This window comes from Rhineura floridana, chromosome 7 (assembly GCF_030035675.1).
Source record: "Rhineura floridana isolate rRhiFlo1 chromosome 7, rRhiFlo1.hap2, whole genome shotgun sequence".
Classification (NCBI taxonomy): domain Eukaryota; kingdom Metazoa; phylum Chordata; class Lepidosauria; order Squamata; family Rhineuridae; genus Rhineura; species Rhineura floridana.
Genome location: NC_084486.1, coordinates 111,772,178 through 112,049,559, shown reverse-complemented (window position 1 = coordinate 112,049,559; position 277,382 = coordinate 111,772,178). Strand labels below are relative to the sequence as shown.

The 277,382-nt window shown below is 41.7% G+C and overlaps 4 protein-coding genes across 9 annotated transcripts; 2 read left to right on the top strand and 2 right to left on the bottom strand.

Moving 5' to 3' along the window:
* Positions 1-21,266: 21,266 nt before the first annotated feature.
* On the bottom strand, positions 21,267-38,081 carry LOC133388502 (uncharacterized). 3 transcript variants are annotated; one of them, XM_061634462.1, is made up of 3 exons: positions 37,901-38,081; positions 25,562-25,656; positions 21,267-24,116 (listed from the first exon to the last, which is right to left on the bottom strand). In XM_061634462.1, the coding sequence occupies exons 1-3, from the start codon at positions 37,912-37,914 to the stop codon at positions 23,134-23,136; spliced, it is 1,092 nt and encodes a 363-aa protein (XP_061490446.1). In that variant the 5' UTR covers positions 37,915-38,081; the 3' UTR covers positions 21,267-23,133. The 3 variants fall into 3 exon arrangements, with proteins under 3 accessions (XP_061490446.1, XP_061490449.1, XP_061490448.1); XM_061634465.1 differs by having other exon boundaries at positions 25,562-25,627; XM_061634464.1 differs by lacking the exon at positions 37,901-38,081 and adding an exon at positions 27,933-28,167.
* Positions 38,082-60,003: 21,922 nt separating this feature from the next.
* On the top strand, positions 60,004-91,957 carry SLC16A14 (solute carrier family 16 member 14). 2 transcript variants are annotated; one of them, XM_061636874.1, is made up of 5 exons: positions 60,004-60,261; positions 69,791-70,067; positions 73,336-73,479; positions 83,896-84,897; positions 88,237-91,957. In XM_061636874.1, exons 2-5 carry the CDS (start codon positions 69,806-69,808, stop codon positions 88,386-88,388), a joined length of 1,560 nt encoding a protein of 519 aa, XP_061492858.1. In that variant the 5' UTR covers positions 60,004-60,261; positions 69,791-69,805; the 3' UTR covers positions 88,389-91,957. The 2 variants fall into 2 exon arrangements, with proteins under 2 accessions (XP_061492858.1, XP_061492859.1); XM_061636875.1 differs by lacking the exon at positions 60,004-60,261 and adding an exon at positions 60,386-60,454.
* Positions 91,958-93,189: 1,232 nt separating this feature from the next.
* FBXO36 (F-box protein 36) lies at positions 93,190-164,266 on the bottom strand. Its single transcript, XM_061636873.1, has 4 exons — positions 163,820-164,266; positions 119,119-119,227; positions 103,713-103,885; positions 93,190-95,180 (listed from the first exon to the last, which is right to left on the bottom strand). Exons 1-4 carry the CDS (start codon positions 163,913-163,915, stop codon positions 94,989-94,991), a joined length of 570 nt encoding a protein of 189 aa, XP_061492857.1. The 5' UTR covers positions 163,916-164,266; the 3' UTR covers positions 93,190-94,988.
* Positions 164,008-275,446, top strand: TRIP12 (thyroid hormone receptor interactor 12). 3 transcript variants are annotated; one of them, XM_061636872.1, is made up of 42 exons: positions 164,008-164,553; positions 196,758-196,904; positions 207,410-207,529; positions 208,974-209,782; positions 217,968-218,073; positions 219,941-220,077; positions 221,587-221,670; positions 222,850-222,945; positions 229,751-229,899; positions 231,868-231,903; positions 232,240-232,335; positions 234,302-234,394; positions 234,555-234,716; positions 235,077-235,145; positions 235,230-235,395; positions 237,122-237,239; positions 237,344-237,500; positions 238,081-238,234; positions 239,106-239,334; positions 240,049-240,167; positions 243,594-243,801; positions 245,125-245,225; positions 246,567-246,741; positions 247,541-247,682; positions 249,461-249,652; positions 250,096-250,247; positions 253,137-253,294; positions 257,279-257,352; positions 257,432-257,631; positions 258,978-259,105; positions 259,282-259,433; positions 261,227-261,369; positions 262,939-263,095; positions 263,893-263,991; positions 268,099-268,213; positions 268,607-268,761; positions 269,230-269,394; positions 270,796-270,960; positions 271,653-271,766; positions 272,374-272,468; positions 272,739-272,842; positions 273,957-275,446. In XM_061636872.1, exons 2-42 carry the CDS (start codon positions 196,807-196,809, stop codon positions 274,151-274,153), a joined length of 6,189 nt encoding a protein of 2,062 aa, XP_061492856.1. In that variant the 5' UTR covers positions 164,008-164,553; positions 196,758-196,806; the 3' UTR covers positions 274,154-275,446. The 3 variants fall into 3 exon arrangements, with proteins under 3 accessions (XP_061492856.1, XP_061492853.1, XP_061492854.1); XM_061636869.1 differs by having other exon boundaries at positions 253,122-253,294; XM_061636870.1 differs by having other exon boundaries at positions 164,008-164,571; positions 253,122-253,294.
* The last annotated feature ends 1,936 nt before the right edge of the window (positions 275,447-277,382 follow it).

Sequence of the window (277,382 nt, the reverse complement as noted above, 5' to 3'; positions counted from 1 at the left end):
ATGTCAGATGGAGGGTAAAAAGAATAAAGAGATGGATTTGTTAACTATTTATTTTAATGACCAGAATGTGATAGTGTCTTGCTTCGTGTTCAGTGCCAGCACCTCCCCAAGAGGGGAAATTAGGAAGGAATAGAACAGCTTGCTATGGCCAATGCCGCAGTCCCTTAAGGCTGAAGTGTTAGTTAAAAGGAAAAACAAACATCTGAAACATACCTGGCTGGCTACGCTATGCCACTTTTGTTTTAGCAGGTCTTTACATCCTCTCCCGTTCTGCTTCTCCACGCAACACACAAAACTGACACCCACTGAAATCTTGCAAAAGAGCTTAGCATGTTTCTAACCTCATTGGGAAGTTCTCTGGGAATGTTGCAGATCCATTTAATGTCACATTATACACTAATGTATCTATTGACCTAAAAAGCCAGCTTTTTGAAAATGTGAAGCATCTCTTCTCAAAGGCATGACATCAGTCAAACAGCACTGGAAGCAATCTAGAGATAATAGAGGCTGTACTCATAAACACATGTGACACAAATACATTATTGCAAAACATATTCTTTCTCCAGGGCTACCTTGACAGACTTATTGCAGTACACTCAGCATTTCAAAACTAGTGAACATATTCCTAGGGCACTCTAACTGATTGGAATGTGTTAAGATTTTGTAGATCAGAAAAATATGGTTGACAGTTGGTTATGCTACTGTATGGTTTTACGCTATTGTCTGCTTGCAGCAGCAGAACCCACATATTCATGAACTATATGTAATTAGCAATACAGCTTTTCATTTGGAAGGGCTTAAAAGAAATCTCATCTTGTCCTTGGCATTAGACACAATAGTGCAATTCAGTCCATTTGCAGGTGTATCAAGGTCATTTTGAAACATAAGAAGTTGCCCTTACTAGGCCAGTGTTGTAGTGGTATATTATGAAGTGTAAGACAACTTCCATTGCCATATCCCCACAGTAAGACTATATAAAAAAGCAGTTATTCTTGGAGATGAATTTGAGAGAGAAACAGTTAGACTGAGTGTGGGACTATGACTGAGTGGTCCTGGATTCAGATCTCCACTCAGCCATGATGCTCAGGCCATGTACACTCCATACATTTAAAGCATATGTCTTCCCCCAAAGAATCCTGGGAACTGAAGTTTGTAAAATTACTGTACCTAGTAATTGTAGCTCTGTGAAGGGTAAACTACAGTTCCTAGGATATTTGAGGGGAAGCCATGTGCTTAAAATGTATAGGTTTGGTGACTTTGGGTCCATCACTATGACTCTGTCTAATCTACTTCACATGGTTGTTGTGAGGATGAGAGGGAGTGGACAGAACTATTCACACAGCCCTTAGCTTGAGGAAAGGTGGGATAGAAATGCAATTATTATTAATTATAATAACACTGACAACTGTGAATGATTAATCGTGCATTTTAAAGATTTTTAGTAAGAAGAGCTGGAATCAAGGTAATTTATGCCCGAGGCACATCTGATGTTGCACCAGCATAGAAGAGCTTCCACAAATCCTAAGTGCCTAAACCAGTGTAATGCCAGGATATGATTATACCCTTAGTATTTTTATTATTTATTTGATGTAAAGTAGTTTTGGCCACTTTTCTACAGGATACAATATTGAAAGCTTACAAGAATGTGAAACAAAATAAAATATTTAATGAGATGCGAGCAAGACAAAAAATATAATCTCCAAAATATTAAATCAATTTAACAGCAATGGAAGTTAAAAAAAGAAGCCTACAGGAATTGCTAAAAACTACCATAACCCATTAAAAGCTTGGAGAGCAAGGACATAACTTATTTTCTGAATGATAAAAGTATTGGCACTTCCTTTACCTATCAGAAAGGGTCATTCTACAGACAGGGCACCATCACTGAAAAGGCTCCACTCCCAGCTTGATACCAACACCAACCTAATGTCACCAACCAGGGATACTCAGAGGAGGGCCTCTGATACATTAGCAGCTTTTTCAATGCCTTCATTACTCCTCCTGAAATTTAAATGAAGTAAGAGTAATATTTATTACTGAGTCGGTATGTCTTAAAATCTTTACAAGTATTGCAGTAAAAACAATTTCCAAATAAAGTTCTCAGTTGGTTTGAATGTAACATTTAAACCGCATTGTGTGTTGTCAGCAGGCAAGGATTGGTGTCCCATTCCCAACACTGGTGCTGGTACCACCCTGGGTTGGCTGTGGGGGTCTGGTGGACACAGGCAGAGTCAGTGGTGGCAAATGCTCGATGTCCACAGGCTATCCCAGAAGTCAGTGATGCTGACATACTGGCATGAGGAGACAGCTGTCAGTTGGCGGGTATTTAAACCTGGGCTGTCAGATGAAAAGGTTGGAAGGCGTGAGGTAAACGAGCAAAGGGGAGGAGTTCAAGGAGTTGAAAAGCAAGTGCATGGAAGACATGAGCAAGGAATACAGAGGGAACCATTGAAAAGGGGAGGAAATGAAACAAGAATGGAGGGAACGGTCAGGCAATAGTGAAGATGACCAAGCCAGGCAAGGAAAGGGCAAGGAAGCACTGGAGATTGGGAAGTGTGGGAAGAGATGGTCTTAAAGAGAGAATGACTGGTGGAGACTGGAGAAGAGTGGGAAGCAGTGTTTAAGAAGCAGAGGAGGCCCCTCTGTGTAAGGAAAAGGGAGAGTCTGGGGAGCTGAGAGATATACCATGCACCATCCATACTTACCTAGGGGATACTGGACCCAACAGCTCTAGTTCTCAAGGTGCCCAGTGAAGCAGTGGCTCCCCTCCAACCAGCTCAGGCAGGCAAGGGTGAGGAAAGAACCCTGGGAAAGACACATCCATAGGCATGACTTGATGAGACACGTAGCGAAGGACTATCATTGATCTCTTCTGGGGTTCAAGAAGAGGACCACATCCCTAGTTTATATTTCTATTGATTTATTACATATTAATTACTATTTCTGGTAGTGCTGTAAACTGAAGAGAAATAAAACATGACTTGTTGACCAGCCCACTTCATGTGTTCTCATGGTCATTGTTAGGAATATGGATGATAGGGGATTTGAGGCACCCCTCCTCCCAGAGCCCATGACAGGATGCTTTACTGAATGTGCTTCCTAACCAAATATTTCAGTTCAACTATTTGTGGCTACTGGAAAAAATGTGAGATATTTATACAACACAAAATTAAGATGGTATGTTTAAAAGTTTGTTTACTCAAAATATATAAAGTGTGCTAAATCAGATCACAATCAATTTAGGGGATAAAAAAAACCCTAGTTTGAAACTTTCCAGAAAACTCATGTTACTGTGAGAAGCTCGTCTGAATTCACAGACCTCTGTTTTAACACACAAGCACACACACTGCCCTATATGTGTCCTTGTTCCAATATTACATTTCTCCTACCATCTCCAACTAAGGCTTTTAGCAAAATGTCCCAATTGATGGGCTGCTGAGGGACAGAGAAATGATTCTTCCCTACAATCTTTCCTTGTCAAGTCTTGTCCATACAGACATGCCATAATGGTGGGAAACAAGGTATCCAAGCAAAGAATATGCCTATCCTGTCCTGTCCTGTCTGAAGGCTCACAGGGGAAGCTGACAGCAGCAGAAGCATTTCCTGGTAATGCAAGGTCACATCTAGTTAGGCAGGGTCACATTCTGCTAGGCAAAGGCTGTCAGGACCCTGGACAGAACATTATGAAAGGTGCCAGCTAGAAGGAGAGCTGTTGCCTCAGCAAAATGCAGGTGCCTTTTGAAGCCTGGCTGGTTTGGGCCTGCTTTTGGCCCCATTGCCTCTGAGAAGGTGATAGAGGGTCATTGCCTCATTCTGCAGGAATTGGCTCCCGTGATGTGGGGGTGATGTGGAATGCAATGGAAGTGTGTCTTTGGAGTCTGACAAGTCCGGCAAGACAACATCTTCTGGCCTGGAAGGTCCTGGAGTGTGGAATGCCAGCTCCCCGAGGGGCCCCTACTCCTCATCAGTATCTTCCTCCAAGTTTGAAGGATGACTGAGGTAAGAATATGACACCACCAATATCAGCTCCTGCTCTAGCAGTGAGTGCCATTGGCTGTACTACCAATACACCAGGCTCCACTTCCATCACTCTACATAGGCCACAAATAGACCATCTCCCAATGGCAGGATCTACCTTTCTTACTTTTGACTCATTTGTCTTAAGAAAGGATCAACCTTTAAGCCTTTGCTTCACATCTTGTGCAACCTTACTGAAAGGTAACAAGCACTATCAAAGAGATGTTTGCCATCCACAGGCTCATTGATTTCCTCAAAAACAATAGATTTGCAATATTAAATAAAGGAAAACACCAGTAGCTACTTATATCTCAATACTGTCTATGAAATTAATGAGACTGTAGGAATAAAAAAGACTGATGAAACGCCTTCAGAATCCATGGGTGCTTCCAGATTACCTGTTTAGCGAGCATTCATCCTAATGTGTTTGCAGGGAGATTAGACATTGTTGGATATTTAATGCATTCACTCTTATTTGCTTTTGGGAAGGCTAGATAAGTTTGCATCAAAGCAAGTGTTATCCCACACTTTCCAATTTCCCATCACTTTCCTTATCACAAAAAGTCCAATCTTTTGGGGGAACGGGCTTTTTGTGCAAGAGCTCCCAATAAACTATAACTGCACAACCTGGTTTTTTTGGTATATCAATTAAATCCCACCCCAAAATAGAGACAGTCTGGAAGCACCCCATGTCAACTTGTTCCTGATGTTATTATATATATATAATTACATATATATATTCATATATATGAAGCCCCCCTGATTTTAGGGGCTAAAAGGCTGTAGGAAGAAGAGGAGAGTGGCAAATCACCTACCTCCTTCCACTGGTGGAAGCATTCTGTGAGCAGAACTCCACTCAAGTAAAACTCCAACTATCGGAAGCTTAGTTTATTTAGCCCAGGCCATCTCCTTGTTCCACACATGAATAATATACAATTATACAAAAGTAATCAGACCCTGACCAATGCTCTCATATTACCGAATTACAAATAGTACATTGTAATTTTGTTCTGTATGATATTTTATTTTGAAACACTGAAACTCAAAATCAATTATTGTAAGGTGACATTGGTTTTATGATGGAAAATGTTTGTAAGAAACATAAAAAACTGAAACATATTGCTTGTGTAAGTATTCAACCCGTGTCATGGACGCTCGCAGTTTATACAAATGAAAGAAATTGCCCTATCGAGGACACAGTTTTCTTACCATTGGCCTCCACCTGTGAACCATTAAAGTTGCTGTCACATTGTCAGGATAAAACCCCCACTGTTGAAGGATTATTGGTCAGGCTGTGGATATGAAGGAAAATGAAGACCAAACAGCATTCTACAGAAGTGAGAGATAATATAATACAAATGCATAGATTAGAAAAAGGTACAAAATGATATCCAAGTGTTTGGATTTCCGAGTGAGCACAGTTGGATCAATAATCAGGAAGTGGAAGCTACATTACACCCACCAGGCACTGCCAAGAAAAGGCCGTCCCTCAAAACTCAGCGCTTGAACAAGAAGGAGACTTGTGAGAGAAGCCACAGAGGTCAACAATCACTTTGAAGGAGCTACAGAGTTCAGTGGCTGGAATGGAATAATGGTGCACCAGTCAACCATATGAAGAGCTCTGCATAACACTGGCCTGTACAGGAGGGTGGCAAGAAAGAAGCCGTTACTCAAAAAGGACCATCTGAAAGCATGGCTGGAGTTTGCCAGAAAGCATGAGAGTGCTCCAGCTGTGATGCAGGGAAAGATTTTGTGGTCAGATAAGACCAAGGCAGAGCTTTTTGGCTAAAACTCAAAACGCTATGTGTGGTGCAAACCTAACACTGCCCATGCCTCAAGACACACCATCCTTACAGTGAAGCACGGTAAAGCATGGTGGTGGCAGCAGCATGCTCTCATCAGCAGGGACCAGGAATCTTGTTAAAATTGAAGGAAGAATAGATGCAGCAAAATTCAGGGAAATACTGCAAGAGAACCTGCTGCAGTCCACTAAAAGACTGGAGCTTGGGAGGAAATTCACTCTTCAGCAGGACAATGATCTGAAGCACAAGGCCAAAGCAATATTGGAGTGGCTCAAGAACAAAAAGGTGAATGTCCTACAGTGGCCCAGTCAAAGTTCTGATCTTAATCCCATGGAGAATCTGTGGCACTTTTTGAAAATTGTGGTCCACAAGCGACGTCCAACCAACCTGAATGACCTGGAGTGAATCTGCCAAGAAGAATGGGCCAAAATCTCTCTGACACTGTGTGCAAAGCTGGTAGACTTAAGGTTGTTATTGCAGTGAAAGGTGGCTCTACCAAATATTATTTATTTATTTATTTATTAGTCGCCCATATGGCTGGTTACCAAGCCACCCTGAGTGACATACAAAGCAAAGACATATAAAACATCAGAACATCAAACTATTAAAGTGTGGGGTTTGAATACTTATGCAAGCAACATGTTTCAGTTTTTTGCTTCTTACAAACATTTCCAAACATAAAACCAATGTCACCTTACAATAATTGATTTTGAGTTTCAGTGTTTCAAAATAAATATCATACAGAACGAAATTACAATGTACCATTTGTAATTCAGTAATATGAGAGCATTGGTCAGGGGTCTCATTACTTTTGCAACACACTGTGTTTTAGGAATATGCATCCCTATGTAAAATGAACACAGTGCATTCTTCTCATGCTGCCATTTTCCTCAAGGGTGGAACAAATGTTCAACCTGGGCCTGACCTTCATGCCTCTAGTTGCTTGCACACTAAACTTTTTTGCTCTGTTGCTGGTCTTTTCAAAGCAATCGAATAAAATATAATCCAGCCTGATTATTCCTGGGTATTAACGTATTCATTTAAATAAACCTCACGCTTCTTGGTAAGGTCTGTCACATGGAATATGCTGCTGTTAGTAGAACAGATGTACTGAAGCTCATCATGTGGCAGGCCTGGAGGTTGACAGCTACAAAAAATGCATTCAGTGCACCTGTCAAGATGTGTGGGTTTTCAGAACACAAGTCATGGGGATCTTGTTCAAAATGATACTTTGTAGCTTAAATTACCTTTAAAAAGTTAGAACTGAAATTCACACTGAAAGATTTCCAGTTTTTGACAAATATATACTACAGTTCTTTCAGTGTTTGCCTCCCTGTGACATTAAATACCTAATACTACCAAGAACAAATCTTATTTCTTGGACTACCAGGAATAGTTTACACTTTGAAATCTGTATTTATCTATTGATAAATATAATGACCATCCCCTTCAGATGTTCTTTGTATGCTCAATTAATGTGTAGTGTGGTGTGCGGGTGTGACATCAGACCTTCCTCAAGCCTAGGTACACTGTGCAGATAAAAGCTCCATGTTGTGGAGGCTTCTACAGGTGTTCCAATAATCATCTGTGGGTGGGGGCAGAGTCTGATGCTGCACCCCCCCCCCATGTTCACTGAATGCATAAAAAATGTCTACAAGTGCTGAATGGTCAGGAAACCATTGTACCATGAGTAGGGATGGGGGAGAAATTTAATTTGATTCACATTTAAAGGCAAATCTTTCAAATTCACACTTTCCAAAACAATATGGGAACCAAGACACAGCCAGCCTTTGAAAATCACACTTATATGAATTTTGCAGTGCAGTTCCCCAACCAAGGAATGTTTACAAAAAATACATATATTGGGGAAAATGTGCATAAAAATGAATATATTAGTGAAAATAACATACAAATTGCATTATATTAGGAGAAATTGCTTGCAACAATGTGTACATTAGTCAAAACTACATTTAGAAATGTATGTTAGGAGAAATTCACACTAGAATGCTGAAGAATTTTATGAGCGTTTTTTTTAAGAATTGCAGATTGCTGCAGAAATGTAGAGAACTGGATTTAAGATTGGAAAACCGAGAAACTGAGAGAACTGAAACTGACATATCCTTCTATCCCTAATCATGAGAGACCAAACAAAGCTGGAGGGCAGATTTCAGCACAGCACTAGTCCAGATAGTGGTAAAACACAGTACACCTTATCAAAAATGAAAGTTTAACCCCAGCAACAAATCCCAATATCAGTTAAGGCCCCACCCTCACAGGCCAGGTGAAAATGAGCTTTCCCCCAAAGAATCCTATGAACTGTAGTTTACCCCTCACAGAGCTAAAATTCCCAGCATTCTTAACAAACTACAACTCCCAGGATTCTTTGGGGAGTCCATGTGCTTTAAATGTATGGTGTGGAGCAGGCGTTGCAGGGCTCACAGTTAGATGGTCTCCACATAACTTACATAATTTATTTTACATTGCATACATGTACACATATTTTGCATGTGTATTTGTACAATAGGGCACCCCCATACCATCAACCTTTAAAAAAAAATCTTCTACTTAATATGAGTTTCAGCAAACCACTTCTCCACATTTCTTCATATGCTAGCTTGTCCTGCAAAAGCAAGCAAATTGGATGCTATTGCTTTGAAGCGCAGTTGTTCTGCATTGGATGCATAAACTCCTTTAGCAGCCTTGGTCTCCTCCAATAGCTGCTGTGCAATGTTTTTGAGCTTCCTGCTGACCAATATGGGGCTTACAGTTTATACAGCAAGGATGTCAAAGTCCATACGAGCTACGGGGACAGATTCTCTGGGAATGCTCTGGAACCTTATCCATAATTTTCCTAATTCCACATTAATTTCATGAATATAATTTATAAACTCTGCATTTCCTAATGCCTGCCACCCACTGCAAGTGTTTCACTTCCTCAAGTATATCTCACATAGGAAAACAGACTCTGGGAGCAGAGGGGAAACATGAGGAGTTGGTGCAAGTTTGCTTTAATCACATGAAGCAATGTAAATGACAAGCTGGGGCCATTTTAGCTGTAAATCTACATATGATTAGGTATGCCAGCTTACCACTTATTCCTTTTCAAAATGACACAACTGTGTGGAGGGCTGGGGGGCTATACTGGGGCCTGCAGAGGCCTCAGGGTCTTATGCCTGAGACCTTGGATCTACAGGATGAAACCGCCAGATGGTACCAGCTAATATGACACCCACCCACACATCCTGATCACTACATTACCCAGAGTATACCAGGCCACCGTGGCATGGATGCTACTTCTCAAGCCGGAGTTCAAGGACATACAAATACAAGCATGTAAATTATTCCAGTAAGGATCTGACCTGTTTGCAAAACACTAAGGCTTCGATCTAGAAAAATAATGGGGAATCTGTGTAGCCCTCCAGATGTTGTCAGATTCTAACTCCCATCAGCCCCAGCCAGTATGGCCAACAGTCAGGGGTGATAGGAGTCATAATCCAACAGCATCTGGAGGGCCATAGTTCCTCACTCCTGATCTAGAAAGCTCAGCTTGCAGCTTAACTAGCAATGACATTAGCGGGTTCAGGTGATTCCCCTCACATGTTGAAAGCATGCGTGAGTGGGTTGTGGGGCCACACCAGCCTGCTTTCTAGTATACCTGCCTGCCAGCTCTGCACACAGCCATGTGCAACCAATCAGGATTCCCCCTTGCATGGAGATGCTTGAATCACACATGTATGCATGGTATACATGTATGGCCTTGTGGTTGCTGAATGTGCAATTGGCAGGAGCCATGGCAAAGTGAACCCATGTGGCCCTGCAGCCTCCTCATGAGCATATTTGCTCATATTAAAACCAGTTGCCGGAAGCCTCAGGAGGGGAGACTGTTCTTGTACTCGGGTCCTGCTTGCGGGCTTCCCCCAGGCACCTGGTTGGCCACTGTGAGAACAGGATGCTGGACTAGATGGGCTACTGGCCTGATCCAGCAGGCTCTTCTTATGTTCTTATATTTATTTATTTATAAAAGCATTTATACACTGCCAGTTCCTATAACATGGCAGTGTACAGCAGTGTATACAGTAATATATAAAACACCATAAAACAGTACAAAACGATTAAAATAACTGGCTAATCAAAAAAATTAAACAACTGCATAGGCCTGTTTGCATAAAAAGCCTCCAAGAGACACCTGAGTATCAAAAGCAAGGATGTCCAGTGAATCTCTGCTGGAAGAGCATTCCACAACATGAACTGGTGGCCCTAAATGTCCAACTTGTAGTGGAGGCTAGTCTGGCCTATGTAAGATAGTGGACAACTAACAGCACTCCTCCCGATGATCTCACTTTTAATGCGAGGGTAGGGAATCTCAAGCCTAGGGGTCAAATGCAGTCCTCCAGGCCTCTCTGGCCCAATCTGCACTGTCCATTTAAAGCAGTATCATACCACTTGAAATAGTCATAGTTTCCCCCAAAGAATCCTGGAAAATGTAGTTTCTGAAGGGTGCAGAGAGTTGTTAGAAGACCCCCATTCTTCTCACAGAGCTACAATTGACAGAGTTCCCAGGGAAAAGGGGTTATTAAACCAATCTGGTTTAGCACTTTTAAGGCAAAAACGGGAGGGAGGGAGAGATAAAAAGAGAGAAAAGAAGAAAATTATTAAGAGCAAGAGAGAATAAATAGGAGAGAGGAAGGCTGGTTGGTTGGTTGGTGAGGCCACTTGTGGCATTTGAGTTTCTACATTGATGCCAAATCAGCTTGTGAGTGTTTCACTGTGCCACACCTATTCAATAAGTCAATTTTAGTACTCATTAATTAAAATACCCCTGTACTTCCCCTCCTTTATTTAAATTCCATACTGAGAGGATTTTCATAATGACATTAATACTAACCTGTTCTGAATTGCTCACAGCCTAGTAAGTGGGATGGTTAAGAAATTCCTTCAGGAAAACCTACTTTGTTTTCTCAGATCTAATACCTACAGTCTCTCTTGAAGTTTCTATGGGTGCAGCTCTCTGGACATGTGCAAGCAGCCAACTATCTTATTCCTCCTCCACTACCTCAGGTTCTTAAAGAGATACTGTTATATTATGCTTAGCAATAAGGGCCATGGACAGTTAATACCATTGGTAGTGTTAATTTGGTGGTCTAATCTGGGTTTGAATTTGCATTTTCAAAACTTCCCAGCTGGGTTCCCAGCTGGGTTTCACTAATGAAATATGCTGGTTGTGCGTCAGCAGCCTATTGCAGAAAGTAACCTGCACAGCAAATACTCTTTAGTCTCAAGGGCATGGCCAGTTTTCCACATAAGAAGTCACACCCAACACCATCAGTGTCAGCACCCAACATGGCGGAGCAAATGCCTGAGTCCATGGGTCCCAAAGAGTGCCCCAGGGCTGGGCCTGTCATCCCTTTCTGTTTTACATTTTTTAAAATTGTTAACAGAGAGGTGCCCAGTGACACTTCATATCCTTGGGGGAGCCCACCCTACCACAGAGATGCTGGGGGCCCTGGAGGGCAGCTTTCCCAGCATCCCCACTCCCTTCAAAACTGGTGCTGGCCCTGCAACTGGTTCAGTGCTTTGACCACAGATACTCATTAGGTTCCATGAAGTTAACAATTCAGAAGTAGGAAATTGGCAGAAATTCAATATTTTGCTGGGGTTGCTTAGCAGGGGGCAAACCTCAATCGCCTAGTCAGTTAAGTAGAGCATTCTTCCTGCTTACTGTAGTTGTTTTTTTAAAAATCCCAATTAAACAGCACTATTGGTATAGCACAGTGGGGAGGAGAGCCTGGCTGGGAGTTCAAATCCATGCTCGTGTCTTCTGGGTGTAAAGGGCCAACTAGGGTTACCAACTGTACTCTTTTAAGTGTATGTGTACTCTTTTTGAGATGGTAAAACAGTGTACTCTTACTTTTCACTTATCGAAGCCAAATGAACTCTTTTAGAAATGATCCAGGGATGGTAACCCTAGCCCGGCCAGCTAAAGATCACCCCCACAGTGAGTAGCTCAGGGTTACAGTCCCAAGGAGCCCATTTGCCCCCCAGCTGCCAGTTGCGGACAAGGAAGGGGCTGGCTTGTGCAGCTGTGGCAAGCTGAGCAGGCCCTAGCCAGCTGGGGAGGATTAGCCTCAGAGGGAGGCAATGGTAAACCCCCTCTGAATACCACTTACCATGAAATCCCTATTCATAGGGTAGCCATAAGTTGGGATCAACTTGAAGGCAGTCCATTTCCACTTTTCATTTGGGGATTAAATAATGGAACAGGTCAGACCTGCAACAAAATATTGTCATATGGAGTGCTCTTATTCAGCACCTTGCGCTTTTCCAGGATACTCCATTCCATTTCTCTTCTCCTCTCCCTTGGTTTACTTTTTCTTACTCTTAATAGTTAGCCAGCATTCCATGGTCACTGGGCATACTCAGTCTGTTATGGGGATGCCTACCCCCCAATCCTCCTTTTCTTTTGTACTTCAGCAAATTTTGGGGTTCCATCAAGGCTGCTGATACTCCTTGTGCATGGGTGTTACTGTTTTGGCTTCACAAGGATCCACTCTCAGAGAATGAGTTTGCTGTTAGTATACAGGATAAGAAATATAGGGACTAGGGTTGCCAGGTCAGAAGCATCTCAAACTCTGAGATTGCAGGGGCGGGTCCTAGTGATGTCACAGGGGCAGGCCTGAATGATGTCATTAAGCATGATACATTAAGCATCAACCACAGTTGCTTGGAGCATACAATTAAAAATTTTTTTTCTCTCTGATTGGAAATTAACACAGAAATCTTACCTGAAAGATAGAGCCTGGGTAGGGAACATTTAATCTACCCTACTTGATTCTGGCAAGAAGGATTTAAGTGCCAGTCACCAGAAGGCCATTGTAGGAAGAAAGGAGCCTAGTGTTGTGGAGATGGTTAGATGGGAGCACTCAGGAGTAAAGATGGATACTCCTGAAGGCTGCAATGCTAAACACACTAACGGACTAAGCCCCATAAAACTCAACAGGACTTACTTCTGAGTAGATATAGTTTGGATTGTGCTGCTGGTAAAGCTTGACACTGGATCCTCTGCAAAGATATCCATATCCAAGCAGGGTTGGCAACTCCCTGCCTGGAATGCCCTGGCCCTATCTTTTAACATCACTGCTCCAAACTTCTTTACAGATTTGACCCTTCACTTCAGAAAGAGGTCTGTGAAATGGGTAAGAGTATGAAGATTCTCTACCCTTTTCCATCTACCCTGTGGGCTGCTATAAACTTACTTTGACAGCCAATCCAATTCCAATGAGTAATAATTGTCAGAGAGAACACACACATGGTTTGGTCTACCTTCACAGGCAGCAGGTTGGGAACAACAACAGTTGAAGCCAGACTTCCAAATATGTGAATTCTTTTTTACCACTATTGGGCAAGAAACAAACCATCATGCAACCAACAAGGTGCATCATCAGTGGGTTTAAGATGGTTGAGCTGAGCGGATGGAACCACTGTTGTTGCTTTTATGGATGTAAGGGAGTGAGGTTAAAGGTAAATGAAATGCAAATAGAAAAGAAAAACAAAAGGGAGTGGTGATTTCCTAAATGCAATACCATACCAACCACAACAAGACTCCTATGAGTAAGGCAGAAAACTCAGCATCCCACAACCACTCAGGGTTCCTAACCAAAGCTAAAATATTCTGGCAGCCAGTCAGCCAAGATCACAGAAATCCCCATGCAGCACAACCAGGGGCTGCAGTTAGTGCAGAATGCTGCAGCACGATTGCTGACCTGAGTGAGACCCTATTAGCACATAATACCTCTGCTCTGAAATCTGCACTGGTTGCTGATTTGCTACCAGGCCAAGTTCAAGTTGTGCTTTCCATGTTACAGGTGCCACACTATACGTACTTGTTCTGCTCTTGTAAGAAGTCAGTCCTTCAGTGTGGCAACACTTACACTTTAGACCTCCCTGCCTGTTGACATTAGGCATATGCCTTCATTGTACTCTTTTCAGCACCTGCTAAAATCATTTTTGTTTAGGCAAGCCTCCCAGGCATGTAGAAGCTATTGTATTTTTGATCTGTTTTTAACTCATTGTTGGTTTTATTATTTTGAATGTTTTTAATTACCTGTCTTTAACTGTTTTTGCCACTAATGTTATTGTTTTAATTCTTCTGCAAATTGGTTTGACATTTTTTACAATAAAGCAGTATATAAATGCTGTAAATAAAATACATAAATAAATTTTGGAGTCACTGTGGCCCTTGAGTCTTTTCCCACTTTTAGGAACAATGTTATCTGCCTTACACTGACTCAGGCCATTTGGTATCATCTAGCTCAGTGCTGATGACATGAACTAGCATGGGCTCTCCAGGATTCCAGGCAATAATATTTTCCAGAAATTGAATTTTGGACCTTTGCATGCAAAGCATATGCCCTATCACTGAGTGATAACCCTTCCCCTGTTTAAACGTTTATCTTTAAAAATTGTTCTTTTCATTTCACTAATGAATGCACATTGTACCTAGGACAGTTCCACAGCATTCATTTAAAGCACATTCAACACACATTTGAAGCACATGAATCCCACGACAGAATCTTGGGAACTGTAGTTTGTTAAGGGTGGTGAAAACTATAACTGTGAGGGGGAAACTACACTTCCCAGGATTCTTTAGGGGAAGTCATGTGCTTTAAACGTGAGTTGGATGTGTTTTAAATGTATTGTGTGGATCTACTTAATAAACTTTGCCTGCATGTAAATCATTTTAATTAATTTTTCAAAATGGAAATGAGCTATAAAATGTACTGGGTGACCATGGAGTACTCACCATCTTGCAGCCAATCTGCCCCTCAGGATGAAAACAACAGAGGGGAACCATGACTACCCCAAGGAAGAAGGGCACACTTAAAATGTAGAGGAAATAATAATCTACAACCATAGTGTGAAATCAAATACTTATTGGGACATAGTATGAAGAAATATTTATATAAGCATGACTATCAGAGATGTTTATTATTTACTCAACCTGTAAAGATATTTATAGTGCAATCCTATGTTTGTTTACTCAGAAGCAAGTCCCAATGTATTCAGTGGGGCTTACTCAAACAGGGAAGCATGCACAGACCTGCAACCTCAAGTGATAAGGAACTTCACTCGCCCAACCCAAAATTCAGAATCATGCCACTTCAACCTGTTTTGCAACTGTTTATACTTGTTTTATGGTTATTGGATTTTAAATGGATTTATTTCTTGTTGTGAGCTGCCCTGGTTTCCAATCACCAGCCCTACCTCACAGGGTTGTTGGAAAGACACACACACACACACTGCAGATGTAAAAATACATACACCCCACATAATAGTTTATTGTCAAACGAGTTGGTCATTGCAGAACATTTTTTTAAAAAAATCAGTATTAGTTTCCTACATAGTAAAAACTGTGACACCGAAGTAAGCCCTGCCTAACTGATTTAAAAATAGGATTGAGGAGAGAGAAAGATTTGCAACACAAACACAATTCTTTGTTATGTTCACTAAAAAGTCCCATTAATTTACAGCACAATTCTAACCATGCCTACTCAAGAGTAAGTCCTATTGAATTCAATGGGGTTTACTGTGGCTGGGTATGTGGGATTAGCATTGCAGCTTTACTCCCAGAAAAGCAAGTACTGGATTAAAACTTCATATTGGGAAGGTTTTCAAAACACTGCCTTCTTCCAGCCCTGGAAAATTTAAACTTGTTTGACTCCTGCACACAAGAAAGAGAAAAATGGAAAGCTATATACTTACTTAATGTATGAGATTTTAAGATAAACATAGGGGGAAAACCATTTTCTTGCATTGCAATGGGGTCTAGGTACTGCCTGGAGGTCAACAAATCACAACCTTGACTTCACCTTTGGCTACAAACCTGAAAGGGTGGGGTTATAGCAGCCTGCTATGAGCTGATTTAACAGAAGTTGCAGGGGGCAGCTGCTGACTTTTTGGTGTATATCTGGTGAACCAGACCACCTAGAAACTTAATTTTTTAAAAAATTGAAGCTGAGAGTCTGGAGATTAAGGTGACTCACCTAGAGACCTGGAGAGGACCCCCAAATTCAGAGTCTCCGAGCAAAATCGGACACCTAGCAACCCTAGTAGGGGTGCATAAGAGTCCTAACAAGCAAGGAAGGCCTCATTTTAATTTTGGTTTATAGAATACTCATGTGATGCCATAGTAATGCTGTTTGCTGTTCTTTGTATAATCAGAAATTCAATGCATTTCTGAAAATTACTGCATTAATGTACAGATTGCTGCTATTAGCACTATCTGCAAAGGTCACCGTTCTTAGTAGTCATTAAAAAAACTGCAAGAGAAATTACTGAGATGTGAACTTCTTGTGCACAATATATGTGATTTTCAAACTGAGCCCCAAGAAAACCTGGGAACTGTTCCTTGAAAAATATTCAGGCATTTTTAATGAGAATGTCTGTAACTAATTGTGGACCAATTTCTTTGAAACCATCAGGACTGAACCATAGGCAGATATCTGACATATGCCAGCCAGAAGTCAGGAGTTGAACCAAGGATTAAGGGCAGGATTAGAGCTAAGAAAGAGGAGCTGGGGTCAGGGCCAAGGAACAAGGGTAAGAGCTGGAGCTCATTGGTAGGAAGGTCTCAGGTTCAATTCCTGGCATCGCCAAGTAGGGCTGGGAGAGACCACTGCCTGAAACCACTGCCAGTCAGCATGTAGACAATACAAAACTAGATGGATCAATGGTCTGACTCCATATAAGGCAGTTTCCTATGTTCCTACTTAACAGAACCGAAGGAACATGTAGAATCACACCAGAACCAGGTCTCCTTGTTGCTCAGGAAAGATGCCAGTCCAAACAGGAAACCTTTTATATTCTATCCTGTCCAGGAGGGCCAAATGACCAGCTTGGGTCATCAGGGCCAGGCTACAATTTGAGAGTACTATTATGCCAAAGCAAATGTTCCAGCTTGCAGATGGGGCCACGTAGGGCTGCCACACAAAGACCAGAAGATTTTAGCCCCAGCAGATCCTGAAAGAAATATAGCCTTTCCCCTGGAAGTGCAGCACCAGAAGTGTTGGAGACAAGGCCAACCCAAGACATTTTGTTGCTTGAGGCAAAGGAAAAGGTAGCACCCCCGTCTTATTCTACCTACAGAAACCGCTTAGCAGTTGAATTTTAATTTGATGTTGGCAGTTAGTTGGACAGTGTCCACCACCACTGCGTGCTCTGACTATCTTAGGAGGTTGCACACATAGGTCTGTTCTCAAAACCACTGTAGTTTCCTGCTCCCCAGCATCTGCAACCTGAGGAGACTGCTTCGCTCTGCCTTAAAAAAGGGCTGGCTCTGCTTGGGAGCCTTTGGGTGTACTCTCACAGTTCACACAGGGTTATAGTGAAGTCCAGCACTGAGTGTTCACCTCAAGATACCCCCAGAATACTTCTCCAGTGCCAAGAGCAGTGGCAACTGGTGGGTCCATGTCAGTGGCTCGTTGGAATCCACTCCAGATTTTAGGCCGAACTAAAAAACCCAGAGCGAATCCCACTGCCCCACTGACATGGAGCCACCAGCTGCCACTGGCCAAAAGACTGTATGACAGATGCAAGGGGTTGTGTTTCTGCACACGAATTGATGTAGAAACGGTTCCCTGAATGGCAAGAAGTTATTACTTCTTGGATCTGTTCAATTAATTCTAGGATCAAGTATCAAGTTTCAATATTCTTATCCTTACTATAATCAAGGTGTTGTTTTCCTTTGCTATCTTTTTGAAGAGGGCAGCAATAAATTCTCCCTGACACTGGTTCCATCTCTTCTGTTGATACATACATCCTGCTTTTATTTCTAAACTGCTGTCAGATCATTGGCTAAACATTGTACATTGATTCTAGCTACTGTTGCTCCCTGATAAGCATGTCTAATGTAAAGCATAATTTCACTTTTATCTGCTCCAGTGTTCATTACTTTCCCTTGTCATTCTAATTTCCTCCTTTTTCCATACTAGCCGATAGTTCTGCCTTGATATCTCCGTATTTCTTCTCCATTCTGATTATAATCACAACTAACATCATTCTCTGAGACAGGGTCTCATAGACACCAAGGCTCTGAACAGCACTTTTGACCTTTTCTCTGTTGAGTCATGCTAATGTCAGAGACTCAGGAAATGAACACATAAGCATTTTCCCCCTTAGTGACATATTAAACAAAATGCCTGCTGTCGCTCAGGGCAGAATGTTGCTTTTTTCCATTTGTTGGCCATATTTACAGAAAGAAAGGTGGCTCAATGCAGAGTACTTTTAGTACCACTTTCAGTGGTAGAGCACATGCTTTACATACAGAAGGTCCAAAGGTTCAATTCCAAGTAGGGAAAAAGTCCCCTATCTGAAACCAAGGAGTGGCCAGCGGGGTAGGGCAGTGCCATGGAGCTGCTGTCCTGCCCTTGGTGCTCCTGCAGCTTACATGGATGGTGTGGGGGTGGGGTCATGACCAGAGCTTGGAAAAGTTACTTTTTTGAACTACAACTCCCATCAGCCCCAGCCACCATGGCCACTGGATTGGGCTGATGGGAGTTGTAGTTCAAAAAAGTAACTTTTCCAAGCTCTGGTCATGACAAAGGCAGGGCTGTGGGGGTGCACAAGCAGGAGTGGTAGATTGGCTCCACCGGTGTCCTTGTGCAGTCCTGCCCTCACCACCACTACCCTGCCCTACCCCATCCAGTTAAGCTGCAGCAATGCTGGTGTTGGGAAGGCAGCTCCATATCACCTCCCCACTGCCCTACCATCCACTCCTGCTGAAACCATGGAGAACTGCTGCCAGTCCAAGTAGACAATACTGAATCAGATGGATAGACAGTCTGACCCAGAATGAGGCAGCTTTATGTGCTCATATTTACGTAAGAACCATGGCATGTTCATAGTCAAACTCTGCCTTTAGATACACTATTGAATGCACATGAAAATAGCCTGCCACTCCAAGTGAGCCGTTATCATTGCAGAGAGGAATGCGCAGGTTTTTGGATTGCTCTCAACTTATTGATTTGGATTGTTTCAACCAACTAAGAATGCCGCTATATATATATATATATTAGGTGATTAACGGAATCCTTATAGGGATCCAGAGCAAGCTTGAGTGAAGTTCTGTTTTGAAAGCAACAAACAGAACTTCACTCAAGCTTGCTCTGGATCCCTATAAGGATTCCGTTAATCACTTAATATATATATATAAATGTAATATATATATATAAACGTAATTGTGATTAACCAAACAGAGGTTTTTATTATATTAACAAAACATTTCAGCTTCTGCCTTCATCAGCTGCCAACATATAAATGCTGTTACCAAGGTGGCAGTTATAGAGCTTTGAGGATGGAATGCTCAGAGGGGCTTCATTTGCAGAAGCTAAGTAGTGGTGGTACTGTCCTCCAGGTTCAGGCCATGTGGTGCCAATGTGTCCAGAGAGTAAATCCAAAAGTTCTCCCTTTTGGTCAATGCTGCTGGATCTGCTGGCATCTCTATCGCTGTAATGGAAAAGTCCAACAGGCTTTGACCCTCGATGTTAAAATGATTTGCAACTGGTTGCTCTACTTTTTTTGTCAAAATTTGTCAAAATTGCCGACTTGTGGTTCCTGAAGCGCGTGCATAGGTCAGTTGTGGTCTTTCCTACGTATTGGATATGACATCCTGGTCTTTTGCACTCGATGATGTAAACTATATTGCAGGACCTGCAGGTGATGTTCTGTTTGATGTAATATGTCCTGCCTGTCCTAGTGCTTGTAAAAGTGGCTGTCTCCCTGAGGTACACACAGGTGATACAGCATTTGGAGTGACAAGGATGAGACCCTGGATTGGTGATAGGTGGCTTAAGCACAGCTCTCACCAACAGTCTGCACAAATTAGGAGGTTGGTGAAATGCTATAACAGGAGGCCTGCTGATGGCTCTGGTAAGATGTGTATATATACACATATACATATACACACACACACACACACACACACACATATATATATACATATACACATACATACATACATATATATATATATACATACATATATATATATATACACATACATACATACATACATACATATATATATATATATATATATATATATATATATATATATACACATACATACATATATATGTATATATAAGATAGATAGATATAAGATATATATGGGTTGCGACCCAGGGGTGAAATAAGACGCAGACACAATATGATGGGTTAAACAACGGGCCACTTTATTAAACCAAATTCATATTATGATAATGAACCTGCAAAGGGGAACATAAGTGCGGGATTCAACTGGTGAGTCAGGCAAAGCCTGCTTGCAGCTATTCGGGCGACCCAAACCACTGTCGGACAAAGGGGTGCAATCTGTCAACCCCTTGCCCTGACCACACTCCAATTGTGCGTAGGGAGGCCAACCTGCGTCACTGCCCCCCGGTGCCCTGAAACTCCGGGTGGATGAGACCTGTTGGCCCCAAAGGCGACCCGTATCCTGCCCTCGGGCCGTAAAACCCGGAGCTGCAGGCCTCCGGAACCGCCTATCACCTCCAAAGGTGCCTAAAGGTGTCACCTAGCTGCCCTTCAACCTTTCCCGCACTTCCTCAATAAAGCGACCATTAAATATTAAATTCAAACAGCCAAATCAACCTAATAACCACAAAAAAACACCTGTACTAACCCTGAATGCCCTTCCTGCTAACCACAGTATGGAGTAGGCAAAAGAAACCCGCCGGCTAAAACGCAGGCAAGCCAAAAATTCCCACTCGGCCCCAGAGGCGACCAAATGAATCACACTGCAGCAGAGGGAGGGTAGGGCGGGTGCCAAAATTATGAAGAGGGAGAGGGGGCGGACAGCGTGAGCTTAAATAAGCTCGTATGCCCCGCCCCCTCTAGGAGCACGCCGTGACTGCGTCATGCCAGTCTGGCGCGCTTGCCCTCTTTAAACATGGAGGCTCCGGATTCACCCAGGCCGCAAACATGCCCTGCAACCCGGTAAGTCCCGGGTGCGAAGCGGGGTTCCTTTGATATTAGATCAAGAAGCAGAACAAGAACTGAGGTCTGTTAGCCCAATAACAGAGTTGTTTTTGTATGTGGAAAATGGGATAATCAGAGGCAATAATATCTGGCTATCTGTGATGGAATCAGTTGTCCCAAACTGGAAAACTAATTGCTAGGCTAGATTTTTTAAAATTATCAACAACATTTATAGTCATTCCTTTTCCAAGGAGCTCAGAGGGACAGTTTAACTTCACAAGAACACCATGTGTTTGATAGGTTGGAGAATGAACTAGATAAGACACAGGAGATATTATAATAATAATAATAATAATAATAATAATAATAATAATAATAATAATACTTTTATTAATTTGTGAACAGCCTTTCATATATGTCTCAAGGCAATTTACAAATATACTATAAAACAGCTAAAAGTAGTTTAAAAATAGTACAAATAGCAACTAAAAATAAATTTAAAAAGAATACATAAGACAAGCCTACTGGTTCAGACCAGTGGCCCATCTAGTCCAGCATTCTGTTCTCACAGTGGCCAACAAGATGCCTATGGGAAGCCTGCAAGCAGGATCTAAGCACATTAACACTTCACTCCTGCATTTTCCAGCAACTGGTACAAAATGAACACCTAAGGCAGAGACCTATTCATCCAGCTTTTTGAAACAAAACTGTTTTCAATTGTACAGATAGTGGGCACCATTCATATCTTAACAAGAATGGTGTTCCACAAAACAGGGGAAGCCACACTGAAAGCCCTGCTCTGAGTTACTGTAGTGGGCTTCTGATATTTTAGGGACTTGAAGGAGTAACTCTCCTACAGAATGCAGTGAGTAAGGGATAAGGTCGTATCTTAAGTAACCTGGTTTAGCATCTTATATAAATATCATTTATTATATTATATATTATTTATAACTATCATTCATTCATTCATTCATTCATAGGCTTCTAAGAAATTTACAAAATATAAAAACCAGTTACACAAACATTAAAATATCAACCCAGAATTAAAAATACACAATAAAACAGCCACATTAAAACATTAAAATATCAACATCCAGAATTAAAATGCACAATAAAACAATCCCTTTAAAACAATCCAACAATTAAAACATAAGACTGAGGTCAAGAAACTAAGGGAATGCTTGTGTAAGCAGGTGTGTCTTTAAAAGCAGAATGTCAATACAAATGTGGTCTCTTATATTTCAGCAGGGAGTGCATTTCATAACACTGGTGGTGCCAGTGAAAAAGCCCACCTCAGCGTTAACACAAGTGGATAATCCTCAGGCCATGGCAAGACTAACCAAATTTCATTTGTAGCTAGGACCTAAAACATTTATAAGAATGCCACACACATCTGAATTGTAATAGCACCATCAAACAAGCCCCTGAATAACTCTTAAGACAATTTATCATGGTTGTTGAATATGTATGACACATCATATTAATGCACATACATACATAAATTGTTGTGGAAAATATGTAACTTTGCTGACTTGTCAAACACCAAAGCGGGAGTGGGGTCTGTAGCATAAGCAGGCTGTAATCTCTCAAAACTCCTTAGGACCCTAGCTATGGCCTACAAGAAACCTGGCTTTACTTTTTGAAATTAGCCCCTGTGCCATTGGCTGACCTGCTAAAATGTTCATAAACATGCTGACTGTCAACTCTGTCGGTGCACTGCTCATGGCCTAAGAAGGATGGATTGCATGCTGCCAGGAGCAAAGCAATACAAAGAAGCATGAATACTGCCCTGGTATCCATCAGTTAGAATTGTGATGAAGAGGTGTCCCTTTGTGCTTCTTTTCCTCCTTCCACCAACTTCACGGGTTCTCTTTTAAATTGTTGACTTCCACACAGTAGAAAACCTTGATCTATACTAGGTGTGGAGAACCTTTGGCCCTCCAGGTGTTGCTGAACTACAACTCCTTAGCCATGCTTGCTGGAGTTGTAGTCAGTAACAGCTGGAGAGCAAAAGGTTTCCCACATCTCATCTATTCTATAATATATAATTTCTAGTACCCTGTCTGGCAGTGCCTAAACCTCCCTTTTCCCCATGATTTCCTTTGCTTTCTGTGTTGCTTCTTTTTCATTCGTTATCCCTTTAAACTTTAAAGCAAAGATAGAGCAGTGCTCAAGGCTTCCAGCGCTGGAGTTGGAAATCTGTTTTTTATTTTATTTTAAAGTTGGTATATTCAGTTGTGTGAGTTGAATTATTGCTTAATGTCTGATATAGTTTGTGGGTATCCACGTCTTCTAATTCAGTCAGATCCATTTAAAAACCTAAGAAATATTTACTTGAAAGTGCTTATATACTACACTGAGAAGAGATCCATCCTTTTGCAGAATCTTCTGCCATCTGAAGTTGCTGTGGGATGTTAATGTAGTTTACCAAGTAGTTACAGTATTCATTTCCTTCTTGTCTGAAACGTATCTTTTCCCGAAGTTCTTTGTTCCGCAGTCCATAAACCACAGGACTAAAACTTTGTGCAAATAAGAAAACAACAAAAGCTCCAAATTTTATCTCAGTGTGTTCTAATCCTTTTCCGATAGCTATGATGATCAAGGGTGGAAGGATATGGAAGCTCATTTGTAAACCATGAATAATTATTGTTTTTCTGGCTTTCTTATTTGAACAATTAAAATGACCACTGAGCTTTCCTTCTCTGCATAGGAAAAAATAAGCAGTTACTATGACGGCTGCAAGAAGTGAAATGAAAACAGTTCCAGATATTTTGGCAAAATTACCTCCCAGTATAGTTGGACAAGAGGGCTCTGCTTCATATATTGTCCATGGATCCTCATCCGTGCCTTCTACAATTATCAAGCACACAGATTTGAGCATTGTTCCAAGCCAAATACAAATGATAACTTTGTGTTTCACCAAGTGAACAAATGCCAAGTATCTCAAAGGCCAGCAAATGGCTAAGCAAATGTTAAGCGCCATCAAGGCCAAGGTTACTAGCACTGTTTCTCCAATTGATGTTTGTATGCCAAAGATTATCCATATCCAGACTTTTTGTACTTTAAATGTTTGCATTGCATTGGACACTATGCCAAAGCAAAAGAATAAAGAGGAACAGAGGAGATGATGGCATAAGAGGATGTATCTCATTTCTTTCATGATTTTAGAGTTCTGTCTCAGTGTCCAAATTATTGATACAGTCACTGCCGTTACAAAGATGAAATTAGCCAAATAGAGGCCTCCTTTTACAATTACTAGTGTTTGTATTAAATCAGATTTGTTTCTTCTAGTGCTGTCATTCATAATGGACAAATCTAGGTCTTGCCCTGGAAAGAAACAAGCAATACATTTATAATAGTATCAAATATATATGTAAATTGACATATAATCTACATGAGCCGTATTATAATCTACATGCACTGCTGCTTTGAGCCAGTGTGGTATAATGGCTAGAATGTCAGATTGGGACCTGGGAGACCAGAGTTTAAATCCTCGATTGGCCATGAAGCTGCCCCTCACCATATGGTCCCAGGTGGATTATAACAATATAGTATACAGTTATAAAAACAGATAAATCTGTTACAATTTTAAAAACAAGTAAAACCATTCCAAATAGAACAGAACAGTACAAATTCAGGAAAAGAGGCGTGTTCCACAAAGCACAATACCTTAATTGTCAAAGGCCAGGGTAAAGAGGTGCGTTTTCAGTATCCGGCAAAAGCTGTACAATTAAGATGTATCATAAAGATGCATGTCTATTATGTTATGTCCTGCTGCTCTTTGATGTGGGTGTAAATTCAAAACAGAGCAGCTGAAGAAGGCAGAGACTTAAATATTTTGCTGGGAAAAAAATAATCTCTCTTTTGCTAGTTACTGTAATAAATACATGGTTTTAGTGATTAATTGCATCCCTGCCAGGATCCAGAGCAAACTTGTCTGAAGTGCTATATGAAGCTTTACAAGTCCACTATCTCCACATATAAAATGAATGGATCAATCCAGCTACCTGCACTTTTGGACACCCCCCCCAAATCATGGCTGTGGGGGCTGTCATAATGTGTTCTTCTGCTTCAAAATTTACCTATATACCAGTGCCTCTGATAAAGGAACAGCTACTATGTTATGGTTTTAGGATTTGCTGTGGTACTGGATAGGGAGTTACAAAGCAATCCAACTGCAAAAAGGAAGGTGGGTATTATTTTCCAAATGGGAAACCACATAAATGATACCTAAATTAAAACAAGGCCTTCAGTTTGGTTTTCTCTGTAGAGAACTTGGGTTAATGATTGAGCTACTGTGCTGTTGTCACAGGATATTCACAGACATTCTAACTGCTGAGGGGAAAGTTTCAATAACAGACACTTCAGGCCTTCAGTATAGCCAGCCCAGAAAGTTTTCAGAGGTAAATGAAAATCAATCATATATAGCTGGAAAGGCCAGGGGTACCTCATCAGTTTCAGTAAGAATGTGCATGCCTCTATTATGACATACTCTTTTTAAAAAGACCCCAAATCCTCAGTATCTTTGTAGATCAGAAGCAAGGGGAAGAATGCAGCAGCTGACTGATATTAAGTGAAACCACTAGCTTCATCAACACCTTCAAAGGAAATGTTCAGTTCTGTGGCATGAAGATAAAGTAGAAGAAACCTCTAGTGAGATATTGCTTCCTTTCTCGAAGCTGTAAATCTTGCAGCAAGAGAGATGAGCACTGAGAGTATGAATTAATGGATAAGCTGTTATGTTGAAACTGAAATCCAAGTTTAACTCTTACCTTGTCCATGGACTTGCTCTTGTAGATCCTTCCCTGAAGGCAAGTGGAACACGATCCTAATTAATCCTACAAAGATATTTAATGCCAGGATAACCCTAGAAGATTAAATAATTACAAAAGTGCAAAGAACATGGAACAATTTAAAAGCTAAGTGCCTGTATAAACTGTTGTATTGCACAATAAGTGCACATTCTTTAATGAATTGTTATAGGGGAATCAAACGTCTTTTCTCATGGAAGCACAGCTAGTGTGAGAAAATTGCCTTTATGCAACACACAAAGATCTTATGAGCAACGGAAGATGTTTGGATCCTTCACAGCACTCAAACCACACTATCTACATGAAACTGTTGGGAAATGTCACCTGGAGATTAAGCATTCATGTCATCAATGCAGGTACCATTCAACTTGGCTATTCTTTTCCATTGCAACTCAGGTGGCATCTGTGCCTAGTCTTGACTGTTGCACCAGCTAAGTCCATCCTGAAGACAGCAGATCTAGCCATGGTGACATATACCTTGTTTGTTTTGTTGTTGTTATGTGCCTTTAAGTTGACTATGACCTATGGCGACCCTATGAATCAGCGAACTCCAGTATGATCCACATGAGACCGCCTCTAAAAAGTGCCCCCAAAGTAGGGCAGTTTGTTAATCAGAATTGCCTGTCAGGAGCATGTAACACATAAGAGCATAAGAAGAGCCCTGTTGGATCAGACGGAAGACTCATCTAGTCCAGCATCCTGTTCCCACAGTGGCCAACCCTGATGCCTATGGGAAGCTCACAAGCAGGACACTCCCCACCCATATACCCCAGCAACTGGCATTCAGAGGCATACCACCTCTGATATTGGAGATGTGACTAGATAACTCCCTTGTTTAAACAACTGCATTGGCTTTCAATCTATTTCCAAGCCCAATTCAAAGAAATAGTGATGGCCTGTAAAGCCCTTTGCAATTTGGGACCACCGTGTCCCATACAAGCCTGGATGCTTATTAATATCTTCAGCAGAGGCCCTGTTCTGCATCCCAATGATCCCTGAAATATATCTGTCCCTAGAGAGGCCTTTTCAGGAATTGCACCTAAACTTTAGAACTCCCTCCCAAGAGGGAGTTCTAATGGCCTTTTGCCACATTGTAAAGTACTTCTTTTTAAAGACATTTGAGTATTTAAAATAAAAATTGTTGGAAGCTGTTGAATTTGTTTGCTGGATGCAATTTTACATTGTTTTTGTCCCTATTGTTATCAGTACAGGACAGTCGTGCTTCCTCTTCCTATTTTTCTTCTTTTTCAAGCTAGTTGTACCTTTGGGATGTATACTCAGTAATAAGACCATTTAATTGTTGGGCACACTTCAGGTTTGTGGGAGTTGTAGTTTTGTTTTACTAGAACCTCGAGATCAATCAACTGGAACCAGGTATAAAAGACACACTCTTAGAATTAGCTACTGGGCCAATTTCAAGGTTCTGGTTTTGGTGTACAAATCCCTATGCAGCTTGGGACCAGGATACCTGAAAGATTGTCTTACCCCTTATATAGCTAGTCAATCACTGCACTCTGCAGGTGAGGGCCTGCTGCAGATACCATCTTATCAGGAGGTCTGTTCCGCACAACATAGGAAGCAGACCTTTGGTGTTCTGGCACCTATCCTTTGGAATCCCCTTCCCTTAAATATATTCGACAGGCACCATCTCTGTTATCTTTTCTGCACCTACTGAAGACCTTCCTCTTTCAACAAGCCTTTTAAGTAGAGACCTTATCCCAGTCTGTTTCTGTGAGGGAATTGGCTTTTTACATGTTTTAAAGCTTTTAAAAATATGTTTTTAAGATGTTTTAGAGTGTTTTTAGTGTTTTTGTTTGCTGCCCTGGGCTCCTTCTAGGAGGAAGGGTGGGAGATAAAAGTAAATTTAAAAAAATAAAATAAATACTGAGTCAAATAATTTGTTACATGTATCAAAACTGAACAGACCTCACAGTCCTTCAACACACAAACAACACTCCTAGTTACTGAAACTTTATTCATTTCAGCAGTATAATTTAGAACAAGGGAGTCATTTTGTTGCTGCTATTGTTAAACAAATGGGGGCTCCTCTAGATGACCTGTTTGCTTGCACAAAGCTTACACAGATGTCAGATTATATCCAGTTTTTATTTAGCATTCATTCTGATTTGTTTGCAAGGAGGTTATAAGAGGATTTGTTGCACTAGAATGACAGAGTGCATTAATCCACTTTAATTTCACAAACTTACATTTCCCAGTATGCCCTTGAATCCTTCTTGCAAAACAGTGGCAGTCTGGAAGCAGCCTGGGAGTCAGAAATCCTTGCCTATATTCTGCAAATCACCCAGAGATCTACCAGTAAATCCAGACCTACCTTTTGCCCATCCTTGGTTTACAAAAACCAGTGAGATGTCTGGAAATACTCTGATACTCCTGATGAAAAACAACACGTTAGTGTTTAACATGTTGAGTTAAAGTGATGTCATACAGTGCTCTTTTATACCATAGCAAATTAATAAATCTCAAGAGTTGGAATTCATCATTTACACATTAATTTGTCTATATGCGTATCACACACCTTTTCACGCTATCCCTGTCTCAAGAGTTGATTCATGGTCCTCAGTTTAAAGATTATGACCTGTCAAGCTATAGTACCAAATTCAACTAAGCATGATGACATGTTGAATCTACATTCAAAATGTAGAATATTCAAAGAATTTGGGGGTTAATCCTAGTTTAGATTTTAGGAGGTCTTTCATACTCTAATAATAAGATAATTGCACTACTGTAAACAGTGCTCATTAAAAAATATAAGTCTGATCTGGCAGTGCATTCAAAATTTAGACTTTGCTCCATGCTAGTTCACATATTTCTTTTTCTTTTACTGCATTGTATGGAAATGCCCTAACTAGCAGAAAAAAGAAGAGGAAAACTATTCAATGTGAAACTGGGGGGAGGGGCAGAATAAAACAAAACAAAAAACTTCCCACAACTTCTACCAGCTAATTTGCATGTTCCCAGCAAGACTTTTTTTTAGAATTTCTGTTTATTGCCTGGATCAATGCCTACATCGTTCATCTCAACCCAAAATGCCAAAATTTCACTGAGTATTGATTGAATGCAACTTAATGATGTGTTCATAAAATGTAACCTATAACTGGGGTGTGACGATCCCCCAGCTGGCTCTACCTGTGATACTCCCACCAGGGCCACCACCTGTCAGGATCTTGGTTTTTATTTGTTCTCTCACACGCTCTAGCACAGATCTCACAAGATCCCACTGCTAGGCAGCACCACCAGCCACTCCCTGTAAACAATACTGCTAGAGACTTTGCCTTAGTCTCCCCCTATGGCTTATTGTTACTTTGTGTCTGGGTGCCCTTGCCGTCCACAACCCCCTTGTATCTTTGTCTATAAAGCATACAATCCTGGGTTGCTCTGGATACTTGACAATGTTACAATATCTCCCTTCACCGCTGCCCCCATTTATTTGATACTGTTTCCCTTCAGCCTTGGTAATTACCCTGCCCTCCCTTCTGGTCTGTGTATCCCTAGCCAAGGATCAGGATTTAGGTAAACCAATAAAAGTATTTATTTGATAACACCAGGAAATAAGAAGATTACTTTAGGAATGTTCACCAAGCGTATGGTTTCATTTAGTGTCACTCTTTATGTTTCCAGTCTTATATATTCTGCCTAAATACCAGCCAAATATAATCCAACCCACAACCAACTCCAATCCATACTCCACAACCAATCACCAACAACTCCCCCACAACTCTCCTCGACTCAGCTGTCATCCTCCCATTTATACCTTCAGCCATTCAAACACTCAGCCAATCATCATCCAACATTCTCCAGCATTCTAGCCCATGTACTCCCCCCTCTTACTCAGTCACTTACCATATATCACTTAATAAACCCACACTTACCATATTTACAGATATTAAAATACAGGAACATCACATGGGGTTCCCCAATTCCCCCCCCCATGGACCACTTGAAAATTGCTGAGGCTTTAGGCAGACCACTTAATAATTTTTCTGCCTTTTATAGCATTTGTAATGCGCTGTGCTAGGTGTTGCATCATATTTAATTATATTTTTACAGAGAAACTGAGGAGCACCTGAATGAAGCTTGTGGACCACTGGTGGCCCGCATACCATAGTTTGGGAACTTCTGCCCTAGAACATGAGTTAGATTCTGAGCTATATGAACATAATAATATGTTTTTAACCCTTTTTTAAAAAAAGATGTTTTTAAAGCTTTTTTTGGAATGTTTTTGTTTCGTTTTAATGTATTTTAAGGTCTTTTTATGATGTTTTAAAGTGTTTTTAGTGTTTCTGTTTGCCGTCCTGGGCTCCTGCTGGGAGGAAGGGCGGGATATAAATCAAATAATAAATAAATAAATAAAATAATAAATAGGAAGTTGGATTATGAAACCCAGAATTGTCCATGCTGACTTGTCAGCAGCTCTCCAGGGCTTAAGAGAGGGATCTTTCCTAGCCCTACCTAGATGCAAGGACTGAACCTGGGACTTTCTGCATATGCTCTGCCACTGACTCATGGTCTTTTCCACCTGTGAATGTAGGTGGGTTTTATGTTACTGATCCTCTGTGTCAGAAATGAAGACACTACCACGGGCATGTGCATTTCACGTGTCATGATAATAAAGCAAATTCATATGTGATGGCCAGGGCCAGCACCAGATGGCAGTCAGGTTGGGCCCTGGCTGAGGGCCCCTGCACCCCAGAGGGGCCCCTGAAGGGCCCCTGCACCCCAGAGGGGCCCCTGAAGGGCCCCTGCACCCCAGAGGGGCCCCTGAAGGGCCCCTCCTTTGGGTGGGAAGGTGGAGCTCCCATTCTATGATCCATGGCAGTGTCGGTTCCTGCAACCCAACCCTGCCACGGGTCTCAGAGTGGGAGCTCCCAGGCACCCCCTCAGTACAGATAGTGTGGGCTTAAATAAGCCCCCACACATGCCCCTCCTACCGCTCCTATCAGTGTGAATGCTGTATGCACACACCTCCATCACCCAAGATGGTGGCAGGGGCTTCCCTAAGGGTTTGACATCCTCATTGCCACCTTGGTTGATGGCAGGCATGTGCGCTACATGTGCACATCATTCATACAACAAAAAAGGTAGGTGGGGCGCATGGGTGGGCTTATTAGCCCCATACTGCCTCACTAAATGGGGGTGTATTGGACTACAGCACCGCAGGCCTGGTCAGGCTGGTGCCCAAGGGCCCAGTCATGTCTAGCACCAGCCCTGGTGATGGCAGCTACATGTATCTGATTCTGACTCTTCCATCATGTGTGAGTTTCCTGTATGGTAGCATTTTCAATGTGTGTAGAAAGCAGCTGTCAGAGGGGAAAATATTTGCTAGTAATGAACATGAACAGGGAGTGGGTTGATCATCTGAATTTACTTCTCATGTGGGTTTTATTTTGCTATCACATAACTCTTTGCAGTTACAGGCAGTGATGGCTGGTGGCTTCATGTCAACGGGACAGTGGAATCTGCTCCGGAGCTTTCAAGGAGCTGTTCAAGGTGCTTTGGTGATTTTACCAGGTGAATTATAAAAAAAGCAAGGCAGATATTCAACATGCCTGCATCTCCATGTTGTGGAGTGGGGAGAGAGAATCTTTATCCTATTGGCTGTCTGCCAATCACAAACGCTTTTAAAGCCACAGATGCCCTAACTCAAGAACAGAAACATGAGGCAACCCCCATTTGCATCCCAGTTTTGGCCAATATACTTCCACCTTCTTTACATTTAATATATATTCTTGGTCTGAAGGAGTTAAATAAATTAATCCTTCATGGTTCAATGCAATTTTCTAGAATTCAGCAGTGACCTGCTCTTCCTATTGATAAGGAGTAACATTTGCAGTTAGCAGCTTTCCACCTATGAATGTCAAAGGCTGAAGGGCAGAGAAGAGCATTGTCTCAGCACTGTGCAATTAGTTTCTCCAACATCTGTCAAGCTCTGGCCTGGTCAAAACAAAATCAAGCTATTGTTGTAAGAACCACCACTAGTATGACTGGTAATGATGAAGAATGGTTATTATTTTTCTCCAAACTTGTTACAGCAGAAATATATACTATCTTAAGCTAAGGATTCCCCATTCCCAATAATTCTGATTTTATTGTATTTTAGTTCATAAATGGAATGAACATCCTGGCTATACTCTCCTGCTTCAAGAAAAACCCACAGACACAGAACATGTTTTAACAGTATGTGTGATTTAGGTCATCCACTAGGGGGCGTCAGAGGGTAATTTGTTGCTAGGCAGATTACAGCACAAATTGGGCTGTAGCATTTAAAGGGATGCTCTTCCTTCCATTTCCTGTTCTTATATATATATATATATATCCAATATAGTTAACTTTTTATTACTTTTTTTTTAAAAAAAACACCATTTTGTTTGTTACTGTTCACACATTATTCTGGTTGCCATGAACACAGATAACCGCTTGGAATCAAGACAAAAGATAACTGGGGCAATCAGATCTAATCTACACATGCCACACACTGCAGGGTGCTTGCCTGTGTTAAAAACTCCCTGCAAGTAGAAAACCAGCACAACAGGCAAAGGGTTGGGTTAGAACCTTTCTCCCTGGGTTAGAACTTTTCTGTTTGCAGGGAGTTTTTGCTTTTTGTAAGTATAGTCAGCTCTTCACGTGAAAGTGCCTTTCTAAGCCTCCAGTCCCAAAAAATGTAAACCCTTAATGAAATAATTTTGTGCTTCTAAGAGGGGATGGACCGTCTCAAGTATCACCTGCCGTTTATCACCATCTATATTTCTTGCATTTTGTTTCCCTCTGACCTCACAGCTACAATTTCTTTAACCTATACCCACTTGTGTATATTTACCTTGCAACTCAGGATAACATTCCATGCAACTGATGAAGTGGACTCTGCTCAGGAACACTTACACCATAAAAAACTTGTTAGCCTTCAAGGGGCTTCAAGACTTTTTGTTGTTTTTGCTACTGTCACAGTTAATCTTAATTTGTGTAAAGATCTGCAGGGTTTCTGGTAATATGTTGCCTTGGGCTGCAAGCCATTGATGCACGTGCAAAGTCCATTGTATGACATGGTGCTGAACATAAGGAATTTCTGATGCCTTGAGCCTGCCTATCCCAGCTCCTGGCTCTTTGCATTACTAGAGGGATAAAGCATCAGCTTAAAGTCCTATGGGCTAAGCTGGCTCTTCCTGCTAGCATTACTGTCTGGTGAGAATCAGGCTATTGCTGCAATCCTCTGCATGCTTAATTTGAATGCAGTCTCATTGAATTCAGTGGGATATATTTCCAAATAATATGTGGGATCATCTGCTTGTGCATGTTTAGAACTGAGATCTGTGTTTGTTTTGGGATCTAACCCATCCTTCTATTTCCAGTTATGATTGCTGTGATGTTCACAACTTGAACAAACAAACCTCTTTGTTTAGAGGTCAATTTATTCCCAAGTAAGTATGCACAGGATCAGTATTTTAGATCAGTCCATATAACTTTTTTTTAGATGATATTGAGGTAAACTCAAGTTGAGTTGCTCTTTTTCTGTGGTTTTTTAAAGAAAATATCAACTCACATCAACTTCAGTACATGAAAATATGACACAATATATGGATCTGAGCATTTTCTGAAGAACACCATGCATTAGGTAAAGAGGACAACCCAATTTATCTGTTTCTGGTGCCTTTTAATATTAATGGAACTGGTTTGTGTGCAATACAATAATATGCATGGAAAAAACACCATCTGTGCCAGGGATTTGAAAAACAAAAGCTGGAACAAGTTTATTTCCATGACAGAACACAAATCTGAATAGCACAAATTCAGACAATTATAAGATATGTACTAAAATCTGGAAAACTATTACAAACTGGAATCTAGGTGTGTGCTTTGCTTAAGGCTGGAGACAGGGTGTAGTAACTGCTGGATTTTATGTAAACTGAGGGATCAGTTATTATTTGTTTCTTTGTCACAGCAGCCCGAGGCATCATCTTGGATCTGCCAGCTAACTCAGTTGAGCCCACACTCCATCTTACTATTGTTGTTTTTATGTGCCTTCAAGTCGATTACGACTTATGGCGACCCTATGAATCAGCAACCTCCAATAGCATCTGTCATGAACCACCTTGTTCAGATCTTCTAAGTTCAGGTCTGTGGCTTCCTTTATGGAATCTATCCATCTCTTGTTTGGCCTTCCTCTTTTTCTACTCCCTGCTGTTTTTCCCAGCATTATTGTCTTTTCTAGTGAATCATGTCTTCTCATGATGTGTCCAAAGTATGATAACCTCAGTTTCATCATTTTAGCTTCTAGTGACAGTTGTGGTTTAATTTGTTCTAACACCCAATTATTTGTCTTTTTCACAGTCCATGGTATGCTCAAAGCTCTCTTCCAGTACCACATTTCAAATGAGTTGATTTTTCTCTTATCCGCCTTTATCACTGTCCAACTTTCACATCCATACATAGAGATCGGGAATACCATGGTCTGAATGATCCTGATTTTAGTATTCAGTGATAGATCTTTGCATTTGAGGACCTTTTCTAGTTCTCTCACAGCTGCCCTCCCCAGTCCTAGCCTTCTTCTGATTTCTTGACTATTGTCTCCATTTTAGTTAGTCAGAGGCACATGTTACCAAATTCTTCCAAGCTACACAGCAAGTGGATTGGACTGTGAAAGACCAACCCAAATTGTGTTTGCATTTTGACAACTTTGTAGGGCGGTACAATATCTCAGAGAGGAGGTCAGGTCTCCTGCTCCCCTGGTGCATTCACTATAGCTGCCCAATTTCCCTGCTTTTTAAAGTTTGGTAGAAATATCTGTGGGCTATAGGTACATTCTTAAACCGCAAAGTTTTTTGCGTTTAGTGAATTAAGGCAATAGTCCGGTAATTACTGCATTCTCTGGGATCTCCTTTCTTTGGAAGTGGGATATATATTGAACGCTTCCAGTCTGTGGGCCATTGTTTAGTTTTCCATATTTCTTGACAGATTTTTGTCAAAATTTGGACAGATTCAGTCTCAGTAGCTTGTAGCAACTCTTTTGGTATGCCATCTATTATTTGTTTCTTCCAAGAATTTTAAGAGCAGCTTTCACCTCACATTCTAAAATTTCTGGTTCTTCATCATATGGTTCTTCCGTGAATGAATCTGTCATCCTGTCATCTCTTTTATAGAGTTCTTCAGTGTATTGCTTCCATTTTCCTTTTATTTCATCTCGGTCAGTCAGTGTGTTCCCCTGTTGATTATTCAACATCCCTACTCATGGTTTAAATTTCCCTTTCATTTCTCTAATCTTTTGGAATAGGGCTCTTGTTCTTCCCATTTTGTTGTCCTTTTCTATTTCTATACAATAACTATTGTAATAGTTTTCTTTGTCCCTACGTACTAGTTGTTGTATAGTTGCATTTAGGGTTCTGAACGTGTTTCTATCTCCTTTTGCTTTTGCTTTCCTTCTCTCTTTAACCATTTTAAGAGTTTCTTCAGTCATCCATTGAGGTCTTTCTCTCTTTTTAACAAGAGGTATTGTCTTTTTGCATTCTTCCCTGATAATGTCTCTGACTTCAGTCCATAGTTCTTCTGGTCCTCTGTCAGCTAAGTTTAAAGCCTCAAACCTGTTCCTTATTTGATCTTTATATTCTCCTGGGATGTTATTTAAATTGTATTTTGGCATTATGAGTGCTTTGTTGTTCTTCTTTAGCTTTACTCTGATTTTCGATATGATCAGTTCATGATCTGTACCGCAGTCTGCTCCTGGTCTTGTTTTTGCAGAAAGTATGGAACTTCTCCATCTTCTGCTTCCAATTATATAATCAATTTGATTCCTATATTGACCATCTGGTGATGTCCACGTGTACAGTTGTCTTTTTGGTTGTTCAAAAAATGTGTTGGCAAGAAACAAATCATTGGCTTCACAGAATTCAATAAGTCTTTCTCCTGCTTCATTTGTCTCCTAAGCCCCATTTCCCCACAATTCCTAGTTCTTCTCTGTTCCCTACTTTTGCATTCCAGTCCCCCATGATTATCATCATATCTTGTTTTGGTGTGTGATCAATTTCCTCCTGTACTCCTGAATAAAATCTCTCAAATTCTTCTTTTTCTGCATTTGACATTGGAGCGTAGACTTGGATGATGGTTATGTTAATAGCTTTCCCGTTTAATCTCATTGATATCACTCACTCAGACCTTGCGTTGTAGCTCCTAATTACTTTTGCTACATCACTTCTCACTATTAAAGCAACCCCGTTTCTTCTTAATTTCTCATTTCCTGCATAAAATATTTTGTATTTGCCTGATCGAAAATGTCCCATTCCAGTCCATTTTAATACACTCATGCCAAGTATTGTAATGTTGATACTCCATCTTAAGACTCTGACTAAATACATACAGTAGGGCCCCGCTTATATGGCAGGTTTCATTCCGGACCCCTGCTGTAAAGCGGAAAACGCCGTAAAGCGGAACCTCATCGACTCTAATGGGGTGCGTCGCACGAAAATGACATGAAAATGCTGCAAAAGCGGCTTTAAAATTGAAAACGAAAGCTGCCGCATTAGCGGAACGCCGGTAAGTGGAGCGTCGGTAAGCGGGACCCTACTGTACTTGGCTTCAACCTCAAGCCAGATTTTTTTCTCCTCCTCTATTTGCTTATCATCCAGCCCAACAAAGATTTCTGTGAACTCAAAAGCTTGCTAACTATTTTGTGAAACATTGGTTAGTATTCCTGATCACAGGTTTTGATTTTTTCCCCCTATGGACCATCACAGCTTCCTCTGGTTTTGGAATCCAAACAAGCTGCAATTAGTATCTGTGAGTTTATTTCAGAGAGATAAGGATTTGGCTTCAGAGGTATCCACTGTCAGCTTCATGTATTTTTTTTAAATCAAAGTCCAAATTATTTTGTGATAAATTCTTATGAGCCTTGAATCTAAAAGGTTATTGACATACCTAAAGCACATGCATCATAATTAACAGATAGGAAATAGACCCTTTTTTATTCCAGCTGTTGGCAGATGCAACAGCCTGATGAAAGCATACCCAAACAGTAGGGTTCAAGAATAAATATATACCAATGTCCATAGTGGCTGGTGGCTCAATGTTAATGGGGCAGAGGAATCCGCTCTGGGATTTAGTCTGAACTTTCAAGGAAATGTCCAAGGTGCCTCAAATGTTATTATTGCAAGGAACAGAAGCACCTGCTCTCATTGTAAATTCTGAAGAGCAGGAAGAGCACTTTATCTCCCAAATAGATTGGGTGGTGGATCAATTCCTGCAGGTTAGTAGGCTGGGTGAGCTCTAAACCAGCATAAGTGATGAGTGGCAATTTTCTGACTGGTCACATAGATAGAACTACAGAAAGAAATGAACAATAAAAACAGACATGCTCTTCTTATAAAACAAAATGAAAGAAAGAATGCACCAGAGTATGCTTCAATTGCTCGAAGGAATAGCTATGGCTTAAGATCTGTTTGTCTTACAAATTCACTGCTAAATGGTGTAATTGCCTATGAATAAAGGTTTAACACAAGTAAGATTTGAACGGAAAGGAAAATATAGCATACTATAATCATGCTGAGAAAAGCATGAAAACATAAACATTGGAGAATCTTGTGGCACCTTAAATATGAACAAATGAATCATGGCATAAGCTTTCAAAGAATAGACTCTACTTTATCAGATGCATGACATTTGTTGTTTTTGCTGCAAACAGCACAATCCTACACATGTCTACTCAGACGTAGGCTGGAGCCCCATTGAGACTTATTCCCAGCATCCCAGGAAAGTAAGTATATGATTGTTAGCCCTTTGGAAAATGAAAACATTTCACTGTGTGTGCCTTAATACTCCAGGCACCAGAAAATAAATTTAAATTGTTTTTATATTGTTTTAAATTTTAAAATTGTGTTTTAAATTGTTTTTAAAATATGTATTTTAAATTGTATATTTGTTTTAATGTTTTTGATTGCTGTAAACCGCCCAGAGAGCTTCGGCTATGGGGTGGTATACAAGTGCAATAAATCAATAAATAAATCAATAAAAGCAACAAAAAAATTTCTGGTTACATTTTTATCACTCCTGGACTGATTTCACATAGACTGTTATAATGTTCACACTTCCTAGGTAAAGCCCCTTTTAAAAATAGTTCACCACAAGATTTAAAATGTTGTTTAAAAGTTTTAAGGAAACTGTTTACACCTTGCCTGAACATGCAGACGTGGCTGTTTCCAGCACACCCTGTTAACTGACTCTTTACTTTCTTCAATAGACCTAGAAATATTTAGGCAGAAGTTCGTAACTGCTGGAGCAATAGGTTGATTTCCCACTTACCCTCTGCACTTCATCTGACAACCTGCCGTGGTAGATGGACACTCGCATAAGGAAAGGGCAGCCCTATCTGCTTTCCACCTGCGTTAGCAGATCTTAAATTCATTCTTGGAAAAACAGAGTCTCATTACTGCCCCTATTCTGAATGGCTTGTTTGCTCTGCCCCTCTCAAGAAGTGCTGATGCTCCAGACAACCAGGAAATTAAGACAAAGCAACAGCCGTGCTGCTCCCTCTGGGTATCGTATTAGTACTAATCAAGAAGAAAGGGAAGCGCACCCTTTCCTGTTGACTTCCTTTCCATCTCCTAAACAGAAAATGCTGCAAAAGATCACACCGGCACGGATATGTACATTTAATATGTTGCACATTTATCTGATGTCTCCCTGAAGAGCAATGCCATTAAGTGTGAACACCATCTGTTGCTGCTACCCATGCTTCCCTGAGCTGCTTCTCCAAATTCTTCTTTCTCCTCCATCCCCTTCTGCCTTGACTATTGCCTGCTTGGTTTTCAGGTGTGCTCATGCAATTTAAACCAGGGGTTGCCAATATGGCACCTGCAGGTGTCATTGTGTATACTCATACCTCCTTTGGTGCCTGCAAAAGGTCTCAGTAAATATCCTCTAAAAAAATCCACAAAGCACAAGAGACTGTGTGTTTTCCCCTCTTAGTTCCTGTTTGTACTGGCTCAGCCTCTCCTGCATAGAATATGCCCCCTTAAACATGCACACGTTTCATTGGATGCCTGGATTAGACACCCATTCTCCCATGCATGCTGAACAGAGGAGAGGTGCAAAGAGCTTCTCTCTGTGAGCAAATGTGGCAGTGACTAATGTAGGCAGGTGTGTGGTCATCCAGGGTCTCAGGGGGTTCTTAGACCCCTTAATTTTGGGGACCTAGGTCCTAGCAGGGTTCCTATGTCTCTAGCACCTTATGAGCCAATCAGCATGAAAGGGGAGTGTATTAACCACTGAGAAGAGTCTTCTAACTTGCTTCCTTATTCTTTCTTGCTGATTGGAGCCAATCAAAGTGAAGGGAGGTGAGTTAGTCTTTTTCTGACATTCTAGGTATATGTGGAAGGAGGAGGGGTGACACAGGGACAGGGAGATAAGGAAAGGGGGTGGAGAAATCTCTTCCTACTGTCTAGAAGATGGTAACATTCAAAAGGTTACAAATTCCTATGCAAAATGAGTGCCTGGCCTGTTTAGGGAGTGTGAATTCCTTCATTTAGAAAAAACTGGTTTTGTCTTAACTCAGCAGCAAAAAAAGCCCCCAGAGAAAGTGAGGGTGGGGAGCCTTTGCACACAGCAGTTTTTAAAAGGGTTGTGTTTTTCTTTATTGCTGTAGGGCTTTCTGAGTCAGTTATGCAGGCCCCAGTGAGTGTCAACTGCAATCAAACCTTTGTTAGTTCCTACTTCAAAAAGCCAAGATAAGTTGTGGAGAATGAGAATGCTGTAACTGCAGAAGAGACAGTGAATCCTGATGATAGCATCCCAGCTACATCATCAGGCTGTTTGGTAGATGCAGGAGATAAAACATGCAGACATTGAATCCAGTAATTCAAGCAATATCTCTGACAGTGAGAAAGGGCAGTCAAATGGTGACAGTGACAGAGAAGCAGTATTCCAACCTGGCCAGATTATTGTATATTAGGTTGTATAATTTTAGAAAGGGATGTGGCTGTGAGGGTCCATGGCTGTGACTATTCTAAAGGGACCCCGCACTTCTGCATTTGCCACTGCACTACTGGATGTAGGTGCCTTAACCCTATTGGTGGAAGGAGCATGCCCACATCATTTTGTAGTCCTATCTCTTTTTCTGCTTTTTTAGATGTGACAGGAAATTTGTGTTATACCATGCCTCACAGCAACCATTTTGAGTTTTCCCATGCTCCCATGGAGTGGTGGCTGGCGCCTGCTAGACCTGCTAGGGCTGCTATGAGGGTGTGGCCAATGAGGTCATGAGGGGTGGCCAAGTTTTGAGTTTCTCCCCATTCTCCTCCCATGCAAACTTACTGTGGATACTCAAGCATTCCAGTTTTGCATATAGCATCTAACTAAACTGTAACGTGTCTTACTTTGGTTTTGTTTGAGAGTAGGAACAAATGAACAGCCCTCCCAGTGATGGGCTATAGAAAGTGGAGTCCCCCAAGGATCAGCTGCAGCACTAGGGGGACTGAAGAAGACCTGCCCTGGGAGTGAGAGACACTCATCTCTCACTCCCAGGGCATCTGGGTGCCTGCTGCTTGCTCTAGGTTGCTGTCTTTTCAGACAGCTGAAGTCCCTGGTAAGTGCTGCAAGGACTGGGACCCCCCTGCCTGGCCCTTGCTCCAGAGAGAGGCTGCAGTTAATCGCGCAGACTCTTGCATCAGCTCCTGGCTGGGACAGGAGGCATAAAAGCCCAGCTGCCCTTGGGGAGGCGCTTAGGGAGTCCTGAGAGCGAGGGCACTACCCTCTTCTATTTCTTTCTTTTTTCTAACCAATCTGGGGGACATTGGTGGTAGGGAGGGCGTATGGCTCATGTGTAGTTCCTGCACAGGATGAGAGCCTGTGCAGTGAACTGAATGATAAGAGGAAGTCACCAGATGCCTTCAGAGTGAGAGTCTGTAACTGGCAGAAGGCTAGTCCTCCCTGGGTGTGAGATGGGGGGGGAGAGTAGATGTGCCCTGTTTGATAAATATTGAATGGGTCTGACTGTTCCCAATTCTTGCAGAGGCCTATGGGGATAATTGGCTCAGGTAGGCTTTGTTGGTGGGCTCTTGTTGGGTCCTTATCAGGTGTTTAGGAGGAGTCTTAGTAAGGAGGGACATGGGTGATGCCACCCCAATTTAGGTGATCAGGGGTAGAGGGAACTATAGCTATGGGGAGGTGAATTACCATAGAAGATGAGGGCAATGCTTATCTACTCCTTGTTCCTCCCTCCCACACCTCTCATGGATGGGTTCCTCATTGCTCATCTGCTGTGCCCACTGGTCTGTGTTGTTGTTTAACTCCAGATCAGTACACAATAAGACCACACTCATCTATGATTTGGTCATGGATGAAGGTGCTGATTTGGTGTGCATTACCAAGACCTGGGAGGAGTTGATCTGACCCAACTTTGCCTACCTGGATAGTCGGTGCAACACCAGCACAGGCTGCAGGGACAGGTGGGAGTTGCTGTGGTCTGCAGAACTTCCATCTCTCTCACCAGGAAACCACTCTGCCTTGGAGCTGGCTGTGAGGGCCTGCATCTGGTGTTGGACCAAGGAGACAGTAAACTAGGGTTGCTGCTGTTGTACCATCCACCCTGCTGCCCGGCAGCTTCTCTGATTGAGCTGGAGGAGGCTGTCTCAGCTGTGGTGTTGGAGGAGCCCAGAACGATAGTGCTGGGTGATTTCAATGTCCATGCTGAGGCTGCCTCTAGTGTTCCGGCTCGGGACTTCATGGCCTCCATGACGACCATGGGGCTGTCTCAACTGGTTACTGGCCCAACACATAGGGCAGGGCACACCCTCGACTTGGTTTTTGCTCCAGGTGGAGGAAGGGGTGGTCTGGAGATGGGGGGTGCATGTCACCCCATTGTCATGGTCAGACCACTTCCTGGTGAAGTTTAGACTTATGGCTCCGATCCTTCCCTGCAGGGGTGGTGGACAGAGTAAGATGGTCCGCCCCGGGAGCCTAATGGAATCCACTGGATTCCTGAATGCCCTGGGGGAATTCCCAGTAGATAGAGCCGGTGACCCTGTTGAATCCTGTGTCATGCTGTGGAACAGCGAGGTGCATTGGTCTCTTGACACGGTTGCCCCCGAGCACCCTCTCCGGCATTGTGGAGCCCGGTTTGCACCTTGCTACACCAGTGAGCTAAGGGCAATGAAACAGACTGGACGATTGCTAGAGCGCAAGTGATGAAAGACGTGCTGTGAGACAAGTAAAACATCATAACCATGCCTACTGTGTGGCAGTGAGGGTGGCGAAGAAGGCCCACTTCTGTGCCTCAATTGCATCCTTAGGTAGCCATCTAGTGGAGCTTTTCCATATTGTCAGGGTCTCTTGACATCAACTCCAGGAAATGGAGTCTTAGACCCTTCAGAGGCTCACTGTGAATTGTTTGTAAGGCACTTTGAGGGTAAAGTTACTCACCTCCCTAGCAGTCTTGATGCCCCATCTACGTCTACTGTAGTCCCCAAGGAGGTGTCCAGTGCAATGTCTGCTGCATCTTCTTGGGAATGGTTTCGTTGATGCGTCCTGATGACATAGACAAGGTGCTTGCAATGATGTGGCCAACAACATATCCTCTCAACCCTCGCCCTTCTTGGCTTATTAAAGCTTGCTGAGGGGGGTTGACCGAATGGATCCAGGGTGTGGTCAACGCACCATTGAGGGAGGGAGTGGCTCCAGCCACCTTGAAAGAGGCAGTGATCCGACCACTCCTGAAAAAGCCCACCCTGGATCCATTGGTCAGCGACAATTACCGATTGGTCGCAAATATCCCCTTTTTAGGGAAGGTGACTGAGAGAGTTCTGGCACAGCAATTGCAAGTACTCTTGGATGAAACAGATTATCTTGACCCATTCCAGTTCAGGTTCAGGCCTGGTTATGGGACTGAATTGGCCTTGGTCGCCCTGATGGATGACTTTTATTGGGAGGACAGGGGAAGTGCGACCCTGTTACTCTTATTTGATATCACAGATGCTTTTGATACCATTGACCATGGTATCCTTCTGGGTCGACTTAGTGAGATGGGTATTGGAGCTACTGTCTTAGAGTGGTTCTGATCCTATCTCCAGGGTCATTTTCAGAGAATAACATTGGGTGATTGTCTTTTGACCCCCTGGCAGTTGTGCTGTGGGGTGCCCCAGGGTACCATCTTGTCCCCCATGCTGTTTAATATCTATATGAAACCCTTGGGAGCGGTCATCAGAAGATTTGGGGCAAGGTGTCAGCAGTACACTGATGATACCCAGCTCTATTTCTCTGTAACATCTGGATCGGGAGAGGCCGTGCAAGCCCTGGACCGCTGCCTGGACTCAGTGGTGGGCTGGATGAGGGTCAATAAACTGAGTCTGAATCCTAGCAAGATGGAGGCACTGTGGGTTGGTGGTTCCTGAGTTCAGATCATAGAATAGTAGAGTTGGAAGGGGTCTATAAGGCCATCAAGTGCAACCCTCTGCTCAATGCAGAAATCCAAATCAAAGCATTCCCAAAAGATGGCTGTCCAGCTGCCTCTTGAATACCTCCAGTGTCGGAGAGCCCACTACCTCTCTAGGTAATTGGTTCCATTGTCATATGGCTCTAACAGTTCGGAAGTTTTTCCTGATGTTCAGTTGAAATCTGGCTTCCTGCAACTTGAGCCCATTACTTGAAGAATGATATCATATCTCCCCTCAGTCTTCTCTTCCCAAGACGAAACATGCCCAGTTCTTTCAGTTTCTCCTCATAGGGCTTTGTTTCCAGTCCCCTGAACATCCTTGTTGCCCTCCTCTGAATGTTCCAGTTTGTCTGCATCCTTCTTGAAGTGCGGAGACCAGAACTGGACGCAGTACTCAATATGAGGTCTAACCAGTGCTGAATAGAAGGGAACTAATACGTAATGTGATTTGGAAACTATATTTCTGTTAATGCAGCCTAAAATAGCATTTGCCTTTTTTGCAGCTACATTGCACTGTTGGCTCATATTCAGCTTGCGATCAACGATAATTCCAAGATCCTTCTCATATGTCGTATTGCTGAGCCAAGTACCCCCCCATCTTATAACTGTGCATTTGGCTTCTTTTTCCTAGGTGTAGAACTTTGCATTTATCTCTGTTGAATTTCATTCTGTTGTTTTCAGCCCAATGCTCCAGCCTATCAAGGTCCCTTTGAATTTTGTTTCTGTCTTCCATGGTATTAGCTGTGCCCCCGCATTTTTGTATCATCTGCAAGCTTGATAAGCATGCTCTGTACCTCCTCATCCAATAATAATAGCTGTTAATAAAAATGTTGAAGAGCACTGGGCCTAGGACCGAGCCCTGTGGTACACCTCTCGTTACTTCTGCCCAGTTTGAGAAGGAACCATTGACCACTCTTTGAGTACGATTCTGGAGCCAACTGTGGATCCACCTGATAGTTGTTCCATCCAGCCCACGTTTAGCTAGCTTGCTAATCAGAATATCATGGGGCTCTTTGTCAAAAAGCTTTGCTGATAATTGGTCAGTTGCCTGCTTTGGATGGGGTCGTACTCTCTCTGAAAGAGCAGATCTAATGACACGAACCCACCTGTATACTACAATCAACATCAAAGGCCCTCCTCCAGGTGCCTACTCCGAGGGAAGGTGGGAGGATGGCAACAAGGGAGAGGGCCTTCTCAGTGGTGGCCCCCAAATTATAGAATGATCTCCTTGATGCAGTGCACCTGGCGCCAATGCTGTTCTCTTTTTGGCGCCAGGTCAAGACTTTCCTCTTCCCCCAGGCATTTTAGCATGTGTTTTTAAATTGCTTTTTAAAAATGTGTTTTTAAATTTGTATATTTTTAAAAAATTGTTTTAATTGTTGTAAACCGCCCAGAGAGCTTCGGCTATGGGGTGGTATACAAATGCAATAAATAAATAAATGTCTCACCCTGCTGCTGAAAGAATTGCACTTGCTGCTCATTTGCTACCAGGCCAAGTTCAAGGTTCTAGTTTTGGTGTACCAAGCCCTATACAGCTTGGGACCAGGATACCCAAAAGACTGTCTTACCCCTTATATACCCCATTGATCACTGTGCTCTGCAGGTGAGGGCCTCCTGCAGATACCATCTTATCAGGAAGTCTGTTCTGCACAACATAGGAAACAGACCTTTAGAGTGGCGATACCTACTCTGTGGAACCCCCTCCCCTTAAATATTAGATAGGCACCATCTCTGTTATCTTTTCGGCACCTATTGAAGACCTTCCTCTTTCAACAAGCCTTTTAAGTTGTGACCTTATCCCAGTCTGCTTCTGTGTTGGAATTGCTTTTTAATATGTTTTTAAAACTTTTTCTAAAAAAAAACAGTGGTTTTTTTTACTTCTTTTTAAAGAAAACCTTTTTTAAAAACAATGTTTTTAACCCTTTTTTAAAGATGTCTTGTAAGCTTTTTAAAAAAATGTTTTTAAAGTTGTTTTGTTTTAATGTATTTTAAAGTCTATTTTTATCATGTTTTAAAGTGTTTTTAGTGCTTTTGTTTGCTGCCCTGGGCTCCTGCTGGGAGGAAGGGCAGGATATAAATCAAATAGTGATAAATAAATAATAAAATAAATCAAGATCAGTGGTGTGACCAGTGCTTTTTAGCTTGTTTATAAATGACCTAGAGTTAGGAGTGAGCAGTGAAGTGGCCATGTTTGCTGATGATATTAAATTGTTCAGGGTTGTTAAAACAAAAAGGGATTGTGAAGAGGTCCAAAAGGACCTCTCCAAACTGAGTGAATGGGTGGCAAAATGGGAAATGCAATTCAAGGTAAGCAAGTGTAAAGTTATGCATATTGGAGCAAAAAATCTTAATTTCACATGGGGTCTGAACTAATGGTGACTGACCAGGAACGAGACCTTGGAGTCATAGTGGATAGCTTGATGAAGATGTTAAACTATGGATTTCACTGCCACAAGTGGCAGTGAGGGCCACCAACTTGGATGGATTTAAAAGATTAGGCAAATTTATGGAGGATAGGTTGTCAATGGCTAGCCATGAAGGTTGTGCTCTGCCTGTCAGAGGCAGTATACTTCTGAAAACCAGTTGCCAGAAGCTGCAGGAGGGGAAAGTGCTCTTACACTCAGGTCCTGCTTATGGGCTTCCCATGCGGACCTGGATGGTTACTGTGAGAAGAGGATGATGGACTAGATGGCCTGATCAAGCAGGCTCTTCTTATGGTCTTATGTTTGGTTCAGAAGGGATTCCTGCTGTCACAGTTGCTTTTCTGATGGGAGAAAGGTTGTGTGGCCTCCACCTGTTCTGGTTCTTATCCTCCTCCTTTGCAAAGAAATAGTGGGCACTTAAACATTGCAGTTTCAGTAACACTTAGCACCTAACAGAGCTATAGCCCTATGCATGCTCTCATGAACGTACATACAGTTGTTGCTGGAAACTCACATTTATTATTATTATTATTATTATTATTATTTATTTATTATTTTATTTCATTAAACTTATAGACCGCCCCATAGCCGAAGCTCTCTGGGCGGTGCACAAGACAAGAAATATCAAAAATACAATAAACATGTAACAATATAAACACATTAAAAGTTTAAAATGTTAAAAAAAATTAAAACAATATCAGCACATACAAACATGTAAAAAAGCCTGGGTGAAGAGAAAAGTTTTAACCTGGCGCCGGAAAGATAGTAACGTTGGCGCCAGGCGTATCTCCTCTGGGATATCGTTCCACAGTTCGGGGGCCACCACAGAAAAAGCCTTTTTCCGTGTTGCCACCCTCCGAGCTTCCCTATAAGTAGGAACTCGGAGGAGGGTCTTTGATGATGAGCGTAGTGTACGGGCAGGTTCGTAACGGGGGAGGCGTTCCAACAGGTATTGTGGTTCTGTGCCATGTAAGGCTTTGTAGGTCAGAACCAGCACTTTGAACCGGGCCCGGAAACAAATAGGCAGCCAGTGCAAGTGGGCCAGAATCGGTGTTATGTGGTCGAACCGTCTGGTCCCCGTGAGCAGTCTGGCTGCTGCATTCTGCACAAGCTGCAGTTTCCGAACCGTCTTCATAGGCAGCCCCACGTAGAGCACATTGCAGTAATCTAATTTTGAGGTTACCAGCGCATGAACTACTGAAGCGAGGTTCTCTCTGTCCAGATAGGGGCGTAGCTGGGCCACCAGCCGAAGTTGGTAAAAAGCACCCCGTGCCACCGAGCTATCTGAGCCTCAAGTGACAGGGATGGATCTAAAAGAACTCCCAAGCTACGAACCTGTTCCTTCAGGGGGAGTGCAACCCCCTCCAGAACAGGTCGAACATCCCCCATCCTGTCAGGAGAACCACCCACCAGCAGCATCTCAGTCTTGTCTGGGTTAAGCCTCAGTTTGTTACCTCTCATCCAGTCCATTGTCGCAGCTAGACATCGGTTCAGCACGCCGACAGACTCACTTGGAGAAGATGAAAAGGAGAAAAAGAGCTGCGTGTCATCAGCGTACTGATGGCAACGCACTCCAAATCTCCTAATGACCACACCCAGCGGCTTCATATAGATATTAAAAAGCATGGAGGACAGAACTGACCCCTGCGGGACCCCATACTGGAGATCCCAGGGTGCCGAGCAATGCTCCCCAAGCACTACCCTCTGGAGACAACCCACCAGGTAGAAGTGGAACCATTGCCATACAGTACCACCCACTCCCAAATCAGTGAGTCATCCCAGAAGGATACCATGGTCGATGGTATCGAAAGCCGCTGAGAGATCAAGGAGAATCAACAGGGTCACACTCCCCCTGTCTGTCTCCCGACAGAGGTCATCATACAGGGCGACCAAGGCTGTCTCCGTGCCAAAACCGGGTCTAAAACCTGACTGAAATGGGTCCAGATAATCGGTGTCATCCAAGAGTGTCTGGAGCTGGTTGGCAACCACTCATTCCAGGACCTTGCCAAGGAATGGAACGTTAGCTACCGGCCTATAGTTGTTAAGGTTTTCCGGGTCCAGGGACGTTTTCTTCAGGAGTGGTCTTACAATTGCCTCTTTCAGGAGGCCAGGGACCACTCCTTCCCACAGTGAAGCATTAATCACTGCCCTGGCCCAGCCGGCTGTTCCATTCCTGCTAGCTTTTATTAGCCAAGAAGGGCAAGGATCCAACTTAGAAGTGGTCGCACGCACCAGTCCAAGCACCTTGTCAACGTCCTCAAGCTGTACCAACTGAAACTCATCCAAAAAATTAGGACGAGACTGTGCGCTGGACACCTCATTCGATTCTACTGCTACAACCTTGGAGTCTAAGTCCTGGCGGATGCAAGAGATTTTATCCTGGAAGTGCCTAGCAAATTCATTACAGCGCGCCTGCGATGACTCCACCATGTCCCTAGGGCCAGAATGTAATAGCCCTCGGACTATTTTAAAAAGCTCTGCTGGACGGCAGATCGATGATTTAATGGTGGCAGCAAAATGTTGCTTCTTTGCTGCCCTCACTGCCTCTAAATACAGCTTAGTGTAGGCACTTACCAGTGCATAATTGCATCCATCAGGAGTCCGCCTCCATCTGCACTCAAGCCGTCTCCTATACTGTTTCATTGCTCTCAGCTCCAAAGTATACCATGGAGCTGCATGAGCTCTACACCAAAGAGGGCGCACAGGGGCGATCGTGTCAACCGCCCGGGTCATTTCTGCATTCCACAGTTCCACCAGGGCTTCGACAGGAGCACCAGCCTTATCAGCCGAAAAACTCCCCAGAGCCTTTTGAAAATCCTCAGGAATCATTAGTCTCTGGGGGCGGACCATCTTAATGGGTCCCCCACCCTTGTAGAGGGAAGAGGTCACTGTGAGTCTAAACCTCAACAAGCGGTGATCTGTCCATGACAAAGGGACCGATGTAAAATCCCCTACATACAGATCACCATCCCGCAGTCCACTGGCAAAAATTAGATCTAGAGTGTGTCCCGCTATATGTGTTGGGCCAGCAGCGTATTGAGACAGCCCCATGGTTGTCATGGAAGCCATGAAGTCCTGAGCCGCCCCAGACAAGGTGGTCTCGGCATGAATGTTGACATCCCCCAGCACCAAAAGTCTAGGGGATCTCAACAGTACATCCGAGACCACCTCCGTCAGCTCTGTTAGGGAGACCGTTGGGCAGCTGGGTGGGCGGTACACCAGCAGAATCCCCAATCTGTCACGTTGACCCAACACAAGATGCAAGCACTCCAAACCAGTAGCCACTTGGACAGGGTGCCTGGAGAGGGAGATGGAACTCCGATAGACCACAGCTACCCCCCTCCCCGACCCTCAGATCTACCTTGATGCTGAACCAGATACCCCGGTGGGCATAGCTGGGAGAGACTAACTCCTCCCTGCTCACCCACCCAGGTCTCTGTAATGCACATCAGGTCGGCTCCCTCATCCACAATTAAATCGTGGATGAGGGCGGTCTTATTTTGAACCAATCTGGTATTTAAGAGCAGCATCTGAAGACCTGAGGACTGGCCGATAGGACAACCACAAAACCCGTGGGTGCAAGGAAGACCAGAACAAGGCACAGTCGTTAGCTGCCTGGGCCGAGTTCCCCTTACCTGGCCAGACTTCCTCACAACGCCATATCTCCCTCTGCCTGTTACCACAGCAATTGGGGCCCCCTCAGATCTCCCCACACAGCCCTGAAACCTCTCACCCAGGCACATAATGTAAAACCTTAAACGTACAAGCAGTTCTCATACACATACACTCTCATCACACACTCATACCATCACACTCGCACAGAAACAAAGCTGTAAACACGTGCTGACAAAACCCTATTAAGTACTCTTCTCCTAAAGAGATGAGTTGGGCGATGTTAACAGCCAGAGAACAAACAGCAGCGACAACCAGCAACAATCATGGCTCTTCCTCCTCAGATGAGAATAATATCCCTTCCCGACAAGCAGGTGTAGAGAATTAGTCACGGCTGGCGGGCGGCCAGGGCTCAGTCCTGTAAAGCACCACACCAGCCAGACTACAACAGCCCGACCAGGGAAATATTGATGATAAACGATTCCGAGAAAGCAGCAACAACAATCACAGATAGATCGCACAGCTTTATCCCCCAGCAACAGCAGTAGCAGCGGCAGTGTCTCCGTCGTCCTAGGGTCTCCCCGCAGCGCGTTTTGAGTGGAACAGGCAAGCGTAGCAGGCAAGCGTGCGAGCGCGCGAGCAACAGCCGCAAAAGATGTAAGGGCAGCGATGCACACACAGCCACCCTTTCTTTGTCTTTTATATGGATGTACCTGAGAGGAATAAGTGTGGCCATCTGATCCACAAACAGGATTGATATAAACTACTGGGCACTGCTTGCATTTTGATGACAAAGGACCAACTCTCCATTGTTTATGACCTAAACCAGCCTCCTTCATACTGTGCGTAAGTCTCCGGTGGCTAATGCAAACAGCAGTTTGTTGATCTTGAGCAACGCATACCTTATGATGACTACATTTCATCTTTAAGCATGGATCTTTAGCTGGGTCTAAAGCTTGATCAAAAGGTCTAGATGGACTCCATGTGCGAAAATAATCATCATTTTTCTTAATTTAAATGCAGTCTCATGGATTATGTATTCAAAAGGATAGACCTAGAAGATTAAAGTGATGGGCAACGCTTTCAAACTAGTAGTCCTCTATAATTTATTCAGAAGCATTTTGTGCACAGACTGAACCTGTCTGAGTATTATTATTATTATTATTATTATTATTTATACCCCGCCCTTTTTCCAAACTGGAACTCAAGGCAGCTTCCAGATAAAAAGTAGACATAATTAAGAACATACAAAAATCTGCATTAAAATATAATTAAACTATTGATAAATTACAAAAGGTCACTACAAAAGGTTTTAGTCCTGTGCTTGCTCTTATGAGTAAGCCCCACAGAATACATTGGGGTTTACTTACTTCTCAATAAGATAGAGGACTGTGTTAGTAACCAGAGTGCTTGGAAAATTCATATTAAAAAGGAACAGTTCAGTTCAAGTTCATCCAAATGCACTTTTAGTTCATAATAATTTCTGCCTGCCACACACAAGGCACAAGAGTCCTGCTCTCCCTCAGTGCCAACCCTAAGCCATACAAAAAAACTCAAGTGAAGAGTAAAAGAAAACACACATTTGGGCAACTTGATAATATATTTTTAAATTAAAACACATTTAAAATGAGCATCTTTAAGTGTATAAATGTAATGGTTAGAGTGCTGGACTAGGACCTGTAAGACCAGGGTTCCATTCTGCACCCACTTAAAAAACCACAGTGGGGCTTACTTCTAAGTAAAAATAATAGGATTATTGAATTACTCTACAGCTAAATCATACCTCCTCCTTGGTATAGTTAACCATTACATGCGTGAGACTATGTGTTAATTCTATGGAGAAAACAGTAAATATTATGTTCAGAATTGTTATGTTTTATTTCAGTGATGCCTGGCTTATGTACAATTTAAAAAATGTTAAAACACCCTAGTAAGGACTAAGCATGCTCAGTGTCCACCAAATGTGCAGTGTCTGTTGGGAAAAAACAGAACTGGGTGGTATGGAGTACCCTGAAAAAGGTCACAGCTAGCTGGCTGAAACATTGAACACAAGCACTTCACATGGCAACTTGTTATCTCCAAGGTTCCACTTGTTATCTCCAATACTACTTGTTATCTCCAATACTGAACTAAGATTGTGGAGGAGCAGAACACTCCATTAATCCTCTGAAACCAGTGATGAATTAAGGCAGTAAATGGCATTGGTGAAAATTCTAAATACTTGCCTTTGGATTTTCTTCATCTTCTCTGCTACAGGTTGTTCTCTCCTATTTGCATAGAATCACATAAGGCAGCAAATATGACTGGTTGTATGGTTATTTTGCAGCAAGACTAAGTGGCCTAAGCTGACATGAGATGATGGGCAGAGATGATCCAATTTATGTCAATGTCCATTATTTACTTTGAAGGTATATCCATTATTAAAATATATGTTGCCCTTAAATATCCTACCGATGTCCCGTGTTAGGCTGGTAAGAACACTGGGAAAAAGGGGGGCACCACCAATTTTGAGATTTTGCCATTTTCCTTGCTTCTTGATGAGAACATGGAACAGAGCCTTCTCTGTTATGTTGTATTTGCATGCCACTCATGTATGTGTTTTCCATGCTTATCAATGACACATGAACTAATTCCAAGTAGTAGGTACCATGTGGAGATGTGTAACTATTACCTGATACAACAGAAACAAATTCTGCTCTTACATTAGCTTTCTGGTTCCCTCATGCATTCTGGAAGGGCTGTGTGAAAGGAGTCCAGGATGTGGCCCCTTCCCACATGAGTGTTGCCTAGCCGTGGCACTGGCAAGACTGGTGTCAGATGAAGGCACATCATGGCTTTTTTTGCATGATCTGGTATTACCATTGCAGCACAAAAAGCAGCTATATTGGAGAGGCTCCTGTGTACAAACCTAACATCAGAGTGCACCCTTAGTGGCAGCCTGACCATTAATTAAGGCAGGGTGAGGAACCTGCTGTCCTCCAGATGTTGCTAAACTACAGCTCCTATCATCCATGATCATTGGTCAAGCTGTCTGGTGCTGACAGGAGTTGGAGGCAGCAACATCTGGAGGACCACAGTTTCCTCATCCCTAAATTAAGGCATACAATTAGGCTAATTCTAGTGCCAAAAAGCAAGGAAATTACCCCAATGGCCAGCAAGATAGCATTAACTCTCCGCTGCAATACAGCGTAGCAGATGGACCTCAACAAAAGGAAAGGAGGGCATCTGCTGAAGGTGTGAGAAACATGACTAAAACCCAAGCAATCTATCTTTGTGTGCACGTGGGTGTGATATTTATACCATGTCTTTATTTTATAATGTGTGAATCGTAAACGTGTCCAATGAGCATGTAGCTGATTTTTTTATCCAGGTTTTAAATTTGTATAAATGTAACTGTTTTTATATATACAATTGGCTTGTGAAATCACTTTGAGATGCTTCTTAGGAAGTGATGGCTACAGAGATTTCTGTTCTTTCACTATCTCATGTTACAGTGCAAAGCTAAGGATACCAAACAGACCACGGAAAGTAATTTTGTATTACCTTTGCTTTTGGTGTTCTAATAATCCTAACTTTATGCCTTCACTCTACAGTTACCAGGGATTTAAAGAATTCTGTTGCCGCTGAACCCTTTTTTTGGGGCAGGGATTTGATTCTCCCTAATGATATAGTTTTAAAATGCTTTATTTTTTATATATGGAATTGCTTGTGATTGTTTTTACACTTTTTTATTTCATGGTTCTGTTTTATTTGTGTTACAATTGTATACTTTATTGTTAGTTTGCCCTCGGACCTTATGGCAAAAGGTGCGTAACAAATTAAAGAAATAAAGTAAAACTTATTACTTATTAATTTCAATGGGAGGAGTCCCCGTGCACAGGCGCACTTGAGAGTGTATGTGCAGTGTCAAGAGCCAATGAGAAGGTGTACTGCAAGGGCAAACCAGTTTGCTTTTATAGGAGGGACTGCAGAACACATGCTTTGCATGCAAATAGTTGCTTGTTCAGTTCCCAGTATCTCCAGCAGGTGCTTGGGAAGACCTCTTTCTGGAGGACCAAATCACAAGTTATATTAAATGCATAATTTGGTCTTACATGATTAATTTTTTTACTTTGAGAAGCAGCCACAGAAGTGGGGAGGGGCTAATCAGGATCTGAACAGTGGTGAGGAGAGATGTGTTTTCCTGTCACCACTTACTGAAGTATCCCAAAAAACACTCCCCTCCCTCAAATGGCTGCTACAGAAGTAGAAACAATTAAGTGCACAAACCAAGCTACACATTTAATGCAAAGTGTCATTTAGCCCCAAACTCTGGGGAGCTACTGCCACCAAGAGTAATCAGTACTACATTAGATGGTCCAGTGGTCTGACTCAGGCTAAGGCAACTTTATGTGTTTAACTTTATATGTATTTCAGAGGGGTAACTATGAATGTGTTGCAGAAATACAGGAAAGAATCATGTGGCACACTAAGGATGGACAGATTTATTCTTACATGCAGGCGGAGACACCATTTATGCATGCAAACCCTCAGTGTCTTCCAAGGCACAAGTGCTAAGTCAACTCTTCCTAAACGCTGCAGAGACTGCTTAGTTAGGATAGTTAGGGAAAGTAGTGAGTCAGAGCAGACAGGTATATGAAGCACACAGCTTTGGATGTTAACGTAACTTTAATAAAAAGAGAAAAAGACATCCCCTCACCTCAGTCTGAATCCTTCGCCTCTGGACAGGACAGCTTGATTCAGCCACTACCTCCTTCACTGACGCTCCCAGACAGAACCCATGGAGGCCAGCAGCAGTGCAGAAGGGGGTCTTTAGAGAATAGTCAAAGCCTTGTATGCAGAAGTCCAGAACCTCTGTGCAGAAACCCAGAGTCTCTGACTCAAGAATCAAAAGCTCCGAGCCATGTTTAACCAAACTGCTCAAGGGGGCGCGGCTAAAGCGGCCGCGCCGCCCACCTGTGTCAAATCAACAGTGGGATTGCCTCCTTGTTATGGTGGCCAGAGTGAAGTTTGCCACGTTCCTTGCCCAGTGTGAACTGTACATGTGAGTGTGTCAAGCCAAGTTCCCGAATGATGGTGTAGGTGGCTTTTGTTATCAGTCTGTTGGAAAGGGAAACTGCCAAATGGGTTAATCCATTTTTGGTGTGGAATGGTCCTGTCTTACCCAGTATACTGCATTTGTCAATGCCATGACTGAGACGTTTTGTGATCCTCAGCAGAAAGAGACTGTGTCATGGCAGTCGGGGACCCTGAAGCAGGGGAAAAGCTCTGTGGGGGTGTACACCAACACCTTTCATGTCCTAGCTCAAGAGGTGGATTACAATGACTCTGCCTTGATGTATTTCTACCAGAATGGACTTAGTGCAGAGGTGCTGGACAAACTGGCATGTGCTTCCCCTCCAGGCAGCCTCACACAGTTGATCCAGTTATGTCTGCAGATAGACAGCCGGCTTGAAGATAATCACTTGGAGTGCAAGGCAGAAGCCCCACATTCCCAGGCTGCCATACCACTCCCCTGTGCCTGTTGCACCCCTAGTGTGGGAACTTCAACTCCATTGGGGGTGGCACCCATGCAAATTGGAGGGGTGAGGCCATGCCTGTTGGAGAAGTGCAGGAGGGAGGGGCTGTGTTTGTACTGCGGGAAGGTGGGGCATCTAGCTTGGGGGTGCCCCCCAAAGGAGAAAGGGCTCCAGTGCAGGAAAACTCTAAATCCCAGCTCTCATAGAGGCCAAAGAACTGGGAGCAGAGCAAGCACAGCGGCCTCGCCACCAGCCCCTTCCATTGCAGCCAGCACTTCACTTGCCAGTCCAGTTGGTTCTGCCTTTGGGACAAAGCCTCCAGGTCTACACCATGATTGATTCTGGGACTTTGAGTTTTATGGACTGGGATTTTGCCAAGGAGCATGAAGTGCCCACTCAGACACTACAGAGACCATTGATGGGGGGTCCTTAAAGTCAGGAACTGTTACTAAAGCTACAGAGACGCTGAGAATGGAAATTCCGGGACATGTGGAAAGCCTGTCATTCTACGTGGCCGCCCTGCCACCGCTTTCCAGTGGTGTTGGGAATGGCCTGGCTGGTTCAGCACAACCCCACCATTTTCTGGGATGAAGTGGTGGTAGTGTTTACCTTGGGTTATTGTCATCAGTGCTGCCAACCACGGAAGGAATCTTCCCCCACAGTCTTGGCCGGAACTGCACTGCAGGACAGACCATTTTGCCTGAAAAGTATGTGGAGTACTGGGGCGTCTTTGACAAAAAGGAAGCCGACCAGTTGCCCTCCACACACCGTCCCCATGACTGTGTCATAAACCTGATGCTGGGGGTGCATATCCCTTCAGGGTGGATCTATTCCTTGTCTCAACCAGAGTTGGCAGAGTTAAGGAAATTTCTGAAGACCAATCCAAAAGGGGTTTCATTTGGCTGTCTCATTCACCTGCTGGGGCACCTTTGCTGTTTGTTAAGAAAAAGAGTGGGGAGCTTCATCTGTGTAATGACTACTGAGAGTTGAACAAGATCACAATCACCAACAGCTACCCCTTGCTGCTCATCAGCGAGATGCTGGAACGACTGCGGTCGGCCAAGATCTTTACCAAGTTGGATCTGAGGGGAGATTACAATTTTGTGCAAATCAAGGAGGAAGATGAGTGGAAGACTGCGTTCAAGACTAGATATGGACAGTTTGAGTACTTGGTCATGCCGTTTGGACTATCTAATAGTTCTGGGGTCTTTCAGGGTTTTATGAATGACATTTTTAGGGACTACTTAGATGGCTTCATGATCATGTATTTGGACGATATCCTCATTTACTCGGACTCCCCAGATCATCATGAGGAGCATGTGCAGGCGGTGCTGCAATGCCTCAGGGAACATCACCTCTATGCCAAGCTAGAGAAGTGCAACTTTGCTCTAACCACATTGGACTTTTTGGGATACCGCATCTCTCCCACAGGAGTCGAGATGGACCTGGGCAAGGTCCACAGTGTTCTCATGTGGCAGCCTCCCAAAATGAAGAAGGAACTCCAGCAGTTCCTGGAGTTCGCTAACTACTACTATTGGTTCATTGAGAATTACTCCGACAAAACCATGCTGCTCATGGACTGTCTGAAAGGGTCAGCTCCCTTTCACTGGACAGAAGCCATGTAAAGAGCCTTTGAGGAGTTGGAAGTCCTGTTCGCCTCTGAGCCCATACTGCAGCACATGCATCCTACACACCCTTTCATGGTGGAGATGGATGCATCGGTCGTGGCCATCAGAGTGGTGCTTTTGCAACCAGCCCAGAGAGGGGGGGACCTGAGGCTGTGTGCATACTTTTCACAGAAGTTGACAAGTTCCGAGCAAAACTATACCATGTGGGATGAAACTTGGCGCCATCACTTGGAAGGTCATTTGGAATTTGGAGAGTCTCCATACCATAAATAAACTGAACCAGAGATAAGTGCATTGGGCTCAATTCTTCACTCGCTTCCACTTCAAAATTCATTACATTCTCCAGGTGCAGAATAAGCAGGCAGATGCACTGTTCCTCAAGCCAGAGTATCTGAAGAATCCGACCCTGAGACTGCCACAACTCATTATACCCCTTGAGAAGATGGTGGCAGCTGCATGCCAGGACACCTGCTTTGAGGAATTGTGTTTGGTGCAGGAACTAGATCCTTTTGCTAGGGACAAGCGGTTGGAACTAGAGGGACAGCCTTCTAGAAGCACAGCTGACTTTGCACTCTGAGGGGGGTTTGTATAATTATGCAGTTATGTATGTAGCCCCGGGAGACTTGAGAGCCAAGGTCCTATGTCAGTGTCATGATTCTCTGACCGCTGGACATTTTGGAGTTTTTAAAACCTTGCAAGCAATTAAAAGGGAGTTTCCCCACCTGTGCCAGAGCCAAACGCGATGGGGTGGCCAGCAGGACTTTTGGAGCTGCTCCCTATGCCCGAGAGACCCTGGAAAATGGTGACCATGGATTTCATCACTGACCTCCCCTCCTCCCAGGGGAAAACTACGGCTTTGGTTGTCGTGGATGCTTTTACTAAAATGGCTCATTTCATTCCGTGCTCAGGACTCCCAAATGCACGGGAGACGGCTCAACTATATGTTCAGAACATTTACTGTCTGCACAGGCTTCCGGACAGTTTGGTTTTGGATCAGTGCCTGCAATTTACAGCTTGGTTTTGGCGTGCTATGTGGCAACTCCAGCAGAGTGAACTGAGGCTGTTGTCGTCTCATCACCCGCAAACGGACGGACAGACTAAGAGAGTTAATGCCACCTTGGAACAGTATCTCCACTGTTATGTCAATTACCAGCAAGACAACTGGATGTCCTTCCTGCCTTTAGCAGAATTTGTTTACAACAATGTGATGCATGCATACCACTTTCTTTGCTAACCTGGGATATCACCCTCAAGCCTTTGCCACCCCTAACATCAGTCCAGCCATCCCGGCGGCTGAAGACTTTGTACAGGAGCTTCCGGCTATGCAGCAGTTGTTGAAGGAACAACTGGAGAGAGAAAAGACTGACTACAAGAGAGTAGCTGATCAACACTGACAGGAGGGACCCGAATTTTGTGTGAGAGATAAGGTGTGGCTATCCACGCGTTATCTGCCGACTCGGGCGTGATCTCATAAATTGGAAGCCAGAAGATTGCAACCCTTCGAAGTTGAAGCCCAGATCAACCCAGTGGCCTTTTGTCTGAGGTTGCCTCCCTCCCTCAAGATTCACCCAGTGTTTCATCACAATTTTGCTTACTCTACAGCAGCCCCGCCCCAAATGGGCAAGAGGAGTATAAGGTGGGAAAGATTTTGGACTCGTGAAAGCAGAGAGGGCGACTGTAATACTTGATCCATTGGAAGGGGTATGATCAGGCTGAGCATTCTTGGGAGTCAGCTACTGATGTCCACACATCAGATCTTGTGAGAGAGTTCCAAGAAGCCTGCCTCGATAAGCCCAAACCCATGGGGTGGGGGGAAATGAAGCATGGAGGGGGGATGATGTTGTGCCCCAGTTGGAGAGTTAGATCAGGGAGGGGAGTCAGATGAGGACGAGGCTCCTTGGGGAGCTAGAGGAAGGGAGATGAGCAGGGAGGGTTCTGGCAGCCCTCAAACTCCCATGCCCAGCACTTCCACCGAGGCTGCTCCTGCCCCGCCTGCGAGTCAAACACCTGAGCAGTTGGGAAGCGACTCTCCAATTGCACCATCTACTCCCGTGCAGGAATCCCCACCAGACACTTCAAACGCTTCCCAGCCAATCAGCATCCCACTTCCAGAGGCCGCACTGTCACCTAGCGAAGCCCTGCTGTCGGATAGGCCATCTGAGACTCCCCCCCTCGCCCAGCATGAGGAGGCACGAGAAGAGAGACTTTCAAAGGGTGAAACTCAGGCGGAGCCGCTGCTTATGTACAAAGACCTTCACTACTTAAGCAGGTGTCTTCCAAGGCACAAGTGCTGAGTCAGCTCTCCCTAAACGCTGCAGAGACTGCTTAGTTAAGGGAAGTAGTGAGTCAGAGTAGACAGGTATATGAAGCACACAGCTTTGGATGTTACCATAACTTTAATAAAAAGAGAAAAAGACATCCCCTCACATCAGTCTGAATCCTTCAGCTCTGGGCAGGACAAGTGGGGTCAGACACAAAAAAGAATAAAGAAAAAATCTTTTTGAGAAAATCAAACATAGGGTTGTTCTATTCACAGAGTGTGCAGGAACACTGAGTCCATATTTATTGCCTGCGAGTCTTATCTATTTTTTTGAGTTGCTGTTGTCCAGCTGTTTCATTATGTCTTCAACTATGAGAGAATATGAATGAATGGCAGCTAAAAAAAACCTCTTACTTTCTCAATTTTCTTGTAGGCTTTTCTTTCAGGGCAGTATATTGAATCAGACCATTGATCCATCAAGTTCAGTACTGTCTACTCTGACTGGCAGTGGCTCTCCAGGGTTTCTGATGGGGGTCTCTCCCAGCCCTACCTGGAGATGTCAGGGGTTGAATCTGGGACCTTCTGCATGGAAGGCAGCTCTACCACTGAGCTATATCCTCTCTCTGTTGATATACGTCCCCTTCCTACAAATTTATTTGAACCCTCCATGTATGCCATGTTGGATCCATGTGGATCAGCTGAGGTGAAGGACTACCAACCAGCACATTATGATGCTTTTCAACCCGTCTGTGCAGAAGAGCTGAGGAGTGGGGAAGTAGCATAGCTGGAGGTGTGTGTGTGATTTGGGGACAGTGTCAGGAACTGGATCATCAAGCCCAGTGGGCCACATCCGGCCCAGGGCCTGAGGTTTCCCTTGCCTGCTCTAGTCCATAAAAATGTAATCCACAAGAGATCTGTTACAGTGCGGTCCTATGCATGCATACTCAGCAGTAAGCTCTATTGAGTTCAAAGGGACTTACTCCCAGGTGAGTATGTATACTATTACAGCCTTAAGTCTTTATGATGCCAGAATACCTTTTCCCCAGTGTGGCAAAACTTGACAACATCCCACAATTTCAAGGCAGTTCTCTATGCCATATTGAAAATCAAGCCACTGCTGGGAGTCCCTGGTGTCCTACTTGGAAAAGAGGCCAGGGGTAAATGGTGAAAACATTTCTGGCTCTGGAAAACAGGAGTGTAAATCTGGCAAACTTCCCTTGGGCTGTTTTTCGCGGCTGGCACTCACCCAAACTTCCCCTCCTCTGCGTTGCTAGCTCCTTCTTCTGCGTTCTTCTGCCTTGGCTGGAGAGGTGCCTTGCTAGCTTTAACCGGGGTGTAGCAGTTGCCGGTTGGTTCCACCCTCCTCCTTCATCCAGCAAGCACGGAGAGCCATGAGAACCCGCGAAGGTCTTCCGAATCTCTCTTCCGCAATACCAGAATCAGCTGGTATCTCACGCACATGGAAGGGCGCGCAGGCTTCCAAATGGCAAGAGATAGGCTGGCCGTGGTGGGAGGAGGAGGAGGTGGAAGAGGAGGAGAAGGATCACGCCAGAGGCCAGTTGCCGGGGAACAAAAAGGCAATGATCGCGGGTGGTGATCAGATAAGAAATTAAGCCCCGATCCAATCCCAATGCCCCTTTCCCTCCCTCCCCCCCGGCATGACCGAGAAGAGCGCCGGGCTGCTCGGCTGAAGATGTCACTCCAGATTGCTGCAGTCCCAGGGACTCCGCGGGAAGCAGCAGCGAAACCATCTCATTTAAGAGGCGCCCGGGCGTAAGAGCGGTTCCCTCCGGGGTGAGTGGGTGTACCAACCACGTCCGTCTCGGAGGACGGTCACTAAGGTTGGGCATGAGGGCTGGGTGGTCTCGGGAAGCGGGGATGCAACCGCACACCAGGTAGAAAGTCGATGCAGGCAGCGGCGGCGCAGCTTTGTCTGTTCCCAGCGGGAAGATTTGCTGCCGCCGCGTGCTGCAACTGCAACAGTGAGGTAACTCGCGGTCACTCGCCTTTTGGCCTCGCCATACAGGGGTTTTGCCTGCCGAGTCGCGGCCGCTCTTCTCACCTGCCGCTGCCTGGGAGGTTGGGGCCCCCCTTCAGTCTCCGTCTGCGCGCTGGTCTCTGCAAAAGAAGCAGCGCCTTTTAAGGAACTCCCGTCTGTACTTCCCCGGACCCCTCCCCAGCGCTCTTTTCTGCTTTCTGTCGGGGTGGCGTGGGGCAAATCACTTAAGAAGACACCATGACGAAGAGCCACAGTCTGAATGAGCCAATGCGCTCTAAAGGACCCTATTTACTGGGCACCCTCCCTCTCCTTTTAAAATTCCTTGGTAAAACACTGTCCCAAAACGTTTTCCCCATTTTGCCCAGGGCGGCTGGAGGGGGAGTTTTCATATCCTTTTGATGGTTTTTTTCTTTCGTTAAGAGTTGCCCTTCTACAGTGAGGAACTGGAGAACTTTTTTTTTCTGTCGCGGAGGGTCACAATGGCCAATATAATCCGTGTACGCGCGTGTGGCGCAGCTGGTAGAGGGCAGTTCCGAAACTCGTGCTGGGTGGAGTCAGCCAGAAAGTGGGAGGGGCCACCTCTTTTCTTGCCCTCTTCCTGTCACCCCATTTTTCCTTCTCTAAATTGTGATAGCCTTTTCTCTCTCCCTCTTCTGCTTGCTAGTTCTTACCAAAACTGACTGATCAATTCTTATTTGAACTGATCACTTTCAGAGAGCTTTTGATATTAGGGCTCAGGGCCACATGAAATTAGGCCAAGGGGCTGCATGCAGCCGTAGGGCTGCAGGTTGCCCACCCCTGTTGTGCAGCAGTCACTTTCTTCTGACTCTCCTTAGGCTGTGTACATACCATACATTTAAAGCACATGTTTTCTCCCAAAGAATGCTAAGGACTGGAGTTTATCCCTCACAGAACCACAATTCTCAACACCCTTAACAAACAAGTTCCGAGGACTCTTTGGGGGAAGTCATATGCTTTAAATGTGCTTTAAATCTTTGAATGGGGATTGGAGGTATTTAGTGTGCATGTCTGTAAGTGCATGCACATGATCATTATTAACATTGCAAGACATGTCTCCTCAGGCATAAGTCCGATTGAGTTCCATGGAACTTTCTGCCATATAAGTGCATATGGGATTATAGCGTAAGGCATCATGCTGGGCACAGGCCTGCCATTTCACATGCTGCAGTTTGTGGTTTATTTTGAGATATTAAACATGATAATCTGTTACAAGAGTGGCTGTTGCCAAATAAATTAATGCAGAGTACCTCAGGGAGACAAGTCTTCAGTAATGAGTATCTTTGGAATGAAAGGAGGCACTTGCCAAGTATATATTGAAATGTTATATAATCTTTTCAGGATTAAACTCTGAAGGAGGCTTACATAGAAGTCACAACATCAACAAAAGTGCAACATTAAAAGAACTCAGAATAAGTGTCCCTATTTCTGTCTCTGAATATTGGAGGACATGCAGTCCTTGGGATTCAAGGCAACTAACATAGGTGGCAGTATATGTACTGTGTTATTCTCTGCACGTTTATTCAAACGTCCCATTCGATTCAATGGAGCTTATTCCCTAGTAAATGTGATTAGTGTATACACACTAGGGTGGCCAGATGTCTGTCTAGTTTTTGCCCAGAGACTCTGGATTTTTGGGGTTCTCTCTGGGTGAGTCAGCTTAATCTTTGGACTCTCAGCAAAGAAGAAAGGCACACTTAAAATGTAGAGGAAGTAATAATGTACAAGCATAGTGTGAAATCAAATACTTATCAGGACCTGGTATAAAGAAATATTTATATAAGCATGACTGTCAAAGATGTTTATTATTTACACAACCTGTAAATATATTTGTAGTGCAATCCTATGTTTGTTTACTGAGAAGTCCCAATGTATTCAATGGGGCTTACTCAAACAGGGAAGTGTGCACAGAACTGCAGCCTCAAGTGATAAGGAACACTCACCCAACCCAAAATTCAGAATCATGCCACTTTAAGCAGTTTTGCAACTGTTTATACTTTTTTTGGTTATTGATTTTAAAGGGATTTATTTCTTGTTGTGATCTGCCTTGGTGTCCAATCGGCAATCCTACCTCACAGGGTTGTTGGGAAGACTCCATACACACACTGGAGATGTAAAAATACATAGACCCCATATGATAGTTTATTGTCAAAATGAGTTGGTCATTGCAGAACATTTTTTTAAAGAATAAAATCAGTATTAGTTTCCTACATGATAAAAACAGTGATATCTATGTAAACCCTGCCTAATTGCTTTAAAAATAGGATTGGAGGGGAAGAGAAAGATTTACAACACAAACACAATTCTTTGCTATGTTCACTCAAAAGTCCCATTAATTTACAGCACAATCCTAACCATGTCTACTTAAAAGTAAATCCTACTGAATTCAATGGGAATTACTCTGGGTATGTGGGATTAGCATTGCAGCTTTACTCCCAGAAAAGCAAATATTTGATTAAAACTTCATATTGGGAAGGTTTTCAAAACACTGCCATCTTCAACAGTCCAGGAAAAATTAAGCTTGTTTGACTCAAGAGGAAGAAAAGACTTTTGGTACTGCTGAAAGCTATATACTTACTCAATTTATGAGATTTTCAGATAAACAGGAAGAAACAAACATTTTCCAGCTTTACAATGGTACTGCCTGGAGGCCCAGAAATCCCTTGTCAATCACAACCCTGACTTCACTTATTGGCTACAAACCTGAAAGGGAGGGGTTAGAGCAAGTTGTGGGGGGATGGCTGACGTTTTGGTGTATATCTTGAGAACCAGACCACATAGAAACTTTTTTTTTTAAATGAAAGCTGAGAGTCCAGAGATTAAGTTGACTCACCCAGAGACCTGGGGAGGACCCCAAAAATCCAGAGTCTCCTGGGAAAGACTGGACATCTGGCAACCCTAGAAGGGTTTCAGCATTCTCCTGAAACTACAGCAGATTCTTCTATTAACTGTTTAAAACTGTTTATTACTTTAGGGAAGGCATTTCATAGGAATTAGTATAAAACCCATGGGGATGAGGATACAATGTGGGGCTTCCTCTGTGTCTACCCATGCATATACAGATCTAGATCTCCCGAGACAAACACAAGGTCAATAGTATGACTGGCTACATGGGTGGGGCCTATATTACTTAGGTGCAGTTCCCAAGAAGTCATGGTTTCAATGAAATCCCGAGGGGCTCCAGTTAGAGTGGTCTCAGCGTGCACGTTGAAGTCCCCCAAAACCAATAAGTTGGGGGAGAGCAGCCGTACACCCGAGACCACCTCGAGCACCTCGGTCAGGGAGTCTGCCGTGCAGCGGGGTGGGCGGTACACAAGCAGAATCCCTAAACTGCCCTTTGGTCCCAACCTCCAGTACATACAATCAACAAACTTGGTCTCGTGAAGAGGAGGTCTGGCGAAAACCAAGGACTCCCGATAGATAACTGCCACTCCCCCTCCCCGCCTACCAATCCTCGGCTGCTGTGCGTATTGGAAACCTGCTGGGCACATGGCCTCAAGTATGGGAGCTGAGGCCTCATCCAGCCAGGTCTCCGTAATACACACCAGGTCTTCATTCTCATCCAGGATAAGATCATGGATGAGCGATGTTTTCTGAACTACAGACCTGGTGTTACACAACAGCAGTCAAAGGTTGGATGGAGTCTGACATGCCCCAGTTATCTTCTGGTTGTGGACAGGCCCGGAACAGGGGATGGGTATAATGCATCTATCCCTTGTTCCCCTAAACTGGCGTGGCCTGCCACCTACACCTCTCCAGGATCTGCCGCCTAGCCTTATAATGTCATGGCTCCCCACCCCTCTCACTGCGCTCCCCTCTGGGGAGAAAGAAAGAAAGAAAGAAAGAAAGAAAGAAAGAAAGAAAGAAAGAAAGAAAGAAAGAAAGAAAGAAAGAAAGAAAGAAAGGTGATGGGGAGAGGACAGGACCATCTCAACTCTTTCTCCTCATACTTTTTTTTAAAATGGCAAGCCTCCAAACTGCTGCTATTATTATTGTTATTGTTGTTATATTTATATTTATTGCCCACTCTTCACCAATAGGACACAGGGTAGGTTACAAAATCTAAAATACAATATTAAAAAGAATTAAAACACAATTCAGTCACAACAATAGGGTGCATTCTGAAAACATACATCTCAGGAGCTGAAGGCCAGGGTAAAGAGGTGTGTCTTCAGCACTCACAGAAAACTGTATAGCAAAAGGTGCTAGATGAACCTCTGCAGGGAGGAAATTCCATGACTTAGGGACTGGTACAGAGAAAGGTCTCTCCCAGGCCACCATCCCCCAAACTTCTGAGGGTGGTGGAACTACTAAGAAGAGCCCCACTGCTGATCTTAGCACCCAAGAAGGAAGGAGACAGACTATGAAATATTTGGGGCCTAAGTCATTTAGGGCTTTAAACACTTTCCCCCCCGCTAGGAAAAAAATAGTATGGACATAATTTGTGGGAGGAAGGAGCAACTTGAGGACAATCAAGCCTGCATAAGACTCGCAGAATCAGAAGGGCAAAGTTCTTGCATGAAGCACATTGATGTGAAGTTCCACTACCTTAAGGACATAAGGGAGAAAGGACTTCTAGAGATGACCTACTGTCCAACAGAAGAGATGACGGCTGATGCTTTGACCAAACCATTGGGCAAAGTCCGACACCAGAAGCTATGAGGCAAGATGCACCTTGTAGAATGAACCAGGTTCTTATATAGCAGATTAAAGAACAACAAATGGATTTATATTTTGATTTACGTAGATGACTTACTACTGGCTTATGAGAATCCACAAGACAAGCAAGAGTTAGTAAATAATCTAAGCAAGGAAGTTGAAGTGAAATGTCTAGGTGACATCACATACTACCTTGGAATACAAATTGAAAGAGAGGACAATGGATCCTTTCTTCTGAATCAAAAACAAAAGATTCAAGACCTACTTGAGAGTCTAGGACTGAAGGATGCACATCCAGCACCTACACCAATGGAAGTAGGATACTTGAAAACAGACCAGAACAATCAACCCTGGGAAGACAGCAAAGGTACAGACAAGCTATAGGGAAACTCCTGTACATCAGCACAATAACCAGACCAGATGTGGCTTTAGAAGTGGGATACCTTTGCAGAAAAATCAGCTTGCCAAACAAGAAAGACTGGGAGAGAGACTGTCAAGAGAGTGGCAAGATATCTGAAAGGCACTGCAAACCTAAAACTAAAGCTATCAGCTACTCGAGATCCTAAACTTCTAGGATATGCTGATGCTGACTGGGCTGGAGACACCAAAGATTGTAAGTCAACCAGTGGAAACTTGTTCTACTATGGGCATTCACTTATCTGCTGGACAAGTCGAAAGCAAGAGACTGTAGCACACTCACCTACTGAGGCTGAGTACGTATCAGCTGATGAGGCATGCAATGAAATGCTGTGGCTACGCAAGCTTCTACGAGACTTGGGCATATCTGAACCAGAGCCCATCAGAATACTTGAGGACAATCAAGCTTGCATAAGACTCGCGGAATCAGAAGGGCAAAGTTCTCGCATGAAGCACATTGATGTGAAGTTCCACTACCTAAAGGACATAAGGGAGAAAGGACTTCTAGAGATGACCTACTGTCCAACAGAAGAGATGACAGCTGATGCCTTGACCAAACCATTGGGCAAAGTCCGACACCAGAAGCTACGAGGCAAGATGTACCTTGTAGAATGAACCAAGTTCTCGTTGAGAAGGGGTGTTGGAATATATGTGTTCAACTCCAACTTGTAGGTTGAGGCTGCATGGGGCTAAAGGCGTAGCTAGAGAGGAGACCTCTTGGTTGCCAGGCTACACCTGTTCTTTGATCTCCTGCTGTCTCTTCCTTCCTGCTTTACTGATATGCAAGGAATGTTGATCTCAGTTCCTTCCTACCTTCCCAGCTTTTTCTTCTTTCTCGAGAGGGGAGCAGACATCTTTCCTTTGTCTCTCCTCTCAACCAGCATGAGGGCTAGCACTGGGACCAGTGCAGGCTGCTCCAGCATAGCTAGTTAGCTAGATGTAAGGACTCTTTCCTATCAAGCATGTACTTCCAGAATAAAGTAGTTATTTCTTATTTTAAAGCTTAAAGTCTCTGTCTGACTAATTTGCAGGGAAGGTAGAATCTTAGCAAAGATTCAGACACACACACACAGCTCACTCAATACTCTCCGTTCCGCAGCGCAGCATTTCAACACTCCGCGACAAGAGCAAGGGTCCCAGAACAAAAATGACTTAACGGGATTATTATGAAGATAATAACAAGTACAGATCATAAAGCAATTTGTATGCTAAAAGAGCTTTAGAAGTGCAAGTGCTAATATTCCAGGATCCCAGCTGTTACATTTCACTGTAACATTTGGAACTTGCTGGTCTTGTTTGATTAAGAGCAAATAGCAGTCACTGATATTTGGCTTTGCTGCTCCAAAGATTGTCTGCTACTTTTCTGGTAACCGGCTTGCTACATGACAGTTGTGGAGCAGCAGTCTGATCAGTGACTGAATGCAAGATACAACACTGGGTCAAGGCTGCTCTGAGTCAGCGCTGAGGTGAGTGCCTGTGTCCTATCATAGTTCTATCTAGCTGATGGGTGTGTGTACACTTTTATGAGTGCCTTTCCCGTTTCTGGGTGTATTTACAGTGCAGATATCCAAAGATACAAATACAGGGAGGATTACAGTGTGAAACACATTTGTAGCCAAAGATTCAGTTCCTACAAGGGCTCAGTAAACATTTCAGTTCCTACCCTAGTTGCTAGGCATTGAGAATCTGCCTCCAGTTTGTGTCACTTTGTCTGCAGCTGACTTGGAGAAGAACTGGAATTTCTCGGAAGACATTTTTCTGAGAAGTTTTCTAAGATTTTTCTTTTTCACATCCTCCCTCTAGAAAAAGACTGCCACTCTGAAGAATTTTCAATATTCTCTACCATTTTTGTTGTTGCTATGGTGGCATTAGCAGCAGCAGCAAAAGCAAAATCTAAGGGAAAAACAAACAAACCTGTGCTTTGTTCACCGTTAGTGGTGAGCCCCACCTCCAAGAAACTCTTGGAGAATTTCTCCTCTCCCTAGAGAATTCAGTGAAATAGCCCCCTCAATTTTTCTGCCTTCAAATAGGGTGAATTTTGATAGACCATTTCTAGCAGCTGTACTGAATGTCAGAAGATAAGCAGCGTCTAACTATCTATTTATGCAATTTATACAATTGCATGCCATTCTTTTATATTTTTTCTTGGTGATGGTAGAGGAAATGCTCTTCCATTCACAAGGAAAAGTATTATTCCTTTTAAAAGGGGTCTCATAAATCATAAGCTATTTTGGCACGCAATGGTTCATTATTAGTGTAGGGCTATAATTTGATCACAGAGTGGGAAATACTGGTGCAGTAACACGTCAGTTAACAAATCCTCCAGGAAAGAAGCTCCTTTTAACAAAGTCTTTCTTGGGTGCAGGGGGCATGTGCATATTCTCAGAATGTGGCTCCTTGTCTACTGGATTGCGGCTGATGCAGGCAGCTCTCATGTGTGGCTGTAATGGTGCTCCTTGCCAGGTGACACAGGAGCCTCCACAGTGAACAGTGCTTCAGGTACCCTGGAAGCACAGTTTACTGCAGACATGTCTGATCGAGTGTAGACGAGGATGGCAGAGAGAGAGAGAGACCAAGCACAGGGCTGTGGTGGTGCCCTTTGTCTGCCTGCTTGAGTGTACAGAGAGGAGAACTGTGCTCAAAGCTTTAGATTGCTACAGCAAGATGCTACATGATAAAAGAAGAAAGGCAAGGCAGGCATCCTTGGATGCTTTTTGGAAGAAGCCTTCAAGTGGTCTGTATGCAAGGCTTATCTGATCTGGTTATATTATTTCAGACATGCATATTGTTAGTTTTGAATAAAAAGTTTGTTGAAATATGCTGAACTGCTCTTCTTTTTTGTGGTGTAGGAACCTGTCCCTGTTCTTTCCATGTTATTCCTATCTCTGCTACCAATGTTTATGTGAAAGAAGTAATGTCCAGGAATGCATGTACTTTGTTAACGGATGTATTACTGTATATTTTGTGGGTAAAATTTATAATAATATAAAATATAATTTCTGGTACTGCTTTTTTGTGGGTTTATCCCATGACCCTGCTCTTACATTTAAAGGCTTCCCATGTTGCCATCATGTGACAAACACATGGGTCCTTACCACCTGATTATTGCCTTTGCCATGGCTGGTAAGGTTCTGCATTGATGGCCCCGTTTACATGGTGGTAGTGCAATGGAATGAACCCATAGAAAGCGACTCCCATGCCACCAGAAAATCGCATCTAAAAGGCACCTCTGTCAGCCACCAAAGTGAAGATGGGTGTTTGTCAGACAGATAGCTGTGATTTCAGTTTTTATCCAGTAAAATATAACTGGAAGAAGAGAACCATGGGTGGCTGGGGCATGCACTGATGGATATGGTATTTGTCTCTGGAGCCATGTTGCTTGGTGCATCTGCTAGTGTACTGTTCTCTTCCATGTACACATATACAAAAACTGTAGCATAAATATATGGGAGCTTGCATATTTAAGAATGCAAATTCCATGCATCTTTTAGAGGTTTCTGTTTGGCAAGGTGCAGAGCACAGAGAGTGGCTTTTAAGGTGTAGACAAGCAACAGATGGGTTAATTACACTAAACAAGCAGTGCAGATGGCTGACCCATTAAAATCAGCAGGCAGGTTACTTCTGGGTTGGATTGTGGCCGTTATTGTTTTTCCTTTGGTCAACTGCAGAAAATAAAGTACAAAATATAATTTTGGCACACCCAAACTTACCATATCTATCTATCCATCCATTTATACATCATTGTAAGGTTAGATTCACTTTTGAAATTGGAATAGTACCTATGTCTATAGATCCACGTGCCTGTCTCTTCCCCTGTTGTGCTTTAGTCAACTTCAATTACAGAGTTGTGTACGTTGTGTGCAACTTTACGCTGGAGTTTTTGTATATTAAATTTATTAAACATATAATATACAATATATATTTAAAAAGTTAAGAAAATCTAGCTCTTGATTAAATCCAAATCAGCCATTAGAAACATCTTAAGCCTAACTTTCTTGGCTTCTTTGTTTAACCCTAGGTGGCAATTCCTAGAAAAGGTTTACCTCTACATATATTGACAGGTGGCCTTTAACATTGTTCCTTTCTGTGACAGTTCAAACAAACTCCTGGAAATTGCAAGCTTGGTTGAGGGCGAGTCAGACCCATTTTGTTTCAGTTGATTAATAAAGCACCAATAACTAAGATAAAAGACAACTCTGAGTCTGTGTGAACATTTTCTGTTTGTTTCAGGATATTTGGTGGAAAATGTACGCCAGTCGTGAAGATATTGGCTATGATTGTGAAGATGATTCCAAAGACAAAGAGAAGAAGATTATGCCAAATCCAGATATTGATGGTGGATGGGCTTGGATGATTGTCCTTTCTTCATTCCTGGTGCACATACTCGTCATGGGATCACAAATGGCCCTTGGTGTTCTCAACATGGAATGGCTTGAAGAATTCAGCCAAAGTCGAGGCCTGACGGCATGGGTCAGCTCTCTCAGTATGGGTATTACTCTGATTGTTGGTAGGTTCTGACATCATTGCTATTATAAAGCTGTTAGCATCCTGATCCAAAGCTTCACATGAACTCTTAACACAGCCATATTGTCCTGCCTGAAGTTGAAAGACTCAGTCACAGTTGCGTCTGTGATTTTTTCTCTTTTTATTAAAGTAGATAGATGCATCAAAAGCTTTACAGCTCATTAACCTCTCTATGCTTTCTAGGAACTTTTACCCTGAACTAGCACTGACTAAGCATGTCTTTGCAGCTCACAGATGTTGATTCAGCAACTAACTCCTCCCCTGAGTCCACTTAAGTAGGCTTGGCTTTCGCAACTAAACCACAACTCCTACTCAACTGCATCCATTGAACTTTGCACCTCTGAAGCATCTGAGCGCGGGGTGATGGGGGCTTGATCTCAGCTTCCCTCTTCGACTGGTGGGGGCTATCTGGCTGCTCGAGCATGGGAAGCTGTGGGGCACTTGGCTGGGGAATGTCAGGTTGACAAGGCAGCACCTCTGGTGCGGGCAAGAGTTGTGTGTCTAATGGAGCAGTCTCTGACAAGGCAGTCTCTGACAGTTCAGGTTGTGCTCTAGCAGGGGAGCCAGGATCCAGGGGAGTTGAATTGACAGTGGCAGGGGTCTGGGTGTGCTGTGAGCTCTCCTCGCTGCTCAACCCCTCCCTCAGCTCGTACAGAACATATCTGCTAGGCTACTCAGTGGGACAACTAGCTTTACACATATTACACCAGTATTGAAAGATCTGCACTGGCTGCCAATTAGCTACTGAGTCATGTTCAAGATTTTGTTGTTGACATTTAAAGCCCTAATAACTTTGGACCAGGACACCTTCCAGACTGCCTCTCCCAGTACAAAACAAACCAATTTTTATAAGATCTTCTGAGGAGACCCTGCTGGTCACTTGGTGACAACACGGAAGCAGGCCTTCTCTGGAACGCCCTCCCTCAGGTAATTTGTGAGATGCAGACAATAATGAACTTTAAATGCCTCTTTAAAAACTTACATGTTTATCCAAGCTTTCCTGACTCTTAAATTTTTCATTTTTGTTTTGAACACTGCTCCATTTTGTTTCTGATACACAGATTTTTATCTAGCTTTTAAAGCAACTTTATGTGAATGTCGTTTGTATTTTTATTCTTATTACTGCATTTTTATTGTAAATCACTTAAAGGCTTTTATTATATTATGCTGTATTTTAAAAATAAATAAAATATCATTAAATGAAAAATAAACAAATTAATGGCTACACATTCATTACAATGAAGGAAACAGATCCACACATGGAAAGGAATGTGTATGTGGTTATGGTTCCTCCATCAAAATGAATGTGGCAGGCCTCGGAAGCAAGAAGCCCTGTACATGTGCTGTCCCTTTAAGACACCCCAGAACATCTGCCTAATGGTAGGGCCAGCACATTGAATACTGTACTTTTTCCATAGTCTGAGAAAAAAAATAGTGCAAATACTCTGCAGATTGTATGGTGTTCTCAGCATTTTTGCTTCATTAATGATTGCCAAAGAAAGTAAGCCAAGAGGAAAGAAAGTTCTCAGGTCAATACGGCAAGAACTATATGCCTTTCTCTTTCTCTAAAGCTCTTTGGGGGCCTCGCCAGACACCAGAGGGGAAAAATTATTTTTAGAAGTATACCAGTGTTAATCCCAAGCAACACTAATGATATGATAGCCCATCAGCATATAACACGTAGCAGGAAATAGCCTTGCTATGAGGAGATAGATTTTATATTTATTTTTTCCAAAGGGAGAGGTGTGCATTCCTTCATGGGAAAAGTAACTGAGCTGGAAAAATGGAGAACAAAAGGTTCCCAGAACATCACTGCTGGAATGGACTTTCTAGGATTTGCTACTTTGCTACCCTTGTTGTGTTATCGTACCTTATGGGCTTCATGAGTGCCCCCTATTTTTGTGCTACACTGTTCATCTCCACTTTGTCAAATATTCCACTGCAAGCCATGATGTTATAAGTACTAGCCAATTGGTGTCCATGGCATTCATATGACTGCTGTCTAAACTATTGCAATAGACACAGTAACCGTAGCCAATGTGGTTGCAGTTGGGCAACTTGGGGCTGCTCTTTTGGTTACAGGTAGTAAATTTGGAGACTTGTACAGTTTTCAGAACATCTGTGCCCATTTCCTTGCTTGGGGGACTGAATACAACTCACCTTTTCTTCCCTCTAAGTGTGTCTCCATGTGCACACACAAGACTCCACCAGCACCCAGAATTGGGACAGATTACTGGCCTCAGACTTCTGTTAGGATGAAAGAGAAATCAAAGACATCCAGCCTCAGCCACTTCTTCCCTAAATCTTAGTTAGGTCAGCCTTGTATCAGTCATGGAAGCCTGAAGTTCCAGTAGGCCAGCCAGAGAAGGCAGGTATTCCAAGTTTCCTTACAATGTGTAGTTGATAGTTTCCCTTCTGAAGAGTCCTGTTGGGACTCCTAGTGTATGTCCAACTTATGTAGATCAAAAAAATGAGGGCCACCTGGAAAAATCCTACCCCTCACCCTGTTTACCAAAAGAGGATTCTACCTATTGCATGTTACTTAAGTTCAGTTGCCAGTGCAGAATGCAAGCCCCTATAAATACCAATGCAAATATAGATTGTGAGAATGTTTAAGAGGGGACCATGCCCTTGAGAGGCTGGAGTTGAGTCCATAATGAAGTCTGTAAAAGCCAAGAACCACGTTTATGGGCAGTATTGTCAAGCATTGCACAGGACACATGACAAAAGGCTCATATTCTGCACTAGCAGCTGGACTTAAGTAACATGGCATAGGTAGAATATTTAATATGAATCTGAACAGTGTGTCGCAAAAAATGGAGAATGCTGTTGTAACTCAAGCAGTCCAGTTGGAAACAATGTACCACATGATTCAAGGTTAAAATGTTCATATCACCACAAACCATTCCAGAACAAGTGGAGATCTCCAAAATCAGATCCTGCAGAGTTTTATATTGGGGATCAAAACATTTAGTAACAGCCTCTTTTACCATTTGAAACTGTTTGCCTGTTTCCTTTTTTCTGTAATTCCTGCCTGCTATCTGAATTTCATATATTGACTAGAAATAATTGGCTGGATCTTTGGGCACAGATCTCTAGCATTTAATGATTTAATGATTTTGAACAGGTGGCCTAATATTTGCTGAACTTCTTGCAAAAGATAATCAAGTGGTTTCAGATATTATTATATTTTTAAGAAGAGAATAAACAAAACTTTAGGAAAACAATTTATTCTTCATGTTTTGTCATAGGTCCTTTTATTGGTTTGTTCATTAACACCTGTGGTTGCCGGAAGACAGCAATAACTGGAGGAATCTTGAATGGCCTAGGATGGATATTGAGTTCCTATGCCTCAAATGTGCATTACCTATTTATTACATTTGGGGTTACAGCGGGTAAGCATGTTTTAGTTTTTGAATATACATTTGGATATTATTGTAACTTATTCTTAAGAACACAAAATGCTAAAATGGGCAAGCCTGAGACTAGGAAGAGAGAATCATTGTGCTGTACAATTCCTTGTGATCACAGAGACTCCACCACAAATCCAAAATTACCCAGCCTATAATGGTTTCTTCATTCATTTCAATGGAGGGGACAATTTTGTGTATACAAAACAGTATACATGAGGAGATGCATCCCCTACTGAAGTCAGCAGTGATGGTCATGCATGCAGGATGTATGTAAGCATTTCAGATCACCTGCACAATTGTCTGATTCAGGTGATGTGTGGTGTTCTCAGATTAGGTGGAAAGCCACAGCTATCTAAACATTTTAATGTGTATATCTTTTAGCAATGAAGCAAATGCCTAAGTTATACTTGCAGAATAGTAAACTTAATCTTCTTGTGAATTTACAAATTCATTTACTTATTTTTGTACCTCCTCCCAGGGTAGTTTACAGAATAGTTGAAAGCAAAAGATGCAGTGACACACAACAATAAAACACACAGTTTACCCATAGCTCTTTGACTTGCTTTAGTATTCCAGAATTACCCTTTGTCCTTCCAAACTGATTGTCCACTGGTAATCTGAAGGTTGTGATGCAAGCATGCTTTCCTCCCCCAAGATCCTTTTTCAAAAATGCAACCAAAAGAGCATTAAAATTAATAGTTAAATAGTACCAGCAAGACTGAATTACAGTATTTGTATATCACAGTAAGCTATAGACCATCTGTTATCATTAACGTGTGAGTCCCACCCACTTTGTTCCTCCTCACTCCATTCTGCTAGTGCACAGGGGAAGCAGACTACGATCCCTGGCTTTACCTTGTGTCTGAACCAGGGAACCTGGTTTGTTTAACTCCAAATGATAAACTGAGGTTTGTTCTTCGCTCATCAATTGTGGTTCGATTGAGTGAAACAAGCCACAATCCCTGGTTTGGACAGAATGCTAAGACAAGGATCATGGTTTGTTTCCTCTGCACACTAGGAGCAAAGTGAGTATGATTTACTCGTACACAGTAAGTACCATGGTGTGTGAATGTGGCCAATGTTTAACAAAATCCCTTTACTGCAGTAGAAATATATACCAGTTATTTAGTGTGTATCAGTCACTTATATGGTTTCAAGAAAACAGGGCTGTGAAACAAAATGTTTGGTATTCCTTTAAGGAGGCATTTTAATGAATGTACAAAGTTTAGTGCATAGGTGTAAAGAATCTAAATAGACATTTGGGTCACCTAGGGTAGTCTGCCATTTCAGGATAACTTCTTCCAGTTTCACACTGCTGATCCTTGTGAGCGGTATTCACTGGGGTTGATTCAGGACACTATATGTTAATCATATTTGATTTGCTCTTTCTTAAAATTAATTTATGTTCAGTATTGATAATCTTTTTTTAAATAACAAGCAACCTTTGCCCTGAAGGAGGCATGACAGCTGATTAAACAGAGTGTCTAGGCCCAATTCAAGAGTTTCAAGTAGTGATAAACCCAGTTGTATAAAACTTGGCAGTTATTCAGGCAACGTTGCATGCAACAATGTATTTGAGTGTGTGCCATAGCTAAATAAACTTAAGTGTTGTGCAGTCCTAAGCAACTTTACTCACAAGTAAGTCCATTTAAATCTATGGGGCTTAAGCCCTAGTCAGCTACCAGAGATGGAATACTGTGTACAATTCTGGTCACTGCATCTCAAAAAAGATCTTTTAGAACTGAAGAAGGTGCAGAAAAAGGCAATCCAATTAATCAGTGCCCTAGAACAATCCCGTTCCGTGCCCGGTACTTGTCGGGCAAAGGGGCGAGTTTGCGGCCACAGCCGAAGCTCAGGCCACCATCAAGGGGGTGTGTGTGTGCACACAGCACCGGCGTGACACGCAGAAAGGAGGCGGGGTGGCTGAAGGCCATTTAAGGCCACTCCACCAGCCTCCCGCCCTCCTTTGAATTTTGGCGGCGGCGAGGCTTTTTGGTGCGGCAAGGCTGCAGCACTGTGAGGCCTTCCAGCACCGGCAACTGCTGCGAGGCTCTCGGCTTGGCAGCCTTGAGGCCTCACAACGGCGGTGGTGAGGCCTTCTGACCGCGGGAGGTCTAATGGCGGCGGCGGCAGCAGCAGCGGCAGCGGCGATGCCTTCGGAGAGCATGCGTGGCGCCTTCAGTACACATGGAGCTTTCCCTGGCCTTTCCTTAGGCCAGGCCTTTGCGTGCAGCAGCGAGGCGCGCCGGCGAGGCACGGCAGCGACCCTGGGAGTGGCACAGCAGGCATTCAGGCCAGGACATTTAAATTTGTTTTTGTGAGCTCTTGCTGGGGGGGGAGGCTAGTGCTAAGGGACGGTCAAGCTGGCCTCAGGCCCCCACCGCCGACTTTAGCAGAATAGTAGCATAGGTAAAGCTGGGGTGGTGGTAACATAGGTAAAGCCTGGGCGGTAGCAGCGCAGGTAAAGCCTGGGCGGTAGCAGCGCAGGTAAAGCCTGGGCGGTAGTAGCGCAGGTAAAGCCTGGGCGGTAGCTGCACAGGTAAAGCCTGGGCGGTAGCAGCGCAGGTAAAGCCTGGGCGGTAGCAGCACAGGTAAAGCCTGGGCAGTAGCTGCATGGGTAAAGCCTGCATGGTAGCAACGCAGGTAAAGCCTGGGCCGTAGGAGCGCAGGTACAGCCGGGTGGTGTGTGTGTGTTTGGTGCACTGAGTGGGGCAGCTACACGAAGGGGAATTTTATCCTACCTAAATGTCCCATGTGTATGTCTCAAGGATGTACCTGTACAAGGATGTACCTTGTACCTGCTTGCAGATGCCTCAACAGTGGAACAGAGCCAATGCACTTCATGTGCTGTTATTGCTAGGATTATTTTACCATTTACAGGGATCTCGGACCCTGGAGATGGAGGATTGAAGCTCAGTAACAGATCACTTGCTTTGCATGCAGAGGGTTCCCAGGTTCAGCCCTCAGTGCCTCCAGTTAGGGCCAGGAGATACTTCTATTGGGGTCCCCTTTCCCATTACAGAAAGTGAAATAGGAATAGACTCCTTTTCTTGATACTGAAGTGTATTTTTAGTTTAAATTATATGTTACTTTTCATTTACCAATCACCCAGAGAGGTAATGGGCTATCGGACAGCCATCTGTGGGGATGCTTTTATTAAGGGATGTATTGAGAAGGCCATTCCTCTTCCACACTGTTTTTGCAAACCAGGAAAGTTCAGAGAGGGGCAAAATTTGCCTGCACTCCTGCACCCTCCTGCTGCCCGTGGCCGCTACTTGTTTGTACAGAATACCCTAAAGATGCTCTGTCATAACGTAGCGGCCATTTGGATGGGAGCAATGCTATGTAATTACAAAGAGCAGAGGCTTTTTGAGGAGGGCGGGTGGCAGCCGGAGATAGAAAGGAGGCTGCAGGAGCCAGTAAGGATCCCAGTTAGTGCTGCAACCTCACCTCCAAAACTACCTCAACTCCAAAAATGCAAAGGGAACTCATCCCCTCTTTTTCACTGTTAAGCTTCTCCTCCCCAAATACGTTCTTCAAAACCCAAGTAAAAATATACAAACCTTTCCATCAGTTAAGTCCCATACACCTCAGTCCTAAAACCCATTTAATCTGCAATATTCTGAGTAACCATACATAGGATTCTGCTGTATGTGTGCACATGGAAGAGGTAACGATATACTCAGGGGGATTTTCTCATAAGTAAGTATGCATAGAATTGGTCCAATTCATATTTTTCTGAGTAAATTATTTAAACATAATGGAATTCTTTTCAGCAATCATGTGCAGGCTGCACATTTGCTTGCATCTTCTCTTTAGCTAGTTTACAAACTGGTCTGTGGATAAGGTGGCCACCTTTTTTACAGGCCACTAGTCCTGTGCTTTTAAGAGTAATTTGATCTGCAGACATTAGAAGATGACATTGCTCAACTCCATGCCATCTAATAACTGCTGAATACGAACCTGCAATTAAAGGCACAACAACAGGCTAGAAGGATATGTGGGGCCAGGGCCCCTCAAAGGAGTGGGAAGCAGCCCCCAGCAGAGGCTGCTCAAGAAAAGTGTCCCTTCCCAGCTAAGCTCGAGGTGCTATGGACCTTGCTTGCAGACTGCCCAGTTATGGGGAGACTCGTTTTATTAGGCAGGTTTTTCTTTATTATGTGGTTTTTCCGGATCCTATACGGTGGCCCCCGGCTTGCCCTTATGGCCAGCAAACTTAAATCAGTCTTAGGTATGGACGCACTGGTCCAGAGGAGAATTGATAAAGACATACAGTTGGGCAGGGTTATTGGCCCCTTCCCATCATCCCCTACCTCTGCTCTCACAATGCCCCCCCATATAGTGCCCAAAGTGGCAGTGGGCGAAGTCTACCTGATTCACCATCCGTCATACAAGTGGGGTCAGTCAGTGATGGCTTCATACCAGATAGGCTATGCACAGTGCACTACACTTCATTCAATATAGTGCGCACCTGTGGCAGAGAGGCCTTATGGGCAAGTGTGGCAGCTAATCTGCCGGCATTGCCAGCTGTTACACACGGTGGATTTTGAGCTGCTGAGTTTTGCCTTTTAAGTCAACTATGCAGCAGAGCATTACCTATGGGCTGCTGTATTCTGGCATGGAGCACTTCAGCCCCTTCTTGGAAGGGACAGCCAGGAGATGAGAGGCCTCAGAAGTGGTGGGGCACTATTTTCATGATTTACAGTTGTCGGGTAGGGCAGACTTTGGGTGCATGTTAGCGCTTGATGGCACAGTTTATAGCGTAGCTATGAACTGGGGGGTTCTTTTGGCAGCTGGGAAAATGGAGGATCCTCCCCCAGTGTTCACCTTCCAGGGTATTAAAATTGAGTTTTGGACCCAGGGCTGCAGGCTGCCTGGGAAAAGCTTGAACAGTTGCAGATCAAGATCCTGGAGTTTTCAGGGGCTGGGAAAGTGTTTGCTTTCTGCCCTTCAGGTATTGGGGGCCTTCTGCGGTGGGGTTTATGGTACCATAACAGGGATTTCACAGCCTTACCACAGGTTCAGGGTTTTGGCTGCCTTATGCGCCAACCTGCGGTGTGGCCCCCTCCTTTCCTGCAGTGCGTCAATGGTGTTTCAGTTAGAGGAAGGACCGACTCTGCTAGTCCCATACCACATACTGGGAGATGGGGGAGGGGAGTCAGAGATGGCCATATGCCTATCTGCTGCCCCAGCATGCTCACCAGCTATCAGAGGGCAGGAGGGGATTCCTGGGAGTTAGGGGCTGGCAGGGGCTATGCAAAGTGTGGCCTATTCCTATGAATCACGTCCTGGAATTCATCACGGATGGTAGGAGTAAAGCTTGTCTGTCAGTGTGTCACTAGGGAGGCTGGCAGGGGGCCTTTGGGACCATTCAGACGGCTTGGGATATGTCATGTGCTGGCCGGCTGGCCCATGCACACCCCCATAGCCCTTATCCTCATCATCCGTGTTCACCTGACCCGCCAGGGATTGTAGATCAGGGAGGTGCCCTGTGACCATCATGCTTCAAAGCTCAGCAGTTGCATGCAGCGGCCCTCGCACTTAATTTTGGAGCCTTCCGGATGGGGGGCGGGGGTGTTTGGGTCCAGGTCAGACATCCCTGCGAGCCATCTTGTGGTCCGAAGTTTGTTTCCAGGCAGACCAGGGGTACAAGAGTCACTCCATTATTTTATCCTGCCCCAGGACTGGACACTTCCCCATGAGGGCGTCATAGTGTTTTTGGCCTGAAGCTACAGGCCTAGTGCCTGATATTCAGGGGGAGGGATCTTCCCTCATAAAGTTTCGGTCTAGTGTCGCAGTGCCTGGGAGCAGACCCATGTGGGTTTTGGGGGACATGCTTCTCCGGAATTGGGGTTCCCTACCCGGCAGTGGGATTGCCTACCTGGGACGGTCTATTTGGTTTTGTATATGCAGGTGCAGGCCGTCGGGAGGTGGAAGTAGGGGGCGCATGAATACATTCACCCCTGGGGCAAGTCTGAAGGTCCGGGACCCAACTGTTCACGATTGTTTCCGTTTTTGGCAGGTTGCTGGATGGGGATGGAGCAGATGCGCAACCTACTCTGCAGCCATGGCATGATCTTATAGGCTGGCCTTGGGGCCGCAAACGCACATTGGTTCACAGCTGGGCCTCTGATGGTGGGCCACGGTTTGGTGGCTGGGTCGACAGAGTATGCGCTGGGATGGTCTCCTACCCATGTTGTTCCAGCAGGGTTCAGGGTGGAAGGTTCTGCAGGTGGTGGTCATTCCCCTGGGTGGGAATGACCTTGGTTACTGAAGGGCAAGGCCCTCAGTGGTAGGCATGTGAGGACATGCAGTTGAGGCCACGATAGCTTCTGGTCGTCTGCTGTGGTTGGACATGGAGGGCAAGGCCCTCAGTGGCAGGCATGTGAGGACATGCAGTTGCGGCCACGATAGCCTCTGGTTGTCTGCTGTGGTCAGACAGGGAGGGCAAGGCCCTCAGTGGCAGGCATGTGAGGACATGCAGTTGAGGCCACGGTAGCCTCAGGTCATCTGCTGTGGTCAGACATGGAGGGCAAGGCCCTCAGTGGCAGGCATGTGCGGACATGCAGTTGGTGAGGCAATGTTGGCATCTTCCTGATGGACCTGCAGAGGGGTCTGCACGAAATTCTTATTGGGTGTGGGGTAAAGGGAGACTAAGCAGAGGCTTGTCCCCCTTTTGTGGCAAAGAAGTGCGGGAAAAGGTTAATAGGGAAAGGGCAGCTAGGTGACACCTTTAGGCACCTTTGGGGGTGATAGGCGGTCCGGAGGCCTGCAGCTCAGGGCTATACGGCCCGGGGGCAGAATACGGACCGCCTTTGGGGCAAACGTGCCTCATCCGCTCGGAGTTTCAGGGCTCCGGGGGGCGGTGATGCGGGTTGGACCCCCTACACATCTTCAGGGTGTGGCCTGAACCGGGGTCTGGCACAGGGCAGCCCCGGGCTCAGGCAAGGTTTGGTCGCCCTATGGCTGCAAGCAGGCTTTGCCTGGATCATCAGAATGCTCCCGCACTTGATTTCCCCTCTGCAGGTTCATTATTCTAATTGATTCAGTTTAATAAAGTGGCCCATGATTTAACCCAATGGATGGTGTTTGTGTTTTATTTCAGCAATAGGCCGCAACCCGCGTACAAAGAAAGGTTCCAACTTTGGGGGCTTTTGAGTTTTGAAGAAAACTGAGTAATAGGTGACATGGTAGAAGTTTATACAGTTATGTATGGTATGCAGAAAGTAGACAAAGAGGTTTTTCTTCCTCTTTGATAATACTAGAGGCTGGTATTCATCCAATGAAGTTGGATGGAGGAAGGTTCATGTCAAACTAAACATTTTTTTACATGGTTAAACAATGCAATTTGCTTCCACAACATGTGGTAAAGACCTCCAAATTAGATGGCTTAGATAAGATAATGGAGGATAATGGTATGATGGAGGATAAGGCTATGAATGGCTACTAGTCATGAAGACTTTATACTACTATGATCAGAATGCCAGTTTCTGGAGGGAAACTGTGGGAGAGGGCTATAGCCCTCATGTCCTGCTTGTGAGCTTCCCAGAGCCATCTGGTTGGCCACTGTGGGAAACAGGGTGCTGGAGTAGACAAGAGTTTGGTCTGATCTAGATAGGCCTTTGCCTGATCCAACAGGGCTCTTTTTAGGCAAGTGTCCTCAGGATTGAAGCTTTAATGCAAAATTAAGTGAAGCATTTGACAAAGTTTTGTATTAAATTAAATAATTCAAGTTTTGGATAGGGCTTGGAACTAGCCTACATTAAAAGAGATAAAATTTTAGATGTCTGCAACATGCCACAGCATGTAGATTATGGGACATTGCTACCTAGAAGTTGTTGTCATCAGCAGCAGCTATCACCTGCTATCCTTTTACAGACGTGTGCAGGCAGACTTTTGCTCTTAGCTGCCCTTCCAGGAGTGTGAGTATAAACAGAAGGGCAAAAAGGGAACAGTAAAGTTTGCTGTTTCTAGAAGAGAAAACTGATTTGTGGCATAAAGAGGGTTAATTATCACAAGATATTTTAGTATCTGAAGTGGAAAATCCAACTGCCACTCTCTGCAGTAAAAATATATATATATTAGTGAAATCAAATGTTATGACTCTGCTTAATGACAACAAATGCTGAGGTAGTCTTCCATCTCCTGGTAGGGTTACCCTGTATAGCAGAATAAATTCTAGTCTCCTCTCTTTTCTAAGGCTATAGCAGCCATAGCCCCCATTAGAATAAGATGAGAAATCTTTGTTTTCTACAATAATTTTCATTTTGACATGAGAAGCTGGCGGAGGGGTGGGAACCTTAGGGGAAAGCTTTCTGAAAACAGCTAAAATAAGCACATTAGGTGCTTAAAGATAGTAAAAGCATTATCAGGCAGAAAATATGCAGTCCATTAGTCTGCAAATATTTTCTTCTTCTCACAGACGATGCTACAGTGTTGACATAAGACCAGATTGTATTTTCTGTGACACCCACTTAAATCAACTAACTTACAAAGAACTGTTTGAGCATAAATGAAAACAGAACTGAGATAAGTTCCAGCTCTTATCTCAGAAAAAGAACAATTTTAAATACTTACTGTAAATAATTCCTTAATGAATATGGATGGGGCAAAAGCCCCAAACTCCATTCCTATTTACTGATCCTACATGTGAAGTAGCTTCCATCTTTAGGGCAGACTACACGTCTAATGAATCTGTGGCTTTTACCTACAGCATCGATGCTAGATATGCTCCAACATACATACGTACTGCCATTTCTGTAATTAGTCTTTGGTCTTGGGTTCAGTCATTCTGGCTTTGGAGATTGATATGATTTGAACTTGAGAATAATACTATGCATAATCTTTCTGGTGATGGAGATGAGTCAGCCGCCAATTCATTTATGAAACCCAGATGGCATGGGAAGTCACAGAGAATGGCCCATAGACCATATGCTGGCTATATATAGGGCTTGATCCTACAAGTCTTAGTGCTTACACTACTACTGTATCCACTCTGGAATATGCATTATGACAGCTTGTCACAAAGCTGATCCTCAGTGGGCTGATTTAAACTTTGATGTATCTTCCTTTGTGACCAACAGGCCAATATCAATTCATGTTCATTCTTTGTCCATTAGCTGCTGGTCTTACTGATCCATTTTCCTCTCACAAAAAAATATTGATATTCATATAGATATTTTAAAGGAAATATCAATTTTAAAGGGAAAGCACTACATAAAAATCTGATGTGCGATGATAGAGAATAAGCAAATTAATGGAAAATTTGGTACCAAATCCAAATTGGGCAGAATTCTAGCACATCCCTAGTGTGCATAATATATGCATGTGTGTATAGCATGCTAAAGTCAGAAAGGATTTTTTTTACTTGCATTCCAGGATAATAGTTGTGTTTGTAAGTTGTACTACAATAAAGTATAAATCCTCTGTGTATTTATTTGTTGATAAAAATATATACCACTGATTTGTATAAAATATCAAGTTGGTGCACAACCATTACTCATCAATCCCAGTGGGGTAAACTTCTAATAGTCTAATCTGAGATACCTATGATGAAAATTAAAGCAGGGCGGTCTTTATTTTGGGTTAGTTAATCCAGAACAGTTTTGTCTCTGGTTTTGCCCAGCATTAGTTTTGGCTCCACCTAGTATGCAGCCTCCAACAGATACCCCTAATGAAATGCAGCTGTTGTCTACCCCTTCCCCTAAAGATGGGTCTGTTGTGAGTTGAATTTGGGGCATCTGAAAGGGTCCCCAACCAGCCCTGACAAACTGATAACCACTGAATAAATAGTTCAACGAAAAGCAGGATATCCAGATATGGCAAAGTGAGCCCAGAGTGTCTTGTGCAGTATATTCACATCTGTTTGTGATTTCTGAAAGCTCTTCTCCACTGCCGATTGTAAAAAGAGGCATAGGTGCCATGGTGTCCAGAATGGGGCATACTGATGTAGCTATACCCTACTACAAGAACATCTTGTGTAGGGTAAGTGAGGCAGGTCTGCCTGCAAGAATGCATGTTAGCCGCAGTCCCACAGTTAATAACTTAATATATTGCTGCCTAGAAGTTGGTGACATATAGATTTACTCCAGAATGCTTGACTTTGTGGTGTGCAAAATGAGTTCAGGGTGACATGCTGTTCCTGGTCTTTACCCATTTCTACAACACTTAAAAAGTTTTACAAAATGCTGCCACAACGTATATCCATTTCTGATTCCTAAAGAAGCATGCAATCACAAATTGGTACAATTTCCCAGCATGCTAGTGGAAGCCTCTCTTTAACCCTTAGGTGACACCATGCTCAATTATAACATTTGGGCCTGATGTCAGTTCGCCTGCATGTGAATGTAAGACTACAGTGAAGATTTCCCAGCTAATTTAAGGATCTTTCTTTTTCAGGTATTGGGAGTGGCATGGTGTACCTGCCTGCTGTGGTCATGGTAGGAGAATACTTTCAGAAGAGAAGAGCACTTGCCCAGGGACTCAGCACAACTGGGACCGGGTTTGGTGCTTTCCTGATGACGGTTTTACTGAAATATCTTTGTTTGGAGTTTGGCTGGAGGAATGCAATGTTCATCCAGGGTGCAGTCTGTCTGAACCTGTGCATTTGCGGAGCACTCATGAGACCAATTTATTACAAGAAGGAGGCTGCTGAAAAAAGTGGAGAGAGAAACAACAGCCAAAGCAAGAGTCAGGCAGAAACTCTCTCCTGCTCTGCAGAAACACTGACATCTAATGGCATCCTATGGGAAGAAGAAAAAGAAGCAAAAGAAGAGCAAGATAAGGATGAAAAGTGTAACACTTTTCCAGCCTTGGAAAACAAAGATGTAGCCAGATATGACAAAAATATCTATGCTCTTTGCATGCTAAAGACAGTGAGCCAACTGACTGTTACAATCCGGAAAGGCTTTGGAGCCTGGTATTCTAGTTACTTCGGCACTGCATCCCTCTTCACCAACAGAAAGTTTGCAGCCTTTGTGTTTTGGGCCTTGTTTGCATACAGCACCTTTGTCATCCCTTTTATTCATCTTCCAGAAATAGTGAAACAATATAACCTATCTATACAGAATGATATCTTCCCTTTGACCTCTATTATTGCCATTGTCCACATTTTTGGTAAGGTTATCCTTGGCATTATTTCTGATTCACCCTGCATCAGTGCTTGGAATGTCTTCATGGCAGCCAACTTTACTCTTGTCTCCTGCATTCTTATTTTGCCACTAATGCACACATATGCTGGGCTAGCAGTGGCCTGTGCCCTAATAGGATTTTCCAGTGGATATTTTTCACTTATGCCTGTAGTAACTGAAGATTTAGTTGGGATTAAGCACCTTGCAAATGCCTATGGAATCATCATTTGTGCGAATGGGATTTCAGCGCTCCTGGGACCACCATTTGCAGGTAAATGTAGTGTTTTGTTGATCTGACTTTATAGCCAACACATGCCATGTAGCCTCTAGAGTTCATAGTGAATAATTGCATATACATTTCTCATCCTCATCCTCTCCACCAATTTCATTATATGGGTCACATTCCTAGTCAACAGATATGCCTATGCTTATTCTCTTCTTTCCTTAGCACAATCTTGAATTTAAAGGAAAGGAGCTCCTAGTGTGGTAGAAGTTGTTTGAAAAGATACCACAGCACTCACAGGAGAAAATTGCAGAGAGAACTTCAGCAGTATCAGCTTCCTCACAGAGCTAATTAAGCCTGTCTAATCTCATTGGCTACCAGTTACTACTACTGAGCCTATATTAGCTGATTCTGACAGTCCTTTTGCTTTATTGCAGGAATTTTCTCTTGGGGGCAATCTCTGCTGATATGACCTATATTTATTTATTTATTTATTTAAAACATTTCTAACCCGCTTTATCTTTCCAGAAACTCAAAGTGGCGAACAATTTCAATATAAAAACATAAATACAATATACATAATAAACTATAATCACTTACAAAAAAATAAATATACTAAAACTACATAGTAACATATACATGTTATCATAATCTATTAAAATTAGAACATTACCATTCCTCATTTAAGTTAAACACCATTTCTCCTTAAAAATTTTCCTATTCTTATTCCTATTCCTTATTTAAGTTGAACACCACCCGGAATAGGAATGTCTTAACCTGGCGACGGAATGCCAAAAGCGAAGAAGTCAATCGCACCTCAACTGGTAATGAGTTCCAAAGTGTAGGGGCGATGACAGAGAACGCTCTATCTCTAGTTCCCGAAAGATGGACTTGTGAAACTGAGGGAATCACAAGAAGGGACTCATCAGAAGATCTCAGGGGGTGGGAGGGTTCATAAAATGACATCTGATCGGACAAATAAACAGGGCCCAAACCATATAGGGCTTTAAAGGTTAAGACCAGCACCTTGAATTGAGATTGGAAGCTAACTGGCAGCCAGTGGAGCTGTTGTAACAAGGGGGTTGTATGGGTTCGAGGGCCAGCCCCCGTCAGCATTCTCGCTGCTGCACGTTGAACCAATTTAAGCTTCCGAACTGTCTTCAAGGGCAGCCCCACGTAGTGCGTTGCAGTAGTCCAACCGGGATGTAACTAAGGCATGTGTTACCTTCGTCAGATCAGACGTCTCTAGAAACGGGCGCAGTTGGCGAACCAGTCTTAATTGGGCAAAGGCGCTCCTGGACACGGCCGAAACCTGAGCATCCAGATTCAAAGCCGAGTCCAGAAGCACACCCAAACTGCGAACCTGAGTCTTCAGGGGGAGTGTAACCCCGTCCAACACAGGTAGATTCCCTATTTCCAGGTTTGTCCCACGACTGACGAAAAGCACTTCTGTCTTGTCTGGATTTAATTTCAACCTATTGACCTTCATCCAATCCATCACTGAGGACAGGCACTGGTTCAGGGGTCGGACGGCATCTTTGGCGTCAGGAGGGAAGGAGAAATAAAGCTGGGTGTCATCTGCATATTGATGATATCGGACTCCAAACCTCCGAATGATCTCACCCAGAGGCTGCATATAGATATTAAATAACAAAGGAGACAGGACCGAACCCTGAGGAACCCCACAGGTTAAAGGCCAAGGGGCTGAGCGGGAGTCTCCGAGTATTACCTTCTGCATCTGGCCCTCCAAGAAGGAACGAAGCCAGCTCAACACAGTCCCCCCTAGCCCCATCCTGGAAAGCCGGTCCAGAAGGATACCATGATCAATAGTGTCAAAAGCTGCTGAGAGATCCGGAAGAACCAACAGGGACACACTCCCCCTGTCAAGTTCCCTGCGGAGGTCATCTACCAAGGCAACCAAAGCCGTTTCGGTCCCATGGCCAGGTCTGAAGCCGGATTGGAGAGGATCAAGATAATCCGTTTCATCTAGGAAACGTTGAAGTTGAGTAGTCACCACGCGCTCCATGATTTTACTTAGAAAAGGCAGGTTGGAGACTGGTCGATAATTACCTAAACACAATGGTCTAAGGTAGGTTTTTTCAGCAATGGTCTTACAATCACCTCTTTCAGGCATGCCGGAAGAAGCCCTTGTTGGAGAGAAGCATTAACCAACCCACAAACCCACATGACCAGGCCCCCCCTGGCCTGTTTTATAAGCCAAGAGGGACAAGGATCAAGAGGGCAGGTGGTAGGTCTCATCCCTCCAAGAAGTTTATCTATATCTCCAGGTTGAACAGGTTGAAAGGAATCCATCATAATATGACAAGCAAAGGCCGAAGGTACATCCTTAGAGACTGCATCAATATAGAGTAAATAGGATTCCAATTACTGCAAGCTATCAATTGAAATCTATATGATGGGTTACATATTTTTTTTCTATGAAAATAAGATGGATGAAAGACAAAAGAAGATTTCACAACTTATCTGAGACACAAAAGTAATCAAAACTAGACACAACAATAGCCTAGAGTTGCTATAGACCAAACCCTGCTCCGTTGGTCTCAACTGAGCTAATCAAGAAAAACAGAACCTTAATGATGATGTGGTTGTTTTTTTGTAGTTGTTGGAACAATCTCAAGTAGCACAACTACCTTCTTAGAGCAATTCTTCAGTCACTCATTAAGCACTCAAAAGCAAATCAACATACACCTTAAACAAAAATGGTTACAGATAACTTTCGTAATACTGAAAGGCTAGAGTCACCACTTATGCTTTTTGGACACAAAACTTGGAAAATACATACAGGGGACATACTGTTTTCATATTTTTCCTATTTGACAGTCTATATTATTATCTTCTTATTTTTTACGAAGTATAAGCAGATGGGTCCCTGCCCTGAGGAGCTTACAGTCTTCAATTTGATGACAGACAGACAACAGAGAGAGGGGAAAGAAACAGACACAAATAAATGGGAATATGCATATATTTCTGTTACTTGTACTTAGGCTTAGTTACAATAGGGTATTTTATGTAGGAAGATGGTCCAAAGGCTTAACAAAACTGGTGAGATTTAAGAGAGATTTGAAGCAGGAAGAGAAGTGGTATCACAGAAGTCTTCTGGGAGGCAGTTCCAGGCAACTACAAAAAGGCAACTACAAAGAAATGGCAGAGTTGCTTGAAGGAACAGGAGACTAATATAATGTGAGCAGTTGGTCTTGTTACAGGTTCCTTATTTAGATTTTTTTTAAAGTTACTGTACTCTGAAGATAATATTCCATGTATTTTAGGTTTCATACAGAAAGAGAATGAACAATATTCTATGTTTAGAACAAATAATGTTCTGTGTTCCTCACTGATTTATTGATCATGCCCTATCTTGTTTTCCAGGCTGGATTTATGACCTGACACAAAAATATGACTTTTCTTTCTACATATGCGGCTTGCTTTACATGGTGGGAATACTCACTTTACTCATACAGCCTTGTATGGGAAAAATAAAGCCATCACCAGCAAAAAACACAGAAGATGGGAAAGTATAGGAGAACGTACTTAGTGTTTATAAACAGAATGTTTTCTGAAAATAGTACCAAACAGTACATCTAATGGGACCAACTGGACTGAAAGTCACAAACTTTGGACGCGAAAGAAAGTTCACACTGCCACTGTTAATGGACTGATGGAAAAAACCTTCAGCTGGTAGTTTTATTGCTACACGTAAGGTAACCTCTTTAATACCCACATAATGGTGCAAGTTGATCAGTAGTTGAAAATTAGTTCTTTTTTTGTTATTCAGGGAGGTTTGACACAAGCATAATTCAACAGACTGGAATGTAATTACTCTATTATTTACACTAACAGGAAAAAGAGGGGGAAAAGAATGAGCCCCGTTAGGAATCACATATGTGAATAATTCCTATTGATTATTCCAACTGTTAATAAATTAGTTGTTGAACATCAGCCAAACATCCACTTGTGACAATTAATATGACAGTTTCTTCCTTTAAGGACTCCTGATAATGAAAAAGTTAGGGTTTTTTTGTTATGGGATACACGATTTTGTCTGCAGACCACAAATCAATTTATTCTATTGAAGCTAGCTAAAATAATTTTGAAATGCCAACATGGAAAAGAAGTACAACAAAAAGTTAAAAGCTTTAAGTGGTTACTTGTGGGGGAGATACATCATGGTTCTTAGGATTAAAGGATTAGTAGCAAAGGTTAAAATCTACTGCTGCTAATTTCTTCAGTTTACGTATTTAGCTAGAAGGTAGCTGTCAGCTGGAGTTGACAACAGTGTCAGCAGATCCTAGTTCAACTGCAACTTTAGCCCTCGTTGCACAGGTACAATGGGGCTTCCTCTGTAGAGTTCAATTCCAGTTTTGCTGGCTGTGGTACGGTAGGTCCCCACTTTACAGCGCTTCGCTTCACAGCGATTCGCTAATGCAGTGGTCTCAATTAGACGCAATTAGACTAAAGCCCCACTCATACAGCGCTTGTTCCACTTTTACGGCGGTTTTCTGGCATTGCACACCATTCTATTGAATGAGTTCTGCTTTTCAGTGGTTTTCACTTTACAGCGCGGGTCCAGAACATAACCCGCCATATGAGTGGGGCCCTACTGTATTAGAAGTTAAGCTAATAGAATAGTTAGAAAGTAGCGAACTGTGTTCATTTCAGTTCACAGGAGTTACTAAAAACTCAGTTCAGAATCAGCTTCCTTGGCTTCAGTAAAAATAGCACAAATGTTGACCAGCATGATATAGGGACCAGAGCTCAACACCCTCTCTCAAGATATGTCAAATCTCCTCCCCTTATGTACAGCATCCTATGCAAAACAAGCAAGGCTGAATTGTCCAGCAAGCAGATGTTAAGGAGTATCAATCATGGCTCTTACAAATACATCACTAAAGATTGTGACAATCTTCCACCATCTCCATCTTCCTCTCTAGAATGAAATAGCTTCTTCTCTAGTGTTCCTGCACCATATACCAAGCTGACACTACTTCTGCATGGGAGACAGCTCCTGAGACTCTGTAACCAAGGGACAAAGCCCATTCCCAACCTCAGTGCAAAGGAATTAAGGTCTACACTTTCCCTAGTTCTTGGGATTCCATTGTGTGATTCTGTTACCTGCTGCATTATGCAGCAAAAGCAGGACTGGATTCTAATGGTTGAATAATTTAGATGTAGAAATTTTTGTGTCCAATTGTAAAATACAGTGCAATAAGGACCAGACTGCATGTTAAAACACAAACATGTAAAAAAATATTCTAGGCAAAGTAGCTTTAGTACATGTCACTTTCTAGCAGAGAAGTGGATGACTAGCCCTTGCCAAGGCCACTGCTTTATAGCTGGAACTTCCTTCCCCAAGACAATTTTCCTGCCTGTAGGATTCTAAGTATGTATTTACCTTCCAGTACATGACTTTAAATCCATGTGTATGGGGGGAACTAGGTGAGGGGACCAGTTGCAGCAAAAAAAGGGGAAAGGAAAGGGTTAAGCATCCCTAATCCCTGCTGTTTCTCCACTGCAGATTGCCCCCTCCTGAAGCTTTATGCTTTACCGAGAAAAAATTAGCCCTTCGTGTACTGTTTTTTTACTGTTGTGGAGAAACATTTTATCCATGTATAAAACTAATCTCCCCATGATTCTTGCCAAAGACCGAAAGACAATCTCGCAGTTCTATATCAGCTAAAAAGAATTTTTAATATTCATTTTACTGCCTCCTGCAACCTGGCAGTGTAACAACCTCTCAATCGGTTTTCCAGTCTGGAAAAAATGCTTCCAGAGACATTCTGAAATCTGCCTTATAGTTTGTGTCATTTAAAATTGCACTGTTTTTAATTTTATGGTGTAACCTCAAGGAACCAGTTTCTCAGGGACAGGACTTGACAATATTGGAAGAAATTTTGTCAAAAGCAATTTCTTAGAACAAAATATAGACTGCTGGATTGAATATATACAGAGGACAGAATATATTCACTTCAACTGAATATGACTTTTCCATACTGTGTTATGTGGTTGTTTTTTGTGTGCAGAGAATACAACAAACTGTTTAAGTGCATGACCTTAATATTTTAAAAAATTCTGAGAACATGATGGTGGCTGGTTCACACATTTACCCAGTTAGTGATCCTCTTAATCTGGTAGCAGAGCAGTGCAACCCCCTACATCAAAAGTACTGCTTCTCAAACTTTTTGAACCAAGTCACCCCTCCAAAATTTACTGGAGTTCTGGAGTTCACACCCCAGCGTCAATAACTCAGTCTGTTCCATACGTAAGCATACATAGATCCTTGCACAAATGGTATTAGAAGAGGGACAGAACACATGTCTTCCTATAGTAGCTTATTGAACCCCCTTCTTTCCAGATCACATTGGGATGATGCAGCAGTGAGTGCCTTCTGCCAAGGGGGCATTTAATCTACCCAGGTCCTGGTTGGTGAGAGCAGAAGCCACCACTAGCTTCAGAATTCTATCCCTCCTTGGAGCATTGTGCTCCCCCTTCAGTAGGCCTACCACACTGCCAAAGAAAGTCTGTACTACACTTTGAGAACCACTAAACTAAAGTAAGGTATAAGCATGGGCACTCCACATGGAGATTAATTTGTACAATTCTTACCTGTCAAAAAGAGAGGAAAGGGACTATGAACCACAGAGCAATTCTAATGAGGGGTGGTGAGAAATGGAGCACCTGATTCACCACAACATCCAAAGCTCTGTCAGCTCCTGGATTAGGCCCTTTGGGAGATCTGACACCCTGTCCCACAATGCCCTACTTTGGGCTTTCCACTGGCTACTGCCAGCAGTAGATTGGGCCTCACTGGCACAGAGCACCCCTATTATCATCACATTCCACTGGTAGAGAGGTGACAGTTCTGTATCCTAAGCCCTCCTCCCCAAGCCATCAACACTGAGGGGTTAGAATTGCAGCGCCAGCTGACATGTGCAAGAGTCTCTACATGAAACTAGCATTACATGTTACTTTAGGTGTGTGGTGGAGAGGGGCCACACAAAGATGACGGCCAACCATGTAAGTATGCGAAGCAGCCCAGTGTTTAGTACAGCCTTTCCCAACCAGTGTGTCTCCAGATGTTGTTGGACCACAACTCCCATCAGCCTCAGCCATTGGCAATGCTGGCTGAGGCTGATAGGAGTTGTGGTCGAACAACATCTGGAGGCACACTGGTTGGGAAAGGCTGGTTTAGTACTTTCTAATCACCTAATATATTTTGAGTGCTCCTATCTTTTTGCAATTTGTTTCATGAGGGTACTAACTTTTTGTTATAAACCAAATTCTTGTTTTATTAAAGAAGTGCAGTACTGGGATATTAAGAAAATGCAGTAAAGGGAATATAATGTCAACACTTCAATGACGTATTATGAGTGAGATTTTGTTGTTACAATGCTACTTACTGATAATGTTTGGTTTTACTGATATTTCTCACAAATCTTGATTATATGAAATACTGATGTTTACTTCTTCAAAATTGTAATGTATATATTTATTCATTTTTCTGTTTGTTCATATTATTGTTCATAGCATTAATCATAGTGACTAAACTGTTTTCTGTTCTGTGTCATATATCTCTTTTATTAATGGAACTTTAATGATTTGCAGGCTAAGCACAATCCTTAACCCTACAGCACTGTACTGACACGATCACCCTTCTAGGGACTACTATAGGGATAACCCAATCTGCATTAGAAGCAAGAATAGACAACTAGTTCAACTTTAGATCAGAAGTGTGAATGACTGAATGAGGATTTCAATGGTGTACAACTCTAGTCTTTTTCTATCTCTATGACACCAACAGTTGAGCATTAGTAAATCTCAGGCATACCTAGAAATGGAAATCACTTCATCTATTAGTCATGCAAGAAGCAACAGCAACTAATCGTAGCAGTCACAGCAGTTGATAGCAAGGCTTGCCCCTCGTCTTTGGAGGAAAAGGGTGCTGTAGCTTCTGCCTCAGAAGTGTTGTGACTGGTCAAACCAGTTGCAGTAGTAGTGGTGGTCATTGCACAACTACTAGACAATGTGGTAGCCTGGCTCCTAGGTACGTGGGGCGTTTGCCAGGGTTTGGCTGCTTGTGCTGGCACTAGAGGAGAGTTATACCCTTTAGGTTCCAATCCCAAAAGTTTAAGCATACATATAAGTACTTTAATTACATAAGAACCGTTCAGTTTACGTAAAAATAAATAAATTAATTAACCAGAGTTCTAATATTAGCAGAATCTAGATTAAAACACAGTTTATAAAAAGGATTAATAGTTTCAGAACAGCACTAAACACAACAAAATATTTTCATGTTTAAAAATAATTTATAAAAACCTTTATTGCTCATTTAAGACATGATTTAGACTTTGTAAGTATTTTTAATAATACTGAATATTCAACTGTTGCTAAAAAATAAGGAAACCAAGTCATATAGTGTACCCATAGTAAATATTGTAGAAGGACATAAGTAAACCTGAACATTATTACAAAAAGAGTTAATTATTCATCTGCCAAATATGAGGTGAAATACTTGTAGAGCCTAAATTTCAAGTGGCACATTTTTTAAAAGTTGACATTTCAACAGCACACCTACTATATATCATTTTGACCTGTATCATTAACTGTGGAGCGGGTGGCAGGTATCAGATGAAAAATAGTCACTGAACCAATTTGTTTTCAGTTGAAAATCATCCTAATCTTGAAAGTTTTACAACACCAAGTTACAACATTATGTGTCCTGTGTAACAATAGGAAAATTTATCTATATGCCCCCTTGGTAATTGAAACATTAGGGATAACTTGAAAGCTACAGCCATAGTTAAGGCAAATTGTTTTTGGTCTTGTCATTGTATGTTTTTTCCTGTTTTAGGGTAAAAATAAGAACAGTGGCATTGTTCCAGATCATCCAGCTACACTTTTGTTTAAAAAACAGACATTTTATTATTAAAAATATAGTGGCCTTATTTTTAGAAATATTTTCACAGAATTCAACTTTTTAAAAAAAAATCATTATAGTGCAGTTAGTCAGGCCTCTCAAACTACACAGGATGTGCTTGCCAATATTCTTCAACTTGAGGTCTGAGGGAGGCTTCTTATGGGAAAGAGGTTAATTTGTTGACACTTTGATAATTACAATTCCCCATGGTGGCCAAGTGTGGTATTTTCTTGTTCATTTTTAGTTTAATATACACACGTTTTGTTCTTGCATATCTGTAGATGTTTCATATTTGAAATAATGGACAAAAGAAAGTTGTTTGTCTGTGAATTAAGTTGCGGCTACAGGAATTTGATTAGTACGCTATAAAGAACAGAGGTGTGCAAATTGTTTCATAATAAATGAAAAACTGAACTGAAGGATTATTTTTAGTTATCCCATTCATCACTCCTTTTTGGTGGTGGGCAGGAACCTTTCCCTGGAGTCATCAGCTGATTTCAGTGGCTGCATTCTGGCAGCGATCTTATTATTTTCCCAGAATACCCTGGATATTGTGTAATTCCTGGCATTCCTGGGGGAAAACAGCAGGCACTACTGGGGTCATCATTGTTGTTATGTTCCTTCAAGTAGACTACAACTTATGGCGACCCTATGAATCAGCGATCTCCAACAGCATCTGTCGTGAACCACCCTGTTCAGATCTTGTAAGTTCAGGTCTGTGGCTTCCTTTATGGAATCGACCCATCTCTTGTTTGGCCTTCTTCTTTTTCTACTCCTGTTTTTCCCAGCATTATTGTCTTTTCTAGTGAATCACCAATATTACACCCTCCCCTCAATTCCCTAGGTTGACACACGTCTAGGCTATTCTGGAAAAATAAAATCTAGGCTACAAAGAATAATCAGTTCTTAAGAAAAAGCAAAATAAAGACAATGAAAACATAGGGGAGTAATTAAAACAAATTACTGTAAATGAATAATAAAAAAGTAATTTAATTGAATCATATGAAGTTTTTACTCAATGAAAATAAATGGAATAATGAAACAAAAAATTGTTCTTGCAGACCATAATAATGTGTGTTCATCAAGGCAGGCTCCACACTTATTTTAATCTTGCAACTAGATTTCTTTTTTCCAGAAAGCAAAGCAAGACATCTATGGAACTAATACATCACCATTGTTACCGCCAACTAGGAAAAACACTCCTTTAATCTGACAAGCTTTCTGATGATTCAGATTTCATCTGTCTTCTTCTTCTGAGCTGGAGCTGCAGTTGAAGCTTGTTAGTGAAGAAGAATTGTTTCCAGCCCACATCTTGTGCCAGTGATCTCATTTCTGGGGTAATTTTACCTGATAAATTTTGCACAATCATTTCCCATAGTTTGTCAGAGTTGCATAACTATTTGTAAAAGAAACAAAAGATATTAGCAAATCTTAAAATATTAGCCAAATTTATATGTAAATTCTCAGAAAAGCAAAACAGACATTTGAATATGATTACTCTTGGCTATTTGATTTCCAGTAATGACATACACTTTTCCAAAGAAATAGATGACTAAATATTGTAGTGTCTTACATTCTTATCTTTTATTATTATTATTACAGTACATAGTATTACCTATTCTGGTTTAAACTATCTGCAGTTTCTTTCAGGCTACAATACCTCTGCATTTTAAAACATGTAATTATTGCATGTGACTATTTCTCCACTTCACAATACATCTCACCATAATTCAAGTTATGCTTTCCCCACTTTAGACCTCACTACTTCTCCACTTAGTGTGGGAGAAGAGGTTCCCCCACCTCCCTCCCCTGGATTCTGGTCTATACGACCTTATGATGAGATTTTTTATATAATTCCACAGGTATCCTTTTATTGCACCCTACTACCATTTCCTTCACTGCCTGCTTGCCTCCTCTGCTCTCTAGTGAACATGACACTTTCAGGAGAAATCTGCAATGGAGGTAGGGAAAAACAGGTGGAGGGGTAAAGTTTTCCCTAGTGCTGAAGAAACTGACAAGAATTCACTACAAAGCTGAGTTGACACAATGAAGGAAAACTCCAGTGGTGAAACTGTCAAGTATTTACCATGATGTTGTGGGTTTCACTAGAGTGCAGAAAAGGGAAGAAAATCTGCATCTATTGAAGTTGAAAGGTACTCCCCTTATTTCCATACAGGAAGTGGGGGAAAGGGCCTTTCCAAATGTGCACAAAAAATGGTAAGAGAAATATTAAAAATGTTTCAGATTGCATTGATTCATAGGTGTCAAAACAACCACAAGAAGATTGAAATGCAATTATAAATCCACCTTAATGCACTGTCAATGATAATGCAAACATATTTAAAACAGCATTTCTATCTTGCACCAGTGTACACCAACAGCAAAAGGGAGTCTGAAAAGCTGTAAATGGTGTGGTTAAGATACGTCTGATTTCACAAAAATAGTTCCCTCTTTATTGGGATATATTCAGTGTCATGCCCTTGTGCTACCCTACAGGTGCCAGGTACATGCTTTGGACCCAATTCCCCACCCTGAGCAATTGATCTGGAACCCAATGTCCCCCTTGCCAAGGCTGTGCAAACCAACACCAACCCTGCAAGGTAGAAGATAGGCTGCTACCACCCCTTCAACTGGTTCCACTCTGAGTTAGGGGAAACCCAGAGCCCAGATATAGGTAAACTAAGGATTCCTAAAGACAAGAGCCAAACAGGCACTCCTTGTCCAGAAGCCTCTGGTAAAGCCAAAACACACTCTTGGTAGTTTGTGGTCAGTGGTCAAGGTGCTGGATTCAGAACCAAATTGTTCTCACTCAATGAACACACCAGGTAATAAGAAGTAGCTTTATTAATAAAATATAAGTGCACAACTAACAGCAGCAAAACAATTCCTCAAAACCACACCCAACCAAGGGTTTAGGTAAAACATAAGAGAGTTCAGACACAATAGAAAAATAACAAACTAACTGGCCTATTCTACTTACTGAAGAGGTAGTTGTAAATCTCATCTCTCCTCAGAGAGACATCATCAGGATAGTAAAAGGCAGTGGAACCCCACATGGATAACCACCCTTCCAGATGGAATCCAGGGAAACATCCAGGGGAACAAAGGCTATGGGTCTCATCCCCTATACTTAAGGAAAAAACCCCAGCAACAGTTCATAATGATTCAGCCAATCAGGGGGCTTTCTGATGAAGTAATATTCCCGAAGCTTCTTCACTTTTCGCACCTTGGCAGGCCCCCCTCCCTTCCTGATCTCAAACCTTCTCAGGCCCGCATGGCCTTGAGTACCAGGCTCTCACCAGATAACAGAGATAACCAGGCGCTGCTCTTCAGGCCTCCTAATTAGTTGCAGCTGAGAAACAAAACTCAAAGTTTTCCACTCACACAGAGGCCCATCTCCTCCCAAGATGAAATCCCCACAATTCTCTGCATCAGAGCCATTTTACACAATCCATTTTAAACCAGGTGAACCAATGTTGCGATTTCATGACACGCTCCCCTTTCAAAAAGATGACATCAGAACTTCAAAGTTCTGCTTCATCGCAGGCTCCAAAAAAGGAAAAGAACAAGTTAACAATATAACTATACAACATCTGAAAACTTTAATAAAAAGAAACATTTGAATATATGCACCAAGTGTAACAGCTACCTCTTGACTTATGCCTTACTAAAAAATTGAACTTCCAAAAAGCTAGAAAATCTTAACAAGATCTACTTAAAAGAAAAAAGTCTTAAAAAGAAAAAAGGACCCCTAAAGTACCCCCCCAAAAAATAACACTACCAAATAACTTTATTTCAAAGAATAAAAGGAGAAGAATAAGAATGGGCAATCCAAAATCAGGTCCAATAGCAAAACAAAGGTCATAAGCCATAAAATCAAATTCAAAATCCAAAAAACCACGTTAAACATCTTAAAACCATAAAATCAGAGTCCAAACAAGCAAAAGGTCATCAGAACCAAAAAATCAATCTTCTGGGGCATGATAGGGAATCGGCTACCACGTTATCTTGCCCACAAATGTGTGAAATTGTGAAATCAAAATCTTGGAGGGCTAGACTCCATCTCAAGAGTTTAAATTTTTCATCTTTGCCAACCAACACAAAGGTGAGTGGTCGGTCTGCAAGTGGAAATGACGTCCCCACAAGTAAGGGCGTAATTTCTCAAGGGCCCAAATCAAAGCAAGACATTCTTTTTCAATCGTAGCCAGATTACATTCTCTCTGAATCAATTTTTTTTACTGAGACATGCAATAGGGTGCAAATCTCCATTAGCATCTCTCTGAACCAAAGCAGCTCCAAGACCAAAATTTGAAGAATCAGTCTGTACAACAAAAGGAATGGAAAAATCAGGAGCTTTCAAAATTGGGTGTTATACTAACGAAGTTTTTAAGGCATCAAAAACATGCTGACACTTGTCAGTCCAATTCACACGCATAGGCTGGAACTTTTTACACAGGTCAGTCAAAGGTGTAGCAATACTGCTAAAATGAGGTGCAAATTTTCTGTAATAACCTGCTAACCCCAAAAAAGATTGAACCTGTTTCTTAGTGCGAGGAACAGGACAATTCTGTTATAAAATCCTTATATTTATTTTTTCCTAACCTATCTAAAATACCTATACAAAATTTCAATATGAGACAGAAAAATAAACAGAAAATACTGTTGTTAAACCAATCCCGGGCTTGCCTTCAATTCAACCAAATGCCTACAAAACATCTACTACTGTTTACCGGCTGGCAGACTTCCAGGGGAGGGAATTCTACAGTTGTGGATAGGTCTCAACTTAAAAAGCTTGTTGAAAGAGGAAAGTCTTCAAAAGGCACTGAAAAGATAACAGAGATGGTGCCTGCCTAATATTTAAGGGGAGGGAATCCCACAGGGTAGGTGCCACCACACTAAAGGTCAGTTTCCTATGTTGTGCAGAACGGACCTCCTGATAAGATGGTATCTGCAGGAGGCCCTCACCTGCAGAGCCCAGTGATTGACTGGGTATATAAGGGATAACACAGTCTTTCAGGTATCCTGGTCCCAAGCTGTAAAGGGCTTTGTACACCAAAACTAGAACCTTGAACTTGGCCCAATAGCAAATGGGCAGCCAGTGCAATTCTTTCAGCAGTGGAGTGACATGTTGGCAATACTCTGCCCCAGTGAGTAGTCTCGCAGCCGCATTTTGCACCAGCTGCAACTACTGGACCAACCTCAAGGGCAGTCCCCACATAGAGCGCATTACAACAATCCATCCTGGAGGTTACTGCTGCGTGGACAACAGTGGTCAGGCTATCCTGGTCCAGAAATGGCCGCAGCTGTCTTACCAGCCAAAGCTGGTAAAAGGCACTCCTAGCCATGGAGGTCACCTGGGCCTCTAGCGACAAAGTTGGATCCAGGAGCACCCACAGACTACAAACCTGCTCTTTCAGAGGAAGTACGACCCCATCTAAAGCAGGCAACTGACCAATTATCCAAACTCGGAAACCACCAACCCACAGCACCTCCATCTTGCTAGGATTCAGACTCAGTTTATTGGCCCTCCCTCAGCCCACCACCAAGTCCAGGCAGCGGTCCAGGGCTTGCACAGCCTCTCCCGATTCAGATGTTATGGAGTAATAGAGCTGGGTATTATCAGTGTACTGCTGACACCTCACCCCATATCTCCTGATGACCGCTCCCAAGGGCTTCATATAGATGTTAAACAGAATGGGGGACAAGATGGTACCCTGCGGCACCCCACAGCACAACTGCCAGGGGGCCAAAAGACAGTCACCCAGTGCTATTCTCTGACAGCGACCTTGGAGATAGGATTGGAACCAATATAAAACAGTGCCTCCAATACCCATCTCACCAAGTCGGCCCAGAAGGATACCATAGTCAATGGTATCAAAAACCGCTGAGAGATCAAGTAAGAATAACAGGATTGCACTCCCCCTGTCCTTCTCCTGACAAAGGTCATCCATCAGGGTGACCAAGGCCAATTCAGTCCCATAACCAGGCCTGAACCTAGACTGGGATGGGTCAAGATAATTTGTTTCATCCAAGAGTACTTACAATTGCTGCACCACAACCCTCTTAATCTCCTTCCCTAAAAAGGGGGTATTTGCAACCGGTTGGTACTTGTCACAAACCAATGGGTCCAGGGTGGGCTTTTTCAGGTGCGGTTGGATCACCGTCTCTTTCAAGGTGGCTGAAACCATTCCCTCCCGCAATGATGCGTTGACCACACCTTGGATCCACTCAGTCAAACCCCCTCGACAAGCTTTAATAAGCCAAGAAGGGCAAGGGTCGAGAGGACACGTTGCTGGATGCACCTTGTCTACTTCATCAGGCCACATCAACTGAAAACGTTTCCAAGACGTTGCAGCAGACGTTGCACTGGACACCTCACTGGGGACTATAGTTGATGTGGATGGGACATCAAGAATGCTATGGAGGCGAGCAACTTTACCCTCAAAGTGCCTTGCAAACAATTCACAGTGGGCCCCTGAAGAGTCTAAAACTTCATTTCCTGGAGTTTATTTATTTATTTATTGTATTTGTATACCGCCCCATAGCCGAAGCTATCTGGGCGGTTTACAACAACTAAAAACATCAAAAACAAACATACAAATTTAAAACACATCTTTTAAAAAACAATTTAAAAAAAGTTTAAATTTTTTAAAACAATTAAAAAAAAATTGATGTCAACAGACCCCTGACAATACGGAAAACCTCCACTGGATGGCTACTTGAGAATGCGATGGAGGCAGAGAAGCGGGCCTTCTTCGCTGCCCTCACTGCCACACAGTAGGCACGGTTATGATGTTTTACTTGTGCCCGATCAGCCTCACAGCACGTTTTTCACCACTTGCGCTCTAGCCGTTGTCCAGCCTGTTTCATTGCCCTTAGCTCACTGGTGTAGCAAGGTGCAAAGCGGGCTCCACAATGCCAGAGAGGGCGCTCAGGGGCAACCATGTCAAGAGCCCAATGCACCTCGCTGTTCCACAGCATGACAAGGGCTTCAACAAGGTCACCGGCTCTATCTACTGGGAATTCCCCCAGGGCATTCATGAATCCTGTAGATTCCATTAGTCTCCAGGGGCGGATCATCTTAATCTGTCCACCACCCCTGCAAGGAAGGATCAGAGCCATAAGTCTAAACTTCACCATGAAGTGATCTGACCATGACAATGGGGTGACATCCACCCCCCCATCTCCAGACCACCCTTTCCTCCATCTGGAGCAAAAACCAAGTCGAGGGTGTGCCCTGCCCTATGTGTCGGGCCAGTGATAACTTGAGACAGCCCCATGGTTGTTATGGAGGCCATGAAGTCCCAAGCCAGAACACAAGAGGCAGCCTCCGTATGGACATTGAAATCACCCAGCACTATCGTTGTGGGCTCCTCCAACACCAGCACAGTCAGAGAAGCTGCTGGGCTTGGTGGATGGTACACCAGCAACAACCCTAGTTTACTGTCTCCTTGGCCCAACACCAGATGCAGGCCCTCACAGCCAGCTCCAAGACAGAGTGGTTTCCTGGTGACAAGAGTTCTGTAGATCACAGCAACTCCCCCCCCCATCCCTGCAGCCTGTGCTGGTGTTGCACCAAGTATCCAGGTGGACAAAGCTGGGTCAGATCAACTCCTCCAAGCTTACCCACCCAGGTCTCGGTAATGCACACCAAATCAGCACCTTCATCCGCAATCAAATCATGGATGAGATTGGTCTTATTGTGTAACAATCTGGCATTAAACAACACACACAGGCCAGTGGGTACAGCAGATGAGCAACGAGGAACCCATCCATGAGAGGAGTGGCAGCAAGGAACAAGGCGCAGATAGCCTTGTCCTCGTCTTCTATGGTAATTCACCACATCCCCATGGCTATATTTCCCATACCCGTGATCACTGAAATTGGGGTGGCATCACCCATGGCCCTCCTTACTAAGACTCCTCCTAAACACCTGATACGAACCCAACACGAGCCCACCAACAAAACCTGCCGGAACCAATTAGTAAGCCTCTGTGAGAATTGGGAACAGTCATACCCATTCAAACTTTTTCACACAGGGCCCATCTATTCCCTCTCCTGTCTCACACCCAGGGAGGGCCAGCCTTCTGCCAGTTACAGACTCTCACTCTGAAGGCATCTGGTGACTTTCTCCTATCATTTAGTTCATTGCACAGGCTCCCACCCTGTGCAGGAACTACACATGCACCACATGCCCTCCCCACCACCAATCTCCTCTAGATTGGTTTAACAGAAAACAATTTTTTAAAAAAGGTAATAGTAGGGGGGGGGGTAGTGCCCTCACCCTCAGGACTCCCTAAGGGGCTTCCCAAGGGCAGCAGGGCTTTTATGCCTCCTGACCCAGCCAGCAGCTGATGCAAGAGGCTGCAAGATTGACTGCAGCCTCTCTCTGGAGCAAGGGCCAGGCAGGGGGTCCCAGTCCTTGCAGCACTTACCAGGGACTTCAGCTGTCTCGAGGGAAAGCAACCCAAAGGAGTGAGCAGCAAGCACCCAGATGCTCCCAGATTTTGACGAAAACCATTAAAATAAATTTGAAGGAAGTAGATGTAAAAAGTACAATGTTTATGGGTGAAAACAGGCCAAAACAGAAACATACATTTTGAAATAAAAATGCAATGAACATGTTGCTTTGCTGGTGCAACTGACTTCTAGTTACCATACCAGTGCAGCTTGATGTAAGTGGAGAGTGAGGTTTTGATTGAATTTGAGAAGCATCATGTGTAATTTACTAAAATAGTGTGTATTTTTTTTACTATATTATATAAAAGGAATATCTTCTAATGTAGTATAAATAAGATGTAAATCATATTTTAATTGTACTATCAAGCAACAAGCATGTGTTTTTGTTTAGGAAACAGATGGCATCCTGTTTTTTTTGGCCATTTAAATCATGGATTTAAAATTGCTGGTTTGAATTGTAGCTGAAATTACCATGGAACATTTTTTTCTTTGCTTTACTGGACTGCAACCCTCGTCTGTGCTGCAGTGCCAGAATTTGTTGTTTCCTTACTTCAGAGTAGGCATATAAAAATGCACAGTAAATTAAACTTTTTCACTTACCCAAATTATGGATTGGAACAGCACTTTGTAAATGGAATATGATATACTAAAATAGTCTACAGAAAGAAGTACTATGCCACTATGTCCCCCACCGCAAATCTGTTCTAGTGATTTCAAATTGTAGGATGAAAAGTAGAATTCCAGATATTTTGGGCCCTGGGTTTTTCTTCTCCTTATTTAAACATGCATGAATCTGTTATATGGCTGCTAAAGTGACAGAACAAGTTCCTTTAAGAATCCAATGCCCTTACTTGAATGTCTCTTTTGCATTAGGTATTGGCTCCCTCTGGTGGACTTTTGTTTAAGTCAGTCATATGCAAGCATTTTAAACCAGAGCACAATGCAATTCACTTCTAACTAATGAAAAATAGGAAGGGAAGCAGTAAATCCTTTATTATTAATTATATCCCATCTAGCAAGGTAACAAAATTATGATAGGCAGATACAAAGAACTTGGTATATAACAGAAGGAGGCATAAACCACAGAGGTAAAATGCAGCGCAGGATAGGAAACATATCTAGAACAAGGTCAAGTGAAAATATTATGATAACCAGTGCTACATCAAAGCACTTTATTGGATGAACTCAGTTTAATAAAGCTGTCTGCATAATGAGTTGCCTTTTGCGCCCTAGGACTCAAATCTTCTATTGCTGAATACTGTAACATTTCCAGATCTTCAAAATGTTTATTTCTTTCTATGCTCTTGCATAAAACTATAACTAGTCACTAGTTGGGACTTCCTGGTCATTCAACATGTTTAGAGGCACACAATTAGTCAATCATTACACAGACATGGCCTGAAGACACACATCTCAGTTTATGTTGAAACTAAATTGCAAGTGAAGCCATTTTAAACAATTTTCTTACCGTTTCAAATCTGTGAGATACTTGAGAAAGTCTGGCAATATCCTCAAGATCCAAATAGGACATAATGTACAGAAGCAATGGGTCAGGAAGTCGCACTAGGAAATCAAAATTACCTCGGCACATATTGAAGATATGATCCAAAGTATCTCCTCCAAACACGATGGCTATTTGAACTGTGTTTAAAACAAAAACAACAAAGACCAGAAAGATTTATACTGTGTTTCATAGGACCAGCCATTTGTGAGGCAGGTGCACTGTGCATCCTCCCCCTATCAGCAATGGGAAAAAAACAATGTTTACAGATGAAAACAGGGCACAACTTTATTGATTAAAGCAAGCAAGTGGGGTTGGCATGGTGCTAGGGGAAGGATCTGTTTTCATTCTGGCAGCCCTCACTGAGGGAATGTTGAGATGGCCCAACAGGCAGCTGGGAATAATTTTTGGGAGCTGGCCAGCATAAGACCCAGGTGAGGCGGCAACTGCCTGAGATCCCCACTGGCCAAAACGTGGAGTGTAGTTGTGAGCTGGATGAGATGAGGCCCCTCCTGAGCTAGGGGTGTGGTCAGCGAGTACTCTACTAGAACTCTTATGAGGGTCCCTCTTATGTTTGATCCTGTCCAATGCCATTTCCACCTAAGTTGTGACAAAAGCAAATGAGCATCTAACAACTGCACAGCAATCACTGAGGGATAGGTGAAGAAACCTACTCAACTGAGAGCCAATTTGACTGAGGAAAAATTCCTATCTGGTCCTGTCAACCAGCTGAGTGATGCACTAAAATCACAGGATGGTAGGTGGGCAAGCTGGCACAGGAAGAAAGAGGCCAGTAGTAGCCAGGCCAAGGCTTCTTATAGGCCTGGGCATGTCCCCACCCCTCTTGCACTCTCACGAGACCACCTGAAATTATGGGCTGTCGTGCGAGATCCAGAGTGTTGGGGGAAGAAGAATCCCTCTGCCCATTACTGTATGGGGCCGCCCTCCACCCCACAATGGCAACCTGCACTGATGGCATGAGGGTAACTTTTCTAAATATGTTAATTACATTTTACAAAGTTATTTATTTATTTATTACATTTACACCCTGCCTCTCTTTCATCATAGAACCCAAGGCAGTCATGTGGTTCCCAGGCAGTCTCCCATCCAGGCACTGACCAGACCCAGACCTTCTTAGCTTCAACAAGGTAGTGGCCTCATGTGCCATTCAGACCATAGCCTGGGTGATGTATGTGATTCCCATTTATCCTCAGAATAACCCTGTGAGGTAGGTCAGCCTCAGAGACAGCGACTGGCCCAAGTACCCTAGTATCTCAGGTCACAGTCCAACACGCTAACCATTACACCACACTGGTTTTGTAAAAAGGACTGTACAATTCAACTAACAGCTATTAGTCATGAAATGTCATTCTCAGAAGTAGCATAACTGATTATTAGATGATGGGGATAAAAAGATACAAACAGTAAGCATCACCATCTAGTAACCTTTGCAGGGTTGTCCTCTGTCAAGAGACAATGATGAACTAGATCAACAGTGAGGGATCTTTTTACAACTGAGGGTATTCCTTTGGATAATCTGTTGGGGGCAGCATGCTGGCAAGAGGTGGGGGCAGAGCCAGTGGTGGACAGAATGAAAGCCTACAGTGGGTAGAACTAAGACCAAAAGTGAGTGGGGCAGCCCCTTTACTCTCTCTGCCATCATCCTTTTCCAACTGCACTAAATTAGGTCAAGGGCCTTTGGTTATCCACACTAGATTAGACAGTTTTAGTACAACTGTGCATGCCCATTCTTGTAACAATTAGAGTTAAATTGTTGCAGTGTAACAATTGGGGTTAAAACAGTTGCAGTGTAGATTGTTTCTATTCAAGTTTCCAGCCAGCCATGCCCTTTTCTAGGATACTCCATTCCATTACCTCTCCTCCTGGTTTCCCATTTTCCCACTCACAACATACACTCAATGTTTTATGGTCGCTGAGCATTCTCAGTCATCATTGGTCTGTTTTTCTGTTTCTCCTCCTCTTGTTTTTCCTAAACTTTTTTTTGTACTACTCCAAACCTTAGTGCTCCCTCAGGTACCTCATCCTTGTGTGCTGATGATGCCATTTTGGTTACAGAAGGGTCAGTATTCAGATAACATTATTTATTTATTACTAAATTAAACTAAATTAGAAAATAAGTTTGCTATTATTATACAATGGGGATGGTGAATTTTTTTTAGGCTGTGGGCCAACTCCCTCATGGCCAATATTCTGGGGGCTGCATGCCAGTGGTGGGTGAGGCCAAAACAGAAGTGGAAGTGGCCAAAGCGGGTGGGGCTACCTCTAGTAGAGGGAAGAGGTACCTGATAGTCTCTCTCATTCTTGTACCATATATGGAAATTCACATGTATACAAATATACTCCTAATTCACAGACATACATCCTGAAATATTGTACACGTATAGTCATACCATTAAGCTCCCTCCATGCAGCAATTAGGCTTGAAAAAAAGCCTCCTATTGGAGCCAAAAGCCTCCTATTGGATGGGAAAGGCCCGTGGGTCTCATCCAGCCAGTGGCCAAAGGTTCCCCACCTATGCTATATAAGATATCAATTCAGAGATCTGTCTCACAGTTTGGGATTCAAGGATACACTGTAACTCACAGAGTTTAATCCAAAAGTAGCATAACTTCCTAAAAGTCACAAAAAAGTGACCTGAATACATCAAAACTACGGTTACCAGGTCTCCGATTTTTGCCCAGAGTTTCCAGTTTTTGGGGGTCCTCTCCGGGTCTCCGGTTGAGTCACCTTAATCTCCGGACTCTTAGCTTTCATTTTTAAAAAAATTAAGTTTCTAGGTTCAAAAGATATAAACCAAAATGTCACCCCCCGCGACTTCTGTTAGTACCAGCTGCTCTAATCCCTGCCCTTTCAGATTTTAAGCCAATAGGTGAAGTCAGGGTTGTGATTGACAAGATTTATTGACCCCAGGCAATAGCTAAACCCAGCTTCCTTTTCCTGCATATCGGGAATTCAGTAAATATATAGCTTTCAGCAGCATAAAGACTACTTTCTCTGTACAGAATTGGGACTTGCTTCTGAGTAATCATGCATAAGATTGCACTACAATAGAAGATCACAGCAGGATCTTGATGGACATACACAGTAAACAATTTTAGTTATAATTATAATAAAAGTATACATGCAGGTTTTTTTAATTACTTTCAAAAGTGGCATATTATACATTTTATCTTTCAAATAATTTTTGAACAGAAGTTTTAAAAAGTGTATATGCTGCAGTGTTATACTTTTCTAATTAAGGAGTCAAACAAGTTTAAATTTTACTGGACTGTTGAAGAGGGCAGTTTTGAAAACCTTCCCAATATGAAGCTTTTCTGGGAGTATGCTAATTCCACAAACCTGGGAGTTAACTCCATTGAATTCAGTGGGAATTACTTTTGACTAGACATGGTTAGGATTGTGCTAAAAATCAGTTTGGAGTTTGGAGTGAACATAGAAAAGGATTGTGTTGTAAATCTCTCTCCCCCTTCGATCCTTTTTTTTTTTTAAACAGTTAGGCAGGACTTACTTAGGTGTCATTGCTTTTATTTGGCAGGAAACTAATACTTATTTTTTTAAAAATGTTCTACAATGGCCAACTGGTTTTGAAAATAAAGTATTATATGGGGTGTATGTATTTTTACATCTCCACTGTATATGTGTAAATGGAATGTTTCCAACAACCCTGTGAGGTAGGGCTGGAAACCAAGGCAGCTCACCTCAAGAAATAAAGCCATTTAAAATCCAGTAACCATGAAACAAGTATAAAACAGTTGCAAAACAGATTAATGTGGCATGATTCTGAATTTTGGATTGGGTAAGTGAAGTTCCTTATCAATGAACTGCAGCCCTGTTCATGCTTTCCTGTCTGAGTAAACCTCATTGAATACATTGGGACTTGCTTCTGAGTAAACATGCATAGGATTGCACTATAAATATCTTTACAGATTGTGTAAATAATAATAATCTTTGACATTCATGCTTATATAAATATTTCTTCATACTTATGGTTGTAAATTATTATTGTTGGGAATAATTGAACCCAGGGCCTGAATAAACTAAAACCTCATAGACTCTAATAGGCAAACCTAGAAAGCTTAAGCTCCCTGGGTTTCGTTTTCCCTTGCGTGGGAACCCAGCCTCAGAGGTGCCTGCGAGGCTGCAGCATTGTTTTGAGAAGATAGCTACATTCTGTTCTACTCTCCTTGCCCTTTACCTCATTTCACGCCCACATATCTTTTTGTTGCAAAATCAGCAAAACAATTCCATAGTTCCCATTAAAATTGTAGCAGTTAGAGTGACCCTTTATATGTATGTGTTTTCATGTTTATGATCCCTAAGCGTCAATCCAAGCCCCTCCTAACATTGTCTCACTTTAGAATACTGTTCATACTCCTGATTTCCAAAGAAACAACATCCTGGCTTTGAAATACAACAAGTGATATGTAGTTTGGGCTTGTTATTTCTCCTTTTATGTTATGATGTATTCCGTCTGTTAATATTTTTGCTTGAGAAACCTATAAAATGGTGAAACAGATAATAAACAGGGCTCTCTTCCTTGCCAGACTCTCGTGTCTGTGTGAGCTTGAGACCCACTTTTGATCAAGAAGTGTACGTGTGTCTTTACTTGATATCTGGCTGAACATCCAAGCAGGTAACTGGAATCCTCACTGCTCGCACTCCTTCTCGGGGTAGTAAGGTGAGCAAGCCCAGCCTTGGTGGGAACTAAAAGTCACCCTAACATTATTTACAAAGTATTATTTCCTCTACATTTTAAATGTGCCCTTCTTACTTGGGGTGGTCATGGTCGCCCTGTTGTTTTCATTCTGAGGGGCAGATTAGGCTGAGAGATGGTGCGTAGCCCATGGTCACGCAGTAAACTTTGTAGTTTGTTTCCATTTGAAAATTTAATTAAAATGATTTATATGCAGGCAAAGTTTATAAAGTAATGCAGATCCACATAATACATTTAAGGCACATCCAACTCACATTTAAAGTGCATGACTTCTCCCAAAGAATCCTGGGGAGTGTAATTTTCCCTTCACAGTTTTAGTTCCCATCACCCTTAACAAACTACAGTTCCTAGGATTCTGTGATGGGATTCATTTGCTTCAAATGTATGTTGAATGCTTTAAATGCATGGTGCGGATCGGCCCTAGTATGTTGTGCATTCATTAATGCATTGAAAAGAACAATTTTAAAAGAGATAGATGGTACCAAATGTCCTGACTTGGTATAAAAAAGGAAAGAGACCCAAGGGCCACAGTGACTCCAAAATTTATTTATGTATTTTATTTACAATATTTGTATACCGCTTTATTATTACTATTATAAAAAACCTCAAAGCAGTTTATAAAAGGAATTAAAACAATAAAATTATTAGAAAAAGTTAAAGACAGGTATGTTAAAACATTCAAAGTAATAAAAAACCAACAATGAGTTAAAAACAGATAAAAAAACATAATAGCTTCTACATGCCTGGGTAGGCATGCCGAAACAAAAATGTGTTTAGCAGGGGCCAAAATGAGTATAATAAAAGCGCCTGTCTAATGTAAATAGACAGGGAGTTCCAAAGCATAGGTACTGCCATACTAAAGGATTGGTTTCTTACAAGAACAGAACACATACTATGTGGAACCTGTAACATGGAAAGCACACCTTGAACTTGGCCTGATAGCAAATTGGCAACCAGTGCAGATTTCAGAGCAGAGGTATTATGTGCTAATAGGGTCTCACTCAGGTCAGCAATCGTGCTGCAGCATTCTGCACTAACTGCAGCCCCTGGCTGTGCTGCATGAGGATTTCTGTGATCTTGGCTGACTGGCTGCCAGGATATTTTAGCTTTGGTTAGGAACCCTGAGTGGTTGTGGGATGCTGAGTTTTCTGTCCTACTCATAGGAATCTTTTTGTGGTTGGTATGGTGCTGCATTTAGGAAATCATCACTGTCTTTTTATTTTTTATTTTGCATTCATCTACCTCTGACATTTCCTTACAGCCATAGAAGCAACAACAGTGGTTCCATGTGGTCAGCACAACCCCCTTCAACCCACTGATGTTGCACCTTGTTATTTGCATGATGGTTTGTTTCTTGCCCAATAGTGGTAAAAGAGAATTCACATATTTGGAAGTGTGTTGTTCCCAAGCTGCTGCCTGTGAAGGTAGACCAAACCATGTGTGCTTTCTCTCTGTCAGTTATTACTCATTGGAATTGGGTTGGCTGTCAAAGTGAGTTTATAGCAGCCCACAGAGTAGGTAGGGAAAGAGTAGAGAATCTTCTTAACTCTTACTCATTTCTCAAACCGCTCTCTGGAGTGAAGGGTCAACTCACGACTGTAAAGAAGTTTGGAGCAGCCATGTTAAAAGGCAGGCAGGGCATTCCAGGCAGGGGGTTGCCAACTCTGTTTTGATATGGATATCATTGCAGAGGATCCCTAGTCAAGCCTTATCAACAGCACAATCCTAACAATATGACATGTGAGAAGGATCTTGGAATTGTCATTGATCACAAGCTGAATATGAGCCAACAGTGTGAAGTGGTTGCAAAAAAGGCAAATGCTATATTAGGCTGCATTAACAGAAGTATAGTTTCCAAATTGCATGAAGTATTAGTTCCCCTCTATTCAGCACTGGTTAGGCCTCATCTTGAATACTACATCCAGTTCTGGTCTCCGCACTTCAAGAAGGATGCAGACAAACTGGAACAGGTTCAGAGGAGGTCAACAAGGAATATCGGGGACTGGAAACAAAGCCCTATGAGGAGAGACTGAAAGAACTGGGCATGTTTAGCCTGGAGAAGAGAAGATTGAGGGAGATATGATAGCACTCTTCAAGTGCATGAAAGGTTGTCACACAGAAGAGGGCCGGGATCTTTTCTCGAGCATCCCAGAGTGCAGGACACGGAATAATGGGCTCAAGTTGCAGGAAGCCAGATTTCGACTGGACATCAGGAAAAACTTCCTAACTGTTAGAGCCATACGACAATGGAATCAATTACCTAGAGAGGTAGTGGGCTCTCCGACACTGGAGGCATTCAAGAAGTAGCTGGACAGCCATCTGTCGGGAATGCTTTGATTTCGATTCCTGCACTGCGCAGGTTGTTGGACTTGATGGCCTTATAGGGCCCTTCCAACTCTACTATTCTATGATTCTATGAATATCTACTCAGAAGTCCCATTGAGTTCTACAGGACTTAGTCCCTTAGTAAGTGTGTTTAGAATTGCAGCCTTCAGCAGTATCCATCTTTACTCCTGAGTGCTCCCATCTAACATCTCCACAACACTAGGCTCCTTTCTTCCTACAACGGCCTTCTAGTGACTGGCCTGGCCTGAGGGCACTTAAACCCTTCTTGCCAGAAGCAAGTAGGCTAGATTATAAATTCCTTACCCAGGCTCTCTAAGCAAGCGAGAAGGAATGATCCCTTCACTTCAGCTGGACCTGGAAACTTCCAAATCAGAGAACTGTTTTTGTTTGTGTGATGTGGTTGATGCTTAATGTATCATGTTTAATTACATCACTAGGGCCTGCCCCTATGACATCACTAGGGCCTGCCCCCTATGACATCACTAGGGCCTGCCCCTGAAATCTCAGGTTTTGGGATGCTTCTGACCTGGCAACCCTAATCAAAACTAATTATAAGGCCAGGTGCTAAGCAAAAACCAAAAGTCAGGAAGAGAGAGATAGAGAGGGAAAGAAAAAGAAATTGTTAGGACTAATGAAAAATTTCTCATCCTGCCCACTTTTTGACTTAACGTGAAGTTTGATGTATTCAAAAAGCTTACTCACTTTCTAATTTTTTTAGTTGGTCCTAATACAGATATTTTGCTAGTCATCCATTGAACACAACAGGTATTACTTCTGAGTAGGCATGCCTAGGACTGTGTTCTAGAGTACAAAATTTGTTCTCCTTAACCGTCTTTCCAAGATGATATTTATGATGAACAAAACATACCTATTTTGTTTAATCATCTGATTGTTAACTTAAAGCTGCCATCCTAAACACCTGGTCGAATAGCATTTTGTCAGGCTACTGACAAATACATAATAAAAATACATATTTTTTTTTAAAAAAACAGAGGTGAATTTAAAAGTTCCCTTCCTCTGACAGAAGGACTTACGGAAGGACTCCCTTCGTTTTTATTATTTTTTGTTAGGATAGAGTATACTCATTAAGTGCTAAGCATTTACACAAAATACATCAGTGGACTCAAATTTAAATCATGAAACAAGGTATACACACCGCTGCCTGAATGTTACTGAAATGCTGATGTGTAGAGAATAATAAATTTCACAAGGCTTGTAGACAGATGATCAAATGCAAAATCAAATTAAATAGCATGACAATGCCCTGAAACCAGGCATAAATTAGCAAGTGCATAACTGCCACTAAATGTGGTTGCTTCTCTCTGTGATGTTTCAATGCTATTATGGACATTTAAAAACCATTATCAGTTCCGGATTATTTAAAATGGTTTGTTTCAGAAGCTTTATACTACAGGCTGGAAACACCTATGTAAGATAATGGCTGACAATGTTCTACTGACAAATTAATTTATTTTATTTTATCTTTGATTGAGGAACAAATAAACATATATTTTACAATGACTTATTTTTGAATCTCCTGCTGCATTACAAGACACATAAAATCTATAACATTAAGACCAACTACTGAGAGGCAAGTCAAATGTTAACTGATAACTTTAAAAACTAGAGATAAAATTAGCTAAATGGTTATGGAATACTTGGTTTTCAGTACTTTGTACCACAGAGTTAGAATAAAATCTTCCTCTATCAACAACTCATGCAAAACACTATCATTGGCTTCATTTGTTAACCCTGTCATAACCTTGTTCACAAATCCATAAATTTCCCTCTCAGTTTCAGCAAATGTTTAGACATAATTAAGGTTTCTTAAACTTGGAGATTTTTTTTAAAAAAGCAAAAATGCATATAAATTGTGCACAGTGATAGTAAAATTTTCTTTCAGAACTGTGATTTCATGGCCCTGGCTGCCTGTCAACTGCACTACATGGACCAGTGTACGGCCTGCAAGAACCTGTATTTTCTGCCTCCCACCAGACTGGCTCTCAGATAACCTTGGGACATTGGTGCCTAAAAGATAACTTTTAAGTTGGTGCCAGGCAAACCTCCCTGGGGAAGGCAGTCCGTAATTGGGGCATCACTACCAGAAAAAAGCCCTCTCCTTTGCAGATGCAAGCCTCACCTCTAACAGAGGTGGTATTCAGAGAACGCTATTGTCTGATTTTCATTTCATTTCATTTATTTCATTTTTAAACCGCCCATAGCTAGTAGCTCTCTGGGCGGTGTACAAAACAAGTTAAAATACAATGTTACAGTAAAATCCATTTCAAATAACAAGAGAATTTAAAACATTCACATAAACATTAAACATTAACCATTAACATTAACATTAAAATGATCTTAGTGTGCGAACAGGCTAGTGTGGAGTTCCAGATGCAGACTCACTTCACATATGGTGGAACTGTCCCAAAATTATTCCTTACAGGAAAAAGGTAAATATGATACCATCTTGAACATAATGCTGGGTTGCAATACATAACTAACTAACTTAGTAGCACTTACTGATTTTATTAGAAATTTTAACTGTTTTTAGTAAAAGATGCAAAATTAAAAACAAACGAAAACACTAAGCTCAGTTTCCTAAACCACAAGTATAGTGCTACTGCAAACACACATTTCATGCTGTTTAACAAGGTTCAAATGCAGCACATAAACTGGCCTCATTCGCAAGTAATAGTAGGACTGCATATACACGAACATGGATAAATGTAATTTTTCTTAATCTGGAATTGTTCATGCTCATCCTCAACATGCTGCTTTCAATCTAGATTGATTCCATATCCTGCTGTTCATGAAGGTGGGTGTGGTTATTTGATACACTTTTGGAAACCCTTCCCTTGATTAGGTTACCCATACCTTTTCCTCCCTGCACATGCCCCAGGTGAATGAAGGAGAAGGTGATGATTGCAACCTTGGTATGTGCCTACATCATCATTGGGCAGCTATAGACACACACACCCATTGCCAGGACTGCCTTGCTTTTATGTTCTCCAATGTTCATGTTCTCCAATGGACACACTGAAATAATGCAGAATCAATCTGCAATGAGCTTTTTTTTTTAGAATGAAATCAGTTTCTTGCGAAGCCCTTTTTAGAGTAAAAAAATATGCAATAGATCTACAGTACAAAGTGTGTGGACTATGTAGAAAAAACAAGTATTTAGTCTCTGTTAATTCTAGAAGAAAACATCATGTGTACACTGCTTAAGTCAAAGTTTGCTGAACAAACCAGGTTCTGACTCACTTATGTTCAAACCATTCACAGCTTGTTTTGCTTAGCTTTAGTTTGCTGTCCCACCCACATCTGTGCATATGAAACTGCAGGTATGGAGTCTGGGAATACTCCTGGGTCCATCTCTGTCACTAAAGAGTCAGATGACTTCAGTGGCTAGGATTACCATTTACCAGGTTTAGCTGGTAAGACATCTATGGCTGTTTCTGGATTGGAAATGGGCCTTTATAGGGGCATTACCTACCCTTGGGAACTCCCTCCTCTTACATATAAGACAGGTGCCATCTCTATTGTCTTTTCAGTGCCTGTTGAAGACTTTCCTCTTTCAACATGCCTTCTAAGTGGATATTTTTATCTCAGTTGGTATCTGTGTTGGATGTGAAATTATTTTTATATACATAATTGCTTTAATTGTTTTTATATAGGCAATTTTTAAACTTTTTATATAGGTAATTTCCTATCCTACTATATAATATTTTTGTAAGGCATCACTCTAGTCAGGTGAAACCTTTTTTCTAACATGGGGACATGGTGGTGGCAGTGGTAGCAGCAGAGGCTGGGGATCGAGTGAAGAGGATGGGCAGTCAGGGAGGTGAGACCGGGCAGGGAGCAGGAGAGCAAGCAGGTGAGAGTGGGCAGTGACGAGGGAAGGAAGGAGGGTGGGTGGGGAGGCAAAACTGGGCAGAGAGGGAGAGACTAATGGTGTTTTGCTGCAACCACCAAGGCCAGCAACCAAGCAAGGAGGGAGGGAGGGAAATGAACCGGGTGAGCAGGGAGGCAAGACCAGGCAGAAATCAGGGGAATGAGCAGAAGAGGGTGGTCTGGGTAAGCTGTGAAGCGACTGGCCAGGGTAGCCTTCCTGTGAGGCTCGCCTGAGGTGGGGGGAGGTGCCTTGTTTGGGGGAAATGGCTTGATGATCTGGGGAAGGGAGCTGCATGCAAAGTGCGCATGGAGCAAAGCCCCTAGTTTAAAAATATTTTTATTGTACTTTGAAACTGCTTTGAGGTATTTCATAGGAAGTGATTCATAAATGACATAAATAATAAGGCATTTTTGCAGGACCCAAGGACTGGCAAGACAGCACCAGTTCTCCTACAGCTGGCTGGCTGCAGACAGGGCAGCTAACATTTAGGGCTCATCCAGACGACTGTATAATGTGTGACATGATCGCTTTGTGTATTCATTATTTTTCGGTCGTCCATATGACACCGCACGCTTTTGTGCATTTTCACACAGTTAAATCTGCTTTGGCATTTCCGCGACAAATGCGATTTGCTTTTTTAAACCGGTAAGCATCCGCTGCAACATTAGGGGCTCGGATGCAATACCATGGTTTATAGAGATGTAGGCAGTCCATGGGTGGACCTTGGGCGTGTCCCAGTACCCCTTCCGTCATTACCATCCAATAATGGATTTTCACTTGTGCGCATGTGCACGAATGTGCTTGGAAAAGCCTGGGAAACTGAATCAATCAGAGCCATGTACTTCCCAGATGTGGAAATGTGCATTTCCGCATTTGCACACAAGCAGGTACTGATGTGCACTGGGGAAGGTTTGGGATAGGACGTGCTGCGATGTAGCAAGCTCAGCACAGCGGGAGGTGGTGGTGGCTACATTTTCCCCCTTCTGGCAACATTGTTAACAAGCCAGGGCTTGGGGGAGGGGGATCTCCACCTCCCCCCTCGCACCCCCTCCCACCCAGCCCCCAGCAGCCTTTCCTAGCTATGGAACCCCGCGAGGCTGCTGGATCCCTTGATTCTTGGGGGCTGCTGCTGGTGGTGCGAGTCCAGGGCCTCCCCCCCTTTTGCTCTCTCTCTCACACACATTTCCCTCTCCTCCTGCCACTGCCGTTTCTGCTGGGCCTGGGGCCGATCCTTCCCTCTGGAACCTATTGCTCGCGCTTGGACCTTGCGCTTGGACGCAAGAGTGTGAAATTTGAATTTACGAGCCAGTGAGCAGGCGCAAGGCAGAGGCGGGAGCGGCTGCAGCGATCGCCTCTTTCCCCTCCTCCTCCTCCTCTGTGTCCCCTCCCTTTCCAGAGTTTTGGAGGGTCCCCATTAAAAATTGGTGCTGTTAGAAGGGGGGTGCTCTCCATTAACATGACACGTCCTTACTTGCTTGCAGTTCCATGAGAAATAAGTGGAATTGCCGGGCGTGTTTACCCCCAGTAAAATACACACATTCAGTTTAGCACAATATCGTAAATGAAAGCAATAATACAGCAATTATTGTCAGATAAGTGGTTTGCAGGTCTCTTTTATCAGAGGGAACACTTCAAAGTGGAGAAAGGGTCCAACGCGTGTGTGTGTGTGCAAAAGGTTTTGGGGGCTGAGTGGGAGGGGGTCCGAGGGGGGGAGGCGGAGATCCCCCTCCTCCAAGCCCTGGCTTGTTAACAGTGTTGCCAGAAGGGGGGGAAATGTAGCCACCGCCACCTCCTGCCGCGCTGAGCTTGCTACATTGCGGCACTTCCTATCCCAAACCTTCCCCAGTGCAGCTGCTGTGAAGTAGCCTCCTCCACCACCACCCCGCAGGAGCCGAGGAAGCTCAGCATGGCTCGGGTGCTGCTCAGGCTCCTGCTGTTCCTGGGCTCCAGGGTGGCACAGGACCCTGTCCAGGTGCCCGTTGGGCTCCGGCTGCCCTCAACTGCACAAGGCAGAAATGTAATAGCTGTAAGTGGAGCTGTAAAAGAGCCAAAAACTCGGTGAAGTCCATTACAGCCACTATTACCAAATCAACAGGAACTCCAAACTTCTGCGCTCTTACGTTCCAACGTTTTTTGCTACAGCGTCTCGGGCACCAACAACTATAGAGATTGGTGGTCTACCTTCATGACACGCAGTTTTGGAGAAATAGGTAGAATTGCCAGCCGTGTGTATCTCCAGAATGTTTACTATGCATAAAGGCAAAAACACATACATTCGTTTTTGCGTAATATCGCAAATACAAGCAAAAATATATATATACAGGAATTATTGGCATATAAGCACCTGGAGACACCCCCCCCCCCGCCGGTCCTGCTCCAGAGTGGTGAGTGGCAAGAAACTCCATCACAGCCACAGGAAATTCAAACTTTCGCACTCTTATTGTGCTTCGTTGCAAAGGGGGAGAGGAGCATACGTCATATTTTGTGGACCAATTGGCTGATAGGGGGGAGTGTTATGGGCGGAGCTGGGAAAAAGCGATAAGAAGTATGGGTCCTCCCACTGCATGTGCGGGCGCAAAAAAAGCTTTTTTTTTTAATCGAAAAAGAGCGAACAAACAGGCAAAGTGAGGACTGTCAGATGACAAACCGGATATAGAAAACATGGATTATCCCGCTCCGTTTGGATGAGCCCTAACACTCTAGTCTTTGGAGATGTCTGGCTGCTTTCAGCATTCGCTGAGCAAAATAGTGACCTAAAGCTTCCAGCATTCTACTCCTAGGCACTCCCCATGAAGGCTTGCTGGCCATCTTTGTTAACCATTTCAGATAAACAAAACTCCTTCCTAATGTAGGTACTCTTTCAATAAAGACAAAAGCTTCTCCCACCCCAGTACTAAAGTAATCCTTTATTGGTGAGCAAGAAGAACAAGTGTTAGCAATATTCTGGGTCCTTAAGATATAAAATGGTGTGGGAGGATTGTAGGAGAAACGGAGTTTAGTGGAAGGTGAGCTGCTGGTGGTTGTTGAGGGTGGTATCGTTTGCTAAGGACAAAGGTTTTAACATCTCTCTCTCATTAGATACTGATAAATGCACCCATGACTCATTTAAAACTCTTCTCTTTGCAACGCTACTTCAGAGCTAGGCAGCTGGGCTTGAGAGGGAGAGCTTGCCAGTGAGAAGCTGGCCAGAGAAAGAAGCCTATTGCCAGGCTGATTGAGGAGGGAAGGAGAGGTCTGCAGAAGTTCCAGCAAGAATATCTTAGCTGTGCAAGCATTTCTGTTTTCAAGTTGTTGTTTCTTCATACCTCTATAACTAGGCAGGCAGGCAGGCAGGCCTGCAGATAGAAGGCCTGACTCCAGAATTTGGGGGGCTTAGGGCAAACTGCCCTCAATGGACGTCTCCTGCTGGTGCCTGCCTCCCACCAATTACTAGTTGGTGGGCTCATTGCCTGCCCACCCATGGTGATGGCACCAACTGGAATGCTGGGCCTGTGCAGTGCCATCTTAAAAAACATCTTGCCTGTTGGTTTAGACAAGTATTAACCATACTTGTAATTTTATTATGTACATTTGTTTTTAAAATCTGATGATCTTATCTATACTTGATAATTTATTATTATGTTTAATGGATGTAAATATTGTTAAATAAAATAAAAATAGAAATGATCATGCTGGCCTCACTCCTGATGTGAGTCAGCCATGGAATAAAACCTGAGTAAAAGTTCACCTAAGGATACTAAAGTGGAAAATACAACTCCACAAGTTGGAGGGAGACAAATCCCTACTTTCATTTCAGAATATCGTTGTTCTTTAGCAAATTTAACATAAGAATTATTTTGCCTTCAGAAAATAAGTCAGTAAGAACACTTTGAACTTTTAAAAAACTAGGGATAGGCATCTGCACATGCTGAAGGAGATTATCATCATCATCTCCATCATCATCATTGTCTATTACCTGCCTTTCATCTAAAGGTCCCAGGGTGGGTTAAAACAATTTTAAAATACAGCATTAAAAACAAAAACAACCTAATAACACAAAATAGGGTGGGTCCTAAAAATATATGTCTCAGGTGTCAAAGGCCATGATAAAGAGGTTGCCACCAAAACCAGAAGGTGTGTGTTTCAAAACCACTGAATATGAATCTTACAAGATGATATAAATTTCATCCCCTGAAATGAGTATTTCTTCTCAAAGTCTAAAAAATAACAAAACAAAACAATTTTGAAGGAAGAAAGCCAAATTACTAGCATTGTTACTTACTGTCATCTTTGATAAGGAAACTAGGGTTGTGTTTCATGGTCTGAAATGTCACATTTACAGATTAGGTCTCATGCAAAAATGCATACAGATGATTGATGGGCACACCCATCAGACTAAGACCGTATTTCTGGTATCTTACTTTGGAGGGAGGGATCATCCAAGAAGTCTTCATGAGATTCTTTAAGTTCCCCAGGTCTTGCTTCACGAAATTCACTCCTAAGAGAAATTTTCCACCACCTGAAAATTACCTATGAATGAAAAATATTGACAAGTATTAAAGAACATTTGGTTCAAATAGTTCATGATGAATATTTTTATATATTCCTGGGTTTTATCATATTTTTCTTTTATTAACCAATATTTGAGAGCCAAAGGTTATAATCCTATGCACACTTAAAGTTCCATTGAACAGACCAAGATTTACTTTTGAGTAAACATGCACAGGATTGCACTCTACATTAACCAGATCCAATAACAATAAGAGATCCCTCATCAGCAGTACTATATATTTATATGCTTAAAAGGAGAAAACCCTTCCGTTTAGGATCTCAGGCAGAACATGGAATGTCTCAGCTATGTAACCATTTGCATCAAAAAGAGAAAAATGGTGTTTGGTTACTGCTGAAGGCCTTAAGCATTCATTAGAACCAAGTGGTTGGGAAAATAACACCATTCTCTTTACTTATGGAAAATACAGCCATACTGATATATCTAAGAAGCTGTCACTGGCCTTAAATATCCCTATTTTGCCATCCCCAGAAACAAATGAAGCTCTTGCAGAAAGACATTTACTATATAGGACCTAGGAGGCAAACAGTAAGACTTGGGCCTACACCTTTAGGTTCAAATTATACAGCCACAAGAGTGGCTGTATACTATAGCTAGTGTGGATTTTTTGCATTCCACAATAATAAATTGAAAATACCCCATGCCATTCTGATGCTTCCCATAAGCTCATTTCAAAACAAAACCTTACAAAACTTATAGTCCTGAACTTAGAAACGCTTACTTAACAACCCTCTCAATTTTCATGGCGATACACAAAACCGTCAGAGAGGATCGAGAGTTCAAAGTCTAAAAAGAGAGAAAAAAACCCCAGAGTTGTTTTTGACTTTTTTCTGTCAGTTCTCATAATCTGTTGAAATTCATAAAAAATCTGCCATGTTCACAGAGTAACTGTAATTCTATTAGTGACCTTGCCCCATACTCTGACCTTAATCTTCTGCAGTTTAAAAGTTTAAAAAATGCCTGCTTTTTAATTAAGAAATTTAGCATTGAAGTCAATGATAAGCCCTGGCATGCTCTGTAAGAACCAACTGTCAGGATTCTAAATGCCAGACTCACAGCAGCTGGACTTGCCTAATCAGGGGGCTGCACACACCAACCAGACGTTTATTTCACTTTAGACAGTCATGGCTTCCCCCAGAGAATCCTGGAAAGTGTAGTTTGTGAAGGGTGCTGAGAGGAGACTCCTACTCCCCTGACAGAGCTCCAGTGGCCAGAGCAATTGAACAGTTAGCCACTCTCATTGAAGCTCTGTGAGAGGAACAGGACATCTCCTAGCTGCTCTCAGCACCCTTCACTAACTACACTTCCCAGGATTCTTTGGGAGAAGCCATGACTGTCTAAAGTGAAATAAAGGTCTGGTGAGGATGTGGCCAGGCCAGGGATAGCTTTGGTTTAAATTTGGGTGGGAGGATACATGTGCCTGCAGTAAAAAATAAAAGTGGGGGAAACACTGAAATACAATGATACTGTTCACAATGTTTTCCTTTTGGAATGGAAAGAGGCTTCCCCTCTGCCCAGTGTCCACCCACCCAGTCCCCTCATCCTCCCCTCCCTCCTCCCCTCCACTTCCTGCCCTCCTCCTCCTCTTCTCCCTGCCCCTCCCCATGTCAGTTTCACCTGTCCTAAGTATGATTGGACAGGAGTAAATCCCACTGAACTCAAAAAGCATGCAAATGATCAAACCTGTCCTCCCCTCCTCCTCCTGCCCATCCCCTCCCTCTTGTCCCTTTCCTCCCCCTCCCTTCATCCCTCCCTTCCCCTCCCCCATCCTCTTCCAATCTCCTTCTTCCCCCTCCTCCTCCCCTATGGTCAGTTTTACCTATCCTAAGCATGATTGCATGGGAGTAAATCCCATTGAACTCAATAAGTACGTAAATGATCAAATCTGCCTTCCCCTCCTCCCATCGCCTCCCTTTTGCCCCTTCCTTCCCCCACCCCCTACTTCTGCTCGCCTCTCCCCCTTCCTCCTTCCTTCTACTCTCCCCTCCCCCTTCCTCCCCCATGGTGAGTTTTATCTATCCTAAGCATGATTGCAGGGGAGTAAATCCCACTGAACTCAATAAGCATGCAAATGATCAATCCATTCTCAGCAAACTTGCACAGGATCCCATTTCTTACCTCCCGGATTAAAAAGCAGAGAAATTCCCTAATAGGTAAAAACCTTGCAGTTTAAGAACGTACCTATAGCCCACAGATATTTCTATCAAACTTTAAAAAGCAGGGAAATTGGGCAGGTGAATGCACCAGGGGAGCAGACCTGACCTCCTCTCTGAGATATTGGACTGCCCTACAAATTTGTCAAAATGCAAACACAATTTGGGTTGGTCTTTCACAGTCCAATCCACTTCCTGTGTAGCTTGGAAGAATTTGGTAACATGTGCCTCTGAGCATATGGTGAGCGCTGGGAACTTTTCACTGCAGAAACAGACCTATAATCATCAAACTCTTACCTTCTACAACACATAGGGTTGTATTCAATTAAGTTTTACTCAGAATACTCCTGTTTAAATTAATGGATGTAACTTAGTCTTGTTCATAAATTTCAGTGGGTCTATTCTGAGTAGAACTAGCATTGAATACTCTGGCATGTTTACTTTTTTCAGCTAAATAGTATTTAGTAGGGGAAAATGGCTCACTTATTAATACAATAAAAATAGTTCCTGGGATACTAGCACCAATTGCTTCTTTTGGATCAATTAATCTGCCAAGAGAATACCTAGGAATAAATCCATAAGGCATTATTTCCTTCTCAGCATTCATAGTGTGAAATCCGGAAGGGTAGGCATGTTAATCTGCTGCAGAAGTGTCTGGTGGTACCTTAAGAGCCAACAAGTTTATTGTGGCATATGCACACCAGAGTCCACTTGATCAGATACATATATTATTATTCCTAGGTGGAAGACAGGTGACTAATTAGAAGCTTATTCTCAGAACGATTGAAAATGAATAGTTATCCTGATTTCTATATTGGCTTGTGATGCTTTGGGCATTCATACATTCTTGCAATACCACTTGGGAACTGTAGTGCAGGAACTAGTGGTCAAGCAGCAGTATGTTGTCATGTGTCCTGACACTCTGGCCCTTGACTGGCTGCTGGAAAGTGGTGAACAAGGAAGCATCAGCACCTCTACTCACATCTGTGGTGGCAGACTTGCCTGTCATATGGTAGGCATGTGCCATTCTAAAAGTTTCTGTTCCAACATCACTTGTGCCCAGGTTCCCTTTCTATGTGGAAGTGGATCTTGGTGTTGGAAACTGACAACACAGGCTCCTGGTAGAAACAGGAGTGGCAGGAGCACATCTTTATGATCCAAATATTGGGGGGGGGGGAAACCGGATTACTAAAACTGAACACAGCTGTCAAGAAGGATGGACAGTTTCTCACTGAGACTGAATAAGGAGCTAAAGTCATCATGTTCCTTGCAGGAGCCAACAGCAGCTGCTGGCCTGGTTTGATGAATACTGACCATGCAGAGAAAAAAGCAGAATATCAAGCTTGAAACACATCTTATTTATGAAGAACATAATAGCCTGCTGAATCAGGCCAATGGCCCATCTGGTCCAGCTTCCTGTTCTCATAGTGGCCAAACAGTTGCCCATGGGAATCCTGCAAGCAGGACTTGAGTGCAAAGAGCACTCTCTCCTTCTGCAGTTTCCAGCTACTGGCATTTGGAAGCATACTGCCTCCGCCTATGGAGGCAGAGCATACCCACCATGGCTAGTAGCCATTGATAGCCTTCCCCTCCCATGAATTTGTCCAATTCTCTTTTAAACCCATCCAAACTGGATGTCCATGAGTTCTAGCATTAGGAGAGAGGGAGAAAAACTTTTCCCTATCCACTTTCTCCATGCCATGCATAATTTTATACACTTCTATCATGTCACCTTTTACACGTCTTTTCTCTAAACTAAAAAGCTTTAAATGCTGCAACCTTTCCTCATAGGGGAGTTGCTCCACACCCTTGATCATTTTGGTTGCCCTTTTCTGAACCTTTTCCAGCTCTACAATATCCTGCAACCGCACCATAGATTTATATAATGGAATTACGATATTCGTTTTATTTCCAATACCTTTCCTAATGATTGCATAGAATTTGCCTTTTTTCCACAGCCGCCGCACACTGGGTCGACATCTTCATCAAGCTATCCATTACAACCCCAAGCTCTCAGTCCTGGTTAGTTATTGCCAGTTCATATCCCATGAGTGTATATGTGAAATTAAGATGTTCTGCTCTAATATGCCACTTTACTGCTCATTCACTAATTTGGAGAGGTCCTTTTGGAGCTCTTTACAATCACTTTTTGTTTTAACAACCCTGAACAATTTAGTATCATCAACAAACTTGGCCACCACACTGCTCACCCTTAACTCTAAATTGTTTATAAACATGTTAAAAAGTACAGGTCTCAATAAAAATTATTGGGGGATTCCACTTTCTACAGCACTCCATTGTCCATTTATTCCTACTCTCTGCTTCCTGATACTTAACCAATTCCTGAGTCACAAGAGGATCTCTCCCCTTATTCCACGACTGCTAACCTTACTCAGGAATCTTTGGTGAGGTACCTTATCAAAAGCATTTTGAAAGTCCAAGTACACTATGTGAACTGGATCCCTTCTATCTATATGCTTGTTGACACTCTCAAAGAACTCTAACAGGTTAGCGAGACAGGACTTACCTTTCAGAAGCCATGTTGGTTCTGCTTCAGCAAGGCTTGTTCTTCTATACGCTTGTTTATTTATCTTTAACAATTCGTTCTACCAGTTTTCCCAGGACAGACATTAAGCTAAGCAGCCTGTAATTTCTGGGATCCCCCCTGGATCCATTTTTAAAGACTAGTGTTACATTGGCCACTTTCCAGTCCTCAGGTATGGAGGCGGAACTTAGGGACAAGTTACAGATTTTTGTTAGAAGATCAGCAATCTCACATTTTAATTCCTTGAGAAATCCTGGGTGGATGACATCCGGATCCAGCAATTTGTCAGTTTTTATTTTTCCTATTAAGCCTAGTACTTCATCTCTCATCACCACTATTTGCCTTAGTTCTTCAGACTCCCTTTCTGCAAAAGTTAGTTCAGGCACAGGGATCTGCCCTGTATCTTCTACTGTGAAGAGAAATGCAAAGAATTCAGTTAGCTTCTCTGCAATCTCCTTAACCTACTTTATCTCACCTTTGTCTCCTTTGTCATCCAAAGGTCCAACCACCTCCCTACACCATCTCCTGCTTTGACTGTTTTTTGCTGGTTTTTGTTTTTAGCAATGTGCTCCTCAGTTGTTGTTTTTAGCATTCCTTATTGTCTGCTTGCATTTCTGTAGCCCCAGTTTGTGTTCCTTTTAATTTTTGCTTCCATTTTTTGAAGGAAGCCTTCTTGCTCCTAATAGCTTCTTTGACTCTGCTTGTTAACTATGCCAGCATCCTCTTGGCTCTGGTGGTACCTTTCCTGATCTGCAGTATACACTCCAGCTGAGCTTGTAACATTGTGTTTTTTGAACAACTCCCAAGCATTTGACCCTCTGGATTTTGCCTTTCAACTTTCTTTTTACCAATTACCTCATTTTGGGGAAGTTTTCTCTTTTAAAGTCAAATGTGACAGTATTGGATTTTCTTGGCAATTCGCCATTTACGTGTCTATTTAATTTACTAGCACTACAGACACTGCTCCCAATCGGTTCAACACTTAACATCTTGCACCAGGTCCTGGGTGCCACTTAAGGTTAAGTTCAGAGTCGCCATATCTCTGGTCAGTTCCATGACCAGCTGTTCTAGGGCACAGTCATTTAAGGTATCTAGAAACCTTACCTCTTTGTCAGAACTGGAACACATATATAGCCATTCTATGTCAGGGTAGTTGAAATTACCCATTACAACATTTCCTAGTTTGGGTGCTTCCTTGATTTTGTTTTTTATATCAGGAGCCCCCTCACCATTTTGGTCAGGAGGACTATAGAAACGTCCCCAGTACTAAAGTACTCGTAAGGTATGGTATCACCACCCACAACAATTCTGTGGTGGAGTTTGTCTCTTTGGGGGGGTTTCTAGCTTGCTGGATTCAATGCCCTGTTTTAACGTATAGAGCACCACTTCCAATATGTCCTTCCCTGTCCTTCTGATATCGTTTTTTATCCAGGGATAACTGTGTCCCACTGGGTTTCCCCATTCCACCAGGTTTCAGTTATGCTCACTATATTAATATTGTCATTGAAGACCAAGCACCCCAGTTCTCCCATCTTGGCTCAGATGCTTCTAGCATTAGCATATAAACACTTATATACAGTGTCTCTCTTTAAGTGTCTTTGGAACTTTTGGTTGGTACTTTGGCCTCTCTGAATTGCTATCCTGTACCCCTGCCCTCACAATGCCTAGTTCTGAGCCTACCCGATTTAAACTTAAAATTTTTTTTTGTCTTTATCCCGCTGGGGAGATTTGTTCTGAATTGGGACCTCCTTAGCTCCTGTCAGCTTGTCCCCTCAATCAGGTTAAAAGCTGCTTTGCCACCCCTTTGATGTTCAGCACCAGCAGTCTGGTTCCATCCCAGTTCAAGTGGAGCCTCTCCCTTTGTACAGGCCTGGCTTGTCCCAAAATGTTCCCCAGTACCTAACAAATCCTCCTCACAACATTTCATCCACACATTGAAATGACAAAGCTGCACCTGTCTAGCTGGCTCTGCATGTGGAACTGGCAGCATTTCAGAGAAGTCCTCAAGACAGCTATCAAGCAAACTTGTTCCTGGAGAGCCATAAGCTCATTACACTGAGGGCATACCCACAACTTCTGTCCAACAGGCAGAAAGTCATACATGTTACAGTCAGTGCAAAACACTGGAAAGCTCCTACACCCCTGCTGGCTTTCTACCTGCATAATTGTTTTTGTAGTATATTGAGTTAATTTATCAAAAGCTTAGGTTTTGTTTAGGTCAGGAAACAGATGGGCAGAATGGGATTTAAAAATTACAAATAGTAATTGCAAACAGAGTAAAAGTTTCAGCATAAGGTTCCCAATAAACAATAAATATACTGTAAATAGTATGAGCAGTGAAAATTCATATTATGAGCCCATTATTTGCAAACTTCATTAGAATCAGTAATCTGATGTATAATATTTTTCTAAGCCTGTCATCATGTTGTAGTTTGTAGTGCCACATGCTGACAGATGGTGCTGTGAACTACACTCCTAAATGCTTCCGGGCCATCTCAGCAATGTCAAGCTGCCATGCCAGACTGGGGCAGCTCCTGAGCAACCGTCTTGCTCCTCCATTGTCACCCACCTCATTAACTATGCCATTTCAGCCTTGGTAGTGGAGGTGAGGAGGATGGAAGCAGCAGGAGAGCAGGATGGTTGCTGAGGAGCTGCCCTGCCCTGAGTATTCCTATGCAGCTCACCTTGGCCAGCCACCTTCCTCCTCTGCTTTCTTCCTCCTCATGGGAGAAGGTCCAAGGGGGCGGGGGAGGCTTGGCAACCTGTAGAGGTGGGAAAGGAGGCTTGGCCAGGTCTAAGAGGAGGTGGAGTTTGGAAAGGCATGGAAGAAGTGGGGCTTTTGGTAAGAGGATGGGGGTAGGTGTGGTTGGTGTTCCTTTGCACCTCTGGCATCGGGGAGGAGGAGAAGCAGGGGAGGATATTAAATATTTTGGGAAGCTTGAAGGGGAGAGGTGGTGATTTAAGTGAGCAATAAGGGAAAGTAGGATTTGGTGTTAGATTGGGTGAGTGAGCAAAGCAAGCAGGGGCAGTAGCCCTTAGTAAAAACAAAATATAATCTCTCATGTTATCTTTCTTCACTCAGCCCACAAAGAGGAAGTGCAGTGGCCTGACTTATCCAGGGTCTACGTATGTGTGGATATGTGCATTAGCCTGTGGTGTATGCTACATCAAAATAATTTACACAATGCTTACCGCTGTTCTGGTGACCCAGTGGTTTTCACCCTATGTTTTGGGAAATGCTGGAGTTCCCCAATGAGGGGAAGAAATCACCATGGTAGATGGTGCATGTGTGCACAAGAACATGTTTCCCTAGAAAGCTTCCTCATGGCTATCAGTCTTTCTTTGCACTGCACAACCACTGGGCAGTGTTGGGGATAGTTTAAGGTACGCTCTCAGTTTATGCAGGGCAATAGAAAATCTCAGTTTATCTTGCTACTGTTCCATATGAACTGAGTGCCCTAGAATTCTTCACAATGTAGAGATTCTATAAGATGTGCAAAAATATCAATATAGAAATGACTCCCTCATAGAAAGAAGTTACAAAATGAGTGTGTTATCCAATGACAAAAATTTAAAATGGTGCAAGAGGGAAGGCGGAGATATGAGCTATATAGTTGTGTGTCTTAGCTTAATTATTTTTAGATGTGTCTGTTAAAACTATTTTTTGAGGAGGCCTCTTCTTTCCATCCGTTGAGATTTTAAAGAGGTCATTCAACTGTTTGAAGGCACAGGAAACAGGCAGAAATTCTGCAGGTAAGTCTTTTTGAAGCATAGACATGCAGTGATGGGGAAAGCTTCACCTGCTGGATTTCTTCTAATTATAGAGCTTTTAAAGGTACTGGAGTTCTGCTAGAAAAAAAGGTGGCTACTCCATATTTACAGGACTTAACTTTTCAGAGTGGTATGCCATACCAGAAAATCCATCTGGTACCCTGGGGTGGGCCCTAGTGGTCTGCAGAGAGAAGGGCCTGAAACCAGAGAAGACATCAGTAGTCTGGTCAGTGACAACCCCACCCTGAGCCGCCGCTAGCTATTGAAGAGACAGGCCAGGCCAATGAACCCTTTCTACCACACCTCTAGAATCTATCAGCCCTCCTGAGCAGTCCCCAGCACCACCTCCAGGAAGGGATGAACAGATGGTGAGACTGGAGGAGAAGACTGGGGAAGAACTGGCCAATGTGTCTCCTCTCTTGTTGTCAAGGATGCTCCAGCAGTTATGCAGGTGCAAGCAGACTGAAGTTGCTCCCCTGGCTATGTGACGGAGCAGCCGCTTGCTTGCCCAATCCTGATCTGAGAGGCAGTTCCTGCGCAAGCAGTGAGCCCGCCCCACTCCTATTTAATTGGTCCCAGGGGGCATGCCAGGTTGTTGCAACGGCATCGTCACTTGAGAAGTCATGCCTAATAATCTGTTGTAATGTCACAGAGACCTGTGTTGCCTGTAAGTTGACCTATGACGTATGAACTGCTCTAGTGTTAGGTTTTGCATGAAACATAACAGAGAAAAGCATGTCGGTGATTCTGAGATAGTCCAGGACATCTTTTTGTGTGTGTGTTTTATTAACATTATTATTAATATCAAAAGTTAGACATATCATCAAAAGAAAACAAATTCATAACACAAATCTCTTTTACAAATACAACATTCAAAATAACTATATTTAAAAGATCACTCATTCTAACAGCTCTTCCATAATTATTTATAGGATTTAGGATCTAATTCATAACCCCTAAAGAGGATTTTTTAACCATAATATTTTTTTCAAATCTCAAAATTCATTTTAGCCTGCTTCCCTCCCTCCTCTCTATTTTTTTTAATCCAATAAATTAGTTTTGCAGATTTATTCAATATCCAACACTTTATTTCCAAATCCATTTATTCAGGTACTTTATTTCTCTTCGAATACTGGGCTACTCAAAATTTTCCTGCTTGAAATAAATAATAATTCCCTTTGTTCTTCTGAGCATAATTCCTTCCATATAACCTACTAAGACTCTAACAGGGTCTAATGGTACCTCCACATCTATTACACCTTTAGTCCTTCTTAACGTCCACACCCAAAATTTCTATATGCTCAGACATATATGTAACATATCTGCTTTATAATATTTGCATATCCAGCACTTTCTTCTGACTTAATCTTTCAAAATTTATCCAGTTTTATGTCTTCTCAATGCCTTTCTGAAGAAGTACGCTCTTGAGAAATATGATCCAATTACAGTTTAATATGAATAATCAAAGAGGTGGCTCATATTTCAGGTCTTTTCTGAAAAACAATTGCTGTTCAGAAGATGAAATCACAATTAAAGTGTGGATGAGCTCCAGTCTGTATTAAAAGCAGCAATCTGTCTTCCCTCGGGGAGCCACAATGGGCATTTGGAGCTCACCCAGGGACATATCATTTGTAGTGTTTTTTTGCTTTGTTTTTCCTTACCCTGGGAAAAATCTACAGGAGAATGGAAAAACTAAAAAGAAAATGGAAAATGCATTAATTATCTATAGCTGTCCAGTCCTGTGGAAGCCACACACTTTTAGGACAAATACATTTTATTCTTTTGAGTGTGCCCCTTATTTCTTGTTCTAATGCCCTTTTTTTTTTTAGCTTCAGACGTTGCTCTGGTACACAGTGGAAACAACATGATGCTCCCAATCGCATGATTGCATGGACTTGGGACTGTGAGAATTATATACTGGTACTGATTTTATTAAAGCAATTGAGACTGTATTCTTAATTGTCTTGTTTCTCAGTATACATGCACTGAATTGCACTGTATGACATTCAGAACTTTTCATGCAATCTGAAAAGTTTATCAAATAGTGTTATTTCAATATACATATATTTGACAGAATACAAGAAGGCTTGATTGACATGTTAAAATAATTTATTTGTATATTTAACTATAGTAGCATGCAAACAGTTAACTCAAGAAGTGGCATGTCATTTGGCCAAATATTTGCATTTAATTAAGAGACAAGGAACCATCTAAGGATTACATAATAAATGAAGCAATTATACAGAAAATGGATTATGTGAACATGCAATAATCTTTTTATACAATTATTAACTAATTAACAGTAAAACAACAAGCTGTCTGGCAATCTAGGTACTGAAATGAGTCACATCATTTTGATTGCAGGAACATTAATATTTAGACCAGATTAACAGAAGAAGAGGGAAAAGGTATGCATAAGTAAAATACATTTTTGGATCCCATGCTCAAATTGTTGCAAGAAGCAATGCCATTTAAAAATGCATTTCTTTTCAGAGTATTGAAAACATTTACATTTATCTTATTTGAAGGAGTTTCTGCATTATCTGCTTGTAACAGGTCAAGTTAGAACAAAATTTACTTATATACTGCTTTGCGCCTTAATAGCCCTCAAAGCTACTTATAAGCAGAGAATAAACAACTATAATAAAATAAAACATCACATGCTTAATCAAAAAAGCAATAGCACAGAAGCAAAAGCAAAACTATTCCAACTTGCTATCTAAACTGAAGGAGACTGTGCCACAACAATTTCTTTCAAGAGTATTTCAGAAATACGACATCATCACAGAAACAGCCATATCTCCAGTTGTTGCCCACCCATTCTCTGAAGGCAGAACTATTAGGAGCAGAGCCTCTAGTGAAGAACTTAATGATCTTGGACTAAAGATAGACAGCTTTTCCATCAGAACAATGGGGGGAATAACTTCATACTGCCATTGTTATTTGCAATACAGATGTACAATCTTTCCCACTCTATGCTTTGGTCAAACTGGTTTTACAGATTTTCACCTTACTTCAAGGTGAAGCTGGAAAGCCCCAGTTCCTCCTCTTATAAGGTAATATGAAGGCTGATTTAGTAGATGTATATACAGCCATTTTGGCTACTGTTGGCTGATGCTAACGCCTTCGATCTCACTTCATGCATTTCTAGAGCAGTTTGCAAACATTTCCTACCAAGATTTTGTTCTCACCCCAACCCAACGTAAAATATGAACACATTGCTCATTACCACATGTAACACAAAAATGGCTGTCCTTGATAGCTATATAATCTTTTGACAAGTACATATTAATATTAGTTATTATTATCACAAACCTGCACTCTAATTAAAATGCACACCAGATAGTACGGAAATGCAGCACAAAAAATGATCCTCAGAGTTCAGTGACAATATGGAAAATATTTTGCCTCTTGCAAAAACCCGAAAGTGTGTCTTGCAATAAACAAACTTTTGCTGTATTGTGTAAGTGTACTGGGATCACTGCACTGCTTAACATGCTGATTCATATGTAGCACAGGTAATTTTGCCTCCTCTGCTGTGTTCATTCTGTAAATTACCTTGCTGGTATCTTAGGCCACATAAGGCCATCCCCTGCCCCTCAAGATGACAGAATAAGTATTAGAACTTCCTTATCCTCAGGAACAACTATATGCTCAACAAGAAAAAAAAAGAAGGAAGGAACTTGAATGCTATGCCCCGGAAAATTGAGAAAAGAGTAAAACTATGGCATAGGGAACATTATGTGTATCAACTTGAAAGAAGAATATAGGCTTAAAATAGTATAGCAAACTTCCCACAGAATTATGCTGTTCTCCCAGAATTATCCTTGGTGGTAGGGAGGGAAAATTAGATACATCTGTAGAGAAGGAAGCTTTCTCTATGTCTGTTCTTCAAGAATGGTTATTCATGCTCATTTGGATCTGTTGGCATCATCCCACACTAGTTTAGCAACTTGTAGTGTTTGTTAACAGTGTCCTTTAGGTTCAAGGGGCAAGTAGACCATGTGCCCTTATTAGCCCATCACGCTAGTTCTCTGCAATAGTGTAAATATGAATAAACTGTATCTTACTATATTAATAGAATTGTGAAAATTTCCATGCTTGTGCAGCCCTATCCTATCCAAAGTTAGGACCAAACTAAATGAGACATTAGACTTGTTCAGGTATTATGCTTTATGATGGAGGTGTTGTGGATGGGCTGTTGTTTGCCACCCTTGACTTCTTTGGGAAGAAGGGTGGAAGAAAAATTTAATCATCATCATCATCAATGCCTTAATGTGAAATTTCAGGAGCAGCAGGCACGAGGTTATGCATGCCACATACCTTGGCCACTTGGTCCCTGACCATCCCTGTGCTGAGTGGGGAAGGTTTGCATGGGGCTTAATATACATTCACTTGAACACAAAGAGAATCTTCTGCACAATTGCGAAAAAGCACCCCTGCAGACCTTACCCACTCAGCATAGGAAAGGTTGGAAACTGAGCTGGCAGAGTGATGCACACAGGGGCACTGGAGGTGGGGTTTGTTTGTGTGTGCCCCTGGCTGCATCCCCAGTTTTACATCTCCCATGTTCAGGTGAATATGACTGGATATGTCTAATGTTCCTTTTTTTAAAATTTAAAGTAGCCCTGAATGTAAATTGTGGCTGTGGCGCTAGGAGAAAGATGTTAATCCTTTGTCCCTAGATCTGAACCAAACACTGAACATCAGCAGGAGTTTACATATTTTCAGAAGGTGAATCTAAATGGAGAGAAGGAGCTGGGACCTTGAATGCTAGATTCACTTTTTTACCTGTAAAGCCAAAAACTGCTGCATGGCCACCATTTTGATTTTCCCCATGAGACCTGAATTCTCAGAGCTCTACAAGGAAGGGGGAAGAAGAGGAAGTATGAACACACAAGCCCTTTAGCTTTCTCCATCCAGTCTCTGCTGTGATTCCTTTGCAGCCACATCTAAGATAAGGCTAAGTTCAAGGTTTTAGTTTTTGTGTACAAAGCTCTATACAACTTGGGACCAGGATACCTGAAAGACCATCTTATCCCTTATATACCCAGTTGATCACTGCACTCTGCAGGTGAGGGCTTCCTGCAGATACCATCCTATCAGGAGGTCCTTTCTGCACAACAAAGGAAGTGGACCTTTAGTGCAGTGGCACCTACCCTTTGGAATTCCCTCCCCTTAAATATTAGACAGGTGCCATCTCTGTTATCTTTTCAGCGCCTAACTGAAGACCTTCCTCTTTCAACAAGCCTTTTAAGTAGAGACCTTATCCCAGTCTGTGTCTGTGTGGAATTTCTTTTTAATATGTTTTTAAACCTTTTTTTAAAAAATAGATGTTTTTAAAGCTTTTAAAAATTTTTAAAGATATTTTGTTTTAATATGTTTTTAATGGGTTTTTTGTTTTAATATATTTTAAAGTCTGTTTTTATGATGTGTTAAAGTGTTTTTAGTGCTTTTGTTTGCTGCCCTGGGCTCCTACTGGGAGAAAGGGCGGGATATAAATAAATAAATAAATAAATAAATAAATAAATGTTAAAAGAGGACAGTTCCATCAGGACTATGAAAAGTATTTAGATTAGTTTTCTAAAAAGAGGAGTTGTGCGGGTGAGAGAGATATAAAAGGCAAAAATACCATACATGCATATTTATCACATGACAAATGCAACATGTGAAGCAGCCATGATGAATTAAACACTGCAGACAGTGCTTTCATCACACATCACTGTGTACAACAATGGAGGACGTTCTTATGTTCAGCTGACAATCATGGAGTAACTGAACTCAAACATGTTACTCCACACAGAGATGTTATCTTGATGAGGTAAGTGTGTATAGTTAGAAGATAAATTAAAAGAAATGGGACAAAGAATAGGAACTCAGAGAAAACAGATGCAAACTGTTTATTTTTAAAAAATATCTAGAGAATTGGAGTCTGCTAGAATTAAACATTTTAAAATGAATGCTTATAATAGGAAATATATCAGTTTTGTTACAATTCACTGTTAAAGCGGACATACATCAATTATATTAAAAGCAAACCATTCACTGTAATCATCATATTGAGTACATTATTACTCTATAACAGCTTATATAGAGGAAATGATATAAACATTTGGTTAAATCTGACATATGATGCCACATATATGTGAAATCTGTCTAATATACGTTTGTTTAAATTAGTTGTTCATTTATTAGGAGACACACTAGTAACCACAAAGAAAATGAGCACACAGGAGCTAACTACAGAACAGATTTTATCCATGAACCTTGGCTCATTTGCCTGACAAATTTTTTAATTAGCATACACACATAAAATATTAAGTTAGTGGATACGTTGGAAACTTGGGAAAAACCAGCCTTTATATTAATTATGCTAGGGAGTAGATTTACTGCTCACCGGTGGAACTGCAACAATATCCAAAAGGCACTCAGCCCGGGGTGGGGGTGGGGGGGCAGAGGAACAGGGTAAAAACCGTGCACAATCTTAAAATTTAAAAACAGTGGGGAAATGACAGACATCCCCATAGCATCCCTGGAAATCAGTCAGGAACTGTGCTGCCGCCACCCACATACCTCACTCCATAACCTCATAACTGTTATGACTATGACCCAGGGACCTTGCTGTGTGTGGCTGAGGCCAGGGTTCAGTGCACTTACCTGAAAGGAAGAACCACAAATACCTTGTTCAGGGCCATCCTGGCTGGAGGATACAGCCTTGCTAGTATTCTCCAACTCAAGAGGACGAGTTAGTCCCCTTTGGCATTTTGGCATATATGCTGTATATAATATTAGTAAAAATAATACTAAACTTTGCAGAAAATAAGATGATGGTTCTTTAACCAGCTAGACAGCTCCTCTGGGGAGGAACCACACTTCAGGCCTGGTCAGCCTATATAAGGATTCAGTTGGGTTTAGCTCCCTGCAGAGTCAATTTCTCCTGTAGCTGTCTTAGAAGGGCCTCTTAGAGGTATTTAAGATCCTGTATGCTTCACTCATATTCAAGACTGGACACTGCCTGCTTCTCCTGCAAACCTAAAGCATCCACAGAACTGGACAATAATGACATAGCCCCACAGCACACATCACTTCACCATCACATACACACTCCACATGCAAAACAATGCCACAGCAACTTCAATCCACTGTCCCAGAGGCAAAGTGAGCAACTATCCTGCTACTACCACTCAGTGATATGGGTCTGCTGGAAAATGTTCCGAAGCAAATTAAGGTAATTTTCATAGGAAAATATTAATTTGCATAGGAAAGTTTTCTGATGACTGAGTGACCTAAATCAGCATATTTTGTTTATTATATAAAAGTAAAAAAGCCACAAATGTTGAAAGTGCCAAGCTTTCCTAATATTGTATTTGCAGTTTTCATCCATTCATTGTTATTTATGAACTGGAAAATTTTGTATGAAAAACATAAAGAACTGGAAATTTTCCCACCCATTGCTGCTACCAGACCTCAAGTATACCCTACAGTGGTATTCAAATGCCTTTACCCTCACACACTCTTTTGGAGCACCATACGCACACACAAACATACACATACATAAACACAGGGAAGGGAGGAGAGCCCACACAACATCAATACAGTTCTCTGGACAGGAGGCCTGCAAAGACTACATATAGCCTTCTGGGGGCCAGAGTTCAAGACCAAGCCAGGTAGGCAAACATTTGTTTCCCAAGCAGTCAAAGTTATCTATTTTGTAATTCCTCTCCCCAAAGAAGTCAAATGAAAAGTTGGAGGGAAATTTTTCCCATCAGGTCTTAGCTTGTGTAAAGTTGTGCTGTTAATGGTGTGTGTCTATGTGTGCCTAGGATACAGCATTAAGTGTGATCCTCTGTGCTGTTTACAACTCTGTCTCATTTCAGCTGTTCCAGTAGAGTACCTTTGCTGGTAGAGTGTGTTCTGCCAGTGTACTTGAGATGTTCTGCAAGTGTATTTGGAATCCTCCTGGTGCAATGGGGCTTCTACCTGTCCTGCCCGAAGTCAAAAGACGCAGTCACAGTTGCGTCTGCAATTTTCTCTCTTTTTATTAAAGTTATAGATATATCAAAAGCTTTGTGGCTCATTAACCTCTCTATGCTTTCTAGGAACTTTTGCCCTGAACTAACTCTAAGCATGTCTTTGTGGCTCCCAGATGTTGACTCCGCAACTAACCCCTTCCCTGAGTCCACTTAAATAGGCTTGGCTTTCGTGCATAAACGACAGCTCCTCCTCAACTCCATCTGTTGAACTTCCCATCTCTGAAGCTTCCACACGTGGGGCAATGGGGGCTGGATTTTAGCTTCCCCCTCTGACTAGTGGGAACTATCTGCTGCTTGAGCATGGGAAACTGTGGGGCACTCAGCTGGGGAATGTCAGGTTGACAAGGCAGCACCTCTGGCGCGGGCGAGGCGGGCATCTCTAATGGAGCAGTCTCTGACAGGGCAGTCTCTGACAGTTCAGGTGGTGCTCCAGCAGGGGGTCCAGGATCAGGAGGAGTTGAATTGATAGTGCCAGGGCTCTGGGCGTGCTGTGAGCTCTCCTTGCTGCTTGACCTCTCCCTCAGTTTGTCACCCCAGTCCTCAAAGTCAGTGTTGCCCTCATCAATGCCTCTCCTCCCAACCTGGGTCACAACATCATTCCCCCTCCCATGCCGATTTCCCCCCCACCCTGGAGATTTGGGCTTGTCCAGGTAAGTTTCATGGTACTCTCTCACCAAATCTGGCATGTGCACATCGGTCACCACCTCCCACAATCTCTCCTCTGGACACAACCCCATCCAATTAATCAGGTACTGTAACTTTCCCTGGCACCAGTGGTAGTCAAGGATCTGATCCACATCGAACACCTCCTGTCCATCGATTAGTATAGGTCGAGGAGGAGCTTTGGGTGCTCGATAGGGGTCTGGCAGCTTCTGTGGGTAAACAGGGAGCGATGGAAGACAGGATGGATCTTTAAAGAAGTGGGGAGACATAGATGAAATGCCACTGGGTTGATTTGAGCCTCCACTTCAAAGGGTTCCAGTCTCTGAGCCTCTAGGTTTTGGCTGGGAAATAGTGTGGACAAATATTGTATGGAAAGCCACACTTTGTTACCAACCTGTATCTCTGGGCCAGACTGGCAGTGTTGGTCCGCCACCCATCTGTAGTCAGCTTTTGCCTGCAAGACTTGCTCTTGCACCAACTGCTACATTGCCTGCAATTCTTGCACAAACTCTGCCATCGCTGGGATGGCTGGATTAGAGCCGGGGGTGGCAAAAGTACGTGGGTGGTAAGCAAAGTTGGCAAAGAATGGCGCCTGCTGAGTAGAGGCGTGCACAGAATTATTATAGGCAAATTCAGTCAGGGGTAGTAAGGACACCCAGTTGTCCTGCTGGTAGCTTACATAACAGTGGAGATATTGCTCCAAGGTGGCATTCACTTTTTCTGTCTGCCCATCCATCTGGGGGTGATGCAAAGACAATAGCTTTAATTTGCTCTGTAGCAGCTGCCATAATGCATGCCAGAATCGAGCTGTCAGCTGGGTTTCAAGATCCAAGACCAAATTGGTGGGGGTCCGTGGATCTGAAAAACATTTTCCACAAACAGTTGGGCAGTCTCTCAGGCAGTAGGCAGTCCTGTACAGGGAATGAAGTGAGACATCTTACTGAAAGCATCCATGACCACCAAAACAGTTGTTTTACCCTGGGAAGTCTGTGATGAAGTCCAGTGTCACCAGTCGCCAGGGACCCTCGGGCGTGGGAAGAGGCTCCAGCAAACCCGCTGGTCACCCCAGGGTGTGTTTTGCCCTCATGCACATAGGGCAGGATTGAACATATCTTTCTACATCATGCTTAATCCTTGGCCACTAAAAGTCCTGCATGACCACTTGCAAAGTTTTAAACACCCCAAAATGTCCTGCAGTGGGGGTATCATGATATTAGTGAAGGGCCTTGGCTCGCAACTCTCCTGGAGGTATGTACAGGGTCTCATAGTGATAGAGCATCCTTCCTCTTCAAGAGAACCCAGGCGCACAGACATGCGATGGTTGCGCCAATTCTCACGCCAGCTCCTGAACAAACGGGTCTTGCTCTTGGGCTCTGCATAAATCCTGGAACCAAGGATCGGGGCAGCTGACAGCAGCCATTTTTTCTAAAGGGATGATGTGATGTAGTTGTGTTGTTGCCTGGGTGTCCTTGTACTCCAGCTTGCGAGACAAGGCATCAGCCCGGTGGTTCTGTGCCTGGGGAATGTAATTAATGCAGAAGTGGAATCTAGTGAAGAACTGTGCCCATTGCACTTGTCGCTGATTCAGTTTTTGAGCCGTCTTTAGGCTCTCTAGGTTTTGGTGGTCAGTATAAACTTCCACTTCATGCGGCACCCATTCCAACAGATGTTGCCAGGTCTCAAATGCATCACATACAGTCAGTAGTTCTTTCTCCCAAACCATGTAGTTCCTCTCAGCACTTGACAGCTTTCTAGAGAAGTAAGCACAGGGTTGTAACCCCCCTTTTTTGGCTGGCTGTAATAACACCCCTCCAATGGCTACGTCTGATGCATCACTTTCCACAACAAAAGGTTGCTGGGGGTCTGTGTGCTGGAGTATGGGCTCTGAGGAAAACAGCTGCTTCAGCTCCTCAAATGCTTGTTGAGCCGCTTCAGACCAAAGAAAAGGTCCAGAACCTTTAAGACAGTCAGTAAGGGGGGTGGTCAGGTTCGAAGGCTGCGATGAAGCTCTGGTAATAGTTGGCAAATCCCAGAAAATGCTGTAGGTCCTTCTTGGGTTTTTTTTGGGGGGGGGGGGTGCCAAGAGAGCACACAGTGCACCTTCTCCGGGTCCATCTCAACTCCTGTGGGAGAGATGCGGTAACCCAGGAAATCCAGAGTGGTCAAATAAAACCAGCATTTTTCCACCTTGGTGTACACAGTTGGTGCTCTCTCAGTCTCTGCAACACTGCCTTCACATGCACCTCATGCTGTTCGGAAGAGTCAGAGTAAATAAGGATATCATCCAAATAGACTATCATAAAGCTGTCTAGGTAGTCCCGGAAAATATCATTCATGAAATTTTGGAAGATAGCTGGAGTGTTTGACAACCCGGATGGCATTACCATATATTTGAGGTGTCCATAGCAGGTCTTAAAAGCAGTTTCCCACTCATCCCCCTCCCTGATTCCAACTAGATTGTAAGCTCCACATAAATCAAGATTGGTATAGATTTTAGCTGAACGTAGGCGCTTTTACATCTCACTGATGGGAGGCAGGGGGTAACTGTTGGGGATGGTAATCTGGTTTAACTGCTTATAATCATGGCAAGGACATAATTCCCCATTTTTCTTCTTAACACACAGCAACGGGGCTCCAGCAGGGAATTTGGATGGCCATATGAACCCTCTCTGTAAATGAACCCTCTATAAACTCCCTCAGTGCCACCAGCTTCAGCTCTGAAAGGGAACAGATGTGCCCCGAAGGGATGCTAGCTCCCGGCATTAAGTCTATGGCACAGTCGTATGGGTGATGGGGGGGGCAGCTGGTCAGCTTCCTTTTTGTCAAACACGTCTTTAAAGTCCTTGTACTTTACAGGGAGATGCGGCTTCCCGGGCAGAGAGGTAGCTGGCAGTGCCGCCTGCAGTAGTCTGATTGAAATGTCATGGTAGCCTTTTTCCAAGAGATGACAGGATCGTGCTGTGCCAGCCAGGTCATGCCCAGCACCACAGGGAGGAAGGGCAAGGCAGCTAGATAGAAGGATATCCATTCCACTTGGCCTGGTATCTCCACCCTCAGTGGGATTGTGGCCCTGGCAACAACTCCTGACTTTAGTGGCTGTCTGTCTATGGTCTCCATGGACATTAGTGACTCGAGCTCAATGACTGGCATGTTATGTCTTTTGGTAAATTCCAGGTCCATAAAGTTGCTAGACACGGCAGAAACCACCATTGCAAACACCTGGACTTCTTGCTCTGTAGGCAAGTCTAGATGGACTGGCAAGTGTAAAGTGGACTTCAGTAGGAGAGGCTTATCTTGAGGTTGCTGGCTTACAGTCGATCACAGCTGATGGACCTCTACAAGGGCTGGGATTTGAAGTTTTCCTGTACAGGAGCCTTTTCCAACTTAGAGGGACATGCCTTGGCCACATGTCTAGCCTTCCTGCAGTATAGACACAGTCCTTTTTGCCGCTTCTCCTTTTCCACCTCCGTCAGATGCGGGTGCACGCCCCCTAACTGCATGGGCTCCACCCCTGACAATGCTGAGGTTCCCACACCAGCGGGATTGCGGATGTGGGGGTGGTAAAGGAGGTAAAGAGTGTGCCGTCTCCACTTTGTGCTCCTGCTGTTGCCCCTCTAGCCAACTGTCTCTCTGTGAGCACTATCTGGAACAGTTCTGGGAAAGTACTTGGCTGCTGGGCACGCACCAACTCATCTAGCACTTCAGAATCGAGCCCATTGTGATATAAAAACATTAACCCAAAGTCGTTAAAGTCTGTTTCCTGGGCCAGGAAACAAAAGGTATTATTGTATGTCCCCACAGAGTTCTTTCCCTGTCATAGGTTTCCCAGTTGGTGGGACAGTCTATCATCTCTGGGGGTCCTGAAAGATCTTGGCCATGGCGTCTACAAAAGCGATATACCAGGTCAAAACTGGTCTGTTGCAAAGCAACAGAGGGGTGGCCCACTGTGCAGCCTCCCCTTCCAAGAGGCTAATGATGAATGCCACCTTCACATCGTCATTAGGGAATTCCGACTGCCACACTCGTATGGAAAGCTCACACTGGGATAGGAACGTGGCAAATTGCTCCACTTTTGCACTGTAGTGGGTGGGCATTCCCACCAGAGACTTGATTTGGGGTGCTGGTGCGGGCAGGATGGCCCCCTGTGCTTGCTGTGTGGGTATCCACTGGGTCACTAGCTGGGTCATCTGGAGGTGCAAGGCTTGATTCTCGGCTTGAAGAGACTGGGTTTCAGTTCAGAGGCTCTGAACTTTGGTTATCAAGATTTTGACGGCTCTGTGAATGTCCTTCCCTGCTCCACCACTCGCTTCCACTCTTTCAGTCATGGGGGCTTCGGTTGGAGGAAGTGGTGGCTGAGTTAAACTGAAGTTGAAAGACCCAGTTGCAGTTGCATCAGTAATTTTCTCTCTTTTTATTAAAGTTATAGATATATCAAAAGCTTTGCGGCTCATTAACCGCTCTATGCTTTCTAGGAACTTTTGCCCTGAACTAACTCTGACTAAGTATGTCTTCATGGCTCCCAGATGTTGACTCCGCAACTAACGCCTCCCCTGAGTCCACTTAAGTAGGCTTGGCTTTCACGTGTAAATGATGGCTCCTCCTCAACTCCATCTGTTGAACTTCCCATCTCTGAAGCCTCCGAGCATGGGGTGATGGGGGCTGGACCTCAGCTTCCCCCTCTGACTCGAGGGGGCTATCTGTCTGCTTGAGCGTGGGAAGCTATGAGGCACTCAGCTGGGGAATGTCAGGTTGACAAGGCAGTGTGGGGGCGTGCCTAATGGAGCAGTCTCTGACAGTTCAGGCTGTGCTCCATCAGGGGGTCCAGGATTGGGGAGGGGTGGAATTGATAGTGCCAGGGGTCTGGGTGTGCTGTGAGCTCTCCTCACTGCTCAACCCCTCCCTCAGCTTGTTGCCCCAGTCCTCAAAGTCGGTGTTGCCCTCATCAATGCCTCCCCTCCCAACCTGTGTCACAACACTACCAAATCCTACAGCCCATCAGATAACAGATCTCAAGTATAAGATTGCACCCTTTAGGCTGTCTTTTTTGTTGGGTGTTTAAACAGATGGCCAAAGATATTATTTACTATTATTCTTAATAAAGCACCAAATATATTAATATTCCATTTCTGCTTCTCCCAAGTGAGCAAGTTACAGTGTATTGTTTGAAGCTGTGAGACAAAATAAAATAAATTAACTAAGTAGACCAAAGTCCTAAGTTGCCTCCTAATTATATACCAGCAGAAAGAATTAATGTCTGCTAATTAAAGTATGTCTCCAACTGTCATAACAAGAAAAAAGACAGCCAATATTGCTTCAGTGCAGTGCAGCCCCCTCTAATATTTCTCAATAAATACCTAGAAACAATAATTTCACCTGTCTCAGATGTGCTAACTTTGGGAGGAAGGGTGGAATATAATAATAATAATAATAATAATAATAATTTATTCTCAAGCATAAGTGTTACAGATGAATTAGGAAAGCCTGATTTGTTCTAGGAACCATCCCCTAATTCTCTCTTCTAGAGAAATTTGAAAATAACAGTTTATAAGAGTACATTTCAGATCTTATACTTTCAAAACATGTTTCTGCAAATCCCATTTAAAGTCCCCAAAGAGCAATAGGCTAGAAACAATTATTCAGTACATATAAGCACTCCAACCTGCTCCAAACGCTAGATATTATTTATAACTTGTATTTGTGATCTGTATATATATTCACTAATAGGCAAAAAACCTTGTGGTTTAAGAACGTAGCTATAGCCCACAGATATTTCTATCAAACTTTAAAAAGCAGGGAAATTGGGCAGCTATAGTGAATGCACCAGGGGAGCAGAAGACCTGACCTCCTCTCTGAGATATTGGACTGCCCTACAAATTTGTCAAAATGCAAACACAATTTGGGTTGGTCTTTCACAGTCTAATTCACTTGCTGTGTAGCTTGGAAGAATTTGGTAACATGTGCCTCTGAGCATATGGTGAGTGGTGGCAACACCTGCCATCTCCAAAGATGGAGAATTATATTTTTGTATGTTTGTTGGTGTTCTTCTTACTTTGCTTCTTTCCTGTGTTACTAATGTTTCTGTAGAGGATCTAAACTAGAAAATTTTATTTCTCTCATTGTTCATCCCAGAAATCTGTGTCAAATTTATTTTTATTAATTTCAAAGCCTTTTTATTGGTCAATGTCATATGATGATGAAGACAGCCTTTTGTGTTTCAAATTGGAGGTTATGTTCTATTTATGTTTTGGGTGCATTAACAGTTGAATCTGAAACTGCAGTTTGATGTAAAACCAGACTGATTACATTATGTTGCTACTTCAGCAATGACTCTAGCTGTTGGAAAAATGATGATGCATGTTTTCAGCCTGCTATGTTTAAACCACTTTATTTAAGGCAAGGTGGACACAGGCAATTAAAAATATAGAGCACACCTAGACTTTTGCTAGAATATATTTCACCTCCCACTGTTTTATCTTGTGCAAATTGAGACACTCCTGAGATCCACTGGAGACTATTCTGCAGAAGTCGGTGTCATTATTCCACAATTATGTTTGGAGATATTTTAGTGTAAATTTGGCAAAGTGTTGCTGTATTTCACATATTCACAGAAATAGAAACAAAAGAAAATGATTTCCTATAGGAAAATTTACTAAAAACAGACATATTTAAAGTGACCATCTGAACTATATCAACTGTCTTAATAATGTTGCTTCCTCCCTGCTAAAACAAGATCAGCACAACACATGTCTTCTTTCTATTATTTGGGCTGATTGAAGGTGTTGCCACCACTCACCATATTCTCAGAGGCACATGTTACCAAATTCTTCCAAGCTACGCAGGAAGTGAATTGGACTGTGAAAGACCAACCCAAATTGTGTTGGCACTTTGACAAATTTGTAGGGCAGTCCAATATCTCAGAGAGGAGTTCAGGTCTCCTGCTCCCCTGGTGCATTCACTATAGCTGCCCAATTTCCCTGCTTTTTAAAGTTTGATAGAAATATCTGTGGGCTATAGCTACATTCTTAAACTGCAAGGTTTTTTTTGCCTATTAGTGAATTTCTCTGCTTTTTTAATCTGGGAGGTAAGAAATGGGATCAGGTCCAAGTTAGCTGAAAATGGATTGATCATTTGGGTGCTTATTGAGTTCAGTGGGATTTACTCCCCTGCAATCATGCTTAAGATAGGTGAAACTGACCACAGGGGATGGGGAGGGGAGGAGGAGGAGGAGGGAGGGGAGGAAAGGCAGAGGGGAGGACTGGGATGGGAGCAGGCAGGAGGGGGAGGGGAGAAGAAGGACAGGTTTGATCATTTGCATGTTTATTGAGTTCAGTGTGATTTACTCCCATACTATCATGTTAAGGATAGGTAAAACTGACCAGGGGGGGAGGGAGGGAGGGAGGGCTGGAGTGGGCAGGGGAAGAGGAAGAAGGAAGAGGGGAGGGGAGGAGGAAGGGAGAGGAGAGGGGAAGGAGGGAAAAAGCAGGTCTGATCATTTGCATGCTTATTGAGTTCAATGGGATTTACTCCTATGCAATCATGGTTAGGATAGGAAAAACTGACTATGGGGGAGAGGAGGAGGAGGGGAAGAAGCATATTGGAGGGGGCAAAGGAAGGGGGAGGGCAGGGCAGGTTTGATCATTTGCATGCTTATAGAGTTCAATGGTATTTACTTCCATGCAATCATGCTTAAGATAGGTAAAACTGATCATGAGGAGGAGGAAGGGGAAGGGGAGGAGGGGAAGGGGATTGGAAGGGGGAGGGAAGGGGCAAGAGGGAAGGGATAGGAGGGAGAAGGGAGGGTGGGTTTGATCATTTGCATATTTTTTGAGTTCAATGGGATTTATTTCTGTGCAATCATGTTTGAAAATGGAAATGGACTGCCTTCAAGTCAATTCTGACTTATGGCGACCCTTTGAATAGGTTTTTCATGGTAAATGGTATTCAGAAGTGGTTTTACCATGCCTTCCTCTAAGGCTAAGAGGCAGTTACTGGCCCAAAGTCACCCAGTGAGCTTCATGGTTGCATGGGGATTCGAACCCTGGTCTCCCAGGTCGTAGTCCAACACTGACCTGGGAGAGGGGCAGGGAGGGGAGGGGGAGGAGATTGGGTGGGTGGGCACTGGGCAGAAGGGAAGCCCCTTTCTTTTTCAAAAGGAAAACATTGTGAACAGTATCATTGCTTTTCAGAGTTTTCCTCACCTTTTTATTCTACAGCAGGCACATGTAGCCTCCCACCCAAATTTATTTTTTATATTATTTTTATTTATTATTTGATTTATATCCCGCCCTTCCTCCCAGCAAGAGCCCAGGGCGGCAAACAGAAATGCTAAAAACACTTTAAAACATCATAAAAAGGCCTTAAAATACATTAAAACAAAACAACATTAAAAACATTTTTAAAAAGCTTTAAAAACATATTTTTTTTAAAAAAAGGGTTAAAAACATATTATTAAAGAAAACATATTATTTAAAACAAAGCTGTCCCTGGCCACATCCACACCAGGTCTTTATTTCACTTTGGACAGTCATAGCTTCTCTCAAGGAATCCTGGGAAGTGTAGTTAGTGAAGGGTGCTGAGAGTTGCTAGGAGATGCCCTGTTCCCCTCACACACCTTCAATCAGAGTGGCTGACTGTTAAATCATTCTCTAAGGGAACAGGAGTCTCCTCTCAGCACCTTTCACAAACTACACTTCCTAGGATTCTTTGAGGGAAGCCATGACTGTCTCAACTGAAATCAGTCTGGTGTGGGTGTGGCCCCCTGATTAGGCAAGCCAAGCAGCTGTGAGTCTGGCTTTTAGAACACTGACAGTTGGTACTTACTGAGCATGCCCAGCGTTATCATTGGATTCAAACCAAAATTTCTTAAATTAATTAAAAATCAGCCAGGCATTTTTTTAACCTTTAAACTGCAGAAGATGAAGGTTGGAGTATGGGGCAAGGTCAGTATTAGGATTACAGGTACTCTGTGAACATGGCTGATTTTAAATGAATTTCAACAGATTATGAGAACTCTCAGAGAAAAAAGTTCAAAAGGGGTCTGGGTTTATTTCTCTCTCTTTTTAGACTTTGAACTCTCACTTCTCTCTGACTTTTGTGTATCACCATGAAAATTGAGAGGGTTGTTAAGCAAGCATTCTTAGTTCAGGACTATAAGTTTTGTAAGGTTTTGTTTTGAAATGAGCTTATGGGCAGCATCAGAATGGCATGGGGGAGTATTTTCAATTTAACATTGCAGAATGTGAAAAATCCACACTAGCTTAATTTTTTAAAAAACTAAAGTGACATACGGTAATGGTGGTGCTTGTCCATGAGTCCCCACATGCTCTCAACATGCTTGTGTATGTCCCATCATAAGTGTGAACCAGCCCCAAGTGGCAGTAATTCATAGAGGCTAAAAGTATAAAGTACACACAGTTCCCAGGAGCTTCATCTTATGGTAATAGAATACATAGCAGTTAATAAATCTATACTATGAAGTGCAAAAAGAATTTATAGATGCTTAAAGTGCACATATTTCATAGCAATTTGATTATATAAAGCACTAAAAAAATCACTCTTATCAATCCTTGCAGGAACCCACTCTTCTATCAACAACAGATGGCTTTGATCACCTCCTTCACTGTGACCTCTCACTTGATTCCCATTAAAGCCATTAAATAACCACAAAAACTGACAGGGCATATATGAAACCAGCCTGCCTCTTACATGGGGAAACCACACCAACCTTCCTTACCCACTTGTCAGCACCAATACACACATAACTGTCCAGGGCTGAAAACCCCACTAAACTGTGTCCCTGCAAGAGGTATTCTGCACTAGTGCTAAATGCCAGTTCTCAATGTCTGCTCCAGTCAACCATTTTGATGCAGTTCTAAAGCCAAGAAGATGCTGAGAGTTGTTCAGCCTTATTAAGCTTCTGAGCTCTTACCTCACTTCTGAGCTCTTACCTTCCCTAGTGAGGGGAATGGGATGAGCAGGAGACAGTCAGCCAAGATCCCAGAATTTGAAAAATTGTGTATGTGTGTATGTGCGAACAAATCACAAATCATTGCTTATTTGTGATTGGCCAGAAAAATCATATGCCGTTCCTACTTTCCCTAATGAACTGTTGGACAAATTTGTCTGTTAATGAGGGTGGATATGCAATCTAGAACAGTACATCTTAGTCATGGGCGGCCTGTACCTAAGTGAACTAGGCAGTCACCTAAGGTACCAAGTTAAGGGGGGGGTACCAGCTTCGAGGAAAAAAATTAAATTAAATTAAAAAATACAGATAAAACGAAGATGTCATTATTTCAGTTCTATGTAGTATTAATGAGATTGCTGTGTCAGGACAAACATTTCTGCTTGCTTAAGCATTCCCTGCGCCTCCTCATCCAAGTCATTAATAAAAATGTTGAAGAGCCCTCAGCCCAGGACTGAGCCCTGTGGTACCCTGCTTGTTGCCTTCCCCTAGTTCAACAAGGAACCATTGATTAGCACACTCAGCATGATTCTGTAGCCAACTATGGATTGACCTGATAGTTGTTCCATCCAGCCCACAAAGTAGTGGCTTTATGTTTGGGGGTTCATATGCCCCACCTCAATCTTTTATTAAGGTTCTTGGGCAAGTTACTTGTCTTTAAGCTTCCTGTGAAATGAATGCTTTGTTTGCAGTAGTAAATATTGGGATTATTCTCACCCCTATAGCAGCCCTTTTGTGACTCGCCCAGCTCTGCCTATGGTAACCCTTTTGTGGCAGTGTCCACAAAGTCAAGATAACTTAAGAAAAATTCCACTCCTGAAGATTTATTTATTTATTTATTTATACCTCGCCCTTCCTTCCAGCAGGAGCCCAGGGCGGCAAACAGAAACACTAAAAACACTTTAAAACATCATAAAAAGACCTTAAAATACATTAAAACAATGTTAAAAACATCTTTTTAAAAAAGGGTTAAAGATATTAAAAGACATATTAAATTAGGTTTGTTCATGAAAATAAACTCACAGTTTTCCAAATATTTTTGTAGCTCTATGGATTCCATTAACTTTGCCAGTTTCTACAGCTAGTGGGAATGTAGTTTCTCAAACTTAAAACTGATAAAAACACATCTGCGTTTAACAATGGTGCAAGAGAGACTTGTTGAGAGTGCCACAATGTCATTAGAACATGGAACAGCTGGAAAATGGATCAAAAAGAACTGGTGACTGAATTTTCAAAACTTAAAGCAAGAAAAGCCATATTTGAAGAGCACAGAGTTTTTGATTCGCAGTATTTTGCAATGACAGGTTAAAGTTCATTGAAGAGTTTTCTTAATTATTTCTATATTGGATATGGCGGTAATGACAATTAAAGCAGGATAGTGTAATGGATGATTTTGGATTTGTAATAATAAAAATTATAATTAACATTTTTAATGCACTTTTATTTGAAATTGGAGTGAAATATTATCTAGCTGTTGTGTACAAATCTATTTTGAAAATTACATGTCTCTGTATCATCTGATCTCAAAAACATTGGTTGGATAGATGGATAGACAGAGGGACAGACTAAATAATTATGCCTCTGTTTAAATAAATATGCTTAAAAACATTAAACAGAATTTAGGGGCAAAGTGTTTCCCAGTTTATCAAAAACAGCCTAGGTCTGCCCTTGGGGTTTGGAGATGGGGGCACCGATTGCATGGTTTGCCTAGGGCACCAGTTGCTAACAGCTAGTCTAGGGCTGCCCCCTAGTGCACACATATTAGCAGAGAATTCAGAACAGCTTTACAAAAAAAAAAAACAGCAACAGGTGTGGCAAAACCACAGGATGGGATAGGCTGATCTGGCACACAATCTGAAGAAGTCAGAAGAATTTATATTCAGCATCCAGAATCCTCAAATTCCCTGCGGTGGAGTTGGTTAAAGCAAATATTAAAAATCTGGAGCTCTCAGCAATCTTTTACTAAAATCTCTAATGAAGTTGAGAGCTGGCAACAAGACATAAATGAAGGGCTAGAATATGCTTCAATTATCATGAGTCATAACAATTGAGAACAGCAGCATATTAACCTTATATAATTTAACATCTCTTCTCCTGCCTGGTTATACATTTTGAAGGGCCTGAGTAGCAGATGGCTGCATGTGTCATCAGAAACAGCAGCTGCATAGATGCAGGGTAGAACTATTAGGGGGGGATACAATTTTGCGTTCTAGTCTGAGGGCCACATTCACTCCTGACCAACCTTCCAGGGGCCATGTGCTGATGGTGGATGAGGCCAGAGGCAAAAAAGTGGGTGGAGCAATGAATGCAACTCTTACCTTTGTACAGCAGGCTATTCTAGCCATGTTAAAGTCAGGAGGTTTTCACCCCACCTCCATCCAGGTAAGCAGGAGGCATTCCTACAATTCAAGAGCACATTCCAGCCAGGCCAAAAGACTGGAAGAGGGCATGGAACAGTGCCAGCGAGGGCTGTGGCCTGAGAAGAGGGGATGTGGCCTGAGGAGACTCCGGACAGCCACACTTGACCTCTGAGCCTGAGGTTCCCCACCCAGTTAAGAATATGATAAATAGGGGCGGGGGGAATCCAAACCTTATCAGCTCTCCCACTATGCATCTAATGAAGAGAAGACATTTGTTTGTGGGGAAAGCTGCAGAATACCTTTTATAAAATATTTACAGCCCAATTTTTAAAATTTGTATTGAGAAACAGAAAATTACAGTTACCTTCTGGTCGACAGGGAGTGACAAGAAAGAAAAGATACAAGAAAGGGTTACCCTCTCTTGTACAAAGCAGGTTAAAAAGTAGGGTGGGGGAAAAAGCTGGTGGCTATCTGGGAATCACCTACCTATTTCTACACTCATCCATAGCAAACTGCATACCATCTCCTAGGAAGAGACTTCTTAACACCAAACATGCAAATCATATAACCAGAACAGAAGAAGGAGTGCAGAATTATCTGAGACACAGAACAAAAGGGATGCCAACAGTGTCCTTGTCCCTATTGGGGGGGGGCTGTGCAAGTGCAATGATGCATGATCATCCTCTACCCCATGGAAACTGAGATGGAGTTGTATACACTGCACTTTGCTGACTAGAAATATACTTTTAAGTTCAACTTTTTGTTCCTGCTCAGTAGAAGAATAAAGGGATGTTCAGAAGCAGTACTGCCACATACAGGCAGGAAGAGAACCTTCAGTTATAGCACCTGTTTGAGAATCCTTCTATTAAAGGTGCCTTGACAAGAAACAAATTTGCCCACTTATAATGTTTCATGAATGTGGATGAGTGAGTCCAGATAGCTGCTCTGCAGATATCTTTGGGGGGGTTGGTTGGTAAAGAGGGCCATTGAAGTGACTGCCCCATGCACAGAGTGAGACATGATGCTCTGGGGCAGGTCATGGGGCTTTGAGCAATAGCCATAGGTTTTGTACTCTCTGACCCACCTGATAGTGGATCTGGAAAGCTTGTTTCCCTGCACCCTCACCTTGTAAAAAACAAACAAGGAATCTATGGGCCTTAGATCCTTTGTGTGGGACAGAGAGGTCTGGACCACTTTCTGGACATCCAGATTCTGGACATCCAGATTATGCCACTTTTCTTTCATGTGAACCAGATTGGGACAGAGGTCTGGTAGCACTATCTCTTACATCCAACGTATAGTTGAACTGACCTTTGTCAGAAAACTGTGGACACGCTGGACAACAACTTGATCCTCAAGGCATCAAAAATCCATGATCCTCTTGGCAGGAGATGGTGATGCCTACATCTCAGGTCCCCTTGGTTCTGGATGGAGCTCAGATCAGATGATTCTTGAGACACAGGCACAGGTATTACCCCCCACAAAAGGGTCTGAAGACATTCATCTATTGTTAAATTTATATCCCACCTTCCCGAAAGGGAGATGGGCTACTCAGGGCTGGCGCCAGGTATGATTAGGCCCTTGTGCCCTGGACCCACTGCGCCATAGTCCAACACCCACCCATACAGGTGGCACAGGGCTAATAAGCCCACGCATGCACCCCACCTACCCCTCATGTCATGTGAATGATGTGCACATGTAGCGCACTTGTCTGCCATCAACCAAGATGGCAGCAGGGGTGTCAGCCCCTTAGGGAACCCCCCACCACCAGCTTGGGTGATGGTAGGCACGCGCGCACAGTGCACACAACACTCACAGTGACAGGAGAGGTAGGTGAGGCATGTGTGCTGGCTTATTGAAGCCTGCACTGTCTGTGCTTGGGGGGGCCAAGGAGCTCCCTCTCTGTGATTTGCAGCAGAGTCGGATTGCAGGAACCAATGCTGCCACAGATCATGGAATGGGAGCACCACCTTCCCACCATAAGGAGGGCCCCTTCAAGGGCCCCTCTGGGCAGCAGGGGCCCTCAGACAGGGCCCAGCCTGGCCACCCTCTGGTGCCAGCCCTGGGCCACCATAGTTAAACATGATCTTTAAGAAAAGTCTTGTGGCTGAGAAGAGCCGAAATGGCAAAGCCCTGTATTGGAATTGCCTTTTCCTATATGCAAACCTCAGGAAGTGATGGTGAGGACAGACTGGTACATGCAGATTGGCTTCTATCAAGCCAAATGAAGTCATAATGTCCCTACTGAATTACCTCTGTGACTGCTTGATTAACAGGAATTTTAGAGTTTACATCATCCAGAGGTTTCTGTTCTTTTTTGGTCTCCCCTTTCACAGTGACCATGCTACATGCTGTGAGCAGAGTTGTTCCCCTCCCTCCCGGGAGGGTTCAAGATGGCACCCATCAGTGATACAGGGATTTCTAGAGCACTTCCTGAACATGGGCTTCCATTATCTCCCTCACTGAGTAACATAGTGGACCGCTTTCCCCCTGCCAAGGCTGTCTGTGGCAGGCTTATTTCTATTGTGGAGGGGATGGCATGAGGGGTGGAGGGGGGAGAATGAGCAGGAAGATATGCATTGGTGGCTTTCTTTTTGGGCCCTAGGGAAGAAAAAAAACCTATTGTATCCCTGCTTGCTCCTGCCTGATTACGGCATATTCTCTTCACAGTTGTCCTTCCTCCATTCTGAAGGCACCTGGCGAGGAAGTGAATGTTCTTGTTCAGGCACTAGGCATGCTTGGCTGGCCACCCTTACGTTCAGAGTGATGGGATGTGAGCAGCTTGGAAGATACCCCAGCTTTGGTTCCTGTCGTGACTCCTGTCCCTGGCTAATGATTCTGCCAGGAAAAATAATTCAAAAATCAACAAAAATAATAAACAAACCAAAAATTGAGAAAGGCTGCTCCTGCACGCCAAAGGAACAAAAATGCTGCAGTACTCAAGAATTTACTCTGCTCTCCTGCTGAAGGTAGAGTCTAACTTGTGGAAGGTTCCATTTTTCCTAGATGGCCACTAGCCTTTTTTTCTTCTACGTTGGACCCTGCCTTCTAGAAGAGGAGTTAACTTTTTCTTTTATGCTCCACTTCTCCATTGACCTAGAGTAAGTCCTATTAAGTTCACCAAGCATTACTTTAGAATAAGTATGTTGAGGACTGCAGACTCTGAAGAAGTAATGTAGACAGATAATTAATTACTAAAATAACTATTATATTGCCTATAAACGAGATGCCCACTGTGAATTTTTAATGGAAATTAAGTCTTGTCTGCTGATGTTAAAACACAGAGCATGTAGAAGGAAACATCTTGTACAGAATTTTAATTAAAATGTTTGGGTATGCTAGGGTAGTAGAATAAATATTCTGACGCTAGCTCATAACCTTCTGTAGGAAAGACTTTGAGGCTTTGAGAAAGGGAATCATTTGCAAAATCTTGATTCAGTTTTTAAGATTTAGGGAGTCAGGGCTGGGTTTATCCAGCACTTAACACCAGCTTATTTTGCAGAATTTTTAAAATTTTACTAAGGGCTCATCCAGATGACTGTAAAATGTGTGACATGATCGCTTTGCGTTTTCATTATTTTTCAGTCATCCATATGACGCCGCGTGCTTTTGCGCATTTTCGTGTGGTTAAATCTGCTCCTGCAATAGCGCAAATCATGCGATTTGCTTTTTTAAACCGGGAATCATCCGCTGTACCTTCAGGCGCTCAGATGCAGCTGTGGCCGTTTGATGGGCGGTTCTTGGGCGGTTCCCCATATCCCTTCCCTTATTCTCAGCCAATCACGTATTTCCACTGTTGCGCATGTGCGTGAATGTCCGGGGAAAGCCCGGGAAAAAGGAACCTATCAGAGCAATGGTGTAGTGTTGGGGGAGGCCCCCTGCAACTTCTACTGCGCAGATGCAAAAAAGTGCATTTGCGCAGAAGCAGCAACAGCAGTTAATTTTTAGCTAGCCTGCAAACTGGGCAGCCGTTCAGGGTGAGATCCGCAGTTGTGGTTGTTTGTAAACTTTTTCAAGGGAGAAAATATTTATCTTTGCCTAACCTCCATCTCCCACCCCTCACCCCCGCATCAAATGTCCTTCTTGAACATATCGGTCTTTGCTTCCAAGCATCCAGAGTAGAGGGAGAGGGGGGGAGAAGAGAAATAGAGGCTTTTCTCTTGGATTACAGACACTCACACATCCTTAGTCAATTTCGCTTTCCTGCCTGCAAGGCAACTCTCTTTGAGTCCTGTCAATTTCAACCACAGCCTGCAGGTTCTCTGCTGCCCAGCTGAGCTGAAAAGCATACAGTCGCTTTGGTGAAATATCGCAAATAGAAGCAAAAAACCCACAGGAATTATTGGCATTTAAGTGGTTTGGTCCAGCGTCTCAGCCACCCACAACCATAGAGACTGGTGGTCTACCTTCCTAGACATGACACATCGTTACTTGCTGTTCTGGAGAAATAAGTGGAATTGCAATCATGTGTATCTCCAGAAACGTTAAAGGTAGAAAAGCATACAGTGGGTTTTGCTAAATATCGCAAATACAAACAAACAAAAATACAGGAATTATAGGCATATAAGTGGTTTGCATGTTTCTTTTATCAGAGGGAACACCGCAAAGCCTGTGCTGGCTGCTTCAGCGCAGATTGACACAGCAGCCGGCATTCCCTGCCCGGGCCAAGAGTGGCCACCCATGGGGGGGGCTGTTTGCTTCCCTCAGGGGCAGCATTCCTGCTGCTGAGCCGCATAATGGTCCGGGGCTGAACCCTGCAGTGAATGAGCCCAAGGGTTATGGGGGGATTCACCTGGCGATTACAAGCACTGATCCCTCACACTGCCCACAATCTCCCTGGATGGCCAGGGGCACCTGTAGACACACACCCCCGGCCGGCGCTGCTCCAGAGTGATGAGCGACAAGGAACTCCATTACAGCCACTACTACCAAACCATCAGGAAATTCAAACTTTCGCGCTCGTACGTTCAAGGTCATGTGCCTTGTTGTGCTTTGTTGCAAAGGGGGAGAGGAGCATACGTCATATTTTTGCGGACCATCTGGCTGATAGGGGGGAGTGTTATGGGCAGAGCTGGGAAAAAGTGAGAAGAAGTACGGGTCCTCTCGCTGTGTGTGTGGGCGCAAAAAAAGCGGGTTTTTTAATTGGGAAAGAGTGAACAAACAGGCAAAGTAAGGACTGTCAGATGACGAACCGGATATGGAAAATGTGGATTATCCCGCTCCGTTTGGATGAGCCCTAAGTGAGGAATTAAGGAATAACCTCTCAAACATTTTAGAACCTGTTTTTTAGAACCTCATATTATGTTAACTTCACCTTCAAATGATGAACAGTGTATGCTCTTTGGCACATCACAAGTTCTATGAAGGTTGTTATCCATGAAGTTTCCTGTTGGACCAGTCAGTAAAAATTAGCAGACACATATAAAATATCTTTGAGCTATCATCACTTTATTATTTGTAAACCTATCATGTCTAAGTTATACTAGGAGTAATCCATCCTAAGTTAAACACTTTTGTAACATTGACTACAGTGCTCAGTTAACCATATACATGGATCTACTCCACTGAAATAATTAGGACTTAAAAGTGCACAACTTTGAAGGGCTCATGCACATTCTTTTTAAGCAGCAGGGATAGTACTCTACAAATTATTGCGGATATCTATAGCATAGTGGGTGCTTCTGGGCCTCCAGATGTCAATGGACCTCAGCTCCCACAACCCCTGGCCATTGGTCATGCTGGCTGGGACTGATGAGAGTTGTAGTCCAACAACATTTGGAGAGTAAGAGGTTAGCCACCGCTAAGCTATGGGAAGTAGGCCTTCATATACTGCTTACATCTTTCCCACAATACAATGACCTATTACTAGGATATGATTAGTAGACACATGATGAAGTCACCTTGCTGAAGCTAAGCAGGTCAGTACTGGGATGGCATACTATCTAGGTAGATGTTTTACATAACTTCTAGGATGCAAGAAAGACAGGATATAAATGTACTAAATAATAATAGTAAATGTAAGAATGAGTGGAATGTGTTCAAGAGGGCTATATTGGAGTTCCATCAAAGCAAGAAAAGTTAAGAATATATCCAGCCAGTGAAAGCATCACTCCTGAGCAAGGAGTGGGTTGGCCCCAGTAAAATCTAATGCAGTCTGTGGAAAACAAGGCCAAGCAAAATACTGTTAAAAGGAGTAATTTAATGATGAAGGCTAAATATCAATGCAAACTGAGAAAACTAGGGGTTCAGATGATGAACTTACGGATTCCAGTGTTGTTAACCTACTTAAACCAGGTGTAATTCCTGTAATGGCTAGAGAGAGAAAAAACCCTGGGAAAAAGGGAACACATAAATGTCTACATTCCTGTCATATCATCAATCTTCTCCAAAATGGGATCATGTCCATACCTTTCACGTTGACACCAGTGCCTTTTCCTGCAATCTGATCTTACTCATTTTTGGTTTAATTTAACCTTTCCAAGTTGCCTATATTCTTACAATACTTACTCTTCCTACACTCCTTAATGCAACACTAAACACTTATTCTCAAAGTCATTTTTTTCATTTTGAGTGTTTCTAAAGAAAGTTTTGGGAAGTGTCTGCCAGCAGTTTTCAAGGACATTTTGGAGAGACTAAACGTGGAATCTTCAACTGGATTATTATTTGACAAATGGAGGATAAAGTTCAGAAAAAAATTAATTTTATAGTTAAACAGGTTTTTGAGCACTTCTTAAAAATAATTTTGCTTTAAACTCTTACGTTTAACTATCCTTCAGATGATAAATTTCCTTCAGAAGTAGATCATACAAAGATCTTTAATCTATTAGCTTGATACTCTTTCATGTAACTACTCTAAAACTGGATATTCATTTTAAAAAAAGGCAGATGGATGCAGAGGAGCAAGGCCATATTGTGACAAACTCTGGCTTATATTTGGAGATAAAAAAGGGTATCATAGTATCTGATGACTAAAAAGAAAGTGGACAGAATTATAGTAGCACCATCAAGAAAGATGAAGAAAGGTTGCAAAGTATACTCTTAAGCAACAGAGAGTGTGTTTCAGAAGTTATTAGTGATTACATTCAAATACAAAATATACCATTAAGGATCCGTTTGTACACCATACTACCTTGACACTAATACTTTTATTGATGTTCTGGAAAATGAAAGAAAGGGAGTTCTAAAGTCATGGAAGTTGCTATGGGCAAGATCAGTGAATTCTTGGATTGTATGATAAAGGTACTCATTTGTGCCCACACTTTGGTGTGGTAAGGAGATGAGGGAAAACAACGTATTATGGTTCAGCCCTGCCACGACTTCAAATCTGAGGTTTCCTCAGATGAGGAGGAAGGAGAGCAGGAGCCTTCAGCAAATCTCCACACTGCTAGTGACCTTGAAGAGCCATTGGCTCTGAATATTCCTGCCCCGGGCTTGGAGTTCCTTACCCCAGCTACCTGGGTTGCTGGCTAGTTTTCAGACCCTTGTGATCTCTCCCAGGGAGCAGAGGAGATAGTGAGCAAAGCAGGAACTTGAGCAATGCTGCTGAAGTGCCTGGCTGGCTGCATGTGAGGCTACTTCCATTTCCTTCCCAGTAGCAGAGGAGTTAGTGTTATTATGAACTCTAAACTGTGGTTAATGTCAACTATAATTTATTGAAACAAGTTATTTTCATAAACCTTGATGTGAAGTTGGCTTGTTTCAGCAAACCATAGTTAAGACGACAACAGTTTGTCAGGGTTCAGACATAACACTAAATTTTGGTTAGTTAAAAATAGTGTGAAAGTTTCTAATCTACTCCTCACAGCTGTGCCAAAAGGAAAAGAGAGAGGCTCTCCCAGGCTCATTCATGTAATGCTAAACCCACAGCTTAGCATTATATCTGTATGAAGCCACTATATTACACAGCAGTAAATTATGTCCTGGAATTAGAAATCAGTTTCACATAACACAGGAGTTGCCAGCCTTTTTGGACCAGAGGGCACATTTCAAATTTTGAGAGTCATAAAAGGGCTGTCCTGGGGGTGTGGCATATCACAAAATTAGAGCGTGGTCATGGTGAAGCTTTTCCTATAATTGTACTTTCATACTAGAAAAAGCTTGATCTGCTGAAGTTCTGCCTGCCATACAGCTGTTAAAAGACACAAGAACCCAGTTCCCCCCCCCAATGCCAACCCTGAAACCAAAGCCTAAGTTGCCAGTCCTGTACCCACTTACTTGGAAACAAGCCCCATTAAACACAAAGAGACTTATATATGAGTAGACATGTATATCATTGTACTGTTAAGTTAACTATACAGTGAATTCTTAATGAGTCACTGGTCTTTAGCTCCTGCAAAGCAAGAGACATGTCTATGCCTCTTTGTAAAGAGTTCACATTTGCATTTTGGGGTGATTCTTTAACATTTACCCACACTTATTGTTTAGTAGTATTTGCAGAAAATAATTTCTAGGTACTACCTCATCTCAGGTGAACCCAGCACAAGTGAGATGCATCCTGGTTGCTAGGGGAAAAGGTAGGGCAAACTATGGAAATTCCAAGAACTAGAAAAAAAGAAGCAAGGAAAGTGCACTAAAAGGGAGAGCAAAATAGCACCTGTTTAGGACCCCAGGGAGAATAATACATCATTTTACCACTCATATAAATATGATACATGTTACAGCATAACCCTATGCATGATTATTCAGAAACAAGTCTCATTGTATTCAATGGGGCTTGCTCCCTATATTAGAATGCTTAAGCCTTAAAATTGCAGTTATAAGTTCTTCAAAAACTTAAAGAGGGAGATATAAACACATTATCTAACTCTACAGTGCCTCTTCCCACTCCTCCCCAGTCTCTGTTACTATACCATAAGAGGAGTCCAATGTCAAAAAGGACCCATAAAACTTAAAGACATATATCTGAATTAGTTCTAAACACATTCCCAAGTGTATGTAAAAAAGAAAGAACATTAGGATAATATGTTCCACCAATAATGTGGTGTGGAAAGTATTTCAGTATTTTTATTTTTCACAAGTTCATTAGTAACAATGAATGGATGGCATCTACAAATATAATATTAGGCAAGCTTGACAGTTACATTTATAGCTTTGTTTACAAAATACAAGTGAAATAAACACGCTATATTAGATCTCTCTAGGACATCTTAAACCTTTTCAATACAAATTATCCAAAGCAAATTACCTCTTCTTACATAGGAAAAAAATCTGGAAAATTTCCCAATTCAAAACCCATATCACTGTCTTCCACCATATTTTCAGATGAAGATATTGAATACTGTATTGGTTCTGCTTTGCTTGTGCTCATCTTAGATGAAATCCAGCAAGACCTCTTGCAAAAGCTACCTTGTTTATCTTTATTAATTATAGTAGATCCAAATTCTTGCAGAGAATAGTGGTTTGATATCTGACCTTTATCTTGTTAGCAACATTATTTAGAAAACCTCAATGATAAAAGGGGAAGTAATTCAAACAAAATGTGACAAATTTAGTCATTTTGTTTCATCAACATAGAATGCAGTGCCAAAATAGCTAATACACCCAAGTAAGATGTGCCGCCAATGCAGTCTTTGGTGTGTGTGTGTGGGGTGGTGGTGGCAACTTTACCTCTAGAGAAATCAATAATATCCAGGGTGCAATCCAACTTGTATTTGCGTTGGGCTGGGGGGAGTTGGATTTGGCAGACAGGGCCGGCAGGCTCCCAGTACTACTGGGCTCCACCGGCAGAAGCCTTTCATCCTGGCTCAGCTATGGTGCTGCCAGGACCCTGCTGGCTCAGCCAGAGGTCTGCTGTGGACAGCCAGCCCAGCGGACGGAGAGCTGGTGGAAGGCCTGAAAACGGGGCTTTCCAAGGGTGTGACAGAGGAGGAGCCAAGGGGGAGACTTATGCATCCTCCTCCTCGCATTTGGGGCACTCCCATGGGTCCCAATCCAGGTAAAATTTCCACCGGCCAATAGGCCAGCAGAGCAAACTAATTTCCATGGTGGTCAATGGGGTGCACTTACTCCCCGGTATGAGTATTCGCAGGAGCTGGCTTTTGCTCTTCTGGACCCAGCATGTGGCTCCTGTCCCAACTGAGCTGGTGTTCAGCTGGTCTGGCGGCTCCCAAACAGGAACTGGATGCCCCAGAGCTTTCTACCAGCTCCTCCTCTGCCAGAACACCCTCCTGTGGGCTTCCCATGATTTGGACTGTAAGAGGAGTTAACTCTTTTTAAAATGTACAATTTATAACCAATGCTGAACATTCAACAATTCAACTTTGAATACAGAACTATTTGAATAGCACGGAATGAAATATAACATAGTTGAAGTACTATGGCTTGGGTGAACTTCAGCAAGTTGTGATCTCTCAAGTCTAGTTTACCTCACAGGGCTGATACAGTATAAGATTTTAATGTCCCTCTGAGCTCTTGGGGGAATGTCAGGATACAAATGTAACAATAACAAAAAAGTAATAAAGGACACTTCTGCCTTCAGTTTCAGTGTGCAAGTTTTACACATTAAGAGCAAACAGCAGATAAACCAATCTATATAAACTCATCAAAACCTTGTATTTTAATTTGTAAATTCTGATGATCCAGGACTGCAGCACTGAATCTCAATATGGGGCAGTTCCTTATCTCTAGCTTGTCCATGTATAACCACAGTGCAATCTACTATTAAGGAAAGACAAAGGAACAATAAAGCGGCACGTAATTACAACAGAACTGTTAAACATGTTAGCAGTTTTTATAAGTAGATGCTAATGAAGTACTTTGTTTTGCTACAAGAACAGTGACTTAATGAAACCTTATTTACATGTAGATATGTTACATATAGAGGAAAATACAACTGGATCTTTATGGAAAGTAATAAGATGTTCCATAGATGTTTGTCTTTGGTAAATGTTCCAAACATTACAGTAATTAACCATATGCCTGGTCAAATCAAGTAGATGACAGATGTAATATTAATTACACATTCAGAATATTCTCTAGTTACATTTCTGTCGTTCTGTCGTTGAGTCCATTGCTTAAGAAGCTTAAGTGCCAGATTTTTTTTGTCTCTTTCTTGTCTAACCCCTAATTCTACTCTCTAACTTTACCATCTAGAACAACTTCCTTGCATTAACAGACTTCTAACCTATTTTTTTCAGACTTTAATTTCTACTACTCGTTTTATTTTTTTTATAAGTATTAGAAGTTCAACAGTTACCCTGTTTCTATTAATGTTCCTGCATTGTAATTATATCCTTCAATGTACTCCAGTACAATCTGATGTTAATCCCCCATCTCCAATAAATTTTTAAAAGTAATGCCAACATGCATCCAGGGCTTGGGAATTATTTTACTACAGAGATAAAATTCAGACAATATTCCTTCATATGAAGATTAATTCTTGTTTGATAGACTCTCCTTCCTCTGTTGTCTCCCTTACATTGATTTATAGATCATAATTCCCTTGGGACAGGGATCTGCTCTGTTATACTTTGTAAAATGTAATGCACATTGATGGAACTATATTTATTATTATCATCAGCATGATCATCATCATTCATTTTTTAATGTTGTTGTTACAGCAGCTCCTGAAAGTTCCTTCCCTCACAAGTAACACTTTTTTTTATTTTGTAGCTGGACAGTAATTTAGGTTGCATATTTATGACTAGAATATAAGCCTTACTAATTTCCACTTCTTTGCAGAATCTAAGGAGAGAAGCACTTCTTAGCAGTTATAGTTTACATTTAGAATCTTTTTATCATATTATAATAACAAGGAGTTGGAAGTTAAAATCCCACCCCATATATACGGTCTGCCTAGTAAACGATGCAAGACGTCACCCTAAGAGTCAGAAACAACTCGCACTACAAGTGCGGGGACACCTTTACCTTTTATACTGTACAGAAAGGTGGCAAATAATTTGCCAGCACCAGATTTTGGCACAAATGAAACAGAATACTAACCCCGGCATATTATGAAATTCTGATTTCAGTGTATACACATTAATTTGGAACATAGTTTGTCTCTTGTACACAGATATTTTTCTTTCCTGAAACTGTAGGAAGATTACAGTAAGGAAAATTGAAATTTCATTTTTTGCTTCCCCTTCTATTCTTCCAGAAACGGGTCATTTTTGAGGAAGTGGTTCCAGGGATTCACATGGCATCTTAACACTAAGAATTTTACTTCATGCTTCCCTAGAAGCAGTTGTTCTAATACAGCCATAACTGTCACTGTATCAGAGAGATCAGTGTGGCAGAAAAGTAGTTTATGGGGCAAAGGAAAAAAGCAAGAACGGTCAATTTTCACTTGTGAACTGCCAGAACAGATCGCCAACTAGAGGCAGAACTTTCAGGATTCTGGATGCCATGGAATCCCAGCAGTTAGGGCATGTGTTGGTTTGTCCAGGTATGTGAAGGTATACTATAAGTTAGCATACTATAAGGTATACTATAGCAAAAATAACTGCATCAGTAGGCAAGCCAATATATTAAAAGCAGAATTCTTAATTCTTTAAATCCCAGAGTGATGTCCCAGCAGTATAAGGTCAAAGAAGGGCAATGAGAAACATTATCCATGATCTATGTATGGGATGCTGTCTCCTTGAACAGGCAGCCACTGATTTACATATATACCCACTAAAAATAATTTTGCAGTACAGAGTATAGGATATCAGTATAGGAGTTTCTAATAAATGCTGAGAGCCTGAAAACCAAAACCAGCATTCTTTCTGGAAAGGAGATATGAAGATATTACTTTTACCAGAGATTAAACTTGATTTCTCAGACTATGAGTCAGACCCACCTTGGAATGAGCAAGAGATGTATGGAGAGCATGTGTGCAAAGTTCGAGAAAGGATCCTGCAGTAGGCAGAGCTACAGATTTTAAAAACAAACCTAGAAGCAAAGGTTTAAAAAGGTTAGGGGAAGGACTGTGCCTTAGTGGTAGAGCATCTGATTTGCATGCAGAACCCCTGGCTCAGTTCCTGGCATCTCCAGGTAGGGATGGGAATGTTACTTGTCTGAAACCATAGACTACCACCATAACCACCAGTTGTGTTGACAATACTGAGCTAGATGAACCAGTTGTCTGATTCAGTGTAAGGACAGCTTCCTAAAAGTTCAGCAAAGAAGCTACCCAAACTGTTATACCTAACAATGGAAGCTGTGGAGAGGTAAGGAACAAGGAGCTTTGGACTTCCCCTTCCTGCATTCTCCTCTGGCTAGCTGGTTTTGAGGAAGAAGCCTCGGATGCCCTGTTCTGATACTACTCAGTGGTACAGTTCTTACATCCTTATGCACAAAGCAGCATGCTGGACATATGTAACTTTATGAGAGAATTCTGTGTGATCACCTGCCAAAGAAATAGATGCTGATCAGAGATGAGAAGGTATGGGAGAGGGGAAAAAAGAGATCCCCCCCCTTCAAGACATGAAATGGAAAAACTGGTTATTGAGAAGAAGTCTGATGAAATATTTTCTCCTTTAAAGTCATGCTTTCAGTAATATTGTTATTACACAGCCAGTTCTCACTTATACAAATCTTTCAGTCCCGGTTTCAAATGTAATAACGTTAGCTATATTGATACAGCATTTGGCTGAAATACTACATAAGTAACACTGATAGGCCTCAACATTGGAAAAATAATTCCAAGTGTTGTAAAATACAGAGCACCTTTGTGTATTTGGTGCAGAAGTGCAATCTGGGAGCTTGCCAAGTATACTCCTCCTACAACATGGTGGCAACTTTAATAAAATCTAGCCTCAGAATCCAATTTGCTTCTCATCTGCCTGAGATTTCTCAGATGAAAGAACAGATGAATGTTTCAGAAGCACACCCATATAGGCAAAATCAAGGAACTAGCATGTGGAAAGAATTTGGTTGCTCATTTCAGTTTGTGCAAAACTTCAGTTTTCTGAAGCGCATGAAATTGCAGGTGAAAAGGTTGTATTAAACTGAGTCCTACTCAGAGTAGACCCATTTAAATTAATGAATTCCAATGGGTCCACCAAGTTAATCATATCTATCAACTTCAATTGGTTTGCTCTGAGTAGGACTAGAATTGAATACCATCCAGAGTTTAGAATAAGCAGCCATGGATCTTTCAGAAACTAATTCTTATTAGAGAAATACATGTAAATGTATGCTATTATTTTGAAGAATGTTGTATTTACTTAGATCAGGCTGAGGCCACATTCCCTTTTGGGGGAGGAGTGCATGTTGTCGTAGGTGAGGCCAACGGCAAAAGTAAGCAGAACAACAAATGTGCATTTTTTTTATTGTATAGCAGGCTAGTTTTTTCACACTCACACATCCCTCTCCACCCTCTATCCAGGCAAGGAGAGTGCATAGCTGGATGGTGAGAAGTGTGGCTCAGAAAGGTGTATAGCCTGGGAAGAATCCTGGGCTCTTACTGGGACGAAGGGCAGGATATAAGTCTAATAACAAACAAACAAACAAATAAATAATAAGAATCCCAAAGGCTAAACAAAGAGGCCTGGAGAATAACATTTAGCCCTTGGGCCTGAAGTTCCTTATTCCTGAATTTGTTAGAGTAGGATATATTAAATAAAAATTTCTGTCTACCCTGAGTTCTCCTAATATAAATACTGTTGGAAGCTCATCTCTACGGCTGATGCTTGTACGTCCTTTGTAGGTAGGCAGCCTTAGAATGTACCAAAAATAGAAATGTATATTTTGAGCATGTAGGATGTGCCTTAAGTGCATCTATGATTAGGGGGTCAGGTCTACCAAGTCAGAGGAAGACTTCCAGTAGGATTGGGGATGGATCCCAGAAACTTTCTAATAGAGACATTTGGCGCTACAATTCAATCTTAATGAAGTATTTGCTTAAGCTCCAGTGAATGATATCCCGCTCCCGTCCTGAATCAGGAAGTATCATTGAGCAAGGTGAGCACACAGTGAATCTCTTCACCCTTCTTACATACTCCTATTCTATCCCACAAAGAAATAATTAACACTCCTTTCATTGAGGCAACTCCCATTCCTCTTTAGGCCGCCGTTGCCAGCCCCGTAACAAGAGAGAAAAATCTATGGAAGGCCATGAGGGGGAGATCATTTACTCACTTCCGTCCTGGTGACAAGAAGCTGATAGAAGTCTTTGCTGGGCGCCGGGGCCTGACCTCGCACCTCGAACAAAATATCTGTGAGGAGGGACGCCATTTTAGGACGCCAGCAGCCAGTCGCTATGGCAACCAGGAAGGGGCGGGCCTACGAAGAGGTCATTGGAAGCCCAGCCTTCCCTCTTAAAGGAGACGGACAGGTCTTTAGTGCTGGCTGAAGTCGATGGGGCTTCACTATCGCAACGACGGGAAGAGGCCTCTGAATCTTTTTTGGTTGAGAAGGCGAAACGGCCAACCGGGCAGCCACCGCTCGTGGTTTCGCTGACCTTTGGGGGGGATAACGCTTGCGCGCACCCAGGGGGTGACGACCCCAGCGGAGGGATACCTATTTTTCAGCCGAGGAACGTCTGAGACAAGCGGAGGGGGACGGGAAGGATAGAACTGCCGCCAATCCTTGGGGGGGGGGCTGCCAGCTCTGCGGCAGGAAGCGCCAGAGCGGGCAGGAGAACACCTGCTGCTGGCGAGGGGGGCGAGCGGGGGCCCCCGGGCCCCTTTGGGGGTAAAGTAGTCCCCGGCCTCCCCCTACGTCGCTGGAGGGGGTACGGAAGCGGAGGCAGACGGCGCACTGATCGGTGCTGCGGCTTCAGCTGATAATTGAAGGGAAGCGGCGCCGGGCAGGACAGAAAAGGAGCCCGAGCCACGGAGCGCTGTTGGGGAGGCTGCGTCGGGATAAACTAGGTACAATATGAGGCTTAGGTAATAGTGGGGGTGGCAGAGGCCTGCGTTTTTAGATAAGGGCTTCTGTGGGTGGTAAAAGCTTCTCTTCTACTCCTTTCTTCCGTTCTTCGCTGGGTGGAAAATGGGGGGATGTGGAGTGGCAGGAAGGTGGTGTTGTATAGAACATGATAGGGGAGGTTTGTGGCGAGGTAGTACCGGGCCGGGCCGGGGGGAAATAAGAGGAGAAAAACGGTGGGAAGGTTTACGTGCGTGGTGGCCTGAGGCCTTTAATTGGTTTCAGGAAGTACTCGCCGCGAAGGGAACTTTTAATGTGTATATATTTGTGTTTGTGTGCGCGCGTGTCTATAGGGTGGGGGAGTGCTAAAGATAAAGGGCTCTCTTTCCTCCCACCTCCGCTCCTAAGAAAAGGCATAGTGAAAGGGAAGCCAGGGTAGCAGAAATGGAGCTGACAAAATGGCCAAACGGCTGCCTGAAGCTTTATCGTGATTCAGCCCTTCCCTTCTTTTCTTTCCCCTCTCACTCTTCTATGTAAGCTGCTCTCTGTTAATGGGATGAATCTCAACCCCACCTTTATGCCTGGGTTCTCAGGAGTGCAGGATGCCCACATCACCACCATCCTCTCCCTTTGTGGTTTGGGCCTACCCGAAACGCTTTTCCTCCCCCCCCCCCTGCTCCCTCCGCTAAAATTGGCGTTCTGGCTTGTGTGGTTGCTAGATACAGAAGGACAGTTGTCAGTATTGACACTGCAGCCGATCTGTGGTCGGTCCTGCACCGTAACTCCCCAGGCCTCTCACTAGCCACTGTTTCCCCCAGGGAGCTTTTTCTTTTTCCTTGCTACTGTGCCCTGCTGAGTGCACGTAGGGAGGGGGAACAGTCCCTTGTAGTCCAACCACAACAACGACGACGACAACAATAAAAAAGAAATGCTAGATGATCTACTGCCTCCATATTGGCCTGGCTTTTAGAAAAGGGGGAAATCGTACTCTACTAAGGGGGAAAATGTGGTTCTTTAAAAGAGTCTGTTTAGGTACTGAGTCCCGGTACCGGAGCAAATTGTTTTCACCCCTTTAATTTTAGAGTTGGATTGTGTTCCTGGCGTCTTCGAGAAGAAAGTAGCGTGTGGCTTGTTTGTATAACGCGTCGTATTTTGGATAGTTACATTTTTTTTGTTCCATCCGCCTTCTTTCCGCCTCTCTTTCCCCCGCCCCGCTTTTGCGTATCTGCCGACTGCTACCGGGCTAGCATTCCAACTGATCTCGGGGCTTTTGCCAGCCCTACAGGCCGAGCTGCCTGCTGTACAACTTTTATTGTTCCTTCTAATGGCTAGTCTTGTCGCGGTGGGGTGTTTTTAGCAGTGGGGTTTTAAAAGACATCAGGAATTCGAAAAAGTTTAGATTAGGAACGAGGAAACATTAGGGTGGGGTGAGTGGAAAGTTTTTATCAAGGGCTGTGGGGGAAAACATCAATGTATGGAACAAAGGTCCTGTCTGTATTACAGAGGCCTACATACTAGGCCTGACTATGTCGCATTTACACAGAGGAAAGAAATGAGATCTTGGCATTGGTCTAAATGTAATCAGTGTCTGGCATGCATTTGAAAAACGTTTCTAGAATTTGCTCAATTGGATTTCAGGATCGTTTTGATAATGCAAACAAGTTATAATAATTCTACTGTGGATTTTCTTAATGTCTTCATATTCCTAACCCTCTTCATCAGCAGGATTATTGATTTGTTATAGATTTAAGGGCATGTCCCATTCTCTTTTGATAAAGTGATTTTCCTAACTATGACTCCATGTACCGTAAATACTGTCTTTCTTGATAGTCTCAGGCCTGTCAATGTTTTTAAAGGGGGAGTCAAGGAAAATGGAGCAAGGTTCATTGCATTGAAAAGGAAGAACCTTCCATAGCAACCCATAATGAAGTTTTATTCAAAACAAGACTTGCCAAAGCTGCTTCGTCCTACTGCCACATATGTCTGTATATGTAGAGATGTTAACAGAAATGTTGCCTTTTCTTGTGTGAGGGACTTTTGTTGGTTTACAAAATTGCATCCAAATATTGATCTTATTGTATATTTCTTGTTGTATGAGTTGCCTTCAGTACAGAGTTTTTCTGAAGAAAGGCAGCCAATAACTTTGAGAACATTTCAATCTAAAAAGAGCTTTAAGTCAGTATTCTTTAGAATTGTACACAGTATACATTCAGTCCACTAGTTTGCATAAGAATCTTCAACTAACTTTATCTTTAAAAATGAAACTTACCAGTATACTCAACATTTGTATACAAAGGATGCTATCCTGTGCATTTGAGAATATGCTTTATTGAAACCAATGGGATCTACTTCTGGTTAGGTTCAGGCTGTTGCCTTCTGTTATTTCTTAAGTGCAGCTTTTTAAATCTTATTTGCACTTGTTTTTCTAAAATGTAAACAACTTGATGTGTTGGAAGCTGTCCATTAAGGTAAAGGTAGATGCATGAACACATCTCTAGCACAGTCACTTAGTACAAGACTACTGTGTACCAACAGGTGTTGTGCCACTTCTGTTCCTGCTTTCGGAAAGTTTTCTTTGCCTTTCTTTCAGATGTCTTCTGACTCTGCTCTCTTTTATCTGTGATACGCACACACAAAATCAGTTAAAGGCTGTACAAAATAAGAATGACCACTAGCCAGAAGGCTATGTAGAATGCCACTTTAGGCTGATTGGTAGGGATCACATCATCTAATATATATGAAAGTCGGTGAAGGAAGCTATAGATGGGCAAGGCACTAGGGTTGCATTACAAGGGGCTGGTGAGTAAGTAAGATAATGTCAGATAATAAGTTTGGTAGATAAGGGGTAACTTGAAATACATGGGAAGTATACCAAAGTTATGTTGCTCATTTTCAGTAATTTTTAATACTCAGGTATTTAATAAAGGGATGATTATTATTATCATATTCCCTCCCCCTTTCGCAGGTTTGATACACTTCTGGGCCTTGGTGTGTAAATGATACTGGCATCCAGGAGCAAGAAAATTGTTAAACTCAAAATGAGTGTTTTTCTACCTTCTGCTTTGGGGTGGTGGGGAGCTCCATTTGACACAATCTGATTGTGACATGGTGCAGGGAGGAGGTTGTAAAAAGGTTAAAAAACGCATGCACCTGTAATTTCTCTTTTGTGTTTGTGTGCTTAAAATAAAAGGACACTCTGAAATTCATAGCTTCCACTGCATGAACAAAAAATTATTTATTATTTATTTATTGCATTTATATACCGCCTCGTAGTCAGAGCTCTCTGGGCAGTTTACAACAATTAAAACATTAAAAACAAATATACAAATTTAAAAAAACAAATTGTTAAAAAGCAATTTAAAAACACATGCTAAAATGCCTGGGAGAAGAGGAAAATCTTGACCTGGTGCTGAAAAGATGACAGTGTTGGTGCCAGACGCACCTCATCAGGGAGATCATTCCATAATTTGGAGGCCACCACTGAGAAGGTGCTCTCCCTTGTTGCCAGACTCCCAGCTTCCCTTGGAGTAGGCACCCGGAGGAGGGCCTTGGATGTTGAGCGTAGAGTATGAGTGGGTTCGTGTCAGGAGAGGCGTTCCATCAGGTATTGTGGTCTGAAGCCATGTAAGGCTTTATAGGTTAAAACCAGCACCTTGAATTGAGCTCGGAAACATACAGGCAGCTGTTGCAAGCGGGCCAGAATCGGTTTTATATGTTCGAACTGTCTGGTCCCTGTTACCAATCTGGCTGCTGCAATTTGCACAAGCTGCAGTTTCCGAACCATCTTCAAAGGCAGCCCCACGTAGAGTGCATTGCAGTAATCTAACTTGGAGGTTACCAGAGCATGGACAACTGAAGCCAGGATATCCCTGTCCAGATAGGGGCGAAGTTGGTAGAAGGCACTCCGTGCCACCGAGGCTACCTGAGCCTCAAGTGACAGAGATGGTTCTAGGCCATTTTCATAAAATCTTGCTGTTTCTTCAACTAGAAGAAGCCATTTTAAATTAGAATTGGCAAATTTCAAGATGCGTTACTTTAAAGAACTGTTTAGTGTGTAGCTGGACATTGTGATATAGCTGGTATTCTGAAACTATTTAGGATGTTGTAAGGTAGGCAATAATTGAGCCCCGAGAATAAGAGCATCTATATGCCATGCACTTGAACAAGTTTCGTCATTGTTCCCTCTTCCTAGGGAGCCCTGGCATTGTAATACTGTGTGTAGGATGTGCTAGGGATGTCTGGCAGAGAATTCTTGGTTCCCTTGCCAAACTACAAGAATTCCTTGGAGAAAGACATAGCACATAAACTGCTGTAAAACTAAAGTTTATAGTGAACATGATTTGGACTTGCTCTTGGTATTGTTCACTATTGAAATTTAAGTGAGTGGTTGAGTTGCTGGCAAGTGTTGTGAACTGGATGCAAGAAGCTTCAACAAATGTGAGTGAATGAAATGTCACATTTTCAGAAGCAGACTGGCATAGTAGTTAATTTGAGTAATTTGATCTGGATTCAAAGAACTATTATTTGGCTTATAGTTAGCCCTACCAACTTCTAATCAAGACACAGTAAGAATTTTTTCTCAGCTTTCCACTTTATAAGTGTTAAGATTGCCTTTCCAGAGTGAGCAAGAAATAGCAAAGAACTGCTGCTGATAATCTGCTAGTATTTAATTCCTTAGTCCCCCAATCAATGATTTCATGCCGATTGAATATATGCACCATTCTTTTAAAGCCCTTAATATTAGGTGATGCCAATTAAAGTTGGACATCTGTCCAGTCAAAAACAATATATCAATATTTTAATGTATTAATATTATAAGAATGAAGAACAGAAACAAGTTTGATATAACATTACTGTTGTGACACAATGGCTAGCTTTAAAAAAGTGTTTTTATTACATGTTTATTACCCTCTTTCCAAAGGATTTCAGGGTTGTGGATGCCATCCCCACCTCTATTATCCTTGCCACAACCCTGTGAAGTAGGTTAGGCAGAGTATGACTAGCCTAATGTTGATGAGATCGTGGCTGAGCAAGAATTTGAATCAGAGTCTCCCTTATGTAGTCTATCAATTTATTTAACAAAATTTATATACATATACGAATGTAAACATCTCTAAGTGGTTTACAAAAACATTAAAATTATCAATAAAAGAGTTAAAACATTTAAAAAACTATTCAGACAGCTACTAGCTAAAAAAATTAAAACAGATCAGTATCTATGTGTCTGGAAAGGCTTACGTAAACAAAAAATTTTAAGCAGGCACCAAAAGGAATACTGGACAAGTGCCTGCCTGATGTCAGTAAGCAGAGAATTCGAAGAGTATATGCTGCCACACTAAAATAAAGATTTCATACAAATGTGGAATGAGCATTAGGTGGCACCTGTAACAGTGTTCCTCAGAGCAAAGTGCTCAAGTGGGCACACATGGCATAAGGCGACCTTGTAAGTAAACTGGTTCCAAGTTGTTAAGGGCTTTATATACTAGTAGTTACACCTTGAAGTTTGCCTGGTAACAAATTGGCAACCAGTGCACATCTCTGAGCAGAGGTGTTATATGCTGACATGGTCTCACCCCCATCAGCAATCTGGCTGCAGCATTCTGCACTAACTGCAGTTTCCAGGTCAAGTGCAAGGGAAGCCCCATATAGAGTGCATTGCAGTAATCTAGTCTTGAAGTCACCAATGCCTGAACTACTGTGGCGAAGCTCTTCTGGTCCAGGAATGGTCGTAGTTATCTCACCAAGTGCAGCTGATAAAAGGCACTTCTAGCCACTGAGATTACCTGGGCATCCAGTGACAGAGCTAGATCCAGAAGCACCCCCGGACTGCATACTTGCTCCTTCAGGTGCAGTGCAATGCCATCCTAGGCAAGCAGTTGACCAGTTTTCTGGACTTGGGAACGATTCACTCACGATGGCTCCATCTTGCCAGGGTTTGAGCTCAGTGTATTTTCTTTCATCCATAAGCCACTGCTTCCAGACACTGGTCCGAGGCCAACACAGCCTCTCCTGATCTGGATGTTATGGAGAAGTAGAGCTGAGTGTCGTCAGCATACTGATGGCACCTTACCCCCAAACTCCTGATGACTGCTCCCAGCAGCTTCATATTAAATAGCATTTGGGATAATATGGTGCTCTGTGGCACCCCATATCACAACTGCCAGGGTGCCAAAAAACAATCAACCAATGCTACCCTCTGGACTGGTCCTGTAGGTAGGACTGGAACCTCCATAACACGGTGTCCCCATTCCACGGAGCTGGGATAGGGTCTTTGCCATTGACTGTTTGTATTTCTGTTTGGAGATGACTGCAGTTATCAACAGGTAACCAGTGTGGGAAGCTTTCTTGTGCTGCTAGATTTGTCCCCTGGCTGCTGCAAGGGGAGGGGCAACCTGCTTTCCATTGCTAAGAAATGACACCATTATTAAATAAAAATGGTAGGCTGGCAACTACCCAGTTACATTCTTGGAATATTTGACCATGAGCAAACTACAGACAGTCAGTTGACTTGTCAGTTTCAGAGCTGGCATGCCAGTCCTAATGCCACTTATTCTGACCATCTGTTAGGTGGTAGCCCCTAGGTAAAGATCTGTTGAGCAGAAGAGCTCCTGAAAATACATACCACTTTGTTTATGAGTTGGCTTATATTTTAATCAGGGCTTAGTGAACACTTCACTTGAAGAGTTTATGTTGCTGAAAGTTGTACTAAAAATACCTCTGATGAAGTAGACTTCAGTCATTAAGGCCTAGGCCATATTAAATGTTAATAAATTTTGTTGGGAGTTTTAAGGTGCCATGAGACTTTGGCCTTTGCGGCAAAAAGCAAACAGCTTCTCATCAAAGAAAACACTTGTAACCCTGCAATAGCACTAAACCAGAACCTTTTATGGAGGAGTTCTTGTCAGAGGTGTTTGGACCTAGTCTTGAGTTTGGCTGAAAGTGACAGTTTTCCCAGGCTTCCTTAAGTCATCTTGTTGTCTGCTTCTGCTCTAACAGTGCTATTATATTTATATGATTTGATCTGTCCAGGAATTCTTTATTTACTCATTTAGGTTTGATAGTACCACTACATTAGGTCCCTAGGCCATTTGCTGGGTCTGTTGTGTAGATAATTAGTAAAAATAACCTCCATGCACATATTTAACCAAGATTAAGATCTGAACAGGGTGGTTCACGACAGATGCTGTTGGAGGTCGCTGATTCATAGGGTTGCCATAAGTTGTAGTCGACTTGAAGGCACATTACAACAGCAACAAGCCCCTCATCTACTATGCTGATTGCTAGTTTTCATTTAACCAAGCATGATCTCTTCATGAATGAAACATGTTAAGTATAAATCTGGTTTAACTGGTATTTGATTTTCTGGTGTGGGACATTGCTTGAACTTTTAAGCACTCACAGCTACAAAGTAAGACATATTCTGGGATAAGTGATACTCCCACATTAAACAGATAAGAGAGTGGCTAGGATGAGAAGTTTCTTGTTACCCATATTGCTGTTGATTTTTGCCTCTCTTCTTGCATGCCTGCTTAGTCACCTGGTAGTTATTGGTCCTAAGGGACACATTATTTTATTTGTTATTTATTTATTATTTGATTTATATCCCGCCCTTCCTCCTGGCAGGAGCCCAGGGCGGCAAACAAAAGCACAAAAACTTTAAAACATCATAAAAACAAACTTTAAAATGCATTAAAACAAAACATCTCTAAAAACGTTTCACATTTGAGGTTAGGGGGGAGTGGAACCTGGGTAAGGAGAGGTGGGGAGCTTGCTGTTCTGGTGGTTAGGAGAAAATATAGAGGGCAAGCCAATACAGCTATGGACACAGATTAAGATACCCGTGGCTCCTGCACCCCAGCAACCTTAGACAGGACAGAACAATTAGTGTTAATATAATCTTCATTATATATAATTCTGATTTAGATCTAAGAACATGACTGTATTTGGACCTATTAACTATGTTAGAATTTTCTGAGCTACTGGCATGACTCCAGTTGAAGATCAGGGGGCTGATTATTATGTGCAGATACCTTGGTTTCTTGAAAGGTATACCTTGTTGTCCAGTTAGAACACATGTTTAGGCATTAGGCCAAGACTTGAGACAAGCTAAGTGTTCTAAGAGTGTTTGCCCATTCAGTTGCTAGCTTCCTGGATGATCTGATATTTGGATATTATGACCCAGGTGTATTCTTGGTTATTTCTATTTGTGTGGCAAGGCTAGCTGCTTTGGTCTGGTGTGAAGCCTTGGTCCTCCATTAAGTTACTTGTTGTATTAAAAAATATCTATCCTTGCACATACTGTTCAGTGTATAAGTCTGGGAGTTCTCAAGTCTGGCCAGTGGGGAGACAGCCTGTTCTGGATGGGGTTGCACTCCCCTGGAAGGAGCAGATCCATAGCTTGGAGTGCTCCTGAATCAGACATTGTTGCTGGAGATTCAGATGGCCTCAGTGGCCAGGAGTGCTATTTCTTGCTACAGCCCCTCTTGGACAGGTATGACTTGACCACTGTACTCCATTTTCTGGTAATCCCCAGATTGGGCTGTTACGATGTTAACTACATGGGGCTGCCCTTGAAGACTATTTGCAAACTTCAGCTGGTCCAGAATTCAGCCGCCAGGTTACTGGCTGGGGGTCCTTTTAGAACTCTTAAAATCGCTGTTCTAAAACAGCTGCACTCCAGGTGAAAACCGGACACCTGGCATCCTACTTTGGACACATAATGAAGACATGATTCAGTAGAAAAGACAATGATGCTGGGAAAAAACAGAATGGAGTTGAAAAAGAGGCAAGCCAAACAAGAGATGGATTGATTCCATAAAGGAAGCCACAGACCTGAATTTACAAGATCGGAACAGAGTGGTTTATAACAGATGCTATTGGAGGTCGCTGATTCATAGGGTTGCCATAAGTTGATATCGACTTGAAGGCACATAACAAAAGTTTGTTCTGAGGTGATGAAAAAGACCAAAATAACAATAACAGAAGAACTTTTATTGTAATGAATAATCTGGTGAAGGTATGCTGCTTTGAAATGGAGACATTTTGTGCCTGATATGACATGGTTACCAGAGACATTTTGTACCTGATGTGGCATGGTTATGATATACTCTGTAGTTTACTCTTCTGGCTCAACTGGAGTACAGCCATGGTTTGAGGTGTGGAAAGCTCAGGGCCTACTTCGATCAATTTCAACTGATTGTTTATTTTAAAGGGCATTCTTGGGTTTATATGAGCTGAACCAGGCTGTCCCTTTGTAAGTTGGATTGCTGCCTCTTGTGGCTGGTGATGACATCTAGCTCAATGTTGGGTTGCCAAATGGTTTTCATAGCTGTTTAAACACTAAAAAAACCCCCCAACACACTAAGACTTTGATTACTGAGCCATCCTGTTTCTATCCTTGCCTTTTAATGAAGCTTCAGTGAAGGGATTCCCTGCATCTTAAAATGCACCTGGATCCCATCAGCTTTCGGTATTCCAAGTAATCTGGTTCTTGGCTGAGGTATGGTACTGAGGCTGTAGTTATGGTTCATTTGGATCCATTGGCTACTCATCTGCTTTCATTGATTTACTGATGTGATTATTGAACCTGGCAGATATTTGAGGAACTGTTCATGAGTGGTTCTTACTTATTCTTGGCTCAGCTTCCAGTTTAAGTTCTGTAGGATTGCATCTTGTTTACCTCCCGCTTAACATGTAGAATGTTAGTGGGAGGGATCTGATGGAGTTTGGTGCCCTAAGAATGCTTACAAAATCCATAATTTTGCTCCCTTTTTTTATCCATTCTGCAGACATGATTTATGTGGCAATGGATGGGGATCAGAATTCATACTAGGTAATTGTTGCTAAATCTAGATTAAAGAACCTTGGTGACTGAGGAGGTGGGGACTCGATTGAAAGGGTGTGAAGTTAATACTGTGGTCAGGGAACATTATAAAATAATGGTCAGATTGTTTAACTTTGGAAGTTTGGTTCCACACAAGCACATTTGCTTCAGTAGGTGCAGAGTAGCAGAATTGTGGTGCCATGCCAATAGGGAGCTGTAGTGTTAAGTATTAAAAGATGCAAATGAGATAAGATAGAGAAGGGGGGGCATAAGAATATAGGAAATGGTGCACAGAGTTAGACTTATTTTTCTAGGGGTCATGGGGACTTGAAGACACTGGCTAAGTTTGCATGTTTGACCCAACCTTTGCTACAGCTTGGGGTTTGTCTGGAGAGAGTGAAACTTTTGGGTTCAGATAACATGCTACGCCAAACAGTGTCTTGGCTCCCAGTGATGCAGCAGGATTGGATGAGGAGCAAAACAATCGCCTCTTTAGGAACCTGCACACCAGTGTATTTGTGCTAAGCCATAGGATGGCTTAGGGTTACGTACAAACTGGGCCATTGTATGGATTACAGAATAATTTATCTTATTTGCTAACAAGATAATTTTGGCTAGGGGAATGCCTTGTTTGTGCATTAAACATGTGAGGTTTGTTGCCTGTTTATTTATGAACCATCTCTTACATGTGTGTCAAGAAGATTTATAAAATCATAAAACAGTTAAAAATAGTTTTAAATGTAATACAAAAATAACAAGGTACGTTTAAAAATTGTTCCAAAAGAACATATAAGGCAGAGAACTTTTTGACCAGCTGGAAAAGCTTGTCAAAACAAATTTCTTTAACTGATTCTGGAAAGTATAGATTGTGGGAGATTGTTGTAGCTCCACAGGAATGCTGTTCCATGGAACAGGGGCAGCCACATTGAAAGCCCAGCTCTGAGTTAATGTGGAGTGGAATTCTGATAATTTTGCGGACTTGAAGGAAAAATACATGTACAGAATGCAGTGGCTTCCTGGGTATATAAGGGATAAATAACCTGGTCTTAAACTTGATAGGGCCTTATATGTCAATACCAAAAGATTGAACTTGGTCTAACAGCAGATTGGCAGCCAGTAAAAATACTTCAAACAAGGTGTTAAATGTTGGCAGTAGTTTGTCTCCACAAACAACCTAGCAACCGTGTTCTGCGCTAGCTGCAGTTTCCAGATCAACCTCAAGAGTACCCTCTCACATAGAGTGCATTTCAGTAATCCAACCTTAAGGATACATGGACAACTGCGGTCAAGCCAGACTGACCCAGGAAGGAACACAGCTGTCATTACCAGCTGAAGCTGATAAAAGGCACTTCTAGCCACCTGCGCAGTCAGTAACAGAGCTGGATCTAGGAGCACCCCTACATTACACATCTCCTTCACTGAGAGTGCACGCCATCCAGGGCAGGCAATTTATCGACTTCCCAGATCTAGGCTCACAAAGCCTTCATCTGGCCAGGATTGAGACTCAGTTTATTAGTCCTCATCCAGCCCACCACTGTATCCAGACACTGGTTCAGAGCCTTCTCAGCCATTTCTGATTCAGATGTTAGAGACATTTGTTAGAGTTGGATATCACTGGTGTACTCATTACATCTCATTCCAGATCCCCTAATAACAGCACCCAAAGGCTTATACAGATGTTAAATAGCATTGGAGACAACACAGTGCTCTGTGGCACCCTTGTGCTCAAGAGCCAGGAGGCCCAAAAACATCCATCCAATAGTACTTTCTAGACCCACCCCTGGAGGTAAGACTGGAACTGTTGCAGAATAGCTTCCCCACTACTCACCTCCTGTAGACTATCTAGGAAGATACCATGGTCAGTGATATTAAAAATCAGTAACAGGGTGCACTCCCCTGTCTTTCTCATGATAAAAGCTGTCCCATCAGGGCGACCAAGGTTGATTTAGTCCTGAATCGGGTCTGAACCTATGTTGGAATGTGCCTAGATAATCTCTTTTCTCCAAGAATGCCTGAAACTGCACTGCCATGACCCGCTTATGTACCTTGCCCAAAAAGGGGTATTTTTGACTGGGTATTAATTATTAATCCACTCTGGATCTGATTTTTTCCAGGATTGGCCAAACTGCTGCTTTCTTTAAAGCATCAGGCACTACCCGCACACAAAGCTTTCTTAGCCACATGCTACACTAGGGAGGCTTCAATCAGCTGTGAAGGGCAAAGTTGAGAGGGCACTTAGAAGTACCTTGTCAACATCATCAGGCTGCAAAAACTGAACCTAATCTTAATAGTCATTGGTCCTGAAACATCATTTATTTATCTATTCTATAGTTAAAAACAATGCACTACTGTGGCATGTTTTGTTAAAGTGTCAAATCATCATCATAAAGCCAGATATTCAACTTAGATTTTTTTGTAAAGGTAGAAAAAGCTAATATTTGATTGAATATGCACCATCTTTGGCTACTGCATATTTTTATTATTATTTTTTGCATCTGGGAGCCGGTTACTAAGATAAGTTCATGTGACTTCAGTCTTGTTTGAAGTTGTTGTATGTTTATATATCAACATTGGTATATATACTTAGAAGGTGGCCAGTAAATATAGCCAACATATATTTGTCATGTCATGTTGGCTGCATTCTTAAGCAGAAGGTTAATATAGTTGTTACTGTTGTTAAAATCCCACCCTTCCTCCCAGAAGGAGCCCAGGGCAGCATGTTAAAATGGGATACTTAAGGAATTCTATCTTTGTGAATTCCTGTACAAAGTGACCTGATCTATACCTCTCAGACTAATAATGTGGATCACAACTGAGCTATCCACCAGATTTCACCCTTCTCCAAGTATTGTGATGCATCATCTTTCAGGGGCAGAGCAGTATGAATATGCACAGAGTTTGTGCTTTTACTTTCTTAGTCTGAAGTCTTCGCAGTGCATACGTGCATTCTACAAATGCAATGACCACCCTAATGTAAAATTCTAATTAGCTGGCAATTCTAGATCTGTGTCATTGTGAAAAGTGCATGTGGATCATGCTTCCATGTGAACACTTGTGGACAGAGACAGTAGGAGAAGCTAGGCCATGTGACAGAATGGTGAAGAGAGGGCAGCAGTTCTCTGGAGAGAGTTATAGAGTAGAAGGAGCATGTGCCTAAACTAGTTAGGAGGAAGTCTGGGTGCCTGACAGCAGGATTGGAGAGCAATAGGCCTTCACTCCTGTTATTGATACTGGAAGATACTGTGATGTAATAAAATAGACTACCATTTAGAAAAGTGCCTTTTGAAAAGTGTCGCAATCTAGATTTTACTGGAAGTAGAACGATTTAGATAGCTGATGTGGAGGAAGGAAGAGGTGGTTAGATCAGAGAAGCTATAATGTGGGGCATCCAGGCATCCTGTTAAAAATGACAGGGTTTGCATGTCAATTGAAACCATAAAAACAAACCATGACTTAATGTGAACATACAGAATGCTAGTGTACACTGCTGAAAAGTTCTTGTTCTGCTCTTCCTGCAGCTTTATTGCTGGGGAGCAAGCCAGAGTCTGACTTGTTGGGATGTCCAAACCCAGGTTCATTGTTTGTTTCTCACCAAACAAACCACAAATGGTAACCAGATTTTGTCCTTGGCTTATTTCTCATCAGTGTAGTTTTGTCAAGATAAGAGATGGCTTCCATGATGAGACAATATGAGCAGATGGTAGATATGACCATGTGTATTATTGCACATGGTAACATCCTGACAGATGAATTCTGAAAGATACATTTTGTCCACTTTTGAAAGATTCCTTTCAATGATCCTCAAAATGACCCTGTATTTAAATTGGTAGGTGGCTCATATCCCCTTGTTAGTGCTTCATAGGACTCTGAAGAGAAATCTTGTCTTGCTAAACTTCATATGCCTCAGAAAATGGTGCAATATTTGGAGGATTGACTTTCAATGAAGTGTGTGATATTTCTTCTACATTCAGTGAACATTTAGGCACAATCTGTTGATCTGGGCAAAGCTTGTAGCAAAGTATAAATGGCTCCATTTGGGCTTTGCCACTGATAAGTATTTAGCATGGAAGTTTGGAATAGAGCTTTAGAACAGTTGGTGGTTCCTAGGTTTCTAAAACATTCTGAAAGAAGCAAATAATTACAATCCATTAGAACCTTTTTTTCTGTAGGTGAGAACAACAAAATACTGTAGAAATCCTCTTTATGTACTGTGGGAGGCTGAATCTTTGAAAACTATTTGCAAGAATATAACTTTTTGTGTAGTACATAGGTTTCATAACATTATGGAGTTCAGTGAGCAGAATTAAGTGAATGTGAAGAATATAAGGATATTCATGTCCAGCTACCAAAGACTGAATACTATCTATATGGAAGTCCTCAGTGGGTGTTGTTCATAATTGCTCAGATGTTGCCTTCTCATGATGCTCTACCAAAACTCCACGAAAGAGCCAATTATCATATTCCTATAGAGAAGCACTATCTGATTAACAGGATGAAAGTTGCTTAAACAGTGCCAGGCATGGCCACCATACTAGTATAGCATTGATGACTAGCTATCTGGCACCTCATAAAAGCAGTGTGCTATAGCAGCAAGCAATTAAACTGTCAAATGTTGAGGTGTTGCTGTATTGTTCTTGGGCTATTTTGCATAGACTCATTTAAATATAGGAAGTGTGACAAAAGCAGTTAATTCCAAAACTTGTACTGAGACGCTACTTCTGAAGTTTAGTTTTTTGGCAAGTCTCAGTGAATGATGTGGGAGCATCTGAAGCTGGAGTATTGCTGAAGGTAAATAAGTATAGTAGAGCCAAGTAGCCACTTGGAAGGGAGACCACTGGAAGCCCATGCAAAAACAGGATAAAAATATTTCTCTAAACCTGATGATATTGCTGTGTGTATTTGAATGTAATGAATTCAGTAGTACCATTCCCACTGATGCTGCACAGTGTGGTGAGGATGACTTTCCATCTGTATTACATTGCAAATACACATGAACAACATGTGCAGTGTGTATGTGACTACATAAGGATCACAGACCAGTATGTCAAACTGGTGTGTCTGCTTTGCCAGCAGAACTTCAGTAGGGCCCCACTTTTCAGTGGCCCATTTTTTGGTGTTCCGCTAATACAGCAGTTTTCAATTAGAGTAAGGCCTCACTCATATGGTGCTGCTTGTTCTGCTTTTACAGTGTTTTTCGGGCGTCGGGCACCATTTTATTGACAGAGTTCTGCTTTGCGGTGGGTTTTGCCTTTAGGCGGGGGTCTGGAACGTAACCTGCCATATGAGTGGGGCCCTACTGTATAAGGTTGGCTCTAACTTGTTCGCAACAATTTAGTCTTTATAGTTGTAAAGTAGAATGGTATTAATCCAAAAAACCTGTACTGGTACACTGGAGTTTCAGTCATGGCAGAGCAATGGCGGATGCTGAAAAGCATCATTCTGAACACCATTTGGTGTTAAAATGCAAAAATTCACGTATTGATTTTACTAAGAATTTGAGGCCTGGGTGTTTGATTTCAGGAATAAAATCAAGGTCTTGTTCTGTCTGAGTCAGCAGCATGAATGAAGGGATTGAGAGTGAGGGAGAAATAAGTGAAAGTTTGGGCAAAAATGTTCCCTCCACTCATCAAATGTGATGGACTTCTCCTAGTCTCTGCGTAGTATTCACTGTCCAGCATTCTTTGTCATTCTTTCTGCAAGGGGCTGCTATGTAGATTGAAAACTACTGCTAGTGCAGAATGCAGCCATCATGATTTTGACTGGCATAGCCTGCTGCGATCCTATTACCATGGTCCTGAAGAATCTTCACTGGCTGCCTTTGTTTTCTAAGTCAATTAAAGCTGTTTATGTGAGTATATAAAGCCCTAGACAACTTGGGGCCTAAGTACCTGAAGGAACATCTCTCCCTGTATGTATTTGCCTATATATTGAGATCAGCAGAGGAGGCCCTTCTTCTTCTGACACCAGGCAACATATGTGGTGAGCTGGTGCAGGGTAGGGCCTGCTGAATCTCTAGAATGACCTTCCCTCTGAGGTGCATCTGGTGTCAACATTGTTAATTTTAACTGTGCTATTTACTGGGCCTTTTTGCACAGGCATATTACTATATGAATTTTACTGCTTCTTGCTCACTGTAAGTGGTTTAAAAAAATTTTTTTTAGAGGGTATATATCAGGGGTGGGGAACCTTTTCAGCTCCATGGGCCAGATCCTTATCAGGATCTGCCTCGTGGGTCAAATTTGACAGGTAGTTGGGGCTGCCAACTTGTCAATCATATGATATCATTATGATGTTGCATAACTGGCAGGCAGATGGGGATGCCTACCTGCTTCCCTTAAGTCTCCATGATCAGAGACTTAAAGGGAGGGGAGAGTTTTCCAAGTCTCCCCTTCCCCCTTTAAGTACCCAGTCATGGAGACTTAAAAGACTTTAAGACAGCCCCCACACTCCTGTTTGAAGAAATGGGAGTGCTAGATGAAAGCCTTTGTAAAAGCATATTTGAAGTAGCTTGTGCATGCGTGTGCTAGTTCAAAGAGCACTTTTACACAGGGCTTTAATCCCTGCTCAGCAGATGAGTGGGGATTAAACCCTGCTCCCTCGGTTGCACAGTCTTATTCCTTGCTGGGAATGGGATTGTGTAGCCAAACCGGGATTAAACCCTGCCCATCTGATGACATCACTAGTGATGTTGACAGGTGGGTGTGATTTGGGAGAAATGGCCTTGGGCCAAATGGGATCCCCTGAAGGACTATGATTGGTCCAGAGGCCAGAGGTTCCTCACCTCTGGTATGTATTATATGTAATAGCTTTTTATGGTTATTTTAGTTGTTACCTACCCTGGGATTGTCAATTGAAGGACAGGTGTATAAATGGTAAGTCAAGTAAATAAGAAAAGAAATAAATAAGCTTTTCATTACGCTACCTTCTTTCTAAGCAGCGGAGCCCAGGATGAGCATGCCAATAGAGTGGCTTGGTTCTTAATAGCCGCTACATAATTATGTAGATTAGATAAACTGATGTACAACAGAGGAATTGGAGTAAAACCTTGTCCACAGACCTGTCAATAGGTTGTCCGCCTTCCACGGAATGCAGGGAGCCAGTGTTGTAAATAGAAGCTTTGTAACTTCCTTTCCCATGGTGTTTCTGCAATATATACAGGCTGTTCTTCAACACACCCTTCCTGTTATAATGACTAGCAGTTAGTTATATGTTGAACAAAGCTAATTAGCAACACTCCTGTAAAAAACACGAACTCAGGGAGACTATGGAGGCGGTATTGTTTCCTATTGAGTTCTGAGTAATGAAGCAAATGAGTTGTGATCTGAAATACAGGTGAGAGGGGCAAAAGAAGCTTCTCTACCAGGCTCTGGAGTCACCGGGGGATGGGGGACGGGACAGGTTTCTGCTTTACTCCTCTCCCATGTTTCTTCCTCTCCTCCAGGGATTGTGGAAGAGTAGGCATTTTTTGATTGTGTCGCTTCTTCTCATCCCATTTAGTCAGGAGCTGTGATTAGGAGGTGTGAAGTGAAGGTAGGGAGAGGAGGTTCAGTACATAACAAGTGGGAAAATTTCCATTACTACTTCTTCCTGTAGAAACTGCTTTTCAAAATGTATGTTTTATAAAATGAACTGTTAACATAATAAATGGATGCTGTTGAAGTCAAATCAGGCAACTTCAACCAGTAATTTTTTAGGTGTCTATATTCAGAAAACATGTGTTTAGAAATGTATTCACCCATAAATGTGTGAATATACATCCATACTTTGCTTGTTTGTAATTTGGGGGGCAGGGACTAAAACCAAAAGAATCATAATGCAAATGAAGCATTTCCACAAGTGATTGTGAAACTAAAAATTCCTCCAGTTGATTTAAACTTTGAAGTAGGTAGGACAACAGTGGTGTCTCATGCATAGCTCACTGGATATCTGAAAATTTGTATTTTAACAGTTCAAATTGCCTTCATTTTTAACTAAAAATGAAACAATTTGCAGTTAAAGTTTTGCATTTGTTTGAATAGAACAACATCAACTGCTTTATTGAACATCTTTCTTACTAAAAGATTTCAGTTTAACTACTTTTACTGGGGTGAGAGGGAACTTTTGAGTGATTTACAGTACAATCCTAAGTAGTGTGTGTTAGTGAAAGAAGACCTTTGGCTCATGCTGGCTAGGGCAGGAGGTAGACACAGTTTTCCTGCATTTTTCCCTCATGTGGATCTCTGTATTTTCCATTTTCCCCTTTATTTCAATATTGGGGAAATAGTTACCAGGAAATAGTAATCAGTTTGAAATCAGCATTGAGGGAGAGCCCAAACCTGGAGCCTCTCCAATGAACTTTGATCCAGTGGATCTAAGGTCACCCCTGCCCCAGCCCTAGGGCACCTTATTTTGGGGGCTTAATATTGGCTGCTGTTGGCAAAACAACTCCCAATGGTAGCTGTGCAACTGCAGTGGTCCTCTGCAGCAGACATTTTCCTCTGTTGGGCAATCTCTTCTCTACTGATGGAGGTATGTCTCCACTGAGTCCTAATCCCCTCCAGCCAGCAGATCTGGGGACTAGGATTGCTTTCCTTTATCCCATTGGTCTTCAACTGGTGGGTTATGATCCACTACCATATCACGACCTATTTCAAGGTGGATTGCAGTAACAGCACTGAAATGGAAATGGACTGCCTTCAAGTCGATCCTGACTTATGGTGACCCTAGGTCTGAAAACACTGAGGTCTACTGCCGTATATCATGTGAAAATTAACATACTTTTTTGTTAAACATAATTCAGACATGCTAAATCAGATTTCAGTTGACTTAGTAGCTAATTAAGGGGTAGCTAATAGGATTCCTCCAGATGATTTGGACTAAAAACCCACATTATCCTCTACCATTGGCCATGCTGGATGGGGCTGTTGGAAGCTGTAGTTCAAAACATCTGGAGGGTACCATGTTGACTACCCCTGACTTGAAGTGTCTGAAGACGTTGTGCAAAAATTGCAAACCTCCTTTGGCTTGGAGGAAAAAACCCGCTTCTCCAGCAAACTCACCGGATGCCTTAGGCATGCCATTGTCCACCTCCAATCTGACCTGTTGGCCTGGTTTGTATGTAACACTAAGCCAAACTATGAAGAAGAAAGCCTGGTGGCACACATTTACAAGATAACAGTTGCTTTGCCGCATAGCTCTCAAGCTAAACACGACTTTGCTCCCAGTAGTGCAGCAGGACTGGGGGGAAGAGCAAAGTGACTGCAGTTTTCCAAATGTGCCCTAGCACACTTGCAGTCTTATGCCCTTAAAGTTTTAAATTGCCTTGTAAGTATTATGTTGTTTAAAAGTAATAGTATAACTGCTGTTCTGTTTTATAAAGGATTAAGAATAGATGGAAGAACCAGAAAAAGGGGTGGGGGTTACTATATTTCAATCTTGAAGCAACTTCAAAGAAAGAAATTGCTTTCATTCCTCCAGAGACCAGAAAATATCTCTCGGCCAAATGGAGTTCTGCAACCTGACCTTAGATGTATTTACCTGGAAGCATACATTTCATTAAAGAATGCAACATCGTATGTGCTCATCTTGACGGTTAAATTGGTCATGTTAAACCTGCCTTAATCTTGACTAGCCATTCTTGTCCTAAAATATTTGTCATTTCTCCCTTCTGCCTCTAACCTTATTTGAGATATCAGACATGTGCATATGTTCTTAAATATCACATGTACTGTGCTAATCTAATTGCAGTAGCATACTTAGGCATGAGCCAAAGAAGGCACAAGAATGTTTCCTGCTCTGAAGAAGTGACTTTTATATCCACCTTTAGGAGCTGAAGTAGAAATTGATGTGAGAAATGGAGTTTGTGGATTCCTAGGTTGTGGAATAATTGTTAGTCTGGATGGGACATGAATCAGTAAGAAAAATTTGGTAGCTAGAGCCATGAACAGGAAAACCGGTTCTTAGAAAGTTGGTCACAATTTGACCTTTACGGTGGAGTATAAGGATATAGTACCCACAATTACTGAAATTCCCCCTTCTTTCCATATACCATCCAATGCTTATAGTTTCTTTTTATGTTGTACCTGAAAAATTGATCAATAATTTAGTTGTTTTTTTTAAAAATCAGAATGGTGGAAGTACATAGGATGGAGTGTGACTGGAAAATTGTTGCAAAGCTAAAAGAGCCAGCAAGAAAAGGGGCATTTTAGAATTACTAAGGACATTTTCACACATTGTAGCAAAAGGCAGGTCATTGTTTCCTCTGTGGACTAATGACTTGTGTTCTGTAATGTTAGAAGGACAATGTATTTCTGATAGCCAGATGCTAGAGAAGCAACAGGTCCTGCTTGTGGCTTCCTGTGGGCATCTGGTTGGCCACTGTGAGAACAGGATGCTTGCCTAGATGGTTCATTGGCCTGATCCAGCAGGTTCTTCTTATGTTCTTATGAAGTCTCATCTCTTCCTTATGAGCTTTCTGGGAGTATCTAGTAAGCCATTGTTAGAGATGAAATGATGAACTAGTCAGAATTTGATCTGATCTAACAAGTTGGTTACATTCAAGTTAGAAAACAATCTTTTTCTAACTGAAGGGCTGATTTCTCACATAACATTTGTATTTAGGGGACCGTACTCAAGTACCAGATACACCAATACCCTGTAAGTATGATAGGGTACATGTGGTGCTTAAATTTGGAAGTGCTGGTCATGAAAGGAGTGGGAAATTGACTACATTCATGAATCACAGAACCAATCTTCAAACCATTCGTGATCAGGGAATGTGCACTCGTGCTCTTTTTTCCTTCCTTATCCCCTGAGACTTGAGTGTTCCTCTTGCTTCCTTCCATGGAAGGACGGTCTGCAGTTTAAGAACTGTAGTTGGCCTATGATATCTGGACCAGCTTCAGTTTACAATTTGTTTTACCTGATGTGTTGGGAGAGATAGGTATCTGCTTCCTTAGAAGCAGCTCAAGTTACTCTCCACAAGCATAGAGGAAAATGCTGACTAGTTTTGATCCAACAAATAAGATTACTATAAAATAAATAATATATACCAGAGCAAGGCCAGTGTCAGGCATGATGGCCCTTGGGCAACAGCCTGTCCCCGGCCCGCAGCTGAACACACCTGCCCGATACAGGCAATGTGGGGGCTTAAGTAAGCCAGCCTGCCCCACCTCCTGTCGCATAAGCATGTGCACACTGCATGTGCATGTCTGCCATCATCCAAATGGCAGTGGTAGCATCAGCCCCAAACGATGCAATAGGTAGGTGGGATGGATGGGCTTATTTAAGCCTTGCACCACCTGTTTGGGGGGGAGGTGCCTTGGGGAGTGCCCTCAAGCACCTGTTTTGCAATCTGTGGCAGTATCAGGTCGTTGAATCCCTCAATCTGATGCCGCTGTGGATCACTGAGCCAGAGCTTCACCCTCCCATCCTTAGGGGTCCCTCTGGCCCACAACAGCTCTTGGCCAAGTCTCAACCTGGCCACCTTGTGGCACAGGACCTGTACCAGAGCTTGGACCTCTTTGGTGAACAAGCCTGAAAATAGGTTTGAAAAGAGCTAATAATTTACCATGTAGCTTTTCATTTGACTGTTCATTGTTTTTTCAAAATAGTTCAATCAAATTTCTTCTCTGTAATACATCAAGACTTAGGCACTCATCTGTGTTTTTTGTTTCTGCATGCATGGAATATGATATCAATTGTAGTATCTGGTAACTAGCGTTTCAGTTTCTTTTTTTAAAATAAAGTTTCTAGCTGCTGCTGTTCCATAGAGGCATTTTTTCTTTAAAAAAAAGTAATAATGTTTGCAAAACACTTCTATATTGCAGGGGCTAGCAGGTTACTGTATTTCTTGGTATCAACAAAAGCATTGTGTAATGAATGAGTTGCACATGGAAGTGGACTGCTTTCAAGTCAATTCCGACTTATGGCAACCCTATGAATAGGGTTTTCATGGTAAGCGGTATTGAGAGGTGGTTTACCATTGCCTTCCTCTGAGGCTGAGGCAGTGACTGGCCCAAGGTCACCCAGTGAGCTTCATGGCTGTGTGGGGATTTGAACCCTGGTCTCCCAGGTCGTAGTCCAATACCTTAACCATCAGGGCTGTGGAGTCGGAGTCGGAAGCAATTTTGGGTGGATTCGGAGTCAGTAGAAATGTACTGACTCCAACTTCAAAATAAAATTAATATTTTAATATTAATTTATTAATAATACATTAATATACATTTGCCATTTATGAAGGAGTCGGAGTCGAAGGTTTGACATACTGACTCCACAGCCCTGTTAACCACTACACCACACTGGCTCTTGAGTTGCATACACAGAAAGACAAATCCCACTGGCAGTAGACAGATAGTTAATTTGCATGATTAATTTGCGAGTCAGGGTGGGAAACGTCTGGCTCATTGGAGGGTCCAGTTTGAGAATTCTTGCCTGTTGGGGGTCCAGTGAGGCCATTTTCCCCAGAACATCAGCTGATGTTACTTCTGGGAGGAAAAAGGATGGCGGAGGAGCAAAGTGGCTGGGAGCTCCTCTTTGGGAGCTCACATGTTTGCACGGCCACACTAAGATATAGTTTGGCTTACCGTGTTATGCAAAGCAGGCCATTGTATCTGCTTCTGTGTGAGTTGTTGCTTCTATAAATACAAATATTTTTGCAACCAGTATATTAAGCTTGGCTAGCCGTGTGAACCGTTTTCTGTGTTTAGAACTGTTTTTCTCTTTGATGGTAGCTACTTTACCTAACATCCGTAATAGCTGCATCTAGTGTATGTGCTGCTTTAGTTAGAATTTGTTGCATTAGTAATCATACCAATTTCTCTAACTACAGAATGTGATTAACATAATTATCTTGAGAATTTGAAAGTCACAAAGGAATGTGTAAATTATCTGGTTTATCTCACCTTAATGGTTGTAACCTTTAGTTTTTCACTGTACAGATGTTCTTTGTTGCCAGAAGCAATTCACCTATCTTATCACTCAGACCATGTGACATCACTCTTCAAATCCCATACGGACCAAGGCTGTGGAGTTGGTACACCAAACGTTGGACTTCGACTCCCGACCCCTCTATTTTTCTACTGTCCGACTCCGGCTCTGACTCCACCCAAAATTGCTTCCAACTCCACAGCCCTGCAAAGGGCTGTAAATGTCTTTTTAAATTGGAAGCTCTCATAGGAGCATTTTTATCGCTGTCTGAATATGCGCTGGTGTTGGCATCACAGCATTTGTCTTCATATGGGGCCTGTGTCATACACTGACACACAAAATGTTTTCCATCTTGAGTTATGGTGAAATGCTCAACTACAGCTGACTTCATGGGAAGCTTCTTTGACATTTTGAATTTATATTTTTAAAAATTTGTCAATCAAAATTTATTTTGAAGTTGGAGTCGGTACATTTCTTCCGACTCCACAATCATCTTTTCATTCATCTGCCCTGTCTCCCACGTGGTTCAAATGCAGATTGCAAGTTCTTTTTGGCATTGTGCTGTCTCCTTGATTTTTGTTTGTTGTAAAGCACCATGATCTTGTATGTCAAAGATGGGGAAACTGTGCAGGGCCAGCACCAGACATGACTGGGCCCTTGGGGACCAATATGTCCTGTGCCTACAGCGGCATACGCCCCAACACTCCCTCCTGATGCAGATGGTGCAGGGCTTAAATAGGCCCACCCACCCCACCTACTTCCTACATCACTGTGTGCGCACTGCACTTGCATGCCTGCCATCACCCAATATGTCAGCAGGGTGTCAGTGCCTTAGGGCAGCCTTTCCCAACCAGTGTCCCTCCAGATGTTGTTGGACTACAACTCCCATCTTCCTGGCAATGCTAGCTGAGGCTGATGGGAGTTGTGGTCCAACAACATCTGGAGGCATGCTGGTTGGGAAACGCTGCCTTAGGGAGATGCACTCTGCGATCTGTGGCAATGTTGGGTTGCTGGGTCCTGCAACCCAATGCTGGCATGGATCACGGAGCAGGAATTCCACCCTCCCACCTTAAGGAGAAGCCCCTCAGGGACCCACTGGCACCAGGTCTGAATCTGTGGCCCTCCAGATGTTGCTGGAGTACAACTCTCATCATTCTTGGCAATTGTCCATATTTGTTGGGGGCTGATGGGAGTTGTTGTACAGCCACAAGAGTGGCTGTATACTATACCCAACATGGATTTTTTGCATTTTCCAATGTTAGATTGAAAATACGCCCATACCATTCGGATGCTTCCCATAAGCTCATTTCAAAACAAAACATTACAAAATGTTGCTTAACAACCCTCTGAGTTTTCATGGCGATACACAAAACAGGAAGAATAGAGAGTTCAAAGTGTAAAAAGAGAGGGAGAAAAAAACAGACCACTGCTGGTCTTTTTTCTGTTAGTGTTCTAATAATTTGCTAAAATTAAATAAAAATCAGCCATGTTCACAGAGTACCTGTAATCCTATTATTTACCTTGCCCCATTCTCTGACCTTCATCTTCTGCAGTTGAAAAGTTTAAAAAATGCCTAGCTGATTTTTAATTAATTTCAGAAATTTAACATTAAAGTCAATGATAAGCCTGGGCATGTTTGATAGGAACCAACTCTCAGTGTTCTAAAAGCCAGACCCACATCTACTTGGCTTGGCTAATTAGCTGGCCACACCCATGCCAGACCTTTATTTCACTTTAGACATTCTTGGCTTCCCCCAAAGAATCCTGGGCAGTGTAGTTTGTGAAGGATGCTGAGAGGAGACTCCTATTCTCCTGACAGAGCTCCAGTGGCCAGAGTGGTTTAACAGTCAGCCACTCTGATTGAAGCTAAATGAATTCTTTGCGTCTGTCTTCACAGTGGAAGATATAGGGCAGATCCCTGAACCTGAACTAACATTTGCAGGAAGGGATTCTGAGGAACTGAGACAAATAGTGGTAACGAGAGAGGAAGTTCTAGGCTTAATGGACAATATAAAAACTGGCAAATCACCAGGCCCGGATGGCATCCACCCGAGAGTTCTCAAAGAACTCATGTGAAATTGCTGATCTGCTAACTAAAATATGTAACTTGTCCCTCGGGTCCTCCTCCGTGGCTGAGGACTGGAAAGTGGCAAATGTAACGCCAATATTCAAAAAGGGATGCAGAGGGGGTCGTGGAAATTACAGGCCAGTTAGCTTAACTTCTGTCCCTGGAAAACTGGTAGAAAGTATTATTAAAGCTAGATTAACTAAGCACATGGAAGAACAAGCCTTGCTGAAGCAGAGCCAGCATGGCTTCTGCAAGGGAAAGTCCTGTCTCAGTAACCTATTAGAATTCTTTGAGAACAAGCATAGGGATAGAGGTGATCCAGTAGACATAGTGTACTTAGGCTTTCAAAAAGCGTTTGACAAGGTACCTCACCAAAGACTTCTGAGGAAGCTTAGCAGTCATGGAATAAGAGGAGAGGTCCTCTTGTGGGTAAGGAATTGGTTAAGAAGCAGAAAGCAGAGAGTAGGAATAAACGGACAGTTCTCCCAGTGGAGGGTTGTAGAAAGTGGAGTCCCTCAAGGATCGGTATTGGGACCTGTACTTTTCAACTTGTTCATTAATGACCTAGAATTAGGAGTGAGCAGTGAAGTGGCCAAGTTTGCTGACGACACTAAATTGTTCAGGGTTGTTAAAACAAAAAGGGATTGCGAAGAGCTCCAAAAAGACCTCTCCAAACTGAGTGAATGGGCGGAAAAATGGCAAATGCAATTCAATATAAACAAGTGTAAAATTATGCATATTGGAGCAAAAAATCTTAATTTCACATATACGCTCATGGGGTCTGAACTGGCGGTGACTGACCAGGAGAGAGACCTCGGGGTTGTAGTGGACAGCACGATGAAAATGTCAACCCAGTGTGCGGCAGCTGTGAAAAAGGCAAATTCCATGTTAGGGATCATTAGGAAAGGTATTGAAAATAAAACAGCCGATATCATAATGCCGTTGTATAAATCTATGGTGCGGCTGCATTTGGAGTACTATGTACAGTTCTGGTCACCTCATCTCAAAAAGGATATTATAGAGTTGGAAAAGGTTCAGAAGAGGGCAACCAGAATGATCAGGGGGATGGAGCGACTCCCTTACGAGGAAAGGTTGCAGCATTTGGGGCTTTTTAGTTTAGAGAAAAGGCGGGTCAGAGGAGACATGATAGAAGTGTATAAAATTATGCATGGCATTGAGAAAGTGGATAGAGAAAAGTTCTTCTCCCTCTCTCATAATACTAGAACTCGTGGACATTGAAAGAAGCTGAATGTTGGAAGATTCAGGACAGACAAAAGGAAGTACTTCTTTACTCAGCGCATAGTCAAACTATGGAATTTGCTCCCACAAGATGCAGTAATGGCCACCAGCTTGGATGGCTTTAAAAGAAAATTAGACAAATTCATGGAGGACAGGGCTATCAATGGCTACTAGCCATGATGGCTGTGCTCTGCCACCCTAGTCAGAGGCAGCATGCTTCTGAAAACCAGTTGCCGGAAGCCTCAGGAGGGGAGAGTGTTCTTGCACTCGGGTCCTGCTTGCGGGCTTCCCCCAGGCACCTGGTTGGCCACTGTGAGAACAGGATGCTGGACTAGATGGGCCACTGGCCTGATCCAGCAAGCTCTTCTTATGTTCTTATGTTCTTAAGCTGTGTGAGGGGAACAGGGCATCTCCTAGCAACTCTCAGCACCCTTCACTAACTATACTTCTCAGGATTCTTTGGGGGAAGCCATAACTGTCTAAAGTGAAATACAGGTCTGGTGTGGATGTGGCCAGGGACAGCTTTGGTTTAAATTTGGGTAGGAGACTTCATGTGTCTGCTGTAGATTGAAAAAGGAGGGGAACACTGAAAAATGATGATATAGTTCACAGTGTTTTCTTTTTGGAAAGGAAATGGCTTTCTCCTCTGCTCCCCCTCCCATTCTTCTTCCTGCCTTCCTCCTCCCCTTCCTCCCTCTTCCCCCTCCCTGCCCCTCCCCCAGGTCAGTTTCACTTATGCTAAGCATGATTGCATAGGAGTAAATCCCATTGAACTGAAAAAGCATGCAAATGATCAGACCTCTCCTCCTCCCTCCTATCCCCCTCTTGCCCGCTTCCTCCCCCTTTCTTTGCCCACTTCCTCCCCCTCCCTTATCGCCTTCCAATCCCCTCCTTCCCATCCTCTCCTTCCCATTCCCTCTCCTCTCCCCTCCCCTCCTCCGCCCCCATGGTCAGTTTTACCTGTTGCATGATTGCATGGGAGTAAATTCCAGTGAACTCAATAAGCATGCAAATGTTCAAAGATGGCCTCCCCTCCTCCTCCCTCCCATCATCTCCCTTTTGCACCTTCCCTCCCCATTCATTTGGCCCTCCCCCCTTCCAATCCCTTCCTTCCCCCCCTATGGTCAGTTTTGCCTATTTTAACCATGATTGCATGGGAGTAAATTACACTGAACTCACTAAGCATGCAAATGATGAAACCTGCCCTCCTCCTCCATTCCACCTCCCGCCTGTTCCCATCCCCTTCCTCCCCTCACTTCTCCTCCCCTCCTCCTGCTGTTCCTCCTCCTCTCCTTCCCATCCCCTGTGGTCAGTTTCACCTATCCTAAGCATAATTGCAGGGGAGTAAATCCAATTGATCTCAATAAGCATGCAAATGATCAATCCATTCTCAGTAAACTTGCACAGGATTCCATTTTTTATCTCCAGGATTAAAAAGCAGAGAAATTCACTAATCGGGGAAAAAACCTTTGTGGTTTAAGAAGGTGCCTATAGCCAGCAGGGAAATTGGCAAGCCATATGAATGCACCAGGTGAGCAGGAGACCTGCCTCTGAGATACTGTATTGCCCTACAAATTTGTCAAAATGCAAACACAATTTGGGTTGGTCTTTCACAGTCCAATCCACTTCCTGTGTAGCTTGGAAGAATTTGGTAACGTGCCTCTGAGCATATGGTGAGTGGTGGCAACACCTGCAATCAGCCGAAATAACAGAAACAAGACATGTGCTGTGCTGATCTTGTTTTAGCAGGGAGAAAGCAACAATATTAAAACAGTTGATATAGTTCAGATAGTCACTTTAAATATGTTTGATTTACTTTGCAATTTTAGTGAAGTTTCCTATAGTAAATCATTTTCTTTTGCTTCTGTTTCTGTGAATATGTGAAGTACAGCAACACTTTGCAACATTAAAAAAAACTCCAGCAACAATTGTGGAATAAAGGTACTGGCTCTTCTGCAGAATAGTTTCCAATGGACATGAGGAGTGTCTCAGTTTGCACAAGATAAAACAGTGGGAGGTAAAATACATTCTAGCAAAATTCTAAGTGTGCTCTATGTTTTTAATTGACCGTGCCTATCTTTTCTTAAGTGGAGTGGTTTAAGCATAGCAGGCTGAAAACATGCAACTTGGGCAGACCAAGTTTGTTTTTTCCAACAGCTAGAGTCATTACTGAAGTAGCAACATATTGCAATCAGTCTGATTTTGCATCAAACTGCAGTTTCAAATTCAACTGTTCATGCACCCGAAATAGAACATAACCTCCAGTTTGGAATGCAAAAGGCTGTCTTCACCATCATATGACACTGACCAATAAAAAGGCTTTGAAATTAAATACATTTGACACAAATTTCTAGGATGAATAATGAAATATAATTTTCTAGATTAGATTCTCTGTAGAAACAGTAGTAAGAAAAGAAGAAAAGTAAGGAGAACACCAACGAACATACAAAAATGTAATTCTCTATCTTTGGCAGTGGCAGGTGTTGGCACATGCTACCAAATTCTTCCAAGCTACACAGGAAGTGGATTGGACTGTGAAAGACCAACCCAAATTGTGTTTGCATTTTGACAAATTTGTAGGGCAGCTCAGAGAGGTATCCTGCTCCCCTAGTGCATTCCCTAGCTGCACAATTTCCCTGCTTTTTAAAGTTTGATAAAATATCTGTTGGCTATAGGTACGTTCTTAAATTGCAAGGGTTTTTTGCCTGTTAGTGAATACTCTTAACTGTGTTTTACAATATTTTTTAACAGGGTTTTAGAATGTTCTTAATTGTAATTGTGTTTTGGAATGTTTTTAGTTCTTTTTGTTAAATTGTTTTGTTTGTTTGCTGCCTTGGGCTCCTTCAGGAGGAAAGGTGAGATAAAAATTCAGTAAAAAATAAAATATTTATTTATTTAGTATTTGATTTAAATCCCACCCTTCCTCCCAGCAGGATCCCAGGGCAGCAAACAAAAGTACTAAAAATACTTTACACATGGACATGGACTGCCTTCAAATTGATTCCAGCTTATGGCTGAGGCTGAAAGGCAGTGACTGGACCAAGGTTACCCAGTGAGCTTCATAGCTGTGTGGGGATTCAAACCCTGGTCTCCCAGGTTGTAGTCCAACACCTTAACCACTACACCACACTGGCTCTTTAAAACATCATAAAAACAGACTTTAAAATACATTAAAACAAAGCATCTTAAAAACATTTTTTTAAAAAAGCTTTCAAAACATCTTTTTTTAAAAAAGGTTAAAAACTTCTTTTAAAAAAAGGTTTAAAAACGCATTAAAAAGCAATTCCAATTCAGACGCAGACTGGGACAAGGTCTTAATTTAAAAGGCTTATTGAAAAAAGTTTCAATAGGCGCCAAAAAGGTAACAGAGATGGCACCTGTCTACTATTTAAGGGGAGGGGATTCCACAGGGTAGGCACCGCCACACTAAAGGTCTGCTTCCTATGTTGTGCAGAATGGACCTCCTGATAAGATAGTATCTGCAGGAGGCCCACACCTGCAGAGTGGAGTGATCGACTGGGTATATATAATTAGCAACATCTAGAGGGCCAGACCTGGCTGGTATAGCACAGTGGGGAGGAGAGCCTGGCTGGGAATCTAGAGTCTGTGAGTTCAAATCCCCACTTGTGTCTCCTGGGTGTAAAGGGCCAGCTAAAGATCACCCCCACGGCAAGTGGCTCAGGGGTTACTTGCCCTGCCGCCTGTGCAACCGTGGGCAAGCTGAATAATCCTAAGGAGCCCAGTTGCCCCCCAGTTGGCAGTTGCGGAGAAGGAAGGGTCTGGCATGTGCAGCTGTGGCAAGCTGAGCAGGCCCTAGCCAGCTGGGGAGGACTAGTCTCAGAGGGAGGCAATGGTCTAAATACCGCTTACCATGAAATCCCTATTCATAGGGTCGCCATAAGTCGGGATCAACTTGAAGGCAGTCCATTTCCATTTTCAGAGGGCCAGAGGCTAGCAACTCCTTTTATACTTGCTTTCCTGGAAGTAAGTCCCAATTAATTCAATTGTGGTTATTTCTGAGTAGACATGAGTAGGGTTGCAGTGTAAGCAAAAGGTAGCATTTTTCTGCTATTACCTGTGTACTACCGAACTCAGTTTAAAATATGGGTGGAGACTGAAATGCTGTGAATGCCTTAAATATAAAATAACATAGTACTAGGGATAGATTTTGTACTTGGAAATGGTGCCAGCGTTGGACTTCAAAAACATTTCTTTCCAAGGACATTGACAAGATAGAGATAGTGTGAGGTTTACTCTGTGGTCACTGGAAAAGTATTGTTGTGAGTTCAGCCTTCCAGCCATCTTATGCCTTTTACTCTTGGTAAATCCATAAAATGCTGAGTCATGATGCAGTTGCTTTAAAATTTATGAAGACATTGCTTTTCTCTTAACTTTGGACAACTTCAAAAACTATTCCTAGAGAAGCTTAAAGCTTGGAATTATTAGCTTAAGGTATGAAGAAATAATACCTTGCCGCCCTGGGCTCCTACTGGGAGGAACGGCGGGATATAATAAATAAATACATACATACCTTAATAAGCCATCTTTGAGTTTCTGCTTGCCTAGGGAGTTGTATATTTCAGTCTGAGTTCTTTTTTAAAAAGGAGGAGGCAATCCATGCTGGTTTCTACAAGCATTTGTTGGTGAAATCTTCTTGGAAGGTACTGTCACAAATTTAAAGTAGTGAAGTTTGTGCATCAGATATCATCACTTGAATGACTGGTTGAGACATAATATTCCCGTTCCTTTAACTCTGAGTGAGAGATCACTCAACATCTCTCCTTTTTTGGCATGAATTCATCAGTCTCCCAGTGGTTAAGACTTAATAGTGGAACTGACTTTAACCATTGCTGGCAGGAAACTAGGCTTTGCTATTAGCCAGGATTTGAGGCTAGTTCCAACTGTCTGGTAATGACTCTAGTTAGTGTTAACAGTGGTTAAGGCTGGATTTTTTTCTGAGAAAGGAAACGTGGGTATGTAACCTGATGATGGCTAAGGGACCAGGAATATTGTCTACAAAAGCCCTTAGAGGTAATGATTTGTTTAAACATCTGTTTTTTAAACACCAAACTCTCTCTCTCTCTCTCTCTCCCCCCCCCCCCTCTCTCTCACCTGCTAATGGGTATTCCTTATTAATGGGTATTTAGCTCTCACTTTGTATTAAACTTTCTCCCTTTCCTTCAAAAAATATTCAGTTGGACCAATATTTACATTATAGTTTTATGTCAGGACTGTCATTCCTATCCTTGACAATAACTGCTTCAGCAAGTAATATTGTAAAAATATTGTTATGCATATCATTGTTGCCTTCATTATTGGAGCCCATGTAAGGGGACACTGAACTAATTTGTTCAATTTAAAATTATCTGACTTTCTGTCCCAGTTTTTTACCTTAAGCCTTTTAAATGGAGATTTTTATCCCAGTATTTATTGACGTTGGATTGAAATTGTATTTATGTTTTTATTGTTAAATCACTTCTGGATGTTTTATGGGAAACAACTCATGTAATAAATTAAAATATAAAGCTGATCTATACTTCTCCCTTTTCTACTTCCAGCTATTACACTTTTTGTCCCCTTTGGAATCTATGTGCTTTATCAAATTAACAAGATCTCAGTGTGATCTGTTGGGTGTTTTTTCTATCCCCACGAACTGTTTTTGTGGTCTAAAAGACTGAAGACTTGACAACTTGTGAAAGTTGTGAAACATTTTGCAGGTTACTACAGTGGATAACTTGTGTTTCTGTTGGTTTTTTTTTTTTTACTAACTTTAACTTCAGACTAGACTGTTTTACTGTAATCTATTGAACATGAGGTATCAGCTCAAAACATTGTTGAGAAACTGAATAAAATGCTAACATTTCCTAGGATGTCTCTTCAATTTTTTTTGAGGGGGGAGACTCTAGTAAGTGTACTGTTAAGTATTTGGTCATTCTTTGAAACAGTCATAAGTTCAGTTCTCTGTAAAATATTGTAAGTTTTAAGTAACCTTTAGCATGAGTTGGAAACATTGCAACAGAGCTCAGATCGCAAGTTTGTTAACTAAGTATAAAGCAGATAGTTTACTGTTCAATCCACTTATAATGTGCAATGGAATCTGCCTTGTGTATAAACATCTATGTTGCAAGGATTCTTGCAGTTTTATTTTCATTGGTGTGTGTTTTGTTTTTCAGTGAATGGTAGTGTCTAGAAAGGGTATGTCCCTTCAGGAGAGAGGTGCCAATGTCCAACCGGCCTAATAACAGTCCAGGGGGGTCACTGCGACGTTCACAAAGGAACACTGTCGGGGCCCAACCACAAGACGACGCAGTAGGAGGAAGGTATGGTTAATTACATATAAGCATCTTACCAATAAGTAATCAGAAGTCAACAGTTTGGGGGTGGGGGAGACAGGGAGTCTTATCATTATTGTTATTTAGGCCAGATAACCGTCATTTATAACTATATCTGAAATCTCCCATTTGCTGTTAAGAGCTAAAGTTATGGAGAAAAGTATAAAATGCACAACTGCCTTCTAAGCATTGAACTAGAATTTCTAGTTGTAGATCAGGAGATTTAAGGAGCTGCAGTGTGGGCTTCAAGCCTTGTTGCATATACTGAAGCTCACCTGCAGTCTTTTGGATTATATCGTTTGTACAGACTCACTTGGATTAGAGACTAATATGGGCCATTACGCATTTGTCTTTTTTCCTCAACAGCAAGAGTGTAAAAACAATTTTATACCTGAATGTTAATTTATGCACTAGTCTCTTGGGATGTCTTTACTTTGACACAGCAGACATGATAACATGTACACATATAATAAACATGTTATAATGATGGAAGAGATGGTATGTGTCTGGTTTTTTCTGGATCTCTTCCCACTACAGAAAAAGGGAAACAATGTACATCCCAGTAAATAAATACAATGGTACCATACAAACAAATTAAAAACACATTTAACAATACAATATCATATAATTGGTACTGTCCAGGAAAACAAATAGGTCTTTGCCTGGTGCTAAAACAATGACAGAGTTGGTTCCAGGTGGACCTCCCTGGGCAGAGCATTTTTTAAATGGGAAACCACTACAGAAAATGCCTGTTCTCTCATTGCCACTCTCCGGACCTCTTTGATAATGATCTTGGCATCTGGACAACTTTCTGAGATGCCTGATCCATATACGGCTTTCATATTCAAAACCAGCATTTTGAATGGGCCTAGAAACAAACTGGAAGTCTCTGCAGCCAGGCCAGAACCATTGTTATATGTTTATTTTATTTATTTATTTATTGCACTTGTATACCGCCCCATAGCCGAAGCTCTCAGCAATCAAAAACATTAAAACAAATATACAATTTAAAACACATATTTTAGAACAATTTAAAACACAATTTTAAAATTTAAAACAATATAAAAACAATTTAAAACTCATGCTAAAATGCCTGGGAAAAAGAGGAAAGTCTTGACCTGGTGCTGAAAAGATAAGTGTTGGCGCCAGGCGCACCTTGTCACACAGATAATTCCATAATTTGGGGGCCACCACTGAAAAGACTCTCTCCTTTGTTGCCATCCTCCGAGCGTTCCTTAGAGTAGGCACCCGGAGGAGGGCCTTCGATCTTGACTGTAGTGTATGGGTGGGTTCGTATCGGGAGAGGCTTTCCATCAGGTATTGTGGTCCCAAGCCGTGTAAGGCTTTATAGGTCAAAACCAGCACCTTGAATTGAGCTCGGAAACATACAGGCAGCCAATGCAAGCGGGCCAGAATCGGTTTTATATATTCGGACCGTCTGGTCCCTGTTACCCATCTGGCTGCTGCATTTTGCACAAGCTGCAGTTTCCGAACCGTCTTCAAAGGCAGCCCCACGTAGAGTGCATTGCAGTAATCTGATTTGGAGGTTACCAGAGCATGGACAACTGAAGCCAGGTTATCCCTGTCCAGATAGGGACATAGTTGGGCCACCAACCAAAGTTGGTAGAAGGCACTCCGTGCCACCGAGGCTACCTGAGCCTCAAGTGACAGAGATGGTTCTAGAAGAACCCCCAAGCTACGAGCCTGCTCCTTCAGGCGGAGTGCAACCCCATCCAGAACCACCCACTAACAGCATCTCAGTCTTGTCTAGATTGAGCCTCAGTTTATTAGCCCTCATCCAGTCCATTGTCGCAGCCAGGCACCAGTTTCGCACATTGACAGCCTCACCTGAAGAAGATGAAAAGGAGAAATAGAGCTGCGTGTCATCAGCATACTGATGGCAACGCTCTCCAAAGCTCCAGATGACCGCCCCCAACGGTTTCATGTAGATGTTGAACAGCATGGAGGACAGAACTGACCCCTGCGGAATCCCATACTGGAGAGTCCAGGGTGTTGAGCAGTGTCCCCCAAGCACCACCTTCTGGAGGCGACCTGCCAAGTAGGAGTGGAACCACCGCAATGCGGTACCTCCCACTCCCAACTCAGCTAGTCTCCCCAGAATGGTTGATGGTATCGAAAGCCGCTGAGAGATCAAGGAGAATCAACAGAGTCACACTCCCCCTGTCTCTCTCCCGACAAAGGCCATTATACAGGGCGACCAAGGCTGTTTCTGTGCCAAAACCAGGCCTGAAACCCGACTGAAATGGATCCAGATAATTGGTCTCATCCAAGAGTGGCTGGAGCTGGCCTGCAACCACTCGTTCCAGGACCTTGCCCAGGAATGGAACATATGCTACCAGCCTATAGTTATCAAGATTTTCTGGGTCCAGGGAGGGTCTCTTCAGGAATGGTCTCACTACTGCCTCTTTCAGGCAGCCAGGGACCACCCCCTCTCACAGAGAGACATTAATCACTTCCCTGGCCCAGCCGGCTGTTCCATCCCTGCTAGCTTTTATTAGCCAAGAAGGGCAAGGATCCAGCACAGAAGTGGTTGCACAAACCTGTCCAAGCACCTTGTCAACGTCCTCAAGCTGCACCAACTGAAATTCATCCAAGAAATCGGGACAAGGCTGTGCTGTGGATACCTCGCTTGATTCACCTGCTATAACACTGGAGTCTAAGGCCTGGCGGATGCTAAAGATTTTATCCTGGAAGTGCCTAGCAAATTCATTACAGCGGGCCTCAGATGGTTCTACCATGTCCCTGGGGCCAAAGTGTAATAGCTCCCGGACAATTCTGAAGAGCTCCATTGGTGGCAGATTGATGATTTGATAGTGGCAGCAAAATATTGTTTTTTGCTGCCCTCACTGCCCCTAAATACAGCTCACCATAGGCACTTACCAGTGTATAATTGCATCCACTAGGAGTTCGCCTCCATCTGCACTCAAGCTGTCTCCTATATTGTTTCATCGCTCTCAGCTCTGGGGTATACCATGGAGCCGTATGAGCTTTACACAGGAGAGGGTGCTCAGGAGCAATCATGTCAACCGCCCGGGTCATTTCTGTATTCCACAGTTCAACCAGGGTTTCGACAGGAGCGCCAGCCCTATCAGCTGGAAAACTCCCCGGAGCCCTTTGGAAACCATTCGGATCCATTAGTCTCTGGGGGCGGACCAACTTAATAGGTCCCCTACCCTTGCAGAGGGGAAAAGCCGCTGTAAGTCTAAACTTCAGCAAGGAGTGATCTGTCCATGACAGAGGGACTGATGTAAGGCCCCCCACATTCAGTTCACCAATTCCATGTCCAGATGCAAAAACCAAATCTAGAGTATGCCCTGCTACATGTGTTGGGCCAATGGGATATTGGGACAGGCCCATGGTTGTCATGGAGACCATGAAATCCTGAGCTGCCCTGGATAAGGTGGCCTCGGCATGGATGTTGACATCCCCCAGAACCAACAGTCTGGGGGATCTCAACAGTACACCCGAGACCACCTCCGTCAGCTCAGCTAGGGAGTCTGTTGGGCAGCAGGGTGGGCGGTACACCAACAATCCCCAGTCTGTCCTGCTGACCCAACATAAGGTGCAAACACTCCAGACTAGTAGTCACATGGACAGGGTGCCTGCAGAGGAAGATGGAGCTCCTATAGACCACAGCAAACCCCCCTCCCCGACCCTCAGGTCTACCTTGATGCTGGACCAGGTACCCTGGTGGACATAGCTGGGAGGGACTGACTCCCCCATGCTCACACCTTCTTGTTCCAGTCAACGTCTTGTGGCAGAGTTCTTCACTCACTGTAGTTTCTGAACACTCTTCAAAACCAGCTCCATTATAGTCATAAGTAATATAACCTGGAGGTTATCAGAACATGGACAAAGCCAAGTTATTCCCATCCAGATAAGGTTGCAGTTGGACTACCAGCTGAAGGTGCCTCCAATGACAGTATTGGATCCAAGTGTTTCTCCAAGCTGCAAACCTGTACTTTCAAGGGTAATCCCATTCAGAAGAATTCATTCCACTCATCTGCATAGAGGAACCAACCACTAACAGTGTCTCGATGTTTGTCTTAGGGCTCTCATTCACTCTGTTGCTGTGGCCAAACACCTGTCCAGCATATCCACCACCATGCTTGCTTGAGCTGTAAAGGAGAAGTAGAATTGTGCTGGCATCAATATGCTGATGACATACACTTCAAAACTACAGAAACCAAGCTGTTTATTCCTGGCTGAATGTGTTTTTATTTTGGGAATGCAGCTTGTTTTGATAAAATATAGGTACATCAGCGTATAAAACAGCCTGGCAAGAATTTCAAAAGAAGTCTGGAAACTCTCTTGTGATCTTCATTTGAACTATGCAAGCTTTTTCAGAGAGCATATTTTTGACTCTTATTCCAATTGAAAGTATTAGGGTTTCTTAATTGCTGCCTCACAAGTATGTATTTCTTAATACAACGTTGTCCAACTCTACATGCTGGGAGGTCAAGTGATGTATATTGTTCTTGCCCTCCTCATTTTATCCTCGCAACAACCCTGGGAGGTTAGTTAGGCTAAGAGACAGTGATTAGCCCAAGTCTGCTCAGTGAGCTTCATTGCTGAGCTTGAGAGTTAAACCTTAGTGTCCCAGGACATAGTCGAACAGCTACACCATGTTAGCTAGCATAGGCTGTGTTAGCATGTCATGCTAAACCATAGTTTAGTGCAATGAGCATACCTCTGGTTCTCAAGTGCTTCTTCCTTCTCTCCTCCTCTTAGGCATCTAGGAGCAGGATATTGGAAGTGTTTACTTTCAGTTTCAGTTGATCAGGGCTGCCTGTTTTGTCTGAATCATAGTTTAATATTAAATACGTTCAATTTCAAAACAAGTAAATTTCAAACCATGGATTCTGAAGTAGAATTGTTTTAAATTAACCAAATCAGAGTCCTTAACGTCCTTTAGGCACACACATTCTAGGCAGGAATTGGTAACGTACATTTTTAGCCAGATTAAGTTAAGTATTTTTGTGGCTCTAAATACAGCTGTAAGCAATGTTCATCAGTCTAGTTTGAAACTTGCCTAAAAATACTGGTTTTCTCAGACTTCCTGAGAGGTCACATGTGGCCAGAATATGGCATTGGTAATTTACCAAGAGTCTGAGCAAATTTTTGTTTGGTTACTCATTCTCTGGAGAGATCCTTGGTAAATTTCATCCTTAGGTTTTTAAACTAGTCCAAGAAAACAAATCTGAATACTTAGTTGTGGTGTCTGTAACAGCTTAACTAACTGCCCCTTGCTCTACTCTCTACAAGGTTTTTTTTTATGTTGAGGGTTTTGTCACCTTGGGGGAAATGGGGATAGGTGGGGCCTAAGCTGCTTGTGGGGCACCCATTTGCTTTCTGCTGTTCTTTTCTGTCTGTCTCTATCTGCCACCCCTCAACCACAGTGTGACAATAAGGCTTTTTGGGGGGTGGAACCTCATTTGGACAAATTAACTTACCGCACCAGGGTGATTATGGGTTAGCAAAAGGGGAGAGGGAGCCTTTCCCTCCTCAGGTGCCCCCCCCAACCCCCATGTAGCATTTAGGCTGAGAAAGAAAGCCTAATTGCTCTGTGCTTGTGTGGGGCAGAGTTTAAGGAGAAGAGACCATAGGAGGAATCCAAAGGTGAATCTGTTTGGTGCCTGATGTATACTGCTTTATTCTTACAGCCAGGCTTTGCATCTCTGTTACACTATATACCGTTTGCATGGTTGCCTTTTATTCTTTTAAAATAATTAAAAAATATATATTCCCATATAGGGTCTATTATAGCAGTCCAGCACCCATAATGGTTTGTGCACAGTCTTATGCACACCTGCTCAGGAATGAGTCCCATTGAGTTGAATAGGGCTTACTCCAAGGCAAGTGGGTATAGGATTGCCCACTAAGTATGGGAATATAGGAACCTGGGCGCTAAACAATTTTGTCGTCTTTATAGTGCTGTCCCTTTCTGCTTTACTCTGCCTCTGCTTTACTCTGCCTTGGTCCAGCCCCACCCTCACAAAAATAAAAGCAGCAAACAAATGGAATGCTCGTGACTGTTAGCTGAATACTTACTGAGCAGACTAGAGCAGTTTATTTTAATCAGGTGAAAATGAAATACCTTTTTTTGTAGGTAAAGTGTAAATGATCAAATTGATTCTTCATTTACACAGAAAAGCCTCTTTTAACTCATTGTCTCTGGGGTAAGCATTGATCAGTTAAGAGGTTGTTTATATCCTGATTTAAATAAAAGAAATTTATAGTTTTTATTTTTTTAAATAAACTTTTATATTTTAATCTATTTTTATCCATCCTTGCACTCTTAGTGATGCTGTTGGCATGCTAACATGTGGGGGATGTGACTACAACCTGGCAACTTGATTGTGGGGTGCTGCAAGACACTATTTTATCCTCAGTGTCTTCTAATACCCATATGAAACAGTTGGGAGCATTAGTATGCTGATGCCACCAGCTTTTCTTTTATGTAAATGAGAGTCAGGAGAGGCTATGCACAAACTGAAGTAGTGCCTCAATGCAGTGGAGGTCTGGATGAGGGCCAATAAACTGAAGCTGAATCCTGCTAAGACAGAGATGCTGTGAGTGAGTAGTTCCCAGGTCCAAGAATTGAGAACTTTGCCTGTTCTTGTTGGGGTTGTGCTCCCTCTGAAGGAACTGTTAGGCAGTTTAGGGATGCTCTTGGAACCATTTTGCCCATGGAAGCCCAGGTGGTCCCTATGGCAAAGAGATGGTACCCTTTCCTGGATGGGAATAGTTTGGCCACTCCGACTCATGCACTGGTAAACTCACATTTAGTCTACTGCAATGTACTCTGAGGGGCTTCAGTTATAGCTGGTTTGAAAACTGCAGCTGGTACAGACCCAGGTGGTGGGTGGTCATATGGTGACTTCAAGACTGGAGTACTGCTATGCACTCTGTGTGGGACTTCCCTTGCACTTGACCCGGAAACTGCAATTGGTGCAGAATGCTGCAGCTAGATTGCTGATGGGAGTGAGACCATGTCAGCATATAACACCTCAGCTCAGAGATCTGCACTGGCTGCCAATTTACTAGGCCAAGTTTAAAGTGTTCCTACTAGTATATAAAGCCCTTAACAGCTTGCGAGACCACCTTACTCCATATGTGCCCACTTGAGTAATTTGCTCTGATGAACAGGCACTATTACAGGTGTCACACACTACTTGTTTTGCATTTGTAAGAAATCGTTCTTTTAGTGTGACAGCACCTACTCTTTGGAACTCCCTGCATATTGACATCAGGCAAGCGCCTTTGCTGGAATTCTTTCGGTGCCTGCTTAAAACATTTTTGTCTAGGCAAGCCTATCCAGACACACAGATGTTGATCTGTTTTGATCCTTTTAGCTAGTAGCTGGTTTTATTGTTTTTAAAATGTTTTAATTAGTTGTTTTTAACTGTTTTATTGATAATTTTAATGTTTTTGAAAACTGCTTCAAGGTCGTTATATTCAAGCAGTATATACATTTTGTTAAATAAAATAAAAATATCACACCTGTGCTAATGGACCCACACTGGCTACTGAGACAGGTCTTATTACTTACATATAAAACCTTAAACAGCTCTGGACCAGGTCACTTGAAACACTGACTACACCTCCAGTGTCCAGTAACAGCATTAAGATAACAAATGGAACCTGGTTAGACTTCCTATGACCTGATGATATTTGCTTGTGGTTACATGGAGGTGGGCGTTTTCACTGTGAGCACTGGTGTCATAGAATGTACATATGGGAGGCCCCATCTGTATTGGCATTCTGCTGGCCTTTGAAGGCACACATGTTTACACAGGCTTTCCCTTGATTTCTCAAGCAGGATATTTATATGTTAATGGTTTGTGAAGCCTAGTTTTTATGCTTTATAAACTACTTAGAAGCCTGTTTTGGCATTAAGAGCTATATAAACAAGGCTTGAATCAGTTATTTTGAATCCAGATATACAGCAGCAACTTTTTCATACTTAGGAAGCAATCCAAACCCAAGATCTGCTGAGACGAGCAGAGTTTGGAATAGGTGGATCTCTGGCTGAGCCTGGGCTTAGCTGGGGTTATGCAAGCTGAAGACTTATTTGGGCTCAGCTGAGGTCAGGACAATTGCCAAGAAAGGTGTGTTCTGTACCTGTTGCAGTGGTGAGACGTACCCCTGTTCCAAACACCATCACATGACCTAGCAACCCAGTAGAAGTTACACTGGTAAAAAGGATGGTGTAAGTCAAACTATTGTAAAGACTTGGTTGCCCATGCCAGGGTTAGGTAGGCTGAGCTGGCAGTAGCTATGTTCCTGCGTGGAGTTTGGAATAGGGGTAAGTTACACCGGCATAATTTATGATGGCATAATTACATTGGGTTCCTATAGTTTGGATTGCTCTGCCCCTGTGTGTTCAATAGTCTGTGAATCTGACTTGAAAGCATGCAGTATAATTGATTAGATTTATGTTTAAACAACTGCAGCCTAATTTTCAGGTATTTAATTCAAATACTATTCACTTCAGAAATAATGAGTAAGTGAACTATGATGGCCAGGTTATACCAAGCAGTTGGTCTACATAATTAATAGGGAGATGGACTCTGGTGGCTGATCATATTACTTAACTGTGCCCGGTACAGCTCTCCAGCATTACGTCAGTAGAGATGTGGCAGCTTGTGCTTCACCTTCTCTGCAATTCTCTCTAATTTTTGTATGAGAGAGGAACAGTGATTATTCTTTCTCTTCTCACTCCCCCCGCTGCAATCCCCTTCCCCAGGTTACAAAGGGGTAATGGTAAGGTGTTGCCAATCAGGGTGCATATAAAACAATTATTTATTCAAATATTGAATTTCCAATTCTGAATCTTACCTCTGGTCGACTATTTCCTGACAATTGCAAGATACTTCCCAAAATTAATCCATATCTATATCTCTATATTAAAAAATTTCTTCCTGAAGTAAATGTCCAGTACTGTCTTTTACTAATGTATGATGAATGAGATTTTAGTGTTAGCAACTTGGAAGCAGATTTCTGTAGCCCTCTTATTCCAAGCATAACACTATATTGATTGAATGGTTACCTTGGTGCTTCTACAGATACTATATCTTTTCACTAGCAATATCAGACTGGTTCCCACAGAATTAGTGCTTGGCCACTATGTTAGGAAAAACTATATTGACGAGTAGCTAATACTCGTCAATGGTGCATGGTAGCTATTAATTACATAGCTCAAATGTCAGTGGGACTGATTTCATTTGAGTGCTAGATGGCTAAGAGCAATTAACAATGGTCAAGAGGCAGAGGGATAAATAGCTAACAGCTCAGCTTGTTCTCAAGTAGTTCAATGAGTTTCTAAAGGTGAAAGAACAAGAAAGTACAGTAAAGAGCAAAAAGAATGTGAGAGATTTAAGAGATATGAAAGAATAAGTAAGAGAATCAAAGGTAGTAGTGTGATATGGACGTGAAAGTGTAACTTGGAACAGTGTAAAGTGGACCTTTTGGTAGAAGGCTCTTCTGCCTTCATTATCTGTCTGACTGGGTTTCTTCTTGGGCACCAACATAAAATATTTTGGAAGAAAGCAAAGGAATAAACTGGTGGTTGTTATTTGTGGTACCTCATATCCGGGATCTTCAAGGCTGCTCCTTGTAGGGTCAGTGGCCTTATATATTTGCTAAAGAACCTGGATTGGGATGATGCAACTATAGTAATGATGCAAACCTTTGGTGTTCTCTCTTCTCTTTGACGTGTCTATGAATATCTTCATTTGCCTTTTTTTTTTTGGTTGAATTGAGACATCCATTTCCATCTAGTAGGCTTCATGGCTGAACAAGGGCTTAAACTTGTGAGTTCGTATTGAAATAGAGCCACTATTCACTGTAACATCCCATTAAAGTAACCATAGATGGTATTGTTGCATCTGTTAGAGAGCCTGCTGCTGTGCAAGCATGGATCTTAATTCAATGCCTTTGAATGAATGCAAGTATAAATTTAACTGTTGAGTGATATGTTTACCACCACAGTGCACATTTGGGAAACTTCTGGAAATTGGCTAAATGTATATTTTTGGTAAATAATTGCTCAAGTCACGAAAAACTTGTTGGAACTGTGCAATTTATTGAATACAGAATCCTTGTGCATACTTCTATCTGTTGAGTAGAGGGCAAGCTAAGAGGTTTGGGAGCATTTCTTAGTTACCTTAGCACTTACGAGTAGTGAGAGAGGCTAGGCAAATGAATACAGCTTCATGATTCAAAATGTGTTTAATGTAAATGATTGGAAGACTGGAAAGACCAGGAAATGCAAAGAATGCCAATTTCAGGTGAGATAATTGGTGTCTTGACATACCTAAGGCATAGCTAAATCTTCTCTGTAAAATATCTTTGTGTAGGCTTAATGGGAAACTATGTTACAAATCCAATGTGTAAATATTCTATGTATATGTTTCTGTTGATATGCCAGTTTTCCTGATAACTTTCTGTTTTTAACTTCTTGCTGACAGGTCACATTTAGGGCAGGCAAAACATAAGGCACATAGCCCTACTGAAAGTAGAAAATCTATATCAAAGGCACCCAAAGTGCAGTCCAGTACTGAACAGTCCAAGGGACACTTTTCTAAAAGGTAACTTTTATATTTTTGAATTCACAAATGTAACTTTGCCAGTATGTATTTTAATCTTCATTGTTCATTACTTGAAAACGTTCAGGTATCACCCCAGTTTGGCTAAGCCAGTGTCATTATGGAAAAGCTATGGTGTTCTGTTGCAGACACTCAAACTAGAAACATCAATGTGCAATGGTGAAAGACCTTGGCCTAACCTGGTTTTCAGTAGAATGAAAGTTGTTAATTTGAATATTTCACTTGTATGATAGGTAGCAATGTAATTGTCATTCTATTGTAAACTATAATATAGGAACAGATAGATCCCCTGTGACTCAGCATGGAACTCTATGTTGAGAGGTAGAATATCTCTGACCAGTAGGTGTTGAATGCAGGTTAGATATATGAATTGAATCCTGCTTTTGTATACTTTGAGGCATCTGGTTCGCCATTTGACATACCTTGTGTCTGATCCCACAGGGCTATTATGTCCTGTTAAGAATATTAATCTACACCACTAAAACAATATTTCATTACTGAAGTGAAACTGGATTTGTCATTATGTATTACCTCTCAATTTTGGAGAGGGCAGCTCTTTTCTGCATAGTCCCATTGGCAAAATTCAAACTGAAGTACTATGAGTATGATGCTGGACTGTGGTCCCATTCAGGGTCTGCATATTCATCATCCAGCAAGGCTCTACCTCGTCCAGCATTCTATTCCCACAGTGGCCAACTAGGTGCCTATGGAAAGTCCACAGGCAGGACATGAGTGGGTGGGTGCTATTACACTTTTGTTCCTTGGCAACTTGTATTTGGAGACATACTGATTCTGATCCTGGAGGTTATATATATAGTAATCATGACTATATATGACTAGTAGATGTTGATAGCTTTTTTCTTTATGAATATGCCTAATCCCCTGTTAAAGCTATCAAAGTTGATTGCCATCACCACATCTTGTGGTAGTGAATTCTGTAGTTTAACTATGTGCTACGTAAACAAGTACTTCCTTTTGTCTGTCCTGAATCTTCTGCCACCATTCAACCTTTTTGGATAACCCCTGATACAGCTGCTATTTCTTCAAGTCTGGGGAAAACTTTCTCCCAGCTATACTGCATTTTTGAATATCCTTACTTTTTTGATGAAATTTATAACATAAAAATGAATGAAATACTGATGTGGTCATTTTCAGTATCAGTTGTTTAGTACATCAGAGATACTTGTGTTGACTGTGCAAGTTTTGGTAAAACTTTGCATCACTACTGCTTCCCTCAAGTTGATTACTAAAATCTGAATTAAAAATTTACTGTAATTTTTTGCTTTGACAATAGCAAATAAGCAATTATATCTGCATTTCCTCAGAATATTACAAAATAAATAGCTGGATGACTTTGTAGATCTTGTATTTTTAATATTGCTTTTGTTGCTGAGTGGTAATACTGCATTTCTTTTTACCTCCTCAGAGGCTGTAGCTCATCTGCAATTATAATTCCACAACAAGAGGCTCTGGACACAGACAGTACTTTGGAGCGGCAAAAACCAGGGCAGGTGCCTAAAAAAGACAGTCCTCGAGGGGTGAAACGCAGTGCTAGCCCAGATTACAACCAGACAAATTCTCCTAGCCCTGCCAAAAAAACCAAAGCACTTCAACACACTGATTCTTCCTCAGATTTGGAAACAAACAAGCCACAGACTAAGTCTAAAAAAAGACACTTGCATCAAGAGCAGGAGTCAAAGTCTTCACAACTGCCATCAACAAGCAAAGCTCATACCAGAAAGAGTGGAGCTACCGGTAGCTCCCGAAGCCAGAAACGGAAAAGGACAGAGACCTCACCCATTGTAAAAAGTCGTCCAGCAGCTGAATTGACTGGCACTGAAGAGAGACCAGCAAAACCCACCAAGCTGGCTTCAAAATCAGCGAGCTCAGCCAAAGCTGGGTGTAGCACCATCACAGATTCCTCCTCTTCAGCCTCTACATCCTCCTCTTCTTCTGTTGTTGCTTCTGCCTCTTCTGCTGTTCCTCAGGGTGCCAGAGTGAAACAGGGAAAAGATCAGAGTAAAGCCAGACGTTCCAGATCTGCATCCAGCCCCAGCCCACGGAGAAGTAGCCGTGATAAAGAACAGAATAAAATAGGTGGCTCTTCGAAGTTTGATTGGGCTGCCCGTTTTAGCCCCAAGGTTAGCCTGCCTAAAACAAAACTGACTCTACCAGGCTCTTCTAAGCCAGAGGCATCAAAACCTGGGCCTTCAGGATTACAGGCTAAACTAGCAAGTGAGTTGAAAATATTTCTACTTCTGCAAGGGCATGTAACATGCTTATTGTGACAGTTGGGCAGAGTCTGCATTAACCAGCATGAAAAGTAATGTACCAGAGAGAATCATGAGGGGGGGGTATCAGTTTGTACAACTCTTACAACCAAGGGAAAGCTGTATTAGTACTTCAGCTATAGTTGCAAAGGTGTGTATTTGAATGCTTCCCTGTAGGGGCCAACTCCCATCATAAAGAGGAGAGGGTTCAGCCTCTTCCTCTCTTTGTCACACTGATTCTCTGGGTGCATAGTTTTTCAAAATATGAACTGGTCTTTGTTTCTTAGTCTCTATTCCAGCTGACTGGTCTTGTTGTACAATATCTAAATATTTCTTTATAATATGGGCCATTACATATTTTAATCCCCTGACAACAGCCTTTTTCTTCATCAGTTTCCAAGACGTTGTAGACTTTCTCTGCTACTTGTTTACTGAAATATTTATGCTGAATCAGTCTGGTTTTCTACCATCCCCAAACCAGAATGTCAGTGATTTATTCGTCAGTCTGTATAGCATGGGAGACCACCAACTTGATCCATGTTGGACAGTGTTAACAGAATGTAATGTCAGAACGTTGGTTGTTACTCAGATGTATAAAACTAATTCATGCATTTTGCAGCATTAGCTTGTTGCAACACCTGTATTATTCCTTTAACATTTTTGGATTGGAAGTTGAAACATTATGTCTGAAACTCTTTCCAAAATTTGAGTCATATCCAAGAAAAAACAATGGCTTAATCTAATTCAATTTGGTAACTTTCTATTTCATTTTTTCTGAATAAGCATGTCTATTAATTGTATTTTAGAACAATGAAAAATTTGTTTGCAGTAATGCCATCTAGGAGCATAATCCATAACCTCTGATTATTTAGCCCATAGATCTTCTGAAGTACCAAATTTATACCTGCTTAAAATGGCAGTTGTGAAATCAAGGATCTCTATTTTGGCATGCTATACACATGTAAGAACACAAAGCAAGATCACTTCTCAGAGGTTTCCCAAAGCAAAGGACTGGAAATTGCTGGGCAGAATGCTTTTTTTCCAGGACATGGAAATGTTTTTGCTAGTTGGTTCCCTGTCTAATATTCATGATTTGCACAATAATTAAAATTCATTGCCTATCATGTCTAACCCCATTTTTAGCTCAGTATGTCTGACAGAAGGTCATGGGCAACTTTTTAAGAGACTTGATGGAAAACTTTAATATTTTGATTACATTCAATAATTTGAAACTAGGCCATATTTTACTGGATTTTTTAAAAAAAAAATACATAAGACTTAATTAAACTGGACATAGGTCAGTGATACAGCACATGCTTTGCATGCAAAAGGTCCCAGGTTCAATCCAGGTAAGGCTGGAAAAGGCTCCTGTTTGAAATCTGGGAGAGCTGCTGCCAGAGTAGCCCATACTGAGCTAGGTGCACCAGTGGTCTAACTTGATATTGGGTAACTTCTGTTATCCATCCTGCTATGGTGTTTTTCAGTGTCTGGAATGCTTCTGCTAAAAACTTTAAATAAATCCATATGGATCTGGTGTATTTGATTATTTATTTCAGTAATCAATCCTATCTTATTCCAGAGTTGAACATGGGTGTTGAATTGAGCACCCATATAAAAAAGTATTAAAATGCTGCTTATTTGCATTATTTGTATATAAAAAATACAAGCTGCCCTTCTAATACATATGAATTAATCAAGGTGGCTGACAATAGCTAAAATCATAACATTAAAATTGAACAGTTATACCTGCCAACCCATGCGTTAAGATTTGCAAGAGAGGCCCTTCAGTTAGTTCCATTGACAGATGAAGTCTGTGATCTGGCAGCGTGGAACAGGGCCTTCTCCGTTTTGATATCCTGCATGTGGAACTTCCTCCCTATATAGAGTGCCCTACTTAAATGTTTTAGGTGGTGGATTTAGATGCATTTGTTTTCTCAGACCTATGGTGTAAGACCTAGACGGCTGCTAGATTGTTTAGATCTTGTGATTTTTTTGTTTTTGTTTAAATGCTTTGCTGTTTTATATGTTGGTTTAGTGGATTTTTAATTGATCTGTGTATTTAAATAGATTGTTATGTACTGTCCTGGAAACCTTCAGTTTGAAGAGTGGAATACAAATGTTAATAAATAAAATAAAATATAACCAAGGCTGCCAAGCAGATAAAACATTTTCCAGTAAAAAAAGTGATTCAGTCTGCCAAGGGAAAGAGTTTTCACAAGCTAGAGGAAGATAGTATGGAGTGGAGGGCATCCAGTTTTAATAGGGCAAGCAGTTTCATAATGGTGGTACGACCATTCAGGGAAACCTAGCTTGACACCACCAGATGTATTTCCACCATAGCTGAAACACAGAAGAACCTCCCCACTTGATCTTAATGAGCAGGCAGGCTAGTATGGAGAAGGCAGTCCCTCAGGTCCAAGTTCTGGTTATAACATATCAGTCTGATCAAAAGGCCAAATATTTACAGTGGAGAAGAGAAACATTTCTTTACATTGGTCCATGTAGTTTACATTTCGTAGGTCAAAACACTTGGAGTTGTGCTTGGAAAACAATAGGGAAGAAAAGAAAGTGCTGAAGCACTGCTGTGACTAATTTTCACTAGTTAATCCTGAAGGTTAGCTCCAAACTGTTACCAAGTGAAAATGGCTAGCTGGACAAATGATCTGACTTGGCATAAGGCACCTTTCTGTGTTTATATTATAGATGTATAGGTAGTAATCTTATCTTGGAGTTACAAGGCACAAATGATCTTGTAAGCCTGATCTTGGTAAAATAAAGTTGCGTTTTGTTACCTGATGATGGGAATTAGTTTTTGTATTCTATAGCCTGAATTCAGGCATATGCAAGGGTCTAGGATTATTCTGAGCCTTGAGACATTCAGTGAGAGGAAGAAATTTGTTTCTCAAGTGGTGAATGACCCAGCTACTTTTGGTCACTAAGCAGCTAGTGCGGTTTCAAGCTGACCTTGCAACAGGTTGCTTGGTTGCTCTCAAGCATATATTCAGCCTTTCCCAACCAGTGTGCCTCCAGATGTTGTTGGATCACAACTCCCATCAGCCTCAGCTAGCATTGCGAATGGTCAGGAAGATGGGAGTTGTAGTCCAACAATATCTGGGGGCACACTGGTTGGGAAAGGCTGTTCTAGACTGATGGTATATCTAACCACATAAATGGTGCCAGACAGAAGCTGATAGTCAAAATGCTGTCCAGTTAAGTTACTCCAGCTCCCACATCAAGAGCAACTTCCAATTTTTATTTAAAATTGGTGTCACATCTCTAAGATCAGGATGTATTTCACTTACTACATAGAGAGCCTTAATCGTTGGAAGAAGAGCAGGTCCAAATGTGAATGTACATTGCAGACATAACCTTTCACTACCTCTACCCCTTTTGGTTTTATCATGTAAGCTAGTTACCATTCTCAATATCAGCAACTTCAATTGTTTCCCATGCAATCTATCAGAAGACGTTTGTCCCAAACATCTGAAAAGCAATATCATTTATTTAAACAGCATTGTCATTGTATCTGAGAACTTTTACGATCATACTGTTAGAACATGGATTTCAAATTGTCTTACATGTTTAAAGATTAAACATCTTTGCCACTTAATCTTATTTCATAGCTCTCCTGTAGGTTGAACTTTCTTCTGTTTGAATGTAGAAATTCATTTCAGAGCATTGCCTGAAATTTGTGATCAAGGTTTTAGCACCAACTAGTACAACTTTGAAACATGTGACTGCTAATGCCCTTCAAAAGAAGTTTAAGAAAAATCCTTAGCACTAGAAATTACCAAAGTGGTGATGCGTATATTTCTAGCTTCAGTTCAAATTGTGCTTTATGAGGCCTTGATGGCCTCGAGATGCAGACGTGTGACACCACTGTGGTTTTTCTTTCAAGGAAAAAACCAGAATCTTTGGACCAGTTCAAGCTTCACAATTTTGAGCCAATCACTATGGGTTAGCAATTAGCCTGAGAATGAATTGTGTCCTTGAAGTGCTCAGCACTTCTACCCTGGCTCATCACAGTTTCTTATGATGTCCAGCTGGATGCAATACATTTAATACACCAGGATGTGGAATTGGGGTTTACACCAGGTTAGAAGTGCCAAAGTCAGGAGCACATAGGCACATGGCTCATTCATGGGCTGATAAACTAATTGGCCTGAGATTATTTTGATGTCTGAATGAGGCATTTTGAGTGATGTTACCAAGATCCCCAAATGCTTATAAAAACCTGAATCTGTTCCGTTAATCATATTCTGAGTGGCAAGGTTAGGTATTGTAGGCATGAACATAGTACTAGATTTCCACCCAGAATATGATTAATGGAATTGATCTGAGTTTTATAAGCATTCTCAGTTCACCTGGAAAACAGAAACATCCTATGGAAAAACCAAGTGAACATCTTTCATCCCATGAGCTGGGAAAGTGTTACATTTCCTGCAAAACTGTATGTGACCTACTTGGGTATTCAGGGAAAATAATTCAATGTACTCAATTTTGCCCATAGTACTTAACTACTTAAATGAAGAAGTGCTGTGGTGCATATTTAAATTTTAAACATTTATTTAAAGTATTTGTAACTTGCTCTTCATTGCTAGTGATCCCAGGATAGGATACAATAGAACAACTTAAAAACAAACGATAACATCAATGGACACAAGAATACCATGAAATGAGAGCAGACAAAAATCAATTAACAGCGGCCAATACAAAGATACATATGTGTTAGTCTAAACTTTGGAATCCCTCCATAATCACAGCTGTGTGGTTTCTGGTTATGATTACTCACCGGGGGGAGGGAGTTTTTGTACAGTTACCCTCATTGCATAAGACTGAGCTTAGATGCAGAATTGAGATAAAAGCCCTCCTGAATGCCAGCTCAGTTGAACTTCCCCAAGAATTAATATTACGTGTGCGCTTCACAGTGCTTACAGGAGCTTAGTTGAAATGTGAACGATCGCACAAGTGGAAGAAAAAAAGTCCACTAGATGTGGAATGCTTTGTGCTCATCAGCCCTGTTCAGTTTCATATCCTGTAGCAAGAACAGTGATTGCTATTTCTATGCAACAGATTTATCATTTAAGTTGGTTAAGAAGTATCTCTTATAGCAGAGTGTCTGTCAGTCTCAAGGCATTGCAGCCAACTGGTAAGGAACTCTTGAGAACTGTAGTGAGGTGGCTAGGTATAAGGTAGGGGTTCCCAAACTGTTGTCCATGAGTTTCATTCTGGTGGTCCACAGCATAACTAAAAATACAATTAAGTAATATAGCATCTAGCACAGTGCAGTACAGTTGCTACAACAGAAAAAAATCATTTAGTGGTCTGGTAAGACCATCAACAATTTTCAAATGGTCCATGGGGAAAAAGTCTGGGAATCACTGGTATAGGGGAAATATATCTCATGGACTTCCTACCACCTCCACTAAATTATAATTTCTGTATTCTTGGAGAGCTATGGTAATTAACCTAGTATGGAAGCAGTATAAACTTAAGAGCGCAGACATTGTTTTACTCTACCCCTCTCTGGTCTTCTTTCTTTTAAACAAAAACTAAATATGTTGGTACTAGTACAAGACTCCTTAAAGTGAATTAACAATCCTCAGCATCACAAAAAAATTGGGTTCTGAGCCCACCAGTGTATCCCAACCCACTAACCGAAGGAAAAATACTTTCTATTATTCATTCTCGTATCTCCCTGTGTCAAATTAATACAAGGTTTACAGTCATTAAAATCTTGGTAAACCTGTAAAAGTACAATAACAAAGTAGATCCATAAACCAGATTGTCTGTTCTTTCAAATGTGAAACCTAAACAAAAGCCAGCTTGTCCCTAATGTCCAAATATTCAATAAACAGGGGAAGAAAGTGAAGCAGAGTGCCAAGCTTAGACATGAAGAGTTAACCACACATTTTATTTACATGACTGCCCTGATCCTATAAAGCCTGTGAGGAGGAGAGGGGACTTTATTTTACACATGAAATGGGCCATAAAGGTGAGGGGAACTAAACCATGCCCCATCTTAGCTCACTCCTTTCCATTTGGTTCAAGCAACTTTCTCCCAGCCCTGTGCATTTTGAAAGTGAGCTGGGCTGTAAGGAAGTTGCTTGAACCAAATGAGGAGTAAGGTGGGGCAGGCTTTGGCTCCCTCCATTTTCTGTGTGTGTAAAAAACCATTCGACTACCCACCCTCTTACTTTATATGTGTGCTCAGAGTAGGGATATGAATAAATATATGTGGCTGTGAAACTTGGGACCTTTGCCTCCTACAAGTGGGTTTTTCCAGTGTTGCTTCACTTCCTTCACAGGACTAGCAAGTGTGTTGTGGTACTTTACAGTTACCATTATTTTAAAAATAGCAATGATGGCCTTGCCTAGTCTACTTTAGCCTTAAGGAGAAACAGCTTACTTAGCTGCACTTGCTGAACTTTATTGTATAGAAATCCACATTGGAGAGATTCTTGTACCCAGGCTAGGTTTCTCTCTCTTTCTCTCCATCCCACTACCCTAGAGGTTCTCCACTATCAGTTTGTGTGTAAATTACGGCATAGTAGCGTGCATTGTTGAACCACTCCTACTTAATTGTTGCCTTCCTGGAGCCAGGAGCTACAAACAGTGAGCCTTGGCTTAGCATTATGTACAAACTAGCATTCATGGTTAGCTTCTCTCCAGACAAACTACAAGTGGTAAGACAAGAACAAACTTTGTCTTGCTGGTTGCAATTTGTTTGGAGAGAAATGAACAGCAAGTGCTCATTCACACATAGCATTAAGCCAAGGCAGTGTGAAGCACGAGAAATTTAGCGGTATGCACCAGCAAGCGGCGCTCATTCATGGTAAGCCATTAACCATGGTTTACTGTGAAGTTTTACTCCAATACCTTTTGAAAGAAAAAAGAAAAGTTGTTTGAAATTCATGAAGGATGCACAATAGAGAGAAACAAATGTTGAGATTTGCCACATCTTTCATGGCCCCAGTTTAGATGTTTATTTGACTGCAAGACCATTCCTGTCCACTCCCCCCCCCAAGATCATCCTGTGTAGATCTCCCCCCTCTTTTTATTAAGAGGGAGTTGAGATGTAAAATTTCCAGAAGTTTTGAAGCTATGGAAAAAGATGTTTTTTTCCCATTTCTTTCAGAAAAAAAGGAAATGTTCAGAAAAATTGAAAAAATGCAATATTAGCACATTTTACAGAATGAAGGTCACTTTGTTACTTCAGGAACATCAAATGTAATTATGTACAAGTTGGTTTGGCATAAAACCATCACATTTGGTATATTAAAAGTACATTTTATTCAATCAATTATTTACAAATTGAATTTACTTTTTAATTTTTTTACTGTTTTTGTAACAAATGGATCTACAAGCTCCTGAACTGTAAGGAACACCTGAACTGTAAGGAACCTTTTTCATTTTGCCAGTTTATGAGGAGCAAGCAAAAAACAATTATAAAAAAAACAGAAGAAACCATCCACATCAATAACAAAGAAAATTATGTCTCTGCTAGTCCTCCACAGTGTCAAGCAGACATAAAGCATCCATTCCCATAAAAAGAACTGAGAAAAAGGGGGTGACCAAGATTCAATGAAACATTTTATTCATCATACTTAAATAAAACATTCCATAATACATTTTTCTTCATTTTTTTCATTTTCCCCAAGTTTTTTGTGGGGAAAAGGCTTAGGGGGAAAAAAGGGAAGAAACTGTTTCCCCCCCCCTAATTTTTCCGGTTTTTTCCCGGGTCTTCACATCTCTAAGAGGGAGAGAAATTGTATGAGCAGGCATCAACATGGAACACCCAACTCATGTTATCATTTTGCATGCTTCTCCACCATGTAATAACATGTAAACATCTGAACTAGAGTTTAGAATAACCAGGCAAGGTTATTATATAATATACTATAGTGGTTAACCATGTGAATACATGTAATATAGGTGGTATTGTATTTGATTGACAATAAACGCAGTTTGTAAGTTGTTTTCCTTAAACCCATCATTCAATCAAGTGGCACTTACATAGTGGTGAAGGGAGAGGAAAAAGACAGTAGCAAACTCATTTCACTTATTGTGCATACATATCTCTCTCACTGACGTATACAGTGTGTAAAGAAACTAGAATTGTCTGGTTTTAATTGTCTTCTCCTGTCTAGGCTTAAGAAAATCAACAAAAAAGCGCAGTGAATCGCCACCTGCTGAGCTCCCCAGTTTGAGGCGGAGCACACGGCAAAAGACCACGGGCTCCTGTGCTAGTACCAGGTATTTTTGAAACTTGAGGTTATGGGTGTGTTAAGATTACTGCGAAGATCTTGCATTTGAGAGCATCATCCTAAAGAGTTTAGAATACACCTTATTAACAACATGTATTTGCGTGCTGATGACTTCAGGGTAATATGTAATTAATCATCCCAGAGAGTTGGTAATTTGATATACAGGCCCAATTTCTCATTACGGAAATAGCAGACACTACAAAATGCTTAACGATTGTCATTACAAGATAACTATGGTCCAATTCAGACAATAGTGTCTTGGCTTAATAAGCTGAAATATGAATGAGCCTTTTGCCCATAGGGTCCATCCTTGTATCATCCCCTTCTCCCTCCCTTCTTGTTGTCTCAATTAAGCCTGTTTCCTGTTAACATCTGAATCTGGAAATTCTGGTTACCAGAATTGGAACAAACTGGGCCCTGAGACCATGGTTTGAAGCTGGTTTAAGAAGCAATGATTAATTGAATATGTCTAAGGAAGGGCTGGAGGCACAAGGCTCATATCTCTGTTTATTAGACTGAGATATTCAACCTGATGATTGAATAAGGATATAAATTTCCAGATCAAAACCTTTTTACACAGGAACAGTTATTCCATACTAGACTTGCTTTTTCCCCTAGGAAAGTAATTAACCGTAGCAAGTTTGTGCAACTTTTTTTCTAGAAGCAAAGCTTAGACTGAGAGGCAAAACTGATGAAGGCGCTGCTTAAATGTGCAGAAGAAAAAAATTTGTGAGAAGCAATGTGATGCCTGAAGAAGCAATGTGATGCTATTATATCTAGATACTTTATAATGTGTGGCAAATAGCATTCAAGATCTTCATTAGTACCATGGAAAAGTATGACTTCTTCAGAAAACTTTTGCAAGTGGTTATAGGAAATCAAGACTTTAAAGATCAGGACACAAACATAGCCTGTGTAAAACCATGACAAATGTACATTAATAATCTTGTAGATACAAAATAGTGGATACAAAATTAATTGTAGGCCAGGATACTATGTTGCTGATGGAATGACTGCTCAAGTGGGGGCTTGATTTCAACATAACCTTTGAATAATATATCTAAACCAGCATGGAAACGGAAATAGTCTCCTGGGGAGAAGGGGGGTAAGTGTGAGATAATGGGTAACAATTTACATCATGTGAGATGAAAATAATCAAAGGTAGGGGACAAAGGTAGATAAAAAGTTGTGTTATGGGTTGTTTTGAACAGAAGTGGACTAGTAGTGCCATCTATAAGTCACAGGTGACTAAACATCTATCTTCTTAAAAGTCATGGTTCTTGGATAGGCAGTATTGATTGTGAGGTAAATAAGGTGTCTTCTGTTTAGTGATACAAGGATATCTTTTCTTTGTAAAGAAAATTCAATTTGGACTAAATGGTAGTATTCAGTTCAGAAGTACCTTAAACCTTGGTAGTTAAAAAATTATCGTAAACTGCTATAAGCTAGCCTAGTGTGAGGTTTTCAAGATGTGTTGGGATTCATCACCTGTTTTGAGCAATATGGAAATTCTGCTTTGCCATAGAAAATGAAAATAGAAGGAAATTATTTTGTCAGCATTCCCTTCATACCTAAACTTCAGTAGTTAGTGAGATCAGCAAAGCATGAATGTGATAATACTGAAAATGCATGGTTTATCAGAAGATGTGCCTGCTTAAGCTTTCTTTGTAAAGCTTTTTGCAGATAGCATGAATGTCCAAAGAAATAAACGTTACAGTTGTCTAAAGGAATAAATGTTGCAATTGTTCCCTTATGACTCTATGACTGCATGGTTTAATTTTGAGTGCTGATAATAACTAGCTCTGTATACCACATAGCATATTCTGGATGGCATCTGACGATCACTATCTTTTTAGTCGGCGGGGCTCTGGCCTGGGCAAAAGAGGAGCAGCTGAAGCTCGCCGACAGGAGAAAATGGCTGATCCTGATAACAACCAGGATGGAGTTAATTCTTCAGCTGTACGAGCTGATGAGGCTCCTCAAGGAGCTGCAGGTAAGGTAAACTAATGACACTTAACATTGGCGCAGAAAAAGTAGCTTTTGTGCAGAAATTAGTTGCATTTGCTCTGCCTAGAAATGCTAAATACTAGTCCCCTTAAGTATCTGAGATTATCTACATTGTGTAGTGCTCTGTTTTGGTCAGAATAAAAAAAGAGTACATGTGCAAATGTGACTTGAACACCACTCCCCGTCTGACCTGTTAAACCCCTTTTGAGACTGAAGTAGCTTGTGATATGGCATAGAGAGGCTCTTTAAAAGAAGGAAAAGGTAAAAAAGCCCATTTAGCATCCCAAACCATTTGGAGCCTGTCTTTAAATCAAATGGAACCAACAGTTTCTACTGTCCAAGGCCCTGTGAATGGGATTGCACTTCTGCTTCTTCTGCAACAACTACGTTTAGCATTAGCTATGCTTCTGTTCAAGGCAGTTGATGTTAAATTTAGATTTCACCTTCTGAAAATTATGTAGTTTTATTGAAGTTTAATTTTTAGTTGAGATCCTGGTCAAGATAGGAACCCTAGCTACGATTAACTGTGGTTTAAAGCTAATGTTTCTCTTTAAATGTATTTTGGGTGTGGGGTGGTGGTGGTGAGAGGATCTATTATTGGCTCCTAATACCTTTACTGTGGTTTAAAAGGAGCCAGCGTTCTTTTGCATTGGCTCCTGTTTAATATATTGTGTGCCTGAGTTGATGGTAGATCTACCAACTTCACTTTGGTGAGAAGTGTTGCTGAATACAAGGCTATTACCTTACTGGCTGTTGTTGCATCTAACTTTTAATTGGCTTAGTTTTGTTTATGCTTTTATTGACTGCTAATATAGGCACCTTAACTCCCTACATTTTTCATTGTTGATTAAGACTGCAGTCATGCACCCTTAGTAGGGAGTAAATCCCACTGAAATCAGTGGAACTTAGTTCTGAGTAAACACACATAGGATTGTGCTGTTAGTAACTTATCTTGTAGACAAGCAAGCTAGTAGAACTCTGAACAAATGCTTATCTGTTCCATGAGTCTGTGGGAAATATTTCCTCTGCCTTTTTCACCAGTGTGGTTTTTGTGAAAGCTACAAAGCTGCTACATTAGTCTAATCCTACAAACAGTATTAATGCATATCAACCAGAGTACACCAAACCCTGATCATAACTCCCAATTTTAACAGTTTTGTCAGTTTCCTGTCTTGAACTTTATAGCATTATATCATGTAACGTAATAATCTTCTGTCTTAAATCACTTATTTAGTAAAAAATAAAAAGTGTTTCAACCACATGCATGGTTGAAAGTTTAAACTGACCTTGTGTGTTCAAGTGCAGTCTTTCCATACTATGTGGGTCAAGACTAAAAATAAACCTGTTTGTTTTGAATGCCTGTTCCTATTCCTGCTGGAGTCATTAAAGGTTTTCTTTGACTACTTTGGAAGGAGGATTTCAGGAAGAGTTCACCAAGTATGTATATTGTGTGACTTATTAATATAGTGCCACTCATTATTTTCTCTTCCTGTAGCTTCTAGTTCTGTTGCTGGGGCTGTGGGCATGACCACCTCGGGCGAAAGTGAATCGGATGATTCTGAAATGGGGAGATTGCAAGGTACTAACTAAGAGGCTTATGTTACACTTACAACAACCATAAATATTAACATACATTTTAGATTTGTTCTAAAATGTTGAGACCTATCAAGGAAACTTTTTAATGCTCTGCTTTTATATTTTGAGAGGACATGTAGTTCAGTCGACATTAATTTTCCAGGACTTCTAATGCCTTTTTCCACTCTCTACTCTGTTGATTCTGATGGCATATCACTTTAGTGAAATTTTCAGTATAAAAAAGTTTAAATGCTTGAGGTGAGTAGGTTGAAAGTGGCAATGTGTGATATCTAAAAAGGCTATTACCTGAGTAGATCCATCTAAGACACTTAGAGTAGACCAAATGAAATAAATGTACGTAAGTCCATAGATTTCGGTGAGTTTACTATGTGTATGACTAGCACTGGAGATTGCCCATTATGATTTCAGTATCTGTACATTTGCTATCATACATTGTAAAATTCTAACTTTTTATTATTGGAAGAAACAGCTTTTTTCCAGTTATTAGAAGTTGTTTTACCTTTTTATAGATAAGATCTAGTGTTGTCCTCTAAAGTCTTGCTTCCTTAAAGGCACATTTCCTAAGTGGCAGCTGGCAGACGTTGCTTTTTAAAACTCTTCGTTTCAGAAGAGCAGAGAGATTCAACTGCTCTTTGTTCTTAATAGGCATTAATTAGTTGTCCTAGCCAAAGTGCTATTGCTTACAGGTATCTGAACTTACATTTTCAACCAGGATGAAGAATGGGTTTTCTGGATTTTATTTGCGTTAAACAGGTGTTCAACTGGGTGGTATCTAATATACCTGTAATTACTATTTTAAAAATCATACTACTTTTCAAGGCTTGAGATAGATAACTGTACAGAAAACTATATAAATGCATGTAAAAGCTAGCAGTTGTAGCTTGGCCCAGAACATTAAAACTCATTGCAGAGAAAAGGAATTAAAATGTTTGAGACATTCAAATAACAATTGCTATAAGGTTTGACATCTGCAAAAGTAAAAAACACAGGGACGCTACATCCAAATCTTAATTGAATTAACCATATTGGCTCACTGTTGTGATAGCATATGGTTTAATCATATAATAATTTGTGCTACAACACTGAAAGGTGGTGATGTGAATCATACATTCTGATGCCATTCACGCATTTCAAACAGATATGTTAACTCTTTTGTCTCTAGCCCTTTTGGAAGCTAGAGGTCTTCCTCCACATCTGTTTGGTCCTCTTGGTCCTCGAATGTCGCAGCTTTTCCATCGGACAATTGGAAGTGGAGCTAGTAAGTAAGCTGTCTAATATCTCTGTTTAGAAAGTTTCTGGAATTCCTGCTGTGAGACCCTTGTCTCATAGCTTGTTGAAGGACTACTTTTAAAGACTAAATTCTCAGAATAATTAGATCTTGTACTGTAAAAGATAAAAAGATATTTTTTCCTAGTATTGGCTTTGTCAAACTTGTAGACAAGTGGGTTTGTTCATAATCACTTGAACTTTTTCAGTTCCATTTATTGCAGCAGGCAGGAAAGATAGGTTACATAGTTAAAACAACTACTCCTTTCTAGTCTTGAAAAAAGATCACAATGGCATGGTTTTGATGATCCTATCTCTGCTTATTAAGTCAAGTTGAGGTTTTGCCTACATGCACAGCCCCTTCACTCATCGCTTTGCTGTGGTTCAACCATTAATCCTTTAATTAACCATAGTTTCCCAGCTTCACATATAGCTTAAGATCCTGGCATGTTCCAAATGTGGTAAGCATAGGTCTATGATTTGGACAAAGTGGGAAACTCTTAGTCCAGGAAAAAAAGACTGAACTTTAAAATTCTTACAAAAGAATTTTTTTTTCATCCCCAGTTGTTGGAAATAAGTTGAAAAGCAGCAGTCACTGTTTTTATGGGGTCAAATTGACTCCCCCTTTTTTCTAAATTAGCTTTTCAAAGTTTTAAATATTCATACATTTAATAGAATCATTTATATCTCTTATCTGTACAACAGTTATGAAAAACAAAACTTTAATACGTCTAAAGCTAATCTTACACATTTTCTTTATTTAGATCAGCATTGATACCTGTTGGTAGTGGTTGTCATGTCAGTCTTCTGGCATAAAGTTGCTTCTGGCTTTAGGTGCAAGACATTGTCAAGCATGGTGTCCCCAGGCCAATATCAGGAGATACTCTATTTATTCTTCTTTGTTTATTCTACTCAAACTTGGTTACACTTGATACCACTGGCCACATTATCTTCCTGGAGCAGCTCTGTGGGAGTGGGAGGCTCTGTACTGCAGTAGTTCTGCCCCTACTTGCAGGGCCACTGCCACAGAGTAACACTGGCAGGGGCTTCTGGTTGGCTCCATGGTAGTTATGCTATGGGACCCCACAAGGTTCCATCTTGTCTCCCATGCTGTGTAATAGTTATATGAAACCTATATATGTGAGGAGTCCGCACATACGCGGATGACATGCAGGTCTGTTTCCATTCCATATGAACTGGGAGAAGCTGTACAAGTGCTGGATGGTGTCTGGAGGCAGTGATGGGCTGGGTGAGGGCCAATAAACTGAAGCTGAATTCCAGTAAAACAAAGATGCTGTAGGTATGGGGTTCTCATGTCTGGAAAGTAAGGAAACAACCTGTTCTGGATGAGGTAGCACTCTCTCTGAGGGAATAGGTGCATAGTATGTGTCTATGTGAGGGGGGCTGTTCGATTCAAGCTTGTCATTTGAAGCCCAAGTGGTCCCAATAACAAGAAATATATGTGCCCAGCTACAGTTGGTTCAGTGGCTACAGCTGTTACTGGACTAGGATAAGCTAGCTGTAGTAATTCCAATTGGACTACTACAATGTACTCATGGCAGGGCTACCCTTGAAGAAGGTTCAGATGCTGCTAGTGCAGAATGCCATTTCCAGGTTTTATGGAGCATAGGACTGGGACAGGATCACGTGTTACTTAAAACATTCTTGACTGTTGATTCTTAAAAAATTGCAGAGACTGTCTGTAAGGTGCTGAGCTGAATTCAAGGTGGTGCTGCTAGTGTACATAGCCCTAAGTGGCTTGGGAGCCAGTGACTTGATAGGCTGGAGGACTGGGCTGAAAACAACACAATGAAATTTAACAGGGATAAGTGTAAAGTTCTACACCTAGGGGGAAAAGAAATCAAATGCATAGTTATAAGATGGGGGATACTTGGCTCAGCAACACTACATGCGAGAAGGATATTGGAATTGTTGCTGATCACAAACTGAATATGAGCCAACAGTGCGATGGGGCTGCAAAAAAGACAAATGCTATTTTAGGATGCATTAACAGAAGTATAGTTTCCAAATTGCATGAAGTACTAGTCCTCTTTATTCGGCATTGGTTAGGCCTCATCTTGAATACTGCATCCAGTTCTAGACAATGCACTTTAAGAAGGATGCAGACAAACTGGTTCAGATGAGGGCAACAAGGATGATCAGGGGACTGGAAACAAAGCCCTATGAGGAGAGACTGAAAGAAGTGGGCATGTTTAGCCTTGACAGGAGAAGACTGTGGAGAGCTATAATTGCACTCTTCAAGTACTTAAAAGGTTGTCACACAGAGGAGGGCCAGGATCTCTTCTTGATCATCCCAGTGTGCAGGACATCGAATAATGGGCTCAAGTAGCAGGAAGCCAGATTTCGACTGAACATCAGGAAAAACTTCCTAACTGATAGAGTGGCATGACAATGGAACCAATTACCTTAGGGAGGAGGTGGGCTCTCCGACACTGGAGGCATTCAAGAGGCAGCTGGACAGCCACCTGTTGGGTATGCTTTAATTTGGATTCCTTCTTTGAGCAGGGGGTTGGGCTTGATGGCCTTATAGGCCCTTTCTAACTCTACTATCCTATGACCCAAAGGACTGCCTTTTGCATACTCTGCATGCTCCTGGCCCATGCATTAAGATTGATGTGGGAGGCCCTGATTGTGGCCTCTCAAGGTATGACCCTTAGGGTGGTGACAAGAAGCAGGGCCTAGTTGTGGTTCTCTCTCCTGATGGTGATCCAGTAGTTCCCCATGCTATTGTCATTTAGGCAAAAATTAAAAACAGGTTGGGAACTGCATTTGGCTGGTGGGCCAGGTCGTTGTTGCCATCACTCCTTGCAGGCCAAAGTTGACAGGTGGTGGAGCCTCCCACCTGTCAATCACCTGACATCTACAGAAGTCCTTTGCAAAGTGCTGGACAAGATACATTGCCCTGTACTTTACATAGGACCTTGCAGTATATGATATCAGTTGAAGGGCAGGTACCTGTGACTTGGCTACAATGGCCTTGCAGGCCAAATGGGGAGACCCGGCAGAGCCTACCCCTGACTTAAAACATATTTATTTGTTCAGGCCTCCGGTACATACAGTAGCTAGAGTGGAGTTTAATAGCTGCCTCCTGCACTGTTTTTAATTGTTGATGTAAAATTGATGATGATAATGATGATAATAGCAGCCAAAATGTGTATTTGTATTAAAAAGGAACTGGAGGGCATGTACCCCATTCTTGATGGTCTCTTATGCCCACACAACCTTGGCTAGACGCAAGTTTAGTTGGTGCTGTGGATGATTCTCCTGGATGTGTGGGTATATGATTTTGAGGTATCCCAAAGCATATTTTTGGGTGTACCCCCAATTCCTTTCTGTATCTAGATCTTGCTATCAGCTACTATTGGCATGGGGGCACAATGCTTGACAACATCTCATGCTGAAACTAAACACTGAGCTGGATGCAATGCTGTGATGTGGTTTGGAGTGGTTGAACAGCTTATTGTGACAGGCACTCCCCTGCTTCCTTACTCATTTCTGCATATACTGGCTATAATTGGCATGGAACAGTGTCCTTGACAGTGTATTGCACCAAAAGAAACCTTTGGACTGGATGCAATTCTGTGCTGTTTCATAGAGACTTGTCTTTTGGGCTTTTAGGTGTATGATTTGGGATCTCCCGAAGCTTGGGATGTACACCTACAGTTCTTCCTTCCTTTCTATCTTGGCTAATATTGGCATGGAAGCGCCATGCTTGACACTTCCTTGTGCAAAAAGTGAAGCATTGGTCTGTATGTCATAACATAAACATATATTTTATTGCTTAAAGCTAGCTAGCCGCCACAAGAGCTAGGATTAAAATACATAAAATACATAAATATATAAAATTTGTGGAAGAGCTGGGTAAAAAGTAATAAAATCTGCCGTCGGCCGTAAGAGTAATACATACTTGAAAATCAAAACTGGGTGAGGACAATATGGTCTACCGTCAGGACAGGAGGGCTATTATATGTATAGAAGGTGAAGGTCTACATAGGAATGAACGTGACCATAAGGAACCTGCTCCACATAGCCCTATAATTAACAGTTACACGCCTGCATTGATTGTTTAACAAATGTAGACCTGATCTTCTTGGCTGCAAGGGCAAAATTGGCAACACGTGTTGTGACATGTTTGTCCATGCCCACCAAGAGGGTGGCTATTTGTTCCGGGACAGGTCTATCTAACAATGGGCGAATTAGAGGGAAGATAAATTTAGATCTAGGGTCATCATAGAGTGGGCATCTCAGGAGGTAATGAGCTACATCCTCCAGTTCACCAGATAGGCAGATGCACACTCTAGAGTCAAGGGGAATGTTAGCGTATCAGCCGTCTAACATGGCCGTGGGCATAGTTTGGAAACGGAGGGAGGTGAATGCCATTCTTAGCTGTGGGGGAATCAGGAAGGAAAGGTAGGGTTCCACCCCAAACGACGTCTTGTACCAAGGGTACCATAGGGAAAAAGGTGATTGAAGTGCCGAGTGGAGGGTCCATCTTTGGGCGTATAGTAAAATCCTTTCCTTAAGCAGACGTCTAGCTCTTGGTGAGGGATAAGAAGGTAGAAGAGCTATGGCAATCCCATAGGCAGACAGTTTGAGTTTGGCTTGGGAGAACCAAGTAGATTGATGGTATGACTGCATTTGCTCCAGAAGGCACTTTTTGGGTAAGCGGGAGTCATCCATCCTGGATAGACGTAGCCAATAGGAAGCCAAAGCATCGTGGACCATAGCCTCCAAGGGATGCAAGCCAGTCTCTAACCTCAACATGGAGGCAGGAGTACCGCAAGGGGTTGCCAAGATAAACCTGAGGAAGCCATTCTGGACTACTTCTAGCTGCGAAAAGTTGCTATAGCCCCAAATTTCAGCCCCATAAAGGAGCTGTGGAATGATTTTCCTGCGAAAGATTTCCAACGCGGGGGAGATCAGTTTGCCACCCCTGCTGGAAAAGAAGCGGCATAGCTGATGTACAGAGCGAGAGGCCTTCAATTTAGCAGAATCACAGTGAAGTTTCCAGGACAGGTTGGAGGTAAAGTGTACACCTAGGTAGCAATAACTCCGTTGTTGTTGAACTATTGCATTATTAAGTCTCCAAACATGGTTGGTTCTTTTCCTCCCGAATACGACTACTTTCATCTTAACATGGTTAACGCGGAGGTGCTCCCTAGTACAAAAAAGGCCTAATTTATATAGCAACCTCCTCATGCTGATTTGGGTTGTTCAAATAAGGGCCAGATCGTCGGCATACAGTAGGACAGAGAGTTTGGTGGCAATTATGGTCGGGGGGAAAAACGTTGGGCCAGAAAGTTCGTGAACAATGTTATTAGTATACAAGTTGAAGAGAAAGGGAGCCAAAAGGCAACCTTGATGGACCCCCCGGGAAGTAGGGATTACGTCAAAGAGGAGACCATTGGCTCCCAATCTGACTCTAAGGGATGTGTCGCAATGCAGGATTTGGAGCAGCGGGAGTAACCTTCTGTCTACATTGGTATCCCCAAGTTTCTGCCATAGGCGGCTCCTGTCAACCAGGTCAAAGGCAGAGGAGAAATCCACAAATGCGACAAATAGTTCTTTCCTGTTATGGAGAGCATATTTTTGGATAAAGTGGGAAAGAACATAACAGTAGTCGATTGTAGATTTGCCTTTAACAAATCCTGCTTGTTCCTGGGCAATAGCACCATTCTCGTCTGCCCCGGTGACCAATTTAGCTAGGAGATACCTTGTGTAAAGTTTGGATGCTATGTCTAATAGACTAATTGGCCTAACGTTTTTAGGGTCTGATTTGGGGCCACTTTTATGAAGCGGGATCACCGTGCTGGAGCACCAGCCCTTAGGAATAACTCTGTGGGCATTAATAGATGTAAATAGTTTGGCGAGGATAGGAGCCCACCATTCAGGGTTAGATAGAAATAGCTCTGCCGGGAGCATATCCTCTCCCGGGGCTTTGTTAATGGGCAGTGAGCCGATAAGCCGGGCAGCCTCCTCAGGAGAGACCGGATCCCAATCTGGGCAGCAATTTAATAGACTAGCCAAGGATACAGAATGAAATTGAAGAGGGGGCGGGAAGGCGTTGTATAACTCAGAGAAATGAAGACTCCACTGATCAGAGGTTATCTGATTATCGGTAATAACACGTTCCTCCCTCATTCCCCTGGTGACCAGTTCCCAGAATTTTGAAGAATTTTTCTCTCGGGAGGCTAGACCTAATTCTCTCCATTGCAGTTGAACAAAATTTGCTTTTTTAGAATTAAGAAGTTTTTTATAAGACCGTCTGAGGAATAGATAAGCGTTAAAATTATCTACTGACTCATCCTGTCTTAATGTCCTAATGGCCCGTTTAGCCTACATTTTGCCCGGGTGCAACAATTATCGAACCACCCACGTGTCTTTAGGGGGATTGGTTTAGAGGTAACCAGTAGAGGCTTTAACATCCGGACTAGGGTATCGTGGTCTGTATGTCATTCAGTACTAGAAGACGTTCTGCTGGAGGTATGGGTGTATGATTGGGGTTTCGGTGCACATCCCCAATTTCTTTGTTATATAAATTGGCTGTTACTGGCTTGGGGATGCCATACTCAACAATGCCAAAGACTCACTTCATAGTTGGTTAGAGAATAGCCTCTCCCCTTCTAAGAGCTCTAGAAGCCTCAAAGAACCACATGGACCCCACAGGAGGGCCTGCAGTGCTAGGAGTAGCCAATGAAAATGTCCTATGTGCCTTGATCAGCTCCAAAACATAGAAATGAAAGATTTATGCTTCTAAAATCCCCAACTTTTTCTAGGTTCTAAAGCTCAGCAACTTCTGCAGGGGCTCCAGGCTACTGATGAAAGCCAACAATTGCAGTCTGTGATTGAAATGTGTCAGTTGTTGGTCATGGGAAATGAAGAAACCTTGGGAGGATTTCCAGTCAAGAGTGTTGTTCCAGCTCTGGTAAGGATTAATATTCACTCACTCATTTGAACATGTAACATGTCTTATCCACCGTGTTTTCATGAAGGAATAAATGCTTCAGTAATTTCATTGTGTCCCTTAATGTTTTAGGGCAGTATGTTCAGTTAGTAGGTTTGCTGACGTATAAAGTGAAGCATATTTTCATTTTTTAAAATAGCACATGTTGCTTTTCTGGATGTAATTTAGAAACGATACATGTAATCGATTTAAATGTCTGGGCAGGGCCAAGTAATTGGTTTCTGCAAGCCAGAAAATGGACTTTGCTGTCTTCCTCTCTACATCTGCCAGTGCAGGGGAGCTGATTGCTGATGGGATGTAGCATTCCACTTATTAAAGACTTTTTAATTAATTTATCATTGTACAGTACTAGGGGATGCGCCCATGTGGACTTCTTGAGCCAACCCCTCCCCAGGTCTCCAAGGTACCTTGCCTTTCCCCGGGTTGCCAAGATCCCCCCTCTCTCTTTCCTCCAGGTCACCAAAGCTCCTTTCCTTCAGGTCACTAACCCTCCCCCTGACACCCCCCGAGTCACCAAGTCTCCTCTATTCCCTCCCCACAAGCTCACCAAGCTTCCTCTTCTTCCTCCAAAATGGGTTGCCAAGCATCCTCCTTTCCCCTTCTCCAGCAGGTTGCGAAGCTTCCTCCTTCCTTCTCTCACTGATGGGTTTGCCAAGTGACATCGAGTCCTGGTGGAGGTGCCCTGGCCTGTTGTTCTATAGCTCACCCAGGCCTCTGCCTACTTGCTATCCTGTGCACTCTGGCACTGTCGTCCCCCCAGGTTGCCAAACTTCCAGTGTGTGCGCATGCACACAAACACACAGACACGGGGGGGGGGTAGAGGGAAAGAGAGGGACTATAGAATAAAAAGTCAGAGAGAGAAAGACTGACTTGTCCAAGGCCACCCAAGAAAGCTTCAAATCCAATATTCTCCCCGTATATTACCTCTCCAAATGGTTAGGCAAGATGCACATGTATTACCTAGTTGTTCTTTTAAAATTTGTAGCTTAATTTCCGGCCATCTAGGGGCCCTCAAAGTGGTTTATATTATAACACATTAAGGTATAAGCTTAAATACAAAACTATTATATAGTTACAGCTTTTCTATACCACCTGTAGCATTTACTACTTAACCCAGTGTAGAGGCTTACTACATTAATCCAGGCTTGAGAATGGAGACTTTGAGTAGCAATGACAACTTACTAATTTTCTAAAAAGTGTGCAGCACTAAATTGGTAGGTTCTCAGCTACCAGCATAGCTTGGAATTCTAGGTGCAGTAGAGGATGCAAGAGAGCAATTCAAAGCTGTAATCCTAAAACCTGAGAAAGCCATGGCTTGGTGAAATTGTTGCCTTATGCTTAAGGCCAGAGTCTGTTCTCCATAACATCTATGTTTTAGCTTCAGTTGCCTTATAGGCTGTGACATCTGGTTCTATAAATAGGCAGTCCAGAAGAAATTTTTGGACTTCCTTAACATTGAGAGGTGAGCCAACTGGGTGGCTGCAGCCTGTGTCTAGTGTGTCATCTGCATCTCTGGTGATTTTTTCCCTTGTGGTGGTTTCATATATGTTCACCTGTATGATTAAAAAAGGAGGTAACAAACTGGCTAGCATTGCTTCTTGTTATACTTTCCATGCCATGAACGGGCAGAATGAGAGTAGTCCCCTTTGTACAGATCCTTCACCTCTGACAAGCCGCAAATCCCTCTGAGGAACCCTGCTTCATCTCAGGATTCCTTCACATTTTATGCATACCCCTAATCTGGAGTACTGACTTTCACTCGATTAAAGACAATGACTGTGCTTATAATGACTTGAATGTTCAAAATGGCTTCATAAAATCTAACTTACAGTTGTTTTTAACAGCTAACAAGTTTCATCACACTTATAAATTGCTAGAAATTAAAGAGGTGTTCTTGTGTGCTGACTCATCCTTTCATATTGTTTGTAGATAACTTTGCTACAGATGGAGCACAACTTTGACATTGTAAGTATTTCATGCCCACTTTGTGTTAAATGTAGCTTCAAGTAAATCTTAAAGTGGGCTTTGTAGATGGCACATTCTAGATAGTATTGTTAGGCACCCATAATTATCAATGGTTACTAGTCATGATGACTGCATGCCACCTCCAGAGTCAGAGGCACCATGCCCCGATTACCACTTGCTAGGGAACAACCATGGTGGAGAGCGATTACACTTATGCCTTGCTTGTAGCCTTCTCATAGGCATCTGTTTGGCCACTTCTGGAAATAGGGTTCTAGACTAGATAGGACTTTGGTCTGATCCAGCAAAGTGTTCTTATGTTCTTACATCTTCTTATAGATGAATCATGCTTGTCGAGCCTTAACCTATATGATGGAAGCGCTTCCGAGATCATCTGCTGTTGTTGTAGATGCAATTCCTGTTTTTTTGGAAAAGGTAATACTGTTATTAATTCCATGTTAGAACCAATTTTAGTTTTTAATTTAATTTTAATTTTGGTGCTTAATGCACATTGACTATGCATTAATAAGAGCCTGGTCATGCTATCTGAATTGTGAACTTCGGCTGGTTTCTTTTCGAGGGCAGTTGTTTTTCCTGAGGCTTTCTAATTCACAGATACAGTCTAGTGTTCTTAATCACAGCTGTGCTCAGAGGTTGCTTATCTGAAGTGACACTAGCAAAGGGCGACATGCACTTTTATGGAGCCACAAGAGCTCCACAAAAAAAGAAGCCAAGTGAGTGTGAGAGAGTCTTCATTAAAACAAACAAGCCCAATGTTTCAAGCAGAGGCTTTTCATCAGATAAAAACTAGTTTTGCTACTTTTGATGTACAGAGATATGAAGGCTACCTGATATTGATTTGGTAGCCTCTCAGTTAGATTTTTGCCTGGTAACCATTCATCTTCCAGCTTACTATAAGTAGCTAATAGAGCTCAAGATTAATTTCTCTGAGCCTGATACAGACTTGTAGCATGGGCCCTCCAATATGAAAAACTGGAGGACTTATTCATGTCTTTTTAGCTGTTTTAGTTCCCTTACTTTTCCGGCTGTCTGATTGTGTTTAGAGCAAAACATGGCAATATGGCAGGTATGTATATTTGTTATACATGAGTGGTGCATGCTCTTTAGACATCATTTCCTGTCCCTGGGATCTAGTGCCAATACTGAAACCGTGCTGGAGATGGAAGGCCTAACTCTTAGCTTGTTGGTATATGTTTGAGGGCCTGTAAATCCCATTGGCAGCAGTGGGGCCACTGTTCCTGGGCTCTCAGTGTCCTCTATTATGGTACTTGTCGCACTCATGCGCGCACGCCATTCTGAAGGGCCTAGGCCAATTGCTTCTGCTCTAAAACTGCTTCTGATGGGCTACTGCAAGCGTTCCAAGATCTGGACACTCCAGATAGAAGAAATACAATTTATTTATTATTAAATTATATCCTGCCCTTCCTCCCAGAAGAAGCCCAGGCCAGCAAACTAAAACACTAAAAACACTTTAAAACATCTTAAACAGTAAACTTTAAAACATATTAAAACAAAACATCTTAAAAACATATTTAAAAACAACTTAAAAAGCAATTCCAGTACAGACACAGACTGGGATAAGGTCTCTACTTAAAAGGCTTGTTGAAAGAAGAAGGTCTTCAGTAGGTGCCTAGAAGATAACAGAGATGGTGCCTGTCTAATATCTAATAGGTTTCTCCATGGTAATAGCCTTGCAAGCCAGGACCCGTAGATCTGGGTAAAGTGTTTGCTTCTCCTCCCACCCGCTCCCTCCATGTTTGGACCCTGGAAGCTGAGTACATAAAAGCCAAGACTAATGGCTGGAAAAGATTTACATAACTTTCATTTGAATAGGCAAATATATTTGGCAAAGTTCAATGATGATCCAACCAATGCCAGTCATTCTGAATTGTTTGTCCAGTCTGTTTTGGAAAATTCAAGGAGAGCACAGTGAACTTCAGTGCTGTTGTTTAGTTTCATTTGCTTTTTAAACATGTGAAAGTATGAGAGGAAGAATGTTATGATCTAGAAATGCAAAAGAAATGGCTTGCTTATAATACTCCGTACAAACACTGAACAATCCATTTTCTTTCCACCTCATTAAATAGGGAATCTGAATGAAGCACATGAATGTTGTATAGAACATATCTACTATAGTGTGCACAGTTGAAAAGCAATGTCATTACTGAATGTTCTATAAAACTAAAGCATCTGAGGATTGAATATAAACTTAAACAATAAGGCATGGATGTTTAGAGGTAGCAAAAGGTATTTTGCAATTCATGCAAAAGGTATTAAAATACAGTTTGAAGTTGGAACATTTGTAATTGACAGTATAGATCAGTTTCTAATCTTGAGTCATATCACTGAAAACTAAGTAAACTGCTTTCATTTGTTCTAGCTGCAAGTTATTCAGTGTATTGATGTGGCAGAGCAGGCACTGACTGCCTTGGAGATGTTATCACGCAGACATAGTAAAGCTATTCTGCAGGCAGTAAGTATTTCTTCAAATTAAAAAAGGCTATTTTTAATCTTGATTGTTGCCAGAGTTTTCTTCCCCAAAGAGCAATTGCTCCCAGAAACATGTATGTCTCTATTGATGATATAAAGTCCTCTTTGCTTGAACTGGTTTTGTGGGTTTTTTTGTGTTATAGGGAGGCTTGGCAGACTGTCTGCTGTATCTGGAATTTTTCAGCATAAATGCCCAGAGGAATGCACTAGCTATTGCTGCCAACTGCTGCCAGAGCATCACTCCTGATGAGTTTCACTTTGTTGCAGATTCTCTGCCATTGCTTACACAAAGACTAACCCACCAGGTCAGAAGCTGTCTCAGTCAGCTATCTTCTATAGTGTTGTGATGTGTGAATGTTTAGGGTGATCTACATGTGCCGTGGAGGAATTTCACTAGACCTTCATCTTAATGATAGTATAGTCCAGTAAAGGAGATTATACTTCATAACAATATGTTTTTGTAGCCAAAATAAAATAGTTTGTCCCAGTTGTTGGGCTGTGATTTGTTTGGTTGGGTATTAGTTTGGCTAGGTCCTTTTTTCTGTTTTCTCAGTGAATTATCTGCCATAGTCTTTGACAGGACAATTTCAGGTTTGCAGTCCTTGATGTGCCTGCATCTCAAATTCTGTTTATTAAAACTTAATATTTATATTACATTTTTTTAGGACAAGAAGTCAGTAGAAAGCACTTGCCTCTGTTTTGCACGCTTAGTGGACAACTTCCAACATGAAGAGGTAACATCTATTTTCTTTCTTCAACGTAATGTTAAAAAAGGTTCTGGTCAGATGATATTTAAAACCCTCTTTCCTTTCTTGCAGAACCTCCTTCAGCAAGTTGCCTCTAAGGATTTGCTCACAAACATTCAACAGCTCCTAGTAGTGACTCCTCCAATTCTGAGCTCAGGGATGTTCATCATGGTGGTGCGCATGTTTTCCCTAATGTGCTCCAACTGTCCTACACTAGCAGTTCAACTTATGAAGCAAAGTAAGTGCATGTGTTTGTTCTCCTGGCATTTTGTTTACAAGATATTATAGTGTCTGTAAGACTAGCAAGTCAAATCTTAGCAAGAAGTTAAAATGCCTAACTGCAGCAACTTCATTAACATATTTCCGTCTCTTTTGTGGACAAGTTCAGCCCATAGGACAACCAAGGCAGTTCCCTTGCCAAAGCTAGGCCTGAAAGCTGATTAAAATAAATCAAGAAAACGAAACTGAATAGAGCCTTCCCGTACGTACATCCAGTGATAGTTAATATCTATTTCTATTAATTCTCAGTAATTCTATGAAATATGAAGAAAGAAAGCCACTGGAATGTTTTGTGATATTAATACTGGGATATTGCCACGAGAAGCTTCTGCTCTGCTTATGCACCAAATATTTCTCAAATTTTCAGTTCAGCTCTGTCTCTTTAGTAACTATACTTACGTGTCTGCTACATGACATTTATTATTTTTTATTATATAAATATAATAAATTTGTTGGAGGTTTAAATAAAACAAAGCTGAACTAGAATTTCACTATTTTGGTGCACATGCAGTTTCTAATGAGAAAAATATCTGAATTTATTATCTTATCGTTTAGTGAAATTGGGTGTTGTACTCAAAATCCTGATGCTCATGATTACTTAACACAGTAAAACAAGGAGCATAACTTGTAAATAAGGTTTTAAGATGTTTTATTTTTTAAATGTTTGTAAGATGTTTTGTTTTTGAGATGTTTGAGATGTTTTTAGTGTCCTTTGTCCTTGGTTTACTGCCTTAAGCTCCTTCTGGGAGGAAGGGGCGGGGTAGAAGTTTAGATGATGATGATTTCGCTGCTGCTCTGTGTGTGTCTGGACTCCATACAATGCGAAAAACAAGAGTATATAGAGACAAAGGAGCAAGATTAGAGAAATATGGAGCGCAGATCAATGGCAGATGGTAAGGTGGGCGCCCTACCTGACTTCCTGTCATTGGAATCGCTGCTGCTTACCAAGAGGAAGAGTTGGAGGAGCAAAGCGGCAGGGAGTTTGGTGCTGTGCAAATGCACTGGCAGAACCAACATGGTGCTCCTACCAGTACATTTGCACAGCCCCACCCTCCCTGCTGCCTTAGGTGTCCTGGCAAGCAACAGTGGCTCTGCTCTTGGAAAGTCAGGTAAATGCTACCCATCCCTCCCACTGTCTGTTACTGGTGCAAGGGCAGATTTCTTACTGCAATGCATTCTCAACATTATTTGCAGTCCTAGGTGACCATTTTTTAGGGGGTGGAAACGAGCTATAGGCTTCAGTAGCTGCCATTGGCAAGTCCTTAACTCTAATTAGTGCATTGATTCTCTCCCCCCTGATACCTGTAGAGTGTTCTGCAGGTGAATGGCCTACAAGTTTTGGTGATTCCAAAGACCCTGATAAGGCCCCAAGATCTGTTTCATTTTGTGTAAGGTTGCCAAAATCAGTACTGTACCAGAGAGAGATGTTCCTTCATCTTTTTTTCACATTCAAATATGTCTCCTCATCCACATACTTGAAGGCTTACGCTGTAGCCAGCAATGGGAGGATGATGAGTGCACTACGACTTTGCTCTGCTTTCAGTTACTATTGTGGACACTTAATTCTTGCAGTAGAAATACACACTAAGTGCACTGTTCTTGGAATCACTCCATTCAGAGAGGATTCTTTAATGCTTACCACAGAACATGGCAAAGTAACATTGTGATTGATTGTATGTTTAAAGATATTGCAGAAACTCTTCACTTTCTTCTTTGTGGAGCCTCAAATGGGAGTTGTCAGGAACAAATAGACCTTGTTCCAAGAAGTCCTCAAGAACTGTATGAGCTTACATCACTTATCTGGTAGGTTTTCTGTCAGTTTGCATGAGATCCCATTTCATAATGCACTACACTGAAGTCTACTATTACACAAAAATTTGCTGTTAATGTTGATTTGTTTTTTTCAGTGAATTAATGCCATGCCTACCTAAAGAAGGAATATTTGCAGTTGACACTATGCTAAAGAAAGGAAACGCACAAAATACAGATGGTGCAATATGGCAGTGGCGAGATGACAGAGGTCTCTGGCATCCCTATAACAGAATTGATAGCCGGATAATTGAGGTAGTAACTTCAGCATATACCTTCATAAGAGTAGACATCACTCGCTGGTCACTGTTACAGATGTACACATTGGTTAACAAATATTAATCAAACTTCAGCTATTAATTGGAAGCATCTCAGGCTAGATTAATTTTGATGCTATGCATATTCTGTTTCATGAGTTTGTTGATCTTTTTGTCTGTCTGTGTCTTACCTAAATAATAGAATAGTTTGCTTGCTGATACAGTGTAGAATAGGGTAAAACCTCTAGAATGTCTATTTTAAACTTGTCATACACAAAATAAATTATTTATATTGCTATTTATTATAGGAATTTCTAGCCTGCCTTTTAAAGCAAGTTCTCAGGGCAGCTTACAAAATAAAATCAAGACAACTAAACATTCATAAAGCAGACAAAAAGTAGCAAAATTCTAAAAATGTTGTTTTTGACATGGTCCATATATAAGGCTGTTACTTACACTTCCATTTTCTGCCCATGATATCTCACAGTAGAGCTTTTAATGATCAGTGGGAATATGGCATCTTCATTTATGTAAACTTAAACTCACTGTAGAGTTTAAACTTGCATATTTGTCCTCAGGCAGCTCATCAGGTTGGTGAAGATGAAATAAGTCTGTCTACGCTGGGACGTGTTTATACAATTGACTTTAATTCTATGCAGCAGATCAATGAGGATACTGGAACAGCACGTGCCATTCAGAGAAAACCTAATCCTTTAGCCAATACCAACACTAGTAAGTAGTATTTTAAAATTCCTTCCCACACTTTGCCTTTGTAGTTAAGGAGTTTCTCCTGTATAAATATTTGTGTCTTCAGATTTTTATCATGAGGAAGGAGTTCCAGCTTAGGGCCACATGTCTTCCAGTATGTGAAGATGATGATGCATGCCCACTTTCCATTCTGCCCTTTATAGAATGTGAAAATTTGGTAAATGAATTTATATGTTGATTTGCAGCTTTTGATACCATTGAAAATTGTATGTTCTAATGTGGTACTACTTAGCTATTTTATTATTATATTTCAAACGTGATGTTCATAGCCCTGCACTCAGTTTTGAGGAAGAGTGGGCTACAAGTTGTGGTTATAGTTATACATGCAGTTTTCTGCATAACCTTTACATGGCTTATTTTTAAATTGCATGTTGTGGGCAGCATGTGACATGATGGGCTATATATTCCTAGGATATAGTTCTGATACCTGGGGTGACTTACTAAGATCTGATGTAGCCTGTACCATTCTGTTGGAATCCCACTCATCTTTGGCAACATCAAGGTAGTGTACTTCAAGATAATGACCTCATCATCCACTTTATATGAGGCAAGAAGACTTCTGCTAGTGTTACAGTTCAGTATGGAATAAAGAAGCACAATATTACAAGGGGTGGGAGAACTCTCGCTCTTTAGATAAGCCAGTCCAATTCATACTTGAATAATATATTTTCTGTATGCTAATCTGACTAAACTAGAGAACTCAAACTCAAAGGTTTGCTAGCAGAATGGTATGGAAACCTTCTCAGACATACACTTAAACATGAAAAAGTAGATTGGTACCAACTTGTAGTTTGTAAGCAGAGTTACTTTTCCTGTGCTTTTAATTCTACTATAGGTGGACATCCAGAATCAAAGAAGGATGATGCTCGAGCACAGTTAATGAAAGAAGACCCAGAACTCGCTAAATCTTTCATTAAAACCTTATTTGGTGTTCTCTATGAAGTGTATAGTTCTTCAGCTGGACCTGCAGTTAGACACAAGTGCCTTAGAGCAATTCTTAGGATAATTTATTTTGCTGATGCAGAACTTCTGAAGGATGTGCTGAAAAATCATGCAGTATCAAGGTAATGGTTATGCACTTGTTGATGCAAAACCTGTTCTGAATTATATTGTAAAGAGTCTGATTATTAATCTAGTAGTTCATTTGACGAAAACAAGAGTCTCAAAATGCGAGCTGCCACTTCAGATATGTGGTTATTGCTTGAGGCTTCTTTAGTTGTGATTGCAATTGTGTTCTCTTGAAAATGTTAGTGCCTTTCATTTCTATTAATGAATATTCGTTGTTCATTACCTATAGCCGGCATTATAAATCGCTTATATAAAATCCTTTTTTTTAAAAAGTGCTCAAACCCCCAAATGTTCATTATATGGCAAATAATTCTCAGATTGCTTGTGGACCCAGATGACAATGTGGAGGCCTGGCAGAAGAATGAATGTAAACGCTTTTTGGAAGGAACAAGATTCCTACCAGACAGGTTATCGTACATCCCCCACTGAGGCTCACTTCCAACACTGTTTTATTAAAAGTTAAAATTGGGTAAACAAAGATGCACTTTAGAATTAGTTGCATGCCCCTCTTGTCTGTGTACAGTACCAAGATGGGCATGTTACCTTACCGTGTAATGTGTGAAATGGACCTGACGGTGTCACCGGTATCAATATCACATTTCTTCCTCTTTTCTGCATTGGGCGCAGTACTGAAGATATCCTCATTTGTGTATATAAATGTAAGTGAAGTTACTTTGATCTTGCTAAATTGTCTTAATTTTATCTTGCAGTCATATAGCCTCTATGCTGTCAAGTCAAGACCTTAAGATAGTAGTTGGAGCTCTTCAAATGGCAGAGATCTTAATGCAAAAGTTACCTGACATTTTTAGTGTTTACTTCAGAAGAGAAGGTAATATACAAGTGTGTCCTTCAGGATGATACAACTCTGAAGTTCTTGATTCAGTGGAATAGTGCAAAGTATAGGGAAATAATATGAGATACAAAGCTTCTGAAAAACTGTTCCTTGCATGAGTTATGAACAGGATGCTTTAGTACAAGCCTTTAAATTTTAATTCAGAGGCTTGCTGCCTACAGATACTTGTGCTAGGAAGTACTAGTTGCTTTAACTAATATACTTGTTGAATTGACAGCTGGATGTTCTTCCAGGTTAAGGTAGGAAGAGACTTAACAGGTTTATGCTTTTCTAATTTTTAGCACTGTTCTATGGTATATATGTATGTATGTGGCAACAAGAAAATTGCCTTGGCGAATAGATAAATAAGTGTAAGCAAGCTTTTATTAATCATACTAAAAATCCCATGCCTATAAGAAAACTGCAAATTTAACTCTATTAGAGATGTAATTGCTCATTTAATATTCTACATAATGGCAAAGTTTGCACATTACACTAAACCATAATGGTTTACCATGAATGCAAAGATTGCTCCCGCTCTCTTCTAGCTAGTGTTATTTTACTTAGTTACTGATTAACGGTGCAATCCAACTCATAATTATGCCAGGCTGAGGGGAGTTGGATATGGTGGAGCCCTAGCTGAGCTGGCAGGGTCCCAAATCCGCCAGCAGAAGCCCCTCAGTCATGGTGGAGCTGAGACCCAGCTCAGCAGAAAGGTTTCCGGAGGAAGCCAGCATAAGGCCTGAAAAAGGGGTGTTCCTGGGGTGGCAGAGGAGGAGATGTGGGGGTACTTATACAACATCCAACTCCCATTCAGAGCACTTTGGTGGGTTCCAATCCAGGCCAAAGTTACACCAAGAAAAACGTCAGCCTAAGAAAATAATTAAAATGAAAGTCAGTGGGGAGCACTTACTCGCCAGTAAGGGTATTCATGAGAGCTGCCTTTTTCTTTTCCATTCATGCATTCAGCTCCCGGTTGAGCCAATGTTTAGCTTCCCTGCTGGCTCCTGAATGGCAAGTGAATGCTGCAAAGCTTCCTGCTGGCTCCTCCTCCACTGACACCCCTTCTGCTGGCTTCCCATGAGCTGCATTGCTCTGTAACTATTACAAATTATTTTGACATATTTTTTAAAATGCTGTAGCTTTAATGAAAACCTTGGTCAATCCTTGGGATCAAATATACCACAGTAGTGCTGAGAAATAAAACTTTTATGTCAGTCTTCTCCATCTCCGTGTTCCCAAACATTCTCAATGATAAATTACCATTGCAGTCTAAATTTAGTGAAACATCTTTTTCTATTACTTTTGCAACTTTTGGGGTCTTGGAGAAACAGATTATCTTGACCCGTTCTGGTCTGGGTTCAGGCCTGGTTATGGGACTGAATCGGCCTTGGTTTCCCTGATGGATTACCTTTATTGGGAGAAGGACAGGGGGAGTGCAACCCTGTTATTCTTACTTGATCTCTTGGCAGCTGTTGATACCATTGACCTGGGCTGACTTGGTGAGATAGGTATTGGAGGCACTGTTTTACAGTGGTTCTGATCCTATTTCCAGGTTTGTGCTATGGGGTGCCGCAGGGTGCCATCTTGTCCCCCATGCTGTTTAACATCTATATGAAGTCCTTAGGAGTCGTCATCAGGAGATTTGGGGTGAGATGTCAGCAGTACGCTGATGATACCCAGCTCTATTTCTCTGTAACATCTGAATCTGGAGAGGCCGTGCAAGCCCTGGACCACTGCCTGGACTCGGTGGTGGGCTGGATGAGGACCAATAAACTGAGTCTGAATCCTAGCAAGACAGAGATGCTGTGGGTTGGTGGTTCCCAATTTTGGATAATTGGTCAGTTGCGTGCTTTCGATGAGGTTGTACTCCCTCTGAAACTGCTGTGGAGTCGGTACGCCAAACCTTCGTCTCCGACTCCTCTATTTTTCTACTGTCCGACTCCACCCAAAATTGCTTCCAACTCCACAGCCCTGGAAAGGGCTGTAAATGTCTTTTTAAATTGCAGTCTCTGAATTGGTAGGGCCTGCCATGCCTGACACCAAGAGCAGGAATGGGTGTCCTTTTCTGCAGGTGAAGCAAATACACAAAATCACAGCAACAGATTGTTTCAGGTAATCATTTTGTCAGTGCAACCCATGAAGCTGTGAAGTGTTATTGTGTAGAAGGTGCTTGTGTAATTTCTGCTATGACTGAGAGTTCTGTAAAGTATGTTAACAGGTAATTCACAACTAAAGTTTATAGCACTGTTATGTTATGTTAATGGCCCAGTATGTTCTATGTCTTAAATTGTGGTGTCATTCAGACCTCACACACCATCTTGTAGGCATTTGTATTTTACGTTTGTTGACCTTTTTGCAACAACGTTATTTATTGAGAGAGGTAAATTCTCAGTAAAGGTGAAATAGTTTTTACTTACAATTGATGTCTTGCTTAATACCATTCCTGGGTGTTTAATTTTTTCATTTACTTGGTGTACATTTGATTCATACAGATTCATACAGCATATTTTCCCACTAACCAAAGGTTAAATACAAACAAAAGCCATATGGCAAAACTGAGCAAGTTTCTACTAAAAAGACAATGCTTCCTAAGCTACGTATCAGCCACTTGTTGTAATTCAAATAATACTAGAGCCATAGAAATTTAGTGTAGATGTTGATTCTTCAAATAACATTTTAAATACGATTATTTCAGACTTGTCTTAGTTTTTAGAAATTGGGTAGATACCAAGGCATTGATCCAATGCCCTGCTGAAGCCTCACATTCCCCTTTTGCATGCATTGGTCCCATAAAAAGAATAACCCACCTCTCTTGTTAGCCTCATTCTTCATGTGGAAAGCTGCTTATGTCTTGCAGTTTGTATAGATATGGACTGGATCACATTCTGTAGTTATAAATATAGTGTGTTTTGAACAGTCCTTGTAAATTACATTGAAAGATATGTACCTTTGTCATCCTGAAGACTGAAATCCAGGGCTGTGGAGTTGGTACGCTAAACCTTCGACTCCGACTCCGACTCCACCCAAAATTGCTTCCGACTCCACGTCTTCAACTCCGACTCCACAGCCCTGGAAAGTGCTGTAAATGTCTTTTTAAATTGGAAGCTCTCATAGGAGCATTTTTATCGCTGCCTGAATATGCGCTGATCTTGGCATCACAGCATTTGTCTTCATCTGGGTCTTGTGTCATACACTGACACACAAAATGTTTTCCCTGAGTTATGGTGAAATGCTCAACTACAGCTGACTTCATGGGAAGCTTCTTTGACATGGTGAATTTATATTTTAAAAAATTTGTCAATCAAAATTTATTTTGAAGTCGGAGTCAGTACATTTCTTCCGACTCCACCCAGAGTTGCTTCCGACTCCATGACTCCGACTCCACAGCCCTGCTGAAATCTGTTAATTTTGTTTTTGAAGGTGTGATGCATCAGGTGAAAAACCTAGCAGAATCGGAGGCTTTGCTGACGAGCCCCCCAAAAGCATGCACTAATGGCTCAGGAACGCTGGGTGCTACAACAACAATAAGCACTGGAACAGCCACTGCTGCTAGCAATACAGCTGCAGACTTAGGCTCTCCAAGCTTACAGCACAGCAGGGAAGACTCTTTGGACCTGAGTCCACAGGGGTGAGTGTGTTTGACTTGGTCTTTGAACTAAATGCTACCGATGGGGTGGCTCATGAGCAAGTTATGATCCCACACTCGAATGCGTTCTAGGCATATTAAAATAATCAGAGCAAACATTTTATGTTTGAGAAGAAGCAATGTCTCCTAGATTGAAAATATGTTTACTGGTTATAATTTGGGACAGTCTTCTAAATATAATAAATATTGCATTGTCCATTTCCCACTGGCCGTGATCTGTATGGCATCAAGTAAAAACTAGTGTCAGTAGTTGGTTGCTTTACATCTTTGCTTGCCAAACTGTATTTCAAGTTCAGAATTTGCCAGCTGCAGATAAGATGTCTTGCTCAGCTGCTACAGTGTGGGAAGCTATTATTCTTACACAGCCAAGTTGGGGGTTATCACATCTTTTAAATAAATAAAATAAAAACTGCATTTTAACAACTCTGCTTGCAAGAGTTAAGAACACAAAATTACAATATAGTTTACATTGCTGTTCTTCATTAGGTTAGGAAAATTGAATTGCTAATTTATGTTCAAATAACACATTGCAATCAAAATGTTTTTAGTAGATATACTTGGGCTTTTGCCTTTTTCAGTATCAACCTTGGAAAGGGAATTGCTTGCTCTTGATAAGCTTTGTTTCAACACTTGAGTTAATGAGCTCCAGTTGTTCAAGTTCAGGCCCCTGTAAAAAGGCAAGTTTAACAGATAAAAGTGTTGTGCAAACAAAAAAAAGACCTGGGAAATTATGGTAACAGAGGACTGATCTTTGTTGTTTGGCCTTAAATGGCTATTTGGGCAACATGCATGCATTGTGGTTGTGGGTAAGAGGAAACTGAGGTTTTTTACAATCAAGCAGTCTATAAATTTTGTTAAATAAATAAATGGGTTGAAGGGGAGCCTGCAGGCACCAGGGAAGGCACCTGTGGGCGCTAGGTTGGCGACCTCTGTATTAAGTCATAGCTTTTTCTAAAACTTTGTAATCCTTACAGCAGGAAAACTCAGAAGTGTGTTGATAACCAGTATTTAATGTTCAGTTTCAGAATGTAGTCTGGAGATAAGCGAGTAAAGGTTCTAACTTTACTGTTTCAAAAAGTTGCCAGTTTAAACCCTTACATATCACTATATACACTTTGTGATGTTGGAAATACCTTAGTAATATATGTCTTTGTAATTTGAATTCAAGTTGTCAGTTAGTGTTGTCAGTATTATAGCTAATGGGATAGCTTTAAATCCAGGTGTCTTAACTGATATTCTGTTTAACTGTATTATAGCAGTTATTGGGCCTGATATATAACATGTGCTTTTTTAAAAATTCAATAGCCGTTTAAGTGATGTTTTGAAGAGAAAAAGATTGCCAAAACGTGGGCCCCGGCGGCCAAAGTATTCACCTCCCAGAGATGATGACAAAGTAGACAATCAAGGTATGCATGTGTTGAAATTTCGTAACAGGTCTGATAAGTCAAATATTGTGAACGATTAAAAAGCAATTTTGTACAATCCTCAGAAAAGAAAATTTCCTTTCTCATTTTATATAGGCTTCTAGATCTGAAAAATGCCTAAACACATAGATGAGTGGTTCCCAAACTTTTTTCCCCCATGGACTACTTGAAAATTGCTGAGGGTCTTGGTGGACCACTTAATGGTTTTTCTGCCTATTCTAGCAATTGTAATGTGCTGTGCTAAGTGATGTATGATTTTTTGTTGTATTTTTATTGCTTTCTTTATTTCTTATATTGCAATTTATTCTATTACAATTTGTATTGCATAGAATTCAGTTAATTGTAAAATTAATTGAATTCTTGGAGTATAAAAATACAATTAAAATCAATATGAATATTTAATGACATGCCATGGACCACCTGAATGAAGCTCTCAGACCACTGGTGGTCCACAAACCATAGTTTGAGAACTCCTGGCCTAGATCCAGAAAGATCTGTAAAATAAGCATTTTGAAATCAAAGCATATGGCATAGCATTTTGAGCAAATAAAGCAATTGTTATATTTTTGAGCATGGACTTTTTTTAGTAAATGGTAAGGCTTTTACAATATTGCATGGTACAAATGCCTGAGTTATTACTGAATTTAAATGTACAAATGAAAATAAGTGTCTGGTTCATCTGAAAATCTGAGCACTGCTAAAAAGGAAGGAACTGCCTGCTCTTAACTTGGTTTAGAATCGAGACTTCTTCTGAAGATCTTTTTCTTCTAGCAAACACTTTTTGCCATATAGGTGCGTGCTTATGTTTCTGGGCTGTCAAATGGAGTTGTCTTTACTAGATTTTCCTTGCTTCCTTTTGCTGTGTCCTTGTGTGTGGTGGTGGTTTTATGAAGCTGTTGTGAGCAATCTTTGGACATTTTTTTCTGTAAACAGAAGGGTGGGGTATATATATATATTTCATTTGACATGACTCCTTCATTATATGGTGGTGAGGTGTTACCTGTGTGTGTATACCCAATGGAATAGAGGCATGTAGCAGTTTCAAGACTGGTGTATGTATGTGTACACATTTAATCTGTAAACTGTGAGTGTCCCAAGGTAGACTGGTCTTTAAATCACTTTGAAGATGTATCTGAAGCTACTGTTTTATTCTGTAATTCAGAGCTATAATTGGTTATCTCATAGCTTCGCTTAGGGAAAAATCTTAACACGCATTAAACGTGAACAGGACACTGAATATCTGTAGCATTCAATGCCAAGAGGTAAATCTTGAGATGTTTTAAAACATTAAACTTGGGTCTATTTCTCCTCTTTTTCCAAAAGCTAAAAGCCCTACTGCTACTCAGTCTCCTAAATCTTCCTTCTTGGCAAGTTTGAATCCTAAAACCTGGGGAAGATTAAGCACACAGTCCAATAGCAACAACATTGAACCAGCACGTACAGCAGGTGTGAGTGGTCTGGCAAGAGCTGCCTCAAAGGACACAATATCCAACAACAGGTATAATGACATTTAAAAACCTTACTACACAAGTAAAGCCTATAATGGCTCAGTGCACATGTCACAGTAAACCACAGTGAACACCAATCTGGGTCACTTTCTTCTGCAAAAACAAACAATGATCCCTGGCTTAGTGTTGTGTTCAAACCAGGGATCGAACAGACTGCAATCTGTACCCAAGGTTGTTTGATCAAAACAAACTGCAATCCCAGGTTCAAATATAACAATAAACCAGGGATCATGTCTTGTTTCTCCTGTGCGCAGGTGAGGAGGAGCAAAGTGGTTTAGATTAGTGTGTTCACACTAAACTGTTAACTATTTTTTACTATGAGATGCAACTGAAGCCATTATGAGAACTCCTTTTAACATAAATGTGTTGCCCGTGACAATTTAGTTTGGGGTTTAATAGAAAACCTTGGTGTGAGAGGAAAATGAAGAACTTCAAGTTGGGACAAGATGTGTCAGGATAAAGTTTACATATAGGATATGCATGAAAGGCAGCTGACACATTCTTAAAATCATAGCACAAGCAGAGTGGAGGGAGATGAGAATGCCAGGATAAGAAAATTATATTTACTAGTGATCTGGAAAAGAAATATGGGTATATACTTAACGAATCTAGACTAAGGTGATGAGATTCTTTACTGTGAAAAGAGAAATCTTTGCCTGCAGCTTTTCCCTACCTCTGTTGTGAGACTTCTTGACATTATAAACATGTACTCAAAGAGTTGTACAGGGCAGATATGCATAGTTTGCCAATGTTGAGTGTTTAATATATTGAACTGTACTTTTCTTGTAGAGAGAAAATTAAGGGTTGGATTAAAGAGCAAGCCCATAAGTTTGTGGAGCGTTATTTTAGCTCTGAGAACATGGATGGAAGCAACCCTGCACTAAATGTGTTACAGAGACTTTGCACTGCAACTGAACAACTCAACCTTCAGGTTAGGATATCTTTTTAATCTGTTTTGGAATGAGAAGATCAGCTTCTTAAAGGAAAAGCAAATAGAGTTTATTACTACTTAAAATGTACATATGGATAAGCACCAAATTTCTTCTGCCTTTACCTTTTTTTTTAAAGGAACTCTTTAGTATTTATTACATCTAGCCTCTATGCTTTAGAAGGAGTCTATTTTAAAACCAGTGGGGTCATCAATTTTTCTTCATTTTGCAGTTCTATGTGGAAAGCTATACTGATAGTGGTGTGTTGTTGCTGCCAGGTTACATATGACCAGTGCCTTGCAATACAGTTAGAATCACCCCATTTTTGTTACAAAAACATTAATTCCCTAACTGAAGTAAACCAGTGATCTTCAAATAATCTCTCTAAGCATGATCAACTATGTGAAAATTGGGACATAATCCTTAGTGTGGATGATGGATGCAGTGCCACACACATAGGGCTCAATAGATGCTCACATGACTTGGCCAAATGGTTGTGGGTGGGAGAGGATATGGTAGAGCAGAGATAGCTAATAGGGTGGATTTCAACTCCCATTGTCCCTTAGCATTGGCCATGCTGTCTGTGGCTGTTGGGAGTCTCTCAACATTTGGAGGGCACTACATTGGGTATCCCTGTGGTACATTCTAATAGGCTTCCTATTCCTGGTGGTAATCTAGCATGCTGAAAAGAGTGCTGGGCTTTGATGTTAGAATGGATCATGTCTAGGTCTTAAAGATTACTGGAATTTTAAAGGTAAAAAATTTACAGCCAACTAGTTGTACAATATGATCAAGTAGTGTGCTCATCCATCCCTTCTCATTAGCAAGTTCAACAAACCAGGAAGGGACAGTTTAGTCCAATTGTGGGTTTATTTGTTTTAACTTCCAAACAAGCCACCATTAATCTACCAACAGCAGGTTTAGGAGCAACAAACCAGAATCCTGGATTCAGCCATCACACTAAGCTGTCCCAGCCTAATTTGTTCTACTTGCTTATACAAAGGGAGGAGTGAGCAGACTGCATGCACTAGCACATTGCTTGTTGGTATTGTAGTTTAAGTTTTCCAGGAATCCTGGCCTAGCATTATGACCAAACACAGTTTGTACTTCTCTGTTTTAGAAAGACCCCCTCCCTTTTCATAATTTTCTTATACATCTACATATTCAGGGCTCTTGCATGGTGATATTGCATATATTCTCAAACAGCAAATTGTTTTTAAAGTTCTTTAAAACTAATTTAGCGAAGATCATATCCTGGTTGGTAAGCAGAGATTAAACCACAGTTTCCTGTTTGAGACGTATTGGGGAAATTGTGGCTTCAACCATGAGAGAATTGCTGAAGCTGGCAAAGAAAAGGAGGGGTGAGCATGTGGGCTCAGCACTTGTTCTTAGCTTAATAAACATCGAAAAAACTTGTAGAAAATATTTCTGAATAGATTACCCATGCAAATCTCCCTGGAATTGCTTTGTGAGGGAATGAGTCCTGAATGAAATTATTTAGGCACCAAGTTTCAGTGTAATGTGCTGCATGTGTATGCTCTTGTAGGGCTACTACATATGTGTTGACTTTTAGTGATGTATTGGAATGGGCACTACTGCTCATGCTCACAGCTGTGTCAAAATAAGTAAGACAGTGCAGAGTATATGTAAAAATCTGGGATATGTATTCCTCTGAGTTTCAGAGGGTTTTTTATTTTTAAATACACTGATTCTTGTTCCATTTGTGGAATAATTCTTGGACTACTAAACCTTGTTCTCATACAGAGTCTATTTATTTCAGGTGGATGGTGGAGTTGAGTGCCTTGTAGAAATCCGTAGTATAGTCTCTGAGTCTGATGTATCTTCATTTGAGATCCAGCATAGTGGGTTTATGAAACAGCTGCTGCTTTATTTGACATCTAAGAGTGAAAAAGATGCTGTAAGCAGGGATGTCAGATTGAAAAGGTTCCTTCATGTGTTTTTCTCTTCTCCTGTAAGTACTTATAGCTCTAGTATTATAGGGGTTACTTGATTCTGGTGTTTATTACTTTGTCAAGAATCCAAGGGAGGTGGTGGTAAAGGCATAACTTCCCAGTAGCTATGTATGGCTTTCCTCCTGCCCCAGTGAGAGCTTAATGGACAAAGGTCTGAAACATGCTTTGAAGATTGGCTCTCGTGTTTTTATATACAATTTTTTTTCTTAAATGGGTTAAACTGTAACTTTCAATAAACAGGTGCATTCTGTTTTGTGGAAGCAACTTTTGTTGAACTGCTACAATGCTCCTGGTGAAATATCCTCTTTGGGCTGGGATTCCCCTAAGCATATAGAAAATAGCTTGCTTTTGCCTTTGCCTGCTTGCTTGTCATTATTTGGTCACAGACCACTTAGCAAAACCTATATAACTTTTAAATAATTAAGCAAAACTTTAATTCCAGCTTCCTGGAGAAGAACCCCATGGAAGATTAGAGCCTTTAGAAAATGCACCTTTGTTGGCTTTGGTCCACAAAATGAATAACTGTCTCAGTCAGATGGAGCAATTTCCAGTTAAAGTCCATGACTTTCCAAGTGGAAATGGAACAGGGAGCAGGTAAGGATTAATACTCAGGTGAACCTGTTCATTTCCAGAATATTCTTGCAACCATTAATTTTCCATGGCTAAATGGCCCACCTTGTTCTGTTTACTGTCCATCTTATTTACCAGTAAATGTTATGGTTGCAGCAGGTCAAAAACTTTTCTTAAAACTGTTAATGGTTGTGCTGAATTATCTCCTTGCTCAAAATATTGAGTAGCATTTCCAGACTACTAAAAACTATATCTGCAACTTCAGCATCACTATCATTAAGCATCTTTAGTATACTTTTATGAAGATTGTACTTGCTTAATGTTTTAATATAAAATTCTAGCATTGGGATTGGTAGGGCAGAGGGTAAGGAGGTCCAGTAGTAGGTGGAGCCAACCAATTCTCATTTTGTCCACGTCCTCCTCCTCCTGAGTTATACAACGGCCAGCCTTTCCCAACTAGTGGGCCACCAGATGTTGTTGGACCACAATTCCCATCTTTCCTGACCATTGGCAGTGCTGGCTGAGGCTGATGGGAGTTGTGGGCCAACAACATCTGGTGGCCCACTAGTTGGGAAAGGCTGATTTAGACTAAAAAGGAGGAAGGTGACAGCAGTGCCACCCCCTGGACTGTTTGTAAGTAGAAAGCCAGGTAGGTGGGGGGTGGCTACGGACAAACTGAGGTTGGTGAGGCAGTGCCCTAATGGACCAGCCTCCACTGACTAAAAATGAAGCGTGACAGCTTTCTTGGATAATGCTAGTGGGGATGTCACATAAACCTCACAGAACCAAAACTACACTGACAGATTATAGCAGAATAGTAATGCTAAATCTACAACTCCCCCCGAACAATCTGCAAGCAATAACTGAGACTCATGAATGCTACTGTGCATCTTGGCTAGTTTGTGAACAGGGGGGTTCAGATTTAGTAGTTAGAGGCTCAAGATTTTTCTTCTGTTTCAAGATTAACTTTTTTTTTTAAAGGACTGTTTCATAGCAGTCCTGCAGCCTTTAACTGTTTGTATTACATATTTTCCAACAGCAGAGTAAAACATACTTGCCTTTTGAAAATATAATTATATCCTGACAGAAGACTAATGAAATTTTAGTGGTAAATAGATGCAGCTTCAGTATACTGAGGCAAGTGCTAAAGGCTTAGTATTCCTAGGTGCTGATGTTCATAACATGCTGTTTACTACAGGTCAATTGGTATGCACTTGGAGTTTTAGATAAAGGGCATGTTTACTTTTGGGTTCAATATGTACAGATTTAGTATAATATATTGATATACAGGTTCTCCGTGCTACAAGATTAAACCCTGACTGCTCCTAGCTCTATCCAGGTATTATCCCAGGGATAAAATAATGTTTTACTAATCTCTTAAGATTGTAGGATAGATGTGAAGATACAGGTTCCTAAAGCTGACCTATCAGAGTTCTTGCTCTTCTGTCTTCTGTCCTGCAAGAGGCAAACCTTAATGTAGGATTGTTGCCCAGGAAGACGTTTTCTTGTACATGACAGAACCAAGGTCAGCTCCTGTTTAAAAAAAAAAAAAAACTTGTGAATGAAGGAGTCCTTTATTTGGTCGTTTAGCTGAACAAATCTACTTACCCAGCTGACTTATGAAATTCCTTATAGAATAAGCGGAAAACGTGGAAGTACCTCTCAAATCTTTGACCAAAAATCTGGAATGAGAGAATAGTTGAAACCCTAGTCCAAATCTTTATAATCTTTATTCTCTTGGCATGCCACTATACTTGTGTAATAAAGCAAGGCTTTATTTTACTCTTCATAATAACTGCATCTTGTTTGTGTCTTAACATGAATAAGTATTTATAGCCTGAGAAGTGCTGCCAGTCCTTTTTTGTGGTTGTAATATTTGCCATTGCATGCATTGCCCTTTTTCTTAGCACTTTAACAAGCAAAAATGTGCAGCAATGACTACTGAGAACTGCTAATTGTAAAGTTAGTTGTATGTATCAGTTGCATTGAAATGTTTGGTCCTGTGGGTGATATCCAATGTTAGTTGTACTCATCCACTGGTTTCAACAGGTTTGAGTATATTAATTTCATTGGATCTATTCTGAGTATGACTTAATTTAATATCATCCTGTGTTTTCTGTCTTGCATTGCATTTGTAGACTTGCTTAATTATTCACAGTTCTAAGCATTGTATACAAAAACAAATCATACAGAAAACAAAACAATAAAAATTATCATAAAACCAGACACTACCTTAAAATGCTTCTGGAACAAGAAAGTCTTAGTCATGTGCCTGAAGATCAACAAGTAGGGTGCCTGTCTAATCACAGCTGGGAGGGAGTTCCATAGGCTTGGACCCATTACACTAAATGCATGGCTTCTAATAGTTATGAGTTGTACATCGGAGCCATGGGGGACGACTAGTTGGAGACTTTTTCCACGCTGTACTGATGGCAAATATTGTGAATGTGATTACGGCAGAAACTTTCTGTAACATTAAAAAACCCAATCTAAAATCTTTTACACATTGTTATACAAGAACATCTAAACTCAGGTAGCAAGATGTACTGAAAAACAGCCCAGTATTGAATTACTTTTTTCATTAACGCTATCAGTGCAATCTTCTGTATGTTTACTCAGAAATAAGTCCCACTGTGTACACAGTCTTAAGTGTGCATAGGATTGCCACTTCGGTCAGGTAAACTGGCCTGAGGTGTATCTTCTGTAACTTAGATTAGGTTTCAGTCTATGCCATTAGGTGATGGCAATTTAGAAAGCCAAACTAAAATGCATGCAGTCTTAATTTAATATGTAATACAAATGCAAAAAGCAGAAACTGTTTTATTTGCTGTAATGTATTGATTATACACAACTAAATATAGAATAACTGTAGCAACGTTTCTCATAAATTATCTTGAGTTTTTCTCTTAACAGAGGATCGCAAGCTTTAAAATTTTTCAACACTCATCAGTTAAAATGCCAGTTGCAAAGACATCCAGACTGTGCTAATGTGAAACAATGGAAAGGTGGACCTGTGAAGATAGATCCCTTGGCGTTGGTACAAGCCATTGAAAGATACCTTGTAGTTAGAGGTACTTTTTGTTGTTGCTGCTGCTGCTGCTGTTGTTAACCATACACTGTAAATGTATGGTGGCTGCTCTGTGTGTCCATTATTGTTATATGTTATAAAGATTTCTCTTGTACAATTGTAAATTTTATGAAACAGTTAACTGAAAAGAAAATTAATATACAAATTAAAATTGTTTAATATTAAAGTTTTTAAAAGCCTCGCTTTTCAAAATTAGTTCAATAATCATTGCATAGATTTTTAGGTTCATTGAGACTGGTTGTAAATCCCCCATTGAAATAGGTGCCTACTGAATTGATGTTTTTAAGAAAAGGGTCTGCCTAACCCAGATGGTCTATCTGGGTCTGTTGCAACAGAGTTGCTGTGTCTGCTTGCATATAAACAGCAGATACATGTCACCAGGTAGTCTGGGGAAACTCCGGTACTTGCAAGATCCTTCATGTTTAGTTGTCAGCTAGTGGTATGAAACTTGTTTTGCTAGTTGATGTTCTTTACAACTTAGTGTTCTGGGTGGGCTAACACCAAATGCTTCAGTCTCAAACCCCATGAATTGTTGCCAAACCTATGGCCATAGATGCTATACATTTGTTATTTCCCTTTGGAGCTAGCAAAAAGAAGCAGTAAGTGGCACCTGTGTGTGTGAATTGTTCAGAGGTGATTTTTTTTTTACCCTCCTCTGAAGCTCAACATAACAATCATAATTATTGATTGTGGATGAATCCAAACAAGTGCTACTATGAGCTCACTGTTGATGCTACTTTGTAGCAGTAATGGAGCAAAGAAGCATTTTCTTTTACAACTGTTGAATCCTCTCAGGGTCCAGCTTTCCCAGCTGGTTCAGGGCCTTTTAAATTTCAGACTAATGGATGATATAGTAGAACCCATGGTGTTACATTGTGACACATTTGCAACAAACTTTGAGAGTAAAACTGCTTGTATCCACCATGACATACAATTCAGTATTAATACTACTGGTCTGTAATGGTGGTGGTTCACGTTGTTTTAGCCCTTTTTAAATTTGATAGTCCTTTTTATATAACCAGGCCATTTAACTATGTTCTCTTTTATTCTCTGTTTGATATGCAACTTTTATATTGAATTTGCTAGTATTATTAGTTTTAGTTTTTGATTCTTTTTTTAACAATTACTGTGTGACACTTAAAGAACATATATTATGAGGTGACTAACAAATGCAGATAAATGTATTAATAAATTATCCAGCCCACCTCTGAGATGTTCAACTCATGAAATGTCAGAGCCTATAAGGCAAAGATGGTGAACCTCTGGCCCACAGACCTAATTAGGCCAGTCAGGCTTCTGAATTTGGCCCATGAGCCCTTTGGGGGCAAATCGTACTCACCTATCCATTACCTGACATCATAAGACATCAGATACTAAGATTTGTTTTCTCCAATCTAAGCACCAAGTGCTAAGATAGGAAATTAGGCGTCTTTTATTAACAGCTTAGCACTAAACACCATAGCACTAAGATTGGAAATAAGCCTCTGTCTGCTCCCTGCTTGAACTTTAAACCAGTTGATGTCATCTCATGTCAACCTGCCCACCTGTCAAAAATGGTCCACGGAGTATGGGTCAATTGTGAATCCCTCTGGTATGGCACTTCTGTTTGAGTGCTTCCCTCTCCTCCAGCACGGTCACGAGGAACAAATAAGAAGCTTTTTCTTATTTAACCAGCCACAGTTTAGCATTACATCTGAACCCAAATAAACCTTAGTCTTTCCTATAATTTAGAAAATCAATGTATGCTTAAGATTAACCATAGTTTAGGGGTAAGACACAATACTAAACTGCAGCTAATCGAAAAATGGAAGCAAAAGTGGTTATCTCCTTGCTGCGTGGAAAGAGAATGGTAGAGTGCATAAGCCCAAGGCTCATTTGCCTAATACTAAACTATATGTTGATGTTGTTTCCGAATGATGTCATTGAAGAATGAGTTTAATGATACTGGATGTGATACTTGTGACATATGCAGCCTGAAATCGGAAAATCCTAAAGACTGCCATGTATTGTCTGGTCTCTAAAAGTTTTTTTGTTTTATTTGTAATATTTTTAGGCTGCTTTTCTTGGAAAAACAGTACAACTTTTAAAAACTTTCTAAAAAAAGTAGAATAACGAACAACAAAATACAGTAAAAATGGGGCAATAGAATTCTGGGGAGCCACATATTGCTACCTCTCCTGATACATATCTGTATATTACAAATGCCAGGCAAAAACAAATAATCAGCAGAATGTAACAAGTTTTAAATCTGGTGCAGTTAGTGAGTACTGCAAGTGGATACCATTGGCGTATGTAATAAATGTGCACCAAGTAGCATGGAAAGATTCAAAATGTTCAACTTTAAAACCTGCAAGTGTCAACAGCACTTTACATATTATTTTTTTTTTACAGAACTGGAGAAAACATATTTACAGCAATCAAAAACATTAAAACAAATACACAATTTAAAACATATTTTAAAAACAATTTAAAACACAATTTTTTTAAAATTCTGGAAAGCAGAGTTACTACATAGCAAAGTGAAGTATTTTGTTGGAAATAGATTCCATGGGGCTTACAAATGGCAATGGGTGTTGGTTAGAGTGGCCAGGAAAAGGCTAATAATTCTTAATGATCCTTAAATGGAGGCATTTAATGACAGTAGAGTACTAACTCATATCAACCTAGATCAGACCAAAGGCCTCTCTGGTATATAGATTTAATTTTTCTGGAAACGTTGAAGCCACAGATAAAACCAATTTCTCCTTTTTATTTTTCCACTAAGGGAAACTGAACACTTATGAAATTTGGATAGCAATCTTATGCATGTTTACTCTGCAATAACACCCACTTTGTTTTGGGGAGTTTTCTCCCAGATAAGTGCTTATAGGATTGCAATTTCAAAAGTACAATTGCCTTTGGCTGCAATCCTATCACATTTACTCCCAGGTAAGTCCCATTGAACCCAGCATAACTTAACCTCTGTCTAGACATGCACAGGATAGCGCTATAAGTTTTTGTAGCAGGTGTCTTTGTTTGAGGAGACTGGCAAAAAGTGGACCACAAAGGAGGAGCCAGGTCAGAAAGGATAGCAGATGCAGGAAGTTTGCTTCTGGTATCTCCAAACTTCCTCTCAATATCTACAAACTAGATAAAAGGTCAGCAGCAATGGAAGTCTCTGTATGTTCTTCTCATTAAGCTGGCAGCACTCCCTGGGTGTAGAAATGCACCTTACATGTAAGTAGTGTATACAACAATAGCGTACAGAAGAATCTTACAATTCTCTAATGCTGTAGTGTAATATATTCACACTATACTGACTGATTAAAATATTATCTTAAACATTTCAATCTTCCAAAAGGAAACCATTTCAGAAAGGGTTTTGTGTGTGTGTGTCCTTTCCAAAACTTCAATTTTTTCTATTTGAAAAAATGGAGGAGTGGAGCCCAAATTATTCCACTTTTTCTGGGCCTTTATTTATCTAATCTAGCCCATATCTTGAGTCTATTCCACAGCAGCCAACCAGATACCTTCTGGGGTGCCCACAAACAGGAATGAGAGCAATAGTTGTATACCACAATTATTCACCAGCAACTGGTGTTCGTAGACATGTTGCGTCTGATCCTAGAAGTGGTATGCAGCCATAATGGCTTAAGCCATTGCTAGTCTAATTATCCATGAATTCTCCTAATCCTCTTTTAATAAGTGAGTCAGGGATCATCATGTCTTATGGTAGTAAATGCCATAGTGTATGTCCTGTGTACAGAAGTATGTTTACTGTGCACTTCTGCACATAGAATACTAAGACTGCATCATGGCAAGCTGTACTATTGTTATGATCTACTTAAAACGTTCTTATATTTTGACTTTTTTGCACTGGAAATACTACTTTATGAGCAGTGGTTCTTGCAGCCCCTGTAAAATATCTTACAAATATTCCTTATCCAGGAGGGCCAGTTACAATACTTGTTCTGTTGTCTGTGTTTAGGTTACGGCAGAGTGAGAGAAGATGATGAAGATAGTGATGATGATGGATCAGATGAGGAAATAGATGAATCTTTGGTAAGGCTTTGTTCACTTTTGATCGCCTTGTGGAAACTTCAGAGGTTGCTTTTTAACTTTTGTCCTCTCTTTTGCCTAGGCTGCTCAGTTCTTAAATTCGGGGAATGTCAGGCACAGGCTTCAGTTCTACATTGGAGATCATCTCCTGCCCTATAACATGACAGTGTATCAAGCAGTTAGACAATTCAGTTTGCAAGCTGAAGAGGAAAGGGAATCGACAGATGATGAAAGCAACCCATTAGGAAGAGCTGGCATATGGACAAAGACTCATACCATTTGGTAAGTCGAAAGAAGGGGAGCTGTTGCTGTTTGACTTACAGACGCGTATTGGTTACTTAAGTCTTCTTTTTTCATGGTGCGTGTGCAATCAATTTATGGTTTGAGGAGCAATTTTAGTAAGAATCTCTCAGATTAATACTTCTTCTGAATGATTAACTTTGTGATTAAAAACATGGGAAGGAAGAATGTTTTCCAGGCAGCATGGAGATGTATATCAATTTTTCCTGCCTTTAGCTTCATCCTTTTCTGTTTTGTTTTTTTCCAATGAGCTGATACTGCCCCCAGGAATGTACCCAGGAGGAGTTTAGAGCAGGAATCCGACTAGAAAGTAGATCTTGCTTCTGGTTACAGAGTGCCTATATTCAAATAAATATAGGATCTCCCTGTTTTTCTCCATAGGTTGAGGGAACCATGGGATGGGGCCTGCTTCTCAGTAAAATCCTGAGGCCAAAGTGTTGACTGAACAAAACCCTAAGAGCCAAACTACATTTGGTTTAGCACTACGTGGACAAGCCTGAACAAAACATCGAGCTCTTACGCTCCCCTCTCCACTTCCTGCATAGCCAGGAGGAAGCCTTCTGTCAAGATTACTTTTAAGTTTTAAAGAATCTTGACACTGTGTTGTGTATGAACCAGGATTGCTGGTTTAAAACAATGGTTAGTTGCTTTTTTAAAAAAAGCCAGCTTTAAACCATGGATTGTGAAGGTAGTTTAATTAACTGCTGTTTTAAACAAGAATTCCTGGTTTGCATGTAATTCTAACTTGAGATTCTTTTGAAACCGAAAGTAATATTGCAGAAGTTACCCTATGTAGGAGGAGGAGTGGGAGTATGTGAGCCCAGTGTTCTGCTCGTGAACCAGCCCAATATTTAAGAGATCTGTGATTGATCTCCAGACCTTTGTCAGTAAACTGAATTGGAGCTTTAATTGTTTGCCCGTCTCTCTCACCCCTTTCCACTTTGCTGGTTTGCTGATGTTGCTGCTTGCTTGGCAGGGAGTGGGGGAGAATGTAGGAACTTATACTCTATTCCTTTAGGGCTTGGAACTCTTTTGAAGGTTGCCCAAGGGGAAGGGATTAATCCTCCTCCCGCTGCTCCAAGTAAATTAACAGCCACCCACCGCTGCCCTTGCATGTGGGGAAATTTTGGGAGAACAATTATGACTCGCTTGTGTAATGAGTAGTGTGTTCTTAAGTCTACCACTACAAGCTAGAATTTTAATCATTCTGATTGTATCAGTATATATTTAGTTTTCGATTGACATGCTCTTTTCTCAGTGGGGAAAGTACTGCTCCTGTACTAGATTTCACTATTGAGTCAATTAGTCCATAATGATATTTCTTTTAGGTATAAGCCAGTTCGAGAAGATGACGATAGTAATAAAGATTGTGTTGGTGGTAAAAGAGGAAGGGCACAGACTGCTCCTACAAAAACATCCCCTAGAAATGCAAAAAAGCATGATGAATTGTGGCATGGTAAGTATTTTGATCACTTGCAGGCATGGAGGGAAGGTTGCATAGTGACTGAAAAAAAAATTATTTGAACTTCAATTTAATTGAGAGCCTCTCTGAATACTGCATAAAATTAATAGTGAAAATAAAAATGTCTTAAATGATTTATCCACTGGTTAATGAGATCTTCCCCTTTTTAGATGGTGTATGTCCTTTGGTCTCAAATCCTTTGGAAGCTTATCTTATATCTTCGCCACCTGAAAATATAACTTTTGAAGATCCTTCATTAGATGTTGTTATTCTTCTGAGAGTTTTACATGCTATCAGTCGTTATTGGTATTACCTGTATGATGTGAGTACACGTGTTGCTGTTTTGTTAGAAATTTTCCTGATCTTTCGTTAAGCTTTTCAGCTTCAGAACTTCTAAGACAGGATGAATGACACTTTAAGCACACTTCTGGAAGCTCCATTGAGGTTCAGTGGTGGAATTTAATTAATGTTTGAGGCTGTTTATTCTTACCACAAATGCCAGTAGTATTGTTTCTGTATAAACACCGCTTGATTAGAAGTTCTAGAAAAAGTGTATTAATACAGAAATTAACAATGGCCCTGAATGTTGTTCTCCTTGGTGGTCCAATGATGCAGAAACTGTGTGTTAAAGATTGTTCCAAATGATAGAAACAGTATTAGGAACTAATTGGTATAATACCATAGGCTGACACGAGCCTAAAAACCTAGCTGGATCAGATTAAGGGACTATCTAGTCCCACATCCTGTTTTCACCAGGGATGAGTCAGATGCTTCCTAGAATCCCACAAGCAGGAACAAAGGCAGCAGCATTTTCCAATCATTTACCTTTGAACAACTGGCATTCAGAGACATACTGCTCCTGAACATGGAGGTTCAGTTTAGCTACCATAGCTAGTAGCTATAGCTATCATTCATGAAGTGATCTTATTGCAACATTTAGTATTTGACTAATCTTTCAGTATTACAGTAATTATGCCTGAACTTCCTTTCCATGAACATGAAGTAGTTTTGTGTTTCTTATTTGCTGACCTTTGGTAGTGTTTCATTACTCCTGTAGGCCTGTGTTTAAGCTGAATTATCTATGTAATTAAAGTTGCTGTACTCCTCTGGGTAGGTAGCTCCAATATAGCACCTGGCATCCCAGCTTAAAATGTATTTTCAAGCATTTAAATTTGTGCAACTAGCAGCAGGTCTCCAAGATCTCGGGCAGGGATCTTTCCTCATTCCCCTTTCCTTCCCAGCATTAACCATGGCTTTGCATTGGTACACATATGTTAATTACATTGTGTTGTTGGTTTTTTTATACTGCTTTTTGGCCCAGAGACCCCCAAAGCAGTGAACAGAATATTAATAGAAAATACAATCAATCAATCAAACAATATCAAATAATAAGTCACCAAATACTCACCAATCACACTGGATATACATTAATGAGCTGCATTTATGCACTCACCACATATGCAGCTCCCCAGCATTCTACCTTTCACTTGGAAGCCAGTGAGTTTTTGGGGCCACCTCTCTGGAGCTGGCCTGCTGCTAACAACCTACCATCTACAGCAACCTCCAAAAAATAGGTTTCCTGTCTCCCCCGCACACCAACCACAGCTGTGGCCAGGTCCTTGTTCTTCAAGACAGGGCTAGCTGGCCAAACCTTCTGGCTCCTTCAGCAGGCTGTAGTTATCCAGGTCCAGGTGTGGCAGAAAAAGACTGGCGAGGCTAAAGTTGGTATCTACTTCTCAGCCAGTGGTAGTCCTGTTACTGCCACCGGCTTCCTCATGGTATAAAGGAAACCATGGTTCTCTTGTAACCATGGTTTGCAAGCATGCTTCAAGCCATGGTTTTAGTATCTGCTTTATGTAGGAACCATAACTTGGTTTTATCATGGTATGTGGCAACTTTACATTATATGTGTTAATACAGGAAAGGGGTAAAATTTAATCCAGACCTGAGGAGGGAGGGTGAAGGAGCGTGTGATTTCTTGGCTAATTCCTGACTTGTAAGATATGGCTTGTAGGGAGCCATGTCACATCCCTGCATTCCTGTGTAGAAAATAATAAAGGTCTTGGGAGTAGTTGAGTATTCTAAATGGAAACAATTTGCTTTTTGATATTGTAGAATGCAAGCTGTAAAGAGATTATTCCAACTTCAGAATTTATCAACAGTAAACTCACAGCAAAAGCAAATAGACAGCTTCAAGATCCTTTGGTGATCATGACAGGAAACATACCAACATGGCTAATGGAGCTTGGAAAATCATGGTAAGGAATTTTATTTCAGTCTTGACTATAAACTATTGTAGCACTGTGGAGACTTACAGAAGGCAATTCCCTTTTGCCTAACACCCCAGTATTTGTAAAGGAATGAAGGTGTGGAGGAGATGATGCGGAAGTGTGAAATTTCATATTGAGGGAGTAGATGGGAAGAATTCTGAAGCTTGCAGGACTGCAACAAAACCACCTAAAACAAAAGATAGGAGACTTTTATCAAGCATTTTGAGTTTAGACTTGAGTATATATTTCAGGATATCTAAATTTCTCAAAAGGTGGAGTTAGGATGCCTTATGCTTTTCCATGCGCAATGGCTTGTTCAAGCTTAAGAAAGGCTTAGTTGGAACCAACTTCAAGGGCTTTTTCTTTGTTCCCAAAAGAACATACCCTTACAAACTCCCAAGGACTAAATAAATAATGTTAACAAGATCCAGATGTAGTTGGTCACATAGTTTCCCAATGAAACAGGATTTTGTTGTACCTCCAAGTAATTGGTCTGCAGCTTAATGCTGCTAAAGATGGCTTTACAGACATCCAAGTGTCATCCATAGCCAAATTCACCTTTAACCAAGTATGGCGATATGCCAGCTATGGCATACATGATCTCTCTATCATTATTTGTGCCTCTGTCCCTCCAGGTTAGGTTACAGTAATGCCCTTTACATGGGGCTGCCTTCTGAATACTCAAAACTTCAAGTGATTCAGAGTACAGCCCCAAGGCCTGATACTAGTAGGAATGAACTTATATCACCAGTACTTAAAGAACATCACAGGTTGTCACTGTTTTTGCAGGCATGTTTCAAAATACTGGTTTTGATTTATGACAGCCTTAAGGGACTTAAAGGGGTTTCTGAAGGGGTACCTGCTCCTGTATAAACTAGTCTGATTGTTACAGTCTTCAGAGGGTGAGCTTTTCATGCCATCTGTGAAGGAAAAGACTTTACAGCTAACACTGATTTCCAGGTACTTGACAGCATAGAATTCCTGGTCACCTAAGGCTACAGATACTCTTCTCATGTTACTGGACTACAATTTCCATCATCCCTTCCATTGATCATGGTGGTTGGGTCTGATAGTAAATAGAAACATTATCTGCCAGCCCACATAGCAGAAGACATATTTTTTTCTAAGAGGCTTCCTCCATGCATCTAGCATGGAAACATAGAGCTGTATACAAGTCCTACCCAGAGTAGACCCATCAAAATTTTTGAGACTGTTCGTCAGGACCATTAACTTCAGTTGGTCTACTCTCACGAGGACGAGTGTTGAATACCACTCATAAGCACCTAGTTTATTAGCAGGCTAGTTATTTTTTGTAGGCATATTTACAGGGCTTTTTAAAAACAATGTATTGTTTTAATTTGTTTTATAAGCTGACTTGAATTGATACTGAGATGAGAAATAAGGGCTCCTGCTGGGAGGAAGGGCAGGATATAAATCAAATAATAAATAAATATTTTAAATAAAAAATGTTTCCAACTATTGTCATATAGCCTTGCTGTACTTCCACATAATAAAGCTGCAGTGTAAAACTGACCTCTTTCTTTTCTTTTTTTACAGTCCTTTCTTCTTTCCGTTTGACACACGGCAAATGCTGTTTTATGTAACTGCATTTGACCGAGATCGAGCCATGCAGAGACTTCTGGACACCAATCCAGAAATCAACCAGTCAGATTCTCAGGATAGCAGAGTGGCACCACGACTGGACAGGAAGAAGGTAAAAAAATGGTCTCAAGCCCTTAGGTTTTGAGCAAGCTTTTTGTCTAGAACTGAATGATGTTAGGTGTAGGAAGAAGTAGGGAAAGTCTGCAATTCTTCCAAATGATCACACTGTCTATACAGTAAATATCTATTTGCAGTTTGTGTCTCGAATTTCATTTGGGTGGCATCCGTGAAGCCTTTTCCTAACTACATGCGGCAATAAATGTGTTTATGTATGTTAGAGCACCTAATCTCTCCAGCATCTGATCTGCAGCCTGAAATGAATTCTTGACTTCAAACACAATTCAGAATGCAATACAAAAATAAAAGATCCAAGATCAAATACAAGAGGCTGGTTATTGAGGATGTGTATGACTTGCAAGTAGTCACCTTTTTGCCAAAGGAATCACATCTCACATTTTACATTGCTAATCTGCAGCCAGACTTAAAAGAATTTTAGTCTGTAACCTGACAAGGCTTGTGACTTTTGTAAATCAGCACAGAGATTTGTGTCCAGTTGTGTTCCTTTTGCTAACTAGAAGGCCCTTCGATCCAGGGAAGGGACACAGTTAAATGCAGTCCTAAATACAATGTATTTAATGCAGTAAGAAAATTTTCTTCTTTGCTTTTGGAAATAGTTTTAATACCTAATGCAAACACGACACTATGTCAAATTTCCTCTAAACATAATTTAGATGTGTTGGGGGGGGTGATTAACCTATTGCATTTGTTATCTGTGTTCTTTGCTTTCAATATTACAATTGGGTTGTAAAGACTGAAAAAAAGAATTATGTGCCTTTCATTGACACACAGCGCACTGTGAATAGAGAGGAACTATTGAAACAAGCTGAATCGGTGATGCAGGATCTGGGCAGCTCAAGAGCCATGTTGGAAATCCAGTATGAGAATGAAGTAAGTAGTGACTGAAGCTGACTGTCTCTGCATGTGCTGGTAATGATTTATCTTCCAATCACAAGAAAGGTCAGCAGCAGCCAAGAATGGCCTGGTTCACACATAAATCTAAGCCATGGATTGCATAGCTTGCTATGGTTTGTTTGAACATCTGAACCCAGGCCAGAAGACCAACTTTTGTTTTCTGCCAACAAGGCCAGCTCAGAACTTCAATCAGCGGGTTTGTCTTGGTACATCATGGGCCAAACACATGTTGCAGATCATTCCCTCAACCTACAGAGTGGACTTGTTGTGGGACGGTAATCAGAGGGTTTAAAGGAATCTTTTTGACCACTTCCTGGTGAGGGTTGAGTTGGCAGTGGCAGTGCCCTTACTGCAGGTGTGGGGGAACATAAGAAGAGGCTGCTGTATCAGGCCAGTGGCCCATCTAGTCCAGCATCCTGTTCTCACAGTGGCCAACCAGTTGCCCATGGGAACCCCCGCAAGCAGGACCTGAGCGCAAGAGGACTTTCCCCTCCTGCGGCTTCCGGCAACTGGTTTTCAGAAGCATACTGCCTCTGACTAGGGTGGCAGAGCACAGTCATCATGGCTAATAGCCATTGATAGCCTTATCCTCCATGAATTTGTCTAATCTTCTTTTAAAGCCATCCAAGCTGGTGGCCATCACTGCCTCTTGTGGGAGTGAATTCCACAGTTTAACTATGTGCTACATGGAGAAATACTTTCTTTTGTCTGTCATGAATCTTCTAACATTCAGCTTCATTGAATATTCATGAGTTCTAGTGTTATGGGAGAGGGAGAAAAACTTTTCTTTATCCACTTTTTCCATGCCTTGTATAATTTTATACACTTCTATAATGTCACCTCTGACTCACCTTTTCGCTAAACTAAATATGCTGCAACCTTTCCTCATAGGGGGAGTTGCTCCATCCCCTTATTCTGGTTGCCCTTTCTGAACCTTTTCCAACTCTACGATATCCTTTTTTGAGATGAGGTAAACAGAACTATACACAGTAAATTGTACACACAGATCATTTTAATATCATACGGAATTGGAAGGATTCCTAGATGTCCTGAAAACTGTTCAGCTGATGTGGCTGATGCTTCTGTCAGGGCCCTGGTCTCACTATAGAACGGTGAGATGAAAAGGGCCATCAAAACTATTGTTTCCTGGTGTCCTTTCTAGCATGGTAGAACTCAAAAGTGCATCAAATAAATAATAAGTCTTTAGCAAAGCTGACTGAACACTAGTTAGAGCACGGAGTAGTGCCTAATGTCTGGTGATGAAGAAAGCTTACTTTGCCATGCACTGCATCCTTGAGTAGCTGGCCAGCAAAGCTATTCAGAGTAGTTAAGGGACTAGTGAAAGATGATTTATAGCAAAGAAAATTCTGAGGCCTGCAGTGACAAGTTTGCAAGGCACTTGGAGGATAAAGTCCTTCAGAAGCCCCGTTTTGTCATGTTGCTTCAGATAATTTTCAATTATTGTGGCCTGAGGACCTGGACATCTTGTTTGAGATAGTGCAGTCTACTACTTACTCTCTTGTCTTTGCCCATCCTAGCTTTTAAAATCTAGTTGGAGAAAGGTGGGTGAGCGGGTCCAGGGAGTGGTAAATGCTTTGTCGTGGGAGATGTTTGTGCCAGCTGCCTTGAAAGAGGCAGTGGTATGCTCCATCTGTAGACCCTTAGGTTTGGGGAAATTCCTGCCCAATTGCCAGTATCCCTTTCTTGGACAAGGTTCTTGAGAGGGTTTTGGCTGTGCAACTTCAGGCATGCTTGGAAGTAGTAAATATCTTGGCCCATTTCGGTCTGCCTTCAGGCCCAGTTTTGTCACAGAGGCAGCTTAGGTTGCTCTTGTTGATGACCTGTATTGGGAGAAAGATGTGAGGGTGCATCCCTGTTGATTCTCATGGATCCTCTCTGTGGCTCTTGATATCATTGACCATGGTATCCACCTGGAGCGGCTCTGCGTTGAGAGTTGGAGGTATGGCTATACAGTGATTCCTCTCTTACCTGCAGGGCCATTATCAGAGAGTGATACTATTGGGAGACTCTTGCTCTGCTCCATGGCAACTGTGCCGTGGGGTCCTGCAGAATGCTACTGTTTCAGCAGTGTGGTTTAACATCTATATAAAGCAATTTGGTGCAGTCATCAAGGGGTTAGGGGCTCAGTGTCATCAATATAGATGGAGAATGATACCCAGCTCTACTGCTCTATAGCATCTAACCTGACGTAGCTCTCTTAGTGCTGAATCTGTGCATGGAGGCAGTAATGGACTGGATGGGGGCCAATAAACTGAAGCTGAATCCTGAGAAGATGGAGGCAGTGTTGGTGGGTTGTCTGGGGATTGGGTGATCAATCTGTTCTAGATGAAGCTGGAAGGATCAGGCTTATGATTTGGAGATATTCCTGGATCCAGCAATGTCATAGGAGGCCTAAGTGGCTAATGTAGCTGTGGTCATTCCTGGACCGGGACAGCCTTGCCACTGTAATGTATAGTCTAGTAATCTCATGCCCAGAGTACTTTAATGCAATCTATATTGGGCTTCCCTTGGAGACTCCAGAAACTGCAGCTAGTGCAAAATGCCAATGCTGGAGTGCTTCTGCGGGATCTGCACTGGGTTCCTATATGTTACTGGGCCCAATTTAAGGTGATAGTTTTAACATACAAAGGCCTGAACAAAAAGGTAATTATCTGATTAGAGGATTGGCAGGGAGGTCCCTACTTGGTGTCCCGCTGGTGGGTGTTACTTGCTATGCAGTGACATAGGACAGGACATTTCCGTAGTGACACCCTGTCTGTGACACTCCCTGCCTGCCCAGAGGCACAGATGGCCATGGCTTTACTGAGTTTTTGACACCGGATTAAAACACATCTGTTCTGTCAGGCTTTGGGAGGAATTTTAAGTTACTGTTTTGGTTCCAACTGATGTTCAAGATCTTAGCTTTGTTTGATCTGCTGTTTCTTTGTCACCATTTTATATTTGGTTTTATCTTATTGGTGCTGTCTGCTTTATTTTGTATTATGTTTTAGGTATTATGTTCATGGTGTGATTACTTTGTAATGAAGGGTGGTCCATAAATTTGGTGAATAAAATTAATAATAAAAAAGTATGAAACCATGGTTGTTTGTTGTCCTATGAACTGTAGATTGTTTTAACTATGGTTTAGTGTTATATGTGAACCCAATAGTTTATTAGGCCACTCCACCTAAATGTTTGTCAAGCTACAGAGGCATGAGCAACTTGAAAGCAAACTGAGCTCTGAAGAAACAAGTTTTAGCTTGTTTGTCTGAAATGACTGTACTGAACAAACTGTCATTGGAACAACAATGGCTTAGGGTTATGTAAGAATGCCGCCAGTATGTGAGAGAGCTCTCCGAGCCCTTAATCAGGTTTTATACTGTCAGAGTGTCTGAAGCGTTAAGTTGGTACATTTCCTCTACTATTCCCAAATAGATCTGTTGCCCTCCTTTGATAGGGTAGCATATGGTGCCAAAATGTTTCTGAAATGATTGCTTGCAATTTGCCCCTCATTCTTTATCATAATATTCTAGAGCACTGTTCTTCAACCTTGGGTCCCCAGATGTTGCTGGACTACAACTCCCACCATCCTTGGCAATTGGCTAAGCTGGCTGGGGTTGATGGGAGTTGTTGTCTGATGACATTTGAGGACCCGAGGTTGAAGAACAGTGTTTTAGAAAACACTGCAAAAGAATTAATCCCCCAGAACCATCTTGGCACTATCATAGTATAACTGTGTACAACTCTGAAACCAAAATCTGGGCTCTGAGTTCCTTTTCATTCAGGTTGTCAGTGCTTACACAGTTTTCATCCAGTACAGTATTTTCACAATTATTTTCTAGTCCTGCTCCATTTTTCAAAGCAGAGCTCCTCGGTCCCCTACAATCGTACACATGTGTAAATATTTTAAGTTCAGAATTAAACTTTAGAGTTTAACATAATTAAGCAGCTTCTGTTGCATCTCAGCCAGTAATTCCTCCTCTACTTTTGTTCTTGATTTTAACAATTAGCATTTTCTGTTGCAGAAACATTTTTAGACTTTTTGCAGTGCACCTCTCTAAATTACCATTCTTTTCTCAAAAGGTTGGCACTGGTTTAGGACCTACACTGGAGTTTTATGCACTTGTATCTCAGGAACTACAGAGAGCAGACTTGGGCTTGTGGAGGGGTGAAGAAGTTACTCTTGCCAATCCTAAAGGTAACTCAAATAATTGTCTAGATTTTTCAGAAGGTGTAATTTTCAAAGCTAATACTGCACTGTCAAAGGAGTTTAAGTGTGGCAGGAATCCATTGTGTGTAGCCCTCAAGAGTTGAAAGAAACTCCAAAAAGCATACTTGGAACAGAAATGTATGTATTGTACATAGAATATACTTAGGACATTCTAACCTTTTGCTCAATTTTGGTGCAAGATAATGGAATTGCTGCTATTACCCTTCGTTGAAAAGCCATCTGCCTACCTAAATGCACCCATTCATCTGCTTTGAGTTAGTGTTTTAAAACTGGATGATTAGTTTAAGCAACATTTTAATTATTTGACTTGTGTATAATTCTACTATTTGCATATTATGTTCGGGTTTCTTTTTAAAACAGGAAGCCAAGAAGGGACCAAATACATTCATAATCTTCAAGGCCTGTTTGCACTTCCCTTTGGCAGAACAGCTAAACCTGCTCATATTGCTAAAGTTAAAATGAAGTTCCGTTTTCTGGGAAAACTAATGGCAAAAGCAATCATGGATTTTCGATTGGTAAGAGTGGAACTGCTTTTAAATTTAAAGTAGCCTCTACTATACCATATAGACTTTAAGGTGAAATTGCAATTTTGAAAGCCTGGCTTCTAGGTTCCAGTTGTAAAAAATGTTCAGAAGCAGCTTCTGAATTTAGATGACAAATACATCTTAATGACCCCCAGATGATTAGCTACATACAGTGATAACTCTCTTGTGCATTAAAGTAGTCCAGCGTAAGACTGAAAATATTAAACTGCCCCTGTAGCTTGTAAGCATGCTAAGAAGTGTAGGTAGTAATAGAGTAATTTGAAACTTAATACTTAAACAGCATCCATGGCATTTGTACCAATGACATTTGGTAGATTAATTTTAATAGTAGGCAACATTAAATTTAGCCTTTTCTAGTAGTTACCTGGGGGAGGTTGTGGTTTACACATCTTGTTAAATTTTGTTTTCACATAAAGGGAAACTGTTTTTTCCTTATAGGTGGACCTTCCCCTTGGCCTTCCTTTTTACAAATGGATGCTACGACAAGAAACATCTCTAACATCGCATGATTTGTTTAATATTGATCCTGTAGTAGCCAGATCAGTATACCATCTTGAAGAAATTGTGAGGCAAAAGAAAAGACTTGAACAGGATAAATCACAGGTAAGTGTAGTTGCAGAACAAGAAATGCTAAATTTGTCCATTGGTTCCTTCTTACTGGGTAGCTAGGATTATGACAAGAGGTAATACTTTTGATGGACACATTGACCATGGCTTAAGTGGTAGATAGGTTGCAAATTTGCAACAGTAATAGGGAAGAAGTGACTGTCATATTGTTTTCATAGTTGATGGCTTTATTCAAAATTGTATGTAAAATAGCCTAACATGCAAGAGGCATTTCTACACCTCTGGCTTAATTAAGTGTTGCTTAATCAGATGTTCTTAAAATCTATACTGGCTACACTGGCCAAATTCAGACATAACAAAAAACCATGAATTGCATTCAGATGTAACACTAAACCATTATTTAGCGTTAGCACAAGCCGTGGGTTTGTGTGCTTCCCTCTCCCCCTTCAGCACTGCCATGATGAGATCTCTGCTTCCTTTCTAGATTAATCACAGTTTAGCATGCCATCTGAACCTGGACAAACTGGTTAATCTAAACTTACAATTAGTTCAATCAAACCAGCTTCATAAGCTATGATTTGAAGTTGGCTTGTTTCAGCTGGCTGTAGTTAAGATTAACTACACGTTGTCTAGGTTTGGGTGACATGGCAAGCTGTGGTTAATTTAAAAACTAAAAAGCAGAAGTTTCCAAGCTCCTCCTTGTGGCTGCACCAGAGGGAGATCTTGCAGCGTGAGGCATTCTGCATCATCTTTTCATAACAATAAATTTGGTTTAGCGTTGTGTCCAAACCAGCTCATGGTTTTCTATTACATATACATGCCTGTGCAAGTCTTGGATTCATGCCATTCCCTCCTCTTTTGTGTGCCAAGAGAATATTTATAATTGAAGGAGTGCTTTCAAATAACCAGCTGCAGTTTCCTGTGACATCTGAACTCAGGAACAAGGCAAATTTAAACTATGCTTGAGAAACATTGTTGTAAGAGATCAGTTCCCAAATTTGGATGTCTCGGAGAACTGTGGTAAATTTAAAAGCAGAAGCTTTCTATCATCTCCTAATGTGCAAAAGTGAGGAGGAGGGGCAATGTGCAAAGCTGAGGAGAAGGCAGGTTCACAGCCTTGTAGTATTTATAACTTTATATATTACAATATCTTTGCATGAGGGTGAAACATGTAGTATTTTTGTACTTACCCAAACTCAGTGAATGCTGTTTGTCAATTTTATAGGAATCTTGTGACGTATATATAAGATTAAATAGAATGCTGAAGGCATTATATTTTCTTGTATTTTTAGTTTACCTTGTGTTGAGCACTTGGGACAGATGATACCCAATAAAAACATTTAATAAAAATCTATAGAATATAGTATGATTTTAAAATACAGAAAACTATACCTAAAATTTCCAAATTGTCACTAGCCACTCACATTTTGTCTTTAGACCAAAGAAAGTCTACAGTATGCATTGGAAACGCTGACCATGAATGGCTGTTCAGTAGAGGATCTAGGGTTGGATTTCACCCTCCCAGGCTTCCCAAATATAGAGCTGAAAAAAGGAGGGAAAGATATACCTGTCACCATCCACAATTTAGAAGAATATCTCAGAGTAAGTAACATGAGTTTTGGAGGGGTCTGTTGGGTCCAGAAGTCTTTTTTCCCCTTTTACTAGAATGTTAACTGCAAACAACGACTCGACTATCTGCGCTACCCTAGCATATTAATTCACATTGTGTTGAAGTTAGTGACTGAACTTAAATTGCTCCACCAGAGATGTGACTATTTGAACAATGTAAATACAGACTAAATATCTAACAGTTTCCCCCCTAATTACCAATTGTGTAGACTTGTGTGTACATGTATGTTAATACAATGAATGTGAATATGTTTTTGGAAAGAGAAATAATTAGTACATTGCCTACTTATATCTCTAGTACCTTTTTAGTACTAGCTTAACTTTAAATGTATACCCATAAGACTAATGCACCAACTTAGCTAAAATTAGAAGTGTTATTGTTTTCATCATTTTTGAACATTTTTGTGGTTTCATCGTTAGACCCATTTTGTTCACACAATGACTAGGCAGTCTGGAAAAGATGTCTGGCTTCGCACCATAATTACTTTCAGTAATGGAAAAGTAAAGGGGAACATTGACTTAAAAGGACTATCCTCAACCTTGCTTTCTTTGTCTGTGCTATAGTTTAGGTCATGGCTGTACTTTTTCCTTTCCCCAAAGCGTCATATTACCTAATACTACAAATACATTAATATTGTGGTAACTTTACAATTGTGTGTTTGCAGCTGGTTATCTTCTGGGCTCTAAATGAAGGCGTTTCCAGACAATTTGATTCTTTCAGAGATGGATTTGAATCTGTCTTCCCCCTCAGTCACCTTCAGTACTTCTATCCTGAGGAGGTTAGTACCTTTTATGCCTAGTGTAATAACTTTCCACATTTGACCTGCATCCTCTGCTTTTGAGGCTATGAATGTGTGGAACAGGAATTCTGTAAGGGGGCCTAGCAGTCTGTAATGGAATTTTTTTCAGGACTGTCATAAATATACCATTTCTAGATTTCCTGTGGAGGTCATAAAATTTAAACCAGTTTTCTAGTGTGTTGTGCTCAAATATTCCCATGTATCAAGGGGCATAATACGTACAAGGATAGGTGACTGTAGCTCTCACAAGATACTGCTTAAGTTCACTTTTGAAGAAGTTATATTCAAAATTCAATAGTTCTCTGTCTCCAAAGATGCTTGGCTTAGATTACTGTGTTCTGAAAGAAAGTTGATAAGTTATGAAAGGACTTGAGTGGAAACGAAGGGAGCCTTCAAAAAGTAGGGTTATTAGTTAAAAGTGTCTGAGAAGTGGTATGAAGTTCCCTCACTCTGAAGTTTGGTTAGATGGTAGTACTTTTAGCTTGTGTACAAGAAACTGTATTAACCATGTGATGATTTCACAACAAGTTGATGTTCTTTACTTCTGTCTCTTCACCCCTCACCTTGGCTTTCTACATTGTTATAGCTGGATCAGCTGCTTTGTGGTAGCAAAACAGATACTTGGGATGCAAAGACATTAATGGAATGTTGCAGGCCAGATCATGGTTATACACATGACAGGTAATGTAATTTGTTGCTAGGTGGTCTTGATTTAGTTAGTGGAATATATTAAACAACTTTTTGTGTTGCAGCTACATTAAGAGAGATTAGATTTAATATTTATATCCTGCTTTTCTATTACAGAAATAGTCAAAGCAGCTTACAATATAAAACAGTATTAAATACAGAATACAATGTAAAATATAAAATGCGCTTGTTTATTTCTCAATGGATGCTCTGTTTAAAAAACTCAAAACTTCTAATAATTTAAGCATTCCTTTTTTATTCTAGTCGTGCTGTGAAATTCCTGTTTGAAATTCTCAGTAGTTTTGATAGCGAGCAGCAAAGATTATTTCTTCAGTTTGTGACTGGTAGCCCTAGACTGCCAGTAGGAGGTGAGTGTTTTTATAATATAGACTAAAAAAAATGCAAATGTAAAAGTTATGTTTGTATGTTGAAAAACATTTTTACTAAATTGAATCCTGATACAGCTTGAGCTCCAAAGCAAAAACTCTGTTGTGGCATAAACTAGAAGTCTGCATAACTTTTTGAACTGTAAATAAATACCCTAGCTTTGATTTAAAACAGGGATGCGGAACTTATGACCCTCAAACTCCCATTGTTCTGACTATGGGCCATGCAGACTGGGATTGGTGGGAGTTGTAGTCCAACAGCATTTAGAAGGCCACAGGTTTCCCATCCCTGATCTTAAAATGAAGTCACTGACTTGTAAGTGAAGCCTACTGTGTTCAGTAGGGCTTGCTCCTAGTTAAGCATGCATTAGACTGCAACCTTGGTTATTGTGTAAGAACTTATAATGAAAGCTGAGCAGCCCTGTGTTTTTCTAACAGATATAAATAAGAGTGTTTATAGTTGCATGTTATATGTGAGGAGTAGCTAAAGTCTCCAGGCAAGTGCCGTCAGCTTGTCCCACTGGTAGAGCTGCTTATACAGCAACCATACCAGTATGCTGTATGACTAACTGGCATTCACTTTGTTAGAGCCTAAAGGTCTTGGCCACTGGGAGAGAAACAGAAATAATACACACAAGCTTGGTTGCAACACCACCATGGTTGTTACATATCCTTTTCTTTTTCTACTGTTAAACATCTACTCGTTCTTCAATGTTAGGGGCAATCTATGTGCAGCTTCTATGTCCTGTGATAAGAGGTGCTATGGAGACCACATTCATGACTTCCTCTTCTGAAGTTAGGATTTTTTATATTAGAAAAGAGCATACCATGCATGCAACTGAAATGATAATGCAATAGAGGCAGGTTACATAAGAACCTTTTCTAACAATGGAGACTATAAACTTTTTAATGCTAGAACGGTGAACAAGCAGATGATTTGGCAGGGGTGGGGGATTCAGTTTTCATATGGCTGAGTTAATCCACCTAATACAAAAAGCAGCATGAAGAATGCAGTATTTTTCTAATACTGATAGCTTAATGCTCTTAAACTTTCCTAATATTAAATCTGTCATGAACTTTGCTTTTTTTTTCTTAGGATTTCGAAGTTTGAATCCTCCACTTACAATTGTACGCAAGACATTTGAGTCTACAGAAAATCCAGATGACTTCTTGCCCTCAGTAATGACTTGTGTAAACTATCTCAAGTTGCCAGACTATTCAAGTATTGAGATAATGCGTGAAAAACTCTTGATAGCTGCAAGAGAAGGGCAGCAGTCATTCCATCTTTCCTGATCACAATGAAAAATGCAATGTCTGCCTGTTACAGCAAAAAGAGAATCATGATTCTTTTCTAAATGTATCATCTGAGTCGAGGAAACGTTACGCCTTGTTGTAGAAAACGGCTTGCAGATTATAAACAAAGACACTAGGTTGATATTCATTAAAGGCCCCATGGACTTAAAAGTGATCAGGCCCTAAAGTTGTTGTGACAAGGTTTCTTTAGCAAGTTCTTGTTTTAAATTATCATTTATCGATGAGTGAAGTTTAACTTGCTTTGCTGTGTGAAATTTAAAAAGGGATGTTTTTTCAGGCTGGAACAATAAATATTGCTGTGCAGTTTAATACTGGGCTGTGTGTATCCATCTAGCCAAGTCTGCAGTTTTTTCCTCCCAAAGACAACTTTGTACATAAGTACAGAAATTGAAAAACATGTATTGGCACATCTAGTTAAGTAGACTAGTTCTGTGTACCATCACTTGCCCCTGATTTCCCTCCCTCATGTATTGTCTGATGTGCAATCCACATGGCTCTCTTTGTGTACTCCACTTGCAACAATTGTTACATTTTGGACATGGGCATTTACTGTTCCATGTTTTCTCAAATTAAGAAATAATTTAATTTTATTAAATATATTGTCAATAATTCCGCCTTTGTAAGTAGATAGAATCTTTCTTATAGCTTAGTTTTAACGTAGTAGTAGGATATATTGGCTACATTCTTTACCAGAAAATACTCTAGAACCATTCACACAGTGATTTAGGCAACAGCCTCTTACCAGGGGCTAGGAGGAATTGATTCTTTTTGTGTAGTTGAAAAACTCAACAACTGATTGGTCTGGCCAATATTTATGGTGTGGCCAGAGCATTTTGAATTGATGTAAAGTTTTTTATAAAGTCAAATTAGTACTTTCCCTCCCTATTCAATCTTTTTTCCTTGATTTAAATTTGTTTTTTCCCCTGTACTTTTTCCTTCCCTTGCCTTCCCCTAGCACCTTGCCCCCCAGCACTGGTGTGGATCAAAACAGTTCAGCATTTATTTGGACACAGATAAAGCACCCGTAAGCAATGCTCTGTCCGATTGTTTTATGTGCTGATTTCTCAAATCTGCAATAATTTACTTCATCAGGTTAATGTTTTTACCTGAATATAAATAAAGTTTGCTTCACCTTTTTGTTCATAGTTCTGTACTGTATGCATAATTTCAATTGTGTAAATTATTCCAATGCAAGTAAATCATCTTAAATCTCCTTGGCTAACTGGCCACCTTGTCATGGATGATTTACCATTAAAACAAGAGTTTGCAAGATCTGGTATTCTTTTATTTTCATATGAGTTCAAAAACGGACTATTCCAAAACATTCCCGAGATGTACCTGCTATATAGTTCATCTCTTAATGAAAATCTGACAGATTATTTATTCAACTTTGAGAAATCAAAATCAACACTTGAGTGCTGTTAATTTGATTGGATGATCAGGGTAGAACATCTATTAAACATCAGGAAGTTTCCTTTTCAGATGAAGAACCTGTAACCACACAATGTACTTCAGTACATGTAACTGACATTCTCTTTTAAGTTAATGTTCACAGAATTAAATGGGACTGGCCATACTGTGCACCACTGAACTGTGATGAGAAGCTGAATGTGAAACCATTGTGCAAAGACTCTGAGCAGTCTGTCAGATTAGAACTGAATGGAAGTGCTTCACAGTGGATATAACATTGGTCATGCAGAACATGGCTAGTATTTCATAGAAATCTAAAGGCAGTGTTAAAGTATGGACTGGTATTTAAAATTGTTCGGAAACCGCTATCAAACTTGGCACAAAGACTCGTGTTTATAGTGTGTTGATAGCAACTTGTTCTTTTTTTTAAGGTTCTATATTTTAAAAAGACTGACTTATGTAAAAATATTTTGTATTAAAATATCATCTGTACTGATATTTTTTTACCCATGTTGTTTCCCTACAGAATCTGGCTTTCATTGACTTGTAGTTCTTTAAATTTAATAGTTTATACTAGCCATCCAGTGCCTGAAAGTCCATGTGGCTTGGGGAGCTGCCATTTGAGAAGAGCATGTCAGATGCCCTGTTGGGTTCACAGAACTGTTAATCTGTATGCTTAAGATTGAGGGAGGGGGCAGAGGTCTAAAGATTGTGTAAATGGAACAAACACATGTGTCTAACTAACAGAATGGCTCATGATGAAGTCTAATGCTGGCATTCTGGGTGTGTTTAGAAAACACTTGCAAACTCTGGTTTACCAACACAAAGTGTGGGAAATGGCACTGACTGGTGTCCTGAACAACATATATCCACGGTTAATAAAAGGATAGACAATACATCTGCTTTGAAGAGATCACTGCTACGGGGACAGTCTTTCATGGGATGTCATACTACCAGTTTTCTGTAGACTATTACTATTGTTATCAGGAATAAAAGTACTTGCCTTAATTTATGAAGTATGGTGCTTGAAACAACTGCTGAAATTCAGTGAAGATGGATTCCTTGTCCCTACTTAAGCGTTCTTTGTAGCTCAAGGCTGTGCATATTCCACAAAAAGAACTGAAATTCTGCCTGAGCAAAATAATAAGATTTTGCAATATTTAGTATGCAAATCATACGTTGCATATTATGCAAATTAATCAGATTTACAGATTGATAACTGGTTAAAGAACAGGAAGCAGAGAATAGGAGTAAATGGACAGTTCTCAAAATGGACTGATGTAAGAGATGGTGACCCCCACGGATCTGCATTGGGACCAGTGCTTTAACTTGTTCATAAATGGTATGGGCATATGGGTAAGCAGTGAGGTAACCATGTTTGCTGATGATATTTAGGGTAGTAAAAACCAGGGATGGGAAAGAGCTCTAAAAGGAGCTTTCCAAACTGGGGGAATGAACAATAAAATGGCAAAATACAATTCAATGTAAGCAGGTGTAAAATGATGTACAGTGGGGTAAATTTCCTGACTTGATATATACCCTAATGGGGCCTGAGCTGGCAGGTACTGAGCAGGAAAGGGATCTTCTGGTTGTGATGTATACTTCAATGAAAACATCAACCCAATATGGGATTATAAGGAAAGGGGTCAAAAATAAAACTGCCAGTAATAACTCCCTGTGATGCCCTTATAGAAATCAATGTGTGACTGCACTTGGAATATTGTGCACAGTTGTGGTCACTGTACCTTCAAAAATAGTACGGCAGAGCTGCAAAAGATGTATAACAGGGCAACCAAAA

What these genes read in the sequence shown, in the direction of transcription:
- LOC133388502 (XM_061634462.1), bottom strand. An exon ending in AGAGCAAGTCCATGGACAAG is followed by an intron (nt 24,117 to 25,561) that starts GTAAGAGTTAAA and finishes GTTTCTTTCCAG; the next exon opens with GGCAAGACCTAGATTTGTCC.
- SLC16A14 (XM_061636874.1), top strand. Translation starts at nt 69,806, where the DNA reads ATGTACGCCAGTCGTGAAGATATTGGCTATGATTGTGAAGATGATTCC. An exon ending in TACATTTGGGGTTACAGCGG is followed by an intron (nt 73,480 to 83,895) that starts GTAAGCATGTTT and finishes TTTCTTTTTCAG; the next exon opens with GTATTGGGAGTGGCATGGTG. An exon ending in CCTGGGACCACCATTTGCAG is followed by an intron (nt 84,898 to 88,236) that starts GTAAATGTAGTG and finishes CTTGTTTTCCAG; the next exon opens with GCTGGATTTATGACCTGACA.
- FBXO36 (XM_061636873.1), bottom strand. Translation starts at nt 163,915, where the DNA reads ATGGCGTCCCTCCTCACAGATATTTTGTTCGAGGTGCGAGGTCAGGCC. An exon ending in GGATGATCCCTCCCTCCAAA is followed by an intron (nt 103,886 to 119,118) that starts GTAAGATACCAG and finishes TTTTAAACACAG; the next exon opens with TTCAAATAGCCATCGTGTTT. An exon ending in TATCTCACAGATTTGAAACG is followed by an intron (nt 95,181 to 103,712) that starts GTAAGAAAATTG and finishes TTTTACAAATAG; the next exon opens with TTATGCAACTCTGACAAACT.
- TRIP12 (XM_061636869.1), top strand. Translation starts at nt 196,807, where the DNA reads ATGTCCAACCGGCCTAATAACAGTCCAGGGGGGTCACTGCGACGTTCA. An exon ending in GACGACGCAGTAGGAGGAAG is followed by an intron (nt 196,905 to 207,409) that starts GTATGGTTAATT and finishes TCTTGCTGACAG; the next exon opens with GTCACATTTAGGGCAGGCAA. An exon ending in TTGAACAGGATAAATCACAG is followed by an intron (nt 269,395 to 270,795) that starts GTAAGTGTAGTT and finishes TTTTGTCTTTAG; the next exon opens with ACCAAAGAAAGTCTACAGTA.